Genomic DNA, 248,032 nt, shown 5'->3' on the forward strand with positions numbered 1-248,032 from the left:
TCCCTTTGAAATGAGACTTTGCACCGAAAATAAAAAGATTTGAAGCTCAGTCTTCTCCTGAACAGATCCCTCCGGTCGTGTGGATCTTTAATCACCGGGCGAAAAACGGATCCTGTTTAGCATTTACTCGAGGAAAATCGTAAGTTTCATTTAGTTTTGTCTTAATTATTATTTAATATGTCTGACACAATTGACTAGTAATAAAGGAGTTCCTGAATTAAAAACCTCAGCTATTTGTCAGGAAAACAGAAATAAAACAGGAAACAAACTGCTGGAGGAACTCAGCAGGTCGAGCAGCATCTGTGGAGGCAAAGGGATGGTCAACATTTCGGGCGAGATCCTGCATCAGGACTGAGAGTGTAGAGCGAAGATAACCGGCATAAAGATGTGAGAGGGAGGGGCGAGACAGGTTCTGATAGGTGCGTCCGGATGAGGTGGGGGATAATATGTAGATAGAGCCAAGTTTGGGAGGGGAGGGGGAAGAGGGGTTAGGTAGAGATAGAGGCTGGATAGTGATGTGGAACCAGATAAGGATGGGTAGATAGAACAGGTGGGGAGGAGATAGAAAGGGTAAGCCACGGAGGAAGAAACGCAGGTGGATAGGTATGTGGGCGAGTGCAGGTGGGACGGTGTGATGAATCTATGTGAGGTGGTGGAGGGGATTAGAAAAGGTGAACAAAGGGAGAGAGACCGTGGGTGGACCGATGGGCTTGGGAAAGGGATGCAGGGTGTGGTTTACCTGTAAAGGGCAAGTGAATCTTTGCCTTAGGTCAGAACATGGGAGAGACTCGATGTTTCAGTTCTATGACCCGAAATGTTGTCCCTGTTTCTCTTCCCACAGATGTGGCCTGATTTGGTGAGTGTTTCCAGCACTTTCTGATTTTATTTTAAATTTCCAGCATCTGCAGTTATTTTGACTTTCATTTAAAAAAAGACTTTGGTTGCTGGTTTGTGACTGTTGTCTTCTTGTGCCAATTTGAGGATGAAGATGCAAAGGAAGTTGGTTGTCGCTTTGTGTGTTGTAGGTTTAAGTTTGTTGGAAAGATGGTGATTGTTATGGATGCTAATGAATTCATTTAAAACTGACTCCAAGTTGTCTGTACCCCTGATGTCTCATCCAGGTATCTGTAATAACACGTGAGAGCCTGGGGCACTCTGAAAGACAGTTTCCTCCCAGCCTGCTCTGTATATATTGACATAGGCCAGAGCAAACTTCTAGACCAAGGCAGTGCATTTAATTTGCAAATAAATTCATTGTTGAATTGAAAATCATTCTTTGTTAATTTCAGGTGCAGTGATTGGTCTGTCAGGCTGGGGGGGGGGGTGTCTTAATGGTCTATCTGTCCCCCTCTCTCTCTTTATTTGTGTACAGGCTTTCAATGTCCTTTGTAAAAAGTATGGAATTAGGGGTTCATAGAAATGATTATTTGTATGAAGTGCTATGTAAGCTTGATGTGACTGGTATCATTGTAGCACTCACTTCCGTATTCTGATACGATAAGTCTTCCTGGTGGTATTTCTTCAGGTACTGTCCACATGTCTGGATGCTTATGAACTTTGGGAAGTATATAGAATTTCCTGGCTTGTGGTTCAGGTTTTCCAATTGCTTCTGGCTAATGTGTTTGGACTTCTTGAGTTGTTTCAAAATGTCCTTAATTTCCCTATCTGTTTCTTTGTAGATAGGTTTTGTCAGTTTAGTGCAGTGTTCAGCTTTGGAAACACGCAGACAATTAAACAAGCACTGTTTCCATCATGACAATACTCCTGCCTTTATCTGCATGGCTTAATGATGATGTCTGGGTTGCCTTTTAAATCCCTGATCACATCCCCTTCTTTCCTGGTGAGATTTGGTTGTCCATTAGTGCAGGCATCCTTTCAATGACTAATCTTGTTTCTTTAATGAAGTTTAAAATCCTTGCAGGTACTTTTTCATCCTGAGGTGTCCATTCTAAGGATGGGGTTTCTTGGTGGTCTCTGAATTGCTGAAGTGAAATATCATTAATTTTTCTATAAAACCCTATGTAAATCAATCTGGATTTGCTCTTTGTGATGCTTTGCACTGGAATACAGGCAGCTCTTGTTGAAATCCCTTTTTTCTGGGTTTCTCTGGGAATCAATGTTTGGGAAATTTTACCAATGGTTTTCCCTAGTTGCAGGCTCCACCTTTCTTGGGTTAGTTTTGCCTGCTTTAGTTTGAAGGTTCCATCAACTGTTGAATGTGATGTGGACTCCAGTGAATGTAAAACACTATGATGCTGGAGGAACTCAGCAAGCCAGGCAGCATCCATGGAGAAAAGCAGGCAGTCAGTGTTTCGGGTCAGGACCCGAAATGTTGATTATCTGCTTTTCTTCACGGATGCTGCCTGGCCTGCTGAGTTCCTCCAGCGTCATAGTGATTTTCATCTAGATTCCAGCATCTGCAGTCCTTTATTTCTCCAGTGAATGTAGTCTGGGCACATTCCAAAGCATTTAGAAGCTACTGTTGGTGTATAAGTTTTTATGCATTGGTTTAGTTCCCTGGAGTTTTCTTTCTCTCTGCCTGTGGAGGTGCCTGGCTGAAATTGATTTTGCATATCCAGATCCCTGCATTTGGAAATGTGGCTTTAGCAATTCTGAATACAATGCCTCCAGCTCTTTAAGGAAAACCAGTGGTCTCTGGTACATTCATGCCAGTTTAAAAGTCAACTTTTGAAAGATTCTGGACAAGGTTCCAATTCATCCAGAATTGAAGTGGTATGAGTGAATTTATATCCCGGGAAGCTGTCAATTTTTGTGTTTGAGTCAGGGTACTTTTCTGGGAGAGGTTAGAATCGCTGATTATTAAAATAGGTTTGTTTGGCTACAGCTTCCAGCTTACATTCTATCGTCCTAGTGTTGGTTGCCCCATTACCTTTCTCACGGTCTCCGTATCTATGTCGGAGTTGGTCTGTGATTCCATGCCAGTGCTGTTAGTTAGGGTGGTGGGGTCCCTCATTGCTCCTTGTGTCCAGTGTCATCCTGCCTTTGGGACCAGGGTTGTTAGGAGAGATACTGCTGCCACTGGCCTGGGGCTGGAGTCCCGGAGTTCGGCTCTGCAAGCCCAGAAAGTGGACGTGAAAGCAGATCCCACGTCTGAACTTGTTGCCACGGGTCATCTTGGCCAGTTGCAGGGGCGACTCAGTGGGGACTGTGCTTTTTGGTCTGGATTGAGGGCCGGGCAGTTGTCAGTGAGTGAGTCTAGACCAGTGTGTCTGTGGCCAGAGGTCTCGAGTCACCACTATCCCAGGGCAGGGGTCGCACAGGCATTTCCTTGGCTGGTGGGTCTATCCGCAGTCTGGGTTGACACGGCCTGCAGGCTTCCCTCATAGTCCTGGAGCCCATTTGGCTTGACTTTTGGGATGAGGGCAAGATGCTTGGCTCCAAAGTGGTGGCCAGGTCTGTCTGTGGTACAAGGCAGTCCTGGCTGGTAAACTCACTGATGTGTCCCAGATTAAATGGAATCAGATTAAACACGTGCTTCTTTAGAACATAGAAGAGCACAGTAAGGGCCCTTCAGGTTGTGCTGACTTACATAAACCTTATCCTCATTCAATCTATCCCTCTACTTCACCTCCCATAACCCTCTATTTTTCTTTCATCCATGTGCCTATCTAAGAGTCCCCTAAATGACCCTATCGTATCAGTCCCTACCACCACCCCCGGTAGTGCATTCCAGGCAACCACCATTCTCTGTGTTTTTTAAAAAAAGCTGCCTCTGACATCTCCCCTGAACTTTCCTCCATGCACCTTAAATGGGTAATCTCTAGTATTGGTCATTATGGTCCTGCGGAAAAGATGCTGGCTGCCCACTCTGCCTATGCTGCTCATAATCTTATATACCTCTATCAAGTCTCCTCTCATCCTCCGATGCTCCAAAGAGAGGAGCCCTAACTCACTCAACCTTTCTTCATAAGATATGTTCTCCAATCCAGGCAGCATCCTTGTAAATCTCCTCTGCACCCTCTCCAAAGCTTCCACATTCTTCCTATAATGTGGCGACCAGAACTTTATCCATCATTTTAATTTTGAAGTTGTCTATCATTATATTTTTTTTCCAAATTCCTACATTGACGACTGCCTCCTGCGATCGACCAGTCAATTTAGTCTCAGCGAAGGTTTTATCCAAAGTTTTTCATGTTAGTTTTGTAATGTTCTAGCAGATTTGCTTCCTTTCTTTTGCCCAGATTTCAGCATTAGAATCCTTTTTTTTTCAGGTTTTCTCATTTTATTATTGTAACCAGGTCCGCCTGTCCTTTAATACTCTTCAAGGACTAGGAATCTTAGATGGAGAATTTTCTAGACCATTTCATAAATTAATCTAACTGTAATGGCAAATCTGTCCCCAGCTGCAGAGGAAACCCTATGTGCACCAGAGTTTGATATCAGTGCATTCTGTTGCAAAGCACCAGACATTTTCACATCATGTTACAGAACTCATCCCTTAGTATAGAAAGTGTGAGGGATTTAATGCTACTCCTGGGACATCAGTGCTGGAATTGCTAAGGATCAAACTTCATTTCTCGTTTTGTTTTTGATATCCTCTTTCATTACAGCTTTAAGTTTTTTTGCACATAAATATATTTAAAATTCTTTGCAACTCAAACATCTCTAATCCTGAGACAATTACATTTCTACAACAGGTGAAAAGATGCCAGAAAAATATATAAAAGGAAACACTACCGAAACAGATGAGAGTAATGATGTTCATCATGATAACACACACGATAAAAAGAGGTGAGAAAATCTATATGAAAGATGTTGTGAAATAATTGAACGCTGAAATTATTTCATCAATTAATGCTGTTATATAACTTGTATCCTAGTTATGACATCTGCTACTTTTCTCCACTATTTGGGTTGTATAAAAATTACAATATACTAATAGATTCATTCACTTTATATTGAAGCACCTCTTCCCTTAAAAGTTATACTTCAGCCAAGGTGTAGTTTGTTACTGTTGGACTTGCTAATATAGCTCCATAACAGCATATACAAAAATAGGTGAGAAGTTGTATGCCAGCCAAATCACGAATATTCATGACTCCCAAACTCATTTTGTCTGACACGTATTGTCTTGCATCATCAAACATTTGTCTGACTTAACTTTAAGATTAATTTGTCCAATCTAATTTTGTAAAATTTACCATCTTATTAAGTTTGCAGATGACACTAAAGTAGGTGGTATAGTGGACAATGAAGAAGGTTATCAAAAATTACAGGAGGACCTTGATCAGCTGAGTAAGTGGGCTGAGGAATGGCAAATGGAGTTTAATTTGGATAAGTGTGAGGTGTTGCATTTTGGAAAGTCCAATCCAGACAGGACTTTCACAGTGAGTAGCAGGGCCCTGGGGAGTGTTGCAGAACAGAGGGACCTTGGAGTACAAGTACATGGTTCACTGAAAGTGGAGTCACAGGTAGACAGGATGGTAAAGAAGGCTTTTGGCACGCTGGCCTTCATATATTAGGTCATTGATTATAAAAGTTGGGAGGTCATTGTGCAATTGTACAAGACGCTGGTGAGGCTGCCCTTGGAGTATTATGTTCAGTTTTGGTCTCCCTGCTATAGGAAAGATGTTATTAAATTGGAAAGAGTGCAGAAAAGATTTACAAGGATGCTGCCAGGACTTGAGGGACTGAGTTATAAGGAGAGGTTGGACAGGCTAGGACTTTATTCCTTAGAGCATAGGAGACTGAGAGGTGATATTATGCAGGTGTATAAAATCATAAGGGGCATAGTTAGGGTGGATGCACTCTGTCTTTTTTCCATGGTTGGGAATCAAGAACTAGAGGGCATAGGCTTAAGGTGAGAGGGGAAAGATTTAATAGGAACTTGAGGGACAACTTTTTTTATACAAAAGGTGGTATCTATGTAGAATGAGCTGCCAGAGGAAGTGGTTGAGGCAGGCACAGTAACAACTTTTAAAAGACAGTTGGACAGTATATTGATTGGAAAGGTTTAGAAGGTTATGAGCAGAATGCTGGCAAATGGAACTAGCTTGGATGGGACATCTTGGTTGGCATGGACCAGTTGGGCTGAAGGGCCTGTTTCCGTGCTGTATAACTCTATGACTCTATCTTGAAACCAGGACTCAGCACCAAGATTTCAGTAGCTTTTAGTAATGTTTTCTTAGCTCGTGTATTAAATCTAATTATATTGTTAGCACTGTTGAAAATAATGGCAGTAATATATAATGATTTAAAAATAATCCAAAAATTAATTCTTAATTTAAAATAGATGCTCATGAATTAGCTTCTTTTTTAATAAACATTTATTGACATTGTGAAGTTGGCAAATTTTGACTGGTTTCAGAAACTTTTAAACTAATGAAATAGAGAAAATAAAACACAAGAAGTTTCATTAAATCTTGTAAACTTGCAGTAAAACAAAGAAGAAGGAGGAAGGAAAAAAGCTTGAAATGGTCGGCCCATTGACTTTGGTAAGGGTCATTTTCATCATTTCTGGAAAGTAACTTGCAGTTATCTATATTTCTAAATGTGAGGTTTTTAACATCTAATTTGCTGAATATTATTGTGAGGAAACATTCTTTGCGAGATGCATGATGCATCATATATGAAAAGGTTATACACTCTGTGATATTTAACCATGCTTAGTAGTTTCATTGTCATTATGTGTGAGTGTTGCACCTGTGAAAGGCTTTCCCATTATTGGCAAAAGATACACAGTTGACTAACTATCACTTCTGCTTTGTTAGCAGTGTAATTATTGAACTCATTGCTGCCTGCTGCTTTAATCTCTTGCCATAATCTCACTATAATTTTTGCTGTTTTGTTATCATGGTAATAAAAGTAACTGTGATGCAAACTTAAAAGAAAACCTGCAGATTCTGATATAAAACAGAACATTCTGGAAAATCTCCAGAGGTCAGGCAGCATTTGGAGAAACATTTCAGGTCATTGAACTTGTAGCACAATTGGGAAAAATAGATAAACCATATTTTTAAGGTATCAGGAAAGAGAGAAGGGGTGGAGAAAGCACACAGGAAGTTTGGATTAGGATGGAAAGTAGTAGAGGTTATATTACCAAAGAGGCAGTTCAACCAGATGAAAGAGGGATTAGCAAATAATAAAAGGTAAGGTTGGAGGAGATGTAAGTAGAAGGAGACAAATGATTATCTGAAATATCCAGGGTGCCACAGCAAACCTGTCTTTGTAGGTAGTTGTAATAGGTTATTTAGGATGTGCTCCGATGCTACCTACTGATATTTGAAAACATGGCTGGAATAGATGGTCCATTGTTTTGAAACACATATAAAAGCAAATAAAAAATTACAGATGCTAGAAATCTTAAGTAAAATCAGAAAATTCTGCAAGTACTCATCAGACCTGGCAGCATTTGTGAATGGAGAAGCACAGTTAATAGAAAAACTACAGCACAATTCAGGCCCTTCGGCCCACAAAGCTGTGCCGAACATGTCCTTACCCTCGAAATTACTAGGCTTACCCACAGCCCTCTATTTTTCTCAGTTCCATGTACCTGTCCAACAGTCTTTTAAAAGACCCTATCATATCCGCCTCCACCACCGCTGCCGGCAGCCCATTCCACGCACTCACCACTGTCTGAGTAAAAAAACTTACCCCTGACATCTCCTCTATACTACTCCCCAGCACCTTAAACCTATGTCCTCTTGTGGCCACCATTTCAGCCCTGGGGAAAAGCCTCTGACTATCTACCCGATCAATACCTCTCATCATCTTATATACCTCTATCAGGTCCCCCCTCATCCTCCGTCGCTCCAAGGAGAAAAGGCCGAGTTCCTTCAACCTACTTTCATAAGGCATGCTCCGCATTCCAGGCAGCATCCTAATGTTTCAGGTAAATGACTTTTCATCAGAATCTGCCAAAGTTCTATCTGACCTGCTGAATATTTCCAGCATTTTTTGGTTTTTCTTCCCTGACATTTGATAGATCAGTCACTATTATCTTGACTCAGGTTTTGGTAAATGCTTAAACCCATTTGTATAAGAATTGCCTTGGAACCTTTTAAGTCAGTGATTGATTGTAGGGTAACCAGATCCTGCAGCACTTCCTATCTGTGGGCAAAACTTCACCTGGGAAGTATGATCTCATGAGCTGTTGCCAATCAAGAAAGTGCATTGCAAGAATATATCCGTTCCTCTGTGGTTGAGCCCTCATACAATTGTTTGTTCACTTTGGCCATAAATAGGTTTTCATTCTGGCTCCTTGCAACTTGCTGCAATTATCCCAACAACTCTCTAGTTGAAATATTCCTCATCAATAGACAAATGTTTGTATGGCAGGAGCATGAAACTGGTCTGAGATTGAATTCTGTAGTGGAAATGTTTTGTACCCTAACACTTCACTTCTGCTATTCAATAGAAAATATGGGAAATTATATTATTGGGAATAAGAGAGGTCAGTGAGAGAAGCAATGGGACCAAAAAGCACATAGTAGAGTTTTAAACAGTTACAATCGAACGTATGCCGTCAATGATGCTGGAGTTATACAACATGACAGTGAATTGTAAGACTATTACAATAAAGACAAGATTTAACTACAAAATATTAGATGCTATCCAGGAAGAATCATCCAAGGATGCACCTAACACCTTCAAATTGATCCCAACATGTACATAATTACCAGGAAGAAACCTCAAGCTGCAAAATAATTTGCCATGAAACAGTTCAATTCTAAAACAAAGCTAATTATAAAAACATTTCAGTATCTCTCTTGTCTCAGAAGGAATTTCAGAGATCTCACAAGGAACTTAAATCTGCAAGGAATTGTTAGGTTGAATGTTATGATTGATTATCAGAAGCTAGAAGTGGTGACAACGTAAATGGAAGTGAAACATGTGCACAGATGAGTCAGTGAAAATGGACAACAACCAAAACCTGCTAACACAGAGGGTGAGTTTAAGGTACAGCAACAGAGAATGCCAAAAACACTAAGCAGGTCAAGCTCTGTGGAGAGAGAAACAGAGTCAATGTTGAGTGTCTCCTACATTTTCTGTGTTTGTATCAGATGTCCAGCATCTGTAAAAAAAAACAAACTGTTGAAAGAACTCAGCAGGTCAGACAGAGGCAGAGGGATGGCTGACATTTCTGGTCGAGACCCTGCATCAGGACTGAGAGTGCAGAGGAAAGATAGCCAGTATATAGAAGTGAGATGGAAGGACAGAGACAGATGTGGGTAGGTGATAAGTGGAACTAGATAAAGGAGGGATGATGGGCAGATGGAACCAGGTGGGGGAGGGTGATGAGCCTTGGACATTGACCTGCCTCTGTCCCTTCCCCTCCTCCACCAAAATCCATCCACCTAACTTTTTTTCTTCTCTCTTATGTTTTCACCTACCAGCACTTGCTCACCAGCCCCCCCACCCCACCGCTTCATCTGCCCATCATTCCTGTCTCACCTGGTTCCACCTATCACCTACCAGCCTCTGTTTCACCCATCCCTCTCACTTCTACATACTGGCTATCTTCCCTCCACCTGAAACATAGACCATTCCTTTGTCTCTACAGATATTGCTTGACCTGCTGAGTTCTTCCAGCTGTTTATTTTTTGCTCCAGATTGCAGCATCTGCAGACGTTTTGCTTCAGTCAGAGTTTATGGCAGCACCTTCAGCTGACTAACGAGGTATCCAGGGATTACTTGGAATGAATAACAAATTGCATCAACTTGCTCCAGTGCTGTTGTGCAATTTCTTTTCTTATTGTCTACTGAAGTGACTCACCTTAAAAAATTTTCAGTTCAAGGTCAAGAGGATCAACAACAAAGAAATAAACGGTGACTTTAACAAGACTGTTACTTAGTGGTTCCACATACATGAAAGGAAAGCAAGAATTCGTTCGATGCAAACAAGTCCACAGTTACTTTTACCTCCAGTTCTCTAACCATAAGAAAGAGAATTTATGCTCAAATTGAGAATGCATTTTCAGCAATCACTGTTACAGTGAATGGACAAATGGTGCAACATTACCTTATGGCTCTTGAACTCAGTACCCCGACTAACGAAGGCCAACACACCATACACCTTCTTAACAACCCTATTGACCTGTGCGGCAACCTTGAGAGATCTATGGATGTGGATCCCAAGATCCCTCTGTTCTTCCACACTGCTAAGAGTCCTGCCATTAACCTTGTATTCTGCCTTTAAATTTGATCTTCCAAAGTGCATCACTTCACACTTTTCCGGGTTGAATTCCATCTGCTACTTCTCAGCCCAGCTCTGCATCCTATCAATGTCCTGTTGTAACCTACAGCAACTTACTACATTATCCACTACACCACCAACCTTCGTGTCACCTGCAAACTTACTAACCCACCCATCCACATCCTCATCCAAGTCATTTATAAAAATCACAAAGAGCAGGGGTCCCAGAACAGATCCCTGCGGAACACCACTGGTCACTGACCTCCAGGCAGAATACGCTCCATCTACAACCACCCTCTGTCTTCAATGGGCGAGCCAATTCTGAATCCACACAGCCAAGTTTCCCTGGATCCCATGCCTCCTGACTTTCTGAATGAGCCTTCCATGAGGAACCTTATCAAATGCCTTACTAAATTCCATGTACACCGCATCCACTGCTCTACCTTCATTAATGTGCTTTGTCATGTCCTCAAAGAATTCAGTCAGGCTCATGAGGCACAACTGCCCCTCACAAAGCCATGCTGACTGTCCCTAATCAGCCTATGCTTCTCCAAATGCCCATAAATCCTGTCTCTAAGAATCTTCTCCAGTAATTTGCCCACCACTGAAGTAAGACTCACTGGTCTGTAATTCCCAGGGTTATCCCTACTTCCTTTCTTGAACAAAGGAACAACATTTGTCACCCTCCAATCATCTGGCGCTACTCCTGTGGCCAGTCAGGGTGCAAAGGTCATTGCCAAATTCGCAGCAGTCTCTTCCCTCGCTTCCTATAGGAACTTTGGATATATCCCATCCAGCCCCGATGACTTATCTATCCTAATGTTTTTTCAAAAGTTCCAGCACATCCTCTTTCCTCATGGACCCTACGCCATCCTCACAAACTTCAAGGTCTCTCTCACTGGTGAATACTGAAGCAAAGTATTTATTAAGGACTTCCCCTACCTATTCCGACTCCAGGCACATGTTTCCTCTTTTACCCCCGATCGGTCCTACCCTCACTCTAGTTGTCCCCCTATTCTTCACATATGCCTTGTAGAATGCCTTGGGGTTTTCCTTAATCCTACTTGCCAAGACCTTTTCATGCCCCCTTTCAGCTCTCCTAAGTTCATTCTTAAGCTCCCTCCTGGTTACCTTGTAACTCTTGAGCCCTGTCTGATCCTTGCTTTCTAAACCTTGGGTAAGCTTCTTTCTTCTGCTTGACAAGATATTTTACGTCTCTTGTCAACCACGGTTCCTTCACTTTATCATCCTTACCCTGCCTCACTTGGACAAACCTATCCAGAACACCATGCAGTATTCCCTAAACAACCTCCACATTTCCATTGTGCATTTCCCCAAGAACATCTGTTCTCAATTTACACTCCCAAGTTCCTGCCTAATAACATCATAATTCCCCCTCCTCCAACTAAATACTTTCCCATATTGTCTGCTCCTATCCCTCTCCAAGGCTATGGTAAAGGTCAAGGAGTTATGGTCACTATCTCCAAAATGCTTTCCCACCGAGAGATCTGAAACCTGATCCGGCTCATTGCCTAGTACCAGGTCCAGAATGGCCTTTCCTCTAGTCGGCTTGTCCACATACTGTGTCAGGAATCCTTCCTGGACAGTCCTAGCAAACTTTGCCCCATCTATCCCCTTTACACCAAGGAGGTGTCAATCAATATTAGGCAAGTTGAAATCACCCATGACAACCTTGTTATTTTTGCACCTTTCCAAAATCTGCCTCCTGATCTGCTCCTCAGTGTCTCTGCTGCTATGGGGTGGCGGGGGAGGGTTCTGTAGAATACTCCCAGTAGAGTGATCTCTCCCTTTCTGTTTCTGACTTCCACCCACACTGACTCAGTGGACGATTCCTCCAGGACATCCTCCCTTTCTACAGCTGTGACACTGTTCCTGATCAACAAAGCTACTCCCCCACCTCTTTTACCTCTGTCCCTGTCCCTTTTGAAACATCTAAAGCCCCGGAATATCCAGCAGCCATTCCTGCCCTTGCGACAGCTAAGTCTCTGTAATGGCCACCACATCGTAGTTCCATGTACTTACCCATGCTCTAAGTTCATCACCCTTGTTCCTGATACTTCTTGCATTACAGTAGACACACTTCAGCCTATCCAACTGAATGCAATTTTGCCCTTTCAGCTGCCTTTCCTTCCTAGCAGTCTTTCGACACGCTGGATCTACTTGTACATTAAATGCACCAACCTCTGACCTATCACTCGGGTTCCCATCCCCCTGCAAAACTAGTTTAAACCCTCCCTAACAGCTCCAGCAAACCTGCCCCAAAGAATATTGGTCCCCCTCCAGTTCAGGTGTAACCCGTCCCTTCTTTAATTTTGGGTTGGAAAAATTATGTTAGAGTCATAGAGTTGTACAGCATAAAAAGAGGCTGTTTGGCCCACTGTGTTTCTGCTGACCATCATGCCTATCTATACTAATTGCACTTGCCTGCATTAATTCCATCTCCTTCTATGCCCTGTTCGTTCAAGTACCTGTCCAGATGCCTCTTAAGTATAATTACTGTTCCTGCCTCCACCACTTCCACTGGTATCTCATTCCAGATACCAACAGTATGAAAAATTCACCCCTTGGCTCCCCTTTACACCTCCTCCCTCTCACCTTAAACCTATGCCCTCAAGTTTTAGACACCCCTACCATGGGTAACAGACTCTAGCTATCTACCCTATCTATGCCCCTCATAATTTTATATACCTCTGTCATTGTCACCCCTTAGCCTTCTCTGCTTTAGGGAAAAGACCCAGCCTATCCAGTGTCTCCTGATAACTCGAGCCCTCCAATCAAGGCAAAATTCTTGTGAATTTTCTCTGCACCCTCGCTACCTTAATCACATCCTTCCTGTGATATGGTGACCAGAGCTGTACACAATAGTCCCAAGTGTGGCCTAATCAACATTTTGTAGGACTGTAACATGATGTCCCAACTCTTGTACTCAGTGCCTTGGCTGATGAAAGCAAGCATGCCATAAGCCATCTTCACCCTTCTGTCTACCTATGTTGTCACTTTCAGGGAAGAATGTACTTGTGCCTCTAGGTTTCTCTGTTCTACAGTGTTCCCCGGGGCCCTGCCTTTCACTGTGTATGATCTGCCTTGGTTTAACTTCCCAAAATGCATCACTTCACACTTGGCTGAGTTAAATTTCATCAGCCATTCCATTGCCCACTTTCCCAGTTGATTTAGATCCTGTTGTAACCTTGGACAACCTTCTTCACTCTCCACTATTCCATCAGTTCTGTTGGCATCCACAAATTTACTAACCATGTCACCAAACTTCTCATGCAGATTATTAATATATATGAGAAACAACAGAACACCTAGCACTGATCCCTGCGGCACATCACTGGTCACAGGCCTGCAGTCTGCGAAACAACCCTCCACTACCACCCTCTGACTCCTTCCACCAAGCCAATCTTCTGTCCAGTTGGTTCGCTCACCCTTGATCCCATGTGTTCTAACCTTCCAGCTCAGCCTACTGTCTGGGAAGATAAATCCTGTCTCTTAGAATCCCTTCTAATAACTTTCCTGCCACTGACATAAGGCCTGTAGTTCCTTGTCTTATCCCTGCTGCCCTTCTTAAATAAAGTCACAACATCAGTCTTCTGATATCTCATTTGTGACTAACGAAGGTCCAACATTCTCTGCCAAGGTCTCAGCAATCTCCTCCCTTGCTTTCCATAATATGCTTGGATACACCTGGTCAGACCCCATGGATTATTCACCTTTATGCATTTCAAGACCTCCAACACCACCTCCTTTGTAATGTTGATTTGCTTCAGGATATCACAGTTCCCTCCCTGAACTCACTAGCTTTCAAGTCCTTCTCCATGGTAAATACAAATGAGAAGTATTCATTTAAGACCTTGCCCACTTCCCGTGGTTCCACACATAGATTACCACACTGATCCTTAATGGGACCCTTTTCTCTCTCTAGCTAACCTTTTAATATAGAATCTTTTAGGATTCTCCTTTTTTGTATCTGCCATGGTCTCTTTTTGCCCTCCTAATTTCTTTCTTAAATGTACTCTTTTAAGAAGGGAATCCCAACCATCTGTATTTGACATATGCCTCCTTTTTCCTGACCAGACACTCCCTCATCAACCAGGGTTCCCTAATTTTGCCAGTCATGCCCTTCGCTCTTAACAGGAGCATTCTGGCCTTGAACTATTCCCATCTCACTTTTGTTTTAAAATTCATTCAAGGGGTATGGGTTTTGCAGGCTGAGCCAGAATTTAATTTACCATCCTTAATTGCCCTTGAGAAGGTGGTGGTGAGCTGCTTTCTTGAACCACTGCAGTCTTTGAGGTGTGGGTATCCCCACCATGCTATTAGGGAGGGAAGTTCCAGGATTTTGACCCAGTGATAGTGGAAGAACAGTGACATATTTCCAATGGCGTGTGGCTTGGTGGGCGACCTCCAGGTGGTGGTGTTCCCCTGCTTTTGCTGCCCTTGTCCTTCTAGCTGGTAGAGGTCATGGGTTTGGAAGTTAATGTTGGTCCCCCTCAGTTCAGCTGCAACCCCCCCATCCCTCTTGTACAGGTCACCCCTGCACCAGAGGAGATCCTGATAGCCCAAGTCGTTGAAGCCCTCCCACCTGCACCAAGCTCTTCAGCCGTGCATTCATTTGCCTTCTCCTCCTAGTCCTACCCTCACTAGCACATGGCACAGGGAGTATTCCTGAGATTACAACGCTAGAGGTCCTGCTTTTTAATCTTCTGCCTAACTTCCTATATTCACTTTGCAGGACCTCATCTCCCTTCCTGCCTATGTCATTGGTATCAATATGGACCACAACCTCCGGCTGCTCATCCTCCCCTTTCAGAATGTTCTGCACCCACTCAGGGACATCCTTAACTCTGGCACCTGGGAGGTAACGCACCATCCTGGAGTCTTACTCGCAGCCACAGAAAAGTCGCAATCAAGTCTGTGCCCTTGACTATTGAGTCCCCTGTCAGTACTCCCTGACCACCGCTGGCCTAGATTTGATCTTCCCTGCTGTACAACAGAGCCAGTTGGCTGCTGTTGCTTTTCCCTCAGAGGCCATCTCTCCAACAGTATCCAAAATGGTATACTTGTTAGAGAGGGGAATAGCCACAGGACACTCCTGCACTTCCAGCCTTCCCCTCTTGGCCGTCACCTATCTATCTGGCTGAACCTGCAGTGTGACCACCTTCCTGCAGCTTCTATCTATAACATTTTCTGCCTCCTGTATGCTCCTCAGTGAGTCCAGCTGCTGCTCCAGCTGATCTATGTGGTTTGAGAGGAGCTGCAGCTGGACATACTTGCTGCAAACGTAGTTGTCAGGGGCACCTGACATCTCCCTGATCTCCCACATTTCACAGGAGGAGCATATCAATCCACTGACTGCCACCTCTACCTCTGAATTTGTACTGGTAAGTACTAGCACTTGAAAGAAAGATAAAGAAAAGACCTTATCTTGGCTTACCATGTCACCTCTCAGTTTCCTCGCTAAGGCCTCTCTCATCGAAGCCTTTGCACTTAGACCTTTGACCTTAAAACGGCCCTCTCAGCGCGATGCTATTACAGCACCAGCGATCGGGGTTCGATTCCCATTGCTGTCTGTAAGGAGTTTGTACGTTCTCCCGTGTCTGTGTGGGTTTCCTCCAGGTGCTCCGGTTTCCTCCCACATTTCAAAGACATACGAGTAGGTCAATTTGGGGGTTTAAAATGGGCGGCGCGGACTGGTTGGGCCGGAAGGGCCTGTTACCACGCTGTAAATAAAATTAAAAATTTATATTTAAAATTACAGACATATTAAAAGTAAATGGGTTTGACAAGGACAGGGTGGATTATCAAGGATTTCAGCAGACTGGGAAGGTTTCAACGGTACTGTAAATGCATTTTAATGTAGATAATTGCATGGTTTTCCACATTGGAAGAAAGGCCATGTATGTAATGCTTTTGCTACCAGAAAGACATTTTCCGAGAAACAGGATTTCACTTGCTTTTGGTGCATTGCATGGGTACTACATGTTGCCCTAATGCCAAATCAGTTTGACAAAATAAAAGTTAAAATTGGAATATAATTGCTTTAAAAAATATTATTGTGATTTCTTCCCTTTAAGAGCTTTTAAAGTCTAACCTACATGATAAAGAAGCAAATATTTTCACACTGACTCATGGAAAGCAAGTGTGTGGTATCAAAGATGAATGAAAACAGGAGTGGAGTGTGGAGATGATAACATAAAATGAGGGGAAGGAATAGACCCAACCCATAGCTGCACTCTCCCTTGGGGTCAGTGGTGGCATGGTGTCATAGATCAAAGCATCAGTAACCTAAAGTCATCAGTGTACAGACATTGTAATCTATGCTCATCACTGCTGGCATTGAGACTCTTGATATATTGATAAGGTGGGACAATAAAGTGAAGTGAACTACGCATTTTATTCAGCAAATCAATAACAAAGGTAACAATCTACTGATCCAATACCTGTTGATAAGCATCGAATGCGCGTTGCACACTTTGAAGGTATCATCATGTGTGCGAAATCCAAAGGGAAAACAACAGTTGTGTTAGGGTGAATCATGTTCCGGAAACTCCTGGTCCAATTTCCTGATTGGTGGGATTTCAGTAGGAAATAAGCACAAACCTTTGTTTTTTTGCGTGAAGTCTACAGGAAAGAAAGGTGTAAATGGGTCCTTCTTCTATTCATTTGAAACACATAGGTGACAGAAGGACCTTTGGACTGAAATAAGTGAGCGGTGATAAAACCATAAAGAAGGCTAATTGAACTTTATATTTTATGAACTGGGACAAAGGTGCAAGAAAATAGATGAAAGTATTTATTGAAATTAATGAGATTATTCATAGGCAGTCACTTGAAGTTGAGGATGACTTGCTTCCATTCCTGTTCTGTGGAACCTGAAGTGGCTTATGAGGCCAAAATGGGGCAGGAGATGCTTTTGACAATGTAGGTAGTTTGGAAGATGCTGTTCTCCATCTGCCATTTTTGCTGGGTTTCTGTGTGCTCCTAACAAAGAGATTCCAGGGTATTAGTGCATTCCCAGATGCCCCTCCATGTAAGTGGTTATGGGCCAGAAATTATCACAATTTTTCAAGGAGGCTTTGAGAAATTCCTTGAAGGATTTTCTCTGTCCTCCAGGTATCTCCTGCTGTGACAGAGCTAGGAGAAAGGGCCTGCTCTGGGAGTTTGGTGTTGGGCATGAGGATGATATGGCCAACACATATGAGCTGGGGATGTTGACCTTAGAGAGAACAATGAATAGAGAAATTTGAAGAAATGTGCACAGAGGGTTATTAAACATGGAGTGTTTTATTAGAGTCTATTGTTTCTTTTAAGAAAATGTGGACCATTCAGATGGCTCACACAAAGTATTCGCACAGATGTAATGTACTGAAGGGCCCTTTAGTGCTATTTCATGGCCCAGTGAAAGTAATCTTGCTGAAGGAAAATCAGAAAAACTGCAGATGCTGGAAATCTGCAATAAAAACCAAATTCTGAAAAAGGTCAGCAGGTCAGGCAATCTTTAAAAACGGTTAACTTTTCAGGCCTGTCTCTCTCATTCTCAATTCTGATGAAGGGTTCCAGATCTAAACTGTTAACCATTTCTCTTTCCACAGATGCTGCTTGACCTGCTGAGTTTTTCCAGCATTTTATGGTAATATCGCTTAAGTTGTCTGTGAGGGCGGTTTTGCTAATGCCATTGTATGGTTTCATTGCAGCAAGTTAGCATTCTAATATACTTTCATGGTGAGGCAACTAACTTCCAAGTGGCAGCTGTCTTCCATGTATTGGTTCTGTGCTGCAAGGTCATTGCGGCATATGGCTTCACTCTTTCCGTTCTTGATCATAAAGACCTATGGATAAGAATGGCCTGATATGCCAGAAATGACTGGCATCTTTGACATACAGAGTATGTAGTAGTCATTCTGTGGTGATACTTATCCACTCCTGTATGTCCTATTCTGAAGATTGAATGCGACGTCATTGGGGTACTATCGAACAACCTTCCAGCATAACAGTTGGACAGGTCTTTATATCTAATAATGATGCCACTTGGTGAATTCTGGCACAGCTTTTTCATAAACAGCAGACTCCAAATGGCTATTCTTCCAAAGCAAGTGTGGTTAACCCCTCTGCATCTGCAATGGTGTTGATGCTGCTTGAAATCTTTAACACATCCTGATTTGCTCGGCAACCTTTGCAATATTGTCCCTTCAGTAGATTGCTTAGATAGAAACAAAAGGAGCTAGAGGTAAAGAATTTAAATTGGTTTATTACTATCACATGTACTGAGATACAGTGAAAAACTTTGTTTTGCACGCCATCCATACAGATCATTTCATTACAGCAGTGCATTGAAGAAGTACAAGGGAAAACAATAACAGAATGCAGAATAAAGTGTTACAGTTACAGAGAAAGTGCAGTGCAGGCAGACAATAAGGTGAAAGGCCAAAATGAGGTAGATTGTGAGGTCAAGAGTCCGTCTTATCGCACTAGGGGACAGTACAATAGTCTTATAACAGTGGAATAGAAGCTGTCCTTGAGCCTGGTGGTACATGCTTTCAGGTTTTTGTATCTTCTGCCCAATGGGAGGAGTGAGAAGAGAATGGCCAGGTGGGTGGGGTCTTTGATTATGCTGACTGCTTTACTGAAGCAGCAAGTAGTATAGACAGAGTCCATGGAGGGGAGGCTGGTTTCTGTGATGTGCTGAGCTGTGTCCACAATTCTCTGAAGTTTCTTGTGGTCTTGGGCAGAGCAGTTGCCATACCAAGCCGTGATGGATCCGGATAGGATGCTTTCTATGGTGCATCGATAAAAATTGGTGAGGGTCAAAGGGAAAATGCCAAATTTCTTTAGCCTCCAGAGGAAGTAGAGGTACTGGTGAGCTTTCTTGGCCGTGGCAACTTGGTGGTTGGGCCAGGTGATGTTTGCTCCTAGGAACTTGAAGCTCTCAATTCTCTCAACCTCAGCACCATTGATATAAACAGGGCTGTGTGCACTGCCCCCCTTCCTGAAGTCAATGACCAGCTCTTTTGTTTTGCTGACATTGAGTGAAAGTTTGTTGTCGTGACACCATGTCACTTGGCTCTCTACCTCTTTCCTATACTCTGATTCATGATTATTTGAGATTTGGCCCACTGAACAATAGGGAGATGGCACCTGCCGTGGACCTGTTTCAACAGTAGGCAAATTGCAGTGGGTTGAGGCTGTCTGGGAGGCTAGAGTTGATGTGTGCCATGACCAGCCTCTCGAAGCATTTCATGATGGTGGATGTCAGAGCCACCAGCAGGTAGTCATTAAGGCACATTTACCTTATTTTTCTTAAGTAACAGGATGATAGTGGTCTTCTTAAAGCAGGTGGAATCTCATATTGAAGTAGGGAGAGATTAAAAGTGTCTGCAGATATTCCTGGCAGCTGATCTGCACAGGATCTAAGAGCACGACCAGGAACACCATCCAGGCCAGATGCTTTCCATGGGTTTACTCTCTGGAAGACTGATCTGATGTCTGCAATGGTGACTGTGGGTTCAGTTGAATTGGAGGCTGTCGGGTTGGGTGGTGACATTCCAATCCCCTTCTGTTCAAAACATGCAGAGAATGCGTTAAGCTCATCAGGAAGGGATGTGCCGTTGTCGGCGATGCTGCCTGACTTCATTTTGTAGCCCGTTATAGCATATAAGCCCTGCCACAACTGATGGCTGGTCTGGGACTTGATGTTGGACTGGTATTGTCTCTTGGCATCCCTGATAACTTTACGGAGGTCATATCTTGATTTCTAGTATAGTTCTGGGTTACCTGATTTGAACGTCGCAGACCTGAACTTTATTAGGGAGGTGATCTCCTGGTTCATCCATGGTTTCTGGTTTGGGAACACCTGGATTGACTTCTTTGGTACACAGTCCTCTATGCATGTGCTGATGAAGTCCGTGGCAGTGGTGACATACTCACCTAGGTCGGCTGCTGAGTCTTTGAACGTGGACCAGTCTGTTGACTCCAAACAGTCGCATAGAAGCTCAAATATTTCCTCAGACCAGCACTGTGCGACTTTATGTACTGGGTCCTCACATTTTCGCTTCTGTTTGTATGCAGGGAGAAGGAGCACAGCCTGGAGGAATTGACTCCAATTGACATTTTGTCTGACGGAAGTCGGATGTTGCAAAAAAAGAATGTGAATGAGCCACTCAGAAAATGCTTCAATGCATTTTGTTATAGCATATGTGAACCTTTTTGGGATTTTTATATTTGGAGATCTGGCCTCGTGTCCCAAGCCCTACAAAGTTTCCTGGTACCTGATATGTCCATTAGGGTGAAATTGCAATGAAATCTCCTTTCCATTAGTAACTTTACCTGTAATTTACTGTGAAAAGTGTTGTGTGATTTCAGTGACTTCCACCTCAGCAATATTCCTGCATGTAACTGAAAGACTCAAAGCTTTTGCTATGTTAATCATCATCTAACCTCCTGGAGTTACCTAATTAAGAGTATGCTCCTTCTTGATGGGTGCAATGCATCAGTAACTTCAAAAAGAGTTAGACATTAGTGATGTGATACATCTATGCATCATGAACAAAACACACATCAGTTTCTGCCATGGTAGGCTGTGAAGTTGAATGGAATGAATCTAAGAACGTAAGAAACTGGAGCAGGAGACTGTGGCCTCTTGAGCCAGCTCCATCAATGAATAACATTGAGAGATTTGGTCTTGGCTTCAACTTCACTTTCATGCCTGTTTTCCATAACTCTAAGCTTTCCTATAGACCAATAATCTATACATATTGGCCCTGAATATATCCACTTACTTCCCTGGGATGGAGAATTCCAAAGATTCACAACCCTCTGAGAGAAGAAATTCCTCCTAATTTCTCTATTGAATGGGCAACACCTCATTCTGAAATTATGTCCCCAAGTGAACCTTCTCTGAACTGCCTCCAATGCAATTAAATCCCCGCTTTAATAAGGAGATCAAGGCTGTATACAGTACTCCAGGTGTGGTTCATCAACATCCAATATCGTTGTAACATGACTTGTTTATTTAAATACCCAATCCCCATGCCCCCAATTTACAATATAGGCCAAATCTGGTAACTTGTAGCCTTGCAGGAGGAAAATACTGTGGAAAATGGCTGTATTACCTTTTAAAAATTGAAATAGTTCAGTACTCTTTCGGGAGGCAATCCATAACTTGTATCCTGTACAATGAAGATGTGACGGTTGCTTGCAGTCTGGTGTTCTTGGGATAACTAGGATCAGGTGTAAGTAAATTTGTGACTTTTATTTATGCTTCAGTTCTTTTTAAAGGAAATACTGTACAGCATTTCTCCAGCTTGACTGTGCTTGTTTAGATACACAATCATTATGCGAAGCAGAAAGTGAATGTTTATTCATTTTTAATTTACCAGGATACTGTCTGGATTAGAGATTAGGTGTTATAAGGAGAGGCTGGACAAACTGAGGATATTTTCTCTGGAGCAGCAGAGGCTGAGGGGAGACCTGATTGAAATTTATAAAATTATGAGAAGTGTAGATAGTCTAGACAGCCAGTATACTCTTCCCAGGGTTGAAATGTCTAATACTAGAGGGCATGCATTTAAGGTGGGGGGGTGGAGTTTGAAGGAGATCTGTGGGTCAAGTTTTCTTTACACAGAGTGGTGGGTGCTTGGAATGCACTGCCAGGGGTAGTGGTGGAGGCAGATATGATAGAGACATTTAATAGGCTCTTAGATAGGCACATGAATATGCAGAGATTGGAGGGACATGGACCTTGTGCAGGCAGAAGGGATCTGTTTAATTGGGCATCATTAGCTTAATTAGTTCAGCACAACATCGTGGGCTGAATGGTCTGTTCCTGTGCTGTACTGTTCTATGATATCCAATATCCATATGTTTTCATCCTTTCATTAGTCACCAAATTTGGCATATTGATAAGTCTAGAAAAGGCTTGGAATTTGGTGAAAGCTTTTGATATGGTTACTTACAGAAGTGTGATGCCATATCTACTGATTATTTACAATTCTTAGCCAAAGTCATTCCAACTGTGATTTTGAAAAAAATTGAATGAATTAAAATAACAACTGAATCTATATCCATCTTATTTTGATGTTGTAACATTTTCTTCAAAGTTAATAATAGGGTTTATACATTATTCTTATTTAGTTTCGCTATGCAGATTGTGAAGACAAACTGTTGATGGTGCTGGGTAGTGTTGCTGCTTTAATTCATGGAACTGCTTTACCGCTCATGATCATAGTGTTTGGAGAGATGACTGACAGCTTTGTTCAGCATGGACTTGCACAAAATTTAACAGGTAAATAAATATACATCTCTTCCTCAGAAACCACTGTCATCTGAATGCTTGCTTTCCTCTGATCTAAATAGCATTTGCAGGGCTTTGAGCAGGAAGTGACTGAATATACATTTTTCTGCAGATGAAAAGTTCACTAATGATTGTGACTTTCCAGATTAGAGGGATAATATAGAATTATTCCATATTTTGTACAGTAACATCTAACCTTTTAAGCACACCTTGTACATATTTATTTGTCTCTAGTTGCTAAAGCTAACCTCTGCGAGAATAACAAGTTCTTAGTGTACTGTTATTCCCATGCTGAGATCCATTAAAGTCAATGGAACCAACTGTCCAAAAGTGAGTGCAAGAAGCTTTCGATACTCCCACACACATTTGGTGCTAGCAATGGAAGACCACGAATTTACTTGCACAGGATGCTGATTTGTTTTGATATGTAAACATTCACCAGAAGGCACATTAACAAACACATTAATAATGGTTTCAGTGCATGTGGAGGTTAAGTACTTGCACTTCAGTTTTTACTCAAAATGTATCTATCAGATATGTTTAGATGGACAGTAAAGAAGATTTGCTTTTTATTGGGACTATTAGTTACTGGTGGCTTCATTTGGTATTAAGAAATGCACAGCTATAGCCAGTTGGCACATAGCATTTTTTTTCGCAGTTTGCTTAGAGTAACTTTGCTTCATGACATTAGTGCTTTGTGTATACAAATTAGTCAAAGCACCCCAGGCGACACTCTGCAAAAGATGCATTTCACTGTGTTTCCATGTACATGTGACTAATAAAGATATCTTATCAAAATGTCATTCCCTACACTTTGTATTCATGAAACGTTCACGCCTTCCAGTGAGACATCATCGTATTTCGGAACTAAATTGGAGAGCAATAACTGTCCTTGCATTACCAAAGTTGAAATTTAACAAAAGGTGAAGTTTTCTGGAATAAAGGCCTAAAGTCACGTTAGGCAAATCAGAGAAAGACTAATCTTTATATATTAAAAAAAACACAGATGTTGGAAATCTGAAATAAAGAGCGAGAATGCTGGAAAGACTCAACAGATCAGGCAGCATCTGTGGAAAGAGAAATAGATTACAGGTTTCAGGTCAGAGGGACAGTGATTAAAAAGATAAGCTGCAGAGAAGGTGATGGGAAGGATGAAGAGGACAAATGGAATATCTGTGCTAGGGTGGGAACAATTCAAATGGGCTACTGGAGCAGTTAGAGGGTGATTATGTTTCTTTGTCTATGTTTTGTGTTGCAAATAGTTGGGTTGTGGGACAAACCCAGCAGGTTACACTGTAACCGTTGGAGAGAGAAAAACTGAGCCAAATGTCACAAACCAGCAACAAAAGAAACACACTGAGCATGATTCAGTGTTAAAAACTATTTTATTAATCACTATGATAATACGTAAAATAAAAGTAAAAATGTTAGTATGTTAGAATTCAAAAATGTTAAACCTCAAACGTTAACCCCAAAACTAAACTCGTCGTGTGTGTGTGTGACAAAGTCCAAAACTCCCAGTTCCTGAATGGTTCTTAAAGTTCAGTTCCGCAAGCCATAAGGTGAAACATGAGCAAGGGCTTCTTCAACAACCACCGTTGTCTGAAGATAAGATGTAGATGTAGAAAAACATAGAGAGAGTACATACGAAATCCAAATGTTCCACGATGGAACCCAAACGACACTTCAGTGTTTACTCGGTAGTGACTTCCTCACCCCGAAAAGCATCCGAACCGTGGTCGTCCACATACAAATACCTGTTTCCTTCTACAGGTCAGCAACAAAGTGAACTCCACCGGATTACTTCCAACTTCCATACATGGATTTCAGTGGCAAACACAGTTATTGTTTCTCATCCATCGATAGAGAAAACAAGCAGGCTGGTGTCTCTCTCTCTCTCCTTCTTCTTCTAACTTCTTCAACAACGTCATTACGTCCTTTATCTTCTATTGACGTAAGCACGCCCCACACACACATACACACACACTCTCTATCTTAAAGGGACTTTCACTGAGTCCGTAACACAAATGACAGGTGGATGACTGGCAGAAATGACCAGTTCTGATATGGGCAGGGAAAACAAGTTACCTAAAGTTGGAGAGTTACTTGAATTTAACTTCTCCAGTTGCAGTTGTGGCATTTGAACTCAAACTTTTGGATTAATGGTCCAGAAGTCTGGATGCTAGACCAGTAACTTTACCATCATGCCACTGTACCCCGAAAATATTGTCATGAGATCTTTTGACAGTAAGTCCAAAAATACACTGCTCTCTTAGCCTGACACTGCAATATTAAACTAGAGTTTTGTACTTCATTCTCTGGAGTGGGATTTGAAATTTCAGTCTTCTGACTTGGGTTGATCATTGACCTTTTGTATCAGGTGGTTCAACTTAGATGTAACCATGATTAGATACTTGCATCATGATCACAGTGCGTACGTGTGGGCCAGGGTGACAGGAAATAATGTGGTTTAATTTTTATGACTCTTAACTTCCCCTTGTAAGTTTGATGATTCTGGGCTGAGTTGACTGATTTAATTCAAGGTAGTGGTATGGTAGGCTAAACTAGCTGTAGCATTCTGGTTTAGGAAGAGGAAGAAACTGGCTTGTTTTGTTCTAGCATTTCCTTTCGATATCAATGTAGAGAATCACTAGGATCACATGAAAATTCATCACCAGAAATTGACCTAAAATATTTCATTGACATTGACGTGTGAAAATTTGCCATATCAGCACCAGTTCTCAGCATTGAGCTCTTGCCATGCTAAACATTCAGCACAGGAACTAGGACAGTGCAGCCATGAGAAAAGTTCAACATTGATTCATGAGTGTGGAACCAAGGTTGAGAAAGTATGGAGGTAGATTTTCATCTTCACTCCTGTGCAATAATCTGATGATGGTCCCCTGCTCTTCACACATCCAGCTAATTTCCAATTGATTTACTTCAACAGACGTAAAATTGGCAAGTTCTCTCAAAGCTTAAATCATCAGGTGTGCAGATTACTACTCAGATGGTGAAGAGATAAAGACAACCCAATTATGTAATGACAATACAATACCATGTTTAGCAAAGCAGGAAGAGGTAAGTGGGAATTTAAGAAGTGTCAACCTTACCAATGAAGGTGTAAATAGTAATTCCCACAATCAGCAAATTAGATCTGCTTGCTGGGTAAAGAGGGGGCAGAAATCTGAAATCATTACAGATACAAGACCATAAGATAGAGGAGCAGAATTAGGCCATTCAGCCCATCGAGTCTTCTCCACTATTCAATCATGGCTAATTTTTTCTTTTCAACCCATTCTCTTGCCTTCTATCTGTAATTCTTAACCCCTTTACCAATAAGAGATGTTGAAAGGATTTTTTTCACATAATAAGAATGTAATTTAAGAATTAAGATCAGGAGTTAGCTGTATGACACATCAAATCTGGCCCGTTGTTCATCCAGATCATGGTTAATCTTCTACCTCAGCTCTATTTTCCTACACTATCCCCATGCAACCACAGGAGATGCAGCACCTGTCTTTCTTCCCTTCCCACCATCCAGGGACCCAAATGTTCCTTCTGGGTAGAGCAGCGATTCCCTTGCACTTCTTTCAGTCTAGCATACTGTGCAGGCATATGGCCTGTGGATTTCAGATCCTGCATTTTTCCTTTTTTCTAATTATCTCAGAGTTCTACAGCACAGAGACGGGCCATGCGGCTCAATTCATCCATGCCAACCAAGGTGCCTGCATTTGGCCCATTTCCTTCTAAACCTTTCCTATCCATGTACCTGTCCAAATGTCTTTTAAAGATGTCTTCTAAATATCTCTTAGTTGAACAACAACAACAGAGGGAATTGTATTTCAATACCATCAGTATCAAATGATGCTTTCAGAAAGTTCACTTGATTATCACGTCTTCTGTTGACAGAACCCTCTGTTTAGCTCGTGATTGATCATCTGTGCTGTGTTGATGTTTTAGTTAGTTCATCGGGCCATAACATGGATTATTCTGCACAACCAGACTTCACTATATTTATAACAAAGAGATCCAAGAGAACGTGGCAAGTTGGATTAAAAATGTGATCAAAACTTAAAAGGTGGCTCAGCAGCAAAGGGTAACAGTTGACAAGAATTTTAATGAGTGGAGGGCTGTTTAAAGGCAGGCTCTGAGAGACTCGGTAATAAGTGTGAGTCAGAATTAAGAAGGAAATACAAAATTGGCCCGGCAAGGGATTAGGCAAGGCAAGAAAATGGGCAAGGCAAGGGAATACACAATAAATCATAGGATACTAACAGGTCTGGATAAACATAGGGAACTTGGAGAGCATGGAAACAAATCAACAAAGGTAGTAAAACTGGTAGACAAGGTAGTGACTGGCGCAGAACACAGTTATACTGACTGTATTGGTACAAAAAGCTAGCCCACAGTTAGTTTACTGTGTACAGTTCTACTACAGCTGGGATGTAATACTATTAGAGAGGGTACAGGGGAGATTAATGAGGATGTTACCAGGAAGGGAGAATTATAGTTATGAAGAGAGACTTTTGAGGTTGTTTTCTTAGATTGGATTAGATTAGTTATTTTGTCATATACACCATGGTGCAATGAAATTCCTTGTTCACATGAAGCTCACAGAGTGAACAGTATACATCGTAATAATATATACTAACAATAAATACAATGATGAGTGCAAAACAACAGAATGGTGCAAAGATTGTTGTGCAAAAAGAAATCCTAAAGTGATAATAATGGAATAATTGAGAGAGGTAGAATTAAGAGTACAAGAACATGGCAGCACCACCGGGAAGAGGTGATTGGTTCAGAAGTCTGATAGCAGTGGGGAAGAGGCCGTTCTTAAGTCTGAATGTCTGAGCTTTCAAACTCCTGTATCTTCTCCCAGGAGGTAAAAGAGAGAAAAGGGAATGGCCAGGGTGGCAGGCATCCTTGACAATACTATTAACCCTCCTGAAGCAATGCACCATAAAGATGGACTAGATGGAAGGAGGTGACGAGCCTGTGATGGACTGGGCTATATTAGCTACTCTCTGAAGGTTCCAGTGGTCAAGAGCAAGCAGTTGCCATACCAGTCTGAGACGTAAACCATCAGGATACTTTCTATAGTGCATCTGTAGAAGTTTGAAAGAATCCTTCGGAATAATGGAGGAGGAGGGGAGATTAATTTAGGAGTACAAAATTAAGAGATACCTAAACAGGATACACAGAAAAGAAGTCCTTCCTGTTGCAGGAAGGTTAGTAACTTGGGATCAAAGGTTTAATAGAATTGGTGGAAGGATTAGAGGGGACTTGAAATGAACTATTTCACTCATCGAGTGGTGGGACACTGCTTGGAAGGGTGATGGAAGCAGAAGGGATAAATACAGACTTAATACAGTTTCTGATGTGGCCCTAGAGGTATTACCACCAGGCCACCAGACAATGTGGCCCTAGGACCAGGGAGAAGTTATTTGGCCAGCCATGGGAAACATTGGGCCTACTCAATGCTGTCTGAGAGTGGCAGGATGCAGTCCCCTGCTGACTGAGGTCAGCTTGTTCAGTCTGAGTTTATTCCTCACTAGTCAAAAGGGACAGATTTGACATGTCAGGGGTTAATTTGGGCCTCTGGCCCTGACCTATTCGCCATGGTCATTGTGACCCACTGTCTATAATGGATGAGAAGATCTGGGAAGTGGGGGACATGTCAGGGGACCCCAGAGACCTTGCAATCATGATCATCTTTCAGAAATCCAATTGCAGTAACAGGGCCTTCCTGCTGAGTGCCACAGGGAATGTCATTATCAGAGACCTTTTCGATCACTTCCTCCCCATAGCTGAAGAGCTGTTCCCCAAATCACAGTGTTGATTCCTTCTATCTGGAGGCAGAGTGGATGTGATTTTTACCGCACAACAACTTAAGGAAAAGTGTAGGGAGCAGCATCAACCACTATACATGGCCCTTCTTAACCTAACAAAAGCCTTTGACTCTGTCTGTTGAGATGGACTGTGGAACGTTCTTCTCAACTTTGGCTTCCTTCAGAAGTTCATCTCCATCACATATCTGCTTTGTGATGGCTTTGGAAGCCTTGATCATAACAAACAGGTCCACTACAGATCCAATTTCAGTGCAGAATGGTGCCAAGCAACACTACATCAACACCCTTACACTTTTCTCATTCTTTCTTACTGCAATGCTGCAGCTCATCTCCAACAAACTTTCTTCTAGGGTGGAGCTAATCTACAGGACAAGTTGGAAATACTTCAACCTATATCGCTTCCACTCCAGAACTAGGGTTACTCTAGCCTCATTCATTGAACCATAATGCACAGACAATGCTTGCATATGTGCATGTTTGGTATTGGTTTGTTGTTTTCACTTGTACTGAGGTAAAGTGAAAAACTTGTCTTGCAGGCCGCTTGTACAGATCAATTCATTACACAGTGCATTTAGAGGCAAAGCTCCAAGTTATCATTGACTCCTTCACAAAAGCATACAAGGAAGGTCTTAATGCTAAACTAAAATCTTCTGCCAACCTGGCCCCCACTGATAATAAATGTCCAAAAGCAAACCTGGAAAACAAGGATCATTTCCCATATCTAGGAAGCCACTTCTCAACAAAGCAAGGCATCACTGATGAAATTTGCTTTCGCCTTAACTGCGTAGGCACCACCTTTGGCCTTCTGAGCAAAACTGTGTTTAAAGTTCAAAGCCTCAAACCTTGGTAGTAATCCCTGCCCTCCTGAATGCTTTTGATGCTTGGATAACCTACAGCAGGCAAGGTAGTGTAGTGGTTAGCGTGATGCTATTACAGCACCAGCAACCAGGGTTCAATTCCCGCTGCTGTCTGTAAGGAGTGTGTACGTTCTCCCCATGTCTGCATGGGTTTCCTCCGGGTGCTCCAGTTTCCTCCCACATTCCAAAGACATACGGAAGTTGTGGGCATGCTATGTTGGTGCCAGAATCGTGGCGACACTTGTGGCCTGCCCCCAGAACACTCTATGCAAAAGATGCATTTCACTGGGTTTCAATGTACATGTGACTAATAAAGATATCTTATGTTATCTCAAACCACTGAAGATAAACCACCATTTCTGTCTCCACAAAAGTCTACAAATCCACTGGAAGAATAAGTGAGCCAACATCAATTTCCTCTCCCAGGCCCCCCCAGCACTGAGGCCCCAATTACACTCAGTCATCTCCAATGGGCAGTCCAGGTCAATACCAGGTCCCTGAAATGGACACTCTACCGAACCACTATCAGGGTAAGAAACTACCAGCTAGACAGAGGAAATAATTCAAGGGTGCTCTTAAAGCCTCCTTGATAATGAGTAACATGCCCATCAACTTGTGGGAATTTCTGTCACATGACTGCTCGAAATAGAAGTCCAATAGAAGTTGCCACTGAAAACCTCGCCCATTCTTCAACAGCATACAGAAGCCCAACTACTGACCTTCAGCCGCATGAGTTGAATGACCTCTATCTGTACTGTGAAGTTCTTTGATTTATGTGATTCTATGTTTTTATAACAATTATGTCAGCATTTTTAATAATTCTATCCCTATTTCAACCTCATTCATGTTCCACTGCTAGAGTAGGGAGCTGCTGGAGGTGATAAAATTAATAAATAAAAACAGAAATGGAAGATAATCTCACCTCCTTTTACTCCAAATCCCTACCATCCACTACCTCACTACCTAAACTCATTGCTTCAAGGTTCTTTACTGGAGTTTTCTGGCATCCATTGATGCCTGGAACTTGGTCAACTTTTCTCAATAAGCCTAAAGAATGTCTTTCATTTTAACCATCTACATGTTGAGCCAGAGAAGATTGATGAACTATTGCTTGTGTCCTGGCTGACTGTTAGTGAAATGGCTGTATGTAACTGTGTGTGTGTGTGCACACATGCTTGTGTGCACATTGTCCCTCTGTGTAGATACTTCACTTGTAAAATATTGTGCATTCTATTCTTTCTATGTTGACCCCTCTCCATATTTATTTGAAGATGACTTTCATTTCTGCTACTAACTGCAAAATATCCTTTCCAGAAAATTCAACGCTGAATGTAACCAGTGATATTACAGAAACATTGGAGGAGCAGATGACAAGGTATATAACACTTCAAAGGGGTTATGTTTATTTTGTTTTAGTTGCTATTATCACTCTGCTTGACTCCAATTGATGACATAAAGTTTTTAAAATTATTTCAGAATTGCAAATAATTAGAATTAACATATGCCTGAAGTTATTCATTGCATCATCAACTCTAATAGTAGTTAAAAAAATATATTTGAGGATGATGTATTAACTGGGTACAGTCTGCAATACATAGATGGAAAGTAAAACTATAATTAGAAAAATTGATTTTTCATTTTGTTTAGTTTTGTTTTTGAAAGAGCACATTGATGAAAACTTCTTTTCCTCAACTAATTTTAAACACTGTGACAGGCACAACATCGTGGGCCAAAGGGCCTGTACTGTGCTCTAATGTTCTATGTTCTATATAAGATTATGTCCTGATTGGTCCCTAGCTCCAGAAGCCTAATCCTTTAAAAGGAATGTGCATAACAAATGTTATTTATAAGGAGAGGGATAAATTTCAATTTTGCCACCTGGTTGGTGACCTGCTTGAGATTATTTATTAATAAAACCCATCTGATTTTAATTCTATTAACTTAAATGGGAAAAAAAATTAGAGTTGTTCCATAAAGGATGAGCAGTCCTTTTCATTATGTTACCATTCAGATTGCAGAGTAGATGGGAGTAGAAACTGAATAACACAAAAATCAAATGTCTTTGAAAAGCTTCTTGTTAATTGCATAATGCCAGAATTTTACTTTGAATACATTTTTTCTTTGCAGATTTTCCTATTACTATGTAGGGATAGGGGCAGGTGTTCTGATTGTAGCCTTTATGCAGGTTACGTTCTGGTCACTAGCAGCAGCAAGGCAGACAAAGAAGATAAGAAAGGAATTTTTTCATGCTGTGTTGCGTCAAGAAATAGGATGGTTTGATGTCAGTGATGTTGGAGAGATCAACACCCGTCTAACAGAGTAAGTGATCACAAATGCAAGCTTTGATTTTTTTTTATTTGTACGTTGGATGTGGCTATTATTGGCAAGGCTAGCATTTAATGCTCATCATAATTATCTTTGAGATGATGGGGACGATTCACCTTGTTGAACTGCTACAAGCCTTTGGCCAAGGAACTTCTGTTAGGTATTCCACAGTGCTGAGCCTATGAAGGATGGTGTGACTTGGAAGGAACCTTAAGGCAATGGTCTTTCCATAAACCTGCAGCCCTTTCCCTTCTAAATAGTAGAATTTGTGGGTCTGTGGGGTACTTGCAAGCCTTGGCAAGTTGATGGCATCCATTTTATGGATGTGGCACTCTGCTCAAAGGGTGCTGGTGTTAAAGGGAGAAGATGGTTTACGTGTTGGATGAGGTGCCAATCAAGTGGGCTGCTTTATTGTAGTGTTAAGTTTCTTGAGTGTTATTGAATCTGCACTCAACTGGACATTTCTGAAGTGCACCATGAATACAGTGGAAAGGGTATGTGGAGTCAAAGGGAAGCCACATATTGCAGGAAACTCAAGAGTCTCAACCTTTTCCTTGCTTTTCAAACCACAGGACAAATTTTGACCAATTGTGATTCTCATTATCTCAATAATGCAGGACTGGAGACTGTTAGTGCCTGTAAGTTGCAAGGGGCCCTGATTAGTCTCTCCTTTGTTGGAGATTGTGATTGCTTGGCCCCTTGTGTGGTATAAATATTATTTGTCGCTTCTCCATGTTTGCCTGAATGATGTTCAGATCTTGCTATGTGAGAACATGGATTGTTTTATTATCTGTGGAGTTATGAGTGGAATTGAATCATTTTAACCTCATGATGGAGGAACAGTTATGGATGAAGCAGCAAAGGGGCATTACCCTAAGGGGGTCCTGCAGGGCTTAAATGATTAACCTTGAACAACCAATACCCTTTCCAGTATGCATGGAATGACTCCAACTGAAAAGGATTTGAATTAATTGCCATTGGCTTCAATTTTACAAAGGCTCCTTGACACCTTTTGGAATTCTGATCTTTTGTTGCTTATCAATAGCACTGTCAATGACATATACATCATTGTTGATTATTGAGAGTAGGCTGATAGGGCAGCACTTAGTCAGATTGGATTTGTCCTGCTTTTTATATTGTTGGGTAGATTCTACACTAGAACATGTTGACAGACGGTTGTGGTTTTTGGAGGCCAATCGCTTCATCCACAGGATATTGCTGCAGAAATTCCACACAGCAGAATCTGATGCACTCTGCCTCTTCACAATATCCAGTGAGATAAACTGAAATTCCTGGAGACTAATTTCTTTGATGGTTGGGAGGTTAGAAGGAGGTCAAGATGGAATTCCTGCTAAAGCTAATTGCAAACACTTCAGCCTTGACACATCTGTATTTAAATCAAAAACAAAAGATGCGAAAACAAAAGCGGATAATGCCAGCAGGTCTATTGAGCCACTCCCCTGCTGTTGTGCAACTTCTCCACGCCTTAATTCCCTATTGCCCTTCTCGGCAACAGCAACAATGGTCCCTATGCTAACCTTGGTGAAATGCCATTCCGCAACTTCTGCCGGGCTCAGTGACTATCTTTAACCCCTATCCTCTGTTTTCTTTTAATAGTCAGCTTGCTCTCTGTTTTGTTGCTTCTTCCCTGACACTATGTTCTGAGCATAGTCATGAATATCATGATATAAAAAGCTGCAGGGGTCCTATATTACTTATAATTGACCAAGTCTTGTGCAAATTATCCTATATGTTTTTGTACCAAGGCAGCACAGCATCTTATTTACTTTATTTCTAGTTATATTCAAGTTTCTTGTCTCTATTTTATTTTTGTATAATAGTCTGGTGAGTCTTCATTGATTCATACACTATAGTATGCAGGTTGGTAGGTTAATTGATCACTGTAAATTGCCCCTAGTGTGTAGACGAGTGGTAGAATCTGGGGGCAATTGATGGGAATGTGAGGAGAATAAGTTACAGGGAAAATTACTGGGGTAAAGGGTTTACTTTGAGAGCCAGCAAAGACTTGATGGGCCAAAATGGCCTCCATGTTGTATGGCAATATAGAATAACACTTAGGTCTTTATTTTTCTCCATAGCTTTAAGCACATACCCTTGTGTGCCACACTAATTTCTTTGGCATTAAACCTATCCATGTGCATACATTTTGTTCCTCTGTATTAGGCAACACCTGTCAGATGAGGGTGCAAAATCTTCTTGCTGCCAAATCAATCTGTAACATATTCCACACAGTTAATGTTCTAATACCCACCACATGGAATTTTAAAATCACTGAATTGTTAACAAACCAAGGAGGACATTTGATCTGTCACAAACCAGCAACAAAAGAAACACACTGAGCATGATTCAGTGTTAAAAACTATTTTATTAATCACTACTTATGATAATACGTAAAATAAAAGTAAAAATGTTAGTATGTTAGAATTCAAGAATGTTAAACCTCGAACGTTAACCCCAAAACTAAACTCTTCGTGTGTGTGTGTGACAAAGTCCAAAACTCCCAGTTCCGGAATGGTTCTTAAAGTTCAGTTCCGCAAGCCATAAGGTGAAACATGAGCAAGGGCTTCTTCAACAACCACCGTTGTCTGAAGATAAGACGTAGATGTAGAAAAACATAGAGAGAGTACATACGAAATCCAAATGTTCCATGATGGAACCCAAACGACACTTCAGTGTTTACTCGGTAGTGACTTCCTCACCCCGAAAAGCATCCGAACCGTGGTCGTCCACATACAAATACCTGTTTCCTTCTACAGGTCAGCAACAAAGTGAACTCCACCGGATTACTTCCAACTTCCATACATGGATTTCAGTGGCAAACACAGTTATTGTTTCTCATCCATCGATAGAGAAAACAAGCAGGCTGGTGTCTCTCTCCTTCTCTCTCTCTCTCCTTCTTCTTCCAACTTCTTCAACAACGTCATTATGTCCTTTATCTTCTATTGACGTAAGCACGCCCCACACACACATACAGACACACTCTCTATCTTAAAGGGACTTTCACTGAGTCCATAACACCTCCCACCTAAAAAAAATTTTTCCCAAGAAAAATTCAACCGCGCATACAGTTAGTAATGTTAATGATTATCATGCTACACAACTACAGACTATCAGATTAGTACAGATACATGTTTCCCATTTAACATCGAGAAAGACAATCAGCAATCACATTATCTTTGCCTTTAATGTGAGTTATCATGAGATCAAACTCTTGCAAAATTAAACTCCAGTTTAACAGCCTTCTGTTCTTGTTTTTGACTCGGCTCAGAAACACCAATGGGTTATGATCTGTCTACACAGTCAATGGTTTCTGAGCGGTGCAAACATATACACTGAAATGTTGCAAGGCTAAAACAAGCGACAGTAATTCTTTCTCTATGGTGGAATAATTCTTTTGATGCTCATTAAATTTCTTTGAAAAGTAAGCTACAGGATGGTCAATATCATCAAGGTCACCCTTCTGCAACAACACAGCTCCTGCAGCCTCATCACTGGCATCTACTGCTAATGAAAATGGCTTTTCAAAGTCAGGTGTTTTGAGCACAGGATGGTAGCATAAAATGGCTTTCAGCTTCTCAAATGCTTCTTGACAAGAATCTGTCCAAACAAACTTTACTCCCTTCTTCAGAAGATTAGTTAGGGGAAGAGCAATATCAGCAAAATCTTTACAAAATTTTCGATAATATCCAACCATTCCCAAAAATCTTCTAACAGTCCTCGTACCTGTGGGAATAGGGAACTCAGATATCGCTTGAACTTTTGCCTGAACAGGAGCTTGCTTGCCTTGACCTACAACATAACCAAGATACGTCACAGTGGCACGGCCAAATTCACTTTTAGCCAAGTTAACTGTAAGGTTAGCCTTGGAAAGTCTTTCAAACAACCTTTCTAACACAGAGATGTGATCTTCCCAAGTATCATTCCCAGTCACTAAGTCGTCAATGTAGGCATCTGTATGTTTTAACCCATGAATCGCTGAATTAATCATTCTTTGAAATGTTGCCGGAGCATTTTTCATTCCAAATGGCAAAACATTGTATTCATACAATCCAGAAGGGGTTACGAAGGCTGAAATCTCCCTTCCTCTATCTGTTAATGGAACACACCAGTACCCTTTTAATAGGTCAATCTTTGTAAGAAATTTTGCCTTTCCCACTCTATCTATGCAATCATCCACTCTAGGAATAGGGTAAGCATCTGACTTTGTTACAGCATTCACTTTCCTGTAATCTGTGCAAAATCTAACAGTTCCATCAGGTTTAGGTACAATAACACAGGGCGAACTCCAATTTGAAGTAGAATGTCTAATAATATCATTTTCCAACATGTATTTTATTTCCTGATCAACAAGTTTACTTTTTTCCACATTCATTCGATAGGGGTGTTGTTTGATTGGTTTTGCATCCCCAACATCAACATCATGGGTAATTATCGATGTTCTGTTTGGAACATCTGGGAACAAATTTTTAAATTTTAAAATTAATTCTCTCATCTGTTGTTTTTGTGAAACTTGTAAATGGTCCAACTTCGTTTCAAGGTTCTCCATGATATTTTGGTTTTTTAGTTTCGATGGAACAATATTTGGTCTAAATTGGCCTTCCTCAACATCAACATCAGGCATTCTAGAAACAACCTTTACACCATCCACCAAGGCCACAACTGAATCCCTCTCATAATAAGGTTTTAGCATGTTTACATGACAGAGTTGTGTTTTCTTGCGTCTATCTGGTGTTTTGATTATATATGTTAGATCAGTCACTCGAGATTCAATAACATAGGGTCCAGAAAAACGAGACTGCAAGGGATTATTTTGGCTAGGGAAAAATACCAACACCTTTTGCCCCACTGCGAATGTCCTAGGCCGAGCACGTCTATCAAAATATGTCTTCATTCTTATCTGGCTTGTTTTCAGATTCTCTCTCGCTAGCTGGCAGACTCTCTCCAACCGAGTTTTAAATTTTTGGACATAGTCCAACAGACTCAAGTGAACTTCCTCATTAACCCATTGCTCTCTTAACAACTCCAAAGGTCATCTCACCCTATGTCCAAACACAAGCTCAAACGGACTAAATCCTATTGACTCCTGGATTGATTCTCTAACGGCAAACAAAAGTAAATGGATACCTTCGTCCCAATCCTTAGTGTTTTCAAAGCAATAAGTCTTCAGCATATTTTTGAGAGTAGAATGAAATCTCTCCAGAGCTCCTTGAGATTCTGGGTGATATGCAGATGATACAATCTGCTTTGCTCCCAGCTCATAGACTATTTGTTGAAAAATTTTTGACATAAAATTACTACCTTGATCAGATTGGATTTCTTTTGGCAAACCAAACAAGGTAAAAAATTTTACAAGAGCCTTTGACACCGTCTTGGCCTTAATATTTCTAAGGGGTATTGCCTCTGGAAATCTAGAAGTGGCACACATGATGGTTAACAAATACTGATTTCCAGTCTTAGACTTTGGTAAGGGGCCAACACAGTCCACAATCACCTTCGAAAAGGGCTCCCCAAAAGCAGGAATTGGTTTCAATGGAGCCACAGGGGGTTTTTGATTTGGTTTACCTACCATCTGACATGTGTGGCAGGTTCGACAAAACATCACCACATCTTTTCTCAAACCAGGCCAATAGAATTGTTTCAAGATCTTCCCTACAGTTTTATTCACCCCAAAATGACCACCCAAAGGCATACTATGGGCCAGGTTTAAAATCTCATCCCTATAAACTTTTGGAACAACAACCTGATGAATAACTTCCCATTCCTCATTAACAGGAACATGAGGAGGTCTCCATTTCTTCATTAACACTCCATTTTTGACATAGTATCCAGTTGGCACTTTCTCAATCTCCTCACATGAGAGTGCTTTTTCTTTCAATTCTGTCAACTCAGGATCCTTTGTCTGTTCCACCATAAAATCCTTCCTCGACAAAGACAAATCTTTAAATTCAGGCTCACTATAAGGATGTTGATCCTCCAGTGAAGACAGAAAAGTCTCAGATAAGGCATCATAATTTTCTTCCTGTTTAGGACTGTCACAAGGAACTACATCAGACTGCACCGGACTGTCTGTCTTGGCTAATTCTTTAGCTCTAGCTCGAGTCACCGCACATGATGGGTAAACATCTGGATCATTCTCAGACTCATCAATCCTTGGTTTGGTTGTTAACCGTACCACAGGAACAATTTCTCCATCTGCAAGGTCATTTCCCAATAACAAAGAAACTCCTTCCACTGGCAAACTAGGTCTTATCCCTATCTCGACTGGTCCTTCTATGAACTTTGACTTTAAAATCACCCTGTGAAAAGGGACAGACATGGTCTCACCTGTAACGCCTCGCACTAGATTTACCTCACCAGTGTCACTTTCTTCACCAAAATTTAAAACACTGTCCAGTAAGAGAGATTGACTAGCCCCAGTAACTCTAAGAATTTTCACTGGCACCTGGGGTGACTCATCATTCAGTGAAACAAAACCCTCTGATACATACGAACGGAATTCTTTTCTCACCTCCTCCAACTTTTCCGCTTTTCCCTCTTGCAAGGACTGATCTTTAACAGCATCTCCTAAACCTTTTTGATTTTTAATTGCCTGAAAGCAAGCATTGGGCCCAGCTTCCTTCTTTTTCTTCAAAAGGGCACAATTAGCTATCACATGGCCAGGTTTCCTACAGTAATAACAAGTACGCTCAACAGGTTTCTCCAGCCCTGGCTTCTTTTCATCCTTTCCTTTTTGATTACATCCCAATTTAATCTCTGGTTTACCTGGATTGTCTTTGTAACTCTTTTGAAAGGTTTTAGGTTGTCCCCATTTGGATTTATGGGTTAAAGCATAATCATCTGCCAACCTAGCAGTTTCTTGTAAAGTTTCCACTGCCTTTTCATTTAAATATGTTGTTAATTCAGCTGGAACACATCTTTTAAAGTCTTCCACTAGTATCAATTCTGTCAATTTATCATAATCCCCATCTACATTTTTAGCCATGCACCATCGTTCAAAACATATTCTCTTTCCATTGGCAAATTCCATATAAGTCTGATCTGCAGATTTCCTCAAGTCTCTGAATTTTTGTCTATAAGCCTCAGGGACCAATTCATAGGCCTTCAAAATAGCTTGTTTTACCTTGGTATAATCAGCTGCATCCTCAGCAGACAAAGCAGAATAAGCTTTTTGAGCTTTACCTTTAATCACACTCTGTACCATAAGAGCCCATCCTTTCCTTGGCCAGTTTGAACTCACAGCAACCTTTTCAAAATGTTGGAAATACTGATCAACCTGATCTTCCTCAAAAGGAGGGACTAATCGAACCTCCCTGCTGGCTGAAAAACCATCATCAGAATCAGATTCCAAACTCCTACGCTTCATTTGTAACTCATGCTGCCTCTGTTTCTCCTTTTCCTCACTATCCAGCTCCATCCTCTTCAATTCCATCTGCTTCATTGCTAGATCAGCCTCTATCTTCATCTGAGTTAGCTTTTGTTCAGTCTCTAATTTCTTTTGTTCGGCCTCTAATTTCTCTCGCTCGGCCTCTAATCTCTTTTGCTCTCGTTCAGCTTCTAATTTCTTTTGTTCTCGTTCAGCCTCTATCTTTAACTGGGTTTGCTCTCGTTCAGCCTCTAATCTCTTTTGTTCTCGTTCAGCTTCTAATTTATTTTGCTCTCGTTCAGCCTCTATCTTTGCCAGCTGCACCTGTGCCTCAGAAATTGCTATTTCACTGCCAGGAAACTGTTTTAACACTTCCTTCTCAAACACCTTCTTTTCCACATAATGGCCAGCTATCAGTCTCTGAATATCTGCCTTTCTCATAGACTGCTTTACTTCTGTAAGGTTTAGCCTTGTAGCAATCTTTATCAAATCATCCTTTTTCACCACCTCCAATCCCTTTTGGGTTGGTGACTCCAAAAATGCCTTAATATCCATTGCTGCTGGTTTCCACACACACAAGTCAATTAAAAAGAATTTGGATTGAATCCCGAACAAATCTTGTCAATCTGGGGAACGATCCCAGACGACACTCGTTAATCTTTGGATTGGATCCCAGACGAATCTCGTTAACCTTGGGAACTATCCCGGACGAGCCCCCAATTTTGTCACAAACCAGCAACAAAAGAAACACACTGAGCATGATTCAGTGTTAAAAACTATTTTATTAATCACTACTTATGATAATACGTAAAATAAAAGTAAAAATGTTAGTATGTTAGAATTCAAGAATGTTAAACCTCGAACGTTAACCCCAAAACTAAACTCTTCGTGTGTGTGTGTGTGACAAAGTCCAAAACTCCCAGTTCCGGAATGGTTCTTAAAGTTCAGTTCCGCAAGCCATAAGGTGAAACATGAGCAAGGGCTTCTTCAACAACCACCGTTGTCTGAAGATAAGACGTAGACGTAGAAAAACATAGAGAGAGTACATACGAAATCCAAATGTTCCATGATGGAACCCAAACGACACTTCCTCACCCCGAAAAGCATCCGAACCGTGGTCGTCCACATACAAATACCTGTTTCCTTCTACAGGTCAGCAACAAAGTGAACTCCACCGGATTACTTCCAACTTCCATACATGGATTTCAGTGGCAAACACAGTTATTGTTTCTCATCCATTGATAGAGAAAACAAGCAGGCTGGTGTCTCTCTCCCTTCTCTCTCTCTCTCCTTCTTCTTCTTCTAACTTCTTCAACAACGTCATTACGTCCTTTATCTTCTATTGACGTAAGCACGCCCCACACACACATACACACACACTCTCTATCTTAAAGGGACTTTCACTGAGTCCATAACAGATCTATCAAATTTGTCTCAACTTTTGCAGAATAATCCAGCTCCTCCCACTAACTATAGCTCTTCTAATATCTTTATTTAGTTTATCAATGAACATTGCGGAGTACAGTCTTGAACTTGATCTCTACTGGTCTTTACTAGTAAACTACCAGAACTTCGATCATTAATATCCAACTTCTGTCCAAATGATTAACTCAAAAATTTCTTGTTATTGCTACAGAACTCAACCTTACTGTGTAGTCTATTGTAATGGACATCTCAGATATAATTGCAAACTAAGGCATATTAAGTTGACTCGATTTCATAGTACTTACAAACCTAGAAATTTCCCATCCAAAGTTCAATCCAATTAAATGAGCTATTATCTTGTTTTCTAAATGCCTTATTGAAATCCTGAAATGAGATCGCTTACAAGGTGGTCATATTATGTGTCTCTAATGTTACAAACTGGGTTAATATTGGTGAATTTTCCTTTAAGATAGAGCATAGTGGTGTGTGTGTGCGTGTGTGTTGGCGTGGTTACGACAACAGAAGATAAAGGACGTAATGATATTTTTGAAGCAGACAGTCGGAGTCAGTCTGAAGGAGAGAGACAGTAAGCCTGCTAGTTTCTGTATCGATGGATGAGAAACAATAACTATGCCTGTCACTACAATCCACATATGGATTTTTGGAGTAATCCGGTGGAGTCCACTTTGTTGTTAACCTATAGAGGGAAACGGGTATTTGTGTGGACGGCCACATCTCGGATGCTTTTCGGGGTGACAGATACTTCAGAACAAAGCAGTGGAGTTCACTTTGTTATTGACCTGTAGAAGGAAACAGATATATGTGTGGACGGCCACGATTCAAGAGCCTTTTGGGGTGAGGAAGATGCGGTGGAGTGGTCACTGCTGAGTAAACACTGAGGTGTCATTTGGGTTCCATCGTGGAACATTTGGATTTCGTAATTACTCTCTATTTTCTCTCTACGTCTACGTTTTGCCTTCAGTCAACAGTGGTTTTGAAGAAGCCTTTGCTCACGTTTCACCAAATGGCTTGCTGAACTGAACTTTAAGAACCATTCCTGGACTTGGAGTTTGGGAATTTGCCACATACACACTTCAAGCTTAGTTTTTGGGGAAAATGTTGAAGATTTAACATTTTTACTTTTATTTTTCTTATTATCATAAGTAGTTATTAATAAAGTAGTTTTAAACACTTATACATGACTTGGAGTGTTTGTTTTGTTGCTTGTTTGTAACACTAATGATTCCTTCTTGGAAATTTGCTCAAGAATTGCCAGGCCAATCAGCCTGTAATTTTACTACTTTGTTTGGGTCACTGCATTAATTTAGTTCCATTAATGCTTGTGCTGACATTCCCACTCAAGTGTATAAAGTCTACACTACCAGCAGTTCAAGAAGGAGGTTCAGCATCATTTTCTTAGACAAATCCAATAATGAGCATTAAATATCTGTCTTGCAATTCATGACCATGTCCTGAGAGTGAATAAGGAAGAAAAGTTTTTTGTTTGTTTAGACAGCTTGTTTAATTAAGGATATCTAGAGGCCACTGTTTGACATTATGTACTGGAAATAGGACAGATGCCAGGGGGTGATTCACTTCCAAGAAAAAAATAATGGACTCCTGAAACAAGTTGCTGTTCCCATTGACCTTTTTCTTGCATTGTACGTCAGGTAGGTACTTTCTCGAGTTTCAATCACCTAAAAAGGTTGTAGAATAATTTTAACATATGTTTTTAATTCCCAAATGATTTTTTGTTTCCTTCTGGTATGTTTGCTTCAGCCAAGCAATCACATGTAGTCTAAGTGGGGTGGAGAATGTAAATATTTTGATGCACATTAGTTATGTGGCTGACTGGGTGCATCTGTGGATTTTTTCAATTCCATTTTTGTTCAAAAATTTGTACTTCAAATTGTGGTTGTAACAATTGATGCTCAAACAAGTTAGCAGATTCTGAGCATAATGCCTTTGGGGCTATTATTTTTAAATAGGGATATAGTTACACCAGTGTAATCAGGTAAGTGAGGAAAATGACAGCAAGGGATAGAACATTGTTCTTTCACCCTCCCAGACCCACTAATGTGAACTACCTCCAAAATGTTATGCAGTCAAGAGGATTTTGATGTTTCAAGACATTTAGGAATGGTCTTTATTGCACACAACAAGAAATGTTTTTATGCTATGTGGAAAAACTTGTGAATGAAGCTGATAAAATATTTAACAATTTTCTGAAACCAAAGAATGTTCCATCATCTACTTGGCTGAAAAGCCTATAGTGATGACCTAGAAGGCAATCAAATTTGGATCATGACACAAGTAAGGAATAGGCTTAAGAGTTGAACTGTAAATCATGAGTCATTGTAGACTTCTGTTTACCAGATGATGATCTTTAGTTGTACTCTGTTTGCTTTCCAGTGATATTTCAAAAATAAGTGACGGAATTGGTGATAAAATAGGCACTCTCATACAGTCATTGACCTCCTTTATAACTGGGTTTGTGGTTGGCTTTGTGAAAGGATGGAAGCTGGCATTGGTGATTCTGGCTGTGAGTCCAGTTCTGGGAATCTGTGCAACAATCTGGTCCAAGGTTAGTATGTTTATCTTAGTGTTTTATTTCTAACACAGTCTTACTTATTCAGAATCTGTTGAATGGAATCAGTTTTAATTATCTGTTAATTATCTGTACAACATTGTGTTTTTCAACCTAATTTCTATCACTGTCAGTCCACATGCATCATGTCAACCTGAAACATTCACCATCCCTTTGCTTCCACAGATGAGTTCCTCCAGCAGTTTTTTGCTCCAGATTATAGCATCTGCATTCTCTTGTGTCCCTTAATTTCTATCACAGGTTTTTTCCCTTGATTTTCCCAAATCATCCAACATTTCCAAGATAGACAGGAAGCACATTATTGGGATTCAGTGGAAACTGCTTTGCACCAGTCAATGACATCCATTTTCTTGAGGGTCACCAACCCAACCAGGTGATTGGTCAACACAGAACGATCACCACAGAGCAATGGAATCTTGTGCTGTACCTGATATTTGTGTCAGGCGGATGATGTGTGGAAACTTGTTACCATGTACATTTGTCAACAATTCAAGTCATTGAGAAGTTTGCACAGTCTTTAGTGTTTTGGATTGCCCTTTGTGGGCATTGAAATGGGAGGAAGTGAGGGGAAAAGTTCTGAGTGTCAAAGCATGAATGACATACCTCATTAGGGCTTGGTGTACCAGCAATTATGGAGCAACCTTAGAAAGATGCAGCTGCCGTTGCCTTTAATATAGCATGCCTTATATGCTTCAAGCACAAACATTAGGATTTCTGTGCACTTGCACAGTTTTTCCTTACCAGTGGTTGCAATCCCAGCAGACAGATACATTGTGGCCTTTCCTCACCATCTGATGCAGCTATAGAAATGTGTGATGTGGACTCCATTAACAATGCCAGCATTTATTGTCCATATCTAATTGCTGCTGAATCAAGGAAGCAGTTGAAAATCAAATGCATTTGTAACTGTGGAATCACATTAACCAGACCAAGTAAGGATGATAGATTTCCTTACTTGAAGGACATTAGTGAAACAGATGGGTTTTTATAACAATCTGGTAGTTTCATTATTGCCATTATTGAGACTACCTGTAATTCTAGATTTCAAAGTGCATCATAGAGTCATAGAAACAGGCCCCTCAGCCCACCACATCTATGCCACCCATACTAATCCCACTTGCCTGCATTAATTCCATTGCTCATTCAAGCCCCTTTCCAGAAGCCTCTGGCAGCTCATTTCCAGATATCAACTACTCTTTTTGTGGGAAAAATTTACCCCTCAGGTCCCCTTTAAACGTCCTCCCTCTCACAAACCTATGCCCTCTGGTTTTAGATCCCCCTACCAGGGAACAGACTCTGGCTATATACCCTATCAATGCCTCATTTATCACTTGCTATTTTATTGTCTAGTTTGCATGTCTTCAAATGTGTTTTTGTTTTATGTTGGCAGATTACCATACCACTCCAGCCATAGAACACCCCCAACCATGTGCTTCCCCCAACCTCCTCCTCTGCCCCATGGTCTGAACTCAACATACCCCAATCTGGGATCATTTGCAAATTTTGGTATTGAGTAAATGTTACCAATCAAATCGTACTTTATTTGTTGTTTAGGACTGATTCTTATAAATACACAAGAGACCACAGATGCTGTAAGCCGAAGCAAAAAAAAACTGCTGGAGGAATTCAGTGGGTTGAGTATTTACTCATTTGAATTAATATTCACCAGCTGCCATGATTGGATTCAAACTTGTCACTAGATTAATAGTTTTGGAATTCTGGTTCTTAGTCAAGTAATTTAGTTAGTGCATTGCCATATGGCAGGAGACAGTAGGCAGCCTTGCCTCGCACCTTGTGCACACAGTAGTTCAGCAAGTCCGGTGTCTAAATTGATACAGTTCTTAGATACATTGTACATGTCCTGGGTAGAAATCATAGTTTCCAGATTCTACAGGAAGACTTCAGAATAATAATTATCTGCACTATTGCTTTTAATTGTACTCCATTCAACATGGTTACATTAGGCCAGCTGCTCACCAAAGAACAAAGGAAACATACACAGAATTCAATCATAGACCTTTTCATTTCTAGTAAGAATGCCTTTTGTTTCCAGCAAGCCCCTAACTTTCTGTTAAACAAGAAAGAAAGAAAGCAGCACCTATTTCTAACTCTATCTTTACATAATTATATAAATATAAGTCTGCCTATGATAAAGGAAAAATATTTAGTAAAATATATATATCATAACTTCACATCCCATACCACATATAACCTATATGTGTGAATCTTTCTGTAGAAATGATTTTGCTTATACTGAGAACACTAAAGAGATTGACACATGACACCCAGCTGAAATTTTCTGGTTATGTTATTTGCTTGACTGTGCATGACTTTCACTATGTTAATTATTTTTAAGGGAAAAGTTGTTTTTCAATCAGCTTCAGTCCACTACCTTAATCAAATCCAGAGTGATAAAAGCATGAATGTCAATTTCAGTCGTGGTATACAGAGAGCTTCATTTGGAGTTGGACACTGTGATGAAGGGAAGAGGGCATTCTTGGTGATAGAGGGATGAGGAAATTGAAGCTGAAGTGAATGTGAGGGTAAACTCTGATGAAATGCAGTGCCGGGTACTGGAAACCTGTGTGTTATGGGTCATGCAGGAAGCGGAGAAGATTTCCCGCAAGTAGAGACTAAAAGTAAGTCTGCTTCACCTGCTACTGAAACCCTCATCCATATCTTTGTTACCACTTGATGACTATTCTATTGCCCTCTGGCTAGCTTCCCTCGTTCCACCTCTGTAAGATCATTTAAAATCTATAACCCATGTCCTAACTTCACCCATCATTTTTATATCTACAGATCCACATTGACTTCCAGTTAAGCAATTACTTGAATTAAAAGTACTCAACCTTTTTTTCAAAGCCTTCTTTCTTCTCTGCTGGGTAACTCTGTGACCTTCTCCAGGTAATCATCTAAAATATCTGAATTCTCCCAGTTTTGGGCTGTTGGTCAATCCCATTTTTAATCACTCCATCATTGGTAACTATGCCTTGAGTTGTCAATCCTAGGCATTTGGGAATCTTGTTCCCAAAATTCACTGCCACTCTATACCAGATGTGTATATGAGTCCTGATGCAGGGTCTTGACCGAAAATGTCAACCATCCCTTTGCTTCCACAGATGCTGCTTGACCCGCCAAATTCTCCCAGCAGTTTGGTTTTTTTTGCTCCAGATTTCAGCTTCAGCAGTGTCTCTTGTGTCGCTACTCTGTGCCACTTTTTTCTCATAAAAATCATTTCTTAAACCTTACTAATATGTGGCTTCTGTCAAATTTTGCTTGACCACCTTCCTGCAAAGCATCTTGCATTGTTTTCTTTCTATTTTAAAGGCAATTTTTAGGTGCAATTTATTGTTGGAAGCTTTGGCTTTGAAGCTGTCTGTTGGAGTTATGTCAATACATATCTAACCATATCCATGCATGCTTTTTATATGGAGGACTGTGGATCTGAGGTTAATGATCTTGTGTTCTGTACCTCCTGTCACATCTGTATATTCCCTGAGTCAGGTTAGAACTAGAAAGATGAAACTTTGTTACCAAGATTCCCTCCTGTCAGCCTTAAATGATCTTGACTAATCAGTTTATATGTTTTCATTTATCTTTGTCTTGGGCTTGGCTGGACTTTGAAACAGTTTAAGAAGAAAATTGCTCTATCCATAAAATCACATATGGCAAAGATTCAAATACTTCTGAACTTTCTGATCCCAAAAATAACCCCATTTGATTTAACACGTGGTACTGAACTCTCACAGCTTAAAGTTAAAAATGTAACTAAGAATTAAAAAAAAACACAAAATATCCCTTACTTCATGGGTGGATAAGTTTTGCAATGTGTGCTTAAGACACTCCTCATCCTAGGCAGCAAGTCATCACTGTTTTGCCATATGACGCAAATGATTTCAATGCCAGCCAGGGCTAGCAGCACAGTTGATTGACTGGATACAGTGGGTTAGTATTGTGAGCATCCAACTCCAGTTATTGCTAGCCTGCACTTCACCTCTTAAAGGCAGCTGTCACCTCTTAAAAGAGAGGTGCATTGTGGCTAGAGAAGGTTCTGGGAATAATGAGGGAAGTGAACCTGACCTGAGGAATAATGTCGAATGGCACATGGGAGAGAAGAGAGCTCCAAGGTTTTTGGATGCTGCATTGGGGGTGCTTGAGGAAAAGGGCAAGTAGATATATTTCATATCCACGGGAAACCAGGAAGCCTTACAGATACAAGTGGAGTAGACAATGGAACATTGAACATTAAAAAACATAAAACAGCACAGCACAGGAACAGGCCCTTTGACCAAAGAATTCTGTGCTGGACACAGGATGTCAAATTAAACTAAATCTCTTCTGCCTGCAAGTGATCTATATTCCTCCATTCATGTGTCTATCTAAAAGCCTCTTAAACGCTACTATCGTATCTGTTTCCACCACTCTCCTGGCAGCCCATTCTAGGCACCCACCTCTCCCTGTGTAAAAAAAAACTTTACTCCACAAATGTATGCTTGTGCCCTGGACAAAGTTTTTGTTTAGTAACTTTGTTTTCAATTAACTAATTAAAGGTGGTCTTGCACTTAATATGACCTAGAAAGAAAAAAAGTGCTTGGCATTCATTAACACTTGTAACTTCCTGATGAACTGTCATATTGATTTCAATTAATCGATATCTAGAATTTGGCTTGTAATACTTGGTCAATAGTTCTATAAATGTATTACAGATATGAGTTTACTGGAATGCTTTGTCCTTCTTCAATGAACCAATCATCAATGTTTAGTGTTCTTTATCCAAAAAAGTAGTTCTGATTTCTTTTCTATTTTAGTATTTCCCTTAAAAACAAATATGCTATAATTAAATGGTTAGGTGTATAAGTAATTCAAACTGCAACTTGTACTTCTATTTATTTATATTTTTGCTTTTCTATATTGTGTGCATTTGCCTATTGACAGCCAGGGCCAGCAGCACAGTTGATTGACTAGATACAATGGGTTAGTATTGTGAGCATCCAACTCCAGTTATTGCTAGCCTGCACTTCACCTCTTAAAGGCAGCTGTCACCTCTTAAAAGAGAGGTGCATTGTGGCTAGAGAAGGTTCTGGGAATAATGAGGGAAGTGAACCTGACCTGAGGAATAATGTTGAATGGCACATGGGAGAGAAGAGAGCTCCAAGGTTTTTGGATGCTGCATTGGGGGTGCTTGAGGAAAAGGGCAAGTAGATATATTTCATATCCACGGGAAACCAGGAAGCCTTACAGATACAAGTGGAGTAGACAATGGAACATTGAACATTAAAAAACATAAAACAGCACAGCTATATTGTGTGCACTTGCCTATTGACAGCCATGAAAATTGAGGGACTCTCTGGTTTGGAAGAAAGCAGTACTGAATTTATTCTGTTGTTTTCTGATGTTTACTTTAGTATTTTCTCTCATGTGGTTGTATTTTTTTCTATAATCACAGTCTCAATTTAATGTTGCTCATAACGGTTACTATTATATTTTAATATTTGTTTTTGTATATTTCTTCTAAGTTCAATAGGCAATTATGGAAGAATTTTGGACGAACAGTTTTTACATTCGTAGGAATATACAGATTAGGAGCAGGAGTAGGTCACTTGGCCTCTCATGTTTGTTTGCCACTTAATAAGATCATGGCCAATCTGATTGCAACCTTAACTCCATATTCCCGCCTACTTCTGTTAATCTTGTTGTCAAGAATATATTTATCCCTGTTTTAGCAGTATTCAAAGACTCTGATTTTACCAATCTTTGAGGAAGAGCATTCCAAGGAGCCATGAAACCCTTGAGACAAAAATTTCCACCTCGTCTGTCTTAAATAGGTGACCCATTATTTTACAGCATTGATTGCTAGTTCCAGATTCTCCCACAAGAGGAAATATCCTTTCCACAATTACTGTGCCAACACCCCCCGTGATCCTAAAAGTTTCAGTCAAGTTGAACTTCTTCTAAACTTGATTAGAACTGAATGTTATCTATTTTTGTATTTTATTTTGTATTGTATTTGACAAATCAAATCCTCCCTTCTCAAGTCAATACTTTAAAATATTGCACATTTTAGAGCCATGCTTAACAGATGAAATTGAAAGCAATTTGGGGCAGCTGTCCTTTGATAAGAGGCATGACAAAATATGCAAAGAGTGGATTTGCCTGTGTGAGTGGGACAGGCGAGGAGAAAAAAATAACTGCAGATGCTAGAAATCTGAAACAAACACATACTGGAAAAACTCAGCAGGTCAGGCAGCATCTGTGGAAAGAGAAACCAACCACATTTCATAGCCCTGAAATGTTGACGACTTCTCTTTTCACAGATGCCGCCTGACTCACTGAGTTTTTCTAGCATTTGCTGGTTTTGTTTGAGGTGAAAAAGTTTCCCTTTCTCCCTAACTCTTCCTTGTGGTTAAATTGTTATCAAGAGGACAATGACTCCTGTAAGGATAAGCTTCATTTTATCAGATGATGTTTCTTGTGTTCTTCTGTTTGGATGACTATGGAATTAATTACATCAATGAAAGTGAATCATAACAGTCAATATTCCAATTATTTTTCTGGATTAATTCAGCTGCTGACCTCGTACACAAAACGGGAGCAAAATGCCTATGCAAAGGCTGGAGCAGTGGCAGAGGAGGCATTGTCAGCTATCAGAACAGTGGTAGCTTTTGGAGGACAAAAGAAAGAAATTGAGAGGTTAGAGTTTATATTCACTTTCTCCAGTGCCAATATTGGGGATCTGCTAGCAATAAAGTTGTGAATTAAAAATGGGATTTATTGGTGCTGAAGAGCACCTGGTTCTTTCCACGTGGAAATGCCAAACATTTTTATATAGAATTGCTATCATTGCACAGTATTTACTTTGATGGTCTGGTTGAGTTTCTGGTACTAGATTCTCTTCAGGCATGGTTAGGAGTCTTCTCATCAAATGGAACCTAATCTTTTACTGAGGCTGATATCCTTATAGTGTACAGTTAATCCTGCAGAGCATGCATGGAAACCCAGTCATCCAAACTTCCCATCCAAAGCCTTGCTCTTCTCTCACCTATAACAGCCGCCACTATCCAGAAATTACCATGCACATCTGTAACCTTGCAGTTATGATTCTCAGTAACACACACAAAATGCTGGAGGAACTTCAAATTATGGTCCTCACCCTACAGGTTTACAGTTCCAAAATGTCCAGACTGCTCATTGCAAATGCACTCCTTTAGTAGTTTATCCTACTTTGCAACTACAACATATGGCTTTTGCATTTGCTAATAAATGTAGGGAGAATGTGAAAATGAACTGATGTGTAAGCGGTAGTGTAGCGGTTAGCATAATGTTATTACAGCGCCTGTGACCTGGGTTTAATTCTGGCCGCTGTCTGTAAGGAGTTTGTATGTTCTCCCTTTGACTGCATGGGTTTCCTCCGGGTGCTCTGGTTTCCTCCCACATTTCAAACGATGCATGGGTTAGAAAGTTTTAGGCATGCTATGTTGGCGCCGGAAGCTTGGCAACACTTGTAGGCTGCCCCCAGAACACTACGCAAAAGTACATTTCACTGTGTTTCGATGTACCTGTGACTAATAAAGAAATCTTACAAAGTGCTGAGACAATTGGCCTCGTTATTCCATACCATCTCAACTAAATTCTGCTCTGCTATTATTAATGCCAATTAAAACAATGACAATTCCTGTAGAATTAGATCTTGAAATGTTTTACTAAATTCCTACTGCAGTGGTATTTTACTTTAAATATATATGTGTGTGCTGGATATTCAGTGTACATGATTAATTGTTCAAGCTTTGGAAGCAAAAATGAGAACTTCTTTTAAGAATATCTGCTTTTTTCTGCCTCCTTGTATCAACACGTTGTTAATGTAAAGCAAAGTACTGCAGTGGTTGGGTTATTGTTCCAGTATCTAATTTTGTTCACCATTTTATGAAGGTATCTCAAAAATTTAATTGAAGGCCAAAGGCTTGGAATCAAAAAAGCCATTAGCAGCAATGTAGCAGTGGGTTTAACCTTCTTAATAATCTATGCATCATATGCTCTGGCATTCTGGTATGGAAGTACCCTTGTTTTGGATGAGGACTATACAATCGGAACAGTGCTTACAGTAAGTGATATTTTCTATTGAGCACAAAGGTATGTAAATAATTTCTAATCCTTAAAACTTTTTCTCTTTCCTAATTTAATTTTTCAACTGCTTTTTAAATTTATAGGATAATTAAAAGTATGAGCTTATTCAGATTGCACTGCATAAGAAGAGCATAAGAAATTGAAGCAGGGCAGGCCTCCCAAGCCTTGATCATATTGAATGCTCCACTATTCAATGGGATGAAGGCTGATTTTCTATCTCAGCGCCGCTTTACTGCACTGACCCCATATCTGTTAATTCCCTTAACATGCAAACATTTATTGATCTCTGCCTTGAATATACTCATTATACAGCCCTTGTTGGTAGAGAATTCCAAAGATTCATTATGCTTTGTGTAAAGGAATTTCTTCTCATTGCTTTCTGGAATGCCTGATTGCTTATCTTGAGATATTAACTCCTAGTTCCAGACACCTCAGCCAGGATAAATATCCTTCCTGCATCTACCCTGTCAATTCCTGTAAGAATTATGCATTCTTCAATGAGAATGCCTTTCATTCTTCTAAAGTCTGGACTGTTTGAGCAGAATGTGGCCAAATGAAGAAAAGTTGACTAAGGGAAGGCTGCTGATGTTGGTCACACCTCCACAGTGTGGTAAAACATAACCTGTGATGTGATCAAAGCCTAGGGTTTTGGGGATCTCTCCTTTTCCTCTAACACCACAAGGGATATGCACACCACTTTAGTTAGGAATTGTGGTGGAAGTTGAGTAGATTAGGCTTATCAAAAACTATGTTTGTAAAGGACTCCATAAAATGGCATGGCACCCATCATGGACGTACTCAAGGAGTACAAACAACTATTTCAGATGTCAATCAGGAAGCTTAAGAAAAAAATGTATTGCATGAATTTAGCCACAGGATCAACAGACCAAGCCCAGGCTGTTTCTTGGCTGAACTAAATGACCTCAAAGTGGAACCAATGCATACAAGTTCACACCATGCTTTGTCTGGTAGACCAGCTGGGCAGGGGGCTTGCTCCCAAGCTTCTTGGGCTAACTGGCTGCACAGATGTGGAAGGAAGTTGTCCACTTGCATTTGCTCTTTAATTTACTCTCCCTTCCTTTGTTGGACAACCTTGTCTCCATATTCCCCTAATATCCCAGCAGAGATTGAAACTCTATACATCGGGACTGTCCAGATCAGCTAAATTTTGCTGGATCAAAGCATCCCGCTGAAAGTATCTTTAATTATGGTTACTATTGCATGTTCGTATTTAAACATTTTTGCCCACAGATTTGCTGGATGTGCAAGGTATGTCTGCTAATGAGAACAATAGGGCATGGGAGGCCAAGATTAAAACAGAATGGGACAAACAGTGCAACTCCTTAACCAATGAGATTGAAGGATCAAGAAATAAACCAAAAAGAAATAATGAGGAGAATTGGTTATAGTAGAACTATTGAAAGAGAAACAAAACAAGAGAAAGAATGACTGATATTATCAGAGAAGGAATGGAAAGGAAACAGTTAAATTGCTATCTAATTTGTACATTCATAATGTGACTTTTATTAACCATTGAAGTTTTCAGATAAAGCTAACTATGTATCTATTTGTTTTAAGTCAGGCAGTACTTTCAATCAATGCTCAATATTGATTTTACAGTTTGATTGTAAATTTCTAGCTGCTAAAATTTTATCATTTAAATTCTCCTCACAGTGCTTCATACCTCAAGGAGAGCAAATTGAAAATTCAATAAAATAGAAAAACCCACAGATTTCTCAATCTTTACAATTAGTGGAAAGGAAATTGTGAAAGCATCAGAGACGCTAGCCACCACCCTAAATGTGCTCACATCTATACCAACCACAGAAAGTACTTTTCCAGATGTCATGAAATTTATTTTGAAGACTTTTAAGCTTTTTATTCTGAATACTCACAAATTAATGAATCATAGCACAAATTAATGAGCAAGGGTAGTAATCTCTGGATTGCTGCCTGTGCCACGTGCCAGTGAGGGTAAGAATAGGATGATTTGGCAGATGAATGAGTGGCTGAGAAATTAGTGCAGGGGGCAGGGTTTCAGATTTGTTGATCATTGGGATCTCTTCTGGGGAAGGTACGACATGTACAAAAGGGACGGGTTACACCTGAACTGGAGGGGGACCAATATTCTTGCAGGCAAGTTTGCTAGAACTGTTGGGGAGGGTTTAAACTAGTTTGGCAGGGGGATGGGAACCAGAGTGATAGGTCAGAGCTTGGTTCATTTACTGTACAAGTAGATGCAGAGTGTAGAAAGACTGTGAGGAAGAGTAGGCAGTTGAAAAGCAAAATTGTAGTCAGTTGGATGGGCTGAAATGTGTCTACTTTAATGCAAGAAGTATCAGGAACAAGGCTGATGAACTGAGAGCGTGGGTAAGTACATGGAACTATGACGTGGTGGCCATTACAGAGACTTGGCTGTCACAAGGGCAGGAATGGCTGCTGGATATTCTGGGGCTTTAGATGTTTCAAAAGGGACAGGGACAGAGGTAAAAGAGATGGGGGAGTGGCTTTGCTGATCAGGAACAGTGTTACAGCTGTAGAAAGGGAGGATGTCCTGGAGGAATCGTCCACTGAGTCAGTGTGGGTGTAAGTCAGAAACAGGAAGGGAGCGATCACTCTATTGGGAGTATTCTACAGGCTCCCCAGTAGCAGCAGAGACGCTGAGGAGCAGATCAGGAGGCAGAGTTTGGAGAGGTGCAAAAATAACAGGGTTGTTGTCATGGGTGATTTCAACTTCCCTAATATCGATTGGCACCTCCTTGGTGTAAAGGGAATAGATGGGGCAGAGTTTGTTCAGTGTATGCAGGAAGGATTCCTGACACAGTATGTGGACAGGCCGACTAGAGGAGAGGCCATTCTGGACCTGGTACGAGGCAATGAGCCTGATCAGGTTTCAGATCTCTCAGTGGGAGAGCATTTTGGAGATAGTGCCCATAACTCCTTGACCTTTACCATAGCCTTGGAGAGGGATAGGAGCAGACCATGTGGGAAAATACTTAACTGGGGGAGGGGGAATTACAATGCTATTAGGCAGGAACTTGGGAGCATAAATTTGGAAAAGATGTTTTTGGGGAAGTGCACAGCAGTAATGTAGAGGTTGTTTAAGGAATACTTGCATGGGGCTCTGGATAAGTTTGTCCCATTGAGGCAGGGTAAGGATGGAGGAGTGAAGGAACTGTGGTTGACACAAGATGTAGAATACCGTATCTTGTCAAGAGGAAGAAAGAAGCTTACCTAAGGTTTAGAAAGCGTGGATCAGACATGGCTCTGGAGAGTTACAAGGTAGCCAGGAGGGAGCTTAAGAATGGACTTAGGAGAGCTAGAAGGGGGCATGAGAAGTTCTTGGTGAGTAGGATCAAGGAAAACCCCAAGACGTTCTACACGTATGTGAAGAGTAAGCGGATGACTAGAGTGAGGGTAGAACTGATCAGGGATAAAAGAGGAAATGTGTCGGGAGTCAAAAGAGGTAGGGGAGGTCCTTAATGAATACTTTGCTTTGGTATTCACTAGAGAGAGAGACCTTGACGTTTGTGAGGATGGCATATGACAGACTTATATGCCCGGGCATGTCGATGTGAGGAAAGAGGATGTGCTGGAACTTTTGAAAAACATTAGGGTCGATAAGTCACCGGGGCTGGAAGGGATATATCCAAGATTATTATGGGAAGCTAGGGAAGAGATTGCTGCTCCTTTGGCGATGATCTTTGCGTCCTCACTGGCCACAGGAGTAGTGCCGGATGATTGGAGGGTGGCAAATATTATTCCTTTGTTTAAGAAAGGAAGTAGGGATAACCCTGGGAATTACAGACCAGTGAGTCTTACTTCAGTGGTGGGCAAATTACTGGAGAAGATTCTTAGAGGCAGGATTTATGGGCATTTAGAGAAGCATAGGCTGATTAGGGACAGTCAGTGTGGCTTTGTGAGGGGCAGGTCGTGCCTCACGAGCCTGATTGAATTCTTTGAAGATGTGACAAAGCACATTGATGAAGGCAGAGCAGTGGATGTGGTGTACATGGATTTTAGTAAGGCATTTGATAAGGTTCCTCATGGAAGTCTCATTCAGAAAGTCAGGAGGCATGGGATCCAGGGAAATTTGGCTGTGTGGATTCAGAACTGGCTCGCCCAGAGAAGACAAAGAGTGGTTGTAGAGGGAGTGTATTCTGACTGGAGGTCAGTGACCAGTGGTGTTTCGCAAGGATCTGTTCTGGGACCCCTGCTCTTTGTGATTTTTATAAATGACTTGGATGAGGATGTGGAAGGGTGGGTTAGTAAGTTTGCTGATGATACAAAAGGTTGGTGGTGTTGTGGATAGTGTAGAAGGTAGCTGTAGATTACAACAGGATATCGATAGAATGCAGAGCTGGGCTGAGAAGTGGCAGAGTTCAACCCAGATAAGTGTGTTGTGATACACTTCAGGGGATCAAATTCAAGGGCAGAATACAAGGTTAATGGCAGGACTCTTAGCAGTGTGGAGGAACAGAGGGATCTTGGGGTCCACATCCATAGATCCCTCAAGGTTGCCGCGCAGGTCGACAGGGTTGTTGAGAAGGCATATGGAGTGTTGGCCTTCATTAGTCGGGGTACTGAGTTCAAGAGCCACGAGGTGATGTTGCAGCTCTATAGAACTCTGGTCAGACCACACTTGGAGTATTAAGTTCAGCTCTGGTCACCTCATTATAGAAAGGACGTGGAAGCTTTAGAGAGGGTGCAGAGGAGATTTACCAGGATGTTGCCTGGATTGGAGAGTATATCTTATGAACGTAGGTTGAGCGAGCTAGGGCTTTTCTCTTTGGAGAGAAGGAGGATGAGAGGTGACTTGATAGAGGTGTACAAGACGATAAGAGGCATAGATCGAGTAGACAGTCAGACACTTTTTCCCAGGGCAATAATGGCTAACACGAGGGGACATAATTTTAAGGTGAATGGAGGAACATATAGGGGGGATGTCAGGGATAAGTTTTTTACACAGGGAGTGGTAGGTACATGGAATACACTGCCAGAAGAGGTTGTGGGGGCAGATACATTAGGGACATTTACAAGACTCTTAGATAGACATATGAATGATAGAAAAATAGGGGGCTATGTGGGAGGGAAGGGTTAGATAGATTTTAGAGCAGGATAAAATGATGGCACAACATTGTGGGCCAAAGGGCCTGTACTGTGCTGTAGTGTTCTATGTTCATATCAGTACAGTAGTAAAGTTTTTTAAAAAAAACTTTATTTACAGCACAGTAACAGGCCCTTCCAGCCCAACGAGTCTGCGCCGCCCATTTAAACCCATGTATTGGTTTATTATTGTCACTTGTACCGAGGTACAGTGAAAAACTTGTCTTACAAACCGATCTTACAGGTCAATTCATTACACAGTGCAGTTACATCAAGTTAGTACAGAGTGCATTGATGTAGTACAGGTTAAAAAAAAACAATAACAGTAAAGTGTCACAGCTACAGAGAAAGTGCAGTGCAATAAGGTGCAAGGTCACAACAAGGTAGATCGTGAGGTCATGAGGTCATAAGTCATAGTCCATCTCATTGTATAAGGGAACTGTTCAATAGTCTTATCACTGTGGGGTAGAAGCTGTCCTTAAGTCTGGTGGTACGTGCCCTCAGGCTCCTGTATCTTCTACCCGATGGAAGAGTAAAGAAGAGAGAACATTCCGGGTGGGTGGGGTCTTTGATTATGCTGGCTGCTACACCAAGACAACGAGAGGTTGTCCAAGGAGGGGAGACTGGTGTCCGTAATGCACTGGGCTGTGTCCACAACTCTCTGCAGCTTCTTGCGATCTTGGGCAGAGCAGTTGCCATACCAAGCCATGATACATCCTGATAACCTACCTGTATGTTAACCTACCCGTATGTCTTTGGAATGTGGGAGGAAACCCATGCAGACACTGGGAGAACATACAGACTCTGGAATTGAACCCTGATCGCTGGTGCTGTAATAGCGTCACACTAACCGCTACACTACTGTGCCGCCCCTCAGTTCTCAGTATAAATAAATTTATTGCCATTATTATCTATTGAGGTAATGAGTTGTATTGTGCATACTATCCTGAATTACAAAAGGATAATGTTTAGAATTCAGTGTTTCCAGCACACCACTCTGGTGTTAATTGGAAATTAGCTGCAGTATAATAGTGGGCCTCAGTTTAGTCTCCCTGCATGCCTGTGCAAGCTTAGAATTTCCCCAGAATATTTAGGTGAGATATGAGGCCTAATTTCAAGCTGGCTTTGGAGTACACACCTTATGGGAGGAAAAAAAAGACTAATTTCTGATGGACTTTTGATGGAGTAACATATTATCATGAAATCTATATTGAGAATAAGCAAATAACAATGTTTGCCTTTTTGGTCAGAGTAGCCGCCTTTATTTCTATTTTTTCAAAATTTTCAGGTATTCTTCGCTGTCTTAATTGGTGCATTTTCCATTGGTCAAACTTCGCCACAGATTGAAGCGTTCGCCAGTGCAAGGGGAGCAGCACATGTGATCTATCACATCATGGATCAGGTAACCTAGTCATTTCATCAGAGCGCATGCTCATTGTTGAGTGATCATTTGAATGGAGAGCTGGAGGAAAGTGTTGCTTTTCCTTCTCATCACCAAGTGGATCCAGAAGTGGACAGCCTGATATGCAAAGGAAAACGGTTGGGCATCAAACTTGCCAATACACTTGTTTTTGTGTGACCAAGAATGCTGAATGTATCCTGGATGCACGGAAGTACAGTGTAGTTAAAACTAACCTATTTCTTGGGAGACCTTGAGCTTCCAGTTCCCCGCCACTTTAATTCTCCATCCCACTCTCACACTGACCTCTGTCTGGCCGTTTACACTGTTCTAATGAAACTCAATGTAAGCTTGTGCAATGACTTCTCACCTTCCCACTAGGCATGCTACAGCCCACCGGACTCGTTAATGAGTTCAGTAATATCAGAAAAATAGCCCATGCAGTTTGCACCTGAACTGGCTAGCTCTGACGGAAGATCATCAACCTGCAATGGGAACTGTTTTTCACCTTCTAAGATGCTGCCTAACTGGCTGTGCATTTCCAGTATTTTCTTTTATTTCTGGTTGCAGTTAATCCAGTGTTATATATTTCATAATTCCTCTCTCTTCATTTATTTCTTTCTATTGACATCTTAGTAAGCCTTCACCACTGTCTCTCTACCAGTACCACCACTTGTGTCATTCAGTCTGTAATGGTCTCCACCCTACCACAGACATTGCCTTTGATCTTTCCACCACCCCCCTCTGAAATTAAAACATCTTTGATTTTGAATTTTTCAGAGTTCTGATGAACAAACATAGACCTGAAGTGTTAACATCTGTTTGTACAAATGCTGCCAGACCAGTGGGTAGTTCCAATATTTTTTGTGTTTTTGTTTAGATTTTCAGTATTTGCAATTTATTGTTTCTGTCAGCTCCTCTGCTAACCAGCACTTTATTTTAAGACCATAAGACGCAGGAGCAGAATCAGGCCATTCGGCCCATCGAGTCTGCTCTGCCATTTGATCATGGCTGATTTTATTTTTCCCTCTCAACCCCATTCTCCTGCCTTCTCCCTGTAACCTTTGACACCCTTGCTAATCAAGAACATATCAACCTCTGCTTTAAATATACCCAATGACTTGGCCTCCACAGCACTCTGTGGCAGTGAATTCCACAGATTCACCACCCTCTGCCTAAAGAAATTCCTCCTCATTTCTGTTCTAAAGGGACGTACTTCTATTCTGAGGCTGTGCCCTCTGGTCCTAGATCTTCCCACTACTGGAAACGTCCTCTCCATGTCCACTCTATCCAGGCCTTTCAATATTTGGTAGGTTTCAATGAGATCCCCCTTCATCCTTCTGAACTCCATGAAATACAGGCCCAGAGCCATCAAATGCTCCTTATATGTTAACCCTATTATCCCCAGGATCATTCTCGTAAACCTCCTCTGGACCCTCTCCAATGCCAGCACATTCTTGGATATTGGGCCCAAAACTGCTCACAATACTTCAAATGTGGTCTTATCAACGCCTTATAAAGCCTCAGCATTACATCCTTGCTTTTATATTCTTGTCCTCTCGAAATGAACGCTAACATTGTATTTGCCTTCTTTACTACTGACTCAACCTGCAAGTTAACCTTTAGGGAATCCTGCACAAGGACTCCCAAGTCCCTTGACACCTCAGATTTCCGAATTCTCTCCCTGTTTAGAAACTAGTCTATACTTTTATCCTTCTACCAAAGTGCACAACCATACACTTCCCTACACTGTATTCCATCTGCCAGTTCTTTACCCATTCTCCCAACCTGTCCAAGTCCTACTGCAGACTCCCTGCTTCCTCAACACTACCTGCCCCTCCATCTATCTTTGTATCACCTGCAAACTTGGCCACAAAGCCTTCAATTCCATCATCCAGATCATTAACATACAACATGAAAAGTAGCGGACCCAACATCAACCCCTGCAGAACACCACTAGTCACCGGCAGCCAACCAGAAAAGACCCCCTTTATTCCCACTCTTTGCCTTCTGCCAGTCAGCCAATCTTCTATCCATTCTAGTACCTTTCCTGTAATACCATGGGCTCCTGTCTTGTTTAGCAGCCTCATGTGCGGCAACTTGCCAAAGGCCTTCTGAAAATTCAAGTGAACAACATCCACTGACTCTCCTTTGTCTATCCCACCTGTTACTTCCTCAAAGAATTCCAACAGATTTGTCAGGCAAGATCTCCCCATAAGGAAACCATGCTGACTTCAACCTATTTTATCATGTGCTTCCAAGTACCCTGAAACCTTATCCTTAATAATGGACACACTAATCAGGAGTATCTGTGAATTGGAGGTATTTTGCCTGTTTTACTATTAGACCTAAAATCATAGTTACCAGCAGCTATTTGCTATAAAATCTTTTGGGAGACTGCTGCAATTCACAAATATTAACAAATAATAATATGAATAAGGGAAGGATAGATGATCAGCTTCCACAAATTATACAGATTTGAGTTTTAATAAGCTTTTTACCAAGATAAACTGGATAGTGTGAAAGTGACAACCCAAGTCGATAGGGTGGTGAAGAAGACATATGACACGTTTCCCTTCATGGGTTAGAGCATAAAATATAATAGCTGGGACATTATGTTGCAACTTTACAAAACACTGGTTAGGCCACACTTGGACTATTTGTGTGCAGTTCTGGTCACCATACTGTAGGAAGGATGTGGTTATGTTGGAGAGAGTGCAGAGGGGATTCACCAGGATATTTCCTGGACTGGAGGACTTTGGTTATGGGCAGAGATTGGATAGACTGAGCTTGTTTTCCCTGGAGTGAAGGAGGCTGAGGGGTGACCCTATAGATTATATACAAGATTGAGAGGCATGGATAGGGTAGGTGGTCAAAGTATTTTCCCATGTAGGGGTATAAAGACAAGAGGGTATAGGTTTCAGGTGAAATAAAGGAGATTTAAAGGGGGTCTGAGGGGTAAGTTTTTTTTACACAGAAAGTGGTTGATATCTAGAACTTGCTGCCAGAGTAGGTGGTGGAATCAGATACAATTACAATGTTTAGGAGATATTTGTTAAGTCTGTCTTCTCATGGCCAACCCTGCTAAAATCCATCTTTTTGCCAAAACGTTTGGTCTTCCTATTCTCCCTTTTGTTGTATCGATGTTGTTTTTCCTTGTGCCTCTCTCTGTCAAGCTCCTTTGGATGCATTTCTACATTCCCGTGTCCTATATAACTACAGGTAGTTCTGCTATAACATGTGTTTCCATAATGCTAATTAGTTAAAATGTGTTTGATGGATTAGGAAACACTATTTACATTACACAGGCCATATTGGTTATAGTACAATCACATTCAGGGAAGCCTGTTTAAATCTCCGCTTTGAGGGCAACTGCAGCCTGAATTGCTATTATGCGACTTCCTATAAGGTTTCTTAGGAATGTAACTATTGTGTTATAATAGAACTACCTGTACAACTATTAAACACATGCAGCTGCAACTAAAGATTTATGTATAGCATTAATACATGTGGTCATATATAATAGAGCTAATATGTCATTATTATAATTCAGGAACCATTAATCGACAGTTATTCAGAAAGTGGACACAAACTCAGTCAAATTAAAGGAGATGTGGAATTTTCAAATGTGCATTTCAAATATCCATCACGACCTGATGTTAAGGTAGGTTTCCAATTATTCAGATATTTTGATTGCAGTACAGTGTTCACCCTATAATAAGATAAATTAACCCATTATAACTAAGATTTATATCCCTGAAAAAGTTCAAAGTTAGGATAATTGAGTAACTGTAAGTTAAATGACTATTATTTGAGCATGTTAAGTAATAATTTTGTGACTTAATAATAAGATCATTTTACCAATAATAGGATTTAAAGATACTACATTATGTTGACTCTGTTTACTACAATTAAAGGTCAGTGCATCATCCAGTGATTACACTAAACAAATCATTTATTAGGCATGTTATGGAAAATTACTTCAAAATAAAGAGAAGGCTTAATTTTCAGACTTACATGCCATCAATTTACAATTAAGCATGTTAAAAAGAATTTTAATACAATCACTAATTTAATTCACTTCATTACATTTTTAACCCATATTTGTTTGAAATTCTCATTAAGAAAGAAATAGCGAGACATCTGGATAGAAGTGGTTCCATCAGGCAGACACGGCATGGATTCAGGGAGGGCAGGTCCTGTTTGACAAACTTACTGGAGTTCTTTGAGGATATAATGAGCACAGTGGATAGAGGGGAGCAGGTGGATGTTGTATACTTGGATTTCCAGAAGGCGTTCGATAAGGTGCCGTATGAAAGACTTACTCGTAAGATAAGGATGCATGGAGTAGGGGGTAATGTATTAGCATGGATAGAGGATTGGTTAACCATAGAAGGCAGAGAGTTGGGATAAATATGTGTTTCTCTGGTTGGCCATCAGTGGTAGGCGGGTACTGCAGGGGTCAGTGTTGGGCCCGCAGCTGTTCACAGTATACATTAATGATTTGGAAGAGGGGATCGAGTGTAGTGTATCCAAGTTTGCTGATGACACTAAATTGAGTGGAAAAGCAAATTGTGCAAGGGGATGCACGGTAGCATAGCAGTTAGTGTGACGCTATTACAGCACTAGCGATCAGGGTTCAATTCCCATCACTGTCTGTAAGGAATTTATATGTTTTCCCCGTGTCTGTGTGGGTTTCCTCTAGGTGCTCCGGTTTCCTCCCACTTTCCAAAGACGTGCGGGTAGATTAACATGGGTTTAAATGAACGGTGTAGACTCACTGGGCTGGAAGGTCCTGTTACTGTGCTGTACAAATTTTTAATAAAGTTTTGAAATATAGGTAGGTTAAGTGAGTGGGCAAGGGTCTGGTAGATGGAGTACAATGTTGGTAATGCAAGGTTATCCACTTTGGAAGGGAAAATAGAAGATCAGATTATTATTTAAATGGTGAAAGATTGCAGCATGCTGTTGTGCAGAGGGACTTGGGAGTGTTGGTGCATGAATTGCGAAAGGTTGATTTGCAGGTTCAACAGGTTATCAAGAAGGCAAATGGAATGTTGGCCTTCATTGCTAGAGGGATGGAATTTAAGAGCAGGGAGGTTATGCTGCAACTGTACAGGGTACTGGCGAGGCCGCACCTGGAGTACTGCGTGCAGTTCTGGTCTCCTTACTTGAGGAAAGATAAGAGAGAGAGAGATAAGATTTCTTTATTAGTCACATGTACATCGAAACACACAGTGAAATGCATCTTTTGCGTAGAGTGTTCTGGGGGCAGCCCGCAAGTGTCGCCACGCTTCCGGCGCCAACATAGCATGCCCACAACTTCCTAACCCGTATGTCTTTGGAATGTGGGAGGAAACTGGAGCACCCAGAGGAAACCCACACAGACACACGGGGAGAACGTACAAACTCTTGACAGACAGCGGAGGGAATTGAATACTGGCTTTGGAGATGGTGCAGAGGAGGTTCACCAGGTTGATTCCGGGGATGAGGGGGTTAGCCAATGCGGAGAGATTGACTCGCTGGAATTCAGAAGAATGAGAGGGGATCTTTATAGAAACAAATAAAGTTATGGAAGGGATAGATAAGATACAGGAAGGAAAGTTCTTTCCACTGGTAGGTGGGACTAGAAATAGGGGACATAGCCTCAAGATTCAGGGGAGTAGATTTATGACGGAGATGAGGAAAAACTGCTTTTCCCAGAGAGTAGTGAATCTGTGAAATTTTCTGCCCAGGGAAGCAGTAGAGGCTACCTCATTAAATGTATTTAAGACACAGTTAAATAGATCTTTGCATCTTAGGGGAATTAAGGGTTATGGGGGAAAAGGCAGGTAGGTGGATCTGAGCCCACGGCCAGATCAGCCATGATCTTATTGAATGGCGGAGCAGGCTCGACGGTCCAGATGGCCTACTCCTGCTCCTATTTCTTATGTTCTTATGAAATGCAAATTTTACACTGTAAGTTTGTTCTGCCTGTCATGTTTTACTAATAGCCTTAGCATAAGTTTAAATTAAATTAGTGTTCTGAGATGACACCGTTTTTAACCTACTATGTTTTAAAAGCATGAGATGAAAATATCATGTAAGGATGATTCATATATCCATAACTTTCAGAATAGAAATAAAATGTTATGACACAAAGCATTAATAAATAAAACCAAGCCAAAATGGCTTTTGTATCTCTATTATTTTGAGGTAGATATTGAAGGGTCTGAACTTGAAGTTACAAAGTGGGCAAACAGTTGCACTGGTTGGCAGCAGTGGCTGTGGAAAGAGCACCACAATTCAGCTTCTGCAGAGGTTATATGATCCTGAAGATGGGATGGTAAGGAATTTAACAATGTTCATCATACTGTGTAAACATCAAATATTGTTGAGCAGCAAAGCTGGCGGGGAGGGGGAGGGAGTTCAAAAATTTAAGTAAATCAAAATATTGTGGATGCTGGGAAATATTTTAATGCTATAAGTTTTCAGTTGAACCAGAGAGTAAATTTTTACAAATGCTCTCAGCAGAATGAGATCTTGAAGTTTTAATTGCTGGACAAGAGTCTAACGTTTTGGATCTAGAAACTTTTGTTTGTTGAAAATGTATTTGGTTACATGTGCCCATAAAATGCAGGCATAGTGCAAGCAAAAAAAAAATCACTTCATTGCCTGAATGAATTGCTGCTGCTTGTAGGGAAAGAACACAATCCTTGTCAGGGGTTTAATGAGTTGTGAGGTAATGACTTATTACAAATGAACATGGAAGGTAACAATAACTAGACAATAAATAATAGCAAGATTGTGTCCAATCCTACCTGCCATACACACTTGCCCCACACACTTCCCTCACGCTCCTTCAGACCCCAGATTAGCAACATGGCTGCACTTTTGCGGCCGTGCATCTCCCAGTGATCTCCAGGTCTCTGTATTATGGCCATCCCATAAGCAGAGAAGGCTGCTAATGGTGACCAGGTCAATTGGCATAGCAGATCAAGGCCCACCTCCAGCACTGCCCTAGCTTATGCTGTCAAACGTCTGAGACATTTAAAAATAGTTGAAATTAAAAGAGGTTTAAAAAGAAGAAATTAAAGCAATAAATAAAAGCCATAGTAAAATACTGTTAATTAATTAAGAACTGAAATATTAAGTGAAATAAACACAAAACATACGTGGAAGACAAAACTTGTGTAACTTTTTAATTGTCATGTTGACAATATCTGCTGTGGCTGATGTAGAACTGAGGGGCCAGATACAAAGTGCATCCTGTATTTCAGTTCATTGAGTTATGGCAATACCTCAGGAATCAGCAGTAAATCCAGGAGCAGAGCCAGAGGTCAGATGTGCCAGCCCATTCCATACTTCTGTAGTGTAATGTGCAGGTGAGGATGTCTGGAACATGTTGAAGCATGCACTCCTGACAGCTGTCTATGGTGGCATACAGTCAAACTGCCAATGGGGGAGGAGGCTGTAAGAGCATTCTCATTCTCAACAAAGGCAGGATCCAGTATATGAGTGCTGAAGACAAAACTGAAGCATATTCCTTCACGTTTGGCCATATGACCCACCTGGGTGTCCTTCTGAAAGACCTACCATCATAGAAGCCCATCTCCAGCCAATTTTAACCACTCCAAGCACTATCAAGATATTTCTGAGAGTACTGGATTCAGCAAGGGCAAAGGGAGCAGATAATGTTCCAGCTGTAGTACTGAAGACTTGGCTCCAGGACTAGCTATTCTTCTAGATAAGCTATTCCAGTACAGTTGCAAAACAGGCATCTAGCCAGCAGTTCACAAAAAGTAAGACAAATCCAAAGTGGCTAAGCTCTACCCAAACAGTCTATCCTCAAACATCAGCAAAGTGACTGAGGCCTTCATCCACAGTGCTATCAAGTGGCACTTACTCACCAATAACTCGCGCATCGGTGCCCAGTTTGGGTTTTGCCAAGCCCATTCAGTTCCAGATCTCATCACAGCCTTGGTCCAAACATGGATCAAAGAGCTGAATTTTAGGCATAATGTGAGAGTGACTGCCCTTGACATCAAAGCAGTCAATGGGCATCAAAGGGAAAGCACTCCACTTGTTGGAGTCATACCTAACACAAAAAAGAGTAGTCTCCAACCTGACGGCATGAACATTCATTTCTCTAACTTCCGGTAACCACTCCCCTCTGTCCCTTTTCTCCCTTGTCCCACCAGCGTACCACCCCAACTCTTACCCCTCCCCTGCCCTCTCCATCTGCCCATCACCCACTCATTCCCCCCCACCGATTCCCCTCCTCACCTCCCTCCCTTTATTCCATGGCCCACTGTCCTTTCCTATCAGATTCCATCTCCTTCAGCCCTTTGTCACTTTCGCCTATCACCTCCCAGCTTCTTGCATTATTCCCACTATCCCCTCCCCCTGCATATCACCCCCCCCCCCCACCCGGATCCACCTATCATCTGCCAGCTCTTGCTCCACCCCTTCCCCCTCACTTTTTTATACTGGTTATCTCCCCTCTTTCCAGTCTGGACCCAAAACGTGAACTGTCCACTTGCCTCCATAGATGCTGCGTTCCTCCAGTGTTTTGTGTGTTGCTCCAAAATGCCATTAGCCTTCATAACCACTTGCTGCACCTGCATGCTAACTTTCTGTGTTTCATGTACAAAGGCACATGGATCCCTCTGTATATCACTCATTTGCAATCTCTCTTGGTTTAGATAATCTGACTTTTGATTCCTCCTACCAAGGTGCATGATTTATACTTTCCTACATTAAACATCATCCAGCAGAATATGGCGTGTTTGATTGGGAACCCATCAACCATCCTAAGTGTTCATTTCCTTTGTCAGCAGTGCACAGTGATTGCAGTGTGTACCATCTACTAAATGCACCACAGTTATTTGCCTAGTTACTCTGACTGCACCTCCCAAACATATGTCCTCCACCACCAAGAAGGACAAGGGCAGGAGGCATATGGGAACACCTCCAGCTACAGGTTTTGTTCCAAGTTGCACAATGTCCTGACTTGGAAATACATCACCGGTCCTTCATTGTTGCTGGGTCTGAGTCCTGGAATTCTCTGCCCAACAGCACTGTGGGAGCATCTTCACCAGAAGGACTATAGCAGTTTAAGAAGCTTCTCAAGTGCAATTGGGGATCGACGATAAATGCTGGCCTTGCTGGAGAGGTCGAAATCTTCAAAATTAATATTAAAAATAAGCCTTTTTTTCTGGGCTGTCTTGTGGAAATCCTCATCTGAATCCTCTGCAGTAGAATTCTTACCCCGCAGTAGGCTGGCACCCTCACTATTATTTCCCTCTGTCTGCTGACTACTCATACCTGATGAGTTGCTCTGCCTAAGTTGATCACTAAATTTCATGCAGTGTCAGTGTCTGAGGTGGTGGCTTGGAGTATTAAACTTTTTTTTAATCATCTCTGTCTCTCCATTTTTCTACCATACAAGCCAAGTGGCAAATCTGAAACTAGAAAGGCACAGGGGTAGGTTTGTAGTGAAGGATGAGGTGGCACCTATGAATTGCCTGCTTGTACCATCTGCTGCTCGTAAATCAAAAGAGCTTGTGAGTTGCGTGAAGCAGAATTAGTTACCAGCATTATGATGTATTTGGCCCTTCATCGTCTTTTCTGCCCAGTCATGGTCATGAACTAGCAATGGCTGGTCTAATCTATGGCACTTCAGCTATTCAGCCAAGCCTTATCTCCAGTTATAGAGTCATAGAGAGATAATAGTGCAGAAACAGGCCCTTTGGCCCACCGACTATAAACCATTAATTTATATAATCTGGCACTAATCCCATTTTTTTCTTTATCCTCTCCACATTCTAACCAGCCTCTCTCCAGGTTCTACCACACACCAGGGGCAATTTACAGTGAGAAATTAACCTGCCAATCTACATGTCTTAGGGATGTGAGGGAAAACCAGAGCACTCAGGGGAAACCCACACGATCACAGGGAGAATGTGGAAACTCCACACGGACAGCACCTAAGGTTAGGATTGAATCTGGATCTCTGGCGCTGTGAGGCAGCAGCCCTACTAGCTGCACTACTGTGGCGCCTGTGTGTGCCACCTGCTCAGAGGAGGAAGCACGAGAGAAAGAGAAATATGTTAATGAAGGCCACAGTGTTTTTTTGATGAAATGCCTTTCATGATTAAATCACAGTCTAACATGGAGATATGAGGATTGCAGTGGTACCAAGTACTCTGTCTAGATTATTGCTTGGCGTCTTAGTAGGCACGATTAGGGATCCTAATGATATTTAATGTGTACAGCTTCTTTCTTTTGATTCATCTACTATTTTAGGTTTTAACAAGAAATTTTTTCTCCCAGGTTGTTCAAATACTTTTTCATGGTTTCACAAACAGAACTATCAAATCTCTGGAGTCATAATTATTGATTTTATGTATAATTTCTGACAGATAATGCTCGATGGACACGATATTCGGTCCCTGAATGTTAGGAATCTCAGGGAATTTATTGGAGTTGTGAGTCAGGAACCTATCCTCTTTGCCACCACGATAGCTGAAAACATTCGCTACGGCCGTGAAGATGTCAGTATGGCTGACATTGAAGAGGCTACCAAGGAAGCTAATGCCTATGAATTCATTATGAAGTTGCCAAACGTAAGTAACGATCTTACCTGCTCTGGGTTGCCATTACTGTTTCTGTACCTCAAAAAGTTAATTCATGCTAATAGTACTTTGGTCACTCAATGGAACCTAAGGAGATGGATCTGCTGGGCTACATTTATTTCCTGCAATGATTCCACACAACTGCATGTGGTATAACTGATGTCTGATGTATGCAAATTAACATATCAATTTGTAACTTCTGTTGTGGATTTCTACTTGATATTAAAATTTTCTCTTCCAATGAAGCAAGGCAACCTATTCTAGGCCTGAACTATCCTTTGTCAGAATAAGATGTCCTGCAAATGATGCTTTGCTTCCTAATTTTCTTCTCTGTCTGATTCATGGCTGAGGAATTCTGTCCTTACTCTAATCACTTTTATAGCTTTGAAACACTTCTCATTACATGGATATAAATAAGTTGATCTGATGACCATGTATGATGGGAGCCTTCAAAACATTGTGAAGAACATAGGTGTGTTAAGAGCTGACATGTTTAATTTTGCTTATTAATAAAGCATTGTTAACATGCTAAGAGTTGACTCTGAATTTTGCTGCAGAAATTTGATACGTTAGTTGGAGAAAGAGGCACTCAGCTAAGTGGAGGCCAGAAGCAAAGAATTGCCATTGCACGTGCATTGGTACGCAATCCCAAAATCCTGTTGCTGGATGAAGCGACGTCTGCATTAGATGCTGAGAGTGAAGCTACTGTCCAAGCTGCACTCGACAAGGTAACGATGGTCTGGCCACACTGGCATTGTGAACTCAGTTATGGTGCTGGAGGCTTCTTGCAAAATAGAAGATATGGATTATATTTTTACTGAAATAACAAAATCATCACCCTGCACAACCAGTGTCACCACCTCATGCCAGCTTTGTCCCACACCCCTTCCCCACACCCCCTCCTCACACCCATATCCCTCACACTCCAACCCCATACCCCCTTCTCACATCACCGCCCCACATCCTTACCCCTCACACCCACACCACCACCTCACGCCCTCACTCCTCATACTCCTACCCATATGCCCATCCCACATCACCACCCCACATCCCCACCCCTCACACTCCAACCCCATACCCCCATCCCACACCACTACTTCACAACACCCCACAACCCCACCTCACACCTCACACCCCAACATACACCCATCCCACCCCACACCAAAATTTTGTACAACTGTAACATGCTTGTATTCAATGCTTAGGCTGATGAAGGCAAACGTGCCATACGCCTTCCTCACCACCCTGTCTACCTGTGTTCCCTTTTTCAGGGAATTTTGTATACTTGTACCCCTCAGACCTTCGGTTCAACGACATTCCCCAGGGCCCTGCCATTCACTGTGCATGTCCTGTCCTGGTTTAACTTCCCAAAATATATCACTTTGCACTTGTCCCGAGTTACATTCCACCTTTCATTCCCTTGCCTGTTTTCCCAGTCGATCTAGATCCTGTTGTAACAGACAACCTTCTTCACTGTCCACTATACCACCTAAGATCCAATGCAGGGAATCAAGGTTCTGCAGCTGACTGGGAGAGGATTTTGGCAGCTATATAAATAAAGCTCAAGCCATAAAGTATTTTCAAAGCTCAAAATCGGGTTTACATACTTGCCTAGCAGAACTATGTGGGTTGTTGCCCAACTTGCACTTAATAGTGGCAAATGTGTCACATTCATGTCATCAGTTTGTTACATTGCCACTTAAAGTGATCCCTGCTGCATGCTAACCTGCCAGTGCATGGAACTAGTTGAGTAAGAATGGTGGAGGCTGTTAACATGGCACAGTCACTCTGTGACCCATTCAGTTTCCACTGGTTCCACCAGAGTCATAGAAACAGTCCCGGTTGACTCAATAAGTCTGCACTGACCATCAACCATCCAGTCACACTAATTCTATATTAATCCCTCTCTTCAAAATCTCTCCAGCAAAACATGAACTTGGGCTGATATTTTCTGATTAAATGGCTGCAATCCAAACAATTTTATGAATATTAATACTGAGCAAAATATAGAAATTGCCTAAGGTAATACAAAGTGTACCGGAGTGAAACTTCCATGTTAAATGGAAGCCCATTTGACTCAAGAAAGGATAGGTTTTATCTGAGCTACTTCACCGTTTCAGGAAGTGATATTTTAAGTGTCCTGTCATTCAAATTGATACCTAGAAAATATTGGCAACTTTTATTTATCATTGAACAAGTTGTATTGTTACTGAGAAGGTTCTCCCCAAGAAAAATCAATGTCTTCTAACACCACAGTTTTTTCGGGATAATGGTTATGTTATTGGTTTACCAGCCAGAGTCTGGACCATTGATCCAGACTTTGAATCCCCTCATGGCAGCTGGTAAATTTAAATGCAAATGATTAAACAAAAATCTGGAATTTAAAAATAAAAGCTCATTTTGGTGGCAGTAAACTAGAAACTATAGAATTGTCATTGAAACCTTATCTGATTCCCTACTTTCCTTCAGGACAGGAAATCTTCCATTCTTACCCAGTCTAGCCTAAGTGTGACCGTATCTGCATCTCCTCAGTTGAGGGGCAGTTACGTTTGGCACTGGCCTTGGCAGTGATCTACACATTCCATGATTCAATGAACAGCCGCCCACTTTTTTGCGGGCTGTGGGTTTGCGAGGAGGGTGTGGCGAAAGATGCAAGGGTCCTTGTCACATTTCATCCCCAGCAGCTGTGTGACAGAGGATTCTCTGATCTATAGGCTGTTCCTGGGGACACACACAGAATCGGACATCAACTGCTGCTGGAAGGTCATCAACTCGGTGAAAGACGCCCTTTGGTTTGCCCGAAACTTGTTGGTCTCCCAGCACTGCGAGATGTCCATAAGGGAATGCTGCTGACTGGCACATTCCAGGCTGCAGGAGTACGTGCTGAGGGGCGCACTGAAGGTGGGTGCAGCCGACGCATGGGCTCGGTGGGGAAGGACTAGAGTTTAGGGTTCTTCTGCCACTGGAGAGGGAGGGATGGGGTCAGGCGAGAAAGCCCCTTAAATATTGTAAATACAGGATTGGGGTAGCACCCCAGGGAGCCACACAAGTCGCATCGGTGCTAGGTTTTTTTATATAAAAAGGTAACACTAATGATGGATCTGTACACGAATGTAAAGGTTTGCACTGTTTTATTGTTGTATATAGTTTGTTTTTTATGATGAATGTTACGAACCAGCAACAAAAGAAACACACTGAGTCATGATTCAGTGTTAAAAATTACTTTATTAATAACTACTTATGATAATAAGAAAAATAAAAGTAAAAATGTTAGAATGTTAGAAGTAAAAATGTTAAACCTTGAACATTAACCCCAAAAACTAAACTCGTGTGTGTGTGTGTGTGTGGGGCAAAGTCCCAAACTCCAGGAATCTTAAAGTTCAGTTCCGCAAGCCATAAGGTGAAACATGAGCAAAGGCTTCTTCAACAACCACCGTTGTCTGAAGATAAGACGTAGATGTAAAGAACATAGACAGAGTGATTACGAAATCCAAATGTTCCACGATGGAAACCAAACGAAACCTCAGTGTTTACTCGGTAGTGACTTCCTCACCCCGAAAAGCATCCGAATCGTGGCCGTCCACACAAATACCTGTTTCCTTCTACAGGTCAGCAACAAAGTGAACTCCACCAGATTACTTCCAATTTCCGTACGTGGATTGCAGTGACAGACACAGTTATTGTTTCTCATTCATCGATAGAGAAACTAGTAGGCTGGTGTCTCTTTCCCTTTTTTCTCTCTCTCTCTTCTCTGACTGGCTTCTTCAACAACGTCATTACATCCTTTATCTTCTGTTGACGTAAGCATGCCACACACACAGACAGACACAGACACAGACACACACACACACACACACACACACACCCCACTATGTTCTATCTTAAAGGGACATTCACCTAGTCCGTAACATGAATAAGGTTTATTTTGGAATTTAAAAAAACGAACAAACTAAAATTTGTGCCTTTCATAACATCACAAAGAATTTCACATAACTATGGTGTTAAAACTTCAAGGTGACATTGTAATGTAGGCAAACATGACAGTTCATTGTATCACATGTAGCAATGAAATCAATTAATTACTTTATGATTGTGGTGGCTTAAGGGGGGAAGTTGAAAAGATTTGCAGTGCTAATAGGAAAGAGCAGGAGCTGAAATTAATTGGACAGCTTGAGTTGCACATGACACAAAGAGCATTCTGTAAAATATTACGATCCGATGGATGTTGTCAGGGCACCAGAAGAACTCCCTGCTCTTTTTTGAATAGTATGTGGGATCTCTGATATATCACTCTATTCTCCTGGAACAGGTGGACAGAGTCCCTTCCAAAGAAAGGCAGCTCCTACAAAAAAATACAGTGCCTCTTCAATGCTGCACAATCTGCTGAAACCTACCATCTTCCGACACAGAAGCAAGAGTAATACTGTGGTTAGCTGATTAAAAGGATTTAAGAAGCTAATACAGTGGAGGGTTTTTTTTCTGGATTAAGGAAGGGACATAGGTATTCAGTTGGAAGCATCCCACAGACTTATTATACGTTCTGTGTTCTCTCAAAGGTACGGAAAGGCCGCAGTACAATAGTAATTGCTCATCGCCTGTCAACAGTTCAAAATGCAGACGTCATTGCAGGACTGGAAAATGGTGTAATTGTAGAGCTGGGAACCCATGAACAACTAATGAAAGCTGAGGGAATCTATTATAATTTGGTCACCTCACAGGTACTACTTAGGAAACAATAATCTGTTTCAACTGATAAGTAGACGTAACTACTGAAGTTTATAAAATTCTAAAGATATAAATAAAATCACACACTTGGGTCTAATTCTATTGAAAGAAAAACTGTAAACAAAATTATTGTTTTTTATTTCAGACTTTCAAGAGTAAAAATAACGATGGAGATGAATTGATTCAAGAGAGAAATGATACTGAACTTAGCACGATAAAGCATGGACAATCAACACAAGTTAGTGTGGAAAAGGTAGAAACAGCTGCAAAGAAAACAGATGAAGCTGTAGTTGAACAGGTAGGATTCACATTGTCAATAAGAAAATAATTGCATTTTAAGTGAACCTAGGTTTCAAACATTGTGTTAAAGATACACTATAAGACTCTATTGCATGTTACTTCTCCAGTCAAATCTCTTGTGCAAGACAATCTTATCGCTATCATACATTCTATTTTTATCCTATTATAAAAGTTATAAAATGAAGAGGTAAAGGAGGAGCCAAATACAGTTTTGCTGATTTGATTTGGTGATACGTTGGTTAATTGTATAATATAGATTTCAAACATTTATACTAATGGGAGGTTATTATGAGCATGAGATTCATGGGTACCATGAGTTAGAACAGTATAGAACTGGGTTCAAATTTAACTTGCCTCAACTAATGAGGTAAAATTTATGTTGCCTGTAAGAATTATAAGAGCTGTAAGTTAGGGTTAACCTGGTTCCTGCATGATTGCTAAGCACAAAACTGTTGGTAGTAATAAAGGCAGAACATGCTGGAAATATTCAGCTCCATCTGTGAAGAGAGTATCAGATATCACCAACTTTTCATTATGCTTTTACTCTTACATTTCTAAACTAAATGTTAAGAGGAAGAATTGATTTTAAACGTCAGCAAAAAAAAATACACACACATGCTGATTTTATATCACAGTGATAGCCAAAGGTCATCAGCATTGAGCATTAACTCGTTTCTTTTGATGCAGATGGTGCCTGGCCTACTGAGCATTTCCAGCGTCTTCTGTTTTTATATCTGACTTCCAGCATTTCTCACATCTTGCCTTTGTATAAATTGCGAATAGTATTGTTCTGCTTATCCAGCTTACACTCATAATGATGGGAAATAAATATTGTGAGTGCTGTTTATGAACTACCTTATTAATTCCAAAATTTTCCCACATTGTCAATTATCAATTAATGCAATATTTAATCTGTAAATTATTGTAATTCAATCTCATTGTCACTCTGCAAAACACAGAATTTCTGTCATTGTTTTCTCATGCTGAAGTTAAAAATAAATTCTTATATTTTGAAATGACAAGTAGGAAGAGTGAAGTTCATTATTTGCAACATATTCTGTGTCAGCACATATATTGTTAAATATTCTGTTCTTCAGGATGAGGATCTTCCTGATGTGTCCTTTCTGAAAGTCCTTAAAATGAATAAAGCTGAATGGCCTTATATTGTCGTGGGAACTTTCTGTGCCATTATAAATGGGGTTTTACAGCCCGCCTTTGCCATCATTTTTTCAGAAATTATTGGGGTAAGTTTAACATTTTAAGGTACGTTCTGTGGTCCAGGTGTGGACAGTAATATCCAGTGCTGTGCAGTGTTTCCCTGGACTCCACATCTATGATTCTGATCTGTGGATGTGGCATTGTGAAGGCATTTTTCTATTCAAGCCTGCTTCACTGTTCCTTCAGGGAAATATAATTGAGCAGACCCCAGTCAGAGAAGTATAATGTAGGAGTAAGGATCTCTCTCGGATATCTAAACCACCTCCATCCACCCCCCCACCCCACCTCAGGTTATTGCCAATAACAGCAGCACCTCCCTCATCATGATTACAATCCTGCCCTCCTTCATTAGTCATGATGCTGATTCACATCTCTATACCTTCCACCCACCCACCCCACTCACCCCATCACTAATCTCCCATGATCTCTTAGCCAACACTTACCAAGCACCCTTCCCATTCCTCTCGAACCATTATCCATTTCAATTTCTAGGCTGACCCTCCACAGCCCTCTTGATCATTGTGGACCTTCTCCCATTCAACCCTACCCAATCACTAGACTAAAATATTAGCTCCACATCCAATTACAACCCCAACCTTTATTAAGTCTCAGCAGTTAATTGCAGCTCTCCACCTTCACCCAATGACCCAAACCAACCCTCAAATTAATTCTCCCTGACTGATGTGCCCCCTTGCCCTCCCACCTCCTGGGTGCACATCCCATGACATCTCCAAATTCCCCATGGCTAACTTGTTTTCCCTCTTGCAGAAGAAAGACCTTTCAGCACATCAGGTGATAATTCCTATTGCAAGGCCCAAGAGTGATGCACTATAGATTTTTCAGAAACAGCTCCTTAAACAAATATCCATTGGCCCACTGAGCACCATTGAATAACTCATCTTTCCAACTGCCATTTATTTTCTAGCTGACAGATCTCTTATGATGAACCAATGACTTTTGTTTGATTTCCTGTTATGTGTAAGAAGATTTAGGCCTTTAGTGTACCGAAATTTGAATCTTCACATTTCTTCCATGAGGCAAGATTTCCCATGTATAACGTCATGCTATTTCTAATCAGTCCTTGCTTTTCCAAATGCAGGTAGATCCTGTTTCTTGTAATCCCCTCCAGTACATTATCCATCACTCATGTTAGGCTTACTTAAGGTGAGAGAAGATTTTTAAGGGGATCTGAATGTTAAGTTTTTCACCCAGATGGTGGTGGGCATATGGAATGAGTTCCCAGAGTCGGTGAGAAAGGCAAGTACAATTACAGTGCTTAAAAGACATTTGGGCAGATATGTTGATAGAAAAAGTTTAGAAGGACATGGGTCAAATGCAGGCAAGTGGGATCAACGTAAATAGGAATTTTGGTCGGCTCAGATGAGTTGGGTTGAAGGGCCTGTTTTTGAACTGTATACCTCTATGAATTTGTTTATCTACTGATGTGGATTGAGAATTACTGGACAGAAATCAAAGAGTGGGAAGATCAGATCATCTTCAGTATGGCAGGCTATGACTAGTTGTGTAGAGCAGGGATTCATGCTTGAGCCCTAGCTTTTCATAATTTATAGCAACAATTTGACTGAGAGGACCATATGTCATATTTCCAAGTTTATTGACAGTACTAAACTAGTTAGGATTGTGGTTAGGGAAGAGGATGTAAAGAGGCTTCAAGGGGATAAGGACAAACTAAGTGAGTGGGCAAGAACATGGCAGATGGATTATAATGAGGAAAAATGTGAGGTTATTCATTTTGGTGCACAGCAAGAAAGGAAACAGATTACTTGTTAAGTGGTGAGGAATTTGATGTTAAAAGGGAATGTGTGCTTGTACACATGTGGCTGAGGCCAACATACAGAAGTAGCAAAGTCAAAGTCAAAAGTCAAAGTAGAGGTTATTGTCATATGCACAAGTACATGTGTGCACAGGTGCAATGAAGAACTTACTTGCAGCGGCTTCATAGGCACATAGCATCATATAAGCAGCATTCACAAGAAAAACATAAATTAAACACAATTTTGACAAGAAAGAACACAATTAGAACAAAAAAAAACGAAGTCCATTTTAGTGCAAGGTGATCAAAGTGGTTATAGTGTTGCTAAACTCCAGAGATTGGGGTTGTGCTGGTTGGTTCAAGAATCGAATGGTTGAAGGGAAGTAGCTGATCTTGAACCTGGTGGTGTGGGACTTCGGGCTTCTGTACCTCCTGCCCAATGGTAGCTGCAAGAAGATGGCATGGCCTGGATGGTGGTGATATTTGATAATAGATATTGCCTTCTCGAGGCAGCGCCTCATGTAGATACTACTGATGGTGGGGAGGGAATTAAAAGAAGTGATTAGGAAGGGAAGTGATTAGGAAGCAATCTGGGAAAAGCAATTAGGAAGGGAAATGATGTATTGGCTTTTATTATGAGGGGATTTGAATACAGGAGTAAGGGAGCATAATTGCAATTATCTTTAGGCATTGGTAAAACCACACCTAGAATATTGTGTACAAGATTTCTTGGACTGGTTCCAGGTATGGCAGGTTTGCGGTATGAGGAGAAATTGAATAGTCTAGGACTGTATTTTCTAGAGTTTAGAAAAATGAGAGCAGAGTTCATCAAAACATGCAAAATTCTTAAAGGGCCTAGATGCAGAGAAGATGTTTCCTCTGGTTGAGGAGTCTAGCGCAAAGGGCACAGTTTGAGATTAGGTAGGCTATTTAGGACTGAGCTGAGGTGAATTTTTTTCATTCAGAGGGTGGTCCCAGATTGCTGTAGAGGCTCAGTCATTGTGTTCCTACAAAACACAATCTGATAAACTTCTGAACGTTAAGGGAATCTAAGGATGTAAGGATAATGGTGGAAAATGGTGCTGAGGTGGAATATCAGCCATGATCTTTTTGAATGGCAGAGCAGGCTTGAAGGCCCTGGATAGCCTATTCCTTCTGCCATTGAGGACATCTTCAAGAGGTGGTGCCTCAAGAAGGCGGCATCTATCATTAAGGGCCCTCACCACCCAGGACATGCCCTTTTCAAGTTACTACCATCGGGGAGGAGGTACAGGAGCCTGAAGACCCACACTCAACTTTTCAGTAACAGCTTCTTCCCCTCTGCTGTCAGATTTCTGAACCATCCACGAACCCATGAACACAACCTCATTATTCCTCTTTTGTACTATTTAATTATTTTTGTAACATAATAATTTTTATGTCTTTGTGTTGCACTGCACTGCTGCTGCAAAACAACAAATTTCACAACGTATGTCAGTGATAATAAATCTGATTCTGATTTCACATGTTTTTGATAATCGCTATTTAATTATAGTTCTTTTAACCAATACAGGTTTTTGCTCACACAGACAAGAATGTTGTACGTCGTGAGAGTACGCTTTATTCCCTGTTATTCTTAGCAATAGGAGGTATCTCCTTCATCACATTTTTTCTTCAGGTAAGTGCAAAAGAATTGTGAATAAGTGAAATATTGGATGGATTGTATCGCAAGGTTGCAAGGTTTAGTTAACGTCACAAACTGCAGAAGCAAATTTTGCCTGACTCATGCACTTAGTTTAATTTGTTTTCTGCCTACAACATTGAAAGATTGTGGGATATAATTTGCTGTTATTGCAATAATTGTTCTCAAAATGGGGCTGATAATCCTAGGGCTGATAATCCTACTGCTCTGTTACCAGGAGAGCTGTTGATTATCCTGTTTTGAAATGGTTCCATCCCTAAGTGTCCAAAATTAGTTTGTCCTCCCACCCCCCTACCCTGGCCACTGTTTTAGACAATAAGCACCTTTTAACATGGAAATTGGTGCCCTAAACCATAAATAGGGCTCCAGTTAGTGTTAAAGGCTAGAACTGTCTAGAGTCTGTGCAGTACTATCTAAAACCTACTCTATGGGTAATGGACCCAAAAGGTGTTGAATTATCCTTGTATATAGAAATGCTCCTTTGGAACCCACGAAAATAAAGTAAATTACTAATGTTCTGACCCATCCAAGATCATCTACTGCAAACCACCCTCATTATATTTTGCTTACTTTAAACCAAAATCACACTGATATTCTCACTGGGTGAATGGGCATTTCTGTAAGCCCAAAAATATGCATGCGATAGAGGGAATGCAGTGAAGTCCTGGGATGTTGTATGAGAAGATCTTAAGCAGGTTGGCCCTGTGATGCTTTGAATTTCAAAGAATGAGAGATATGATCTCATTGAAACATATTAAAATTTTTACCGGTCATGACAGGGTACATGTGTAGTGGGTTTCCCCTAGCTGAGGTATCTGGAACCAGGGGTTGCAGTCTCAAATAAAGTCCACAAAAATATAAATAAAGTGGAGCTCAAGGAATTAAACAAGGAACTGGTATGAGAGAGACCTGTCATTTGAGGAGAAGTAACATGGAATAAATGTGAAAGGAAGCAAGAGTGGCCTTTTTATGGAAAAATGGCAGAAAGTGAGGAGAATAAAATGATGAAAGGAATGTTATCATATCATCTAGATGTTTCTCATTATTTCTGAATAGACTGGTAAGTAGGAAATTTTCAGAGTACCAGAAGGCACTTTAAGACCCAGAAAATCCCACAGGAAGATGAAATAAAATGGATTCTGAGGCTTCCCTGTGAAGAACTTCCCATGGACTGGCTTCATAATGGTGTTGCTGAAGTAAATAGGAAAGCAAGCAGAAGTACCTCAAGGAAACATTAGTGGCATGCCAACTTCCATGATCCCAGAAACCTCTGCTTACTGAAGATCTGGTGCTTTCAGAAGTTCTTGTGGAACCTCTCTGAGATTTTGTAGGTTTTATTTTCATTTTAAATGGAAATAGTAAATGCAACAAAAGGCTTGAGGTGTGGGGAAGGGGTCTGACAGAACTGGGGAAACAGAGTTAATTTTTCATGCCAGTGATCTTTCATCAGAGCTGGCTTGAGCTTCAAAAATGATTTTGATGGCAATGATTATGCTTTCACTATCCTTTTTTGACAGGGTTTCACATTTGGCCAATCTGGTGAGAAATTGACATTGAGACTACGATCCATGGCTTTTAAGGCAATGGTGCGACAGGTAACAATATATTAACAAGCTTCTTCTATTAACTTGCAACATTGCATTAAATACTTCATACATTTTTAGTTGTATTTTACTCTATAAATAATCCAGAAAAATAAAGCTAGCCTAATCTTCATCTTTGGATTCAGTCAATGATAGTCAAGTAGTGATGAAGAATAATGAAATGTTTCTGCATATTTTTCAGCAAATGGTCTGCATTTTGCAGTAGCATTGACAATGAAATTATCAGCATTTTCTGCCATTACTCAATGAAACTGAAAACATCCTAAGGATTTCTGCTGTTGCAGAGTTCAATGCAGATTTCTGATCAAAGTTCAGCTATCACCCCCTGACATTCAATCCCCACCATTACTGAATCCCCACTATCACTATCCTTGGGGTTACCATTGACCAGGAACTGAACTGGAATAGCCATATACGCAATATGGTTACAAGAGCAGGACAGAGGCTCGGAATCCTGCAATGAGTAACTCACCTCCTAACTCCCTAAATCCTGTCCACCATCTATGAGGCTCAAGTCAAGAGTGTGATGAAATACTCTCCACTTGCCTGGATGAGTATCAACAATACTCAAGAGGCCTGATAACAAACAGGACTTAGAAGCCCATTCACAACCATTCACTCACTCTGCCGCCAATGCACAGTAGCAGTAGTCTGTACCATCTATAGGATGCACTGCAGCAACTCATCAAGACTCCTTGGACAGCATTTTCCAAACCCATGACCTCTATCAACTAGAAGGACAAGGGTAACAAATGCAGAGGAACACAAGCACTTGCAAGTTGCTCTCCAAGCCATAAGCCATCCTGACTTGGAAATATATTGCTCATCCTTCACCATTGCTGGATCAAAATCCTGGAACTTTCTCCCTAACAACATTGTGGGTATACACATACCTCAAAGACTGCAGTGGATCAAGAAGGTAGCAACTTCTCAAGCAATTAGGGATGGGCAATTAAATGTTGGCTCACCCTACGAAGCTCACATCCCTTGAATGTATTAAAAACACTTGACATTAGTGAGTCAGCACTTCTCCACAGCAGCCTTTTCAAATCACTTGAATCGACATGAATTTTAGTAACTTCTAAACTATTGTGAATGTAAATTCTTTAGTAATTACTCCCATTGTAAAATACCCTGAAGACATTGACATTGTTTTTGATGTGAGTTGCAAATTTTGGTTTAAGCCATAATTACTGCTTAGCAAACTTTCTAGCCCTAAAATCTAATTTTATGTTGAAAGTTCATAATTCCCTCTCACAAATATTGCATTATATAAGGAATTCTAAAATATTTCTTTTTAAGAAGTTTATTAAGATGATTTATTGGTACAGCCATTTCCAGGTTATGAATGCCTGACTTATGAACAACTATACATACGATCGAGCTCCCATAATGGTACTTAATTCAAAAGTCTGGCATATATACATCTGTTCATTCCTGCAGACAGCAGATCGATCTCTCTCTCTCTCTCTCTCTCTCTCTCTCTCTCTCTCTCTCTCTCTCTCTTAGTAATTATTCTTTCTTATCAGTCTTGTGTACTTTTGAAGCCTCTTATTACAAAACTGTAGAAGATATGGTTACCATATCATGTGATTTTGTGTATTTTCTGACTTATGGACAAACATAAAAATACAACCCATTCATAACCTGGGGGAGGCCTGTAGTTATGCTCCTTAATTGAAATCAAAGTTGATTAGCTTAATTCTTGTAGTGTGCTTCATGTATCTACTTCACATTACTTCTTGCTTGATACTCTTCCTCTTTTCCTCCCTTCCTCCTCCTGTCATGCATCTATGAAAATAGCTATGTCCATGCAATGATAAGGTTGTGGAGTTCATGATAAGCAATGTCAAAGTGACAGGTCCTCACTGGAATGTACTCGGGTGCATCTCTAGTCTACTATGACACCTCTGCTCAGGCTCCTTGGGCTTTCAGGTGATTTTGTTGCTCTCATTGTGTGTTCTCGGCTTTGGTTGCTGAAGCTCCTACTGGAATCAGTGCTCAGGAACTAGGAATCAGAAAATAGCCTTTGTCATCCAAGATCCATGAAAATGATGGGAGCAGCTGATTGCCTCGGAATGAAGGAATTGTGTGAACTCCCTGGGTGCCATCGTGATCTCTAGATCAGTCTGAATGACCAAGAGTAAAACCTGTGTGGAATTTATCACGAGTACACTATAGCGAAGCTTGCTCTGTCTGTTGGTGTTGTCAGCTGCTGTAGTAGAAAGGAAAAGGAGAAAGCAACAAATTCCTCTCACCTTGAAAAGAGGTCTCTTGTCATCGCCTTATGTTAATGGAGATGCATCTGATGTTTGCCTGGAATGAGCTGAAGGCAAAGACATTGAGTATCACTGTGGCCTTCATTACCATAATTAGCTACAGCAGCACCTGTAGCACACAGCAGATCTCAGCGACCACCTCCTTGGAAAATCTTATCTTCCACATACGTTGTTCCTTTGAGAGATCCACAATCCATTTGGTTCTGCCAGACTTTCCTGGTTTGCCCTTTATGAAACTCCAAACCCACCAATGGTGTTATATCTTAAATAACCTATTTAACCAACAATTGAGGTGCCTTTTTGGGATGGACAATGAGTGATTGCTAATGGAAACCGCATCCTGTGAAGGAATAAGTAAAATATGTTGCCAAGGATGTGGGAGATAACTATAGTTTGGAAAGTAAAAGGAGGCTGGAGATGGATGGTTAGTCTGCAAAAACAGAGGTTTTGAGGTGAGTTTTTTTGATGGAAGGGGATCATAATAAATTGGGTTGTCAGCGGTTTTCCAGGAATGGAATCAAGGGAACCAATAAGTCCCCTCTGGTCCAGAAAGCATATGCCCAAGGTGATTTGTGTGCCAAAGATGAAGGCTGGTCTGGCAATGTCCAGAATTTCAGTGATTTGGCTCATTCATTCAAATGATCTGATCTACCATGGGTACACAAGAGACTGCAGATGCTGGAATTTGGAGCAAAAAAACAAACCGCAGGAAGAACTAAATGGGGCAAGCAGCATCTGTGGAGGCAAAAGGATGGTTGAGGTTTTGGGTTGAGACCCTGCATCAGGACTATAAAGAGAAGATAGCCAGTATATAGAAATATGAGGGAATTATTTGAATTTGCACTGATGCCAAATAAATGAGTAAATTCTGTAGGGATAATTTATGAAAAAATAATCAATCGGTATTGATTATTTGCACTTATCATCATTTACTAAAGTAACAATGTGCATTGAACCTTTAGAATTTATTAGAATTCAATATTCATTTAGCATTTAATAAGCTCTTCTCTCATTTAGCATTTTAATATTTGTTGTAAGACATTCTCAGCATCAAAATAGGACGTGTTTTGGAGCCTGATTACCTTTTCTCATTTATAAGTACTTTATATGAAATTAATTAATTCATTCATTTTTTTAAAGGATATTAGCTGGTTTGATGATCCTAAAAACAGCACTGGAGCGTTAACAACCAGACTTGCTAATGACGCATCTCAAGTTAAGGGGGTAGGTAACTACAGGGATTCGCCTGGTTTTGGCCAATTCTATTCATCATTTAAGTTTTAAAGTGTGATGAAACCTAACTGGAAATGCTATAGGTAATCTAAAAAGAGTACAATGTAGCGACTCACCGCACCGGCATTGAACCGGCTCCCGACATCGCGATATCGTCGGAGGCCCCGATCCAAGATGGTGCGGGGCCCTCCTCCTTCCCCAGCGTTGGGCTGGGAAAGCCCGCGCGCGGGAAGGTCAGGTGACCCGCGCGTGATGTGAACGCGGGAACTGCAGCGCAGGAAGTTTTCGGCTATTAAAGGCACACCGCGCCCCGGTCGGCATTCGACCTCTGATTTCGAAACCAGCGACTCTGTGTTTTCATTTCGTAGTGTGTAGCTAGCTGCTACATTGGTGACCCCGACGGGCCCAAATGTTTTTGGACCCACAATGTCTGCACAGCAAGAGGTGCAGGCAGTAGCCCTTAAACTGCCCACCTTCTGGACCCTTCGGCCTAGTGTCTGGTTTGACCAGGCCGAGGCCCAGTTCCAGGTTCGCCAGATCACCAGGGACGACACCAAGTACTATTACATGGTGGGCGCCCTCGACCAAGACACCGCCACCCAGGTCGAAGATTTCATCCAGGTGCCCCCGGAGGAGGAGAAGTACGATAAGTTCAAGACCCTCCTCCTTGAGACTTTCAGCCTTTCCCGACGCAAGCGAGCCTTCCGCCTACTCCACCTCAATGGGTTGGGCGACAGACCCCCCTCTGCACTCATGAATGAGATGTTGGTCCTGGCAGACGGGCATGAACCCTGCCTGCTGTTTGAGCAGATCTTCCTGGAGCAGTTACCCGACAACATCCACCTGCTCCTGGCGGATGCCGATTTCAGCAAAACCCGGAAGGTGGCCACCCGGGCAGATGTCCTTCGGCGGGCAAAAAAGGAGAGTGGGGTGTCCGTCGAGCGTGTTGCCACGCCACGTGCCCAGCGGCCCAGCAGGCCAGACCTGGCGATCGAATGCTCCCCACCCGCCACCAGGTCTGAGGCACCGACTGACCAATGGTGTTTCTACCACCAGCGGTGGGGTGCTGACACCCGCAGATGCCGGCCACCATGCAGGTTTCCGGGAAACGCCAGAGCCAGCTGCCGCTGATTGCTACAGCGACTGGCCACCCGGATAGCCTCTTGCATGTGTGGGACAGGCGTTCTGGACGTCGGTTCCTAGTGGACACCAGAGCCGAAGTCAGCGTTGTGCCTCCCAACGGCCGCGAGACTCACAACTGTGCACCAGGACCCGCCCTCAGAACCACCAACGGCAGCGCCATTCGGACCTTTGGCACCCGGTTGGTACACCTCCAGTTCGGCACCTGCAACTTTACTTGGAGGTTCATCCTGGCCGCCGTTGTGCAACCACTCCTTGGGGCAGATTTCCTTCGTGCCAACAGTCTGCTGGTTGGCCTGCGGGGTAAGCGTTTGGTACATGCCAGGACCTTCCAAACGTGCTCATTGGGTGAGGCCAAGCTACCGGCCCCACACCTCGACTCCGTCACCACGTCGACCAATGAGTTTGCCAGGGTCCTGGCAGAGTTCCCGTCCGTACTAACGCCCCAGTTCTCCACCACCTTGCCCAAGCACGGTGTCCAGCATCACATCCCCACCCAGGGCCCTCCCCTCCACGCCTGCGCCTGGCAGCTACCCCCAGACAAGCTCCGCCTCGCGAAGGAGGAATTCAAAAAAATGGAGGAGCTGGGGATCATCCGCAGGTCGGACAGCCTATGGGCCTCTCCGCTACACATGGTCCCCAAGGCAGCCGGAGGCTGGCGGCCCTGTGGAGATTACTGACGCCTCAACGACATTACTACCCTGGACCGGTACCCCGTGCTGCACATTCAGGACTTTGCTGCCAACCTACATGGGCAGTCCATTTTTTCCAAGGTCGACCTTGTCCGCGGGTATCACCAGATCCCGGTGCATCCAGACAACATTCTGAAGGCGGCGCTGATCACACCTTTCGGCCTCTTTGAATTCGTCTGGATGCCCTTTGGTCTCAAGAATGCCGTTCAGTCCTTCCAACGACTCATGGACGCGGTTGGGTGCGACCTTGACTTCGCCTTCACCAAGGTCTCTGATCCCTGGTCAGCACGGCAACAGCGGCACTTGTCGTACATCTCAGAGTTCACCACTGACGTCCGCCATCTGTCAGGGAGAGAGAACGTGGTCGCGGATGCACTGTCACGGCCCACCATCCAAGCTTTGTCCCGGGGGTGGATTTTGGTGCCTTAGTGGAGGCACAGCGAACGGACATGGAGATGCCCAGCTATCGCACCACAGTCTCAGGCCTGCAACTGCAAGACCTTCTGGTAGGCCCCGCTGAGCGCACCCTGCTCTGCGATATCTCCACAGGTAGAACCCGCCCCATAGTCCCAGATGCCTGGCGCAGACGGGTGTTTGATGCCACCTACGGCCTTGCACACCCATCCATCTGGACTACTGTCCGGATGGTGTCAGACAAGTTCGTCTGGCATGGCCTGCGTAAACAGGTTTCCGAATGGGCCCAGTCCTCCACTCACTGCCAGACCTCGAAAGTACAGCAGCACGGCAAGGTCCCCTTGCAGGATTTTCAGCTTACCCGCCGGAGGTTCGACCATATCCATGTCGACTTGGTCGGCCCCCTTCCAGTCTCCTGAGGAGCGCGGTACCTCCTCACGATTGTCGACTGTTTTACCCGCTGGCCTGAAGCCACTCCCCTCGCAGATACCTCCTCCCAGTCCTGCGCTGGGGCCCTTTTGTCAGCTTGGGTGGCCCATTTCGGTGTCCCGGCACATATCACTTCGGACAGGGGAGCTCAATTCACCTCTGGCCTGTGGTCTGCCAACGCCGACTTGTGGGGTTCCCGGATCCACCTCACCACCGCCTATCACCCGCAATCTAATGGGCTGGTGGAGAGGTTCCATCACCACCTGAAGTCGGCACTCATGGCCCGCCTTAAGGGGCCCAAATGGGTAGACGAACTCCCCTGGCTCCTGCTGGGGATACGCACCGTGCCAAAAGAGGATCTGCATGCCTCATCTGCGGAGATGGTCTACAGAACGCCCTTAGTCGTCCCGGGCGAGTTCCTACCAGCCCCTCGGGGGCCAGAGGAAGGACCTGCCGCGGCGCTTGACTGGCTGTGCGAGCGGCTTGGAAGCCTGGCCCTGATTCCCACCTTGCGACACGGACAGGTCCCGACCCGTATGCCAACTTCCCTCCAAGACTGTAAGTTTGTCTTTGTCAGGAGGGATGCGCACCGATCACCGCTGCAACGGCCGTATGAAGGGCCATTCCGGGTCGTCAGGAACAATGGATCTACGTTCATGCTGGACGTTGGGGGGGGCGTGAGGAAGTGTTTATGGTTGACCGGCTGAAACCGGCTCATTTAGACTCGGACCAACCCGTGGTGGTACAGCGAGCGCAGTGCAGGGGCGGGCACCCAAGTCATACTTTATTTAATTCTGGTTTTCGCGACGGTATTGCCGGTTCTAGGGGGGGTTATGTAGCGACTCACCGCACCGGCATTGAACCGGCTCCTGACATCGCGACGTCGTCAGAGGCCCCGATCCAAGATGGCATGGGGCCCTCCTTCTTCCCCAGCGTTGGGCTGGGAAAGCCTGCGCACGGGAAGGTCAGGTGACCCACGCGTGATGTGAACGCGGGAACTGTAGCACGGGAAGTTTTCGGCTATTAAAGGCGCACCGCGCCCCGGTCGGCATTTGACCTCCGATTTCGAAACCAGCGACTCTGTGTTTTTATTTCGTAGTGTGTAGCTAGCCGCTACAACAATACGAAAAAGGGCTACTCAGATCCTCTCATCTTTTGAAAAGCAAACCAGTTAGTCTCCCATCCCATGTCTCTGCTATTTTTTTCATGCCAGCATTTTTTGGATTAAAAAATCATTGATCTAATTTTCTCATGAAATGGTTACTTAGTTATTTCAGTAATATAAGGGGCAAAAGATTCTGCATAATTTACTTGGTAATCATAGAATAAAAGTTTGGAAATGCCAAATGCTGTACAATCAGATATTTTTTGTGTCAGTATTTAAAGGGAAAAAGGTGTAAACTTTCAGGTAATTAATTAAAAATAATTAAACACAGATTTTAAATGTTGTAAGTAATTGAAATATCTTGATCTATTAATGATTTATCATTGACAAGCTTTTAAATTTGACATTGGGATTGTTTATGCCTGGTTAAATTGGAGGATTACTTTTTTTTAACAATGAAAAGAGCCAATTTATTCTGCAGAATAGCAATGTTCCTGATCCAGTACCACAAGGTTGAGAGTTTTAGGGGAGTTTCATGCATGTCAAACTTAATATAGTACTCAGGATGTATATTTTTAATTTGCTTTAGCTTAACCAAAGTTGCCAGTCAAATCCCCAATAAGCCAATAAAGCTAGTTCCCAGAATGCTATGAAAGGTTTGTTATCAGGTGGACACTCTGGTTTTTCTATTTAAAGATGATATTTAATAACAATCTGCTGTTTTCATGTTCTTACTGTAGGCTACTGGTGCCAGGCTTGCTATACTTGCACAGAATGCATCTAATCTAGGATGTGCAATTATTATTTCCTTCATCTATGGCTGGCAGCTGACCCTATTGATCTTAGCCATTGTGCCAATCTTGGCAGTGGCAGGGTTGGTACAGATGAGAATGCTCACTGGCCATGCCAACAAGGATCGGGAGGAATTGGAGAACACTGGAAAGGTGGGTGATTTTTGAGCGGGATAGGCACAGAGTTAGGGGTATGGAATTTTGATTTGAAATTAGATTTAATTCTGGTTGTTATTTTCAGGCTTTTTGGGGCAGGTGGATATTTATGGGAGTATGGGAGCAAGCAGGATGATGATGAAGAAAGCAAATGCAGTAACATCAATCTGATGAATGGTCTTCATCCTGAAACTTTTTAGCCTGAACTGTTGAGTGTTTTGAGAATTTTCTGTTTTGTTTTACGTCACTTATAGCAACCATGCTGGGGCTAGTGTGATTTGTTTGTTATGCTTAATTGATGTTTGACCATACAGTGTACATTGAATCCCAGCATTTGACAGTTATTGGGAGAGGGGGGAGTGGGTAACATGGTGGCTATGAGGTCAGGAAGGTTATAAGGGGAACCAATAATTGCAGGTGGAAATCAGGGTTTGGAGTTTGTGGACAGATCATTGGTGGCTGGATCCTGGAGTTTCATTGTGGCTTGTTATGTCCGCGGGAAGCACTCCTGCTCTTCCTGGCCCACAAGGAGTTCTGTAAAAGCACTTCCCTGAGGGACTCTGTCTTTCTCACTACCCTCCAGGTTACCTGAGACCATCTGGCAAAAGTGGGCAAAATGAAGCCACACAGCACTCCTAAAAGATTTCAATGACCAACCAGGTCCAGAATGGCCTCTCCTCTAGTCGGCCTGTCCACATACTGTGTCAGGAATCCTTCCAGGACACACCTAACAAACTCTGCCCCATTTATCCCCTTTACGCTAAGGAGGTGCCATTCAATATTAGGGAAGTTGAAATCACCCTGTTATTTTTGCACCTCTCCAAAATTTGCCTCCTGATCTGCTTCTCAACATCTCTGCTGCTATTGGGGGGGTCTGTAGAATACTCCCAATAGAGTGATCGCTCCCTTCCTGTTTCTGACTTCCACCCACATTGACTCAGTAGACGATCCCTCCAGGATGTCCTCCCTTTCTACAGCTGTGACACTGTCGCTGATCAGCAAAGCCACTCCCCCACCTCTTTCACTTCTGTCTCTGTCGCTTTTGAAAGATCTGAACCCTGGAATATCCAGCAGCCATTCCTGCCCTTGGAAAGAACAAAGATTGGCTCAGCCTAATGGTGACCCTCCGCATTCTCCAGCTGTCTGGGCCAAGGCTTTTTCACACAGTGGACCAACATTCAGAAGGAATGATCAAAATTCTTATATGTTGTTACATACCAAGCAGATTGCATTGCAATGCAACCCTGACATCCTGCAACAACTGCAGTGCACTTTGGAGCATTGACATTTTCAAAGAAGTCCCAAAAACCTGGTGGGCTGTCAGCAATCCCAACAATGGAATGCTCACTCAGACATACCAGAGACCTCTTAAGGTCAATACTTTCTTTTTCCGCTCAGCAGCAGTTCCAGAGTTTGCTACGAATGGAGGAGGCAGTCCTGGTCTCACTATAGTATGTAGTTTCCTTTTGCCTCTAAATTACATGAATATGTTAGATTATTGCTAAAATAAAGTGTTGTAAAATAGCCTATTACAAAAACCTTCATAATAGTTGCTTTTTTTTTTGCCCCACCCAAGAAAAGGTAATTCGACAGTAGCTAGCATAACGTACTCAAGTGATTCATTGTTGAGATTGGGATTTGGAAGCCCACCTATTAACAATCTGCTGTTATTGTGTTGCAGGCAACTCCCTTTATGCCTCTCTATTTAACCATTGTTTTCTTCATCTTAAACAGATTACTACAGAGGCAGTTGAAAACATTCGAACAGTTGTAGCTTTAACAAGAGAGAGGAAGTTTGAACAAATGTACGAAAGTAGCTTGACTATTCCATACAGGTAATTAGAATCACTTTTTCTGGGTTGATGGTGTAAAGGAGCCATTATTAATAGAAGAAGAAAGTTAAAAGATGTTTTCACCCAGTATGTTATTGAGCATTGGAACCTTTACTTGGCCATTCGGCATTATTTAAAGTACAATTGGATAATGATTTGAAAAAGAAGGATATAGAAGGGAAATCTGGGTAGGATGGTGCTGAGCTGGGCTCAGATGGGCCAAATGGTGTGCAGATTGCAGGGCTGGGGTGAGTATTAGAGTAGACTTGAGAAGCCTCAATATTGATTTAGAGCAACATGGTGCTGGAGCATGGCAACCTATTGCGAGCTGCTCTCTGCAGACCTACTCATTACTTCTATTATAATCATTCTACTCTTTTAAATCTAAATTCTATGACTAAGAATTACTAATAATGTTCTTCTAACTCTGCCTGCACTGCACTTTCTCTATAACTAATAGGAGACTCGATAGTGAGGGGAATAGACAGGAGGCTCTGTGGCCTCAGGAGAGGCCCCAGGATGGTGTGTTGCCTCCTGTGTGCCAGGGTCAAGGATATCTGTGAGTGGCTGCAGAAAATTCTCAAGGGGGAGAGTGAACAGCCAGAGGTCATTGTATATGTTGCTATAAATGACCCAGGTAGGACAAGGGATGAGGTCCTGCAGAACGAGTATAGGGAATTAAGTAAGAAGTTAAGAAGCAGGATGTTGAGGGTAGTGATCTCCAATTACTCTTGGTGCCATGTGCTAGCGAGGTCAGAAATAGAAGGATAGTCCAGATGAATTCGTGGCTCAGGAGCTGGTGCAGGGGGCAGGGATTCAATTTCTTGGACCATTGGGATCTCTTCTGGGGTAGAGGCGACCTGTATAAGAGGGACAGGTTGCACTTGAACCAGAGAGGGACTGATATCCTTGCAGGGAAATGTGCTAAAGCTGCATGGGAGGGTTTAAGCTAGATTGGCGGGGGCATGGGACTCTGAACAGGAGCAAGTCACGGGATAAAACAGTAGCCAGTGAGAGCAAGTTTAGTAATCAGGATAGCCAAGGCCACAGAAAAGGTAGGGAAAGGAAAACCCAGTTAAACAGCATATATTTAAATGCATGAAGTTTAACAGGTAAGGCAGACAAACTCAGAGTGTGGGTTGGCTCTGAGGACTGGGATGTTATAGCCATAACAGAAATGTGGCTGAGGGAAGGGCAGGACTGGCAGCTCAATATTCCAGGATACAGATGCTACAGGTGTGACAGAGGTACAGGTAGGCAAGGAGGGGGTGTTGCCTTTTTGATAAAGGAGAACATAACAGTAGTGCTTAGAGATGACATTCTTGGGGGATCGTCCAGTGAGGCCATATGGGTAGAACTTAGAAACAAGAAAGGGAGGGTCACTCTAGTGGGGCTGTATTATAGACCCCACCCCCCCCAATAGTCAGCGGGAACTTGAGGAGCAGGTGTGTAGAGAAATTGCTCATAGTTGTAAGAATAATAGGGTTGTATTAGAGGGAGATTTTAATTTCCCTAGTATTGACTAGACTACCCACCTAGAGTGTTAAGAGCTTTGGACGGGGTGGAATATGTGAAATTTGTCCAGGAAAGTTTCCTGAGTCAATATATAGAGGGCCCAACTTGAGAGGGTGCAATACTGGACCTTCTCTTGGGGAACAAGGCTGGGCAAGTAACCGAAGTGGCAGTTAGGGAGCACTTTGGCTCCAGTGACCATAATTCTAATAGTCTTAAGATAGTGATGGAAAAGAATAAGGCAGGTCCACAGGTTAGGGTCCTAAACTGGAGCAAGGCTAATTTTGGGGGAATTAGACAGGATCTAGCAGAGGTCGATTGGGTGAGCCTGTTTGAAGGGAAAGGAACAAATAGCAGCTGGGAAGCTTTTTAAGAGTGTGATATCAAGAGTCCAGGAGCAGCATGTTCCGTTTACAGTGAAGGGTAAACTTGGCAAGTTTCATCAGCCAGGGTTCCCTTATCAAGAAAAAGAAGAAAGCATACACTGAGTTTAGGAGGTTAGGATCAAGCGAATCCCTTGACTATAAAAAGATTAAGAATACTCTTAAGAGGGAAATCAGGAGGGCAAAGAGAAGGTATGAGATGGATCTGGCAGGTAAGGTTAAGGAAAATCCCAAGAGGTTCTATAGCTATATTACGAGTAAAAGGGTGGCTAGGGAGAGAGTAGGTCCCTTCAGAGATCAGCAGGGCCGCCTATGTGTTGAGCCACAGGAGTTGGGTGGGATTTGTATTGAATATTTCTCCTCTGTGTTTACTGATGAGAAAATCATGATTGCTCAAGAGATAAGGGAAACTAGTGGAGATGTTTTGGAGAACATTCATATTACGAGGGAAGAGGTATCTGCAGCCTTACAGCGCATTACAGTGGGTAAGTACCCAGGGCCTGATCGAGTGCATCCTTGGACTTTGTGGGAGGCTAGAGAGGAAATTGCGGAGGCCCTTGCAGAGATATTTGCTTCATCGTCAGCCACTAGTGAAGTTCCCAAAGACTGGAAGGTGGCTAATGTTGTTTCTTTGTTTAAAAAGGTTAGCAAGGACAAGCCAGGGAAATATAGGCCGGTCAGCCTGACATCACTACTGGGGAAGTTACTGGAGGGGATTCTGAGGGGCAGGATCTACCAGCATTTGGATAGACAGAGTCTAATTAGGAGGAGTCAACATGGCTTTGCACATGGGAAGTCATGTTTGATTAAGCTTTTTAGAGTTTTTTAAAGAGGTAACCAATAAGGTGGATGAGGGTAGGGCAGTAGATGTTGTCTATTTGCACTTTAGCAAGGCCTTCGACAATGTCTTGCATGGTAGGCTGGTCTGGAAGGTTAAGTCCCATGGAATCCAGGGAGAGCTAGTTAGGCCGATTCAAAATTGGCTGGGAGGCAGGAAGCAGAGGGTGGTGGTTGAAGGTTGTTTCTCGGAATGGAGGCCACTGACTAATGGTGTGCTGCAGGGGTCAGTGTTGGGACCCTTGTTATTTGTTATTTATGTAGATAATTTGGATGGTGAATGCACAAGGCTTGATCAGTAATTTTGCGGATGACACGAAATTATACTGGTTCCTGTGATGGCAGGTTTGCTATATGAGGAGAGATTGAATAGACTGGGATGGTAATATCCAGAGTTTAAAAGAATCTCATAGAAATATACAAAATTCTAAAAGGGCTTGACAGCTAGGTGCAGGGAAGATGCTTCTCCTGGCTGAGGAGTCTACATTAGGGGGTGGGGGGAGTTCACAGTTTGAGAACAAGGGGTAGGCTGTTTAGGACTGAGATGAGGAGCAATTACTTTATTCAGTGGATGGTGAATCCTTGGAATTCTCTATTCTGGAGGGCCACGGAGAGTCAATTATTATGTTTGCTCAAAACACAGGTTGATAGATTTCTGGACATTAAGGGAATCAAGGAATATGGGGAAACTGCTGAAAAATGGCACTGAGGTTATGCATCAGCCATGATCCCAATGGATGGTGGAGCAGGCTCAAGGGACCAGATGGCCTACTCCTGATGCCAAATTCTTATGTTCTCACGACTTGTGTACATTCTTGAGGGAACTGCCTGTCTCTCTTTGGGGAGATTAGAGAGTCGGTGTGAATGATGGGCTGGGGGTGGGGGGGGGGGAGGTTGCGATGGTGTATGGTAGGGTTCTCAGATGATTTATAACAACTGTGCAGTTAAACTGATGATTAGTAGAGGGACAACAGGAACAGAGTGTGAAATCCCTGCTCACCCTATACTTGCTAGGTACAATGAATTAAAATTTTCTCTATGTTTTGCTCTTCATCATCCATATTCTTTTTTATGTTTTCAAAGGAATGCCAAAAAGAAGTCTTGCATTTATGGAATCACCTTTTCCCTTTCGCAAGCAATTGTGTTCTTTGCTTATGCAGCATGTTTTCGATTTGGAGCCTGGCTGGTGACTCATAACTATATGGACTTCCGGGAAGTTTTTCTGTGAGTATAAATTCTTGTTGCAAGACAGTTCTTCTGAACGAGGCCTTTTGAATGGGTATCTGCTTGAAATATGTGAAATACCATAAGGGATGTTTTAAGGGGCACTTTAAAAATAAAGGGCATCCAGCTTAAGATAGCAACAAGATTAATTTTCTTCTACGATCAGGAGCCTTTGGAGCTCTCAACCTAGGGAGTGGTGGGGTGGGGGGGAAGGTTTAGACCAGAGTCTGAAGATTCTTTAAGGCAGAGGTAGATAAACTCTCAAGGGTTGAAAGGTGAGTGGGGATAGGTTGGAATGCAGAGTTGAGGTTACGATCAGATCAGCTATCGTCTTACTAAACAATGAGACTGAGTGGCCTACAACTGATCCTAATTTATATGTTTGTATGTAAGTGCAGCCAGAGTGGTCCTGGATGAATTAGGCCTTAGGGCTTGTTTCCGTGCTGTATAACTCAGTGACTCTATATAGTCCTTTTCTTTTGTCAGTTTCACCTATAAACTACGTAATATAAAGAAAAACTGTTCTGTTAATTGGAGCAAAAATAACTGCAGGTGCTGACAATTCAAAACAAGCACTCAGAGGCTTAACCAGCATCCATGGAGAGAAACGCAGAGTCAACATTTCAGGTCAAGGACCCTTCATCAGAACTGAAAAAGTGGGGAAAGTGTGGTTTAAGTTGCAGAGATGGAGGGCAATAGAGGGAACATCTGTGATAAGGTGCAGGGCAAAGTTGTCAAGATAACCAGAACATTAAATACCAACAGCTGGAGACCAGAAGAGAAAAGATAGAAAGGAATGCATTGAAATTGAACTATCCAGCAAATCAAAAGGCTGGTTACCTGAAACTGCTGATTTCCATACTGAGTTCCAAAGACTGCAATGCGCCCTGTGAAATATGATTTGCTGGTCCTTGAGCTTGTGTTGGGCTTTGCTGCAACAGTTTAAGAGGTCAAAGACATAGGGTCAGAGTGGGAATGGGACAGCTTCAGTTTCATTTTCCTACTCTGTTTCTTCTCTACCTCAAATTTGTGGGAATTTAAAACAATTTGTTAACTTGGCAACTTTGTTCTGCACTCTATCACAGATATTCCCTCAGTTCTCTCCACTCCCCTCCTCTCTGCAACTGAAAACACACTTATTTTCCCACTCTTCCAGGTGAAGGGTCCTCAACCTGAAACATTGACTCTCTTTTTCACTTGCTTTTTTTTCCCTACTTCTCTAGAAGATTTATTGACCTGCAATGTTTACTCTGTTCCTTTCTCCATGGATGCTGCCTACCCTGTTGAATGTCCTGGCATTTTATGGTTTTGTTTCTGGTTTTGTTTCTGGTTTTGTTTCTGGTTTTGTTAAGATTCTTCCAAATATTTTTCCCACTATATTTACATCTATTATGTAATACAACCAGTTAAGTTGACACTTTATATGAATTGCATGAGAGTCTTGATAAATTTCTTTTTGGATTACCATCTCTACAGCGCTAACATATTTGTAGGGATAATATTGCATGTTCTTTGATCTGATTTATATTATTACAGCGTATTCTCAGCAATTGTATTTGGAGCAATGGCTCTGGGACAGACCAGCTCGTTTGCACCTGATTATGCTAAGGCTAAGTTGTCAGCAGCCCGAATCATCATGCTGATTGAGCAAACGCCATCGATAGACAGCTTTAGTGACACTGGTGATGTTCCTGTAAGTACTTTACTGTCCTGTACATTATAACATTTCACAAACTTGAATTTTTTTAATCTCAAGTTGCTCAGAAGTAGCTGGCAACTAAATATTTTGCACAAAATTGTGAAATCAGCCATGGATAATATTGTCAGAAGTATTTCTCATATTTGCATAGCCCATAAGATTTAGATTCTCCAAATCCTAACAGAATACTTATTTTGACATGGTTGGCAAAATTGAATAGTAAGCTTCCTAAGAGTAAGAAGAAGCAGGTGAATAATGCCAGGAACTAGGCATAAATAGTGTAATTTTCTAATACCAGCATGAAAGGTGCCAGAACCAAGATGCACACAATGGCAAAGGACTGGGTAGATGAGAACATAGAATATTGCAAGCTTAGGTCATGAGTATTATTGATACGGTTCTGTGCGCTGATGTCTTGCACTGAAATTTTCCATTTTTTTGAAGGGCACATGACCCAGGTGACTAAAAAACTTTGACTGCAGATTCATCTGGAATCCATGTAATTGATATTTTACTGCTGCTTCGCTCTCTGTTTTTCTCAATCATGGAATGTGGGAGTTGTTGGCAAGCCCAGCATTATTTCTCATCCTTTTTGCCTGTGAGAAAGTGGGAGTTACTGTCATGTTGACAATTGAACAGCTTACCAGGCCATTTGAGAGAGCAGTAAAGAGTCAAAGACATTGTTGCAGGTGTGCATTCACTTATAGCCCTTACTCTGTAAGGATGGCAGGTTTCCTTCCAGAGTAAGCCAGATGTTTTTTTTTATTATAGCTCAGTAATTTCAAGGTCACCATTACTGATACTATCTTTTTAATTCTGTGTTAGTTAATTAACTGCGTTGAAATTCCTCACAGCCGTGGTCAATCTGATTTGGTGCATAGTCCATTTGCCTAGCAGTTATATCAAAGTATCACTTCCCAATAATAAAAAGTAAACCATTTAAATTGTCCTTGGGCAGGGATCCTTATAGTTGATTCGTAGTGTATCATTAACACCATCTGCAAATATCTTCATAGCTAACGTACATTCTTTTATCAAATGATATTTATCACATAATGCAAACAAAATTACTCTGGTAGAACGCTACTCTCTGAATATGCAAATAGTACAGTAGTAAGTGGCAGAGCAGTTAGTGCTGCTGCCACACAGCTCCAGTGACCTGGGTTCAATCCTGACCTCCAGCACTGTCCATGTAGAGTTTGCATGTTCTCCCTATGACTGCATAGATTTCATCCCACATCCTAAAGGTGTGCTGGTTGGCAGATTTATTGGCAAATGTAAATTACCCAGAGGAAAATTAGGGGGATTGGCAGGGCATGTGAAAGAGAGAATAGGTCAGGGAAATAAGTGGGGCAAAGGAATTAATGGGAATGATCTGAGAGCTGGCAAAAAGTCGAATAGCTTCCTTTTACATTTTTGCAAACAGGATAACATATGAGAATCGTGCCATATACTTTAGTTTCTGACTGCAGGTGGACACACAAATGTTTGATATCTTTGCAAAGATATTGCAGGACATGTTTAGAAAAGTTAAATTGTACTAAATGTCATTATTCTGATTCTTTTTAAAGAGTACATTTGAGGGAACGGTCAAGTTTGAAGATGTTGCCTTTACCTACCATACTCGCCCTGATATGCCTGTGTTGCAAGGTTTAACAGTTACAGTTGCAAAAGGACAAACCTTGGCTCTGGTGGGTAGTAGTGGCTGTGGGAAAAGCACCACTATTCAGCTGTTGGAGAGGTACTACGACCCACAAGGTGGAAAAGTGGTAGGTAATTTACTCCCTCTCAACAGGATCAGAAATCTGATGGGGTGTTGTGTAACTCAACTAATCACTTGCTGTCTATCTCACTGTGCAATTTTTGGGTTTTTCTGGATTTTCATTAGAATGATGGTACGTTTACAGACCGTGTTGAAGAATTGTGGTACATATACAAGCTGGTTTGGTGAACCAGTAAACTAGAATGTACAGATGCACCATTTCATTTACCTAGAAAAATGGCATTGGCATTTCCTCCCCAGAAATCCTCATTTCCCTTTACACTCACTTCAGCCATCTGACCATTTTTAAACTGAATTATGTGGATGTATTTGGTTTTTGCCACTGAACTTTCATCCTAATCTACTACCACCAGTGTATGTGGCAGAGTAGTGACCCTAAGAAGGATCTAACATTGCTGGAGCTGAAGGTTCATGCTACTCTGACTGGACACAGACAACAGCTGATTGCTGCACTAGAAGTTTTGTCAGTGTTTTAAGTCACAGTGCACTTTTGAAACCAGGGCATAGAATTCCCAGAAGCAGCTGAGGAGCAGGATCTGCCACTGACCAAAGACATGCAGCCAGCTCCCACCAGGGGAACAGCAGTGATTTAATCAATCACCACCCTCTTGGATTTCTATGAAACCAAATCCTCTCCAGCAACGTTTAGTGACTTCTTCTTTATTCGTCAGCTAGCATCTCATTATTATATCAAGAAAGCCCCATTTGTTTACTCTAAGATGGCCCAACTCTCCCATGCTGACCAAGGTCTCTACCTGAACTAGTCCAATTTGCCTGCATTTGGCACATATCCCTGTAAAACTTTCCCATCCATGCACCTATCCAATTTGTATTTTAAATGTTGTAATTGTACCTGTCACTACCACTTCTTCTGGCAGCCCATTTCATATAGCCAGCACCCTCTGTGTGGAAAAGCTTTCCCCTTGGGTTCCACTTAAATCTTTCCCTCTCACCTTAAGCCTATGATCTTTAGTTTTAGACTCCCCTATCCTGGGAAAAAGACTGTGATCATCCACCTTATCCATGCCCCTCATGATTTTATAAACCTCTATAAGGTCACCCCTCAACCTCCTTCGCTTCAGGGAAAACAGTCCCAGCCTATCCAGTCTCTCCCTATAACTCAAGCCCTTCAGTCCCAGCCACATCTTTGTGAATCTGCACTCTCTCTAACTTAGTCACACCCTTCCCATAGCATGGCAACCAGAACTACACACAATGCAATTCATTTCTTTTTCATGGAAGTAGATTCATGTAGAGCAAAGCCCATTAAATTCTACTGACTGGCAGAGGTTAATATGCACAAAGAGCAACACTTTACATTCAGTGACAATACCATCATGAAGTCCTCATCAATCAACATCTTAGGGGTTGCCAGTGACCAGAAGCTCCACTGGACTAGCTATGTACATACTATGACTTCAAGTGCTGGACAGACGCAAGATATCCTGTGGCAAAACACTCAGCTCCTGATATCCCAAAGCTAATTCAGCAATGTCCAGATCCTAAAAAATGAATTTAAAAAAATCCCTTTCCATAAAATGCTATCAATATGTTGTGATTTTACTTGTAGAATAGACAAGATCACTGATTTTGTACTCGCAGAAAAATGTGTCAAAGTACAGAATATAATTTCACAAAAGAAAAACAGAACTTGGCATTTGTGTTCACTATAAGTGAAAGGCACTGTGTACAGATGATTGAGCACTCATGGTTCCTGCCCTGACAGCATCCATGATGCTGAATTATCAGCCTTTCTTTCACAGTGAGAATAATATACAAAAATGTGTTTATTTCCTATATATTTAAAAAAAGTGCACCTGTAAAGACCAAAAGGGAAACACCACACATGCTGGAAATCCGAAATAAAATAGAAAACACAGGAAATACTCAGCAGGTCAGAGTGCATTTACAGAGAGAGAAACAGAGTTAATGTTCCAGATTGATGAAAAGAATTAAGACTTTTTATGAAAGTCCGATCAATCAGAATTTACAGTGGTGAAATTCCGTGTCAGTCCCCATCGGGATTCTATTTGTTTTGTCACAGAAGTCACAAGAGACAATTATTAATAGCATTTTGTGCTACCATTATGTGTATGTGATGGACATTAATAATTATTTTATGCCATATATCTGCATGGTTGTTCAAGAATCCCACACTTGTTAATGTGATTACTGTAATTCCTTAGTTACTCCCATGATCATCTTTTATTCTTGCAGTCTACAGTTTACATCAGTTTTAATAATGTGAGAAAGTGCAGATTTTTGAAATATGCCTTTTTTCCAGCTTTTAGATAACAACAATATAAAGGACCTCAATGTTCAGTGGGCTCGGGCACAGATTGGTATTGTGTCTCAAGAACCAGTACTGTTTAACTGCAGCATTGCTGAGAATATTGCCTACGGGGACAACAGCAGGGTCATATCCAAGGAGGAAATAGAGGCTGCAGCCAAAGTTGCTAACATACATTCTTTTATTGAAACTCTCCCTGAGGTAGGGTTCTGCATGGTTACACTCAATAAACTCAGTAATAAATTCTAAAAAGAATTGACTGTTTAACCTTGCTTTAAGAGCAGGTTATGCTAGAATTATGTGCATTTATTAGGCCACAACTTGAGAACTGTGTGTAGTTCTGGTCAACATATAACATGAAAGATGTGAAAGCACTGGGAAGGTGCAGAGGAGATTTACGAGGATGTTGCTGGGATTTGAGAATTTAAGTCACGAGGAAATAAACAGAGCAGGCTGAAGGCAATGTTTATCGAGGTACATAACATTATGAGAGGCCTTGATAGGATAAACAAAGTACCTATTTCCTTTAGCAATGAGGTCAGTTACTGGGAACTAAGGTTCAAGTTAATTGGTAGAATGATCAGAGAGATGAAAAGTACTTTTTTTCCACCCAGAGTATAGAAGGGGTCTGGAACTCATTGCCTGAAAGTGTGGTAGAGGTAGAAACCATCATCACATTTAAGAAGTGCTTGGATATGTTGCTTTTTGACTGTCATGGGCTAAGTGGCCTCCTTTTGATCTTTATTCAGATTCTATAACCTTAGCTGCTGGTGGGATATATACATGATGGCTGTAAGACCAGTTTTTTAATGTCATGGTTGGTAGCTTCCTCAGTGAGGTCTAACGGGAAAGCAAAAATTTATTTGGCTGATAGGGCTAATGATTTCCCCAGTCCAAAGGTACATGCATATTACCTTGATTTGAATGTTACTTTGATTTTACCTTGGTACCTTGATACCTTGATTTTATTCCTTTTCCAATAGTTTTGCAGACATTATATCCTTTTATAATGATGCATTGTGTAACACATGCAACATCATCATTATGTCCCTTCAATTGCGTCGTGTGTGTTAAATGCAGTAATATGCATATTGCAAAACAGCTTATCATTTTTTGGTGTATTAATCTATTTCTAATGTTACTTTCAGAGAGCAAAAATTAAGTCATAAATTTGTATGAGTAAGGACCTATCCGTAAACTATCAATATCTAAAATATCTAGGTAAACTGCAATCTAGATATATGTGCGTTGCAAGTGAAGAAATAAACAAGTAATATGAAATGTATTATTTGTAAAAGTACTGAAATCAATATTTTGCTCCATTTATTTAGAAATATGAAACATGTGTAGGAGACAAGGGCACCCACTTATCTGGAGGGCAGAAACAGCGTGTGGCCATTGCCCGAGCATTAGTCCGAAATCCTAAGATTCTGCTCCTAGATGAAGCTACTTCAGCACTGGATACAGAAAGTGAAATGGTAAGGTGCAATATTTTTGCATGCAAGGCAATTATAGTTTGGAAACTTGAGGAACTATGCATACCCATATTTCACCTTGTCCTCCTAGCTTATGAAGCTGTGTACTGGGAATAGTAAAAATGAAAATTCACTCCTAGGAGGGTTTCTGTCGAGAACAGTGATTGATGTATTGGCAAGATAGTAAGGGAGATTGATTTCTGACAAATTATGGAGCTTTACATTAAGGTTCAGCTCACTATTTAATGACAAACATTGTATTACTTTTCTACTACTTCAAATTCTGGGACAGTTTCTCATTGGAGTGCTTTGGCAGATATGATGCCAGTATCACTCTGGTTTGAGACTTCCATGTTTGACCATATATGTGTGGAATTCCTGAATTTTCTGAAATTTAAAAAGCTGTTCTTATTGTAACCATTAGCATTTATCAGCAATATCTAGGCCAGGATGTGCATTTCACACTTGAGTAGATTATAGGCATATGATTCCAAAGATATTTTTAACAGTCACATTTTAACACAGTTAAAATAATTCATTAGATGTGAACTGTTCTCATGTTTGTTTTTACTTCATAACTTTTAACAGATTGTCCAAGAAGCACTGGACAAAGCAAGAGAGGGCCGCACCTGTATTGTAATAGCTCATCGCCTGTCTACTGTCCAGAATGCTAACAAAATAGCAGTGTTTAATAATGGACAAATTGCAGAGGAAGGAACACACCAACAACTTTTGGCCAATCAAGCTATTTACTACAATCTAGTTACTGCTCAAATGGGACGAAACTAAGTGGAAAAAATATTCAATCATTATATTCAAATTTATTTTCTAGTTTCAGTTTGATTTTGGTAAATGCCTATAAAATTATACCTGTGGAATAACAACTTGTATATAAGCAGAGTAAAAATGCCCTAAATTATTTCCATTTATTACATGTCCTAAATAACTGTCTCCAAATACATTGGAGTGAACCTATTAATAAAGCTGGCTCAGATCTGTTAGAAAAAAGTTAGTTATTAAAACCATAGACCCATACAGCACAAAACAGGCCCTTCGGCCCACCATTTTGTGCTGTCCATCAAACCACCCTCACACTCTCTAACCCTTTCCTCCCGCATATCCCTCTATCTCACATTCCTCCATATGCCTATCCTCTTGAACCTGTTCAATGTATCTGCCTCCACCACCACCCCAGGCAGTGCATTCCATGCACCAACCACTCTCTGGGTGAAAAACCTCCCACTGACATCTCCCCTGAACCTCCCACCCATAACCTTAAAGCCATGCCCTCTCGTCTTGAGCATTGGTGCCCTGGGAAGGAGGCGCTGACTGTCTACTCTATCTATTCCTCTCAATATTTTATATACCTCTATCATGTCTCCTCTCATCCTCCTCCTTTCCAGTGAATAAAGCCCTAGCACCTTAAGTCTTTCCTCATATTCCATACGCTCTAATCCAGGCAGCATCCTGGTAAATCTCTTCTGCACCTTCTCCAACGCCTCCACATCCTTCCTATAATGGAGCGACCAGAACTGAACACAGTACTCTAAGTGTGGTCTAACTAGAGTTTTGTAAAGCTGCATCATCACTTCGTGGCTCTTAAACTCAATCCCACGACTTATGAAAGCCAACATCCCATAGGCCTTCTTAACTGCTCTATCCACCTGTGAGACAAGAGTACAGCATTGTGAAAAATGTATCACCTCTGACAAACTTTCTGAGTAGCTATTAGAATGAGTGCAATCGCCCCACACTCCCAACAGAGATGCACACACAAAGTTCAACTACAACCCTGAAGCACAAGCTGTTAGGTTGATTGGCCACTATAAATTAACCCTAGTGTGCAGATACAAGGTAGAATATGGGAGTGATTGATGGGAATTTGTGGAGAATAAAACATGGGATTATTGTAGGATTTTAGTAAATGGGAGCTTGATGATTGGCTTGGACACGATGGGCCAAAGGCCTGTTCCCATGCTGTTTCTCTTTATCTGCACAATCACTGAGTGCAGCTCCCTGTGGGAATGAGTTCTGAAGTCATTTCTCATTATCAACAATTACAGTTAAAATCAATGAATAATTAAGCCTTCATATTTCCATATGTATGAGTATTTAAAATGTTATTAGTTGATTACTACTCAAAGTCTGACGAATTAAAAACGTTTTGATTATTTTCCAATGGAATCCATGTCAATAGATTCATTTAAATATGAATCAATGAACTGTTATGAGATTGTAGCACTTGCTCACAAGTAAGAAGTTACAGACATTGTACTCAGATATAAATGGAACTTTAATGCTGTGATCAGTCTTAATTACTGTCAAATAATCTCTCTGGCTCTGAAATTTTAATTCTGTAGGTATGAGTTCTTATTCCACAAGAAATTAATTTCCCAGTCTCTATACACCTCCATCCCCCATCAGGTAGGTCTTAGGACCTCCTTTTCTGTCTGGAGCAAAGACCCAACTAGTTCCCCTCTACTAATGCTCTCATCACCTGGCAGAACTTATTCTTACCCTCAACAACTTGCCTTTTGATTCTTCCAACTTTCTACAGCTCAAAGGTATAGCCATGAGCACACACATGCCTGCCATTTTGAGACTACATGGAACAGTCCCCGTTTCAAACCTACTCTGGTACCACTCCCTAATTCTTCCTCAACTACATTGATTACTGCATTGGTGCTGCTTCCTGTACTCGCAAGGAACTCATCAATTTTATCATCTTTGCCAGCAACTTCTTCACTGCCCTCAAATTCACCTGGACCATTTCTGACACTTCTCTTCTTCTTCTGTATCTTTCTGACTCCATCTCAAGAGACAAATTACCCATTGATATCTACTATAAACACACAGCTACCTTAACCACACCTCTTCCCACCCTGTTGTCTGTAAGAATGCCATCCCTTTTCTTCATTTCCTCATATTTCACTCGGGTAGCCTGCAATCCAATGGTATGAACATTGAATTTTCCAGTTTCAGGTAACCTACACTCCCTGTGTTTCTTTCCCACTCTAACCAGTGAAACCTTATTCTCACTCCCTTTGTTCATCTTTTCCATCCCTCCCTCTTCCCCCCCCCCGCCCCACCATTACCAAGACTTATTACTCTCCCCAACTTGGTTCAATCTGCCTATCATCCCTCCCTCATCTGGTTCCACCTATCACCTACCAGCCTCTGCCTCTGCCCTCCCCCTCCCTTCCCCCATTCAATTCCATCTGCCCCACATTTCCTGCCCCCACCCCCACCCCCACCTCATTTGGTCCACCTATCACCTACAGGTCTGTCTCACCCCTCCTCCTCAGCTCTATATACCAGGAATCTTCTCTCTCCAGCTTATTCCTGATACAGGGTCTTGACCCGAGATGTTGACCATCCCTTTATCTCCATAGATTCTGATTGACCCGCTGAGTTCTTCCAGCAGTTTGGTTTATGCTCCAGATTCCAGCATCTGCAATCTCTTGCATCTCCAAAGTTTTTAATTGTTATTGGTCTTATTAATTTTATTGTTTTCTCTTTTAACTCTTTCTAAATTCTATCTTTCCATCTCTATGTTTCATTTTCTCTATTTGACATTGCACTGAATTAAATATTTTAATTTATACTTACTGATTTATTCTCTTAATTCAATTATTGGCAAACAAAAATGTGCCAATTAGGTTTGAGTCAGGTATCAAAATGTTAAAAGTCTGAACTGGTCCCCACTGTAGACTTTTTGCGTTATGAGGCCAGCTGCTTTGGAATTATTGTGGACAGGTGGGTTTCCCAGGCCTTGGGAAACTCGACAATTTTAATGAGGCAAAGAGAGTTGAGAAGCTAAATGCTTTTGTAACGTGAATTGTAGGCCAGAAGAACTAGGAATGTTTTCTCCACTCACCTGCCAACCTCACACCTCCAAGATCCCTGCTGTGTTTCCATTCCCCCATATTCCTTTCTCCCATACAAAGCTCCCCAAGGTAAGGGATTGTAAACCTCGGCTGCACTCTCTGCTCATCCCACCCCAAGACCCCCAAGTTGAGGGATTGTATCTGCCTGTTCCTACATCTTGAACAGTCGAGCATGCCACTCTGGCTGGTTTCCCGACGTAGCCCTGTGAGAAATAAGCAGTAGGAGCAGGAGAAGGCCATCCAGCTCTTTGCTTCACTGTTCATCAAGCTCACGGCTGATCTTCAACCTCAGCACCATTTCCCAGCACTTATTACCATGTCTCTTAACTTCCTTAATTCCCAGAAATCTATTGATCTCCATTTTGAAATGAACACAATGGACTTAGGCCTCAACGGGTTTCTGGGTTAGAGAAAACCAAAGGTTCACCACACTCTGAATGAAGAAATTTTTCCTCATCTCAGTCCTAAACAACCTACCCTTTATTGTTGAACTATGTTCCCTTATCCTAGACTCTTGAATCAGGAATTCCAACTACAAAACAGTCACAAACCATGAAGTTAAACATTCTGCTCAGTTTCCCCTCCATTACTCGACCCTCCCACCAATGTATCCCACCCCTATTAACATGCAGGACTCATTCCTTAAAACAAACACTTAAGTCTATTTGATTGAAGAATCACTGTGTTACTTTTCCTATCCAGATATTCAATAGCAGTAAGTTTCCACTCAAAAGCTTGCAAGAAGACTATGGGCAACTATAAACATTGTGCATTGCATGCACTGTTCCTTTGGGATGCGTGGGCTACACTGACTACAGATCACCCTGATTGGAGTTGTATTTTGTCATTTAAACAACCTTACTAAGATGATATTTTGGCAGAGTGAGAAGTCCTTTTCTCCATTAGAGTACAGGTTGAAACACCCTGCTCTGGCATTCTGTTGTCCGGCATATTTTGAATACGTAGAACGGATCTGTACTAATTAGACAATTCCAAGATCTAAAATTAACTGAGTTTGGAGCTAACCCATATCTGATTAACATACCAGTATAACTTTTGTAATTTCAGCCAACAGCATTGCTGATGTACTGACAGTTCTCGGAACCTATACAAAATCCAGGGAGTGTCGGTACTTAGAAAGAACAGTTCTCCTGCTCAGAGGAAGATGCCTGGGGGCAATTTCTGTGGTCCAGATTTTCTATGGTCCTGCACCAGTCAGTCCTAAAGGTGGCAGACTAGGGAGTTTGAACCTGTATGGACAGCAAGTTGGAGGAGAAGGGAAGTGTTGAGGGAGCACAGTTGAGGGAACAGAATTTTTGAAAGTAGAGGGAGGTGATAAGGCACAAGTGTTTAAGCTAACAGGGGTGCTCCAGAAAGATCCACATACAATTTAGAAATGGAGGAGGAAGGGGTTGATGAGGTTATGATACAAATATACTCCAGGAGACTCACAGGGCCAATAGGATTCCCTTATTCATCATTCTGTTTAAGATTGCAGACATGCTCACATCCAGATTCTGCAGAGCCCTAGTCAAGGTTTCCATGAACTCAAATAAAGTCCATGTTTGATGCTTCATAGAGATCGCCACCTGTCATTAAAATTATACATGGAGCGGGGTGATTGGTGCAAATTCACCTGTAAATGATCTTCAGTGCAATCTGCTTGGTAAAATTGTTACATTGTGTAGGACCAAAACACAGGTGTCACGCAATCCAATTTCTTGGCTTTGTTTTTGTCCACCACATGACCTCACCCAAATGCAATATCTGAGCTAGGGTATAAGAGGCACAAACCCTATGACAACTGACCTGTTCAGCAGCTAGAAACACTAAAACTTCAGTGGTTTCCAGTATATCCTATTCTTTTTAGGTGCAAGACATCAAGGGCCATTTCCAGTTCATCTGATGAATGCAGTGCATTAACGGGGTCCAAATTATCTGTTATGTAGAATTGTACGAGGAAAATGATCAGTTGAAGTGATGGAGGGAAGTGCATAGGCTTGGAGAATGGTATGGTAATTCTTGGTAGGGAAGTGATGGAATAGACATGAGAAATTAGAGTGTGTGGACTTAGATGATGCACGGACAAGTGAAGATGAATGTGCAAGTGTGCTCAGCTTTGCTGATCTGGCATTAAAGCACATTTTGCACTGTATCAAAGAACCTGGAACCACAGTCTCTGGTGCTCACCTCGTGCCACCACCCAGCCTGTTTCCTTCCTTGGTCCTTCAATTGCTGGGAGAAATTTGTACCTTTGACTCCTCACAGCCCCCTGTAAGACATCAGGAAGACCATGAAATGATTTGAAGGTAAGGATGTGGAGTATAAAATTGATTTGGCTAGAGCAATACTGCAAATCAGACCTTTCTTAATTTTTGGAAATTAGAGATAAGAAAGGTGGATTCCATCTTCCATCAAGAGTCCCATTCAACCAGTTCGGTATGATTCTTTAAAAAAAAGCTATGTCACTCTACCAACAAGTTCCCCTACCTCATTGCTGATACTTGATGAACTTAAAAAATGGATTAGGCATCGTGTTTCTATCCATTTAAAATTAGGTTATTATTCAGGATGTTGTCAATGTAAAACAGTACATGGTTTAAAGAGGTAAATTTCTGAACAGACTGGCCTAAATATAACCTTCTTGGGAGAGCATGTTCATTATTAACCTTCTCAAAATCAAAAAGTATCAGCTTAAAGAAATAAAGAATTATATTGTTTTACATCATCAGTATGTCCCAAGATGGTTCAAGGACCATGAAGTATTTCTGAAGTGTTGACATTCTTGTAATCCAAGAATGCAGCTCTCACAAACAGCAACATAAAATGAATGTAGACAAGAATGTCTTTTTTTTATGTTAATTAAGAAATAAAATTTAACCAGAACCCAGGAAGGACTTTCCTGTATTTTGAAATAAATACACCCAAGGCTTCAGTTTAATCTCTCATCTGAAAGACTCTGGCGTCAATTGTGGATTGATCACTCAACAATGCAAAGGAATGAAAGCCCAGATTCCCATGCTAAAGGGGCTGGAATGGTACTTGAACCCATAATCTTCTGGCTCAGTTGGAAATAAGCTGACACAAAGCAACTGTGTACCAATGATTAAAGCAAGAGAGCTTTTATTTAAGATTTCAATCATGGATGTGCCATGTAAAGAGATCAAACAAAAACATTACTAGAAAGTAGTAACTCCAGAGAACTTCCAAATCAGAGGTAAGATTGAATGGAAAGAAATCCATATTCAACAATCGCTGATCTTACTATTTGCATCTTTCAAATCAAGCAACTAAATCACAGCCTATACGATGTAAAATACAGTGTTTGTGAAATTAATTACAAACATTAGAGAAAAATCCAGAATTTTCACAAATTTACCATCAAGTGTTTACATCTTTCTTTACACATTGTCTGGGTACATCTCAAATGATTGCCTGTGAAATGAGCACAAACCTTGGGTCGAGCTAGGTGACTTCTTACTTTTGTCTATTTTACCACCAACTATCCTTGGTCATTCTTATTTAGTAGTCTCTGCATACCTGTCATAGCTATATTTTTATTTAGCAAAACATTCTTGTACTATTTATTTATTCCACAGTTCACTTAACAATTTTCAACCTTCATCCAGTAGTGATCTTCCTTATTAAACATCAGGTAACACCAAAATGTAAACAACTGCAACTATTGCTACAGGATATTTATTTTATAACAAAACTTGAGGAACAGTGCCCCACCTTTTGCTTGAGCAACTGCATCCTTCCAGACTTGAATTCTACAATATCTGGTAACTCATTTTCTCTGTCCACATCGGTTATTTCTGATGAAAGTCATCTGTGACATTGGCTTAGATTTTCTCTTTCCAACTCTGCACTTTTTTGTTAGGATTCTCACTCTCTAACTGCCCCCATTAACCCTTTGATCAAAAAGCCTCTACAACCTATCCCCATGGGAATCTTGGCCTCATCCCATCATAGATATTCCCTTTGTCCTATCCATCCCTTCCTCACCTTCTCTGCAACTTAAAGTTAACTTGTTCCTTGCTCTTTCCCCGGTTTTGATGAAGGTCTCCGGCCTGAAGTGTTGACTCTTGTTTCATTTTCCATAGATGCTGACCTGCTGATTGTTTCCAAAATTTTCTGTTCTCATTTATGGTTAATTTGTTCTTCATTGGCAATTAATATACAGTGCTTGTCTGCCAGTGCATACTTTTAGTATGGAGATATATAGCTGTAGATGGAGTGTGTAGTTTTATTTTCAAAAAACAAAACTCAGGCTCAAATTCATAGACTTCTAAGTTTTGAAAGTGGTTCAGTTTGAAACACTGTACCGTTTCCAGACTAATATTATTTGGAGGGTTCAACGCCATGTTTTGCAGTCTAGACAGTAAGTTCCAGGTGCATTGTTGTCTCAAAAGTGCTAAGGAAGCAAGATTTCAGAAAGTCTATAGAAGATTATGGAAGGAAGAGGAGCAGACATTGTGATCAACAAGGGAACCCACTATGTAAAAGAAAGGCCTAGAAAAGGAGTTGTTTCAGAGGTTAAAAGGTCACTTCCCCATTTATGTTAGAGATAATGAAAAACAGCATGTGGCTGAAAATGTTTCTCCACTTTTGATGGACATGCAGTGAGCTAAAACAGGTAGAAAATAAATGTTTGGTATATCTTAAAACAGAATATTAAACTAACGGTAACAAGGGAAATAAAACACATTCACTGAATAATTCACCTGTTACCCAATTTGCATTTCAATCAGCAATAGAGCCTGCTTTTTATCAGAAATTAGAACAATTGTTTGTCATTTTAACTTCCTTCAAATGACAAAAAGATTTCAGGTTTGTTTAACAGGCTCGATGTCATTTTGGTTACTCCATGCTTCATACCCACATTAATAGACTATTATCAGCAATGCTAAAGCAAGACACAGTTGTGAGTCAAACAATGTTCCACGCCAGTTTTACCTAATACAATTTTTATATTTTGTGTTCTAGTTTACTTAGTAAATATTTTGATAAACTCTAAAATTATATATTTACAAATTGTAAGTACACCATTTTCTATTCTAGATATGTGTGTCTGCTTCATAGTTTCAGATCTATAAAATGTTTCTAAGAATTAATCAAACTAGGTCCATCAAGACTTAAATAAAATTAATATTAGTACCTTTTTGCTAATTCTACAGAGTTAAAAGCAAAATACAAAAACTGCCCTGTATTTAGGAATCTGCATTGTTGCACTTTTTGCATTGTATTGTGCATGGTTTCAAAAATGTTGCATTGATATTGCAAAGTAGGAATTTAAGATAAAAATCAATGTCCTGTAGCTTCAAGTTCTGAGGTATCGACTTTACAGAGGCATAGGCAATATTTACTAGTACACTAACGCAAATATGTAAATGGTTAGAACTTTAGTACTTTTTAGCCGTACGTCTTCTTCTAATATCATTTAAAGCTGGGCTGTTGTCATCAACTGAATCATTTCATGAAAGGACTGAACTACCCCCTTGTATAGCTCTTCTGCATCGGTCTCTGGGCATGACTTCCAGGCAGAACAAATTATAACAATCCTGTTTGGGGAGACAACAAGACATTTTGTACTATGAAAGCAGCTTTGTCTCCAGGTGTTGAAAATGCTACACTGTTTTACATAGAATATTATTTTCACCTTGTAACTGTCACAGAAAAGGCACACCACATTATGATGCCACAAACCATCCGCAGATTAAATTTAGATATTTGGTCAATCATTTATTTAACGTTGTATGGTAACCTCCTATCTTTTGAACACGAGAATGGCTTCTTCTTCACGAACACCAAAGAACTCGTCATTAATTTTACATCACAGTGACCAAGATTCAAACATCCTATTATTGCATTTTGCTGCCTGCCATTTGCAATTTTTGGCTTTAAGAACTTAAACTAGAATTTGCACAATACACGGCACACATCAAAAAATGTTAAATGATAGCACTTATTTCAAGTTTATCATTCTTCCCAATGCAATATTCTTCATTGTTTTGCAACAGATGAGGCTTCTGCATATCAGGAGTTTAAATCCCTCGCACAGAACAGTTTATGGAAGTTAAATATTCACTTTCCTTAATTTACTACATTGTTTATGTCTTTAAATAATATTGCATTTGTTTACAATTACATCCAGGATAAGTAAACTCTAGACTAGTGATCTAATCTGTTAAATAAATATCTCTCCTGTGCATTCAAATGTTCCATTGCTCATGTAATACTGTCTAAATCAACAATTTGACACTTGCCTATCATCACGAATACTATAGAAAAATCCATAGCCATTGTAGACCATAGGAAGAACACCACCCAAGACTGTCGTATATCCAGTCAGGCTAGTTGAAAGAACAAAATTCCCTCCACCGCCACTATTAAAACAAAAGACAAGTAACATAATTGCAAATTAAAAGTGCCATGGAAGTACCAAGCAAAGCATTTTACATGAGATTACATAGCATATACAGCATAGAAACAGGCCTTTAACCCCAACCAGTCCCGCTAAAGTTTATGCTCCACTCGAGCCTCCTTTTCTCTTTCCTAATCCAAATATTTCAGCATAAGCCTTTATTCCCTTTCTCCTTCAAATGCTTATCCAGTCTGCCGTTAAATGCATTCATAGTATTCTTTCTCACCACTCCCCAGTCGTGAGTTCCGCTTTCTCACCATTCTCTGGGAACAAAAATTTCCAAATCCCCTTCTGGATTTCTTGAAGTCTTATTCTGGGGTAGGGTAAAACAGTCATTGATCTAGCAAAGTCAGCAGGCTGGTCTATAATTCCCTGAATATATAGTATTCCCTTCATAAATATAGATATTATGTTAGTTATCCTCCAGTTCTCTGGCACTAGATTTTTTTTTTCTTCAATTATTAAATTTGCGCAGTGATGTCCCTGCTCTCTCTTTCCTAGATGCTTTTAAAACACATGGATGCAACCTATCCAAGCCTGGGGTTCTTTCCTCTGTTTAATACCTCCCCTTGTTCTGCTTAAAATGGACTTATCTCATTGTTCATCTCATCATCTAACGTCATGTCCACCTCTTCCACCTTCCTGATAAATACTGAACTGAAACAATGACTTAACATTTCTACCATCTCCCTATCTATACCTGTGGTGGTGTGCTGTCTGTCCCTTAAAGGTCATGTACATAACATCATTTGTTTCAGCTAAGACAAGCCATGGCACTATTGTCTCTGTCTGTGAAACAGGGAATAATGGTTACCTTTTAGTAAAGGCAGGATCGGAAAAGATCTCTGGCACAGGAAGACCTTCCTCCTTAGCTATAAGAAGGAGACCCAGGAGGTGCCGGTCAAACCCTGAAGCATAAATTTAGTAACAAAATTATAAATAAAATCTACAATAACTTAGAAATTCATTAAGTATCGACTAACAAAACCAAGCTACTTACCTCTACCATTCTGACATTCAGTCATCAATTTGTGATGCTTTACAAAGGACTTCTTCATCATCTGCTGACGTTTCATATTCTAGAATTTTAGGTAGTTAATGTAAAAAAAACTCAACATCAAGAGTTGGAACTAGATTTACAGAAAAATGTTTTTAATAGAGTCGGAGTCTTATGCCAACTTTAACACAATTTAAGAAATATTTATTCCATTGTAATATTAGTTACCTGATTATACTGCTTAGTAATTTACAGTAAAACTCTTGTTAATCTGGCATGGTTAGAAGTTTGGTGGTACCAGACTAGCAGATTTTCTGGACTGTTGAATGTTATTCCTATTAATACTCCAACACATTTTAATCTGTCCTTTTTTAAGACGTCACAAAGTAGAATAATAAATTTTCCAGTATGTTTCAAGGGGCTGTGGAAAACAGAACAAGGTGAGTGGAAGGGCGGGTAGAAGGAGGGGCCCCAGTGAGTGGAAGGGTGGGTGGGAAGCACTGAGTGAAAAGGTGGGTGAGGAGCGGGGCCCCATTGAGTGAAGGGGAGCATGGGAAGCTGGGTCTTGGTGAGCCAGATGGGACAGCCCTGGTGAATAAAAGGGAGTGTAGGAAGCAGCACCCAGTGAGCCAGATGCCAGAGCATTGGGATTTCTGAATGGTCGGATAGCAGATTATCAGAGTTTTACTGTACATATCTCTGTCAAAGTCTACTTGCTGGTAAATTTTCAAATTACTTATATACACACACATTCAGAATCAAAGCCATTCTGCTTAATCTATAAGGTTACTAAATTCATCTTCTAAACAAGGTAATATTGGCAATAAGCTGGTGAAGCTAATAAAAAATTTATTCAACTGAAGGCTTGATTGTTTAAGCAACATTAAAGAATACATGGATATATTTTCTTCTGCCTTGTACAAAACAAAAATGAAAGTATAAAGTGGAGAAGTCTGCTTTACATTTACACTGACTTTTCTAAAGTCACCACTGCCATTTGGGTTAACTTATTTTCACATTTGACAACTTCTTTGACTCTCTCTCACTTCTACTAAATAAGTGTTGCTATGGGAACAAACATGGGTTCGTACTATCTCTTACTTATTATTATAGCATCTGTGGAAGATTCTTTTGTTCAGTTGTACTCAGGTCCCCTTCTTCTGCTCTTTTTCAAGTACGTTGATAACTGTATCAGTGCTGTCCCCACTTCTCATATCAAACTGGAATAGTTCATCAATTTTGCTTCCAATTTCCACCCTACCCATACCTTTACGCTGTCCATCACCTGACATTTTCCTCCTCTTGCCTTCCTTGGCTTTTTGAGTTTCATTATGGGAGGCGAGCTACTGACCAGCTCCTACAATAAAGCCCTCTAATTCCACATCATTTGACATTTCCTCCCATCCCACTCTCTTAAAGTCATTATTCCATTCTCCCTCATTTCTCCCACTCTATCCTGACATTAGAAACTGAATGCTGGCAACGTATCTTTTTCCTTAACCAATTTTCCCTCTGCCATGTTGGCATGGCCCTTAGTATCCATTCCAGTTCTTGTACTTCTGCTCTCAACCATTTTTCCTCCATCCCCGAACAAGATTTCCCTGGTCTTCACCTTTAACCCACCAGCCAGCACACACAAAGGGTGGTGGAAGTAGGATTTCTGCTTCCATCACTCCTTCATGCAGTAGGGTCCCAAGCTCTAATCAGTGAATGAAATATTTTTTTCTCTCTACTAATCCTTCTACCTATTAACTGAAATCCATGTACCCTAAATTACTAATCTCTTACTATGGGAAGTAGAATGTTAAACATAGTCTCAATAACGGTAACTGTGAAGCTACCAGCTTGTTGTAAAAATCCATCTGGTTCACTAACATCCTTCAGAGAAGTAAATCTACCATCCCTACCAATCAGGTCAATATGCGACTCCAATTCCAACTATGTTGGATTGGGCTTGGACAATAAATTCCAGCAATTACTGTACCTTGAGGTAAAATTATTTCACATTATAACTTTATATTATGAAGAAATAATATTGGCCAGTGAAGGAAATCATACAACAAACATCCATACGCCTTCAGATATAAAATTAACATCAGCTTCATATAGTTACTACACAACAAGAATTTTTAAGTTTTCATGGTATAGGTTACAAATAATCAGCAGCCAGTAACGAACATAAATCAGAAATTCAACTTTAGAGCTGAGATGAGGATGGAAAAACTACTCATAATTCTTGTTGCTATTTAGGATATTAGGAGAAACTCATGACTACACTATACATCATGAAATACATCAGCAATTACTCTTCTATGTATTCCTATTTCCAACCAGAGCAGAAAGTTGCCAGCAGGCTAAGAAGTACTTTGCCAAATCCCAACACACAGAAGGCAACAGAGAGCTGTCAACCAAGCTCCTGAGATAACGGGCCAGATCTCCTGATCCATGAATTTATCAGGGTAACTGCCAAGACTTATCTTTGTTTCTTGCAGTAAGGCGTTCAGATCAGTAGAACGTCCTGCTGATCACCAAACTAACGACCATCTGACTGCCCTCTTGTCCATGAAGCTCTTCCCTCACTACATTGTGTCAGGGGGCAGTCCCCACCATTCAGCTATACTGCTCCGGTGAGAATTTAAGGTGCAGCTGAATGGTGAGAAGCTGTAATTTGAATGAGAAAGCAGCTATTCCCAGGGTCTCTGGCTCCATCTGGAATGCCTGGGATAGTCTGAGTACAATTGGTTAATTTTCCCATATAATTGTTTGCCTAAAATACCAACCAACAATTAAATGAAAGCAGAAGTTGGTCCTAACATTTTCAAAATTTTCCAAACTCTTGCGTTCCCATGGATTTAGGGGTATTATAGTGGCACACAGAAGGGGTTGGCTAACTAACAGAAAACAAAATTGGGATAAATGGTTCATTTTTGGATTGACAATGAATAACTAGTGGAGCACCACACAGATCAGTGCGGAACCTCAACCATTTATAATCTATTAATGACTCGGATGAAGAGGTCGACTGTATTGCAGCCAGATTTACTGATACAAAGATAGAAGGTTTGCAAGTTGTGAGGAGGAAACATAGAGCCTGCAAGTGGATGTAGAGAAGTTAAGTGGGTGGGAAGTTAGCAGAGAGAATATATGAGAAAATGTGAGGTTATCCACTTGGGAAGGAAGAATGAAAAGACAATTATTTAAATGGAGTGAGACTACAAAATGTTGTGGTACAAAGGGATCAGAGGGTCCTAGTGCATGAAACAAAAGGGCTTAGTACAACAAGTAATTAGGAAGGCTAATGGAATGTTGGCAAGGAGTATGGGGTATAAAAGTAGGGAAGTGCGGAAGATTTGATGCATCTTTATAGAGTACTGGTGAGAATGCACCTGAAGTACGACTTACAGTTTTGACCTTCATATTTAAGGAAGGGTATACTTGGGTATATCCAGGATATACTGGACTTCTCTAGGATATACTTGTACTGGAAGCGGTGCAGAGAAGTTTCATAAGGTTGATTCTTGAAATGAATGGGGCAATAAATAAAGAATGGTTGAGCAGTTTGGGCATATACTCATTAGAGTTTAGAAGAAACATGAGGTGATCTTATTGAAACACAAAAGATTCTAAGGGTGATTGACAGGATGGATGTTGAGAGGATGTTTCCTGGAGTGGGGATATTTAGATTTAGTGGACAGGGTTTCAGAATAAGGGGTCACTAATTCTCTATTGCTAAGAAATGTGGAGCCCAAATCATTAAACATATTTAAGGCAGAGACTGACAGATACTTAAACTAAAAAGGAGTTAAGGGACATGAGAAAAGAGCACAAAAGTGGTGTTGAAGCCAATATGGGATCAACTATGATCTTACTGAATTATGAAGCAGGTTTGAGGGACCATTCTTATGATTGCCATGGAAATCCCATGTTTTTCAGCTGTCCACTTTTTTGGCGTGAGGGTGGTTATCTGGCTGCTCCTCACTCCAAAAATAAGATACAGCCAAGAAACATCGCCAAGTGTTTCCATGCCATTCACCTGTAAAACAAAGGAAGTGAGATCATTAGCACAAGTGTGAGAGAGCCAGCCATGTGACTTCCCCGACATACTGCTAAGTGCCAAATGGTACTGAGTGTGTGTGGGGTTGGCCTGCTGATTGTTGGATAGTGAGCAGTGCACATTGGCCGCAAACTGTTTGGAAGTCATGGGTGGACTTACAGTTGAATGATCCAGCCTAAAATATGGCATTGCATAAAAGTAGTAATTTTACATATGTATATGCTTAATACCATCAACTTTGCATTACAAGTCAAATGCTGCTGTAACTTAATACAGTTTGAATAGATTATCTAACAATTTAATACCCTTTTATGAGTTTGCATGCAAAGGTTATGAACACAATACAAAATTAAATAATATGGCTAAATTAAACACCCACAGAAACTGCTGGATCCAGCATTGCTCGGCACCATTCCACTGCCTCAACAGTACAGGGCCTCATTGTCTCAGTTCGGCCATGGTAAAATCGTCTTGTTGTTGCAGTTTCATAACAGGAGCCAGGCCTGTGAAGAAATGTTAAGTAAAGGCAGGTTATGTTGTCTAGGTATTACCTGCAGTTAAGCTGCTCTTAGGTCAATGGATATTTCTGGATAAAAAGGTTCAATCGTCTAATAAGTTTATGAAACACAGAAGTGCCCATCTGCCCCACTATTTCATTAATATAAACTCCAGCACTTTCCAGGCTAAATCAGGCAACAGAAATAGAAGGTACGTAAATATAGGAAGTTAATGTAGCAGTATCCAATTATAAAAACATGATCATTTTCAGAGTTAAGTTACCAGCATAACCTTTTACAAATTATTACCCACTCATGCTCAGTTATAACACAATTACAATAAATAAATTTGTAGAGTAGAAAGATGCAAGAAACTCTGGAATACTACCTGCTTTTTCCCTAATATTAATGGCTGCATTTTGGAACTGATGCAAAACATTCACCTTGATTATGGTTTGTGTTGCTCTGCAGATGCCAATGTTCCAGTGGATAGAGGCAATATTTACAATTTTCTCTTGAAAAGATATTTGAAATAGATTAAGAAACAAGAAGAAAAATGGATGTGCTGGGTGAAATCCAATGTTTTGAAATTAAGTTTCTTGCTTGTGAATCTTATTTTAAATTATTGATACCTTTAATTTCACCATTCAGGCATAGTCTATAAAAGTCTTTCCCAATGGTGTCTGCTTTATGATAGACATATTTTTCACAAGTCAGCAGTGACTGAGTTTAGGCAAATCACAGTCATTCAAGTACAATACCTTTGAATGAACTGCGGGTGGGAATTTAGTTAATGTTCCAATTGATCCTTGTGGTAAATAATATAAAAAAAACTAAATAAAAATTTCCTAGCATAAACATTTTCTTTTGGAAAAGGGTGGTAGACAAAACACCATAATACTGTGTAAATGAAGATCTTGTGCAAATAAAGCGTTTGCACAATTTCACTTGAGAAATGTAATCAAAGTTACAATATTGGGAAAGAGTGACCAATTTTCAGATAAAAGAACCTCCAAACAACAATGAGATGAAGAGCCTGACAATTTTTAATGATTTTCGTTTAGATAGCAACATTAGCTCGGGCAACAGGGAGAATTTCCCTGCTCCTTTTAGGTTTTTTTAGAGCCATCTGATGGAGCCTCAACTTAATACCTGAAATGAGATTTGGCACCTCTGACAGCTCCCTCTCAGTTTGCAGTGATTTTGTGCTAAGTCACTGGAGTTAGAGCCTAAAACAACATGCCACAGAGCAAAGGCAGTTTTCTATGAAAAAAAATGACGATGGAAGGAACAAAAAAAACGTGTATTCTTAACATTTAATGCCATAAATATCACGCTTATATTAAGTGTTTTCATTTCATTGAAATGAGTAAATGCAATGCAATACAAGTGAGGATTGTAGAATAAGTACGATACTTGATCTGAAAAGATCATCACGCTTACCGTCCATGCAACCTATAGTAAGCCAGCTGAAGGGCAAGCTGTACAAAAATGTCTGGGTGAAGCTTTTTCTGTTTGATCTGAGATTTGCCAAAGGCAGTGAAAGCATAACTGATAATTTGGACATCTGATGCCTGCAAAATCAAACAAAAGTTTCAACGTTCATGTAAAAGTAGACTTCCATCAATCTCAATCAACACTAGTTAACCTTATACTGGTAAACAAATTCATGTTTAGACAACAAATTTAGTGCAGCTTGCATATGTAAGTTCTTCTTCCACCAGCACCCCCACAACCACAGTGCAAACTTGCCTCCTCACTATTACTTCATTTAGCAGGGCATCGGAACAGACTGATTTAGTATATTTTATTCATGAGAAGTAGGTGTCGGTGAATTTAATATTCATTCCTGATTGTCTCCTCGTTCATATCAGGGAACTGTTAAAAGTCATTGGTGCGCTTGGAATCATGTAAAGACCAGATCAAGTAGGGGATAGCAGATTTCCTTCCCTGAATGATTTTAGTGGAATAGATGTGCCTTAATTGACAAGTATTTTTTAAAAAGTAGTTTCATGGTTATCATTACTAATTCCAACATTTATTTTTAAACTCCAGCTTTATTTATTTGAATTAAAACTCCCATGTGCCATCATGGGTTTCAAACTCATATCTAGAACAATAATCCAGGCTTGCACATACCTTCCCAGAAACTGAACCAATTTACAACCACATCCCCATCCTTATTTTTTTTTAAACTGCCCTCATCTCAATTAGAGAGAATAGTGCTCAAGAGAGCTCTTCTGATCTTGGACACCCAATAAAGCACAAAGCATCACTCCCAGGCTTTAAGATTCATAGTAATGCTCTATGCTACAATATAGTTCATACCAATGTAAAATTGGATGAAGACTGCCCAAATACATTTCAGAAAGTCAGCACACATCCCTTGCTTCAACCTGGACTGGTTTTGGCCCAGACTGAGGGGATAAAATCAAGTGTACTTTCAATCAATGTAATTATTCTTTAAATCAAAATACACCATAACAGCCAGAAATAAATATTCCAGTGTGAAAACATCAGCTTGCATTAAATTCTAGCGGTAATGGAATTCTACAACAGCAAATTAAGCATTTTACTCAACTGGAAACATAATTGCTCTCCTGCCACTAAATTGTTAAGATATTTTATAATGTTGAGAGTGTAGCTGCTGTGCTCTACATGAAGTTCCATAATTTAACAGAGCTGAATTAGCACATTCCTTATCCATTAATGGAATTTTCCATATTTTACAAAAAAATTTCCAATTTTCTCCAAGCAAGGTCAATTGAAGGAAATAGCTATAACAACCAATTAACTCCAATAATACCAATAAAATTTTCCTTTTTAGGTGAACATATATTGCATTAATGAACATCTTCAACGTAATTTTAAAAAATCTAAAGTTCCTTCATAAAAGCACTTTCAGACAAATATGGCACAGCCAGAGATTTTGGTCTAGATTTTACAAAAAGAACAAAATCACCAGTGTTCAGTGACTGTCTGATGAAACTTATAGAAACATCAGAATTTCTGAGCAAACTTTCTTTAATTCCAACAATGCTGTCAGTGACTCCGTGCATCTCCAAAGTCTATGCTATTTCGCACCTTTCTTCTGTGTGGTCAATTAACAAAAATTTCATATCTTTACAGACTGTTATAAAATACCACAAAAATATTTTGGCTTGTTGCAGAATGAAGAAAGGAGTTTTTTTTAAAAAATACATGAGGCATAGTTAGTGCTTATCAAATTTTTCATCACTAAAGAATACTATATATGGATTGTTATTTCCTCATGTATATATTCAAAGTATAATGAATTTCAAATACGTTTTATTTCTACAGTTTTATTTATGAGATTCCAGTATCTACCAAAGTGCCTTTATTTTACATTCAATCTTAGAATATTAATTAAAACTTGTGCTTTTTCCTTCTTGGTTTTCTATGCAAGAGAATTCTTCAATGCAACTGGCAGTTTTGCTGGCTTGAAAATGTCACAAAAGTGCAGATATATTTTGAACTGACACCTGTTGGAAAACAACCTCAGAAAAGCAGAAGTCCACATGCAGAGATTTGTGGATTGTCTTCTTTGAGGTAAGTGGCATCATTTGCCAGGTTACTTAAAGGCAAAGGGAAAGGCAGGAAAGTGAAAAGCATTAGAGAAAGACTTCTGGAGCTTAAGGTTGGAAGTATAGCTGAAAATCTTGGAACATTGAAAATGGAAATCGGCAAAGACCACAATGAGGAGTGCAGAGATTCTGGTTGGTGACAAGTTGGTAGGATGTCATTGTGATAGAGAAGGGAGAGGGTTGGAAAGGATATGAACCCAAGGATGAATTGATACCGCTGCTGAATACCAGTGGGGCTGCTTATTGTGTTAAGGTAGGCTAACCCTTTTCTTCACGATGAGGATGGTTATACAAGTCACGTCAGATAACATTGCATATTGCCACTTGTAAATCTTAAAACTAGCTGTGTGCTAATTGGGATTTAGATCTAAATTGTACCTGCTTGTAATACTGTTGTTTAGCATGCTCTATGTCATTTAGAATCCTTTGATCCAACACAAAAACCAGCTCCTCTGGCAAAGGCAGGTCACGTACTGCAGTTGATCCCTGAGAAAAAGATTTGTAATACCATGTGTTATTTCTAAATTAGAAGGCAATTAGTTTACAAGCGGAGGTACAAACCATACCAGTGAACAAATGACATAATGTGACGCTAACATTGGGCAGCATGGTGGTACAGCTAGTAGAGCTGCAGCCTCTCAGTGCCGGAGATCCAGTTTAAATCCTGACCTCAGGTGCTGTCTGTGTGGAGTTTTCACATTCTCCCTGTGACTGTGAAGGTTTCTTCCAAGTGCTCTGGTTTCCTCCCACATCCCATAGATGTGTAGATTGGTCAGTTAATTGGACACTGTAAATTGCCCATGATGGGAATATGGGGAGAATAAAATAAATGGGATTAATGTAGGATTGGTCAGCATGGACTCAATGGGCCAAAGGATCTGCTTCAGTTGCTCCAAGTTGGCAGATGGGTGGCTCCATAGCAAAATGGCCATCGGCATTTCATTGCAACACCCTTTTGCGTGGAGTGGGATTCCTAGGGCTCCATTGTTGTTAACAACAGAATCTCATTTTTGTATGAAGTTCTATTTGTTTAGAATATAATAAAACAAAATATCTATGGTACTGATGTGACAGCATGACAGAAAATTGTACCCTCGGTGTAGAAAAGCAATTTCTCTTTCACTTGATTAAAGGGTCTCAAATCAATGAAATACTGAGAAAATACTTGATAGGAATAGTTCGTGTCTCATAAAATATAGTTCAAACATCAAAATGGATAATGTAATTTGAATCACCACTGTAAGAGCACATAATAATTGAACTTAATTTTATATCATGTACACCCGACAGTGACCTGGGTCAATTCCCACTGCTGTCTGTAAGGAGTTTGTACATTCTCTGTGTGTCTGCGTGGGTTTCCTCGGGTGCTCCAGTTTCCTCCCACATTCCAAAGACGTATGGGTTAGGAAGTTGTGGGCATGCTATGTTGGCGCCGGAAGCATGGCGACTCTTGCGGGCTGCCCCCAGAATACTCTTCGCAAAAGGTGCAATTCACTGTGTGTTTCGATGTACATGCAACTAATAAAGATATCTTAATAATATAAATTGTCTTTGGATGTTAAAAGACAAGGGCATGCCTGAGTCAGCCACTGGCAATACTCACCTCTGCAAACTCAATTCAATGGGAATATGTATACGGAGATGAGTGTAACCAGTAGTGCCCTTGCATACATTTAACATTAAAAATGGAGGACAGATATTGTTCCCATAGCTTTCTTCACATACCTTCCATTTTCCTTCCACCTTCTTCAAAGCTTGATCAATATAATAACACATGGTAATCATGACCATTGCATCATATGGAGAGTGCTGGGTCAAAACAAAATCAATAAATCATGTTAATACTCACACTAATAATGTTATACTTCCTAAAATAATAGTTATTTAATTGCTATTCATTTGCATTATATTGAGGTTATCTGATGGGTAAACAGTGCTGGAATTTATGGGAATGATGTTTTGAAAAGAAGTTCAGTGTGACAAAATTTAAAACAAATATTTCTGGTAAAAATTCATTCCCAGATGGCCAATTAACCCGTTAAGAGGAGGGTGTGGCATTATCAGAGGAAGCAAAATTCAGACAAGATATTAAACCAAGGCCGGACTACAATCTAAACATTGAAATAGTGGAAGCAATCTCCTTCCAGTCCTGTTTAACATTATACTCTGAGCCAATTCACCAAATTAATTGGTCATTCAGTTCATGCATTAAGAGATTATTCTGTGAGCAGACAGTCCTTTGATTTTGCCCACATAACATTCTATGCAAAGAAACCTTTTTCTTCGACTCACTTACATCACAGTTTGAAACAAACGTTCCATTAGAGTAACTAATACAATTGTGGGACTTGTCACCCCATCGTATAGTTGGATTTCCAGTTAGGGCTGATAAACTCATCTGAAAGGAGTAAAGAATCAAAATGTTATGAAGGCTGCTTGGTTATGATTACGTATGATGTTCATATATCACCTATCAAGTCAGAAAGAAAGAGTGAGCAGGAGGCCACAGACAGATAGGTCAGAATGAGTCACCTACTCTAACTCTCCAGCCCACTCCCACTCTGTGGCCTCCAATACTGTTACAATGAGACCAAGCGCAATCTTGAGGAACAACATCTTCTGGACACGTTACAGCATTCTGGACTCAATACTGAATTCTTCAATGTTGGGTCATTTGCTCTTTCTTTCTGCTAGTATCAGAACAGGTCATTTCTGTAAGTCATCCATCTGTGATTTTGGCTCAGATTTTTTTTCTCCATGATACTCTCCTTAATATCTGGCATCAGGCGTGCAAACAACCTGGTGTGCCCAATGGTGGTGGTGTTGTGGGTAGTGTGGAGGGCTGTCGAAGCTTGCAGAGGGATATTGATAGGATGCAGAGCTGGGCAGACAAGTGGCAGATGGAGTTCAATCCGGAGGTGGTACACTTTGGAAGGACAAACTCCAAGGTGGAATACAAGGTTAATGGCAGGAGTCTGGGTAGTGTGGAGGAGTAGAGGGATCTGGAGGTTCATATCCACAGATCACTGAAAGTTGCCTCACAGGTGGATAGGGTAGTTAAGAAAGCTTATGGGATGTTAGCTTTCATAAATCATGAGATTGAGTTTAAGAGCCATGAGGTAATGATGCAGCTCTACAAAACTCTGGTTAGACCACACTTGAAGTACTGTGTTCAGTTCTGGTTGCCTCATTATAGGAAGGATGTGGAAGCATTGGAAAGGGTGCAGAGGAGATTTACCAGGATGCTGCCTGGATTGGAGACTATGGATTATGAGGAGAGACTAAAGGAGCTAGGGCTTTACTCATTAGAGAGGAGGATGAGGGGAGACATGGTAGAGGTATACAAAATGTTAAGAGGAATAGATAGAGTGGACAGCCAGCGCCTCTTTCCCAGGGCACCAATGCTCAATACAAGAGGGCATGGCTTTAAGGTAATGGGTGGGAAGTTCAAGGGAGATATCAGAGGGAAGTTTTTCACCCAGAGAGTGGTTGGTGCATGGAATGCGCTGCCTGGGGTGGTGGTGGAGGCTGATAAGTTGGTCAAGTTCAAGAGATTGTTAGATAAGCATATGGAGGAATTTAAAATAGGGGGATATGTGGGAGGGAGGGGTTAGATAGTCTTAGGTGTGGTTTAAAGGTCGGCACAACGTGGTGGGCTGAAGGGCCTGTATTGTGCTGTATTGTTCTATGGTTCTATGACCCCACTGACAGTAACTAAATGTTACAGTTACAGCGTTTAAAAGGCATTTGGACAGGTTCATAGATAGGAAGGGTTTAGAGGGATATGGGCCAAATGTGGGCAAATGGGACCAGCTCAGGTAGACTAGTTGGTCGGCATGTACGAATTGGGCTGAAGGGCCTGTTTCCATGGTGTATGACTCTATAGCCTGACCTGCTGGGCATGTCCCATTGCCTTGCTATTAGTAACACATAACACAGGCAAAGAAGCATAACCTGATTCTAACTGCCACATTAACTCATTTGCCCTTACATTATCCTTTTATTCTATCCATTCCTTCTCAGCTGCCTTTGCTATACAAGATAAGTTTTGACTCTTTCCCAGTACTGATGGAAGGTCTCAAATGTTAACTATTTCTTTTTCCACAAACGCTGCCTAAACTGCTGAGTGACTCCAGCATTTTCTGCTTTTTATTTCAGATTTCTAGCATCTGCAGTTTTTAAAATCTTCATTATTGTTTTCATTTGAAGTTTTATTCAACAAAATCCCAAAACAAACATCATTATAAATCAGTAATTGATATTTCTCACTTCAGAATAATTGTCAGGTGTTGCATGGGGACTAGCATCATCCAATGATAGTATAAACAAGGACCTCTGAATTTGTTCCAGGATAGTCATATTATTGGGATCCAAGCTAATTAGATGTTCCCGTGCCTGTAACAAAATGTTAAAATGAAAATCATCAGAAACATAAATGTTTATTTTTCCAATAAACTTTCATCTCAAGAATCCTTCAGATTGAATAAATTTAAGTTGTCAAGTCCCATTCAATCTAATTTTTTCTTTCATCCATCCAGAGTTGACTCAGCTTTTTCCATATGAAAAAGGAAGGGAATAATATGTTTTCATGATTTATTCATTGATAACTGTTTTTCATCTTTTGAACAACTGTCTAACAAATACAATTTGCCTAGATCACACTTTTTTCGATATTTGCAGATTAGAAATTTTTTAAAAGCTACTATACCCTCTTTTCCGACACCTTACAAGACTGAAATTACGGAAAAAATTTTAGGTCTTAATTCTCATCAGAAGGGCTTGATAGCAATAATTTATGATTTAATTATGAAAATACATCCAGAGTCACTGGACAAAATTAAGAATGAATGGGAAAGTGAACTCCAGACATCTTTACCTACAGAGACATGGAAGAAAATTCTTCATTTAGTTAATACATCTTCAATGTGTGCCAGACGCTCTTTGATACAGTTTAAGGCAGTTCACAGGACCCATATGTCAAAAGATAAGCTAGCCCGTTTTTATCACCATATAAGTCCTATATGTGACAGATGTAAATCAAATGTGGCTTCTCTAACACATATGTTTTGGTCCTGTCCTCTTTTGGAAAAATATTGGAAAGACATTTTTAATATTATCTCAACTGTACTGAATATTGATTTACAACCTCACCCTAACACTGTAATTTTTGGATTACCAAGGATAGAGTCTGGCCATTTATCTGCTTCCGCTAACCGTATGATTGCCTTTGTCACATTAATGGCCAAACAATCCATTTTGCTTAAATGGAAGAATCCAATACCCCCTACTACTTTTCAATGGTTCTCTCAAACTATATCATGTTTAAACTTGGAAAAAATTCGTTTAAATTTGAAGACATTTGGAGTCCATTTATTCAATACTTTCATATGACATAGATCTCTTTTCAATAACTTTTCAATTTAGAGGAACGGAGTTGATGACATAATATTGCTCTGTTTCTATTGAGAAATTTCAGTCCAGTTTTTTTTTGAAATTTTCTTTTTAGTTTGGTTTGATTATCTACAATTTTTTTTATTGATTTGGGGATTATTGCTTTCTTTTCTTTTATATACACAATAAATCTTTCTCTTTCCTTTCTTTTATATTGTATTCATCTACTAAGAGATTGTGAGATCTGAAGATTATTTTTATATTTTATTATTCTTTATGATTATCTATGCCATGATTGTTCTCTTGATCTCTTTGTATTACATGTACAATCATTGATGTTATATATTAATCTGTATTAATTTGGAAACTAATAAAAGATTGAAAAGGGAAAAAAAAATTTAAAAAAAGAAAAAACAAGAATCCTTCACGATGGAAAGTAAGCATTTTTTTCCATGTTGTATCAGTACTACCTGAATAATGACTCAGGTTCATCCAATGCAAACCAATCACTTTAAAGCCATAAGCAACAAACAATCTGCTGGAGGAACTCAGCAGGTCACACAGCATCTGTAGGAGGAAAGGAATTGTCGACGTTTCAGGTCAAAAAACCCTGCAGGGGAAAGGAAAATTCCTTTCCTCCCACAGATGCTGCATGACCCGCTGAGTTCCTCCAGCAAATTGTTTGTTGCTCCAGATTCCAGCATCTGCAGACTCTTGTGTCTCCACTTTAAAGACATATTCTGCTTATGCATAATTTTGGTTGATAGAATTATTGTGTTCATTTAAAAATAATGATCAGAGTGAAAAAGAAAAGTGTTTCTGTTTTTATATAAAAAATGAGGAGTCAATCTGAAGACAGATACATAGGATCATCATCAACAAAACTGGTTCATAAAATGTTCGTACTTGTGATGTGGTCCAAATTACAATGCAATCCTGGAGAGCAGACACAAGGTCTCAATAATATATTTCAGTTTCTGGGTATACTGCTCAAATGCCCTTTACAAACTCTTAAAGAAATTAGAAAATCATTTCAAAGAATGTGGCCTGGCTACAATGTATTTATTAAATACTTGATCAGGTACAGTGGTAAATGTGCAGTGATTTTATGCTTAACTTTTCTATAATGCTCACTACAGGCTGGCAGGTAAAGTCATAATCCAGATCATAGTGAACGAGGCTCAGTCAATAGCAAAGATCTAGACTATTGAATCCAAGATAATATTTGGAAGGAAGAATCAAGCAGTTCACAGAAATCAAGGAGCAACTAGACAAAGGTCTCCCAAATTTGTCACTAAGTGACAATGTCACATAGGCATGATAAAAACATTAATTCCACAAGATTGAGGATAAAGCACATTTTTTGCTCAGTTACACAAGGCCATGAAGGTGCTTAAAATGGGCATCAACTACACTTCAAGTTAACGGTTCAAATCTGCTGCACTGACATCCCTTACCTTAATAAACATAAAATCTATTCTGACTTTGCAGCAGATGTCTATTTGTACTTTAGATGCTGCCAACTAATACCCAGATACTTTAGATTAACCCAATTCATTTTTAATTCATCTACGTGCTTGAAACACACATGATAAATTGTAAGGAATTATCCAATCCAGCTATTTGATGTCATTGTCCAGGGTTATTAAGACAAATTCTCTGTAATCCAAAAGACATGAAAATGGGCACATAACCATGGTGTGCGTCAATTACTTAGATTCAAAGCTCTAATAATGTTCTTGCGTATTGTTAAATTTTATGATTTCCAACTAATAGAATATAAAGGGATTGAACTAATTCTGCTTCTCTCCAATGTGTGAGCATCAGCAGAATTTGTGCCAGACCCTGGATCTACAAATGGAATAAATAACTGTAAACACAATTCCTGAATATTTTCTTACAACATTAAAACTGGCTTAGATACATTGAAAGGAAAATTATGAGAGGCATAGATAAGGTGAATATTAACAGTCTTTTTCCCCAGGGTAGGGGAATCCAAAACTAGGGGGCATAAGTTTAGGGTGAGAGGGGAAAGATTTAAAATGGACCTAAGGGGCAACTTTTTCACGCAGAGGGTGGTGAGTATATGGAACGAGCTGCCAGGGGAAGTGATTGAGGCAGGTACAATGGTATCATTTAAGAAGCACTTGGATAGGTACATGGAGGGGCGGGGCTAAGAGGGATATGGGCCGAATGCAGGAAATTGGGACTAGCCAAATCGGCACCTTGGTCAGCATGGACTCATTGGGCCAAAGGGCCTGTATCCGTGCTGTATTGCTCTATGTCTCTATGAGAAGGAAACAACAATACACTTAAGTTTGCCTGTGATTTGATTCTACTACTTGAAAAATATTTGTTAATTCTTGTGCTTCCTTTTCAGACAGCATGAACTCTAATTACAGGGCAACTACTGCAAAGTTCCCAAAAGTTCAGTACAAATATGGAAAGGTGATGCAACACAAGCGGAGTCTGAAGCTAATTTCAATATTCATCTTAAAAGTTGATTCACCTTTGTGATTACATTTTGTTTTTACAGTAAATAGAGAAATACAATGTATATTTACTGGATGGGTACAGTAGCAGTGGACTAAAAGCCTACAGTCAACTTGCGAGCTACTGCTAAAGAAATGAGCAGCAAAGCTGTTCTTTTTTTGTACTCAAAACCCACCTCGGACTCCACTGTCCTTCAGGCAGGGGAGCTGGCCATAGATCCTTCATCCAGGTTCCGAATTTGGCCATCCCAAAACTGAGAAATTAAAGCAGCTTTACCAGGCTCACCCAAAATATAAACTAGAACTAAAAAGTGAATTTAAGATAGAAGTATTTCCATTGGATGCCTAATTCATACTTCAAGTTAAAAGACAACATTGGATTGTAAGTTAAATACTGAATCCCCCAATCTACTTAGATATCTTTATTAGTCACATGTACATCGAAACACACAGTGAAATACATCTTTTGCATATAGTGTTCTGGGGACAGCCCGCAAGTGTCGCCATGCTTCCGGCGCCAACATAGCATGCCCACAACTTCCTAACCCGTATGTCTTTGGAATGTGGGAGGAAACCAGAGCACCCGGAGGAAACCCACGCAGTCACAGGGAGAACATACAAACTCCTTACAGACAGTGGCCATATTTGAACCCGGGTCGCTGGCGCTGTAATAGCGTTATGCTAACCGCTACACTGTCTCTGAACAAAATCAGTCTTAGGTTTAACAACAGTAGCAGAGAGCTGCCCTAAAACACATACCTTTGCCCATCGCGTTCTTTCCTCAGCAGTTAATGCTGACACACCTGGCCCTTCTGGTTCATTGTTGCATCGTTCCCTGATATAAGCGAGTTGCCTACGTGAAGAGACAAGAATGAGCAAGAGATGCTAATAAACAATCTAGTTACCGTATAGAACTTCCAGCACTCAGTTCAATTAAATATTTTAAATGAGATAATCAGTTAATGTAATATAAAGCAAAAATTGTGTTGTAGAAGACAGATCAATACTGTGTCATTAAGTATTGAGCAAAATGTAGTTCTCTTGCCCTGCACTACTTTTTATCTGCACTATCACAGGGAAATGCTGAATGTAGAAGTATTTCTTCATGATGGGAGGAAGAACAGCAAGATAAAAAGGACTGGTTTACAATAAGCCACTTTCAACTGTTTCCTATTAGACAACCAAAAGAAGAATCATTGGTGATGCTGGCAGGCCACAAATGCAAAGCTGATATCAGGATGGGGAGATTGCATAATATGCAATAGAGCAAAAAAAAAAGAAAATCTCTCTGTTCACTAACGTAAAGATGATCACTGGTTTAATTGGCTTTTTACGTAATTAAAAATTTTGAAAGTTCTAAGTACTCAACAAACCTGCTGTAAACTACCTAACAGATTTTGAAACAACAGCTTCTATGTATGTAGCACTCTTCACAAATCAAACACATCTTGAGGCATTTCACAGGATTAATGCATAGCAGAAATAAGAACAAGTAAAATAAAAAATGATGCATCTCAAAAGTGATGGTAGGGAGACGACCAAAGACAAGAGGCATAGAGAACTTTTGAGAGTGCATTAAGAGCTTAGAGTGTTAGCAGTTGAAAGGATGGTGACCAGTGATGGGAGTACTACATTTTAGATGCTCAAGAATCCCAAAGACCACAGTTATCTGAGATTTTAGGTGCTGGAAGAAATTAGAGACAGAGAGTGGCAAACACATGGATTTGAAAACAAGAATGGGAATTTTTCAACTGAGGCAGTGTTTAACTGGAAGCTAGTGTAGAGCAGCAATCACGCCAGTGCTAATGTGAATGGGATTTGGTGCGAGTTAGGCACAGCTAACAGAATTTAAATGATCTCAAGTTTTCATAGCGCAACAGAAGGGAGATTAGCCATAAGCTAGTTAGAATAGTCAAGTCTGGAGGTAACGAAAGGAATGAACGAGAGTTTCAGCTGCAGCTGAAGTAAGGCAGGGCTGGAGTCCAATACTTTTATGGGGATGGATATAATGAGATAGAACAGATATGATGCCCAAACTAAATTCATGGTCAACTATTAACTGCAAATGTTAAATGATACAAATATTCTGATATAAGCATGTATCAAATACATACTTCAGACCAAGAAGAAATATAGTGGACTTTTCAAATAACTAACTTATTTTTTCAGAAATTTTAAACAAATGAAGTAATATATGCTCACAGTGTGAAACTAAATCTAAATTGGATACCTCCCATTGTATTGTTCGTTACTTCATGCTAATCTGGACACAAGATTACAATTTTATCACAATAAAACAGAAATATATTTGACTCTATCTGAAAAATCAGTTAGAACCTCAGTCTACCACTTCATCCAAAAGATAGCACTCCAACAGTGCAACACACTCCAATTGCTGCATTGCCTGCCAATCTGAACTGTGCTCAAATCCCATGAATTTGTACCCACAACCTAGCGAGTCAGGGCAAGAATGCTACCACTGAACAACAATGTTAAAACAAAACCTCCAAGGACAAACCTACTTAATTCTAGAGATATTTAATGCCCTGCCTTGGCAAATCATAGGCTACAAAATAGTTAACCTCAACAATATTTTAAAAAGTCAAATTACAGCAGATGTTTGAGCATTATTGCTTATCAGTTATACTGTAACAATAATCCTTTATCATGAAGCTTTCATCACCTATCTTAAAAGTGCCTGGAAGTAGAGCTTAATGTTCACATTACAAAAGTCGAAGGTAAATCTAAAACAAAACAGTGAAGCATCTATGGTTTATTAAGAAAGAGCAAATAACCACCTGAACAACTCTGGCGGTGTAAGGATTTGATGGTCACACAGGGTATCAAAGACAAATGCTCGCCCACAACAAAGGACCACTAAATGCGAAGGGCATGGACCTTCAGCTTCTACATGGAAATGAAAAGGAACTGTTTAAACATGAGTCATTATTTCACAAACATTAAAAAGTACCAACAAAATAAACAGGGTTGTATTCATAACAACATGATCCACAGTTTAAAAGCTTAAAACCAGCAAATTACAATATACATTTTTTTATTTCTGAGCTATTTTACTTGAATTTTCCTAACTGTGGCTTTTGATAGAGAAGGCCCAAGTTATTATTTTTAATTAAATTATAATACTTTAGTCTTTTCAACAATTTAGTACTCTATTGTGTTTTAATTATTTCTTAAAAATAAGTTATGCAACTTTTTAAACATCTCTGAACGAGCAACCCTCTTCCCCTGCTTTCCCTTTTTCATGGTCCATTATGGGTGTTCTAGGGGCAATGCATCTGAGGCCCGGATGTCACCAAGACCTTGCGTAGCACTGTCTGGTTTCAGGATGCAGAAAGCTAGTGAGTTTGGCCCTTCGTAACCAGAGCAGCTGTGTGCAGGCAGCCAGAGATTTTGGGCAGCAGGATCTGACTCTATATTTACACCAGTAAGGAATCCAAATATTATCTGTTTTTGTATTTGTTTTTGAACAGAATAATTACCAGTTTTAAAGTAGCTGATAAGGGAATCTCTGGTTACTCCAGGTATTTTGCAGGTACTGTACAGCATACGAAATTGGTTCATATCTATTGGCACACCACCAGCTTTATGCACAGCCAAGCACTCCCTTGGGATAAAGAAACAAAAATAAAACATGATCGTCTTATATAAAATGTACGTGAACAACTACAGTGACAAAAAAAAACTGCTAAGATTTTTGAGCAGCACAACCTGTGGAAAATAAAAGCAATCATTTCCGTATACATCAATTTGACATTATAAACATGTAATACTGTTCATCATAATTCACCCTAAGGTATACAATCAATAAAAGGTAAATTCTATTATATGAAAATAAGCCATATTACATGTATATATAAATAACCATTGATAATTTCTGTAATATCTAATGACTTTCAGAGTATTGTGTGGAACAGTGGCCAAAATTAAATAACTGGGGGAACTAAATTTGATAAAAGCAATCAATATGCACTGTGTTTCAACTGCGAAGTAAACACAATAAACTCTAGAACAGGACATGCAAATCTGAATTTAAGCCCACCAAACTCCAAGATATTTCATTTGGAATTTAATTTCAACAAATATAATTCTACAACCTTAAAATACAAAATTATCCTTGAAGCAAATTCTTTCACCCACCCTAAAACTGTAATCAACTTTCTACTATCTTAGTGAACTTTTCAATATAACATGTGCTTTAAGTTTTTCTACTGTGCATCTTACTTTCTAAGTAGATTCCAAAACTGCAGTGTATAGTAAACAGATATCGCAGTTCGTTCAAGCTGTGTGCCTTCTTTTGGTGGCCAAAAATGTTCCAGGTAAGGAGCACAACCTCCAAAGTTTACATTCAACATTGATGGCATTCGGACCTCCAAATAGGCAGTGATTAGCCACCATTCCTCAAGCTGATCAAAAGACATAAAACATAAGTGGTCATCCTCTAAAATCTAAAAGTAAAGCACTCACACAGGCTGGTAAGATCAACCACAATTTGCAATTGATTTTTTCTAGACAGGAGCCTGAAGGAATACAACAGTATTTTATTCAGAAGATGTATTTTACTTGTAGGTTCAATTTATTGTACCAGAACAAGACGCTCAGCCTTACAGTCCAAGTTACATGACAGGCAAATACCTGGCCTGCTGAGTCCCTCCACCATCACAGTGTTTCTCAAATATAAACAATTAATGAAAATGTACCAAACAATGGCAAATTGACTGTTACAAAAAAACACTACTTCAATTCTATTCTAAAATCTTGTTTCTGGGTAAGTAAATAGCAGAAGGTGAGGTTCTATAAATTCCATTGTACCAAAAAAAAACATCTGATTCCATACAAAAGAAAATGCTGAAATGAAAATGAGTTGTTAGGATAGACGCTTCTCATAGTCAAATCCTTGAACAACGTTATTCTTAAAATTTGAAGTTAGTTGGAATAGCAGTGCAGGTCTCTGTAAACTTGCTTCACTTTCACTAACTTGGTACAAATATCACACTTGGTATACGGAATAAAAGAGGTAATTTGAAAACAAAATGACTCCCATAGATTGATTAAATAAAGTCCTGGACACCACACCACTGCAATGGGTTTTCTCCAGTTGCAGCAGCCAGAGCAGAGGGGAGGAGCTAACAGAATAGAGGTGTAGACTATTTTCTAAATGGGCAGTGAATTCAGAAATCGGAGGTGCAAAGGGACTTGAGTCCTAGTGCAGGATTCTCTAAAGGTTAACTTGCAGGTTGAGCAGGCACGGTAGTGTAGCAGTTAGCATAACGCTTTACAGTGCCAGCAACTCGGGTTCAATTCCAGCCGCTGTCTGTGAGGAGTTTATACGTTCTCCCCGTGTCTGCATGGGTTTCCTCCGGGTGCTCAGGTTTCCTCCCACATTCCAAAGACATATGGGTTAGGAGGTTGTGGGCATGCTATGTTGGCGCCGGAAGTATGGCGACACTTGTGGGCTGCCCCCAAAACACTCTAAGCAAAAAGATGTATTTCACTGTTTCAATGTACATGTGACTAATAAAGGTATCTAGTAAGGAAGGCAAATGCAATGTTAGCATTCATTTCAAGAGGACTAGAATATAAAAGCAAGGATGTAATGCTGAGGCTTTATAAGGTGTTGGTCAGACCACATTTTGAATATTGTGGGCAGTTTTGGGCCCCATATCTAAGAAAGGATATGCTGGCATTGGAGAGGGTCCAGAGGAGGTTTACAAGAATGATCCCAGGAGTGAAAGGGTCAACGTATGAGGAGCATTTGATGGTTCTGGGCCTGTACTTGCTGGAGTTTAGAAGGATGAAGGGGGATCTCTGAAACCTGCTGAATATTGAAAGGCCTGGATAAAGTGGACGTGGAGAGAATGTTTCCAGTAGTGGAAGAGTCTAGGGCCAGAGGGCACAGCCTCAGAATAGAAGGACATCCCTTTAGAACAGAGATGAGGAGGAATTGCTTTAGCCAGAGGGTGGTGAATCTGTGGAATTCATTGCCACAGATAGCTGTGGAGGCCAAGTCATTGGGTATGTTTAAAGTGAAGGTTGATAGGTTCTTGATTAGCAAGGGTGTCAAAGGTTATGGGGAGAAGGCAGGAGAATGAGGTTGAGGGAAAAATAATTCAGCCATGGCAGAACAAACTCAAAGGGCTGAATGGTCTAATTCTGCTCCTATGTCTTGTGGTTCAGGACAACATCACAGAATGGAGAAAGAGACCTTTGATTATGCATAGAGCAGAGTCCATTATGTCAACCTGTCACTGAGCAGAAGAACATAGGGTAGGAAGGCTCATTCAAGGTGATTTTTACATAATACCTAGCAGTCTAATGAAAAGTAAAGCAAGTGGCTTAAATAAAACAAAATGCTCAGGTCAGGCAGCATCTGTGGAGATAGAAACAAGTTAATAATTTAGGTTAATGTCTTCTCAGACTTGGGAAAAGTTAAAGGTAAAACAAATCTGAAGATGCAAAAATGGGGTGGGGGAGAGAGAAAACAAAGGAAAAACTCTGACAGGATGGAGAGCAGGAAAGATAAACAGCAAGAAGGATGAAGGAGCTGAGTAAAAGAGGGTGACACAGGCACTAGTGAACAATGAAAGATTGGGCTGGATGAGGTGCAAATTGGGGGGAAAATATGTGAAATTACCAGCAAAGAGAGGGAAGTGTTGGATGCTGGAGTTGTTAATTAACTTTGTTATACAACTTCAAAAAAAAGTCCAAACTTTAAGGGCCTGGTTAGAAGTTTATCTATTGTTCTTTGTGCTAATGCTGAGCTTTGAGACTGTTTTCAGTTTCTTGCACTGAGGATGGAGTGGGATAGAGAATTGAAATTTCCAGCATTTTTTGTTTTATTTCAGATATCCAGCATCCACAGTACTTTTACTTTGGATTCAGCTGGCTGGTCAGTCAACTCTGGATGCGAGGAGCTAGAAAAGAAAAATAAACATTAAGAATGGAAAGGAAAAAAAAGTAGGCTTAAAAGACACTTGCAGAACTGAGTAAAAAGAGAAAACGTTTCATGGGTGTATATAGTTGCACTTGATTAAAAATCTGCATACATTGTATATTCAATAAGTAAATTAGTTGAAGCCAACCATCCACACTACAACAATATTACTTCATTGTTACAGTAATACCAAACAGCATCTATGCTCCTGCTTACCCAGTTTCTCCTAACTTTGGCCCTCTCCAGAAGTTTTTGATGTAGATGTTTACCAATTCCTTGTCCAAATGCTGTAACAATTTCTGTAGTCCTTTGAAGTTCTTCTTCATTCAAAAATGGCTTCACTAAAACAATTATATTAGAAAAAATCAGCTGTGTAATTGCAGCTAAACAACACTGACATGCCTATATGTTATAGGGTATAACATATATTCACTGACTTAATGGTATGAAATGTATCATCTTTTTTTTAAAGAAATGGGACTACTGCCATTGTAAGTAGAGCTTGAAACTTAAAGAAACGTCTTTATAGCAAACAAAGATACTGTAGATCAATTATGGCCCAATATGGATAAAAATTCTTGGGGTTGCTAGCATATCTAGTTGAGGCAAACAGATGCTAAAATGAAAGAGTCAAATCTTAAAGACAGCGACATGCAAGTTCCACAAATCCAAATCAAAGATATGCTTTGAAGAAATAGGTCAATAGAACTAACTGTCCCACAGGTTGTGGCAATTCCCAATTCAGCATGTTCAGCCAGTCCATACAGTTGAGTAAAACATAAATTTCAAAGATGTTGTTATAAATATTATAATAACAAAAACTAAGAATCCAAAGACAAAGGCATTATTGCAACTTGTTGAAGCTGTTGCATCATGTGTAACTGAATGTGTAATAATGAAAATACTGTCTGGTGTCTTTTTTTTAGTTATACTAAAAAGAAATATAGAAACCAATGAGAGGTCTAAGTATTAAACATGTTAAAATCAATGAACAAATGTTATTCCCATTCCCTGCCTTAAAGCAACACACCATATCTCTGGTATAAGATCACAAAAGTGAATCAATTCTCAGGGTATTTCTACTTCATATTTGCTATTACAGTATATTTCAAAAATAATTAAAGTGCTTTTTAAACATGTGATGCAGAATGTCAGACAGGAGAGAGGCAGATCTTAAAATTCCTGCAATACAGAGAGGAATGCCAATGAGATAGCTCCAGTTCAAAAGTAATGAACAGTTCAGTTGAGCGTGAAGAGTGGTAATCTCTCTTACCAAACACAACTTGAATTACTGTAACCAAGAAAGCCATCAAGCGAGATAGTGATATGGTTAAAATAGCCCAATGACACATACTTTCCACACAAATACATGAAGAATACTCAATTAGGGTGGTTCATCTAGGAATCACTGGCAGCTGTGGAACCAGATGTCTTCCTGTGATAGGGCAAGGATGCTAGCTTTAGTGCAAGGACGGGGAGATCAAAAGCCCAGATTTGAAATTGGAAAATGAAATCTGATCAGGACAAACTAAAATATGAGGTAAATGAATTTATAATAAGTACTATTTTGTTACATCAAAATTAATGATATTCCCGTGTAGTTATTGACACGTAGCATTTAATTCTATCTTTGAGTTTTGACCTTGAGTGCAACTCTGAAAAGATTCGGCTTTTTATGTCACCCAGCGGTCGTCAGCTATAATATGGACAGAGTCGTACAGCAATACAGCACAGATACAGGCCCTTCAGCCCAACGAGTCCATGCCAACCAGGTGCCCACCCAGCTAGTCCCAATTTCCTGACATAAATAAAATTCTTCATAAACTATGATAATAATACTGTACCCGCATCCAAATATTTTGCTAAGGACTCCTCAAGGAATGGAACAGGCAAATGAGGTAAAGAATCTTGGTACTGGAATGTACGTTCTTCTTTAGATTCAAATATTTGATGTTCCATTTTTATCAACGTTTTAGCGGATTTCTAATAAGAACACAAAGGAATTGAAAAGTTATTCAATGTATAAAGACAATCCTTTCCACAAACTTGACAGTGCAATCTGCTGCAACACATATACTGCAGTACATAAAAGAATGCCTCAGATAACCATTGTTTTGCATAACTTTGATCTTCCTTACATTAAGAAAAATCAGAGCAGGGGAGGGACAAAGAGTAAGAAGCTACAGTGCAGAGGTTTTTGAAGGCAGTTTACTGACCAGAAGAAATTATCAGCATTTAAAGGTTTTAAAGAGAGGTCTAGAGGAAGTTTAAAATCATTCATAAAACCAATGCATATTTATGTGCAAGGTGGCAAATGTTATTCCTTTGTCCAAGAAAGGGAGTAGGGATAACCCTGGGAATTACAGAATAGTGAGTCTTACTTCAGTGGTGGGCAAATTATTGGAAAAGATTCTTAGGGACAGGATTTGTGACCATTTGGAAAAGCATAGTCTGATTAGGGATAGTCAGCATGGCTTTGTGAGGGGCAGGTCATGCCTCATGAGCCTGATTGAATTCTTTGAGGATGTGACAAAACACATTGAGGGGAGAGAAGTGGATGTGGACTTTAATAAGGTGTTTGATAAGATTCCCCATGATAGGCTCATTCAAAAAGTCAGGAGGCATAGGATCCAGGGAAACTTGGCTGTGTGGGTTCAGAATTGGCTTGTCCATAGAAGGCAGAGGGTGGTTGTAGAAGGAGCGTATTCTGCCTGGAGGTCGGTGACCAGTGGTGTTCCACAGGGATCTGTTCTGGGACCCCTGCTCTTTGTGACTTTTATAATTGACTTGGATTAGAATGTGGAAAGGTGGGTTAGTAAGTTTGCAGATGACATGAAGGTTGGTGGTGTTGTGGATAGTGTAGAACATTGTCGAGGGTTACAACGGGACATTGATAGGAGTTCAACCCAGAAAAGTGTGAAGTGATTCACTTTGGAAGGTCGAATTGGAAGGCAGAATACAGGGTTAATGGCAGGATTCTTAGCAGTGTGGAGGAACAGAGAGATCTTGGGGTCCAAGTCCATAGATCCCTCAAAGTTGCCGCGTAAGTTGATAGGGTTGTTAAGAAGGCGAGTGGTGTGTTGGCCTTCATTACTCGGGAGATTGAGTTCAAGAGCCGTGAGGTAATGTTACAGCTCAATAAACCCTGGTTAGACCACATTGGAATATTGTGTTCAGTTCTGGTCGCCTCATTATAGGAAGGATGTGGAAGCTTTAGAGAGGGTGCAGAGGAGATTTACCAGGATGCTACCTGGATTGGAGAGCATGTCTTATGAGGATAGTTTGAGCAAGCTAGGGCTTTTCTCTTTGGAGCGAAGGAGGATGAGAGGTGACATGACAGAGGTGTACAAGATGATTAGAGGCATAGATTGAGTGGACAGCCAGAAACTTTTTCCCAGGACAGAAATGGCTAACATGAGGGGACATAATTTTATGGTGATTGGAGGAAACTACAGGGGGGATATCAGAGGCAAGTTTTTTTTTAACACACAGTGAGTGGTGGGTGCGTGGAATGCCCTGCCAGGGGTGCTGGTAGAGGTAGATACATCAGGGACATTTAAGAGACTCTTAGATAGGCACATGGATGATAGAAAAATGGAGGGCAACGTGGGAGGGAATGGTTAGATTGGAAGACTTTCAAAGAGATTTTTCACGGTGCTCAACAAAAATATCTTCCAGTTAAAAGCAAGGAGATTAAGGGTGGGGAGACCTAGCCTTGGATAACTAAGGAAATAAAAGAAGGCATCAGGCTAAAAGCTCATGCATACAAAGTCGCCAAGAGTAGTGGGAAACTGGAAGATTGGGAAAACTTTAAAAAGCAACAAAGAACCACTAAGCAAGCAATAAGGAAAGGAAAGAAGGGTAGATTATGAAAGCAAGCTAGCACAAAATTTAAGAACAAGTAGTAAAAGTTTTTATAATTATATAAAGTGGAAAAGGGTGGCTAAAGTGAATGTAGGTCCCTTGGAAGAAGAGAAGGGGGAATTCATACTGGGTAATGTGGAAATGGCCAAAGCCTTGAACGATTATTTTGTGTCGGTCTTCACGATGGAGGACATGTCTAACATGCCAAATAGAGACATTATAGATATGATGGGAGGTGAGGACCTTGATACAATTGCTGTCACTAAAGAGGTAGTGATGAGCAAACTAGTGGGCCTAAAGGTAGACAAGTCCCCTGGTTCTGACGGGATGTATCCCAGGGTACTGAAAGAAATGGCGGAAGTTATAGTGGAGGCATTTATGATAATTTACCAAAATTTTATGGACTCTGGACAGGTCCCAGCAGATTAGAAGATGGCGAATGTCAGGTCAATGTTTAAAAAAGGATATAGGCAAAAGGCAGGTAACTATAGGCCAGTTAGCTTGATGTCTGTAGTCAGGAAAATTCTTGAAGCTATCATTAAGGAAGAAATAGTGAGACATCTGGATAGAAGTGTCCATCAGGCAAACACAGCATGGATTCAGAAAGGGCAGGTCCTGTTTGACAAACTTACTGGAGTTCTTTGAGGATATAATGAGCACAGTGGATAGAGGTGGATATTGTATACTTGGATTTCCAGAAGGCGTTCGCTAAGGTGCCGCATAAAAGACTTATCCATAAGATAAGCATGCATGGAGTTGGTGGTAATGTATTAGCATGGATAGAGGATTGGTTAACCAATAGAAGGCAGAAAGTTGGGATAAATGGGTATTTCTCTGGTTAGTAACCAGTGGTGAGAGGGGTGCTGCAGGGGATGGTGCTGTGTCCACAACTGCTCACGATATACATTAATGATTTGGAAGAGGAGACCGAGTGTAGCGTATATAAGTTCACTCATAACACTAAATTGAACGGAAAAGCAAATTGTGCAGAGGATGCAGAGAGCCTGCAGAGAGTTATAGATAGGTTAAGTGAGTGGGCAACGGTCTGGCAGATATAGTATAATGTTGATAAATGTGAGGTCATCCACCTTGGAAGGTAAAATAGAAGATCAGATTATTATTTAATTGGTGAAAGATTGTGGCATGCTGTTGTGCAGAGGGACTTGGGAGTGCTTGTGCATGAGTCACAAAAGGTTGGTTTGCAGGTGCAACAGGTTATCAAGAAGGCAAATGAAATGCTGGCCTTCATCGCTAGACGGATTCAATTTAAGAACAGGGAGGTAATGTTGCACCTGTACAGGTACTGGTGAGACTGCACCTGGAGTGCTGCAATGCAGTTCTGGTCTCCTTACTTGAGGAAAGATATACTGGCTTTGGAGGCAGTGCAGAGGAGGTTCACCAGGTTGATTCCAGAGATGAGGGAGTTAGCCTGTGAGGAGAGATTGAGTCGTCTGGGACTATACTCACTGGAACTCAGAAGAATGAGAGGGGATCTTGTAGAAATGTATAAAATAATGAAAGGGATAGATAAAATAGAGGCATGAAGGTTGTTTCCACTGGTAGGTGAGACTAGAACTAGGGGACATAGCCTCAAGATTCAGGGGAGTAAATTTAGGACAGAGATGAGAAGAAACTGCTTTTCCTAGAGAGTAGTGAATCTGTGGAATTCTCTGCCCAGGGAAGCAGTGGAGGCTACCTCACTAAATATATTTTAGATGCAGTTAGATATATTTTTGCATAGTAGGGCAATTGAGGGTTATGGGGAAAAGGCAGGTAGATGGATCTGAGTCCATGGCCAGATCAGCCATGATCTTATTGAATGGCAGAGCAGGCTCGATGGGCCAGATGGCCTACTCCTGCTCCTATTTCTTATGTTCTTATGTAAATCTTAGGAAGCTGGGATCAAACAGAGCACTTGAGAATTATAAAGAAGCCAGGAAGGAATAAGAAGAGAATTAGGAAGGTCAGAAGGAGCCATGAAAAGTCCTTGGCAAGTAGGATTAAAGAGGATTCCAAGGATTTCTATACATACATCAAGAGCAAGAGGATAACTAGGGAGAGGGTAGGACCACTCAAGGATAAAGGAGGGAACGTGCTTGGAAGTGGAGGATGTGGGTGGGGTCCTTAATGAGTACTTTGCATCAGTATTTACCAAGAAGGACGTGGAGGATGGGGAGATCAGCGTGGAGCATGCTAATATGCTAGAGCATTTCGAGATAAAGGAGGAGGTAGTGTTTGGTCTCTGAAAAACATTAAGGTGGATAAGGCCCCAGGGCTTGATGGGATATACCCCAAGTTACTGAGAGAAGCAAGTGTCACAAAACCAGCAACAAAAGAAACACACTGAGCATGATTCAGTGTTAAAAACTATTTTATTAATCACTACTTATGATAATACGTAAAATAAAAGTAAAAATGTTAGTATGTTAGAATTCAAAAATGTTAAACCTCGAACGTTAACCCCAAAACTAAACTCTTCGTGTGTGTGTGTGACAAAGTCCAAAACTCCCAGTTCCGGAATGGTTCTTAAAGTTCAGTTCCGCAAGCCATAAGGTGAAACATGAGCAAGGGCTTCTTCAACAACCACCGTTGTCTGAAGATAAGATGTAGATGTAGAAAAACAGAGAGAGAGTACATACGAAATCCAAATGTTCCACGATGGAACCCAAACGACACTTCAGTGTTTACTCGGTAGTGACTTCCTCACCCCGAAAAGCATCCGAACCGTGGTCGTCCACACACAAATACCTGTTTCCTTCTACAGGTCAGCAACAAAGTGAACTCCACCGGATTACTTCCAACTTCCATACATGGATTTCAGTGGCAAACACAGTTATTATTTCTCATCCATCGATAGAGAAAACAAGCAGGCTGGTGTCTCTCTCCCTTCTCTCTCTCTCCTTCTTCTTCTTCTTATTTCTTCAACAACGTCATTACGTCCTTTATCTTCTATTGACGTAAGCATGCCCCACACACACATACACACACACTCTCTATCTTAAAGGGACTTTCACTGAGTCCATAACACAAGAGATGAGATTGCTGGAGCCTTGACCAATATCTTTATGTCCTCTCTAGCCACAGGTGAGATCCTGGAGGACTGGCGAGTAGCTAATGTTGTTGCACTATTCAAGAAGGGAAACAGGGATAATCCTGGTAATTATAGACCGGTGATTCTCACGGCAGTGGTAGGGAAGTTACTGCAGAGGATTCTTAGGGGTAGGATTTATAAGCAATTGGAAAACCACAGCCTAATTAGGGACAGTCAGCACGGCTTTGTGAAGGGCAAGTCATGCCGTACTAACTTGATTGAGTTTTTTTACGAGGTGACGAGGGTGATTGATGAAGGTAGAGCTGTGGATGTTGTCTACATGGATTTTAGTGAGGCGTTTGACAAGGTCCCTCACAGGAGACTCACCCAGAAGATTAAGATGCATGGGATCCACGGTGAATTGGCCATTTGGATTCAGAACTGGCTTGCCCATAGAAGACAGAGTGTAGTGGTCAATGGGACTTATCTTAGCTGGAGGTCTGTGACTAGTGGTGTTCCTCAGGGATCCGTACTGGAACCTCTGCTGTTTGTGATGTATATAAATGACCTGGATGAAAATGTACATGGGTGGGTAAGTTTGCAGATGAGACAAAGATTGGTAGTGTTGTGGATAGCGTAGAAGACTGGCAAAGGATACAACGGGATGTAGATTAGTTGCAGACATGGATGGAGAAATGGCCGATGGAGTTCAACCTGGTGAAATGTGAAGTGTTGCACTTTGGGAGATCAAATGTGAAGAGACAGTACACTGTTAATGACAAGACTCTTAACAGTGTTGATGAGCAGAGGGATCTTAGGGTCCAAATTCATAGCTCCCTGAAAGTGGCTACACAGGTTGATAGGGCAGTAAAGAAGGCATATGGTATGCTTGCCTTCATTAGTCAAGGAATTGAGTTCCAGAGTCAGGAAGTTATTTTGCAGCTTTATAAAACTTTAGTTAGGCTGCATCTGGAGTACTGCATTCAGTTCTGGTCGCCTCATTATAGGAAGGATGTTGAGGCTTTGGAGAGGGTGCAGAAGAGGTTTATAAGAAGCTCTTAGATAGGCACATGAATGTGAGGGAAATGGTAGTATATGGACATTGTGCAGGCAGAAGGGATTATTTTAGTTGGGCATTTTATTACTAATGTAATTGGTTTGGCACAACATTGTGGGCCAAAGGGCCTGTTCCTGTGCTGTACTATTCCATGTTCTAGGTTCTAAATAAATAGTGCAAAAAAGGAATAATGAGGTAGTATTCATGGACCGTTCAGAAATCTGATAGCAGAGGGGAAGAAGCTGTTCTAAATTGTTGAGTGTGGGTCTTCAGGCTCCTGCACCTCCTCCCAGATGGTAGTAATGAGAAGAGAGCATGTCCTGGATGGTGAGGGTGCTTAGTGATGGATGCTGCCTTCTTGAGGCACCGCCTCTTGAAGATATCCTCAGTGGTGGAGAGGGTTGTGCCTGTGATGGAGCTGACTGAGTGTACAACCCTCTTCAGCCTCTTGCGATCCTGTGCATTAGAGCCTCCATACCAGGCCATGATGCAACCAGTCAGAATGCTCTCCAGCATACATCTATAGAAATTTGGAAGAGTCTTTAGTGACATACCAAATATCCTCAAACTCCTAATGAAATAGAGCTGCTGGCATGCCTTCTTCATGATTGCATCAATGTGTTGGGCCCAGGATAGATCTTCTGAGATGTTGACACCCAGGAACTTAAAGCTGCTCACCCTTTTCACCACTGACCCCTCAATGAGGACTGATGTCTGTTCTCCAAACTTCCCCTTCCTGAAGTCCACAATCAATTCCTCACTCTTGCTGACCTTGAGTGCAAGGTGGTTGTTGTGACGCTAATCAACCAGCTGATCTATCTCACTCCTGTATGCCTCCTCATCGCCATCTGAAATTTTACCAACAACAGTGGTGTCAACTGCAAATTTATGTGGCGTTTGAGATGTGCTCAGCCACACAGTCATGAGTACAGTGTAGAGCAGTGGGCTAAGCACGCATCCTTGAGGAGTGCCTGTGTTAATTGTCGGTGAGGAGGAGATGTTATTACCGATCTGCACTGACTGTGGTCTCCCAATGAGGAGGTTGAGGATCCTGTTGCAGAGGGAGGTACAGAGGCCCAGGTCTAGAGGCTTGGTGATTAATAATGAGCAGATGATGGTATTGAATGCTGAGCTGTAACTGACAAACAGCAGCCTCATGTATGTTTTGCTTTTGTCTAGGTGCCCCAAAGCTGAGTGAAGAGTCAGTGAGATTGCATCCACTATAGACCTGTTGCAGTGGTGGGCGAGTTGCAGTGGGTCCAGGTCCTTGCTCCGGTAGGAGTTAATTCTAGCCAGAACTAACCTCTCGAAGCACTTCATTATGGTAGATGTGAGTGCTACTGGGCAATAGTCATTGAGGCAGCTCAGCTTGCTCTTCTTGGGCACTGGTATGATTGCAACAACTGATGAAGAAATACTGTATTCAATTCGAGAATTCCGTGCAACTGCAGGAGATGCAACATCTGCTCTTTAATCTTCTCCCATTTCATGGTCCAAACACTTTTTCCATGTGACACAGTGATTTAGTAAAATTTTGATCAACTTAGCATATTACATGTATTGCCCATCATGTGCTCTCTACATCAGGGAGGTTCATATACAGAGTGGGTGACCACTTTACAGAACATCTCTGTTGAGTCTTGTTACGAACCAGCAACAAAAGAAACACACTGAGTCATGATTCAGTGTTAAAAACTACTTTATTAATAACTACTTATGATATTAAGAAAAATAAAAGTAAAAATGTTAGAAGTAAAAATGTTAAACCTTGAACATTAACCCCAAAAACTAAACTTGTTGTGTGTGTGGCAAAGTCCCAAATTCCAAGTCCAGGAATGGTTCTTAAAGTTCAGTTCAGCAAGCCATAAGGTGAAACATGAGCAAAGGCTTCTTCAACAACCACCGTTGTCTGAAGATAAGACGTAGATGTAGAGAACATAGAGAGAGTAATTACAAAATCCAAATGTTCCACGATGGAACCCAAACGACACCTCAGTGTTTACTCAGTAGTGATGTCCTCACCCCGAAAAGCATCCGAATTGTGGTCGTCCACACAAATACCTGTTTCCCTCTACAGGTCAGCAACAAAGTGAACTCCACCGGATTACTCCCAATTTCCATACGTGGATTGTAGTAACAGACACAGTTACTCATCCATCGATAGAGAAAACTAGCAGGCTGGTGTCTCTCTCCCTTTTCTCTCTCTCTCTTCTCTGACTGACTTCTTCAACAACGTCATTACGTCCTTTATCTTCTGTTGACGTAAGCACACCACACACACACACGCTACTAGCTCTATCTTAAAGGGACATTCACCGAGTCCGTAACAGTCTGCAAACATTACCCTGAATTTTCACTCATCTGTCACTTTAACTTTCCAGTCACTGACACTCTGATCTCTGCCTCCTACACCTTTCCAATTGAAGTTCCAACTAAGTTTGAGGAGCAGTACTTCATCAATGAGTCATAGAGTCAGAGAGATATAGCACAGAATCAGGCCCTTCAGCCCACCGAGTCTCCACTTACCATTGAGCACCCATTTACACTAATCCCACATTCTCATTAACTCCCCCCAGATTTTACCCCTCACTTACACCAGGGTCAATTTATAGTGGCTAATTAATTTATAGTGCATGTCTAAGGGATGTGGGAGGAAAGCTGAGCACCCAGAAGAAACCCTCATGGTCACGGGGAGAACACCGGATTGAACCCTGGTTTCTGGCAGCACGAAGCAGCAGCTCTACCAGCTGTGCCACTGTGCTGCCCATCATACAACCTGTTTGTTTCCAACAATTCTCAGGGCGGCAATGGGAGCATATCGGTTAGTGTGATGCTATTACAGCACCAGCGATCGAGGTTCAATTCCCGCCGCTGTAAGGAGTTTGTACGTTCTCCCAGTGACTGCGTAGATTTCCTCCGGGTTCTCTGGTTTCCTCCCACATTCCAAAGACGTACGGGTTAGTAGGTTAATATGGGTGTAATTGGGAGGTGCAGCTCGTTGGGCCAGAAAGGCCTGTTACTGTGCTATATAAAAGTATCCAATAAAGTAAAGTAATTCCAAATTATTGTAAAAACTAATCCATATTAACTGTTTCTCTCACCAGATACTGTCCAACCTGCTGAGTATTACCAGTGCTTTATGGCATAATATTATCTGCCATGTTTTGCCTTTAAATTCAAGGAATAGGTGTAAATGTACACTGGGCACAAAAAATGTCAGAAAACCATAAGCAGCAGTCAAGGGTCAGATCAAAATGGATGCTGAAAACTCTGATAATTTTAAGAACCTAGAGAAGATAACTATAAAATGGGTTAACACAGACAATTATTCAGTTTTGGCATTAAATTCAGTTCAACTTTCCTCATGTGTCAAATGGTGCCATAGCAATGTGGCATATCTCACCACATTGTGAGAGGAGTTAGAGGAGACATTTCATTTTCTTAAAATTAATATACAAGCATAAGAAGAATGAAAATAAGAGGACAGAAACTTTTGCGAGGGCAGTAAAAAAACAAGACAAACAGAAGTTTCAAAACATTTAATATATAACTAATAAGTTACCCTTTAATCCATTTATTGGCAGTTGAAGAAGGTCATGACAACTACAACCCAGCATTCATACATATTTAATGTAATGGAATATACCAAGGCATTTAGCAAGATTATTATAAAACAAAATTTGACACCAAGTCACAGAAAGACGACCAACAGCTTGATTGAAAAGATAGATTTTAAGAAGAAAGTGGCATGAAGTTTTAAGTGAGGGTATTCCAGAGCTTACGCTGTAGGTAATAAACACGGTGCTACCAATGACTGGCAAACAAAAAATTAGGAATGTGCCGGAATTAGAAAACAGCAGGGATCTAGAAGGCTTGTAAGGCTGAAAGAATATGCAGAGAAGATTGGGGGGTGGGGGGGGGTTGGGGGGTGGTTCAGTGGTGAGACTATGGAACAATGCAAACAGGTTGAGCATTTTAAAATTGAGGTGTTATGTGAATGGGAGCCATTGTAACTTAGCCATCACAGGCATACTAGAGTGAAGAAGGCTCAGAGCAAATTAAGATCCCAGCAAAGGGTTTTGCATAAGCATGCTAATGCAAGGTAGAAGATGAGAGGTCAATCAGGAAAGACTAGGATCTTGGCAGCAGATGAGTTGATTTGGAGACAGACCTAGGCATCATTACAGAGGCAGAAACAGGTAGTTTCATTTACAAAGTGGACATACACAAAAATGCATTTTTTTTTAGAATAAGATTAGAAATTATCTGGATCGGTTTCAGACAATTTCCTGGATAGGGATGGGGGCCAGGTTACTGTATTGTTAATAGGGACTAAAGACAATAGCTTCAATCTTCCTAGTATTTAGCATAGAAAATTTTTGTTCAATATCTAATGTCAATAGCAATGACAAAGCTGAGACAGTTGAGTGGTCCACTGCTAAGGGGAACATCTGGATGAAATATACATTGGGACGAAGAAGAAGAGATCCACCGTAAACCTGATGCAAAGGTTGGCAATGGGATGAAGACTGCAGGTTCCAAAGAACATCCTTCATCTCATTATGCTGTGCCAAAAAACAAATCTGTGGATTTCAGACAGAATTGACGGAAGGATTGGAGGGTAATAACATGATCAAAAACTCTGAATATAGAGCAGGGGCTAGTGATTGGATGGTAATTAGCAAGGATGTTGGTGTTGTGGGTGGGTTTCATTTGCATTTTTCCTTCCTTCATGTAAAAACTCAGATTTGGCAAAATTAATCATATAAAGGGCAAGACCAGAGAAGTGAGATCAACTTCAATTGCTGTTTTGTGGAGGAGCGAAGCCAGGGGATTTCTTTATATACTTGGATTAAGTATGAATAATGATCTAGTTTAGCAACCATGCTTGTGCCCCAACAATGCTTGATAAGGTCCAGTCAAATCTGGTGGTGGATTATTAAACCAGCTTTCACACTACATCCTTTGGTCCACAGTTTCAAAGATGAGAGAAACAGTATGGGGAATTACTACAATGAGGTAGGAGTAACAGCTTTTTTGGGGGGAAGCATCAGAAGTACAAGGTTTGGAGCAAATCTGATTCAACCTGTCAGTAGATCATGATTAATGAGCCAGAAGATGGATGGAACTTGCAAGGCACTTTAAATGTTTTTCCCACCTCCCCTATCCACCCACCACCCCCCCCCCCCACACCAAGTATTTGAATTAGAGGAATGTGGATGGAGAAAAAAAAACAAATTGATCAGAAAATGCCTTGTTATTAATAGTTACAAGTACAGAACGAAGACCCTGTGAAATGGCAGGATTGTTACGGACTCGGTGAATGTCCCTTTAAGATAGAGTAGTAGTAGCGTGTGTGTGTGGCGTGCTTATGTCAACAGAATATAAAGGACATAATGATGTTGGAGAGAGCGAGAGCGACCAGCCTGCTAGTTTCTCTATTGATGGATGAGAAACAATGACTGTGTCTGTCACTGCAATCCACATATGGAAATTGTAAGTAATTCGGTGGAGTTCACTTTGTTGCTGACCTGTAGAAGGAAACAGGTATTTGTGTGGATGACCATGAGTCAGATGCTTTTCGGGGTGAGGAAGTCACTACCGAGTAAACACTGAGGTGTCGTTTGGGTTCCATCATGGAACATTTGGATTTCGTATTTACTCTCTCTATGTTCTCTACATCTACGTCTTATCTTCAGACAATGGTGGTTGTTGAAGAAGCCTTTGCTCATGTTTCACCTTATGGCTTACTGAACTGAACTTTAAGAACCATTCCTGGACTTGGAGTTTGGGACTTTGCCACACACACACACACACACACACACACACGAAGAGTTTAGTTTTTGGGGTTAATGTTCAAGGTTTAACATTTTTACTTTTGTTTTTCTTATTATCATTAGTGATTAATAAAATAGTTTTTAACACTGAATCAAGACTCATTGTGTTTCTTTTGTTGCTGGTTCGTAACAGGATGAACATGAGAAGGAGTATATACACTGGAAGAAAAATAAAGCAAAGGAGTTGAAATCACCAAGGATGAGAAGCCGCTCAATGTCGAGGCTGAAGGAAGAGAGCAAAGAAGAAATCTCGCTAAGAAAAGTGGAGAGACACTTTGGTGGACGGTAAATAACAAGGGGTTTAAATGAGGCGCGTTGGGTATATGGAGGCGATGTGCTTGAATGAGAAGAGAACAAAGTCAAACCAAGATTTAATTCTCCCCCCCCCCCTCCCCCACATAATTTGCAGCTAGGCAAACTATAACTAGATTACACGCATCTGTTTACATCCAGGATTTCTCATCTACATGTGGAATATTAATTAAAAATGCAAACAAACAGAAATATATTTTACCAAGTCTGTCAGCACAAGGCAGGATTAATATCCCCAGTAATCGATATTGTCCGAGTCTTTTCGTCAGTAACTTACTCTATGGTTCCCTGTCCAGATTTCTGAAGGAAATGACGATAAACAGTTGGTTCCTCTCGTTTCCACACCCCGCGACTTGCTTCGAGCAGAACGGCCGTAGTTTCGGTATCAGTCTCTTTCGTCTCTCCTCTCTGGCTGGGACCACAAACCTTCCGCTGCACCAGTCCCCTGGCACTTAGCCCGCTCTTCCGCCCGTTGCTTCCCTCACTCCGCCCAGCTCTCCCCTTTGCTCTTTCCTTTGGCTCCGCCCTACACGTACGACCATCTGGCGCCGACTGCGAGTCACCAGTAACTAGGGGGAAGCAAACGTTATGGACAAATCGAGAGATTGCAGCAAATTCAAGGACTCCAGACTGTTCATGTGCCTTTTTCCTCAGATTTGACGAAATTAATCATACAAGGGCAAGACCTGAAAGTGAGATCAACTTCAATAGCTGTTTTATGGGCCGCACACACACAATGAGCTGAATGGTTTCCTTTCTGTTCCATAATTTTCCTTGATTGATTTTCCTTATTTTTCCCCACCAAAGTACATCACTCCACCCCGCCACTCTTCCTCAAATTCTGAGGAAGGGTCCCTGACCCGAAGCATTAACTGGTTTCTCTTTCCACAGATGTTGCTTGACAGGCTGAGTTCTTGCAGTACTTCTGTTTTTGTTTCAGGTTCCAGGATCCCCAATTGTATTTATTTTCCATTGTTTTATATGACACCATATTTCTCTTAATTAAACTTATTTTGCCATGTATCTCCCCGTTTTGTCTTTCTAAAGTTTGTTGTTGTCCTATATTATACTCTGGCCACTTATGGTTCCAGGCTTCTGGTCCCCGGCTTCATAGCAAATCACATTCTTTGCCCATCCCACATAATTTGCAGCTAAGGAATTTTTTTAAACAGAAGGATACACAATAGCCAATTTATTCACAGTAAACTCCAATAGTTTGGAAAGCCCTCTACTATTTGGCAGTACTTTCCACATGGCCAACTCCTGCCTGCAAGTAGACTAACTTTCTTCTTGGCCACATAAATCCGGAGTGGAAGCAAGTCAGCCTTGATCCCCAGGGACTGGCTTAAGAAGAGAACTGCAAACTTTGATTATACGTCAAAACTTTTGAAGTTTAACCGTCTTTGAAGATGCCATTAGGTTCATACCATTGAGAGCATCCAAAATAAAGAGGACGATTTATTTTGTGTGTGCTTTCTATAACAAAAAAATATAACAAAAACTTTTTCCTCTAATTACTTGGCTTCCCTCGGGTTTCCGTTTGATTGGATAATTCCTTGCTTTTTGCAGAGTCTCCCGATCGACCTATCTGTCGTCTCGACGCCGCGCAGACGCGTCAGTTTCCGTGTTGTGCAGCGGTCTGAGTGTCCCAAGCAGGGCGAACCAGGACAGTGAGAACAACCAGGACAGTGAGAACAACCAGGACAGTGAGAACAACCAGGACAGTGAGAACAACCAGGACAGTGAGAACAACCAGGACAGTGAGAACAACCAGGACAGTGAGAACAACCAGGACAGTGAGAACAACCAGGACAGTGAGAACAACCAGGACAGTGAGAACAACCAGCTCAGGTCAGCTATCCTCAATCTTGTGTTTGGTTCGGTTTTAAAGATCGATTCTTGGATTATTTCCAGGCTTATTGTTTAATCGACTTTCGAGGAGTTGGCACGACGTGACAATGAAAATTTCAAGCCTGTACGGTAGTAAATTCTCGTACTGGTATGTGGTGTGTAGCATAAATGCTGTCGATAATGATGTTTATTAAAATTGTCCCAAAAATGAGTAAATGTAAGATGGTGTGTTTAAAACAAAAGTACGGCGGATGCTGGAAAATGGAAACAAAAACAGAAAGTACCGGAATCATTCGGTGGATGAATTAGCAAAGAGTGGTAGACGTAACGTTTCAGGTTTATGGGTTTCGACAGAACTGCAAGAAATAGGATCGGATAAAGTTAATGCAGTTGGGTTCCATGTACGAATATCGGAAAAAGTGTTTGATAACGTTTCACAATGTGTTGTGAATAAGATTCAAGGCCATGGGAAACACGAAATAGCAAGTGGAATGGATACAACATTGGCCAAGGGACAGAATGCAGAAATTGGTGGTGAATTGATTTTCAGACAGGAGGGAAGTGGATTGTGGCATTACCCACAGGTCAGTATTAGTACCTTCATCTCACAGCAGAACGGTCTGAGGGTCCTCTGCCTCTTCCCAGAACAGAGGCCCAACCAGTTCCCTTAAAGCAACACACCGAATTACCTGGTTGAACTTGTCCTCACATTGAACAACTTCTCCTTCAACTCCACTCTCTCCAGATCAAAGATGTAGCTATTAGAACTTTCAATGGGTCCAAGCTGCAACTGTCTTTTTGGGGGATATGTGGAAATGTCCTTCAGTCCTGCTCAGACCCCTTCCTCAATTCTTTTTCTGGTACATAGATGACTGTATTGGTGCAGCTTCCCACACTTGTACTGAATTTGGAAAATGTCATTACATTTGTTACCAGTTTTCACCTTGCTCTCACCTTCACATGGTCCTTTTCATTTTTTAAATCTCTCTCTCCCCATCTCGGGATAGGTTAATAACAAACATCCATCACAAGTCCAGACTCCCAGAGCTATCTTGACTATATGGCTTTCAGTAATGACTCCATTCTGTTCTCCCAGTTCTTCTGTCACCATTGTGTCTGCACTGATGACAAGACTTTTGAGATGCCTTGATGTCTGAGATGCCTTCCTTCTTCCTGAACTGTGGCTTCCCCTTTACATAATAGGCACTTGGCTGTATCCCATCTATTTCCTGCAACAGTTTTCAGCCCCTGTTCCCTGACAGAACAAGGGTAGAGTTCTCTTGGTCTTCACTTTCCACCCCACCACCTTCTGCCTTCAATGAATTATCCCATTGCAATTTCCACTGACTTCAATAACATTCCACCACTGGTCACATCTTCCCCTCCTTTACACTTTCAGCATTCCAATGGGTTTGTTCCCTACACAACTCTCTGGTCTGCTTTTTCATCTCTATTACTGCTCTCCTCCTTGCAGCACTTTTCCATGAACCACAAAAAATTCAACACCTGTCCTCTTACCTCTTCCCACCATCCAGGGACACAAACAGTTCTTTTAAATGACTTTTTCCCCCCCACTATTCTGGTGTACTGCATACGGTCTTCACAATGTGGTCTCCTGTGTTGGAGAAACCAAACGCTGACTGAATGACCACTTGTGGAGCACCTGCATTCAGTGCACGGAGGTAACCTAGAGCTTTCTGTTGCCTTCCACTTTAATTCTCCATCCCACTTCCACTCTGACCAATTTCTCTACAGCCTCCTGAACTAATATAACAAGGCCCAAGGTAAGCCTGAGGAATAGAACCTCACCTTCTGTCTGGGCGGCCTTGCAGACTCCATTAAAATCAATAATTATGGATGATGCACTTTGTTTGTAGCAGAACTGATTCGCCATCTGTAATATGAACTCAGGTTCTCTCTCTCCGCTAACACCACCTACTTTGGATGTTCCTTGTCCCTAACTTTACATGTACCCAACTACCTGCCTAACGTGTGGCAGAGTTTGCAGATCCAAAATAGGACCCTTCAGCCACTTTAGAACCCAGAGAATTGCAGTGGTAGCAAGTCGTCCTTGACCTGAGGGACAGCATAGGAGGTTTGCAAAGGAGATGGCAGATGAATGAGCTGTGCAAAAACATGAAAGAGTTTATTGAGTATTGATCAACTAATATGTGAATAGTTAAATGATAAATCTGGACATTATTCAAAATATGCCAGGTTGGTAATACCATAGGAATTAGATCAGGAGAATTAAAATTGATTAGGAAAATTGTATCAAATAATCCACCAGGTAAGATAACTGAAGGTTGCCTATTAGATGTATGTTATGAGTGAGAAGACAGATTTGAAGGCTCTCAAAAGCAAGGACTCTGAACACAGTCTGGCAGGAAAGGATTTTCTTTACAAGGGAAAAGCATGGGAAAACAGTAACAGGAATAACACACACAATCAGTTTATAGCAAGCATGGGAAAAATCACACCAGGGATAAACTACACACACAATGAACTAGGTACATACAATCAAGGAAAAGCAATACAATACCCACCACCCCTTGACTCAGTGCAGGCACAGCTCTATACTACTAGGGACACTAACTAAAACACTCCCAACCTTTAAACAGTGCACACCTCACCAATGATTTCTCCAGTGCTGTTCCACAGTACTCAGCCTAGAGTGAAGCAGGGCAAAGAGAAAGAGCCAAGCACATGAGGCGCCCTTTATAGTGCTGGAGGGCTGGGGGGTCCAGCCCAGGTAATTTACAGGGGGCCAATGGTCAGGTGTGCGTTGATGAGTGGGGTGGAGCCAGACCTTGATTTGCAGTGGTGTGTCTTCCGACTAGGTAGTGGGCAGTGCTGTCACGTGACAGCCACAACACTCCACAATACAATGTATTAAATTCACATGCTTATAACTGTTTAGCCATATTTTCGTAACTTCTTGCTTTGCATCAAACACTTTTTTGTGTCCACTACTAAAGTGTCATTCATCTATGTGCCAAAATATGTCAGTGGCTAAAATGAATATTTGAAAATCATACATTTAAACAGCATCTTATCATGTGCAAGGAAGATTCCAATGCTTATCATGTACAATTAATTATTTTGAAGTCTGAATTCCTTTGACTTCATAGGCAACATGACTGCTTTTCTGATATGGCAAGACACTATTAATGATTAATTTTTTTTGAAGGTGCTTGCTCTGGGAGGAATGTGAGCAGTGATAAGAGAGAAAACTAACATTCTATTATATTTTGATCTACCAACAAGGGATTAAAAAGTAGTTTGAATAATAATTAGCAAAGAGAAATGTGTAGGCAGGTGAGCTACTGCTCATTAAGCAATAAATACCTTGTATTAAGCATGTTGGCCCAAGTAATTTATTCAAGCATGTTTCACCTGTTGTTTTTCTGCACTCTTGATAGATTATATTGTTGGAACCATCATTTGCAGCATAACAAATGCAACGTGTACATCTCCAAGTAAAGTAACTTGCCGTAAAATCGGTTAATGAACGTAAGAATTATGTGTAAGGAATTTCCCTCAGCAACCTTCAGTTACGTGTGAATGGAGATTGTTTTCATCCTGTGGCTTTGAATGGAAATGACTGCACTGTGGTACCAAATTAAATCTTGGCAGCTGCCTGAAAATGAACCAGACTCTTTGCAAATATGGTATCAGATTAATCCTGGAATGGATTTTGACCACATACCTGTACTAAGATGCCTATTTCCACTTCCCTAGCATCACCTGACTTCAATGCTGTTTGACCCATCTGCTACTGAACTTTTCATCCACACCTTTATCACCTCTTGTTGTACCTTCTGTATCTTGAAGTCATGTGAAACTGCTGCCCCATATCCATATTCATACCGAGTCCTGGTTATCCACAATCTCTCTATTTGCGAACGTACATTAATAATGTCTTGATCTTAAACCTCTCACTGGAAAATAGAAAAATAGGAGCAGGAGTAGACTATTTGTATGTTTGAGCCTGCTTGGCCATTCAATACCATCATTGCTGATCGTCTATCTCAATGCACTATTCCTGCTCTCTCTCCATAACCCTTTTGTGTATAGGAATCTATTCTAATGCTCCTCATACGTTGTTAACCCTTTCATCCCCGTGATCATTATCGTAAACTTCCTCTGGACCCCCTCCAACGGCAGCACATCCTTCCTTGGGTGTGTGGTCCAAAACTGCTCACAATGCTCCAAATGTGGTCTGACCAACGCCTTATAAAGCCTCAGCATTACATCCTAGCTTTTATGTTCTAGTCCTCTCAAAATGAATGCTAACATTGCATTTGCCTTCCTTACTATCGACTCAACCTGCAAGTTAACCTTTAGGGAATCCTGTGCTAGGACTCGCAAGTCCCTTTGCACCTCTGATTTCTGAATTCTCTCCCTGTTTAGTAAATAGTGTACACCTTTATTCCTTCTTCCAAAATGCATGACCATACACTTCCCTATACTGTATTCCATCTGCCACTTCTTTGCCCATTCTCCCAACCTGTCCAAGTCCTTCTGCAGACTCCCTGCTTCCTCAACACTTCCTGCCCCTCCACGTATCTTTGTATCATCTGCAAACTTGGCCACAAAGCCCTCAATTCCCTCAACCAGATCATTATCATATAATGTGAAAAGTAGTGGACCCAACACCAACCCCTGCGGAACACCACTAGTCACCGGCAGTCAACCAGAAAAGGCCCCCTTTATTCCCACTCTTTGCCTTCTGCCAGTCAGCCAATCTTCTATCCATGCTCGTACCTTTCCTGTAATACCATGAGCTCCTATCTTGTTTAGCAGCCTCGTGCGGCACCTTGTCAAAGGCTTTAGATCCCTTTGTGCATTGACACTTTTAACTAACATATCATCATACATCCTGATGCAAGGTCTCAACCCAAAATGCTGACAATTGCTTTCCTCCCTCAGATGCTGCACTTTCATGTCATCACCAAACTTCATCCAAATTATTGGTGCCCACTAATCACTATCTGCCACTCTGAAAAAGACCTGTTGATACCTGCTCTGGTTTTCTGTCGACCAGTTTTCTATGTGTTGTTATTACCCTCAGTCTCTTGTGATCTTTAAACTCATTGCTGTGTACTGCACTTTATTGGTGCAATTGGCTGCCTTGCTTTCCCAAGTAACAATAGTGAGTGTTTTTACTGTGAATTGCTAGGAAGCTGAAATATGCTGCATAAACGCAAATCTGTTCCATTTCATATTCTTGAATTCCATTTCACTACCCAGAACTGCTTATTTGTCTCCAGTTGGTTGCTTTCGCTACCTGTGGAGACTTTACCCAAGGCTCTTCAGCATTGCTAAGAGTTATACATTTGCTGTGATATCTGATTAGTTTTCTTCAGTTTATGGTTGCCCCCTCCCTTTCCCTTTTCTTTTTCTCAACGTTTCCATCAGCTGTCACATTTGGCTGGTCTTGGGATCTTGGATTTGAACTTGAATATCAAAAGTAAAATGAACAATGTTGCAAATTTATTGCACAAAGTACCTGAACATGTAAATTTGCATATGTTCTGTGAGGTGATCTTTATTTTAAAAATTGTGCATTATATTACAGAAATGGATAAATTAGTGAACTGTCTGTATAGAAAACCTGAAGCTCTCTTCAGACTTATCTGCTTTCCCTGGGCTGGAGGTGGATCCATACATTATGCCCAGTGGGGAAAACTCTTTAATAATTCTATAGAAGGTAACACTGGATGGATCTTTTGAAATATCTATGCTGATAAAGATGCAAAAAAATGCTTAATACTGCATGGTACCTCGTAGTCTTGCATGTCACTTATCATGTTCACGGCCCTTTTTTATTTGTCCCATCTCTCTCTTTTCCCTTCCATGTTAAATTCTTAGTGCTATCTGATGTACAGTCCTTGGGCATAATCAGTTCAATTGTGGATTTCTCCATATTATGCTGCAAATATTCCCCTGTTTTAAACTGATATATGTGAAATGAAAAACTGTGATATTTCAGTCATTGTCATAATGTTGTCTGGTCACCTTTATTGATTCAAGAGAAAATTTGCTAATTCATGATGTGTTTAATTTCCCCAGTTTATAAATGTTAGTTGATACGCTGGATTATGTTCTAAATTAGAATGTATGTTAACAATTTTAACACCAATGAGGAGAATAATGGGTTGTTAAGCAATTCCTGTAAGTGCAAAGACTGCATCTGCCATGTATTTGCCCTTTCACAAATTCAATGCAAAAGGAAACCCATTGCTGCTCATTTTCTCATCTTCACAACTAATCAGGCTGATTGGTCTTCCTCATCCATATCTTAAATTATTTACCAAAGAAGGTTCTATGGTTTCCCTCTTTATGAGGGCAACCTGATTCCTAAAATGGTGAAGGTTTTTTTACCTGTACTAAATTGAGAAGTCTGCTCTACTCATTGATCCTCATATATAAGAAATCCCTGTTGTCATCACTAAATTTACCTGTTGCCTGCTTATTATGTATCCCTTTGTGTGTCTGGATCCAATTTAGTTTTAAGTGATATTTCAGCTTTGCTTTCTTCATGAACTTATCTGTTGCAAGCCTCTAGGTGAGTTGCTGCGTACCATACTCGAAAGACAAAAAACAAATTGTGAAAGGTGGAAAAATAAATTTACAAAATATTTCACATTCTTATAATGATGACCCACAAAATCTAAATTCAGACCAAGGATTTAAAATTAAATATTACTCAGGCAAATGTTGCTTCCATTAAAAACTATCTTACATTAAGATTGCAAAACTCTTCAGAAGCAACTGTTAAGTACTTTGGCACACTTTCAATTTCCGACAGTAGGACAAATTCCATTTGGCATTCGCTACGGGTGTCAGTACAAAACATGCTGACCTATAAACATTTAACCAAAGGAATTATTTTTTATTTGTTCCTCCCAGTTTGCATCTACTATTTTTGCCTTTCTAGTTGGTAAGAATGCGCTTCTACATATTCATGTGTATTAAAATAGAAGACATGAAGTGGTGACAGTTGCTGTATTTTCAGCAGTTCAATCTTACAGTTAAATTTATAATTTTCTTTGTGCATTTGAAGGCAGTGACTCATGCTAGAGTAGGAGCAATCCTGTGCATTTAGGACAGTTTGAAGTCAGGGCTGCTACACTGTAGGGTTTTCACATAATTACTCTTAGTTTGTTGGTCCCAGTGGTGCTCTGATACCACCCTGTAAGTATTGTTCGTCTATTTGAACATAAAGTCTTGAAGCTGAGCTCAAATCTGTCCTTAATCAGTACTCATAGACTGATACTTCTGACCTTGGGACATTTGCTAGTAGTAAGAAACTTGAACTTAGGCAGTTTTTTCTACTCTTCTTAGTACAAGAGGAAACTTGATACAGTTGTAGTGTACCTATTCCTTTCCTGTGTGGAATGTGTTAATTAAGAGGTAGATCAGAATCCAATTTAGAAATGTAACTACAAAAGCAAAACATTGCAGATGCTGGAAATTTGAAATTCAAACAGAGCTTTGTCAGTACTCCAAGGTCATTGAAACTGCCAATCTTAAGCAAGAAACTTAAAGCAGCTCCTTTAATAATTAATCATTAAACATTGGAGTTTACAAGATCACAATGACAAGAAAACCAAATCTGTTGCAACATGACTTAAAGAAAATGGCAAGTGATAATTAAAAAAAAGCTAGATGCTAGACATCTGAAATAGAAGTAGAAAATGCTGTAAATGCTTGGCAGGTCAGGCAGTGTCTGTGGTAATAGAAACAAAGTTAGTGTTTCAGATTGAAGACCCTGTCAGTTCTGATGAAGGATCTTTCACCTGAAATATTTCCATAGCAACAGTGATAGACTATTTGTCCTGGGATTTTCTGCCATTATATCCTCCTCCAATTCAGCTGATAAGGTGGCAAGAATATCAGTGCTGAAACCCACTGTTGTGTCCTTGTCTTAGCTCCTATTTTTCTTCCACTAGCCCTATCAATACAAAGTTTGCTAATTTTATTGTACATTGCATTATCCTTCATCGTGTAATATTTTGGAATTTAACTCCAGGAATAATGCTTTCAATTTCAGTTTACTCTATACGCCTTCCTGGAAGAGAAACTCGTTCTAAGGAACCTTTTGTGCAGAACCTTCAGCAAGTCATTGATGAAATTGCCAACATTTTACTGCCTAGTCTTAAAGAGAAGCCCTTTGCATTTTTTGGTCACAGGTATGAAAGATAATAAATCAGTTGTGGCTATAACTTGGCTATAAATGAGAATGCTGTTTCCATCATTGTTTTTTCATTGTTAAATGGCTTAAAAAAGCAATTTTAAAATGTTAGTGTCTGTTGATTAGACTTCAGTCATTGCGGTATCAGCTTTAGTCATTGATAAATGCAACTGGCATTGTTTAACTTGAAAATTATTTCTTGATTAATAGGTCCACAGCAAATCAGCCTTAAGTCATTTTCTTTTCTAGCTAACTCACCCTAACATGGCAAAAAAAAGGCAGCAAAAAATGAACAGTTTTAGAACAAAAGTAAGGCAAAAGTGATTAGAAGTATAGATGAGCAGGAGGAACTGAGCAGAAAGAAGATGGGGAGAAGAATATGGTGGGAGGTGGATGAGGTAGGATGGGGGAGGGGGAGAAAAAAGAAAAGGTGAGGTGGAAAGAGGAAACTGGGGAAGAAATAAAGCACTTAAAAAAGAGGGGTGGAAATGTTCAGAAGTTACACTGGTGTGATTATTTCTTAAAGCTTGCTTTGATGTGTTGTAGAAAGGGAGGTCAGAGAATGTCAGGCATCTTCTCAGCTCAGTGTCGTACCTTATAGCAGAGGGTGCTTTAGCAAATTACATTGATCTGAAGGCAAAGGTCTGCAGAGGCTGGAAATCTGAAACAAAAACAGACTGCTGGAAATTCTCAGCAGGCCAGGCAACAAGTCATTTTCCTAAGCTAACTTGCCATAAACATGCAAAAGTGACATCAAATAACTTATTTAGTTTTAGTCTCTAAAAGAAAATTGTGGTAGATAGAGGAGATGGTGAAAGGTATTGATGAATAAGAGGAACCAAGTAGGAGGCTGATGGGAGAATTAATTTTGTGGGAGATGGTTGAGGGCGCTATGGGGGGTGGAAGGAACTGAAGAAGATGGAGAGAGAAGCAGGTTAATGACTACTTATCAGAACCAGTCAGTTTTGATACAAGCTGGAAAGGCTGGTCATTGGAAATTACTGAATTTGGTGTTGTCCTGAGGGCTATGATGTGTTAAGCAGTAAGATGAGATGCTGATACTTGATCTTGCATTGGATTTCATTAGAACATTATAGGAAGCCAAAGAAGAGAGGTAAGAGTGGGAGTGAGATGGAGAATTAAAGTGACAAACAGCTGTAAGTTTGGAGTCACTTTGCAGACTGAATGGAGGTGTTCTGCACAGCAGCCACACAATCTGCATCTGGTTTCTTCATTGTAGAGAAAACCATGTTGTGAACATTAACTGCAGAACACCAAATTGGAAGAGTGCAATTGAATCACTGCTTCACTTGGAAGGAGTGTTTGGGTCCCTGGATGCTGGGAGGGGAAGAGGTAAAAGGGCAGATGATGCATCTCCTACAGTTGCATGGGAAGGTGTGATGAGAAGGGGAGTGGATGTTGCTGGAGATGGAAGAGTGATCCAGGGAGAATGATCACTTCAGAGCTTTCCGCAAAAAGCCAGAAAGCAGCACCAATGTATAAGAAAAAGAGGTGAGGGAGGGGGACTGGGTAGGACTGACAGAGGCAGCTAAGGTTGTCTTACATAGAACAATAAGAACCTGCATTGTAGCATTAACCTACAACAATAATGAGTATAGTTAAACATCAACACTTCTTTTAATGGATTTTACCATGTGGAACTTGACGGTGATTTTCAATGCATTTTGAAAAGGAAATTTACGCTATATGATGAATACTTAAATATAGAGCCCTTTCCTTCCATATTTCCTTGGAGAAAACAATTACATCATTTGCACTGGCAAAAGACATGTCAGCAATCTGGATGATCCATCATGGAAGGGGATGTTAGTGGGTGTCCATGTGCTCAAGTCACTGAAAGCTAACAGGCAAGTACAGCAGACGATTAGGAAGGCAGATGGTATGTTGGCCTTCATTGCAAGAGGATCTGAGTACAGAGTCACTACAGTTATATAGGGCCCTGTTGAGTCCGCACCTGGAGTTTTGTACCCTTTGTTAAGGAAGGATATACTTGCCATCCAGAGAGTTCAGCAAAAATTGACCAGGTTGGTTCCTGGTATGGTGGATCTGTTATATGAGGAGATACTGAGTCAGTTAGGCCTCTATTCTTTAGAGGTGACCTCTTTTGAGATGTACAAAATTATTAGAGGGCTGTGAAGAGGAGTCTAGAACTAGGATCCACAGTAGGGCATTTAGAAATGAGGAGAAATGTCTTAACTTGGATTGGCAAATCTTTAGAATTCTCTACCCCTGAGATTTGTGGAGGCTTGGCCTTTGATTTCATTCAACACTGAAAGTGATACATTTCTGGGCATTAAAGGAATGCAGTGATATATGGTGAGGGCAGGAGAATGATGCTGAGCAAGATCAGCCATGATGTAACTGAATGGTGGCCCAGTGTCATGTTCCACCTCCGATGTCTGATGTACTTGTGTTCTTTGTTCCCTGGGGTAGTTTTAGTGAGCAGGAAATGAAACATTTCATGATAGCAGTAATGTTCATTGTCACTGGTTTCTTTCCAGAACAAAAAAATGAAAATTTTGTCATTGCAGACATATCAGTTGTCAATTCCCCAATGTGCACATGGAGTACAGACTTCCTGATGTGACAGATAACTCCAGGGTGGCTTGGAGAGATATGCAAGCTTCCAGATGTAAGAGCTTTCAGTTTTATAATATCATCCCAGTGAGGATAACTCTACATAGTTAGGGCAGTCCAATAAAAATATTGGTGAAGACAAATCTCCTGTGATGTATCCAGGTGCATGTGGTTTAGTCCATTAATTTATGCCCATTGATAGTGATAGGTGTGGCCAAAACATTCATAGCTAATTGAATTTTAACCATCATATTGCAACTTGAGAACTACAAATTAAATTGCCCCTAATATATGTTGGCTACAACTATAATCATACCTTTAACTATTTTAATTGAGCCGTCCATCTGCCTTTGGATATATTACTGTACCGCACAACATTGGCATCTTACTTGAGAAAGTAGAAAATTGCCTGAGTTTACTCTGCCTACATAAAGTAGGACAATTCCAGTCTGGATTGAAGAGGTCATGTAGAGTCCTTTTAGACAGCAATCACCTATAACTGCTGTTGTAAGTAAGTTTTTCATTGCACTTGTATATACGTGTACTTGTGCATATGACAATAAACTTGACTTTGACTTTATAACTTGCTGACCGATGCTCAGTTTGGATTCTGCCAGGATGACCTTGCTCTTAACACCATTATTGCCTTGTTCCAAATGTAGACAAAAGAAATAAATTCCAGAGGTGTGGTGAGAATAACCATCCTTGATGTCAAGTCTGAATTTCATGAAGTGTGAGATCAATGAGCAGCAAAATTGAAGACACTGGGAAATGTGGGAAAACTGAGTCATAGAGACATGCAGTATAGAAACGGGCCCTTTGGCCCACCCAGTCCATGCCAACCATCTAGCATCTATTTACGCTAAACCTACATAATCGCATTTTATTCTCCTTGCATTCCCATCAACTCCCACCCTTCCTCCCCCCCCACCCAAGATTCTGCCTCTCATCTACACACCAGGAGCAATTTACAGAGGTCATTTAGCCTACCAACCAACATTTCATTAAGATGTCAAGAGGAAACTCACGAGGTCACAGGGAGAATGTGTCGCAGTAGCTCTACTAACTGTGCCATTGTGCTGCCTTCTCTGGCTGAGATCATACCTAGTACGAAGGAAAATGGTTGTGGTTCTTGCAGGTCAATCATTCTAAAACATTGCTGCAGGAGTTCCTCATGCATTGTCCTAAGTCCAAATATGTTCAGCTGCTTCATCACAATGTTAGAAGTACTGATGATTATTCTACTGTGTTCAGTTCTGTTTTCAGCTTCACAGATAGTGAAGCAGCCTGTGTCTGTATGTAGCAAAACATGGACAATAGTTCAAGCTTAAGCTGATAAGTAAAAGTCATGCTACCCTAGTGACGGACGACATTTTCAACAAGAAAGACATTAACCACCTTCCCTTAATATTCAACAGTTTTGCTATCATTGTATCTCCTCCCATCAATTGGAATGCACTGCCTCTGGGTATGGTGGGAGCAGACACTCTCACATTAAAGAAGTATTTTGGTGAGCACTTGAATTGCTAAGGCATAAAAGACTGCAGAGCAATTGCTGGTGAATGGGTTTAGTGTAAATGGGTACATGATGGTCAGCATGGACATGGTTGGACCAAAGAGTAAGTTTCTATGCTGTATGACACTGAATTGTGGACCAGAAATTTAACTGCATCAGTTTCGTAAACAAAGACTACGAGAGCAGGTCAGAAACTACATATTCTGAAGCAAGTGACTTTCCTCATAAACATGAATGGCTTTAAGAATTAAAAGCCGGAATTCTTGGAATACTAGGCCGGATGAGTGCTGTTCCTACAACGCTCAAGAACATTAATGACAAAGCATAAGCATACTATTCACAGACTTTGGTTATGTTGGTATTATTTACAAGATTTACTGCAGCAATTCACCAAGCTGCCTTCAATAGCACCTCTCAAACCCATAACATGTCAAACCCAGGAGGTTAAAGGCAGCATATGTATGGAAAGATCAATATCTCCCATGTTTTACTTGAAAGTAACCCATGAAAGATTTTTTTTTAATTACCATTTTCTCAGTTGTGTCTTGCAAAACTACACCCCAGTATGCCTGAACATTCAATACAAACTTATAATGGTTGCACCAGGAGTAAACAGAATGTATATGTGGGGTGTCCAGAAAATGCTTACACTGTCAAATATGAGTAAATATGTCAATGAGTTATAATATACAAGAAAATAAGAGTAGGAGTAGGCCATCAGGCCCTTGAAGCCTCTTCTGTGCTGTTTCACCACATCCCTCTATTCCTCAATCTATCAAATATTTATCCACCTCCACTTTAAATACTTCTAATGATCCAGGTTCCACCACCCACCAAATACATAGATTTACCACCCTCTGCAAAAAGATATTTCTATGTACCTCAGCTTTAAGTGACTGACCCCTTATCTTATAGTTAAGTCCCCTTGTTTGAAACTCTCCCACTGGTGAAAATACCTCAACAACTGGCCTGTCAAGCCCTCTTAGGATCTTACATCTGACTAAAGTCATCACTCATTCCTCTAAACCTGAAGAAATACAGGTCTAAACTATTTAGTCTCTCTTGGTAGGACTGCCCTCTCATCCCAGGAATTAGCCTGGTAAGTCTCCTTTTTACTTCCTCCAATGTTACTATATCTTATTTTTAAGTAAGGGGACCGAAACTGTATGCAATATTCCAGGTGAGGCCTCACCAACACCTGTATAATTGCAACAAAACTTCCTGACCTGATGCAGGGTCTTGACTTGAACCGTCGACTATCCCTTTGCCTCCATAGATGCTGCTCAACACACTGAGTTCCTCCAGCAGTTTGTTTTTCACCAGATTCCAGCATCTGCGGTCTCTCGTGTTTGCAACAAAACCTCCCAGTTTTTAAACTCCATGCCCTTTGTAATGAAAGCCAAAATGCTATTTGCCTTCTTAGCTATTTCATTCATGCACTAGAACACCTATATCACTCTGGAGCAACGCCCTAAAAATGCTGGAGGAACTCAGTAGGTCAGGCAGCATCTATGGAGGGAACTGAACAGTGGACATTTCAGGTCGAGACCCTTCATCAGGACTGGAAAGAAAGAGGGCAGAAGCCAGAATAAAAGGGTGCGGGAAGGGGGACGAGCACGAGCTGGTGGGTGATGGGTGAATCCAGGTGAGAGGTGAGGGGGGGCAGTGGGAATGTTGGAAGAAGCTGGGAGGTGATAGGTGGAAGAAGCAAAGGGCTGAAGAAGTTGGAACCTGATAGGAGAGGACAGTGGACCATGGAATAAAGGGAAGGAGGTGGGGAATCGGAGGGAGGAAGGTGTGGGTGATGGGCAGGTCATGGGGGGGGGGAGGTGAAAGAGAAGGGTAATGGGGCCAGAGGGATAAGGGAAAACAGAAAGTGGGGTGGGGGGGGGGAAACAGAGGGGAGTGGTTACCAGAAGTTAGAGAAATCGACATTGATGCTGTCAGATTGGAGACTACCAAGATGGAGTATGAGGTGCTGTTCCTCTAATCTGTGTCTAGCCTCAATTTGGCAGTAGAGGAGGCCGTGGGCAGACATGTCAGTGTGGGAATGGGAAGTGGAATTAAAATAGTTGGCCACCAGGCGATCCTGGCCATTGTGGCGGTGGAGTGAAGGTGCTTGACGAAGTGATTCTCCAATATGCGCTGGGTCTCGATGTAGTGGAGGCCGCACCTGATGCAATAAATGACACCAATGGATTCACATCTGAAGTGCTGCCTCACCTGGAAGGACTGTCCAGGGCCCTGAATGGTGGTGAGGGAGCACGTGTAGGGGCAGGTGTAACATTTAGCAGCGTTTTGCAGGGATAAGTGCCTGGAGGGGGAATCGGTGAGGAGAGATGAGAGGACAAGGGAGTCATGGAGAGAGTGATCCCTGTGGAAAGCGGAGAGGGGAGGGGAGGGGAAGATGTGCCTCTTGATGGGATCCTGTTGGAAATAGCGGAAGTTGCAGAGAACTATATGTTGGATGCGGAGGCTCGTGGGGTGGTAGGTGAGGACAAGGGGAGCCCAATCCCTGTTATGGGGGGATGGGGTGAGGACAGATGTGCAGGAAATGGAGGAGATGCGGGTGAGGGCTGCATTGATAGCAGTGGAGGGGAAACCCCGTTTTCTGAAAAACGAGGACATCTCAGATGTCCTGGAATGGAAAGCCTCATCTCCAAGACATGTCTGTCCATGGCCACCTCTACTGCCAAGTTGAGGCTAGACACAGACTAGAGGAACAACACCTCATACTCCATCTTGGTAGTTTCCAACCTGACGGCATCAACATCGATTATTCTAACTTAAGGTAACCACTCCCCTCTGTTTTCCCCCCCATCCCCACCCTTTGTGTACCCTTATCCCTCTAGTCCCATTACCGCTTCTCTTTCCCCTCCCCTCACGACCTGCCCATCACCCACACCTTCCTCCCTCTGGTTCCCCACCTCATTCCCTTTATTCCACGGTCTCCTGTCCTCTCCTATCAGATTCCGTCTTCTTCAGCCCTTTGCCTCTTCCACCTGTCACCTCTCAGCTTCTTCATCATTCCCACTCTCCCCCCCCAACCCGCCCTCCACCCACCTATCTTTCCCCACTCACCTGGATTCAGCTATCACCCACCAGCTTGTGTTCCTTCCCCTTTTATTCTGGCTTCTGCCCTCTTTCTTTCCAGACCTGATGAAGGGTCTTGGCCCAAAACGTCGACTGTTCATTTCCCTCCATAGATGCTACCTGACCTGCTGAGTTCCTCCGGCACTTTTTGTATGTTGCTCCAGATTTCTAGCATTTGCAGTCTTTCTTGTGTCACCTATATCCCTCTGTGCTTAACTCACTTTCACTCTCTCTCCATTTAGATCATCTGCCTTTTGATTTATCTAACTGAAGTGCATGACCTTGCACTTTCCCACACTAAATTCCACTTGCCAATCTTTTGCCCACTCACTCCATCAATGCATTTATAATGGTGAATAACAGCTCAGATACTGGGCACATGGTAGTGTTTCACTGTGTGTATCTTTGATATAAAATCTAGGCGAAAGCTCAGATGACTTAAACCATATATTTTGCTCTACAGTTTTGGGGCATACCTCAGTTATGCTACAGCAGAGTACATTAAGAAAAATCACAGTTTGGAGCCTGTCCACCTTTTTGTATCTGGTGCTTCAGCACCACATGTAAGTAAAACAGTTTTAACCTTTAACATTCCTTTATCAATATGTATACTGTTTATTACATAATTTATAAGTAATCAAGTTTCTGAGATGAGTTGGGTGTAAGAGCAATTTTATCTGTAGAGAAATTGTTGTATGCTGGAATAGGTATCATACATCTTTCTGTAGACCTGAAGCCATAACAAAAATGTAATATGGACAACTATATCAAACACAGTCTCAACTCTTAGTTTAAATGGAAGTCTGCATTTTTAGCAAGGTTATTCCTTAATGGTTCAGATGAAAGGGAGTGCCATAATACAGCCTGCCAAGGATGTGCAATATTTTCATAACCTTGTGGAGCTTACACTTTATTTGCACTCTACAAAATGCCTTACTATGAAGCAGACTGTAGAAATTATGTGCCAGATTAACCTGGCCATTTAATAGACTGGCTGGTTATCATAAGACAATCTTTAGCAGCCATTTTTGTCTTAACTGCATGAACAGCTAAACCATGGCATTTCCACATCTGCTTAATATCCCTGGAAATAAAATCTTGAACATACCTCACTGAGAATAAAACCAAAACCATTCTCAACTACCTCAGTCTGCCTAGTAACAAAAAAAAGTCTTGGACCTCAGTGATCTCAAATTTAATCTCACTGAATGTAGTTGGGAAGTTTTCTCATTCTGTGGCCTTGTTTCTTGCATGTCTTCCAGTTATTAAGCATGTATTCCTAAGTGTTTCCCAAGTCAGAAGAGAAAATGGTTACTGGCTGTCACATTTTAGTGCTTACCCTTTGAAATGGAAGGGTCCAACTTCTGTTATCTCTAGAAGGATCTGCAGTGAAAGGGGCTGCTTGAGTCTTTCTGCTAAATGACAAATGAGTGGGTGTTATGAATGTGCCATCAACCTGATGACAAACCTATCACCTCTGTGAGATCCAGCCTTCTGTTTTCTGCATGCCTCCCCAGCATATTCAATGTGATAGCAGGCTGCTTCGATATGATTCACAAACATGGTGAATTGAGAGAAAACAGGAGTGCTGTAGGTTGAAGCTTAGATTGTCAAAGACAAAAATAGGTTTGTGGTAAAGGTGCATCTGACCCCAGGTCTCATCTGTGGAGAGCTTCTCAGCATGAGTGGGCACTCACACCTTTGTGAACTGCAACTTGGACATCTGTTTGCACATAATGCCTCCAGACTGAATAAGCTGTCTTGAGTGCTTTTTATCTGTATATGAGTCAGAAGGTTGTGGATTCAGAGCACAAAATCCAGGTTGATATTTTGGTGGAATAAAGAGGCAATACTTTACAGACACAGATGCTTTCTTTCTAAGGATACTTTAAAAACAAGATTACACCTGATTTTTGGGTGGATATTTGGAAAAAAAAGTGAACTGTCATGGTCATTATCTATCTCGTCATTATAACATGCAAATGAATTCTTATTTTACAGACATCATACATTACTAAAGCCATTCACTGGCTTTAAAGTGCTTTGGCACATTCTGAGCTCATGGCTGGCTCTAATATTAAAGAAAGTTCTTCTTTGAACCATCAAACTGTTGTCAGTAACCTTTGCAGGTTGAGAATTGTAATGCTTTACAAATACTAGAGCACTTGAGCTGACTTGCAGCTAGCAAGTTGGATCTCCTTCATTTCCACATGTACACAACCAGGAGAAGCAAACACATGATGCATCTGCCCTTCCATCAGCTCATTATCTACCATCTATAAAAGGTATTGTTCTGTCAGCTGATACCAGAATTCTTCTTAGAGTTTATTTCTCCTTATTAATGCTGCTATGATCTGTTTCATCTTGCATACCCAAAGAACTAGAGGAAAAAACAATACACTGTCTAGATGAAGGATCTTGACCTGAAACATCGACTATCCATTTCCCTCCATAGATGCTGCCTGACCTGCTGAGTTCCTCCAGCTTTTTGTATGTTGCTCCAGATACCAGCTTCTGCTGTCTTTTATATCTCTGGAAGAAAAAACAGTTTTGGAATCCTTGTTTTCAAGAAGTGTTCCAAAAGCAAAGTTTTATATCATGACAATGACTGAATAAAGATGGGGCATGACAAAAACACATGACACTGCTCCTGACAGACCTCTGGTTTGCCCCTCGTGTGCTCTTTGTGCCTTTTCTGCATTTTCTCCTCATTATGAGACAATGGTTGGAGCTGAGATAAACCTTCATGTATTCCATCTGCTGGCAAAATTTATATCCTGGCAGTTCCTGAAGGAACAGCATGTGATGTTGGAATCAGCAGTTCACAAGATAATGTACGTGGCCTGTGTGGCCAGATTACAGCCATCTTAAATGGTTGCTTACTTATATGTTGTGTGGACAGCATGCTTTCTGCTTATAGTACCATATTTCATGAGCCAAGCTATAAATGTGATAGTAGCAGTGAAAATAATCCTATAAACCAGGCATGCATGACCAATGCAGGGCAGCTGTCTTTCTTTGGTACTGTAAAGAAGATATTGTAAGTCAACGTCCTTAAATTATGCAAAACGAGAGCATAGTTGGCTTACCAACCTTGTAGAGCTCAGAAACTGCTTGATGTTTCTGCCAATTCCTTTTTTTCTGAGGACCAAAAGATTTTGCTTGTGGCATGTAAGTTTAGTGTATACTCTGTATGCTTGCATTACATTACATTACTTAAATATGCTCATCTCGCCTTTGGTTAACTGAGAAGAGCACAAACACACAGAGACCAAGATTTTATTTCATCGGTTCTTTCAAACTTTTCAGTTTGTATATGAAATGGAAACACGTATTTAGAAGTTTAACATGTGTAATTTATTTTGCCTTGCATGTGGGCCAAGGAATCAGGGGATTATTACACATCGATTCAGCCATCATCTTTGGAAGCCAGCATGGTTGGATGAAAGTCGCCCTGGTGTTTAGAAGAGTCTTAAGTTTTGTGCAATCTCAGTCATGATGTTTGTGAAAACACAAGAAAACAAAACTGTCACTAATTTAGCACTAACATATTACTCACACAGAATAACTGATATGAAGAATTTAAAGCTTGGTGATTAAAGTTGACACTCTAGCACTGATCCCCCATCTTAATGACAATTAGAAATGCGAAACATAAAAATGAATTTACACCGATTTGTCTGGCTTCATTGGGATTTTTTAAAGTAAGTGTTAACTGTTTAAAATGATACTGAATAATTATTTCATCTTTCTCTATAATTTAGTCTGCAGCTCGTTTCCCTGTCCAGAAGAAGTCAGACCTCCCAGATGATGAATTCTTGAAATGGATGACATCCATCGGTGGTACCCCATCTGAAATTCTTATAAATAAAGACATTCTGCAACTGTTTGTTCCAGTTTTAAAAGCAGATCTTAGACTTGTGGAATTGATTAGGTAAAACTGGATAATATATAGTGTGATCAGGAAAACAAAATTGGCATGATGTGCCAAATTTAAATTTTAATGTAAAAGAAGAAAAGCTATAAATATGTGCAAATGATTTTTTGCTATGGTCACATGGATCTACTGTTACAACTATGTTAATTGTCTTGTTTGCAAGAAAGAATACAGTTGGATGAAACTATCTTCGCCTTGATCAGTAACTTTTCAGTAAGTTGTTAGAGCAGCAGGTTTCATTGTAAAAATGCAATTTTAAAACCACAGGATATTACTCTTGTTTCATTTGAGCTGTTGGCCACTGTCGTTGTGCCAGGTCCCCATGTAGCTAAGGAAAGATTCAATGTTAACATATATGAAAAATCAATATCGATTTATAAAACTGTTGAACGGTCTCGTAAGGATGCATTTATAACAAAAACATCTGTTTCCTTTCACAAAATAACATGGGATTATTGCAGATCATATTAAAAGCTATTCTGGTCCTTCACACAAACTCTAGAAAGTAAGCCTCAGTTGATTATCTTGTTAAATTCCATTTCATTTCATATTAAGATTACAGGTATTGGCCTCTATCTTATTTTATCAGTAGGCCCACATGAGGAGAATAATTTATCCTATGGACTACAGAGATGAAGGCTTGTGTCTGTGATTTCCCACTTGGCCCATTTTTTAATTTTATCCCCAAGGAAATATTAAGTTGGGGCTAGGCATTTTTAGAAGGAAAGCTTAACAGCTGACTGGAAGCAAACTATCCTTGTGCACTTTCTGGACGCTATCAGTGAAACCACCATGATTTCATTGCTTGGTGCCTATACCTTATTAGGTATAAAGAAAAACTAAAGAATAGAGTGAATGAGTTTTTGTTTTAGAACAAATTAAAGTGATGACGCTTCTGATGTGCTTTTCTAATACAAGAGAATACTATTATCTGTGCAAATTTGAATCATCCTTGGCTATTTTATTATAATTACCATTTTATACCTCTGCAAAGTAGAATTTAATTACAAACAAAATACATTTAATTACTGAGTTGTTGAACACAGCTTGCCATAAAATGTAGGTTATTGTGTTTATGTGGAGTTGATGACTTTTGAATGATGTTTCTGTTGCAGATATGAAAATCCACAGATGAAGCTCCTCTCCTGTTCTATCAGCAGCTTTGATGGAAAAGAGGATGTACCACATGACCTTGAAGGTGAGACTAATTTTTGTCAGTGTTCCAGGAAATGCATAAATTAACAGTTACATAAAATATTGTTTATTTGCTTCTTGCTTGCATCAAGTTGGGCTGGATTGTCCTGGATCCACCCAGCTGCCCAGATACGCCACCTGTGGTCCCTACCCGCCCATACTTGCTTTTTCCAGATACAGAGGGCTGAATGTGAACTGGACCCACATCCCCACCCCCACCCCCCACCTGGCAGGCATGGGACCACTGCCTGTCGGTCAGCTTAATTCAACCTGTTATTAATATTTATATATTATTTGTAAATCAATCCCTCTCTGGAAAGTTAGAAATAAAGGCCTCTATTTTTATTGGAAGGTTGAGAGGATACAAATGAGACTGAAGAACCATTCGGTCATTAGGTCCACCTCAGTTAAAAACTGAAGGCAAGGGACTAGAGTTCTGTTTGAAATGTTTTAAAAAAAATACTGCTTCCCACCTAACCCAGACCCACTCATTCCAAGAGATTAAAGTGACAGTTTAAAGGTCAAACATGCAGAGGCTACACCAGGTGGAGTTGTATGTTTTCTTCTTGAGAAAAATTTAGGAAAGTGCTTGGCAATTAAATATATTTTGTGCTTGTAATTAAACCTTATTTTGCAGAAGATTAAAATTGTATTTTGTTTAAACCCCACAGCTTGGAAAGATTTAACAATTGGGGAATTTACCATCCATAAGCTTTCTGGAGGCCATTTTTACCTCAAGGAGCCGGATAATGAAAAGTTTTTAATAGACTACATTACCAAGCATTTAGAAACTGCAGAGGTAGACTATCTTTAAAAGCGTTTTAGCTTGGGTGCAGTAATCTCACAACCATTACATTGTCTAAGATTGGACAGCTTTTAATTACAACTTGAATTCCTCATTAATATTATAATTTTTCTTAATTTTTTTAAAACATCTGAAATGCCTCAACATTGCAACAACCAGAGGGTATTTTGAAATATGAAACTGTTATTAAATATTAAACTGACAATGCTTTAACCAAGTGCTTTGTTTTTAACATTGTAAACAGTCTGTATATTTAACATCAAACATCATAAAACGATTGCAGTTCAAATGTTAGCAATTTATGTCGTATAGTAATAGGCTTAACAAAGATTTACTTTTGCCACTTCATGTATCTTGTTCCATGGATAATTAAATATATTCTGTGGTACGATATGAATTTTTATTACTGGCAAAAAAATCCCTCCTTTGCTCTTTTATCACAAACTGAGCTTATCGAGTAAACAGGGCATAATTCTCAGTATGGCAACAATGCTCCCAGATATACCATTATGGATGTTTTGGGGCATAAAGTTTAAGAAAGAAGATTCCATAATATAATTCACAAAATATGTTTGGTGGGAACTGGCAGCTTTGCATTCTGTCTCTATATTGCACCACCTTCATGCAGTTACACTATTGTGCTGCAATTCCACCCTTCAGAAAGTTCAGGGCCAACATGTTTATTTATTCTGTGGTGCTGTTTTGTGCCATGGACTCTTAACCCTCCTTTCACTGCAAGCTTTCATAACATCTTTATTCGTGCTTGCAATTGTTACGAACCAGCAACAAAAGAAACACACTGAGTCATAATTCAGTGTTAACAACTATTTTATTAATCACTACTTATAATAATACGTAAAATAAAAGTAAAAATGTTAGTATGTTAGAATTCAAAAAAAATGTTAAACCTTGAACATTAACCCCAAAAACTAAACTCTTCATGTGTGTGTGTGGCAAAGTCCCAAACTCCAAATTCAGGAATGGTTCTTAAAGTTCAGTTCCGCAAGCCATAAGGTGAACCATGAGCAAAGGCTTCTTCAACAACCACCGTTGTCTGAAGATAAGACGTAGACGTAGAGAAACATAGAGTAATTACAAAGTCCAAATGTTCCACAATGAACCCAAACGACACTTCAGTGTTTACTCGGTAGTGACTTCCTCACCCCGAAAAGCATCCGAATCATGGTCGTCCACACACAAATACATGTTTCCTTCTACAGGTCAGCAACAAAGTGAACTCCACCAGATTACTTCCAATTTCCATACATGGATTTCAGTGGCAGACACAGTTATTGTTTCCCATCCATTGATAGAGAAAACTAGCAGGCTGGTGTCTCTCTCCCTTCTCTCTCTCTCTCTCTCTTCTTCTGACTTCTTCAACAACGTCATTACGTCCTTTATCTTCTATTGATGTAAGCACGCCCCACACACACACGCACACACTATCTTAAAGGCACATTCACTGAGACCGTAACACAATTAAACATCTACATTTTAAATGTAATATGTTTATAAGGTATTAAATACATTATGCCAATGCTGATCTACAACAAAAATAAAGTAACCATACATTTTATATTGAATTGAGATGTTCTTCATATTTCCACAAGCGTCATTTCAGATGTAAATGGACCCTGTTTTTTTAATGTGCATTAATCTAGTTTTAAGCTTTCTGAATTAAATGAATACATAAACAGATAATTTGCATCCGCATTGTATAAGAACCACATCACTAGCACTACAAAAACTATTGACTGACTGATTAGTGGAACATGAATTGTTTTAAATAAGAGGAAAAGCAATTGAAAGCTATGTTAAATACAGGAAATTAAATTAAAGGGTTACATTTAGTCTGGATGTATTGTATTTACATTTTTCCCAGAGTCAACAAACTCAGAAATTAATAATTACAACAAAAGAATCAGCTGAAAAGTGGCATTTAAATAAAGGAGATAGCAGTTCCATTTCCCCCTCTGGTGGATGCAGCACCAGAATGACTGATAGCAAATATAAGTTGGGTTGAATTTTTCAGTTTTAACTGATTAAAAACCAAATAAAATGCACCTAAAGGTCTAATTGGAAAAGTAGATTTTACCTTTTTCATAGATCAAACTTGGTGCTGATATTATTTGCTAAACAGACAGCATTTACTTATTCATTTTGTTTTAAAAGTGCCACACAGAACCTTCAAAACCTGCCTATGAACTACTGGCTGGTCAGTGGTATAGTGGTGGTGATGTGGCAGATGGCAGTAAGTTTAGTAAGTTAATATGATTTTGAATGTGGACATTTTGTTACTATTACTGACTTTAATTTAATTACACCAAACATACTGAAATTTTAGACACAATAATGATTTTGCCAAATGCTGATTTATAAATTGAATAATACCCACATATTGAAAAGCAAAAATTAAAAAGCAAAAAAAAATCAAACGTGACCAATAAGGTGAAAACCAAAAATAGAACTGCAGATGCCAGGAATCTGAAATAAAAGCAGAAAATTCTAGAAACACTCAGCAGGTCAGGCAGCATCTGTGGAAAGAGAAACAGAGTTAACATTTTAGGTTGAAGACCCTTGGGGAGAAGAGAGAATAAAGCTAGCTTTAAATTGCAGAGAAGATAGAGGTTGGATAGGACAAAGGGAATATTTATGATAAGATGAGGCCAGGTTTGCTGTGGGGATGAGTTGTTAAAGGGGGGATTTATAAGGGAGAAGAATTTTTTAACTGCCACAATCAATTTAATGGAGGAGCTCAAATGGTAGTCTTGCAATCAGAGAGCAGAGGCTTTTTATTTAAGACACTGGGGTTAATACTGAGATTTTTCAACAACACATTTTTCTTCTATGTCATTGATCCCAACTTGGGCCATGCTTGCTTGATGTTCCCTGTGCGGAATACTCTGCCCTATTCCCTGATATTGTGTACTCAGTTATTAAGCAACCAAAAATATGCAAGATTCGCATCAGATATTGCAGAAACAGAAATAAATACTTTTCCTGGTTCTCCTGCTCACTGACTGAGCTGGTATGTCCAAGTACCAGTCTAATCTTAATTTAATTCTACATTCCATAAGTTCAGGTGACACAATTTTCAATTTATAAATGAAAAATTAAACAGAAATTAACTAACATAGAAATCAAAGGAAAATCAGGATTGCCAAATGCAAAAGAAAATAAAAGGAACATTTAATTAGTTAACATTTTAACCAAAAATATTTATCCTTCATTGAAATGAATAACAGCAAGAGTATGAAATTATTAGAAATAGAGAGATTTAGGGGGAAAATTTGGAAAGGCAGAACGAGAACATTTAGGATTTAACCAAAGACGTGCTGCATAGGCAGCTGGAGTCAGACCAAAGGGTGAAGGATGAGCCCAACCTTGGATATGGGCAGGATATTAGGAGAACAGATCAAGCATAGGAGTGCTGGAATTTTGGGTCATTTAGATGTGTGAATTAAAACTAATGCGCCTGATATTTAAGTTGCTTTTCATTTTCCTTTTAACTGTATAGTTAAAATAGTATACTAATATGACAAATTCATTGCTCAGACATTAGGAAAAATTGTAATGTAGACACTATAACATAAGCAAATAAAAGATTTTTTTAAATTAAGTTATTAATATTTTTATAAAAGTGTACCTGATTACATGTGTTGTGTTTTTCTAGCTTAAAGAGTTTAACAGATGTTTAACTGGCCTGTAGGTTCCCACTTTCTGTCTCCCTTTTTGGATAAAGAGGTCATATTTGCTACTTTCCAATCTAATGGAAGCTTCCTAAATCCACAGGGTATAGTGCAACAGAACTGGCTAGACTTTATACAGGAAATAGGAAAATAGTTCAGCAGCCATAGTGTGGAAAGTCTTGTCATCGGAACAGAAATGATGGATATGCAGAAACTGGGAGAATGAAATGGAGTCCTTGCAGGAAGTGGAGTAGTGTTGTCGAGATAGTTGTGGGAGTCTTTGGCCTTGCAGTAGATACTGGTTGCAAGCTTATCCCCAGAAACGGGAGAAGTCAAGAAAGCAAAGCAAAGAGTTAAGTATGAATCGTGTGAAACTGAGAGCAGGGTGAAAATTGGCAGTAAAAATGTTTAAACCAAGGAAGCCACACTGAAACAGACATCAAAATACCAGAAGAGGAATGGGGAGCAAGAACAGAAAATGCTGGAAACACTCAGCAAGTCAGGCAGCATATGTAAGAGGGCAAACAGTTAACTTTTGCGACCAAGAATGTTCTTGTTTCAGATATCCACCATCTGCAGTGTTTTTGATTTTCATTTACTGTTTGTTTCTTCAATGAATGCTGCCTGGCCTCCTGGGTGCTTCCAGCATCTGCATGTTTGATTTTTCAGTAGGGGGCCGGAGTACATCCCAACTGTTGCATTTTTGCAACAAACCCCTTTTAAATGCCAATATGTAGTTTATCTTCGTTTCTTTCCATGCCCCCTTCACTAGTGTTTTTTGTCTTGCTTCCTAGCAATCTTATTAAAGATTACCAGAAAGCAAGGCAAAAAACCTCCACACTGCGTAACTGCACAAGCATGGATATCCCTATCTGCGCATGCGCCACTACCCCCCCACCCCCCACCATTCAGCCGGAACGTGGCGCGGGCGGGGGAACGTGGCGCGGGCGGGCTCGCGCACCGTGCGCGCGGGAACGTGGGGCGGAGCCGCTGCGATGTCGTGAGGCCTTTGGACACGTTCCGGGCCGGGAGCCTCTGGTGAAGTTGTGCCGCTGTGCGGGTGAGTAGCTCTCTGTGTGAGCAGCTGTCCAGGCTCCCAGGAGCTTTTAGACTTAGGTTATATAACATTGGCATTAAATTAACCAGAAAGCAAAATGTACCGTGTTGCAGAAAATGGAAACATTTAATATTCTCTAGAGGACATAACGTGATGTTACTGAGTTTTTTTTAATGGAAATCACTTTTTGAAAATGCTACTTCTGGCGATGATCGACTGATTCTGTAATCGACGATGTTAAATTTCAATAATGTCAGTACCATCGTGCGTAGATAGAAAATTTACAGTAATTTGAGTCCAGATTGGAGGGGATAAGGGTGAGGAGTGAGAACTTGTATTCTATAGAGCTTTGGTTCAGAGTTCATCAACATCTCCATTGCCTTAGACCATTACCAGAATGATTGCTGCTGGCAGAAACAAAAAAATGCTGGAAACATTCGGTAGGTCAGGCAGCAAATGTGGAGAGAAAAACAATGTTCAGGTCAGTGACCCATATGGGGAAAGTTGCCTGCTTTTAAAACCAGTCGTGTTTTTTGAAAGAGGTCGGTGGAGATCGGGAATAACTGCATTAGAATGAATCCCTCTGATTTAAAATGTGACAGTAGCACATGGTGTAAACCATCTTACAAATTGGTGATTGACGATAGACTACAAGTTAAGCATGATAGAAGTAAAGAGGCACTATTGTATTACATAAGCAGAATAACTAGCTTGTACACAGGGTATTGCAGATCAACAAGGTTAGAAATTTTGTATTTTGTAATAATTGTTAAGCAAGACACACACAGAATTCCCTACTCACAGGGTGATTACAGCATAGAGGTCTATTGAATCTGTTTAGATTTTAGAACAATCCAGTCCTTTCTCCAGACTCCTGCAAATTATTTTCCCGTAAATGCTTATACAGTTCCCTTCTGAAAGCCCTGATTGGCTATGTTTCCGCCACCCTCACGGGTAGTGAGTTCTAGAGTGTACCTACTCATGATGTACATAAAAACTTTTCCTCACCTCCACGAGTCTTTTCCCAGTCACTTTAACTGCGTCCTTGGCATCTCAAGCAATCTGCCGATAACAGCACTTCTCTCCATTTGGCCTTTTTAAAACTTGCACCTCTGTCCAATTTCGGAACCTTCAGTAAATCAAGGAGAACAACCCCAACTTCTCCAGTCTAACCTTTTGGCTGAATTCCCTCATCCCTGGAAGCATTCCCATAACTCGCCTCCACCGTCCTTTGAGATCTTTGCAGAGTGTGGTGACCAAAGTTACTCCAGTGGTGGTCTAATCAAGTAGTTTTATGGAAAGGTTCAATGTAACTTTAAATGAAAATCAGAAAACTGAAATGTAAAACAAGAACAGAAAATGCTACAAATACTCAGCAGGTCAGGCTGTGTTGGTGGGAAGAGGAACAACGTTTCAGGTCAGAGACCCTTCACTGGAATGGAAAAGGAGACAAAAGAAGCTTGTAAAGCTGTGGGGGAGGGGGATGTTCTGTACTCTTTGTCCCTATTTAGGAAGCCCAGGACCCCACTACTTCAAAGTCCCATCTGAAACACAGCACTTCCTCATTGCTGTATTAGACTGCAGTACATGCTCAAATAGGCCTTGAACGTATGTTCTTGTGGGATGAATATAAGAAATAGAGACAGGAATAGGCCATCTGGCTCTTTTGGACCTGCTCCAGCATTTATTAAGATCTTGGCTGATTTTCAGCCTATTTTCCAGCACTATCTCCATATCCATTGATTCCATTAATGCCCAGAAATCTATAAATCGAAGTTTTGAATGAACGCAAGAACTGAGCCTCTATAGCCCTTTGCAGTAGAGAGTTCCATAAGTTCACCACCTCCTAGATGAAGAAGTTTCTTCGTAATTCAGTGCTACACAGCCGTTTTCTTGTGCCTGTTATGTTTGTTCTTCATCAAGAGACAAACTTCATGTGGGTTTAACATCTGAACATTTTTATTAACCAACACCAGCCCGGCTTGCTTTCCCTCTTTTTACAGCCACTTCCTGTTTCCCCATGTGACCCCTTGCATTGCCTACTGGGAATTGTAGTTCTTTATTATAACTACATAATAACACACGTGTGCCCTCAATGCCAGAGTCCTCAACCAGGGAAACATCTTCCCTGAATCTCACTTGTCAAGCCCTTTGAGAATTTTCCATGTTTTGATGAGACCTCTTCTCGTTCTTCTAAACTATAGAGAATGTAGTCCCAATCTCTCCTCACACGGCAAACCCACAGAGACCAAAACTGTACACAGTGCTCCAGGTGTGATCTCACAAAGGCCCTCTGCAATGCATTAAGACTTCCTTACTCCTGTAATCAAATCCTTTTGTAATGTAGGCTAACATACCGTTTGCCTGTTAATCACTTGCTGCACCTACATGTTAGCCTTCTGCGACTTCTGTACAAGCACACTTCAGTCCCTTTACATTACCCAATCTATCCCTATTAAATGCAGTATTGATACCAGAAAATTGGAAACTGGCTAATTTAGAATCTAAAATATGACCAGACTCATTGACAATTATGAACTTATTAATTATTTTATATTGAATGAAAATAAAAGGAAATTGTTTATTAGCAATAAATATAAATATCATCTATAATGAAGACTGCAGATGCTGGAAAAGTGAAATAAAAACAAAAGTGTTTTGAAATGACAAATATAACGGGTCATTGCAACATGTGCATGGAGACCTAAAGTTAGTGGTCTTTCATTAGAATTGTAAAATAATTGAGATTGAACAAGCGCAAATGCAAGGTCAAACAAAGCAAAGGTCAGTGATGGCTGTGAAGGCAGGATGGTATTGTAGCGACTCACCGCACTGGCATCGAACTGGCTCCTGACATCGCGACGTTGTCGGAGGCCCCGATCCAAGATGGTGCAGGGCCCTCCTTCTTCCCCAGCGTTGGGCTGGGAAAGCCCGCGCGCAGGAAGGTCAGGTGACCCGCGTGTGACGTCAGCGCGGGAACTGTAGCGCGGGAAGTTTTCGGCTATTAAAGGCGCACCGTGCCCCTGTTCTGAATTCGACCTCTGATTTCGAAACCAGCGACTCTGTGTCTTCATTTCGTGGTGTGTAGCTGGCCGCTACAGTATAAGCAAAAAGTGGATGATGATGCAAAGTAGGAGCTTGTAAATAAAACAACTGAAGAAGCAAGCAATGGTTTTTCTGGAAGTGCTAATGGGTGGTGGAAGGTGGAAAGGTTATGATTAGTGATGGGACCAAATTGTTCTAATTTACATAAAGGTCCTTGGTTCAGAAACAATCAAAATTTAAGATTATAACAGTTTTGGAAGTGCAGCTGAACTGGAAGAAAGAACAGAAATCATTTTTTTAATGGAAAGAGGAAAGCAGCTGAAATTAAGTTTTTTTTAAAAAAAAATGATGCACCAAAGAAATTTCGTCAATGTGCTATGTATTGAAGAAATGAGATGAAGTAACTTTTCAGAGAGTTGATCTTGGAAGTGTATAATATTTTTTAATAATATCTTACCTGCAAGTTTAAACCAAGAAGGAAAATTAAGTCTGATGGCAAAAATTTGAAATAATGTCTTAAAATTAACTCCTACAATGGCAGGGATATCTTGTGTATTCATGCAGTTGTAACCTACTGTGTACAGCTGGCTTGGTGCTTGAAAGGAACCGAGTAAGTATGCAGATTAATAGCCTGAATGCTATTGAGTTTTTGACCTCAACTGTGCAGGGCATCGGTGAGACTGCACCTGGAATATTGTGTGTAGTTCTGGTCACCATACTATAGGAAGAACATGATTAAGCTAGGGAGGGTGCAGGAAAGATTAACAAAGATGCTGCCTAAACTGGAGGGCTTGAGTTACAAGGAAAGACTGGATAGATTGGGACTGTTTTTCCTGGAGCGAAGGAGGCTGAGGTGTAACCTTAGAGAGGTTTATAAAATCATGAGGGGCATAGTGGATGGTCCCAGTCGTTTTACCAGGGTAGGGGCACCTAAAACTAGAGGACATAGATTTAAGGTGAGAGGGGAAAGATTTAAAGGGAACCCGAGAGGCAAGTTTTTCATACAGAGGGTGGTGGGTAAATGGAACAAGCTGCTAGAAGAAGTGGCAGAGGTGGTACAATTACAATATTTAAAAGACACAACATAGAACAGGACAGCACAGGAACAGGCCCTTCAGCCCACGATGTTGTGCCAAACTGATTAAGCTAATGGCACCTCATCCCTTCTGCCTGCTCATAGTTCATATCCCTCCATTCTTTGCAATATTCATTTGTCTATCTAAGAGCTTCTTAAATGCAGCTATCATATCAGCCTCTATCACCACCCCTGGCAGTGCATTCCAGGCACCCACTACTCTATGTAAAACAAAACTTGCCCCGCATATCTCCTTTGAATTTTTCCCTCTCTCACCCTAAGTGCAGGCCCTCTAGTGTTAGACATTTTTACCCTGTGAAAAAGATACCGGCTGTCTATCTATGCCTCTCATAATTTTTTAAACCTCTATTGGGTCTCCCCTCTAGCCACCACTGCTCCAGAAAAAACAACCCTAGTTTGTCCAACCTCTCCGTATAGCACCTGTCTTCTAATCCAGGCAGCATCCCGGTAAACCTCTTCTGCGCCCTCTCCAAAGTCTCCAAATCCTTCCTATAATGGGGAGATCAGAATTGAATTCAGTACTCCAGATGCAGCTTAACCAGAGTTTTATAAAGCTGCAACATAACTTCCTGACTCTTAAACTCAATGCCTTGAATAAAGGCAAGCACACCATATGCCTTCCTTATTTGGATAGGTATGTGGATAGGAAATGTTGTGCAGGATATGGGCCAAATGCAGGCAAATGGGACTAGTTCAGGATGGCACCTTGGTCAGCAAGGATAAGGTTTGCCAAAGGGTCCATTTCTGTGCTGTAACCAGAACCCAGTGAGTGGAAAGGGAGTGTGGTAAACATCACCTTGTGAGTCAAAGGCTGGACCATAGAGATTTCCTGTAGTCAGATAGCAGATGTTTGGAGCTTTATTGTAGTTTGCTTGCTTTTCAAATAAATGTATGTTTTGTTTTAAACAGATTGTCAAGTTTTATAAATTGTATTTTCACCTTCAGTCCAAACATGGAAACCCCAGCCAAAGTAGTGCAAAAAGGGGTACGGAAAATACGACCTCCAAAGGCTAAGATTTCTTTCAACAATCCTTTTGTTTTCGATTGGAGCCCTTTGAACAGGGAAAGCGTGGAATTCATCCTAAAGAAGCTACAGGAAACATTTCAACAGACTAATCTGTACAAACAGGAACCTATTCAAAAGCCCAGGAAACTAAGAGCTTCCAAAACACCAAAAAATCAAGAAAATAGAAATATGGAAGGAAATGTCGAAGAAATCAGAGAAGGCCAAAATAAAATTGAAGGCTTGAAAGAAGAGGATAAAATGATTAGGATTCCAGAGACCAAGCAAGGATGGACTAATGTGGATCTTCGGAAACAGCTGGCCATTGGAATCAATGAAGTAACTCGGGGTTTAGAGAAAGATGAATTATGTTTGGTTCTGGTGTGTAGGTCAGTGAAACCCCCTATTATGACCCAGCATCTCATTCAGCTGAGTGCAAGTAGGACTGTCCCTGCCTGTCAAGTTCCCCATTTGAGTGAAACTGTGGCACCTTTGCTGGGTTTAAAATCTACACTTGCTCTGGGATTTAAAAAGAATTCAGAGACTTTTATTGAAACGATTAATGCTGTTGGTCCACAGGTGCCTCCTTTAAATATTTCATGGATGCAGGAAAGTCAGCAAGTTGAGAGTGCTGAAGGATTGGAGACAAAGGAGTTTGAAGGGACCAGTGAAATGCCAACAACCGAAGAAATGGATGTTGCACTTCCACAAAGTCAGAAGCGTAAATTCTGTGAAATTGCATCAAGAGACAGTCCTCTAGAATTGTGTAGTGCAAGAAAGAAAAAAGCAGGAGTGACATTGCTGCCTTTAAAAATAAAGAAGGTCATTCCAAATCCAAATAAAATTCGGAAGCCAAAAAAGAAAAAGAAGTAACAATCGGATGCTGGGACTTTAAATCAGAACTAGAAAATGTAGGCAATAGAACTAGGTCAGTTAGCATTTGTGGACAACAGATAGATAAACCAAGAATGCTGGAAATATTCAGCAGATCAGGCAGGATCTGTGGAGAGAAAACTGTTTCAGAACAATGACAATGACCTTTTGTTTTAAAATATCAGATTGCCACCATATGCAGTCTTGTTGCTTTCAGCTAAATCAACCCTTTCACAAAACTGAATTAAATTGTATGTTGTAAAGAAACAAAAGAGGGAAGAGGCTGCGGGGAGAAAAGTTTCACAAAATATAATAAGAACAAAAGGAAATTCTATGGTGGTAGGGTGCCAGAAATTTTAGCTACCTCTGTTGAAACTCTTTGGGCTCTGCACTCAACTTCTGGTTGACCAGTCTTCTACCCACCTCCTAAATTTCCTCTACAGATTTCTTTTTGTATTACTGGTATTCTGTAAAGTGCTATTGGATTTTTTGTGTTTTAAAAATGCCTACATGCACAGTGAAAATGTAGGTGTGTATTCTGATGAGGTTGGGGGTAGGTGTATGAGGAAATGAATATTTCATTATCATTTCTGTCACTGTAGCAAGACCACAAGCTACTAATAAATTCATTGACTCAGCTGATTAAAAAATTGGGTATCCTCTGTTATGCACAATAGTTTATTGGGCTGAAATTTCTGCTCTTTTCAACCAAAATCATCACAAATGAAGCATAGATCACAGAATTTTATGCAGTGTGCATTCAGTGCAACTAGTGTTTCTGCAATCCTTTGCAATCATTCTAAATGCCTTATTTTGGAAGCAGAAAATTGGTTAATCCCCCAGGTGAATTAATCACCATTGGGAGTTTCTGTTCATTATTTATATGTAGATCTTCAACGTGGCTTTGAAAATTAACCGTTTGGATGCAATTATAAGTTTTTCTTTAACCAGTTTACTAAGAAACTACTTAGTATGTAATTACAAAATAGTTAAAAATGTAGATTTCATTAATTCACAGAGGTCATTAATGGATGTCAACTGTTTACTCTCACGATTCACATGTTGAGTTTTAATAAAGTTCTAACTCACTACATGATAGAATTATGTACTTTGTTCTAATACGTTTGCAATTCCAATGTTCACTCTGGAATATTTTTGCAGATGTACCTGTGATAAGTTCCCTTGCCACATATGATAATATCCAATATTTTGTCCATTATTGTGTTGATTCCAGAACTTTTTATTTTGTAATATATAGCTCATTTTACCCTACTTCATCCTTCCAACAATTTATTTTTGTACAGCTAGTAACGGCCAGAAGCCAGTACTAACATCTCACACAGGTAGGCAGAAGCATCAAGGTTTAAGCCTGCTGTTATTTAACATTTAATCTTACATAACTTTCCAGTGAAACAGAAAGTGAAGGGCTTATATGCACCATTTAGTCTATAAATCTCAGTTAAAATACATAAGATAATTAGCCTGATTCTTATATAAAATAAATAAAAATGACTCCTGATTACTAAAAAAAAAGCAGTCAGTAATGTGCTTTCTCTACAAAACTAGTTGTCTGAAATATTTAGAATGTGGGAGGAAATAACACATTCATACAGAATTATATGCACATCTTTTCACGGAAGTAATTTACTAAACTGCCTAAAGTTCTATTTTCTGGCATCTGAACTAATTGAAAGAAACAAAGCATACACAGGTTGTAACAAAGTTGAAATGATTTTTTTTATTAATTTAGACATCAAACAGTCATGCTGGTGAACCGAAAACATTACTGAAATCAAAAAGTACATTCTTCGTCTGGTAACATATAAACCATGTTTGTCCTCCATTGAGAACTGATTTAGGAATGGATCATTTCTTGCACACATTTTCCAATGTGGGGCCTTTTCAATGAAGCATGCATAACAATAAAAGTAAACTATACGCAACCTGTCATTTCACCAGGCGAAGTTTTAAGCTGCTGAACAGCTAAACATGCTTAAACAAGGCCCAAACCCTTCTTGTTAACATAATTTGTGGAAAACACAACATACAACAAAGCTTTCAGTTTTATTTTTAAAAAAGTATTTCCCTTTGAATTAGTCTGTCAGTTACTCACAGGAGCTGTTTAAAAAAAACACACCTGACTCAATATCCAGGTATTTGGGGAGAAAATATACCCAAGTTTTCATACGTATCGAAAGAACAATGGTTTGGCAGGAGAAAGATGCTAATCCATCATGATTTATTTTGATTTTAAATCCTCTGAGCAGCTTTCCTCAGCTGTTTTATTTATCTGCCACTGACTCAGCTATTTATTTATTGGCTTGCCAGGGACCTAAAAATTATTTATGGTCCAGGCTTATAGCTGAAATCTCAATTCCCAGACTTCAATCTCCACCCTCAATTGTAAAACAAGCATTTTTACCACTTCTATTGCACCACACCAGGTGGCATCTAAAAAAGCTTAAAAACTAAGTGACAAAAGTTTTGTCCCAGCTGTACGATAGAAAAAAAATGGGAAATGCAGCCTCTTTCACAAGTAAGCCATGAACACTATCTACGAGCAGCCAGATTGCACTGTTAACATTGAGGGTGCATACAGAATAGCGTGGGATTCTTTCTGACTTATTTGCTTTGCTGGAAATTCTGGTTCTGGAATTTGCATTATTGCAAAAATATCCCACTCAACTCAACCAAGTGAAAATTAGTCAGTTCATACTGTAGGTCCTTCAGTGTTCCCAGTGTGAACAATTAAAAAACACTGGTCAATAAATAGAAATGTCTGGCAGTACAAGAACACCCGCTAGGTATAATAGTAACAACCTTCTTCACACAATTTACTATTGCGCACTTCATTTGTACAAAATACTTAGCTGTCATTCTGCAAAAGAAGCCTTCCATTCCTCATTATCTAAAGTAGCAGCAATACATTCATTATGAAAATCTAATTGCAGATCTGCCTCTGGAATTCAATAAAACAAAGTGCATACAAAATCCTCAGTTATTTATGAGAACCGTCATTCAGGTTGCAAATGGTTATCAGATAAACTTCTTAAAGGTTTAAACTCCCAACAAAACACCATGGAATTATGCAACACCACTGCACAGTAAAATCAAGTCCTAAAAAAGAATCAATAGTCTCCATTTTGTTGAAAGCAAAACGTGGTTGAAACTACTAGCTCCTTTTATTGAATTCTGTGTTGAGCTAGTACTTTTGTCACTGATCAAAGGCATGGTATTGGACCCTGGGATTCTAATGAAAAGGCTTCCACAGAGATAGTAGAATGTTCTACTGCAGCACTAGACCAACCTACAGAAAAGAAAATCAACACTTTATGTAAAGGTATTCAGAATAAAAATAAGTTTTATCAATGATTCCTGAGAAAAGAAATTCCAGCTCATCAGTTCCAAAATGTTAAAATAATAAGGACCTTATTGAAAGATATGAAATGACAAAACATATACACTAATTCATTAAAGGCTTAAAGAAGTAATTTTAAGTAAAATTCTGAAGGTTTTGAGGTACCTGGATACAAAACTGTATGTGTAATCATGCTAGGGAATTGTGTGTGAACCTAGCCAATCTCTGCCCTTTACGTTTATCTTGCTAACTATCCAACAATATTAAGTTTGTGAACTGTTGGAGTCAAACCAGTTTTTCATGAAATTACATTTATAAGCTGATGTGTAACTCTTGGTGACTCACTCTAAAATCCATCAGTGCTCTATTTATAAGCTGATGTGTAACTCTTGGTGACCCACTCTAAAATCCATCAGTGCTCTAATACAACTGATTGTTAAATTGCAACATTCCATCTATTGGCTCAAGCTATGATGAATTATAGTACCAGAAGACATATTGGAATTCTCACAGTTAGGGAACGGGGATAAAAAACACACTAAGAATACTGGACAGGAGAGGTTTAAGGCTGCAATTGATGATTATCTGAAATTCCCACTGTCGAGATGAAACTAATTTACCTGTACTTCTTCCAATTTAGCCTATTGCTCAAGATGTGGTCTCAAAAACGGGAAATCAAATGTAGACTGAGTGACCACTTTGCAGAATATCATTGTTCTGTCCACAAGTACAACCCTAAAGTTCCAGTCACCTGTACATTTAATTGTCCAACACATTCCCACTTTGATTTCTGTCTTCAGTCTCTCACAATATTCTAAAGTCCAACTGCAAGCTTGAGGAACAACACCCCATCTAATGATTACAACCTTATGAACAACGAGTTCAATAATTTAAAATCATTAGTAATTCCCTTCTATGTACCTCACATTTTCAACATTCATTTTTTTGTTCCTCTTTTCTACTGGTAATCTTACATGTATTTGTTTTCATTTGCTACTTTATTATTTGTGAAATGGCTTTACAACCCCCCTCCCCTTTCACCCAACTCCAACATTCCTTTAGTTATTTAATTTCTCCCATCTTCCACCCAATCACAGATGTTTTATTTTTCTCTCTGTCCCTGTCTTTCATCTTAAAATGTTTTACCTCCAATTTTCCTCATTGACATGAAATTATAACTCATGTTTTTCTCTCTCAGTTGCAGCCTGAACTGCTGAGTAATCCCAGTATTTTTTGTTATACTTTTAAAAGACATTTGGTCTATTCAGTAATCCTCAACACCACTGAGACAACTCTGCGCATCTTTACAATAAGTATAAAAACGACTTCCCTTCTTTATATGGCTTCCTTATTAATAAACAATCTCGCTGATCTGCACTGCTATAATCAGGTAAATTGGCACTCAGATGTTAAATAGTGACCAGAAACTTGATCAAAGAGTTGGGTTTTAAAAAATGTCCTTGAAGGAGGATGAGATGAAGCGATGTAGAAGAAAATTTCAGACCACAGAGCTTGGGTGGCTCAAGGCATGGTCAACAATTGTGCTGGAATGGAAGAATTCACAAAATCCCAGTCAGAGTAATAAAGAATTCAGTTAGTGTGGGAGGACAAGGCCATGGAAAAATTTACAAATGAAGGAGAATTTTAAATTTGAGGCATGCAAATCGGCAAGGACAGATGATCAAAACTAAATATTAATGCAGATATTGTGGGCATTATTCTCCTAAGGGTCTGGTGCACTGCTGCTGCAAAGCAGATATGAAAGGATAGAATGGGAGATAAATTCTGACATACAATCCCGGGAAGAGTGCATTGAAGGATATGATTGTGGCTTGATCCAGTCCTGGATATATCATAAGAGAGAAAACATAATCAGAGAAATAACTTCTTTATAAAGAAGAGTAATTGCTAAGGATCTGATTAAACTCACAAAAGCAGAACTGACTCGTGCTCTAAGTGAAAAATCAAAAAATATTGCAGAAGCTGGAAATCTAAAACAACAACAGAAAATGCTGAAAATACTCAGCTGGCCCAGTTTTATTTTGGACCAAGTGTTTATAATATGTTTCTCACCTTTTCAGGCTCCATATCTGGGCACCGCCAATTGTACAAATAGTACTGCAAATTTCCATCACCTATGCCAAATTTTAGTTTTTCTAGGAATGTTTTGTTTTCCATTAAATCAAGTGCATTCAACACATCAAATCCTTTCTGTGAAAAAATAAAGTATTCTCATGAACAAACAGAATGACAGTAAATCTTCAAAAAAAATTACTCTTCAACAGTCTTGGTTTGCATGAAATGCTAGAAATTAACAACATCTTAAAAAATTTCCCCCTTAATTTATAGACACCAACTTCAATAACAACATTTTTTTGGGGGAAATATAGATTGCAGCAGGCAGAATTTACATTATCTCACTTCTGCAATGCAAAAACAAGTCACTGTATGGTGTGATTACTCTGCAAGTTCACCATTCACTGTTCACCAAATATTCACATTTCAAGCTTTTGGCCCACAGCTTTTGTGTACCCGGGCACGTGAAGAGCTCATTCTGGAGAAGATTCTAGCTATGTAGGAGTCAGCAGTATAGACAGGCTTGTGCTTGGCTAAACTACACCTACAAATCTTATACCAGTATTCATTATTCCTACAGTGACAACCTCCAACCTTTCTAGAAGATGCTACCTCGACATACATTTAACATAGAACAGTACAGCACAGAAACTGGCCCTTAGGCACACGATGTTGTGCCAAATTAATTAAGCTAATGATGTCTAATTAAACAAATCCCTTCTGCCTGCACATGGTCCATTTCCCTCCATTCTCTGCACATTCATGTGCCTATCTACGAGCCTCCTAAGCACCCCTATCATATCTACCTCCACCGCTACCCAAGGCAGTGCATTCCAGGCACCCACTACTCTGTGGAAAAAACATTCCCCTTGCATTTCCTTTGAACCTTCCCTCTTAATGAACCTTAAATGCATGCCCTCTAGTATTAGACAGTTCAACCCTGGGATAAATATAGCAGCTGTCTATACTCAGTGCCTCTCATAATTGTATAAACTTCTATCAGGTCTCTCTAAAGCCTGTGTTGCTCTAGAAAAAACAACCCAAGTTTGTCTGACCTCTGCTTGTAGTAAATGTCCTCTAATCCAGGCAGCATCCTGGTAAACCTCTTCTGCACCCTCTCCAAAGCCTCCACATCCTTCCTACAATGGGACGACCATAATGAATGCAATACTCCGGATGCGGCCTACCAGACTTTTTATAAAGCTGCAACATAACTTCCTGACTCTTGAACGCAATGCCTCAACTAACAAAGGCAAGCATGCCATACACCTTCTTTACCACCCATTCAACTTGTGCTGCCACTTTCAGGGAGCTATGGTCTTGGACCCCAAGATCCCTCTGTACATCAATGTTGCCATTAACTGTGTACTGTCCCTTTACATTTGATCTCCCAAGTGCAACACCTCACACTTGCCCAGATCAAACTCTATCTGCCATTTCTCCACCCACATCTGCAACTGATCTATATCCCGCTGTATCCTTTGCCAGTCTTCTACACTATACACGACACCATCAATCTTTGTGTCATCTGCAAAGTTACTAACCACCCATCCACGCTTACATCCTACAGAGCCAAGTCACTGTGGATCCCATGCATCATAATCATATGGATCAGGCTACCGAGGGACCTTGTCAAGAGCCTAAAATCCACGTTGACAATATCCACTGCTCTACCTTTATCAATTACCTTTGTCATCTCCTTGAAAAACTCAGTCAATTTTGTAAGACATGACCTGCCCTGTACAAAACCATGCTGACTGTCCCTAATTAGGCCATGCTTTTCCAAATGCTCATAAATCCTACCCCAAATAATCTTCTCCAATAGTTTTCCTACCACTGTCATGAGAGTCACCAGTCTGTAGTTTCCAGTATTATCCCTTTTTCCGTTCTTGAATAATGGACAACATTAGCTATCACCAGTCCTCTGGGACCTTGCCTATGGCTAGAGAGGACACAAAGATCTTGCTCAAGGCCCCAGCAATTTCATTTTTTGCCTCTCTCCATAATCTGGGGTATATTACCTCAGGCCCTGGGGACTTATCCACCTTAATGTCTTCAAGAGACCCAACACCAACTTTTTCTTTATCGCAAAATGCCCTAGCATACTCCACACTGATTTCACTATCTTCCATGTCCTCCTTGGTGAATACCAACCCAAAGTACTCACTTGGGACCTCGTCCACATCTCTGCCTCCAACCACATATTCCCTCCTTTATCCTTGAGTGGTCTTACCCTTTCCTTAGCTATCCTCTTGCTCTTGATATATGCATAGAATATCTTGGGATTCTCTTTAATCCTTCTTGCCAAGAACTTTTCATGGCCCCACCTGGCTCTCCTAATTTCCTTCTTGTTCTTTTCTGGCTTCTTTATAATCCTCAAAGGCTTTGTTTAATTTTAGCTTCCTAAACTTTACATATGCTTCCTTTTTCTTCTCAACTAAATCACAATCTCTCCCATCATCCAAGGTTCCCTTGCCATCCTCGTCCTTCCTTCCTACTGGAACATACCTGTCCTGTACTCTGTGCAGTTGGTCTTTAAACAACCTCCACATGTCAGATGTGGATTTGCCCAAAAACAGCTATTGCCAATTAACTCTCCCTAGGTCCTGCCTAACACTTTCGTAATTTACCCTTCCCCAATTTAATACTTTTGAGCAAAGTCCATATTTTTCCTTTTTATAGCTATCTTAAAATTTAAGGATTTGTGATCACTGTTTCCTAAATGTTACCCTACTGAAAGGTCAGTCACCAGGCCAGGCTCTTTTTTTCCAATACAAGGTCCAGTATGGCCCCTCCTCTAATTGGACTATCCACATACTATTTAAAGAAACTCTCTTGGATGCATCTAACAAATTCTACGCCATCTAACCCTCCTGCACTAAGGAGGTCCCAGTCTATACTGGAGTAGTTGAAGTCACCCACTATGACCACACTGTTGTTTTTGTATCTTTCCCTAATCTGACTGCGTATCTGTTCCTCAATGTCCCAGTGACTACTGGGGGGGTCTGTAGTATAATGCCAGAGTGATTGCATCTTTCTTATTTTTGAGTTCTAACCATATAGACTCATTATGTCACTTCTGAGTGCAGCTGTGATATTGTCCCCGATTAGTAGTGCAACTCCTCTCCCTCTTTCTCTCTTCTAAAACATCATAACCGTGGGACAATACGCAGCCAATCCAATTAACATTTCTAACTTCATTCATTTAAAAAATAAACAATATTATTGCACAATTGGAAAGCATGAAGAACTAATTTTCCAAGAACACCGTGGGAAGCTAGTGAAGAAATTGCAGGAGCCCTGGCTGAGATATTTGCATCATCGTTAGTGACAGGTCAATTGTCAGAGGACTGAAGGGTGGCTAATGTTGTGCCTTTATTTAGGAAGGGCTAACAAAGAAAAACCTGGGAACTATAGACCAGTAAGCCTAACATCTGTAGTAGGTAAGTTATTGGAGGGGATTCTGAGGGATAAGATGCATTTGGAAAGACGGGGGTTGATTAGGGATAGTCAGCACGGCTTTGTGCATGGGAGCTCAGGTCTCATGAATTTGATTGAATTTTTTGAAGTAACCAAGAAGGTTGATGAGGGCACGTTGGTAGATAAAGTCTATATGGACAAAGTAAGGCCTTTGATGAGGTTCTGCATGGTAGGCTTCAATGGAAAGTTCGCATGGGATCCAGGCAGAGCTAGCTAATTGGATATACAATGTTAGGAAGCACAGGATGATGGCAGAAGGTTGTTTTTTGGTCTGGAAGCCCATCACTAATGGTGTGCCCCAAGGGTCGGTGCTAGGCCCATTGCTATTTATCATCTCTACTGATATACTTGGATGAGAATGGTTAGTAAGTCTGCAGATGACACTAAAATATGTGATGTCATAAACAGTGAAAATGGTTATCAGGAATTACAGAGAGGTCTTGATAAACTGGGAAAGTGGGCTGAGGAATGGCAAATGGAGTTTAGTATCAGATAAGGACAAGGTGTTGCATTTTCGTAAGACAAACGAGGGTAGGGCTTTCACAGTGAACAGTAGGGGCCTGGAGAATGTTAACTTATATAATTTATGTTTGTCATATTTGTAACTTACTGTGGTGCTGCTGCAAAAAATCTAATATTCCTGGTATTTATACCCTGGGTGTGTATGCCCATGACAATAAACTTGAACTTGAAACTTGAGAGTCTAGGAGTACAAGTATGTGGTTCCCTGAAAGGGGGGGGTCGCAGGTCGACAGGATGGTGAAGGCGGCTTTTGGCACATTGGCCTTAATCAGTCAGGGCATTGAGTATAAAAGTTGGAATGTTATTTGCAGTTGTACAAGACACTGGTGAGGCTGCATTTGAAATTTTGTGTTCAGTTTTGGTCACCTGCTAGAGAAAAGATGCCATTAAGCTGGAAAGAGTGCAGAGGAGATTTACAAGGATGTTGCCAAAACTTAAGCGACTGAGTTATGGAGAGAGGTTGAGCAGGTTGGGACTTTATTCACTGGAGCGTAGGAGAATGAGGGGTGATCTTGTAGAGGTGTATAAAATGAGGGGCATAGGTAGGGTGAATGCACACAGTCTTTCTTCCCGGGGTTGGGGAATCAAGAACTAGAGGGCATAGGTTTAGGTTGAGAGGCGAGAAATTTAATAGGAACCTGAGGGGCAACTTTTTTACCCAGAGGGTGGTCCATATAAGGAATGAGCTGCCAGAGGAAGTGGTTGAGGCAGGTACATTAACAACACTTAAAAGACATTTGGATGGGTACATGGATAGGAAAGGTTTAGAGGGATATGGGCCAAACACAGGCAAATAGGATTGGCTTACATGGGTGTCTTGCTCAGCATAGACAGTCGGGCCAAAGGGCCTGTTACCGTGCTGTTTGACTTTATGAGTTACTATACTGCCCTCAAAACATCATTGCAACAGAGTTGTACATGACTGATTTGATTATGCCTTGACTATTTCTATGTTATTAGATCAAGAAAAGATATAATGAAAAGTTTACCGATTTTGCAATTATTAGTGCATCATTCATAAGATCACTGAGTGGGGTCTCAGTGTGAACATTATAAAAAGAATAGGCAGCCTTAAGATTCTTATGAATAGGATGATGCATAACTGTGGAAGGTAACGTGTAGAAGCTTACAAAGTCTGTCAGAACACCATCAGAACCCTGAAAAAAAATAAATAATTGTTTAAAAGAAGCAAACCTGAAGTAATGTTAAAGACTTTGAAAATTAGCTTGCCATCTGTAATTTTCAAATCTCAACACAAAACATTCATAAAGATAAGGAGAAACAATATTTGGTAACAAATGTACAAATATTAGTGCTAATTAATACAATGCTAATTGAAATGAATGCAGGGGATTCACAGATATTATGAATTTACTGTGCATGATGCCTTGAAGTGGAACTTGCACAAATATATTATTCCAGTGTCAATTTATTAAGCTACTTTGAGAAAAATGTGAATGTCAATTAACCTGTAAATAAAAAGACACCATTCTTTGCTAGTAGCATGCTAGCAAATTATGAATTTGCATAAATATCAATATGCATGAGTTTACATTTATAACATACTACATCCTAAAACTCAGAGCAATTTACAAAATTAGATTTCAATCCTTTAATGCTGAACTGTGATTTTAGTGTATCTATGACTTAAAAGTATTACTCATTATTTCTGATTAATGTAGAAACACACGTATTACATTTTTTTTAAAAATCAGTAGGTTTTTCCACAAAACCCAAAAACTGTACATGAAAAGATTTTTTTTAGCGGGAAACCATAATGCCATTCAAGAAAAATTCAAAATTTGTCATTTTTGAATTGAAATCCATAATGCATTTAATGACACAGGAGGTATTCATTGGATATATTTTGTAACAGGTAAAATCAATTTACATAACTCTAAAATAGAAATGTAAATCTGATTTGCAATATTTGAAGAGATTTGAATTAAAACAGAACACTTGGATCATAAATGATATATTGTAGTAAAAGTCAAGGGCATTTTCAACTTGTACATCATAACCCATCTATTTTCTTTATAGATCTTGTCTCACCAATAGTACTTTTTTATTTAAAAAATTATCTTAAATGGTTGCCATATTGAATTTGTTAAAATATCTAAAAAAAATCAACATAAGACACATAAAATTAAGAATAAAGCTATTCAGGAGTGAAATCAAAAAGTAGAAGTCTGAAGTTCTGACAAGCGAAATTTTCAAATTTAACATGTTAGCTATGCATGTTAGTTAGCAATAACATTATTGCCCAATTTAAAATCCATTACTCTACAGAGTTATTACTCAATTCCTCAACACTCAATGTATAAATTGAACACTTAGTTCACTTAAATATTCCTGTCATAGCAGTAAGGCAATGAAAAACATAAAGAAATAATAATGTTGCTTTGATTGCTTTTCAAATATATCTCTAAAACAAATTTGAAAAGGTATATGCTTTCCTAAATTGGTAAACTCAATTTGTGATTGTGTTTCTGCAAATATTTTCAGAATTTAAACTGTGCCTGGATTCTTGAAACAAAATACTTAACTGATTGTATTCTAAATATTTTAAAAAAACATACGCTTGCTTTGCCAACCATTCTTTCCAAATATATTTTCCAAAAATAATTCTCAAAAATTATGCTTTTGTTTCAACAAAAAAATGATTAGCTTTAATGTAATTTCTCTCATTAATTCCCCCCAAAAAGAGCAACAAAAAGCCTCACCCAGATGTTTATTTTTCATGTCGAGTCTAGATGACTGTCAAGGGATCAAGAAAAGCCTGATTCAAAGTATTTTTTTAAATTATGATATCCAAGTAAGGCAGCATGTCAATAAATATACAGGCACAGCAGAGCATCGCATTACCTCTACCACGTAAGTGTCAATAATGTTTTCACGAGGCATTAACCAGTGGATCACTTCTTCCTCATTCATCACAGGAGCAAGTTCAAACTGCTTTAGATAATTAAACAGCAGCTCTTGTACTCTTTTTATATCCTTTTGCTCCATTGGCCTCAAACCTGTTGTCTTAGGGGTCTAACAAAAAAAATACAATGGAATTGTCACTGGGATAAACAAGTTGGTATTGCTATTTCTAAGCAAGATGAATTTTAGACTCACTTTGTTTCACCAGTCTACTTCATTCCTTTATTTGAAACCATGCTATATCAATATTGACATAACCACCAGTGTAAATGTATATTTCTTTATAATTTTAGAACACTGTTGACTTCCACAGTCATTGCTCGGAAAAATTCTAACAACATGAATCAACTGTGTGCACAATATAAGCATGATCAATCTACAGTACCTGTTAAGGTAGAACTGAACATGATACAAAATATTACCTCTCTAAACCTTCAATTCTCTCACTGAAACAAACACATTGTGGAAGTGCTGATAAGGAAGCAATTAGAATTGACTTTACTATTTCCATAACATCTGTTTTAGGATGGAAGCTGTTTGCAATGCTTACATCAGGTAACCTGTAGAGCTTCATGGTTCTCTGTAAAGTCATGTTTCTGCTGAGATGAGAGAACTTCACTTCTACCAGCTTCCTGGGATTCAGAGATCGATGCCAGTACCTACAATACAATAGCAGTATAGATCTTAAATCAAATACATCATTGATTTCCCCTAACATCATCAAAAACAGTTGAATCACAAGCTTCCAATTGATAACAGCAAACTAAATACTTCTTACCAATCCTAATGGCAACCATACTTAGCCACAGAAAAAGTCTACTGGGGTCCTAGCACTTTATCCTAAACCATGGGGCAAATCACACTCCCAACTTTGTCACAGGTAGGACATGTCTGATCACTTCCATACACCCCAATAGAAAAGTTTCTAAAATTATAAGGAGAATGGTCTCAGTTTTTTTTTCCCCCAGGGTAGGGGAGTCTACAGTGAGAGGGCATTGGTTTAAGATAAGAGAAGAAAGAATTAAAGGGGATCTGAGGAGCATGATTTTCACAGAGGGTGGTGGATTCATGGATCGAGCTACCAGAAGATGTGGTAGAGGTAGATACAATTATAACATTTAAAAGATATTTGGACAGGTACATGGATAGCAAAGGTTTAGAGGGATATGGGCCTAACATAGGCAAATGGGATTAGCGTAGATAAGCATCTTGGCCGGCACGGACAAGTTAGGCTGGAAGACCTGTTTCCATGCTGTACAACTATGAATCTACGAGTCCATCACCACATATATTTGTTAACCTCTTTCAAACCTCCTACCTTTATTTTTGCATCCTGGAGTACATTCTTCCCATAAATTAGGACCTACGTTCTACATTTACAGCTTGTACAGTTGTGAAACCATCTCAATGACATCAGCTTCTCTCCTTTACTAAACGTGTTTATACCATCACATCCAAAAACAAGGAAAAACTGCCCCGTTCATTCCTTTTTTCCCTCCTTGGCTGTTAAGACTCCAGCGTCCCAAATTCTGGTAATTTTCAAATTTATTTTGTGAGCCAACCATGCTCTCTCGAAGTCTATCTTGTCCAAGTGACACATCTTTTATTCTCTTTATCCCATTCCCCCAAACATTTGACTGCCCAATACCCTTCCTTCCCCGGCGTCAATGCTCTGATGTTGTAACTGCTTCACTCTCCTAAGATATTGATTCAGTCACAACGTCAACACTTATGCTCTTGCAAACCATCTTTCTAACTTCCAATAATAAAAACAGAAAATGCTGGAAATGGAGAGTCCCGGATATAAAACATAAACTGTTTCTCTTTCCACAGATGCTGCCTGACCTGCTGAGTGCTTCCAGCACTTGTTTTATTTCAGATTTTCAGCATCTGCAGTTTATTGATTTTCATAATAACTTGCAACCTCCCTTTCCTTCTCAAAATTTCACATTCTACCATCTTTTCCTACACCAACCTCCACCAGCCTTGTGCTTAGCAACAATACATTGACTGGATGGAAGTCCTATAGATCTCAAAATTAGAATTCTCATTCATTCGTATCCTCAACCCTTACCATCTCCATAACAATTTCTAGCTCTAGAATCCATTGGGAACTCTGTTCCATTAACTTTGCCGTCCTGTGCATCTCCTTCTCCCTTTACCCCACCACTTGTGGCAATGTCCTCAAAAATCTAGATCTGAAGTTCTTGAATCCTTTCTTAAACATTTGTTAATCATTGGTAAAACAAAAGAATCTACATAAACTGTAAATCTAAAATGAAAAAATGAAATGCTGGAAATATACAGTGACAGCATCAGCATTTGCAAGGACAAAAAGACATTCAAATGTAAACTTCGTATATTGTCAACATTTTCAATAGTTTTATTTCAAATTCAGCTTAGTTGATAGTGCTCTAATCTTTATGTTAGAAGGTTGATGGATCCACATCAGGGATGTTGGATGCACAACATTAATACTAATGAATATTTTCAGGTGAAATATTAACATTCGGTATTATTCTTTGTCCTTGTGGACAAGAAAAATATTATTGTGTCAAAGAGCAGTGTGGGACATTCCTGATTCCAATTACTCTAAAGGTACATTGGCTGATTATTGTTGATATCTGAAATACAGTAATTGATTTACCTCACATCTGTTTGTGAGACAATGCTAGTGCAGAATGGATGATTTGTCTACACTTCACTAGGAAGAAATTCACCTTAAGATGATGTCAGTACTTATAAAATACTGAGGACAAAATTTAATAAAAAAATGTCCGAAGAGCAATCAGTAATGTTAGTTCTGTTTAACAAACATACATAATGATTTAGTTATTAACTTTTGAAGTACTACTTAGATTAACAAAAATGCTACCTGCACGTAGCTACAGGCTTTGGAAGAACCACTCCTGCCGTGTACACTGCCTGAAAGATCCCTTCCAAATTCACCCTTCGTGTAATTTCACGGATTAAAACAGGTGCAACACGTTTCGACCTCAGCTTCTTGTGTACGCAAAGAAAATTAATCTCTACCATCTTCTTTTCACTGACAGGAACAATTACAAAACATTCAAACTATGCATTTAGTGTAAAAATATTTAGGAAATTGACCATAAAATTCTTTGTACCCTTAAACTTAACTATCTAAATAAAAAAAAACACATAGACATAAATATTGTTTCATATTACATTATGCTAAACTATACACATACATTTGCTAGACCATATGGAGTAATGGAAATAATATTTTTGATGTGTATGGCATTTGAAGTGAGTTGAAAAGAATGCTTTCTAATGATTAATAAACAACAAGAATATGATTGCAGGAGTTAATGGAATTAATCCATTTTGTTTAATGTATTCTTTCAGTGAAAACTGCAGGATGCCTCTCATGAGATGAGCACTGGTGATGAAAACAATTTAATATTATGCAAATTAGCATTTTAAACGACCAATCTATCAGTAGAATTTCTGCAATAAAACAACATGACCTGCAACCGCTAGTTTAGAATCTATTATGGCATACTGACAGTTCTAAGGTAATAACATTGTTGATACTGGCAATAATGGTGCTACTGTTGCAATGTCATCCATTCCTCAGATATGGTATAAAGCAACACATACAATACTTTTTTATATACAAGGCCTAGCCTTAGTAAGTGCAGTTGGAAAGAACGGTAAGTAATTTACATTTAGTCATCACGTCCTTTGTAGTCAATATTATTCAAGAAATATTAATGACATATATGTTTACAGGGTTTAGGGAAAGAATGGGTAGGAAATGTTGCAGTGAGAAACTACTCTAAATGATTACAAATGATGGTAGGGCACTAAGGAATGTTGATGAGCAGAGAGCTGGGGTCAAAGTCCATAGTTCTCTAAAAGTAGCACATAGGTCAATAGGGTGGTGAAGAAGGCCTATGGCATACTTCAGTTCAGGCACAGAGTATAAAAGTTGGGATATTATGTTGTAACTGTACAAAACACTGGTTATGATGCACTTGGAGTATTGTGTGCAGTTCTAGTCACCATGTTATAGGAAGGATGTGATTGTAGTGGAGGGAGTGCAGAGGAGATTCACCAGGATGTTGCAAGAATTGAACGACTTCAGTTAAAGGGAGAGATTGGATAGCGTGGGCTTACTTTCCCCGCAGTGAAGGAGGCTGAGGGGTGATCTAATAGTTTATATACAAGTTTATGAGAGGCACAGATAGGATAGATTGTCAAAATCTTTTTCCCATGGTAGGGGTATCAAAAACAAGAGGGCATGGGTTTAAGGTGAGAGGTAGGAGTTTTAAAGGGGATCTGAGCGGCAAGTTCTTTTATGCAGAAGATAGTGAGGATGCACTGCCAGAGGAGATGGTGGAGTCAGATAGAATCACTACTTTTAAGAGACATCAAGACAGGCACTGGACCGAATGCAGGCAAATGGGATTAATATACTTGGGCAAAAGGTCCCATTTCTCTGCAGTACATCTATATGTATTTCTACCTAGTTCTCTTTTTAGAGGATATGAACAACTTCTCAGAAATAGCTGCAAATCAGGAATTGAAAGGGAGGGAGGTACTCTGGCAAAATTACAATCACCAGAGAAGTGATACTAAGCAAGTTGGAACTGTGGCCTGACAAATCCATGAGACATGATGGACTTTATCCTAGTGTCTTAAAAAAAATGGCTACTTAACTAGAATATGCACATTTTAATTTTCTAAAATTCCCTAAACTGAGCAAATGTGACTCTAAGGGGACAGAAAGCAGGAAACTACAGGTCAGTTTTCTTAATACCTGTCAAAGGGAAAATATTTGAAGCCATTATGAAAGACACCCTAGGTTAATCAGGCAAAGCCAACATGCTTTTGTGAAAGAGAAATCATGTTTGACTGGTTTATTAGAGGTCTTTGAAGAAGTAATGTGTGCTGTGGTTAAAGGGAAACTGCTGGATGTACGTAGTTAAATTTCCAGAAAACATTTGATAAGGAGCTACATCAAAGGTTATTGAGAAAAGTAAATACTCATGGTGCAAGAGGTAACATACCGGCGTGGATAGAAGATCAACTGACTAACAGGAAACAGAGTTGACAGAAATGGATCTTTTCTGGTTGGCAATACGTAACAACAGTGTTTCCATCAATACTTAAGTCTTTGTATACTTTTAAGATAGAAAGATTCATGATAAGCAATTGGATGAAAGGTTTAGGCAGGAATGCAGAATTGAGATTGTATTCAGAATGGCCATGATTGTATTTAATGGCAGGAGCAGATTCAAGAGGCCTACTTCTGTTCTTTGTTCATATGTCTATATGTGAATATTGAGACTGGTCAAGCTCTGGTATTAAACTGCACATTTAGCCATTTTGGTGAACTGGATCTACAATTGGGTGGGTGATTGGAGGCAATGGGTAGTGGCAGATGGGCGTTTTTCTGACTGGAAATCTGTAAAATGTTGTACCGAAGATGGTGGGTCCTTGGTCTTTTTGTATAAATTACTTGTTTTAGAACGTTGACAGTACGATTAGCAAGTTTATAGACAAAACAAAATTTGATGGAGTCGTAGATAATGAAGAAGGTTGTTTAAAGATACAGTGGGGCACAGATCAAATGGAAAGTTAAGCAGAGCAGTGGCAGATGGAACTTAATCCAGACAAGTACGAGGTAATGAACTTTGGAAAGTCAAATTGTGGTAGCGTATATAGAATATATGTCAGGGACCTTAGGAGTGCGGTGAGTGTCCACAGCTCCCTATCGAGTGGATAGGATAGTGAAAAAGGCATTTGCTATGCTTGCCTTCATAGGCCGAGGCAGCGAGTTTAAGAGTTGGGACATCATATTGCAGTTGTACAAAACATTGGTTTGACCACATTTGGAGAATTGTGTATAACTCTGGTCACCACACTACAGAAAGGATGTGGTAGCGATAGAAAGAGTGCAGAAGAGATTCACCAGGATGTTGCCTGGACCAGAGGGCTGTAGTTAAAAGGAGAGATTGGGTAGGCTGAGTTGAGTCTCACTGGAATGCAGAAGGCTCACGGGTGACTTCATAGAGGTTTACAAAATTATGGGGGGCACAAATAGTCAGAATCTTGTTCCTGGAGCAGGGGAGTTTAGAACAAGGGAGCACAGGTTTAAAGTGAGAAGGGTGAAATGTAAAGAAGATCAGAGGAGTATGTAAGTTTTCTCACAGAGAGTGGTGAATATCTGGAACGAGCTGCCAGAGGAGGTAGCGGAGGCAGATACAGTTCCAATATATAAAAGGCATTTGGACAGGTACTTGGGTAGGAAAGGACTAAAAGGATACAGACCTAATGCAGGCAATTGGGATTAGTGTAAATAGACATCATGGTAGGCATGGACGAGGTGGGTCATAAGCACCCATGTCTGTACTGTATGATTCTATGATCACAACTGGGCAGGGACTGAAGCACAAATTAAAAATTGCAACAGGTTGACATACGAGGGAGTGCCAGCATTCAATATTTATAGACTTAATAATGTGGACAATAGTCACGTTAGGAAAACATAATCGAGACCCCCAACTTCTAAGAGATTCTAACCATACAATCTAAACATATACATATTAATAAGCACTCTCAAAAAGTTAAAAGAAAAATCTAAAAAAAGTTCAATAATTAAAAAAGTCAATTTTACAGAATCAAATTTTAGTTCTATAGTAAAAAAAAGATGCAAATCATAAACAAAATAGCCCAGAGAAACAAATTATGTATATTCAAAATGAATGGAATAGAATGAGAACCTACATTTCATAAATACGGATATTGGCAGGAATGGCGCTAATAAACCCCACTAATTTTCTGTTTGAAGATACACGGACTCCACAGTGCCACTGTGGTAACCAGCCTGGAGGACGAAGAGCCCTATAAAAATATTCATCCTTTAAAGCAACAATCCAAACTAATCATAAATTAAAATAAAATCACAAAAGATCATCTTTAACTGTAAAAACTGTTTACTTACCACTGTAAAAACTGAGGTGAGTAATCAAATCTAAACATATTGTCGTCATCTTCCACATAGTTTTCATTTAACAATGTGTACAGTTCTTTCAACTGGAAGCAAAACAGCCAGGTTAGAAAGGTCATTGATCTCAAATATTAAGTTTCTCTCTTTACAGATGCTGCCTAACTTGCTGAGTATGTCCAGCATTTTCTATTTTTATTTCTAGGTACAGTCACCCTCATTAATGAAAAAAGAACACCAAATTAAATGTTATAGTGGATTAAACTTATTTATGTTTGAGCTGATGTTACATATGGTCTTATTTATTTATGTACAATTGTTGAGGAAAATCTACATCAACAAAGAATTCCAGCATTGGTAATTATACAATTTCTACCTTGTGTATTATTTCAAGAACCAGGCAATATCTGACTCCCTGCAGATGAGTTAGCTTCACTACCCCCCCAGGGTCAAAACTCACATTATATGGTGAAAATTTTAAAATTCCTTCATTCACTATTTAGGCAATAGAGCAGATAATACCACAAGTAATGAACCAGCAAAAAAGAGCAGATTTATTCACTCTGTTAATAACTACAACAGATTCACTGTTGTAACAAAGTGCAGTAATGAATTAGCATACAACTGGGTTCTACAAAATGCAGTGAGATTATTCCCATATAATCTGTTTTGGTGGTGTTAATTGAAGGATAACTGTCAGCCAGGAAAAATGTGATTCTGTAAAACTGCATTGTACAGGCCAGGACAGTTTCTTGGAATAACTTATATGGCCACTTTAAGTACCACTATATACATTCTTAAACATGAGTGGAAAAATACAATCCAAAATTCTCCACACAATTTCACTGGTGTTGCATTTCAATTCTTCACATCGATTATTCCAGCAGCCTTTTTAATTAGCATCTTTGTGCCATAGGCTTACATTTCCATAGGCTATAAATGCTCATATTAATTTTAGTAAGACTTTTCCTGACAAAGAGTGCTTTCATCTAACCATAATGTACAAATAACATGCAAGTTGAATTCTAATTAAGGTGATCACATTTACATAGGAATAACTGAGCAGCAACCTTTTACAAACTTCAAATGTTTAAGATTCAAACCTCCTCAGAACTGCCCATATCCAGAGTATCCCACATGAAGCCCTGAGGCAAAGAATATGGCTCTTGACGGATATTCTCTTTATCTGGCTCAATAGAACCATGAGTTGTCACCACTTCATCTATAGGGACCAAAACACAAAATTCTTTCATAAATGCACTGCTTACAATGTACCAATCACTTAATATAGACATTATACAGTAATATTTCAAGGGATCGTAGGCAACAGAAGAGGCGAGTTCAAAAGGAACTGCAGGAACCAAGGTCCTGGCGAGAAGACAGGGAGAGCGGAAACTGGGGCCCCAGCAAGAGAATGGGGAGCACAGGAACCAGAGCCCTGGCAACCAGGGCCCTGGTGAATGGATGGGAATGTGGTACACATTACGTAGTGAGCTGGACATAAATAAAATCCAGCAATGACCTTCAAATACAAAATGAACACCACAGAAAATCCTAGAATCAAATAATGGTCCTCCCCAGATTACGTCAGAGTTCCATTCTTGTGACTGTTCGGAACCTGAACAGGTCACAAGTCAGAAATGTGGCCATGAACCAAGTTCCCACGTGGCAGAAGGTGCCTGTAGCCCCGCAGCCACTGGCAAATCCACCCCACCAGTCTCCCAAACACTCGTTCTTATATATGGGCTGTACATAAGTTGGGCGTTCGTAAACTGGGGAGGGTAGATTCAAGATCAGATGTCATGGTTAAGGAAAAAGATTGTAATGTGTTAAAATTAAGCCAAGTAAACACAGAACAGTTAGCTAAACAGGGACAGTTGGCTAATAAATATTGGAGGGGAAAAAAAGGATTGAGTAAATATAAACTGAACAAAGTTGAAAGCTGTAATTAGAGAGTTTATTGACAAAGCCATAATAAGACATACAGGATTTTTGAATTTAAATGAAGTCATATAAGCAAAATGACTAAATTAACAACAAAGATATAAAACTTAAGTTAGGCAGTTAAAATTGTTCCAAAAGTGCAGAATTTACGATGTAGAAAAGCAGCAAGATCCCAGAGATTACAAACTTTAGTTATGAGGAAGGACGTAAAATACTTGGGCCACTTCCACTGGTGCACAGACTAACATGAGATATAATAAACATTTTTAAAAAATAAATAATTTCAGTAGATGTAATAGAACAGACTATTTCATCTCATTAGGGTCAAGGATGGGCATTCAATGAATCTATTTTGGAAATAAGGTGTACACATGGCACAGAAGGTAAACATTGTTTGGGGAAGCAAACAAAAAGTAAATATCTCTTCATAAAAACCATATGCTCACATAGAAAAATGCCATAATAGGGTTGAAGCATGCTTATATATATTAAATACAACATACTGATTAGGAACATACCTCTCAGCACATTTTTGAGATAATTATCAGTCTGATGTTCTTTTTAAAAAAAATCAAGCCCAGAACCTGGGCAACATCAGCATTCACTGCCCATCTCTAGTTGCCAAGTTTCTGAAAAAGTGGTGGTAACTAAATGGCTTTTCAGAAGTAAAAGAGCTAACCACATTGGTACAAGATCAGTTACCTATAGGCTAAACTGGGTAAATTTACCAGGTTTTCTTCCCAAGTAAACTAATTGAGCCTTTACAACAGTTTTGTGACTACTTTTACTGACACCAACTTTTTTATTAGGTTTTAAAAAGAAAGTTAACGTTCCCAAGCACTTGAACTCTTGCTCCCTGGATTACTAATGTAATAACATTACACTGTATATACAGGAAGTCCCCGGGTTACAAACGAGTTCTGTTTTTGAGACTGTTCGTAACCCGATTTTGTATGTAACTCGGAACAGTGTCCGCGCATGTGCACTTGGGCCGGAGATCGCGGCTGCGCATGTGCACTTGGGCTGGGGATTGCAGCCGCACGTGGCCCCAGCCGCATATGCGCACTTGGCCCGGGGTTGGGCCAAAGAAGGTGTACCACCACCGTGGTAGGATCGGGGGCCAGGCCCGCTTACGAACCGACCACAAAGGTTGGTTCATAAGTATGGGCGTTCATAAGTCAGGGACTTCCTGTACATTGTTTTAGACTTGGACATTTTCTGTGGTGCTTGATTATGAATACTTTGGCTTCATGAATTACTGTGCTGAAAGTTCACATTTAAACAATAGAAGATTCCTATAAATATTGTAGTCAGCTAGAATAGGTGTTAAACGTACTAAGTTTGGGTACCGGTTGTGTGTCCCAGAAGTGGTATCTGTGTTGACTTGCCTCCTCCAGATTCTTAGCAGGGCCTTGACATGCTGTGAGCAATTCCATGGCTCTTTGAATGTCCTGTAATTTTTGCATTGGTACCGAGGGATTCTAGAGAGAAAGAGTATTGTCAGATTTTAAAATTGTTCTACAAAGATAAAGGACAATGAGATGTTTTCCTGTTAATATATAAATGTAACCTGTTTCCTAAAACATTATTCAAACTATTAATTTTGACTACATTAATTTATTCCTTTGAACATTATTCAACAATAAGCAAAGTTATAACTTGTTCTATTGACGCCATCACACAAGTTCTTAGAGCAAATAATAAACAGCAATGGAACCATTGAGCACTGCACAGAAGCTCAATCACCAAATTCTATTCAGACTACTCATATTAATTATAAACCTCTACTGAACCAAACAATAAGAAAGACCAAAAACTCAATCTCAGTTTGAATCAACTAATCCCATTTAGAACAAAGTAAAAAAGACAACTGGCATCAGCAACCTTAGGATGGCAGGTGTGCAGGAGTATGATATCCTATGATTTCTGATCACCATCTATTTCCTCTTTCTACTATATTATATTTCCAAATGTTAGGTGATGCAATGTTCCCACTGTAAATAAAGCTTACATATGAACAATGTCCAGTTCAGCAGTCAGGAGATTTCTGTTGCTATTAAAACTATAAAGAAGAGATTAAGTGGAGTAAAATTATAAAACTGAGGGGGGAATATTATCAGAGACTCAGCAGGTAACCTCCATACACAGAATTGAGCTCTTGTACATTGGGGAGGGTAGCTGGTGGGGGTAGAAATAAGGGAATGTTGGGAATACTAGTAGCTTTGCATATTGTAACTTGAGAGACAGAGGTATATTTGTTGGGAAAGACTTCAATGCTTCAAGAGCAGAATCCAGAATTTTTTTTTTCTTACTGAAATGAATTTTGGCAGCAAGACACTAAAAAATATTTGTTCAGGGTTTTCATAAGAAAAATGAAGCGTGCCTATGACCTGAATGTTTATCACAGTCAGAAATATTTGTGATAAAAACTTCCAGTGTATGCTAGTAAATGGGGAACTTTCTGACTGCTGCTTATTGTCAGAAAATTTAGGCTCACAAATTAGATTGGTTTAGTCAGCATCATTTTAACAATGACCAATTTTCCATCTTTCTTCAACTATTAAATTTTAAATAAAACGTTTTGACATACTAAGATTTTAATTCACATTTTTTAAATTTTACACAGTAACATCATAAATTTTTGAGTGAACCAGGTGAGGTTAAAGAAAACATGGAAAACAGGCCCAGGTAAATTTAAAGAGAGTGCAGGAAAAGCACTGGAAACAAGGCCCCCCAGTAGATATATGAAGAATGTAGAAATATTGCCCCAGTGAGTTTATAAGGAACATGGAATCAGACTCCGGTGAGTTTATTGAGCCTGGAGACAGGGCTCTGATGAACTTATAGAGAACGTGAGAACAGGGTCCTGTTGAGTATATAGAACATGTGGGAACAGGGCCCTGGAGAGTTTATAGTGTGCGCGAACAGGGCCCTGGAGAGTTTATAGATAGAGTGGGAACAGGGCCCCAGTACATTTATAGAGAGCGCAGGAACAGGGCCTCAGTGAGTTTATAGAAAGCAAATGAATGGGGTCCCAGTGAGTTTATAAGGAGCACATGTCAGGGTTCCAGTGAGTTTAAGGAGAGCGTGGGAACGGCGCCCCAGTGAGCTTATAGAGAATGTGGGAATAGCACCCAGTGAGCTTATAAGAGAGCGTGAGTCAGAGCTCGTGTGAGTTGAAGTGCTCAAAACAGAGCCCTAGGGAGTCTGAAGGAGGCACAGAAACAATCACCTGCTGGGCCAGATGCCAAACCATCTGGATTCCCTAACAATCAGATAGCAGATTATTGTTTTACTATACTTCCCTCAGAGCTTAATCAAGTACCTGCAATTATTCCTGAACCTATCACAAGTGGGTTACCACCTTTCGGAGAGGGGGAGAGGGGGAGAGTGGGAGAGTGCGACCCCAGATGGTAGACTGGAGTTGTGACAAGGATGTGTGTATTCAATTCCAAAACCTGGCTACTCACAGCTACGCATGTCCATTCAATTTATGACGCTCCACTTCAGAATCAAAGCTTTTATTAGTTATGTTGAGCTTACAGTCCCCATTTTAGCAACCAATGATTGTGACTTACATTGTTCTATCATTTCAGAGCAGAATGCAAATCCAGATATAAGTATTTCCTTTGGATGGCTGTAAGGATCCTACATGAAATAACATGGGACAGTCTCAAAAGCTCATAGTAAACACAGCGTATAACTACCTAGAAATTGGCAAATACACCCCATGTAGTATATATAGTGTATGAGCAATGGAATATTACTATATATACTACAAGCTTCCCTGAGCATTATTTTATTGAAAATGTGTAAATCTTAAGGGATCATTTGACTGGTTAGCAAAAGCTGGAATATGGGTTTCATTTCTAATATTGACGCATTTCTCTTTCTATCTTGCGTATGTTTATCCTAGAGACGAACGATACAAGTTCCACTTGCGCCAAGCTCATTTTTCTTTATTGGCTTGATCTTGATAAATACAAAAATGCAAATTGAAACTCTACAATATAACATCTCCTCCCAGCATGATTATGCTGTTAGGGTGCTTGAGTGAATCTGCATCACGTTCCGTACCCAGTTTACTGTACACAGCTTTGCATTGATACAAATGCTAAACTATGGCTCCAGTGGTACACTGCATAATCACAAAGACCTGGCTTAGATGGCAATGACAACTTTCTGACCTTAGCCTTGCCAACTCAGATTGGTAATGAACTAGAGGGTGGAAGAACTGAGCAATCAAATGAGAACACTGTGTAGACTGTTGCATGAATTGTACTCCATGGAAATAGGCAGCTACAATTCACCAGTTAGACTCCAGTTTCTAGAATAAATAGAAAACTGGGGTAGCAGTGGGCTTTTGAACTATACACAGCAGTAATGAGAAGGAAGAAATAAATGGAAAGAAAACTAGAATTATAAAGATGCTATTCATGGCCAATGTAGTCAAATACCTTAAATATTATTCACTTTTCTTAAAATCATTGTCATCTTCATTGCTTGAAAGTTTTTTTTTTATTTTAAACTTTCAGCCTGGACTTCCCAGTACTGCAAATGAAACGTAATTTGTTCACTAAATTCTGTATCTGCAATTTGGGTTCTGCGCGATGAAAGATTGATTCGGTTGCTGCAATCAGCAAACTGAAAATTCTACAAATGAAATATTTCTCAGAAGTGGATTTTGAACCATGAATACCTAAATTTCTATCTGAAAGAAAATGGACTAGCTTAGATGGGCATCTTGGTCGGCATGGATGAGTTGGGTCGAAGGACCTGTTTCCGCGCTGTATTACTCTATGACTCTAAAAGTAAGAGATAAAACTCAAGAATATATCCAGCAACTATTTCCATTAAAGAAAATCCAAAAACAAAACAGCTCAAGTCTGAAATTAATAGGAATTGGCTGCCAATTCCATCACTTTCCCCTACCCCGAAACAAACTATTCACAAATTTGACACCGTTTTCACACGTGTACATCACTACTGTTCCACATCCCATAATATTGTACAGTTCCACCCCTGCTTCAGCTTCTCTGTTGCTCATTCACTCCTTTGTCATCTCTGGACTTGACTACACCAACAGACTCATAGCCAGCCTCCAATGTTATGCAACGTGAAAACCTAAGATCATTCACCTTCCCATCCACCCTTCACTTCTATACTCATTGACCTACATTTGCTGTCAGTTAACGAATGTCTTAGTTTAAAAAATAACATTTGCACCATCTCAGGTGGTCTCAGGTTTTCATGTTGCATAACATGGGAGGCCTTAAGCTCAGAAGCACCATGCATAAATCTTTCATCTTCTCTTTCCTTCTTTAATACCCTTTTAAAAATCTACCTCTGCTGATCCAATATCTCCATCTGTAACTTGCATCAGATCTTATTTAAATACATTCCTGAAACTTGCCTTGAAATAGATTACTATATTGAAATGTGCTACATAAATCCAAGCTGGTGTTATTGGCCAAGCACATAGCCAGCCTGCTTTGTTCATCTGTAGAAGTGAAAAATACACAAAGTATCAAGAATAAAACCCATAAACATGAATACTAAAATTCAAGGAAGGCATAGATAGGGGCTTTAGTGAGGTGGTCATGCCAAAGGTACAGGCAGCAGCTAATTGGGTGACCACAAAGAAAGATAGAGAGGGTAAACTGGGTGTGCAGAATTTCTCTGTGGCCATTCCCCTCACTAACAAGCATCTCATTTTGGATACTGTTAGGGGGTGTGGCCTTTCAGAGGAGAGCAGAAGCAACAGCACAACGACTGACTCTGATGCACAACGGGGGACGGTGGAGTCAGGAAGAGCTGTAGTGACAGGAGACTCGATAGTTAGGGGGACAGGAGTTTCTGTGGCCGCAAATGAGACTCCAGGATGGTACGTTGCTTCCTGGGTGCCAGGGTCAAAGATGCCTCCAAGCAATTGTAGAAGATTCTCAAGGGGGAGGGGGAGGTTGTTGTACACGTTGGTACAAAAAGGGATGTGGTCCTGCGGTGTGAATATATGGAATTATGCAGAAGGTTAAAAAGCAGGACCTCAAGGGTTGTAAATACTCCTGGTGCTATGTGTTTGTGAAGGTAGCAATAGAAAGATAAGTCAGATGGATCTTGGCTGAGGAGCTGGTACAGGAGGGAAGGATTCAGATTCATGAACCAATGGGATCTCTTCTGGGGCAGAAGTAACCTGTAAAAGAGGGGCAAGTTACATCCGAACCTGAAATGCAAGAAGCCCGACAGGTAACGCAGATGAGCTCGGGGCATGGATCAGCACATTGGATTGTGATATTATTGCTCCTATGGAAACATAGTTGAGGGATGGGCACAGCTAGCAGCTCAATGTTCCAGGATACAGATGCTACAGGCATGATCGAGGTGGAGGTAAGAGGCAGAGTTTGATTAGGGAAAACATCATGGCAGTAGAGAAGATATGGGTAGAATTTAGGAATAAGAAGGGGGTTATCACTTTGATGGGATTGTACTATAGGCCCCCCAATAGTCAGCGGGAATTAGGGGAGCAAATATGTAGAGAGATCGCAGATAGCTGAAGGGATAATAGGGTTGTAATAGTAGGTGATTTCTAACTTCCTTGATATTGACTGGGACTACCTTAGTGCAAAGGGATTAGGTAGGGCAGAATTGGTTAACTGTGTCCAGGAAGTTTTCTGAAGCAATATGTAGATGGCCCTACAAGAGAGGGGCAACACTCAACCTCCTCATAAGAAATGAGGCTGGACAAGTGGGTGATGTGTCAGTGAGGAAGCACTTTGGGGCCAGTGACCCATAATTCTATTAGTTTATAAAAAAAATTACAGAAAGAGATAGGACTAGTTCGCCAGTTAAAAGTCCTAAATTGCAGCAAGGCTAATTTTAATGACATTAGACAGCAACTTGCAAAGGTTGACTGGGAGAGTCTGTTAGCAGGTAAAAGGACATCTGACAAATGGGAGGCTTTTAAAAGTGAGATAGGGAGAGATTATGGTCAACAGGTTCCTGTTAGACAGTGAAGGGCAAAGCAGGCAGGATTAGGGAACCATGGCTGACAAAGAATATTGAGGTTGTGGTCAGGAAAAATAAGGAAGCATATGTCAGGTAGGCAGCTGAGATCAAGCAAATTCCTAGAGGAGTATAAGGGATGTAGGAGTACATTTAAAAGGGAAATCAGGAGGACAAAAGAGGAACATGAGATATCCTTGGCAGATAAGATAAAGAAGAATCCAAACAGATTCTATAAGTATATTAAGAGTAAAGGGATAACTAGGGAAAAAAGCAAGTCCCCTTAAGGATCAGTGTGATCATTGATGAGTGGAACCATGAGAGATGGGCGAGGTCTTAAATGAATACTTCTCATCTGTATTTACTGTGGAGAAGCTTATAGAAACTAGGGAATTCAGGGAAGAGAACAGTGATGTCCTAAAACATATCGATATTATAAAAGAGGAAGTGTTGGTGGTCTTGAGGCGCATAAAGGTGGAAAAATCCTCAGGTTCTGATCTTGTGTTCCCTAGGATGTTGTGGGAAACAAGGGAAGAACTTGCTGGGGCCCTGACAGAGATTTTTTGCGTATTCTTTAGTCACAGGTGAGGTACCAGAAGACTGGAAGTTGGTTAATATTGTGCCTTTATTTAAGAAGGGCTGCAAGGACAAGTTAGAGAACTACAGGCCGGTGAGCCTAACATTAGTGGTGGGAAAGTTACTGGAGGGGATTCTGAGAGACAGGAACTACTTGCATTTGTAAAGGTAAGGACTGATTAGTAATAGTCAACAGGGCTTTGTGGGTGGAAAATTATGTCTCACAAATTTAATTGAGTTTTTACTGAAGAGGTGACCAAGAGGATTGACAAGGGCAGGATGATAGACGTTGTCTACGTGGACTTTAGCAAGGCTTTAGACAAGATCCCACTTGTTAGACTGGTCAGGAAGGTGAGATCACATGTGATCCAGGGTAAGCTAACCAGTTGGATACAAAATTGTCTTGGAGGAAGGAGTCAGAGGGTGGTAGTGGACGGATGTTTTTCAAATTGGAGGTCTGTGGCCACAGGGATCAGTGCTGGGGCCCACTGTTGTTTGTCATATATATTAATGATTTAGATAAGAATGTAGGTGGCACGATTAGTAAGTTTGCAGATCACAACAAAACTGATGGTGTGGTGGACTGTGAATAAGGTTGTCTAAGGTTACAATAGGATCTAGGTCAACTGGGAAAGTGGGCAAGGGAATGGCAGATGGAATTTAACAAGTGTGAAAGTGATGTTTTTTGGAAAGTTAAACCAGGGCAGGACATACACCATACATGACAGGGCCCTGGGGAATGTTGTAGATTAGAGAGACCTTGGGATACAAGTACCTAGTTCCCTGAAAGTGGCGATACAGGTAACAAATGATGTGATTAAGCCAGAGAGGGTGCAGAAAAGATTCACAAGGATGTTGCCAGGACTAGAGGCCTTGAGTTATGAGGAGAGACTGGGTAGAGTGAAGAAGGCTGAGGGGTGTCCTTAGAGATATGGTGGAAGGTCACAGTCTTTTTCCCAGGGTAGGGGAGTCTAAAACTTGAAGGCACATGTTTAAGAGGGGAAAGATTTAAAGGAGACCTGAGGGGCAAGTTCTTCCCCCACAGAGAGGGTGGTGGGCATGTGGAATGAGCTGACAGAGGAAGTGATAGAGGTAGGTACAATTACAACATTTAAAAGACAGTTGGACAGGTTTGTGGATAGGAAAGGTGTAGAGAGATATGGGCCAATTGCAAGCAAATGGGACCAGCTCAGGAAGGCATCTTGGGCAGCATGAACGAGTTGGGCCGAAGGACCTGTTTCCGTGTTGTTCAACTCTATGACTTTATATTATTTTGCAGGTCCTGGGGCTTGGAAGAAATTGTCCCAAAGCTACCTTTCCTTGATGAAAATTTACATTTCACCTCTTTAACGTACACCTTTAATGTGCAAGAGGCAATAATTAACGTATATAAAGCTTAATTTTTTTTATATAAGAAACTGTCAACTTCTGCAAATAACGTTTCCAATAATTGTAGACTGTACATTGTTCTAACCTTCTGAGTGTTTGATTTGGTGAACAAAACAGCGACAGAACTCAGAAGAAATGGCAAACGGAGTTTAATCTGGTTGACTGTGAGGTGTTACATTTCGGGAGGTCAAATACAAGAGGAAAGTGTATAGTAAATGGCAGGACCCTTAGGAGCATTGACATATAGAGGGATCTTGGGGTGCAGGTCCTTAGCCCCTTGAAAGTAGCAACACAAGTGGATAGGATGATAAAGACACGCTTGCCTTCATCGGTTAGGGCATCGAGTATAAAAGTTGAGAAGTCACATTGCAGCTGTATAAAACTTTGGTTAGGCCATAATTGGAGCATGGTGTGCAGTTCTGGTTGCCATGCTATAGTAAGGATATGGAGGTTTTGGAGATGGTGCAGTAGAGGTTCACTAGAATGTTGCCTGGATTGGAGTGTATTAGCTATAAGGAGTGGTTGTGCAAACTTGGGCTGTTTTCTCTGGAGTGTTGGAGGCTGAGAAACGACCTGTTGGAAGTATCTAAAATTATGAGAGGCGTAGTTAGGGTCGATAGAAAGAGGCTTTTTCCCAGGATGGAAATGTCAAGTACCAGAGGGTACAGGGTTTAAGGTAATAGGGGGGAAGTTTAAAGGAGATTTGCAAGCAAGTTTTTTTTTTACACGGACAGTGGTAGGTGCCTGGAACGTGCTATCAGAGGAGTTGGTAGAAGCAGATACAAGAGCAACATTTAAGAGGTACATGAACAGGCAGGGAATAGAGGGATATGGACTATGTACAAGCAGGCAGGATTAGTCTAATTTGGCATCATGGTTGGTGCAGACATGAAGGGCCAAAAGACTTGTTCCTTGCTGTACTTTTCTATGTACTGAAAAAGGGAAATATGATTGGTAACTGCTATTCCAACTAAAAATGATTCCGTTTTTTTTAACCTGATCTGCAACCATTCTCTTAGAAGTCTATTTCTGATGTAAATAATATCTACAGTCTTCTCAATAACTAAGCAGTTAATCTAAGTACATCAATTTTGAAGTTTTGCAAACTACATTTATGTTAAAGGGTAGAATCACACTCTGAAATAACTTTACCCAGGAAATTAAGATTTTCAAGTTTTTCTTCACTGTACTTTTTACAAATGTGTAAACATAAAAAGGTGACTTTACTTTTGAAGGAGGCTGTTGAACTTTGATTTCCTGCGAATCTGAAGCAGAGTCTGATTTGGTGCTGGCAGAACTTGGCTTTTCCTTCTTCTTTTTCTGCTTTTTCTTCTTCTTTCTGGCCCCAGTCTCCCCTCCAGGACTTCTGTCAACAAGTTTTGAAAATATGGATATTGCAGCAATAAATTTTAAATTTAGCTGTGTAACAATTCACTAATATCACAAATATCAATAGTCTAATCATATGGAACAACATACTAAAGAGATAGGGCCACTTTGTTCATTAAGTTTTACCATTGCGTTCTTTTATTCATGATTCAAAATTAACTACTTTCACCTTCTCTTGTTAGCTAAACAAAAATATGTATCCCAGAAAGGACAAGCAGGCTGGACCTATACTCACTGAGTATAGAAGATTGAGAGGTGATCTTACTGAGACACACATAATTTTGAGGCAATCAGTGCGGATCGGTAATAACACCTCTGACAACCAACACAGGTGCAACTCAACAATGAATGTTGAGCCCACTGCTCTACTCTCTCTACACTCATGACAGTGTGGCCAAGCACAGCTCAAACACCAGATGACACTACTGTTGTTGGTAAAATCTCAGATGGCATTGAGGAGGAGTGAGGAAGACTGTGAGATCAGGAGTTGGTATTTATTGCACAAGTGTCTTATAACAGCAGGATAGAAGCTGCCCTTGAGCCTGGTGGTGTGTATTTTCAGGCTTTTGTATTATTCTGCCTGATGGAAGGGGGAGAGAAGAGAGAATGACTGGAGTGGGAGGGGTCATTATGTTGGCTGCTTTCACAAGGCAGCAGGAAGTGTAGATAGAGTCCATGGAGGGGAGGCTAACTTGTGTGATGGACTGAGCAGTGTCCACAACTTTCTGCAATTTCTTGCAGTCTTGGGCAGAGCAGTTGCCATACCAAGCTGTGTTGCACCGGGATAGGATGCCCGGTGCATCTATAAAAACTGAAGAGGAAGGCAGGTAGCGTAGGATTCTGTGACTGTTCCCTTCTCAAACAAGTACACCATTTTGAATACTGTTGGGGCGGGGGGGGGGGGGGGGGTGGTGGGAGAATGGCCTCTCAGGAGAAAATGACAGCCACAGCCAGATCAGCAGCACTATGACTGGCTCTGTTGTATAGCAGGGTAGATCAAGGACTAGGTGAGCAATAGCGATAGGGGACTCTATAGTCAGTGGCACAGGTAAGCATTTCCTGCAAGCAAGGCTGCAGAATGGTGTGAGTACACAACATTCTGAAAGGTGAGGGCAAAAAGCCAGAAGCCATGGGCCATACTGGTACTAATTACAGAGGCAGGAAGAGAGATGGTCCTGCAAAGAGTTTTGGGAGTTAGACAAAGTTAAAAAGCAGGACTTCTAGGGTTGTAATCTTGAGATTACTCCCTGTACCACGTGATAGCAAGGCAAGAAATAAGAATACAGTTGAATGCATGGCTAACAAGCTAGTGCAGGAGGGAGGGCTTCAGGTACATGGATCATTGGGCTCTCTGCCAGGGCAGGTGGGACTTGTACAAGAACAGGTTACACCAAAACTGGAGGGACATCAAGCACCTCATAGGGAGGTTTGTTAGTGCTACTTGGGAGAATTTAAACTAGCATGGCAGGGGGATGGGAAACAGAGTAGTAGGTCAGCAAGTGGAGGAATTGAGAGGAAGGTGGAGGTTAGGTCAAGTAAAGCTAAAGCGAATGGACAGGCAGGGGCCAGGTTAATGATCATGGTGCAGTTAGTGGGCTATTTATTTCAATGTAAGTGTATTTATTTCAATGCAAGGAGTATTAGAGTAAAGCAGATAAACTTAGCACCTAGCTTAGTACATGGACCTTTGATGTTGTAGCCATTACAGAGGCTTAGTTGAGAGAATGGCAGGATTGGCAGCTCAACATTCCAGGATTCAGATGTTTCAGATATGACGGAGAAGGATGTAAAAGAGGTGGGGAAGTTACACTACCACTCAGGGAGACTGTCATAGCACCACTGACAGAGGACATTCTGGATGGCTCATCCAGTGAGGCATATGGGTAAAGCTCAAGAATAAGAAAGGTGCAATCACTCTGATGGGGTTATAATATAGGCTTCCCAAAAGCTAGCGAGAGATAGAGGAACAGATAAGTAGAAAGATTATAGAAAGATGCAAAAACAACAGGGCAGTTGTAGTGGGTGACTTTAATCTCCGACTCCCTTAGTGCCAGAGGCTTAGATGGGGCAGAATTCATTGGCAGAATTAGATTGGGAGCAGCTGTTAATGGGTAAGTCCACATCTGACATATGGGAGTCTAAAAGCCAGCTGGTCAGAATTCAGAACCAGTATGTTCTTGTGAGGAAAAAAGACAAGGACAGCAATTTCAGGAACCTTGGATGATGAGAGGTGTTGCAAATTTATTCAAAAAGAAAAAGGAAGCATATGCAAGGTTTAGGAAGCTGAAATCAGACAGGGTCCTTGAGGAATATAAAGCAAGCAGAAGGGAACTTAAGCAGGGAATCAGGGGAGCCAAAATGGGCCATGAAATGTATTTGGTGAGTAGGATTAAAAAGAATCCCAAGGCATTTTATTCATACATTCAAAGCAAAAAGGTAACTGGGGGAGGGTTGGACTACTCAATGACAAAGGAGGGAATTTATGCCTGGAGCCAGAGGAAATAACTGAGGCACTAAACAAGCACTTTGCATCAAATAGCGAGATTCTAGTGTATATGCTGATATTCTAGTACTATATGTTGATATCAAGAAGTATGAGGTGTTGGGGATCTCGAAAAGCATTAAGGAGGATAAGTGCTCAGGGCCTGATGTGATCTATCCCAGGTTATTGAGAGAGGCAAGAGATGAAATTTCTGGGGCCTTGATAGAGATATTTGTATCCTCTTTAGCCACAGGTGAGGTCCCAGAGAACTGGAGAATACACAACGTTGTTACTCTATTTAAGAAGAGCAGTAAAGACAAACCAGGAAATTATAGGCTGGTGAGTTTTACATCATTGAGACTTGGTAGACTGGATTCAAAATTGGCTTGGCCATTGAAGACAGATGCTAGTGGTGGAGGGATGTTATTCTGACTGGAGGTCTGTGACCAGTGGTGTTTTGCAAGGATCAGTGCTGGGACCTCTAAGTGAGCTGATAAGTAAGTTTGCAGACCACAAAAATTGGCAGGGTTGTGGATAGTGAGGAAGGTTGTCAAAGGATACAGCAGGATATCTATCAGTTGGAAATCTGGCGGAGAAAAGCCAGATGGAGTTTCATTCAGACAAGTATAAGGTGTTGCACTTTGGGAGGTCAAGTTTAAGAGGAAAGTACACAGTAAATTGCAAGACTCTGGGGAGCACTGATGTACAGAGGGATCTTGGAATGCAAGTCCATAGCTCCCAGAAAGTGGCAACACATGTAGATAGGGTGGGAAAGAAGGCATACAGTACACTTGCCTTCATCAGTCGGGATGTTGAGTATAAAAATTGGGAAGTCATATTGCAGCTGTACAAACCTTGGTTAGGTCACATTTGGAGTAGTGTGTGCAGTTCTGGTTGCCGCATTACAGGAAGGATGTGGAGAGGGTGCAGAAGAGGTTCACCAGGATGGATTAGAGAGTATTAACTATAAGGAGAGGTTGAACAAACTTGGATTGTTTTCTCTGAAGCATTGGAGGCTGAGGGGCAACGTGATCAAATGTCAAATACTAGAGGTCATAGCTTTAAGGTAAGAGCAGAAAAGTTAAAGGAGATTTACATGGCAAGTTTTGGTGTTTTTTTTGAAAGAGAGTGGTTGGTGTCTGGAACACATTAAAAGGGAGTGGGTGGAAGCAGAATCGATAACAATGTTTCAAAGGCATTTCAACAGGCACATGTGCAATTTAAATTGGCATCATGTCAGCACAGACAATGTGGACCGAAGGGTCTGTTCCTGTGCTGTACTGTTTTCTGTTCTGAGCAGGTTCAAAATCAGTATTAATATGCTACTACACCATTAATCATCAGCTATCCAACTTTTTCAATATGAAAGCAAGAGAAATTTTAGATCTTATCAATGCATAAAGCAGTTTTTTTTTGCATTGCCAACTAAAGTTTCTACATGAGTAGAACACCAGAGGTTAACATTTTTCACACAGGCTATTCTCTTAGGGCTCCATCTGTTAATAATATTTGTGCTCCTTGAAACAGTACTCATGGAGACAATTGCGTAAGTGGAATCTTGAATTAAAGCAATTTGCTTCTCCCTCACAACACGTTGTATATAAGCATCTGGAATATGCATGAATTGACACAAAAAGCCAATCAATTTCAATCCACCTAACTGGGCTTCATGCAGTTTCACAGCTGAAGCTCTGAACCAGTCATCAAAACTTCATTTTTAATGGACTACATATTTCTTTTGCCTATATTTGATGTTAGATACTCCTCTTATAACTCAGATAAGATAGAACTGAAGAGAAAGCTAGCTCTCTCTGGATGTTAATTTGTAGTCTTAAGTATTCATAATACCACAAATAAATATTTTAAAATACAATTTATGTCCAACATAGCAATATCAAGTTATTGCCATGTGTAGCCAGCAGAAAAAGCTGCAGAGATCACAGTATCATGGGAATTTACAGCAAAGAAGAAAGTCATTCAGCCCACTGTATCCATACTGGAAACTCTAAGATATGCCATTTCACCTCAGCAATCTTAAATGTATATTAACAAATAGCAACTTGACCAACTAAGATATTTTAGTAGTGAGGGATTAGTCAATTGAAAACACTCTCTAGCATATTATCAAGACCGGTCAATCAGTTAAGCTTCTGTCAGAAGCTCACAAATAATCTATACAGAACTTTAGCTTCATTTTTATTTTCATAGCCACTGCAAACTTTCTTTATACTGAAGCTTCATGAATGTTCAACTCCAGCCCCTACATTTTAATCTAAACAACATCTCACCTGTCATCTATCAGTCCCCAAGGTTCCGCAGTTACCTTATTTACCTTAGTCAATTGGTCAAAATGCTCATCCTTATTTACAAATCCTTTCAATGCCTCTTCCAACTTTTTGTCACATTTGTACCATAATGGAAAAATGCTCACAGTCTGAGGCACTAAGTTTTAATAAAAATAGTGCAACCCTGCAAAAACTTTAATACTTCATGGTTGATAGGGCTAACAGGGGAGTCCAAAACTCAGAACCCACAATGAACCATTAACTTCTACTTTCTTAGAACTTCTATTTAGATTTCACCAAAGCACCTTAAAACAACCACAATAAAAACATGTTTACCAAATTTGACTAATTTAAAGTGCTGATTAAAACAAACTATTCTGCATATTTATATATGTACACATGAAAAGAACTCCATGCCCGTATATATATCCTGAAAAATTTGAGCTTATACTAATTTGGCAAGTTACACCCATGCTGCACAAATGCACCACTATGACCTCCTCCAACAAGAAAGATGCTTACCATTTCTTGACAGTTACAACTTGCCATTACCAAATCTTCCACCATCAAAGTAAAGCTTAACTTCAGCAATGGCATAAATCACATGGTAACAATAGGTCAGAGGCTAGGTATTCTGCAGCCAGTGATTTGCTTTGATTCCAAAAACTTGTCCACCATCTAAAAGGGGCACCTGTCAGGAGTTTGAAGGGATACTCTCCATTTACCTGGATAAGTGGAGCTCCTATGACATTCAAGAAGTTCAACACTATACGGGACAAAACAGTCCACTTGAGTGTCACCCCATCCACTACTGAAGTGGCTGTAATGTACATCATGTACCAAATTTAAATGTCTTTTAAGAAGTCACTCCAATGCTTCTCTTAGTCAAGTCTAAATAAATCATTAAGTGTCAATCCATTGAAAATCTGATGTGCATCTATGCCTACTGGGAGCTGTAAAAGGCAAAACTTGAATCTCTTTAAAATAGTCTGACTAGTCCAAGGGAAAGAACACAAAGCAGTTCTCTCAAATTTGACGTACTTATCAAAATATTCTTGAAACCAGGATATTAATCATAAACAATATTGTAAAAAAGTGCTGTAATTATATCAGTTAATTGTAAATTAAATACAGATATGGTGAAAATACCAATAATTGCAATAGAAATCTATAAATGTCATATTCATCTGGAAATTGCTGTTAAGCACCTGTACATTTAAGACTTCAGTGCATGCACATCCCAAACCACAGATCAAACCTGTTGACAAACTCTTGCTGGCAAATTTGTAACATTACTCCACCACGAGGCTCCACACACAGTGTAGCATAAAATTGCAGGATTTTGCCATCATTTATGCTGGGGAAACTGTTGGTGGATCCTGTATCTAGTTATAGCTGGCACAGGATCTACATGCCATTCAATTTGATGAAGATTTTAAGAAAGTCAAATTTAAATTATGTTTGTTGGCAGGCACTGATGGTGTAGCGGTTAGTGTAACACTATTACAGCACCAGCGACCCGGGTTCAATTCTGGCTGCTGTCTGTAAGGAGTTTGTACATTCTCCCTGTGTCTCCATGGGTTTCCTCCGGGTGCTCCGGTTTCCTCCCACATTCCAAAGACATATGGGTTAGTAAGTTGTGGGCACGCTATGTTGGAGCCAGAAGCATGGCAACACATGCGGGCTGTCCCCAGAACACTATGCAAAAGATGCATTTCACTGTGTGTTTCGACGTAGAACCATAGAACACTACAGCACAGAAAACAGGCCATTTGGCCCTTCTAGTCTGTGCCGAAACCTTATTCCGCTAGTCCCAATGACTTGCACCCAGTCCATAACCCTCCAGACCTCTCCTGTCCATGTACCTTATTCAATTTATTCTTAAAACTTAAGAGTGAGTCCGCATTTACCATATCAGATGGCAGCCCGTTCCACACTCCCACCACTCTTTGAATGAAGAAGTTCCCCCTAGTGTTCCCCCTAAACCTTTCCCCTTTCACCCTAAAGCCATGTCCTCTCGTACTTATCTCTCCTAATCTAGGTGGAAAGAGCCTACTCGCATTAACTCTGTCTATACCCCTCATAATTTTATAGACCTCTATCAAATCTCCCCTCATTCTTCTACGCTCTAAGGAAATGAAGTCCTAACCTTGTTCAATCTTTCCCTGTAACTCAACTCCTGAAGACCCGGCAACATTCTAGTAAATCTTCTCTGCACTCTTTCAATCTTACTGATATCCTTCCTATAGTTAGGTGACCAGAACTGCACACAATACTCCAAATTTGGCCTCACCAATGTCTTGTACAACCTCACCATAACATCCTAGCTGCTATATTCAATACTTTAATTTATGAATGCCAGGATGCCAAAAGCCTTCTTCACAACCCTGTCTACCTGTGATGCTACTTTCAGGGACTTATGTATCAGAACTCCCAGATCCCTTTGTTCCTCCGCACTCCTCAGTGCCCTACCATTTACTGTGTATGTCCTATCTTGATTTGTCCTTCCAAAATGCAACACCTCACACTTGTCTGCATTAAATTCTAGCTGCCATTTTCTGGCCCATTTTTCCAGTTGGTCCAGATCCCTCTGCAAGCTTTGAAAGCCTTCCTCGCTGTCCACAACGCCTCCAATCTTAGTGTCATCAGCAAACTTGCTGATCCAATTTACCACATTATCATCTAGACCATTGATATAGACAGCAGACAACAATGGTCCCAGCACAGATCCGAGGCACACCACTAGTCACAGGCCTCCAGTCTGAGAAACAATCACCCACTACCATTCTCTGTCTTCTCCCACACAGCCAATTTCGAATCCAGTTTACAACCTTTCCATGGATACCTATTGTCTGAACCTTCTGAACTAACCTCCCATGTGGGACCTTGTCAAAGGCCTTACTAAAGTCCATGTAGACAACATCCACAGCCTTTCCTTCATCTACTTTCTCGGTAACCTCCACAAAAAACTCTACAATATTCGTTAAACACGATCTACCATGCACAAAGCCACGATGACTATCCTTAATCAGCCCTTGGCTGTCCAAATACTTGTATGTACATGTGACTAATAAAGCTATATTTTATTAAGCTTAATTATTTCAAATTGATTTTAAGTGATTTTACTGCATTTTTTAAAAAAAATTAGTTTTCTAAAACAGTTTATCAAAGGCATTGAAAAAATTTGTAAGCTTTGACACTTGCAATCCTGGAGGTATGGTTTTGCTGTCTGTCAAAGGTTTTCTCACCTGTTTCTACTGGCCCACCCATCTGACAGCAAATATGCGAGTACACCTGTATGACTATACAGGACCTTGCCATTTAGGGTCTAGACATGCCTTTCAGCAAGTTCAGCTTTCCAAAAATGAACCATGTAAGTGCGCAAGTAAAATGCACCTCAGTGTTGGGCTTGTATCAGCAAAATCCAGCCACATATGCTTTATACTTTGCTGTCTTGGAAACAGCCACTGTACATTGCACACCAATGTGGGAAGTTCCATTAAATTTTGCTCAAATCCCATTCACAAGCTTCACCTAAATTAGCATTAAAGAATAAAACAGTATGTGTACAGTTACATGCCAAGGAAGACCCAAGTGTTTTCATCACCGATGTGGAAGCTGATCCTTAAATACAGGTGATTTTGGCAGAGTAAAAAGTGGAGAAAGTGGAGGGAGCCAGAAGTTCCTGGGGAACCACAAAGATAACAGTGCAAGGCTGGGAACAATGCTATTTCTGGAGATGCTCTAGTTACAATCGGTAACAATGCATCCAGGCTTGGAGGACAGCAATCAATCCTTCAAAGCGACTGGAATCAAACAGCAAAATAAAGCATTGTGGTCAGAGTCACAGAGTCACATCCACAACTTAGATGAGGGTCACTTCTGTGCCCTTTGCGAGGGCAGAAATGGTAGTGTTCAAATATGGACTTGCAGGCAAACTGAGGCCTTTGGGGAGTACGGGGAAATTGGAGATGGGATGGCAGCTTGTAACAACAGAAGGGTTGATGTTGGGGTCATGATTGCACTTAAAAAGGAAGGGCGAACAAAAGCTGAGAAGGAACCATTTTACAGTATCAGCAACCAAGGGGACCAAGAAAGTAAAGTTCTGTAGCTTTGCAGCAATAAATTCAAGGGAGCAGGAGATGGATCTTAAGGCAGTGTTCTAAAGGCCTCTAGAAGAGATAGAAAAGAAAACAGAAAAAGTTTAGGTCCAGGTGAAGTTTGTTTGGTGCCAAAAGGGAAGACATGGGAATCAGTAAGACAATTCAAAGAGTCATGATCAACTGGTCAAAAGCTAACGATTGTAAATTACTCTTTGTCAGACCTGAAGCATTGATATTTCAATCAGTAATTCAGTGTCATTTTCTGCACCACAATCAAATGGCTTTGGCAATGACAGCAGCTACTTTCACGAAAGTAAACTCAAAAGTCAAATAATCATTCTATAATATGCAAATACAGTGCAACCTCGATATAACATGCTTGTCATATTGTGGTTTTGGATGTACTATGATTATTATTATGTCTCCTGAGATGGAAATTAGGTAAATGTTAGTTTCACATATAATGCAGGTGTTAAAGCTGCTCCTGAGGTTGCATTTTATTACATATCAAATCACTAAACTTCTTGGTTAGATTACTATTCTAAGTACAGTGAATAATCTATCATTTAAAAGTCTTAAAATATTATCTCTCCATCCCTGTTCTCCATACCCAAAGGACACTAAAAACACTAAACTTTCAAACATTTCAAACTATTATGGTTGGTATACAGATGACAACCAGATTATGTAATTTAGTTGTGACATTTGGCCAAAGCTCTCTGAAAAACATTAAATAGACTGTATAATTGCCCGTAATTAGGGAATGAACGTGCATTGTTGAAAAACACGTTTATAAAATGTAAGCTCAGTTGCCACAGTTACATGAATTCAAAATACTGTAATATTGAATTTTTAAATGAACTGCTGCTTTACATATTCTATTGTTGAAGAAATAATTCCCAACTTCTATCTTACATTTATCATTTACATACCTGCTTGAAGATACCAAATTTTTCAGGATCAAACTAGCACACAATTGAATGTTACATGTTCTGATAACATATAAAAAAATTCTCCAATTAAGAAAATGTCCAAAATAATTTCCATCAATGCTATTGAAAAGACAGCCACTAACTTTTATAACAGTAAATAGACAAAAATCACAGATTCTAGCTAGACAGTGTGTGTCCACTTTCACTACTACCTTGAGCACACAGTACATGCACATTTTAAGCAGGTAATATGTACCTTGAGAATTTAAAAGCATACAATCAACAAGCCATGAGGCATAGATGGGGATAGAACTTAGAACAGTACAGCACAGGAACAGGCCATTCAGCCCACAATGTCTGTGCCAACCATGATGCCAATTTAAACTGCACATCTGCCTACATGTGGTCTATATCCCTCAGTTTGAAAAGGCTGAAAGAGGAAAATGACTGTAAAGAGAAAAGAGCAAATGTGTTGATAAGAAAAGCTGTATTGTGCTTAGTTTTCAAGCCACCTGTCAGTTACATTGTGCAAAGGCAACCCAAGTAAGGATGGTACTTCCTTCAGCAATCAGTTCCAGCCACCATTTATTTTGCAAAGCTATATGCTTAGGAGAATTGACAATCAGGCAGGAACCCTCCAACATTCAAATTTGCTGAATTTACAAAATCCAGAGGCTCAATCTTTAGGCAGGTGCCAGGCCACCTACATTTTAGTTGTCAAATCTATGCAGTTTTGTCGATTAAACCCCCTTCCCAATCCAACAAAACTCTAGGGATTGATGCTACCTGCCTCCCAATTTCTCTCTCAAATCTACACAGGGATCGACTTTCCTCCCAATTAACGTTCAACACCTTTAATGATTGCACATTAACACCTGCCTCCCCATATACTTGTTGAAAGTACACAGTTCTAGAGATCAAACAGCATGGACTTTCCTATCAATATTCCTGTCAACTTCGCATAGCTCATTGAATCAAATCTCACCCAATCCTAGCTTCCAGATTTACACAGCAATCTTGCACTGAACAGGCTGCACTATTATATTTTTCTATCTTTTTAAAATAGTCACTGAACACCTACCTTCCCCAATCCTCCCTCCCACCCTACATATCAGAACGCCGCACAATTCACCTGTCAATCCCTCACAATTCAGATTCCATCCCCAAATGATTTACCCATCAAATTTTCAATAAGGAATAGGTAGTCATCCCAAACCCTCCTATTTCAGCAGCTGAATCTGCATAGCTGTGAAAATCAGACCCCTCCAAAATGATCCACGAAACTGTAAGATGTGGGAATCAGTAAGCAAAGCCCAATATCTTTGCCAAATTGCCAATTATATAGATGTTGACAGGAAAGCAACATTGCCATTTCTCCTCATCATAATTTACCATCCTTAGTTGCTCAATACAGAGGCTCAACATGCTCAGATAATGGCCCATTTTCCTTAATTGACCTGATGAATGTGATCCAGGGATGCAACCCTGTCAAACCTGCACAATACAAGAGCTTGACCCCAATGTCTTGATTTAGCTGTCAATGTGGTACACCACAAGGAAATTACCCTCATTTTTTTGATTTACCTGTCAATCCTGCACAAGGCAAGGGTTTAGGAAGGGGAAGGGAGCGGACAGGGGAGGGCAGCGAGAGGACAGGTAGAGAGGGGCAGAAGGTGGGGGGGGGAGGAAGAGGTGGACAGTGGAGGGGAGGGGATTGGGTTTGGAAAGAAAGAGTGAAGGGGAGGGAGCGAGAGAGGAGCAGGGGAGAAGGACCGGACTACCGCATTATCTTTATCGTTTTACCCACTCGTGCTGTCTGATGGTTATTTCTGGGGGCAGGTGTCGGACCGTCTCTCCCCCCCCCCCCCCCCCCCCCCCCCCCCCCCCCCGGTAACCAGGCTGCCTCCCCCACAGCCCGCCGGCTCTCGGTGCCCCGGCCTGGTGCGCGGCGGGCCGCAGGCCGGAGTTGGCGGTGCTCTTTGCTGGCGCCCTCTCACACTGCAGGGCCCCGCAGCCCCCACCCCTACCTGTGCGTTTGCTCATTCTCCTCCTCGTTGTCTCCGTCGATGCCGCAGGTATCGTGGTCGTCCAAGCTCTGCTGACTGGCCGCCGACTCGCTGTCCTCCGCCATCGTGCAGGTGCCGCGGAGTCCGGGGAGCCGGCAACAGCGCCGCCGCGCGGCATAGAGCGGCGCGGCTCCCGCAACCCGGGGGCACCACCGCAACGAGGGGCACCGCCCCCTCCCGCAACCCGGGGGAACCACCGCAACCCGGGGGACCGCAACCAACACCGCTTTCCGCAACCCAGGAACCACCACCTCGCACAGTTCACCACCTCCTGCAACTCTCAGCAACCCCCTGGAGCTACCATCTCCTGCCACAATCTTTCCACCACCATAGGAACCTGGTCCCTCAATAAACAGAGAAAGTACAACTCATGCAACTAGCCCACGGTGTTGGGAACCTGTATTTCCTGCAATCCCAGGCTGGCACTTCGGAGTGATCATGCTACAGTAGAAGGCTATGGACCTAATGCAGGCAAATGGGTTTGGTATAGATAGGTACAATGGTGGGCATGGATGCAATGGACCAAAGGGCCCGTTCCTGTACTATATGACTTTGTGAAAAACAGGGGAAGTCAACTCCTGCAATGACCCCAGAGTCCCAGGAAGCTGCAATCCCAAGATGTTGCACCTCCCACAACCAACTGTTATTTATGAGAACTTGTACCTCCTACAACTCCAACAATCTGCTTTGCCTGCTACTCCAGGATGCCTGTACCTCCCCCAATCCCATGGAACTAAACAACCTGCAGCACTAGGATCCTGTAACATCTGCAGATAGTTGGCAGCCACAGGACCATGCACACACAGCTAGCAACATGTCAATCTGCACTTTCCACAATCCCTCGATCCTGCACCTCCCACTGCTACCACATAATCCCAGACACACTGAAAACCTGCACTGTCCGTACCCTGGGAACCTGCACTGTCTGCAATGCTGAGAATCTGAAACCATTCCCAACCCTAGGTACTTGCTCTGTCCCCAACCCTGGGACACTGCACGACCCATAACCCTGGGAAGCCTGCCCAGGGAATCCTATCACAAATTTCCCTTGGAAATAGTCCTGATACAGGGTCTCGACCCAGAACATTGACTATCTCTTTGCCTCCACAGATGCTGTTCGACCCAGTGAGTTCCTCCACTAGTTTATTTTTTGCGACCTATTTTGGTATTGTTGGTTGGAGATTGGCTTCCAAACCAGAGAGAGAAAAATAAAACTAATCTGCTCTTCTTTCAGATAGTTTTATGAAAAGTTTAGTGTTCACCTGAGAGGTTTTTTATTTAATTTTAACAGGGATTGGGGTTGGGGGGGGGGGGCGCAGGAGTTGCTATATGGGCCAGCATGTTTTGACCATCCCCAATTGCCTGAGTCACCTTCTTGAACTGCTGCAGTATGTCTGCTTTTGGGTGGAGAGTTCCAGGATATAGACCCAGTGACAATGAAGGACTGGTGTAATATTTCCAGTCCGGGGTGGTGTGTGAGTTGGAAGGAAACTGCAGTTGGTGGTGTTCTCATGTGTCTGCTGTCCTTGGCCTTCATGATGGTAGGGGTCACAGGTTCGGGAGCTGCTGTTGAAGTAGCCAGTGCATGTAACTACAGTGCGTTTTGTCGATTGTGCACACTGCAGCCACTGTGCACTGGTGGTGGAAGGAATGAATGGTTAGAGTTGTTGTTGAAGTGCCATTGAAACTTGCTGCTTTGTCCTGAATTGTACTGAGCTCCCTGAGAGCTGTAGACACGGCACTCATCCAGGCATATGGAGAGAACTCAATAACACTCTTTTAAAACAAAATTTTAAAACAATAACAAACTTTTAAAAACTTACAGAAAGAAACTAAGAAGGTCATTAGGAAAGAAAAGATGAATTATGAAAGGAAGTTGGCAGATAACATTCAAAAAGATACTAAGAGTTTTTTTTAAATATATGAAGAGTAAAAGAGAGACATGGGTTGATATAGGACCAATTGAAAACGGAGCAGGAGAGATTATAATGGATAACAGAGAGATGGCAGAGGAACTAAATGAGTATTTTGCATACATCTTCACTGTGGAGGACATTAGCAATATACCTGATAGTCAGGGGTCTCAGGGGATAGAACTGAGTACAGTCAAGATTACTAGAGAGAAGGTGCTAGGGAAGCTAAATGGACTAAAGACAGATAAGTCTTCCAGACCAGATGAGATGCACCCCTGGGTTCTGAAGGAGATGGCTTTAGAGATTTCGAAGGCATTGGTGATAATTTTCCAGGAATGAATAGACTCTGGCATGGTTCCGGAGGACTGGAGGGTCGCAAATGTAGTTCTGTTGTATAAGAAAGGTGGGAGGCAGCACACAGGAAATTACAGACCTATTAGTCTGACGTTGGTGGTGGGAATGATTGGAATTGATTCTCGAGGATGAGGTTGTGGAATACCTAGAGGTGCAAGGCAAGATAGGTCCAAGCCAGCATGGTTTCGTGAAGGGAAGATTCTGCTTAACCAATGTATTGGAGTTTTTTGAGGAAATCTCAGGTAGGGTGGATAAGGGAGAGGCTGTGGATGTTGTGTATTTAGACTTTCAAAAGGCCTTCAACAAGGTGCCACACAAGAGGCTCATGGAATTACAGGTAGGATATTAGAATGGGTGGAGCATTGGCTGGTAGGCAGAAAGCAAAGGGTGGGAATAAAGGGATCCTGTTCTGGTTGGCTACCGGTTACTAGTGGTGTTCCGCAGGGGTCGGTGTTGGGGCCGCTTCTTTTTACTTTGTATATTAATGATTTGGATGATGGAGTAAATGGTTTTGTGGCTAAGTTTGCAGATGACACCAAGATAGGTGGAGGAGTAGGGAGTATTGAAGAAACAGGAAGGTTGCAGAGAGACTTAGATAGTTTAGGAGAATGGGCAAATAAATGGCAGATGAGATTCAGTGTTGAGAAATGTGCAATTGTACACTTTGGAAAAAGAAATAAACGGGCAGATTATTATCTAGATGGGGAGAAAATTCAAAGTACAGAAGTACAAAGGGACTTGGGGGTACTCGTGCAGGATACCCTAAAGGTTAACCACCAGGTCGGATCAGCGGTAAAGAAGGCGAATGCTGTGTTGGCATTCATTTCAAGAGGCATAGTGTATAAAAGTAGGGAAGTGTTGATGAGACTCTATGGAGCACTGGTGAGCCCTCATTTGGAATACTGTGTGCAGTTTTGGGCCCCATATCTTAGGAAGGATGTACTGATGTTGGAGAGGGTTCAGAAGAGATTTACGAGGATGATTCCCGGAATGAAAGGGCTTACTTATGATGAGCGTTTGTCGGCTCTTGGACTGTACTCACTGGAGTACAGAAGAATGAGAGGGGATCTCATAGAAACATTTAGAATGTTGAAAGGACTGGACAGAGTAGATGTGGTTAAGCTGTTTCCCTTCGTGGGTGAGTCCAGGACCAGAGGGCACAATCTTAGAATTAGAGGGTACAGGTTTAAAACAGAGATGAGGAGAAATTTCTTTAGCCAGAGGGTAGTGAAATTATGGAATTCTTTGCCACGTAAAGCTGTGGAGGCCCAATCATTGGGAGTGTTTAAGGAGGAGATTGATAGGTAACTAATTAGTCAAGGTATCAAGGGATATGGGGATAAGGCCGGAAATTGGGGTTAGATAGGAATAGTTTTAGTTTAGCTCATGGTCTACTTCTGCTCCTTTGTCTTGTGACCTTGTGAACACTCCTGACTTTTGCCTTGTAGATGGTGGAAAGACCTTGGGATGCCAGAAGATGAGTTACTCAGCACAGAATGCCCAGACCCAGACCTGCTTTGATAGTCACAATATTTATGTAGTGTAGCGGTTGGCGTAATGCTATTACAGTGCCAGCGACCCGGGTTCAATTCCGGCCACTGTCTGTAAGAAGTTTGTACATTCTCCCCGTGTCTGTGTGGGTTTCCTCCGGGTGTTCCGGTTTCCTCCCACATTCCAAAGACGTACAGGTTAGGAAGTTTTGGGAATGCTATGTTGGCACCGGAGGCATGGCGACACTTGCAGGCTGCCCCCAGAACATTCTATACAAAAGGATGTATTTCACTGTGTGTTTCAATGTACATTTGACTAATAAAGATATCTTATCTTATCTTAATCCAGTTGAGTTTCTGGTCAATAGTGACCCCTCAGGATGGTGGGGGATCTGATGATGGTAATGCCATTGAATGTCAAGTTGCTGAGCTTTCTCTTATTGGACTTGGTAATTGCCTGGCACGTGCCACATCAGCCCATGCCTGAATGTCATCTGAGTCTTGTGGCATGCAGGCATGACTTGCTTCAATTGTTGATGGAACTGAACATTGTGCAAACATCAATGAACATCCCTACCTTTTATTGGAAGGTAGTCCATTGATGAAGCAGCTGATGATGGTTGAATCTAGAGTACGGCCATGAGGAACTCCTGATTGTTGGCCTAGGGTTGGAGTGGTTGACCTCCGACAACCACAGTCATCTTACTTTATGTGTGGAATGAATCCAACCTTTGGAGTGCTTACTTGTTGATGCCCATTGATTCCGTTTTACCAGGGCTCCTTGATGTCAAGGGCAGTCATTTTCAGCTCAGTTCCAGAATTCAGCCCTTTGATCCACATTTGGACTAAAGCTGTGATGGGGTTAGGAGCTGAATGATCTTGGCTAAACCCAAGCTGGGTGTTGGTGAATAGGCTATGGATGAGTAAGTGCCATTTGATATCATTGTCAACCACGTCTTCCCGCAGTTTGCCAACGATTGAGAATACACTGACTGGGTAGTAACTAGCCAAATTGGATCTGTCCTGGATTTTGTGAACAACCGAGCAGCTTTCCACATTTTTAGGTAGATGGCAGTGTTATAGTACAGCTTGGTTCAAGGCACAGCTAATTCTGGAGCACAGTTCTTCAGTGTTACAGCCAGAATATTGTCTCATCCTGTGGCTTTTGGTGTATACAGTGTTTTCAGCCATTTCTTAATAGTACCTGGAGTGAATTGAATTGGCTGCAGGCTGCCTTCTGGAGATCTCAGGAGCAAACTTAGATGGATCATCTACTCGTCCTTTTGGATTAAACATGGTTGTGAATGTTTTGGCCTCTTCTTCAGCATTCACATGCTGGGCCCTGCCATCATTAGGGATGGGAATATTCTTGGAACCTCCTCCCCCTCCCATTACCTGTTTAAATATTCACAACCATTCCATGACTAGGTGTGGTAGGACTGCAGAAAACTGATCCATTGGTTGTAAGTTTGTTTAGCTCTTCTCTACTGCATGTTGTTTTTGCAGTACTGAAGCTTCACTAGGCTGGCAGCTCATCATTTTTAGATACGATTGGTGCTGCTCCATGCATGCTCTTCTGTCAAGCTTTGCACTCGGATATTCAGTGGGAGACTTAAACCAATAATATTCTAGATCAGAGGTTAAGCGTTTTACCTAGTGAGCCACAGCTACTAATTCTTTGCTGCAAATTGACAGTAGGTATTCTATATTTAACTAATTACTATCATTTTACTTCTAAGTTATGTTATTCAGACTTCCTTCATTCACTTAGTTAACAGATTACAAAACCTCTGGTAAGATTTGTCTCAACCTTTTGCAGCCCTGTCAACCTATTGAGCATTCCTGCCAATAATCTCACAGAAACAATTGCTCTTCATCACAAATATATCATAATGAATGTTTTTGACACAAGTATTACAAGCAGTACTACAAAATATTTATAAATACAAGCCCGTTTGAGAATAATTTCAGTTCAATTATCATTTGATGCAGTATGCCTCTGCACATCATTTGATTTTTTGTTAGTCGTTTGATGACAGATTTTCAACCTGTGCCTCTTTGCAACCATTCACTTATATATGTCACATGCTATCACAATTGCTTTCTGAAATGTCATCATTTACCCTTTGATGCATGCCTGTTAACCTTTCTCTGTTAAATGTATTGAGTGCTGGGTTACTGACCTCACATCTTCTTGCTGCGCACCCAGCTTTCTTTTAGTTTCTAGACAATTACTTTTATTATACTGTCTCCCTCCATTAGTTCTGCTCACTGACTTAAAAAAACACAGCAACATTTGTTGAAAATGTGCTTAAACTGGACCTCTGTGCAATTGAGTTTCTCTGTCAACCTTGCAAAAAGCTGCAAAGCTAAATGAAATTTAGCTTTGGAAAGAGTTCATTTATGTTGCTATTCATACAGTTTTCAATAATCATGAAACAAAAGTAGGAGACTGCTTATGAACTATTGCTCTATGGACGACAGGACCTGTACACCCTCATCGCTTAATCCAAAGTCTATTTACTCCTTGAGTGTAGGCTTAGTACTGCAACTTTTCTTCTTCCTTTACATGCAGTCATCTTCACTCTGGTTGCCATCATTTCATCTTCTGATATTTTAGAAAGAGAAACAGAGGTAAGGTTTTGATCTAGTGACCAGAATTACTTCATCTGCAACATTAATCTTTTCAGCATGTTATCTTGCTAAGAAGAAAAGTCTTCCATCCTCTGCCAGATTTCAAAGTTCACTTTCTGCCAACCCCAACTCTTACTGCTATGATGAAGTTATACATAAAGTATGCGTCAGTGAGCAGAACTAACACAGATTGAGGACCCAGTTAGAGGTGAGAGTTTTTGATATCTTGATATTCTATAGAGCTGCCATGATGCATGGCCAGGTCCACAATCACTAACCTGAAGCCTGGATTATTCCTGTTGTTCACCTACTTCCCACATCTGTTATTGAGAGTTGTAGCATGTTCCTAAGAGTGTGGAAGTGTTGTCATGAATCCTTCCTCCTCTCACAAAACTCCCATGGATTTTAAAAGCCAATTTCTGCTGAAACCAGATAGGTTTGTTATGATTTGACCAGTTGTAACAGGTCACACTAGCATGCATTGAAGGAGTCAACGGGATTTAAATAATAGATAAAAGAGAATACAGATGCTGGAATCTGGACCAACAATCTGCTGGAAGAACTCAGTGGGTGAGTCGAGCAGTATCTGTGGGAGGAAAGGAATTGTCGACATTCGGCTCGAAACACTGCATCAGGACTTTAATAATAACTTTGCTGATTTCAGCACTTTGTCTGAGTTGTTTTTTACAGTTAAGAAAGTGAACACTCTCTTTGGCAGGGCTCTAGTTGGATTGTTTCATGGAATTTCACATGGTTCAGCCTTGGGAGGCTTTCACTGATTAACTCATTGAGTGATCAGAAAGATGCAAATCATTTTGGCCATCAAGTGGAAAAGTATTGGGACTAATCAATTCGGAAGGTGTAAAATATGCTGCACAACAGCATTCAAGGCTAATCAGTCGGGGAAGGCAAATTGATTAATTATTAGGTGTGGAGTTGTGCCTTGGTCACAGCTGAATTAACCACTCTGCTGGTGTTCAAGCATATGGCTAATTACTTATGATCATTTAAATTTTACCTGGAAGGTAATTTGTAATGGGAGCCTGAATTTAAAGTAATCAGTTAGAATTGTGTATGCTTCGAGGATTACTGAATGTCTAACAGTACTATCAGGTGCTTACTCGTAAACTTGTATTGATTTTAATTGGGAAAAGGTTATATCATCTCCAACTCCACATATTCATGTAATTATACAGTTTCTTAATAAAGCAAATTTTATTTCCAAAGTGTCAGCCTCTCTGTGATTCCATGAAGCATCTGTTCCTCATGTCTGAAGTGGAAGGAGGCTGAGGGCTGAGAGATTATGATTGCCAAGAGATGAATTGGAATTCCCTAACAGGGAAACCTGCCCAGTATGAATCGGAAGATTAAGAGAAGATGGTTCCTCCTGATGGAGTGGGGTACCCTATCCAATGGCACCAATGAGACAGAGCAGATATGCAAAATGAACTGATGATGTCTGCCAGATTTGATGTCCCTTAAGTAACTGAGGACATCAGGAAATTGTCCAACGATCTCAAAAAATTAGAACAAAGGGATTCTCCCCAAGGTCATTTTCTAGAAATAGAACAACTGGGTCATTTAAATCACTTAAATGAAAGGGAAAAGATTTAATTGTCACCCCTCAGTCGAAGTGTATTTGTGGGACAGACCCCAGACACAAAGAGAGACGAAGTTAATGGGGAAATCCAGTGAAGGACACAAGCTAGAATGAGAGACCCTTTTGAAGACCTGTCTGAAATCACCCAGAACTTGTGCAGATCACTCAGGGCCAGCTTATATTGTGGAGATAGAAGGTGGTCTTACTGTATTAACTTGAGAATAATTGCAGGGCAGTTATTTGCTAACTGTCTCCATGTAGTTATCTCATATAGTCTCCCCTACAGGAAATTTTGTCCAGTAATGAGGCTAGTGTTTTGAGAAAAATGACTTTGTGCTTTAAAGCTCAATGTGTGAGGAAAAACACAGGGATGACAGGTATATCTGAATCAACAAGTTTTATGAGGTAAGTCTAACTCATATCCCAGGTCAACACCCCAGCACGGAGGGCCTATTTACACTTAGTCAGCTACGTTGGGCAGGCCTCTCAGTTTGTGTGTCCGGCACCAGACTCCCAAAGCAGGCACTCTGTTTCAAGCTCTGTCATGTAAAGGTATTTCCAGGCAGACAGGAAAAGATTTATGAATATGCTCAAAGTCTTGTTGAAGAAATACAACATCCCCATTGATTCCTGGGAACTTCTGGCCTATAATCGCTCAGAGTGGAGAAAGAACATTCAGAAAAGTATTTAGAACACCCAGAAGCCCCATGTAAGCAATCAAAGGACCGGACCAACTGACGGATTACCAACCAACCCCCTGTCAGTCACCTCCTGCCTAGCCGTGGGAGAGTCTGCAGTTCCCACATTAGATCGTCAGCCATCTCAGAACCCACAAAACCAGAGTGGAAGCAAATCGTCCTCAGTCCTGCGGGGTTGCCCTAGATGATTACACTTGAAAAGATCAATAAGAAGAGCCAGAAGTGAAGGGTACCCCTGGAGAGGGAGACTAGAAGGCAAACTCTGACATAGATCAGAGATTAGAAAATAGGAAAGCTTTGATAATAATCCTCAGTATTCCCGTTTTAAAATGTAAATGCTTATGTTTTTATTCTATCATGTCTATTTAACCCTTGAGAGTAAGTCATACTTTGGTTCTGAAAAAAATTAATATGTGCTGTATTAAAATATTGTATGAAGTTTGGAAACTTTTGAGTTCCCTTTGAGTTATGTGAAAGGCAGAGAAAAAGAGGAAAAGTGAGAGGAGTAGAGAGAGGAAGAGAGAGTGAGAGAGGAGAGAGAGACATCTTTGTTATGTCTGTGTTGTGATGAAAAAGTGTAAGAGGAATCTCGATCCAACTTATATGGAAGTTTGCCTGACTGATTCATCATTGCATGTTTGAAAGCATCTCTTTAAAAAGTATCTGCTTTTGGTGTTCAACCACTGCTGTATTGAGATCTGAGAGCTGTTAACTATGTAGTTTTTTCTGTCTTTGTTGTTCAGAGTATTATGTAGTCTTGATGCCCACACCAGCATGTTTTTCTTATAATAATTAACTTTTTGGCAGTTGTGAAGAATTAAGAGCTTTCAGAGAAAAGACATGGCCTTGAACTTTGATAAAATTTGTCAGTCCGACAATGTTTAGTTTTGGGAGAAGGAAATGGACAAAGGCACAAATTGTGGAAATGTAATCAAAGAGGAGCTTGTCCAAAAGATCACTTGAATTTCTCAGGGCACTGGGTTTTAAGGTTAGTTGCTCATAACAATGCAAAGGCACACCAGTATAGTCGATTATTCTTGGGTCCATGTATACCCCAGGAGTGAGATGAGAAGCCAAGTGAGGCTGCAAGTCTCAGGGATGTTTGAACCTCTTTATAATGGACGCCATAACATTGTCAACAAAATAAGGTCAAGGTGTCATCATCAGATTTTTAAGACTGTGGTTCCATATTAAAGTTCTTTTTTTCAACCTACTAATAAGTCAGGAAGACAACAGGGCCTCATCATATGCAATGGTGAGATAGGTCTGTGCAATGGGATAGTGGAGAAGGGTTATCCTCACCTGAAAAAGGGTCCTGACCTGAAATGTTGATCGCCTACTTTTCTCCACGGATGCTGCCTGGCCTGCAGAGTTGCTCCAGCATCATTGTATTTTTCATCTAGATTCCAGCATCTGCTGTCCTTTGTTTCTCTCTCTTATCTTTACCCAGTGACGTATCAGCACCAGTGATGGTGCAGCTCCAGATACAAAGTGATTCGCCAGAAAGCAAACATGACAGATGGCCACAGAAGCTCCTGCAGCCCCTAATGTCACAGGGCATGGGGAAAGGATTCATAAGAAACTGTTGAAATATCACAGAACCATAGACCAGCTGCAGTACAGAAAGTGGCCATTTGGCCTTGTTGTTTCTCTACTGCCTGCAAGGAAGAGCAATCCAGCTCCCATCCTCTCGTCCTCTGCTCAAATCCCTGCAAATTCTTTCTTTGTGGAGACTTATCCAGCTCCCTTTGGAATGCTACAATTGAATCTGCCTCTACTACTACACCTGGCAGTGCATTCCAGACTCTTAAGCAGATACATGTAAGAATATTTCTCCTTATGTCATTATCAATGATAGAACAATGAAAGGTAGCTAAGAAAAACAGGTGTGGATTGGATGTAATATTCTGTGTTATTCCTCTTTCCTCAACAGTAAATGACAGGATTATTCCGGCCATTGAGCTGGATTCTGTCCCATTTGGAATGTTCGGTTATGACACTGACAGGGATAAGCATTGAATATTACCCATGTAACAGTTCAATCATAGTCATCATAATGTAACAACCCCAAGAGAAAAATGTCCTATAATCCATTAAGAATGACCATGAAACAAAAAGTTTGGGTACAGTATGGATCACCATCTATGAAGTCAAAAAAGAGAGATGAGCATGCACAAAATATAAGAATACTGGTCAGTTTTAGCTATGTGAATGAAAAAGGTGTCACAGGATGATATCAAATAGGGGACCCTTGGGGAAAATGTGTGGAGCCTCACCCATTTGCAAGAAGCAATGGATATATTGCAGTTATATAAAACTTTAGTTGGGCCACACTTGGAGTATTGTGTGCATTTCTGATTGTCCCATTACAGGAAGGATGTGGAGGCTTTGGAAAGGGCACAAAGAGGTTTACTAGGATGCTGCTTAGATTAGAGGGTGTGAGCTACAAGGAGAGGTTGGACAAACTTGGGGTGTTTTCTCTGGAACTTCGGATGCTGAGGGGAGACCTGATAGAAGTTTATAAGATTATGAGAGGCATAGATAGGGTAGCTGGTCAGAATCTTTTTCCCAGGGTGGAAATGTCAAAGACAAGAGGCCATACATTTAAGATGAGAGGGGGAAATTTAAAGGAGATGTATGGGGCAAGATTTTTTTTTACACAGAGAATGGTAGGTGCCTGGAACAGGCTGCCGGGATGAGTTGTGGATGCAGATATAATAGTGACGTTTAAGAGACTTTTAGATAGACACATGAAGGTGCAGGGAATGGAGAGATACAGATCATGTGCCAGCAGAAGAGATTTAGTTTAATTTGGCATCATGTTCAGCACAGACATGGTGAGCCAAAGGGCCTGTCCTGTGCTGTACTGTTCTAAGTCCTATGCTCTTTCAACAAGTTAGCTGCAATGGTGGAAATCACATGAAGGGACGTATGCCCATATCAGCACAAATGGGGTATCAACTAAGTTTCGCTCTGATCTGAAAAATCTTATACTGAGGAGGAAATTAGGAAGAAATTGCCCAGCCAAACAATATTCACCAATAACTGGCACAGAAGTCCCTTTAACGGTACAATGATGGTCCCAGTATTTGCACTTATTACCTGGGAGGGTGTAAAAACTGGAGTATTGTCACAAAGATAGCAGAACTGAAGAATGGTCACAAATCTTCCTCTGTAAAATCTACATTGATAAATAAAATCTGGGAAAGATGAAAAGACCCTGGAATTGTCTGCTCCAAACATATTCCATGGCTAACAAATGGGTTGGTGCTGATCCCAACTCAGACGATCTTGTATATCATGAGATGATGAATCTAATGAGGAATGGACTGCAAAATTGGTGTAAACCTAAAGCAACATGGCCTTACGGGTGAATGGTGTGCGAATTGGTTAAGTAATTTTGGTAATGTTAAGGCAATATTTGGGGAATCAGAGTTGGATCTATTTTACCATATAGATTCTGTGGAGGGCAATGAAGTGCATGCCAAGTGTACATAACCTTCCATTAAAAATGACACTGAGGGGTTCCAAGCAAGAGACAATGGGGATTAATAAATGCTGCTATGACAGCCTTCATTGTTAAGGGTCATGACTTAACTAGCTTAGGTCAGTCTGTAAAAGCAAATAAAGATTGTCTAAAACTATTCTGTATAAATTGAATAATGTGCAGAATGGGGAATTAATAAAGGACAAAATTATGATTGTCCATATACAGGGTATTTTAAATATTTAGAATTCCATGTAAATCAGGTTATAAGGAAGGATGACAACATCACCACTGAGGCTATACAAAATGAGATATGTGTAATACAGAGGGCTTGGTAATTGGCCCACATATTATGATGCTGATGTCCCCAACTATATGATATGGGTGGAAGAGAACAGTGAGTGGCTGTAGATCTGACCAAATTGATCCAAGCATTTGCCTACCCTTATAATGTAATGGAATATTTCACCCCAGCATTTAATTGTTTTTTTATTATTGTCACCAAGATACAATGAAAAGCTTTTGTGTGCATGCCATCTGGACAGATAATTTCATATACAAGTACATTGAGGTAGTACCAAAAGGAAAACAATAACAATATAATGTTACAGTTACAGAGAAAGTGCAATGCAGGTAGAAAAGTAAGGTGAGGTAGATTGCGAGATCAAGAGTTCATCTTTTATGATATGAGAGATCTGTTCAAGAGTCTGATAACAGCGGGATAAATGCTGTCCTTGAGCCTGGTGGTACATGTTCTCAAGCTTTTGTATCTTCTGCCCAATGGGAAGGGGAGAAGAGAAATAACTAGGATGAGAGTGGACCTTGATTATGTTGGCTGCTTTCCTGAGGCAACGAAAGTGTAGACAGAGTTAATGGAGTGGAGGCTGTTTTGACTGATGGACTGGGCTGCGTTCACAACTCTGTAATTTCTTGTGGTCTTGAGCAGGGAAGTTGACATACCAAGCTGTGATGCATCCAGATAGGACTCTTTCTATGTGTAAAAATTCCTATCTGTAAAAGTTGATGAGGCTCATTGGGGACATGCCAAATTTCCTTAACCTTCTGAGGAAATATAGGCACTGGTGTGCTTTCTTGGTCATAGCGTCTACGTGACTGGACCAGGACAAGTTGTTGGCGATATTTAAACCTAGAAACTTGAAGCTTTCAACCATCTCCACCTCAGCACCACTGATACAGACAGGGGCATGTACTCTGCCCTGCTTCCTGAAGTCAATCACCAACTCTTTTGTTTTACTGATATTGAGAGAAAGGTTGTTGTCTTGACACCATGTCACTAGGCTCTTTACCTCCTTCCTTCATTGTCTGAGATCGACCCACTGTAGTGGTGTCATCTGTGAACTTGTAGATGGAGTCAGAGCAGAATCTGGTCCCGCAGTTGTAAGTGTATAGGGAGTAGAGTAAGGTGCTGAGGATACAGCCTTGCAGGGCACCAATGTTGAGGATAATCATGGCGGAGGTGTTGCTGCCTATCCTTACTGATTGCACTCTGGTAGTCAGGAAGTCAAAGATCCAATTGCAGAGGGGGTGCTGGGTCCTTGGTCTAGAAGTTTGGAGTTAAGTTTGTTTTGAATTATGGTATTGAAAGCAGAGCTTTAGTCAATAAATAGGAGTCTGTGGGTTTGATTGGGGCAGGATAGCACAATGAATGTAACAGCAGGACATGATTTCCCTCTAAGAGCTGGAAATAGAGGGAAGCGTGTATAGTCTGTCACTGCTATGCAGCCAGCTTACCAGTACAGTAACAAGCTGACATGTCCCATTGCTGAGAGAATTTTTTGCCTTACTCCAGTTAAATCTGTATGACCTGGAGCAGGGCTTTTGTTAAGCAGTTATTCACATAAGGAAATATATGTCATTGCAAAAAAATTAAGGTTGAACGTTTCTACCGATATCAAAATCCAACCATGGATGGGAATTATCTCCCAAACTTGCATGTATTAGTTATTGTGAAACTTATAATTATGTTATAGCTTCTGACTACAACTTGTTGAATTAACAGTTGACATAAACAACAGAAGCAAATCAAGTTGTCACACAGGCTGTGTGAGCCTGTGGTTAGATTTGGCTATACAGCTGCTTGACGATGGACCATTAGCCTCCTGCAAAACATTTTTGCTGTAATTTGACCAATTGTAAGAGTTGAACATGTTCTTAATATATCATGCATTATATCAGCTGCAAGATTTTTAAAATTAACTGTTTGTCTGAGTTGTTTCTCACAGATAAGAAGGTAAGTCCCAGGGCTCCGATGGATTGTTTCATCGAATACCGAACGTCATCAGGTGGTTCAGCTTTGAGAGATGTTCACTGATTAACTGTTGCTGAATGATCAGAAGGTTCCTCAACCATTTTGGCATCAATTGGAAAAGAACTGGGACTAATCAATTCTGAAGGTGTAAAAGATACCACACAACAGTATTTGACACTAATCAGAGGAGGAAGGCTAATTGATTAGTTGCCAGAGCTGCCTACTGATACACCCAGCATTCTTTTTATTACTTGTAGCAGAAGTACTCGTTGAAACTGCACTCTGGTTCAAGAGTCTCCTAATGTCTCTAGCATGACATTATTCCTTGAGCATATGATTTCTGGGCTAAAATTAAGAGCTGGTGGAACTAACTTCTGAGAGTAATATTCCACACACATTGACTCCCTTCTTCCCTGGAAATGTGCCAGCTTCAAGCTGATCACCATTAATACCTGTTGTCTTCCTTTTATGACAACTTGAATACATTAATCAAGGAACTAATTGTAATTTAGTACTATATCGCCAAACCTGGCAAAATATGGGTGGAACAAAGCATACTGAGCTCTCTTGTTCTGAATCTCCAGCAGGCCAACCAGTTATCCTTATGAGGATCGCAGGAAGCTGCTGCGGGAAAGGTGTACCTTTTCTCTTCTTGCATTAATAACAAGTCAAGAAGAATAGGAGTGTTTGGTCTGCTATGGCAGTAATACTGCAGGCTGCTGGCCCATGCTAACTCTCTTGTCCATTTCATCTATTTCCTGAATTTATCTATGATTAGACCAGTTTGAAGTTTCCTGCGCACTAACCTGTGAGTTGCATTTGGACACTCAATCAATGTGTCTCATGGATGAGGTCTGAGGTCCAATTTCAGACCTGTGACACCAACTACAGCTTCTAGGGTGAAACTAGTTTCTCATTCTTTGTCTTAAGTGAGTGTCAGATTAGAAATAATGAAATTGACAGTGGACAAGTGGTCGAGGTTTGACGTCTATCAACCACAATAGATTGCTAATGGTGTTGTTCACTAATAATACGAATCTATTTCCCATTAGTTAGGCTACTAACTAATTAACCAACTAACTGGATGTCACTGGTTCAAGGTCCTCTCCGTAACAGCATTGTGGGTATATCCACACCTGAATGACTGCAGACATTCAGTTTGGGATGGGCCATTGAAGGCTGGCCCAGACTGTGAAGCCCACATCCCTTAAATGAATATATATAAAAAGAGACCCAGACATCCAGACATAAGGCATGAAAGCCCCCTGTTGTGGAAAGCTTTGGAAATTATAGGAACAAAGTTATCTTGTTTCTCCCATGCACAATGCATTTACTATATTTTCAGCATTGACTTGTTTATTTACTCTCTACTGATAAAATAAGATTTCTTTATTGGTCACCTGTACATCGAAACACACAGTGAAATGCACCTTCTGCGCAGAGTGTTCTAGGGGTAGCCGGCAAGTGTCGCCACGCTTCCGGTGCCAACATAGCATGCCCACAACTTCCTAACCCGTACGTCTTTGGAACGTGGGAGGAAACCGGAGTACCCAGAGGAAACCCACGCAGTCACAGGAAGAACATACAAGCTCTTTACAGACAGTGGCTGGAATTGAATCTGCGTCACTAGTGCTGTAACAGCATTACGCTAACCACTACACTGTCGTGATTACTTAACCTTAGCTATTTGATACCATCTTGAAGATGCATTTCAATTACTAACCTTCATTGAATACAGTGTTTTTAGTTTAAGCCTTAAAGTTCTTTTTCCTGAATTGCCCACTCTATATGATTGAATCCTGAAACATATTGGACTAAGACTTCAAAAATAAAATTTACTTAAACATTACAAAAGAATTACGTGGCACATATGAAGTTACAGATAGTATAAACTTTTCCAGCTTAAAACCATTCGGAGATTACATGTATCTGATAATACTTCTACACACTCACTAACCCTAGAAACATTCTAACCCTTCACCTGAAACTCAAGATGCTGATCCCTTACAAGTTACCTTACATTACAGAACATGAAGAGTGCAGAAAAGATTTACGAGAATGCTGCCAGGACTCGAGGGTCTGAGTTAGAGGGAGAGGTTGGGCAGGTTGGGACTTTATTCCTTGGAATGTGTGAGATTGATCGATGACCTTAAAAAGGTGTATAAAATCATGAGGGGCATAGAGAGGGTGAATGCACTCAGTCTTTTTCTCAGGGAAGGGGAACTAAAAACCAGAGGGCATAGGTTTAAGGTGAGAGGTGAAGGATCTAGAAGGGACCTGAGGGGCAACTTCTTCACACAGAAGGCGGCGCATATATGAAACGAGGTGCCAGAGAAGGCGGTTGAGGCAGGTACAATAACAACATTCAAAAGATATTTGAATAAGTATATGGATAGGAGAGGTTGAGAGGAATATGGGCCAAATGCAGGCAAACAGGATCAGCTTGGTGGGTACCATGGTGGGTATGGAACAGATGGGCCAAAGGGCCTGTTTCCATGCCGTATTACTCTATGACTCTATAAATGGTTGTAAGCAAGTGCCCAAGAAAATTATAGCTCTCTTATCTTGCCTACACTCGACAGATCACTGAACTTTTTCTGGCAGTCATTTGTCGGTTTTGGGGTGTCATTACTACATAATTCATAACACTCCTGAAACATTTTTCATGATTTTCCCCAATAACAGCCCCATGGGCTTTTTCTCATCCGTCAAATTTCACCTATAAAGGCCTGAAAATTAGATCCAATGCAGTTATAAGGCCCTTTTTCTTCGGCAGTGAACTGTACCTTTTGTTGAATACAACAGATTATTCATACAGTCAAATCAGTTCTAAAGTCACAGAAAATATATGTTCAGACATCTGTGCACTCAGTTGACATCTGGCATGCTCTGATATAATAATCGTTCTTTACTAATGCATTCTCATGCAATTCTTCTCAGTCACTGAACCACTTAAAAAAGCTAGTGTATGAATTCACATCCCATCCTGTATGCCAATGGCTACTGTATTGATAGCCAATCCTGGTGCTTCCCGACAATGAAATCAGAGCTATCAAATACATACAATGTTCCAGTTAGGGAATGCAAATACATTCCCAGTTACAAATCCACATTCCTTTCCACAGATCATTCCATAATTTGCTTTTTAACCTATTAATATAAACAGAACTATAATCTTGAAATAACCTTGAGATAAGTAAGTTTTGGACATAGTGAAAGTGAGAACATTACAAAATCTCTCAGAGCGAATAGCAGACAACTTGTCAATTGGATAGTGATTACTCTGGCACTGACATAGTCATTATGAACTGTAAGGCCAAGAAATGCAACCTTAAAATGAACATGGCTTTTCTTGAGGTATTTAGATATAAATATTCCCCAAATCAATGCATATTATATCCACATTATTGTAACTCTAGACTTCACTGTCTTGACCTTACATTTTTCAGCCAATTTATTGTTTTAATTTATAACTCATAAAAATCATCATTTTCTTTATGTTCCTCTCTGGAACACATTTGGTTATTATTTCTTGTTTATCTGCACCAGTGGTTAATATTTATCACACCCTTAACATACACAAAATGAGTGAGCTCAATGGCTCCCATAGATTTATGACTTCTATAATGCTGAATATAATACCAGAACAGCTACAAGCAATCCCTAACATTTAAGGTCCATGTCACCTTGTTCCAGTTATTCTCCTGATTGTTTCTGATCTAGTTTTTCAACTCCTTTCACTGATTTTTTTTTAAAAATCTAAATTAAATCAGCCTGAACATATTCATCTCTATAGTTACCCCAGTTTGTCATCAAAGATAAATCCCCAATAGCCTGAATACTCAAAACTTTCGAGATAATTTTTTGAAGAACTCTGAGATAATATTTTCCACATGTGAGTTATTTTTATATGTAATTTATAAGGAAGAGACGGATCTGCTAAGACTAAAATGCATGGTAATTAACAAATACATTTTGACCATTTTTGGTATTAAACAAGTAACATCTCATGAAAAATCTGCAGATGCCAAATATCTGAAATAAGAGAAAATGCTGGAAATACACAGCAGGTCAAGCAGCATCTGTGGAGAGAGAAACAGGAGCTTCAGACTGATAACCTTTCATCGGCATATATCAACAATTCCTTTCCTTCAACAGATACTGCTCAACAAGGGCCAATGCCAGGATCACTGTCTTTCTTTGATATATATATATATATTTGGATATTGGAATACAGAGTAAGATTTCAAAGTCTGTAGATGATTCCAAACTTGGGGGTATAGCAAACAGTGAGGATGGACAAGGCATGGGTGGCGACCAGAATGGGTAGACAAGTGTCATGTAGATTTTAATACAGAGAGGCATGAGGTGATGCATTTTGGCAGATGAAAAGGGAAGATGATATATGTTAATATATGTTATTCTAAAGTGAGTGCAGCAACAGAGGGACCTGACAGTCTAGATGTGTTAGACCTTTGAAGGTGGCAAGACATATTGAGAGAGTAATTAGTAAAACAAATGGGATCTTTGGCTTCATAAATAGAAATGCTGAATAGAAAAGCAGGGAAATTTTGCTGAACTCAAAAAGCTCTGGGATATTGTGCCCAGTTCTGGTCTGTACACTTCAGGACCTTCCAAACCTTCTTTCATCAAGAAAGACAAGGACAGCAGACCCAGATTCTTCTCAGACTTACGTAAGATCCTGATTTGGAAATATATCAATGGGTCCTTCACCATTGCTGGCTCTGAAACCTGCAACCCTTTGACTAAAAGCACTGTGGGAGCCCCTCCACCAGAAGGACTGTAGTAGTTCAAGAAGGCTATTCGCCACCAGCTACTCAAGGGCATGTAGAGAGGGGCAATAAATGCCAGCCTTGTCAGTGGCACACACTTGGCAAAAAAAGTGAATAAAATATTAAAAACATCATTAGATTAATCAGAACACTCACCTTCTTTAATTATTTTGACAAAAATTAAAAATATTGTCAAAAAAATATATAATTGTTCAGATGACAGGTCTCAACCTGAAACGCTGACTGAGAGTCCAAATGAAGGATCTCAACCCGAAATGTTGACTGTCCATTTCCCTCCACTGATGCTGTCTCACCCACTGAGTTCCTCCAGCAGTTTGTTTTTGCTCCAGATTCCAGCATCTGCAGTCTTTCGTGTCTCTAATGCACCATTGTTGCTCGCTGTGTTTCTCCCTTCCTCCTCCCCAACATCTGCAATAATACAGAGTATTAATTTCACTGTATTCTGACTTCAACTAGCAGTGGATATTAAGCTTCAATTCAACAAATGTCCATTTCAGAGTCCCCAGCAGAGGGTGCTAACTATTAAGCTCAGGTACTCCAGCTTGACACTTAGTTAAAAGTATTGATGGCACCAGAATTGTCTAAGAAAGGCAAACAGTTGCCACAATAGCTCCCCCCTCCGAACCCCATCCCATTATATGCCACACTGAACCTAAAATTTTTCAGTTCAGACAGTCACCTGGGTAAACCTCCTCAGGAAGGGGAAGTTGGAGAATATGTACCAGTCCTCATTGAGGGCTCAGTGGTGGAAAGGGTGAGCAGCTTCAAGTTCCTGGGTGTCAACATCTCTGAGGATCTGTCCTGGACCCAACACATTGATGCAACCATGAAGAAGGCACGCCAGTGGCTCTGCTTCATTAGGAGTTTGAGGAGATTTGGTACTTCATAAAAGACTCTTGCAAATCTCTATAGTAATTTTTATGGTGGAGAGCATTCTGACTGGTTGCATCACAGCCTGGTAAAGAGGCTCCAATGCACAGGATCGCAAGAGGCTGCAGAGGGTTGTACACTCAGCCAGCTCCATCATGGGCACAACCCTCCCCACCATTGAGGACATCTTCAAGAGGCGGTGCCTCAAGAAGGTGGCATCCATCATCACCATCCAGGACATGCCCTCTTCTCACTACTACCATCAGGGAAGAGGTACAAGAGCCTGGAGACCCAAACTCAATGATTCAGCAGCAGCTTCTTCCCCTCCGCCATCAGGTTTCTGAACAGTCCACGAACACTACCTCATTGTTCCTTTTCGTATTGCATTACTTATTTAGTAATTTATAGTTTTTTAATGTCTTTGTGCTGTACTGCTGCCGCAAAACAACAAATTTCACGTCATATAAAATAGTGATAATAAACCTGATTCTGATTCATTCACCTATTTGTGCTTTCGGAACAAATTTCTCTTACTTACTTTTGATGTCAGAAGTGGGATGCTGAAGTATTTGGGTAAATTACCTGTTCATCAGTTGAAAATGATTGAGTTAAGCAGATAATATAGCAGTCTCTGTATATGGGTGGGACCTGTGACATGAAGTCTTAGTCTGAACTAGGAGCTATCAGTACTGGAAATCCTGAGGCAGTGAAAGATACTTTATAAATGAAACTCTCTCTTTCTATGATAAACCAGAATGGGCTGATCCCCAAACAGTAGTTTGCAGAGCAAAGAACTATTTTGTTGTGCAATTTCTGATAGAATCACTAAGATCCTCAAATGTTTTCCATCTGGTCTTGGGGTGCTGTCTAGGTTCTATCAAGTATAACTTAACACAAACGTAGAGTCCTGGATCTGAAACATTAACTCTGTTTCTCTTTCCATAGATGCTGCCTAACCTGATGAGCATTTCCAACATAAAAATGGGCTACTGTCAGTTCGGGATGGGGGGGTGGCAGGTATTTAGATTTGTCAAGAAATCATTTCCAAGTGCTGAAAGCATGATTAAATCCTTCGATCACTTCGGGTCCCAAAACTCCTCACTTCTGTCTGCCTCCTCCCATCCTGAAACAGCGACGTTCTTCAATTCTCATTTCAATTTGCCCAGTTAAGTTATCAGTGTAAAAACAATATATTCAAACTGCAGCAAGGCAGGTGATGAATATTATATGCAAATAAGCTCATTCAGAGAGGCAAGCCAGTGAGAGGAAACTTGGGCAGGGACAGAGAGATCCATTT

At 40.5% G+C, this 248,032-nt stretch overlaps 6 protein-coding genes across 18 annotated transcripts; 4 read left to right on the plus strand and 2 right to left on the minus strand.

Annotated features, from left to right (window-relative positions):
- The first annotated feature begins 289 nt into the window (after positions 1-289).
- On the plus strand, positions 290-103,898 carry abcb4 (ATP-binding cassette, sub-family B (MDR/TAP), member 4). The gene is made up of 29 exons (XM_052016411.1): positions 290-387; positions 842-856; positions 4,659-4,752; positions 6,398-6,455; positions 22,310-22,460; positions 30,496-30,556; positions 31,309-31,500; positions 42,728-42,899; positions 49,492-49,616; positions 50,853-51,024; positions 57,442-57,555; positions 61,106-61,216; positions 63,752-63,877; positions 67,956-68,159; positions 68,726-68,896; positions 72,725-72,886; positions 73,039-73,191; positions 74,291-74,437; positions 77,738-77,842; positions 79,384-79,461; positions 82,890-82,973; positions 87,503-87,706; positions 89,444-89,544; positions 93,357-93,497; positions 95,034-95,190; positions 96,768-96,965; positions 99,264-99,470; positions 100,601-100,747; positions 101,333-103,898. Exons 3-29 carry the CDS (start codon positions 4,667-4,669, stop codon positions 101,531-101,533), a joined length of 3,828 nt encoding a protein of 1,275 aa, XP_051872371.1. The 5' UTR covers positions 290-387; positions 842-856; positions 4,659-4,666; the 3' UTR covers positions 101,534-103,898.
- Positions 103,899-107,729: 3,831 nt separating this feature from the next.
- crot (carnitine O-octanoyltransferase) lies at positions 107,730-153,668 on the minus strand. 3 transcript variants are annotated; one of them, XM_052016412.1, is made up of 18 exons: positions 153,627-153,668; positions 149,425-149,716; positions 136,891-137,029; positions 135,263-135,387; positions 132,337-132,518; positions 131,595-131,719; positions 130,893-131,001; positions 128,854-128,947; positions 124,481-124,606; positions 122,508-122,609; positions 121,937-122,020; positions 120,590-120,697; positions 118,050-118,180; positions 116,489-116,612; positions 112,059-112,137; positions 111,873-111,966; positions 110,901-111,020; positions 107,730-110,195 (listed from the first exon to the last, which is right to left on the minus strand). In XM_052016412.1, the coding sequence occupies exons 3-18, from the start codon at positions 137,003-137,005 to the stop codon at positions 110,075-110,077; spliced, it is 1,839 nt and encodes a 612-aa protein (XP_051872372.1). In that variant the 5' UTR covers positions 137,006-137,029; positions 149,425-149,716; positions 153,627-153,668; the 3' UTR covers positions 107,730-110,074. The 3 variants fall into 3 exon arrangements, with proteins under 3 accessions (XP_051872372.1, XP_051872374.1, XP_051872373.1); XM_052016414.1 differs by having other exon boundaries at positions 107,759-110,195; positions 149,350-149,716; XM_052016413.1 differs by lacking the exon at positions 153,627-153,668 and having other exon boundaries at positions 107,759-110,195; positions 149,425-149,825.
- Positions 148,402-151,074, plus strand: LOC127570541 (uncharacterized). Its single transcript, XM_052016195.1, has 3 exons — positions 148,402-148,494; positions 148,969-149,120; positions 150,717-151,074. Exons 1-3 carry the CDS (start codon positions 148,447-148,449, stop codon positions 151,072-151,074), a joined length of 558 nt encoding a protein of 185 aa, XP_051872155.1. The 5' UTR covers positions 148,402-148,446.
- On the plus strand, positions 150,952-174,060 carry olah (oleoyl-ACP hydrolase). 6 transcript variants are annotated; one of them, XM_052016420.1, is made up of 8 exons: positions 150,952-150,998; positions 154,421-154,524; positions 156,580-156,711; positions 159,058-159,196; positions 166,869-166,968; positions 170,170-170,339; positions 171,458-171,540; positions 172,208-174,060. In XM_052016420.1, exons 3-8 carry the CDS (start codon positions 156,582-156,584, stop codon positions 172,348-172,350), a joined length of 765 nt encoding a protein of 254 aa, XP_051872380.1. In that variant the 5' UTR covers positions 150,952-150,998; positions 154,421-154,524; positions 156,580-156,581; the 3' UTR covers positions 172,351-174,060. The 6 variants fall into 6 exon arrangements, with proteins under 6 accessions (XP_051872380.1, XP_051872378.1, XP_051872381.1 ...); XM_052016421.1 differs by having other exon boundaries at positions 150,983-150,998; positions 154,421-154,511; XM_052016418.1 differs by lacking the exon at positions 154,421-154,524 and having other exon boundaries at positions 150,958-150,998.
- A 2,901-nt stretch (positions 174,061-176,961) lies between these two features.
- On the plus strand, positions 176,962-184,440 carry rpp38 (ribonuclease P/MRP 38 subunit). Of its 2 annotated transcripts, none has more exons than XM_052016415.1 (2): positions 176,962-177,090; positions 182,138-184,438. In XM_052016415.1, exon 2 carries the CDS (start codon positions 182,181-182,183, stop codon positions 183,102-183,104), a length of 924 nt encoding a protein of 307 aa, XP_051872375.1. In that variant the 5' UTR covers positions 176,962-177,090; positions 182,138-182,180; the 3' UTR covers positions 183,105-184,438. The 2 variants fall into 2 exon arrangements, with proteins under 2 accessions (XP_051872375.1, XP_051872376.1); XM_052016416.1 differs by having other exon boundaries at positions 177,021-177,090; positions 182,174-184,440.
- A 382-nt stretch (positions 184,441-184,822) lies between these two features.
- On the minus strand, positions 184,823-226,705 carry nmt2 (N-myristoyltransferase 2). Of its 5 annotated transcripts, none has more exons than XM_052016103.1 (12): positions 226,568-226,705; positions 214,577-214,715; positions 205,722-205,866; positions 203,545-203,663; positions 202,439-202,530; positions 202,222-202,338; positions 198,341-198,511; positions 196,016-196,124; positions 195,406-195,576; positions 193,530-193,697; positions 188,536-188,673; positions 184,823-186,411 (listed from the first exon to the last, which is right to left on the minus strand). In XM_052016103.1, the coding sequence occupies exons 1-12, from the start codon at positions 226,669-226,671 to the stop codon at positions 186,391-186,393; spliced, it is 1,494 nt and encodes a 497-aa protein (XP_051872063.1). In that variant the 5' UTR covers positions 226,672-226,705; the 3' UTR covers positions 184,823-186,390. The 5 variants fall into 5 exon arrangements, with proteins under 5 accessions (XP_051872063.1, XP_051872067.1, XP_051872064.1 ...); XM_052016107.1 differs by lacking the exon at positions 226,568-226,705 and adding an exon at positions 207,964-208,033 and having other exon boundaries at positions 214,577-214,688; XM_052016104.1 differs by lacking the exon at positions 202,222-202,338.
- Between the last annotated feature and the right edge of the window lie 21,327 nt (positions 226,706-248,032).

The sequence above is a fragment of the Pristis pectinata genome, chromosome 5, assembly GCF_009764475.1.
Source record: "Pristis pectinata isolate sPriPec2 chromosome 5, sPriPec2.1.pri, whole genome shotgun sequence".
NCBI classification, from domain to species: Eukaryota; Metazoa; Chordata; class Chondrichthyes; order Rhinopristiformes; family Pristidae; genus Pristis; species Pristis pectinata.

What these genes read in the sequence shown, in the direction of transcription:
- abcb4 (XM_052016411.1), top strand. Translation starts at nt 4,667, where the DNA reads ATGCCAGAAAAATATATAAAAGGAAACACTACCGAAACAGATGAGAGT. An exon ending in ATCAACACCCGTCTAACAGA is followed by an intron (nt 31,501 to 42,727) that starts GTAAGTGATCAC and finishes TTTGCTTTCCAG; the next exon opens with TGATATTTCAAAAATAAGTG. An exon ending in GTGACACTGGTGATGTTCCT is followed by an intron (nt 95,191 to 96,767) that starts GTAAGTACTTTA and finishes TTCTTTTTAAAG; the next exon opens with AGTACATTTGAGGGAACGGT.
- crot (XM_052016412.1), bottom strand. Translation starts at nt 137,005, where the DNA reads ATGGAACATCAAATATTTGAATCTAAAGAAGAACGTACATTCCAGTAC. An exon ending in AACAACAGTATTACAAGCAG is followed by an intron (nt 118,181 to 120,589) that starts GTACAATTTAGA and finishes TTGATTTTGCAG; the next exon opens with GCATCAGATGTCCAAATTAT. An exon ending in GATCCTGCCTTTACTAAAAG is followed by an intron (nt 111,021 to 111,872) that starts GTAACCATTATT and finishes TTGTTTTAATAG; the next exon opens with TGGCGGTGGAGGGAATTTTG.
- LOC127570541 (XM_052016195.1), top strand. Translation starts at nt 148,447, where the DNA reads ATGAGAAACAATGACTGTGTCTGTCACTGCAATCCACATATGGAAATT. An exon ending in GCAATCCACATATGGAAATT is followed by an intron (nt 148,495 to 148,968) that starts GTAAGTAATTCG and finishes GGTTCGTAACAG; the next exon opens with GATGAACATGAGAAGGAGTA. An exon ending in GAGAGACACTTTGGTGGACG is followed by an intron (nt 149,121 to 150,716) that starts GTAAATAACAAG and finishes TGCTTTTTGCAG; the next exon opens with AGTCTCCCGATCGACCTATC.
- olah (XM_052016417.1), top strand. Translation starts at nt 151,106, where the DNA reads ATGAAAATTTCAAGCCTGTACG. An exon ending in CTTTAATAATTCTATAGAAG is followed by an intron (nt 156,712 to 159,057) that starts GTAACACTGGAT and finishes TTTCAATTTCAG; the next exon opens with TTTACTCTATACGCCTTCCT. An exon ending in TGTACCACATGACCTTGAAG is followed by an intron (nt 171,541 to 172,207) that starts GTGAGACTAATT and finishes TAAACCCCACAG; the next exon opens with CTTGGAAAGATTTAACAATT.
- rpp38 (XM_052016415.1), top strand. Translation starts at nt 182,181, where the DNA reads ATGGAAACCCCAGCCAAAGTAGTGCAAAAAGGGGTACGGAAAATACGA.
- nmt2 (XM_052016103.1), bottom strand. Translation starts at nt 226,671, where the DNA reads ATGGCGGAGGACAGCGAGTCGGCGGCCAGTCAGCAGAGCTTGGACGAC. An exon ending in ATATGGGCAGTTCTGAGGAG is followed by an intron (nt 202,531 to 203,544) that starts GTTTGAATCTTA and finishes TTTTGCTTCCAG; the next exon opens with TTGAAAGAACTGTACACATT. An exon ending in AAGCCTGTAGCTACGTGCAG is followed by an intron (nt 196,125 to 198,340) that starts GTAGCATTTTTG and finishes ATTGTATTGTAG; the next exon opens with GTACTGGCATCGATCTCTGA.